Source organism: Lepisma saccharinum, chromosome 14 (genome assembly GCF_977018435.1).
Source record: "Lepisma saccharinum chromosome 14, izLepSacc3.1, whole genome shotgun sequence".
Taxonomy (NCBI): domain Eukaryota; kingdom Metazoa; phylum Arthropoda; class Insecta; order Zygentoma; family Lepismatidae; genus Lepisma; species Lepisma saccharinum.
Window position 1 is genome coordinate 58,448,998 of NC_139242.1, and position 266,943 is coordinate 58,715,940.

At 38.1% G+C, this 266,943-nt stretch overlaps 2 protein-coding genes and 1 long non-coding RNA gene across 9 annotated transcripts in view; 2 read left to right on the forward strand and 1 right to left on the reverse strand.

The window, feature by feature from the left end:
- LOC145998374 (uncharacterized) overlaps positions 1-24,422 on the forward strand; it is a 49,556-nt gene extending 25,134 nt beyond the window's left edge. Inside the window, exon 3 of the long non-coding RNA XR_014443310.1 lies at positions 24,328-24,422. This is a non-coding gene — a long non-coding RNA (uncharacterized LOC145998374). The remainder of the gene's footprint in view (positions 1-24,327) is intronic.
- An 8,683-nt stretch (positions 24,423-33,105) lies between these two features.
- On the reverse strand, positions 33,106-68,945 carry LOC145998561 (uncharacterized). 2 transcript variants are annotated; one of them, XM_083134989.1, is made up of 14 exons: positions 68,828-68,945; positions 68,008-68,074; positions 66,725-66,804; positions 65,957-66,069; positions 64,145-64,322; positions 63,348-63,458; positions 62,430-62,570; positions 59,561-59,711; positions 53,513-53,589; positions 52,345-52,442; positions 45,895-46,018; positions 42,966-43,076; positions 41,638-41,790; positions 33,106-33,883 (listed from the first exon to the last, which is right to left on the reverse strand). In XM_083134989.1, exons 2-14 carry the CDS (start codon positions 68,066-68,068, stop codon positions 33,734-33,736), a joined length of 1,548 nt encoding a protein of 515 aa, XP_082991115.1. In that variant the 5' UTR covers positions 68,069-68,074; positions 68,828-68,945; the 3' UTR covers positions 33,106-33,733. The 2 variants fall into 2 exon arrangements, with proteins under 2 accessions (XP_082991115.1, XP_082991114.1); XM_083134988.1 differs by having other exon boundaries at positions 42,966-43,109.
- Positions 68,946-82,977: 14,032 nt separating this feature from the next.
- Positions 82,978-216,284, forward strand: LOC145998923 (CCR4-NOT transcription complex subunit 1-like). 6 transcript variants are annotated; one of them, XM_083135699.1, is made up of 44 exons: positions 82,978-83,284; positions 95,937-96,146; positions 100,224-100,404; positions 101,166-101,267; positions 103,978-104,138; positions 105,940-106,230; positions 106,831-107,022; positions 109,139-109,266; positions 111,766-112,006; positions 113,805-113,921; positions 119,748-119,804; positions 119,988-120,146; positions 121,837-121,952; positions 122,790-122,940; positions 132,541-132,901; positions 135,641-135,819; positions 136,438-136,562; positions 137,906-137,962; positions 142,621-142,810; positions 148,368-148,562; positions 151,022-151,165; positions 152,455-152,634; positions 158,404-158,631; positions 161,331-161,465; positions 164,732-164,870; positions 165,707-165,903; positions 167,428-167,568; positions 167,853-168,008; positions 168,449-168,589; positions 174,842-175,063; positions 176,160-176,207; positions 180,706-180,909; positions 183,019-183,167; positions 184,954-185,229; positions 186,012-186,117; positions 187,171-187,302; positions 188,524-188,760; positions 192,090-192,236; positions 192,495-192,629; positions 193,966-194,169; positions 207,437-207,592; positions 209,110-209,359; positions 213,757-213,889; positions 216,146-216,284. In XM_083135699.1, the coding sequence occupies exons 1-44, from the start codon at positions 83,183-83,185 to the stop codon at positions 216,282-216,284; spliced, it is 7,314 nt and encodes a 2,437-aa protein (XP_082991825.1). In that variant the 5' UTR covers positions 82,978-83,182. The 6 variants fall into 6 exon arrangements, with proteins under 6 accessions (XP_082991825.1, XP_082991827.1, XP_082991828.1 ...); XM_083135701.1 differs by lacking the exon at positions 137,906-137,962 and having other exon boundaries at positions 176,151-176,207; XM_083135702.1 differs by lacking the exon at positions 137,906-137,962 and having other exon boundaries at positions 165,755-165,903; positions 176,151-176,207.
- The last annotated feature ends 50,659 nt before the right edge of the window (positions 216,285-266,943 follow it).

The window sequence follows — 266,943 nt, forward strand, 5'->3', positions numbered from 1 at the left end:
TATTGCGGTGACAACAGACCGACTAGAATGTTGATGCCCGAAACGAACGAAGTCGAAGAATTCAAAATGCACAAGGCATTGTCGGAACATCCCGCAATCATCGTCGCAGATTTCGAGTCTTTCCTGAAACCACTATCCTACTGCGAACCGGATCCTGAAATTTCCTCCACAACGCCGTACCAGCTTCATCAACCTAATAGTTTCGGCTATGTTGTTGTGCGACGTGATAAAATAAATGAAGCATATATATATCGCGGACCAAATGTAATCGAACACTTCCTGGAAAAAATGGTGGAGGAGGTTGAGGTAATTGGTAGCGTACTGCTTACATCAAAACCGATGGCACCTTTAACTGAAAATGAACTTCAAAATTACAATTCCACTGAGGTGTGTCCGGTATGTGATCAAAGTTTCACTGATGAGAACAAAAAAATATTCCACCACGATCATTTCAGCGGAAACTACATAGGTGGAATTTGCAACACGTGCAATCTTAAAATCCAGAAACCTAAATTCATACCCATATTCTTTCACAACGGAAGCGGATATGATTTTCACCACCTGGTGAGACATCTTGGCTACGATCCGAAACGTATAGGTGTCTTGGCCGAGAATGAAGAACGCTACATTAGTCTCAGCAAGCAAGTGTCGATTCCGGGAACGAAAAATACAATCGAGATGCGCTTTCTGGATTCGTACAGATTTCTGTCTGCAAGTCTGGATGCTTTAGCGAACAAACTCACCGACGATCAATTTAAAATAACTAGAGCTAGTTTTCCCAACGTAGACATAGAACTCGTTAGACGTAAAGGGGTTTATCCTTACGAATACGTTAGTGATGGTTCTAAATTTAACGACGACGCTCTCCCACCTCCAAGAGAATTTTACAGCAGACTCAGAGAGAAAGGAATCACGGACGAAGAATACCAACACGCGCAACTCATGTGGGAGAAATTAGAATGTAGGACACTCGGAGACTACCACGACGCCTACTTAAAATTAGACGTGACGATACTCGCGGATGTTTTTCAAGCGTTCAGGAAAACGGCAACGAATATTTATAAATTAGATCCAGCGTATTTCTACAGTCTACCGGGATTAGCGTGGTCGGCAATGTTATTCCAGACAAAGGTCAAGCTGGAACTGATATCGGATGTTGACATGTTGCTATTTATCGAAAGAGGGATACGAGGTGGAATGGTGCAATGCGTACAGAGACATGCAAAAGCTAATAACGTACACATGAAAGAAGATTACGATTCAAATCGAGCATCGAATTACATCTTCTACGCCGACGTTAATAATCTCTACGGACATGCCATGGTTCAGAAACTTCCTTACGGGGGATTCGAATGGTTAGATCCCACTTCGATAGACATTATTCATTTCGACGATAGCGAGTGTGGTTTCTTCGCAGAGGTAGATCTCCGATTCTCCGACCACCTGCACGACACGTTTTCGGATTTGCCTCCGACTCCCGAAATCAAATGTCCACCCGACTCGGTTCAAGACAAGCTTTTGTTAACATTGGACCCTAAACAGAGATATGTCGTCCACTACAAGAATCTTCGGTTTTTGATTGGGAAGAGTGTTCAGATAGTAAATGTTAGAAGAATACTAAAGTTTAAACATTCCACGTGGTTAAGACCTTACATAGAAACTAACACACAACATAGAACAGCTGCCACTTCCGATTTAGACAAGGACTTCTTTAAATTAATGAACAACGCGGTGTACGGAAAGACCATGGAGAATGTTAGAAAGCACGTAGACGTGAAATTAATTTCCGATAAGAATAAATGTCGGAAGTGGATAGCCGATCCTAGATTCAAGTCGAGAAAAATTTACAACGAGAATTTGGCACTTTTCAATCTAGATATAAAATTGATGAAATTCAGAAAACCAATTTATGTTGGCGCAACGGTTCTCGACTTGTCGAAACTTTACATGTTCGAATTTCATTACGACGTGATGAAACCCTTCTTCAATGATAAGATATCACTTTTGTACACGGACACCGACAGCTTCATTTACAGCATACAAACACCTAACCTCTATGAAGACATAAAAAATCCTTCCATGCTCGAGTATTTCGATACTTCTGCATATCCTCAACCCAACAGATTTGGAATTCCATCTCGTAACAAAAAAGTCCTAGGTAAACTGAAAGATGAATGTAACGGTGATATTATTGTCGAGTTCGCGGGTTTGCGTTCGAAGATGTATGCCATGAGAACAGAGAGTAGCGTCACGAAGAAAGCAAAAGGTGTGGGCAAGAATACGGTGGAGAACAAACTCACCTTCCACGATTACATCGATTGCCTTTACTCACAATCGACGATACTAAGTATAGAACAAAGAATCCAAAGTGTAGACCATGTGATTACAACAAACGAAGTGAGGAAAGTAGCATTAGATCCGCATGACGATAAAAGATGTATTTTGTCTTGTGGAATCCACACGTTGCCTTGGGGACACTATCGTTTAGAAATTAGTAAAAATTGTAGGCAATGCAAATGAAAAAAAAAATGAACTTAAATAACTATAACTAAAATTAAAAAAAAACTTTAACTGTCTCAAATTATCACATACACAATAAATAACTAGCAAGGACAATCAATCTCTTTGGTTTCCGAAAGCAAACAATGGAGACTGTACACCGCACGGCAGATCATGAATTTCTACCTTCCATGTTATCTAAACTCAACGGTCTGTTGATCAATCAATTTTCGGAACGCTGCTCTTCTTGCTGGAACAGTGACGATTTCGGATTCGCGACGATCGACATGACGAGGAAACCCAAGGACGGAAAATACAGAAACAAAATCAACGACTTTCTAAACGTTGCAACGTTGTAAGAAACGTTTCTCACAACGTTGCAACGTTTAGAAAGTCGTTGATTTTGTTTCTGTATTTTCCGTCGTTGGGTTTCCTCGTCATGTCGATCGTCGCGAATCCGAAATCGTCACTGTTCCAGCAAGAAGAGCAGCGTTCCGAAAATTGATTGATCAACAGACCGTTGAGTTTAGAAAACATGGAAGGTAGAAATTCATGATCTGCCGTGCGGTGTACAGTCTCCATTGTTTGCTTTCGGAAACCAAAGAGATTGATTGTCCTTGCTAGTTATTTATTGTGTATGTGATAATTTGAGACAGTTAAAGTTTTTTTTTAATTTTAGTTATAGTTATTTAAGTTCATTTTTTTTTTCATTTGCATTGCCTACAATTTTTACTAATTTCTAAACGATAGTGTCCCCAAGGCAACGTGTGGATTCCACAAGACAAAATACATCTTTTATCGTCATGCGGATCTAATGCTACTTTCCTCACTTCGTTTGTTGTAATCACATGGTCTACACTTTGGATTCTTTGTTCTATACTTAGTATCGTCGATTGTGAGTAAAGGCAATCGATGTAATCGTGGAAGGTGAGTTTGTTCTCCACCGTATTCTTGCCCACACCTTTTGCTTTCTTCGTGACGCTACTCTCTGTTCTCATGGCATACATCTTCGAACGCAAACCCGCGAACTCGACAATAATATCACCGTTACATTCATCTTTCAGTTTACCTAGGACTTTTTTGTTACGAGATGGAATTCCAAATCTGTTGGGTTGAGGATATGCAGAAGTATCGAAATACTCGAGCATGGAAGGATTTTTTATGTCTTCATAGAGGTTAGGTGTTTGTATGCTGTAAATGAAGCTGTCGGTGTCCGTGTACAAAAGTGATATCTTATCATTGAAGAAGGGTTTCATCACGTCGTAATGAAATTCGAACATGTAAAGTTTCGACAAGTCGAGAACCGTTGCGCCAACATAAATTGGTTTTCTGAATTTCATCAATTTTATATCTAGATTGAAAAGTGCCAAATTCTCGTTGTAAATTTTTCTCGACTTGAATCTAGGATCGGCTATCCACTTCCGACATTTATTCTTATCGGAAATTAATTTCACGTCTACGTGCTTTCTAACATTCTCCATGGTCTTTCCGTACACCGCGTTGTTCATTAATTTAAAGAAGTCCTTGTCTAAATCGGAAGTGGCAGCTGTTCTATGTTGTGTGTTAGTTTCTATGTAAGGTCTTAACCACGTGGAATGTTTAAACTTTAGTATTCTTCTAACATTTACTATCTGAACACTCTTCCCAATCAAAAACCGAAGATTCTTGTAGTGGACGACATATCTCTGTTTAGGGTCCAATGTTAACAAAAGCTTGTCTTGAACCGAGTCGGGTGGACATTTGATTTCGGGAGTCGGAGGCAAATCCGAAAACGTGTCGTGCAGGTGGTCGGAGAATCGGAGATCTACCTCTGCGAAGAAACCACACTCGCTATCGTCGAAATGAATAATGTCTATCGAAGTGGGATCTAACCATTCGAATCCCCCGTAAGGAAGTTTCTGAACCATGGCATGTCCGTAGAGATTATTAACGTCGGCGTAGAAGATGTAATTCGATGCTCGATTTGAATCGTAATCTTCTTTCATGTGTACGTTATTAGCTTTTGCATGTCTCTGTACGCATTGCACCATTCCACCTCGTATCCCTCTTTCGATAAATAGCAACATGTCAACATCCGATATCAGTTCCAGCTTGACCTTTGTCTGGAATAACATTGCCGACCACGCTAATCCCGGTAGACTGTAGAAATACGCTGGATCTAATTTATAAATATTCGTTGCCGTTTTCCTGAACGCTTGAAAAACATCCGCGAGTATCGTCACGTCTAATTTTAAGTAGGCGTCGTGGTAGTCTCCGAGTGTCCTACATTCTAATTTCTCCCACATGAGTTGCGCGTGTTGGTATTCTTCGTCCGTGATTCCTTTCTCTCTGAGTCTGCTGTAAAATTCTCTTGGAGGTGGGAGAGCGTCGTCGTTAAATTTAGAACCATCACTAACGTATTCGTAAGGATAAACCCCTTTACGTCTAACGAGTTCTATGTCTACGTTGGGAAAACTAGCTCTAGTTATTTTAAATTGATCGTCGGTGAGTTTGTTCGCTAAAGCATCCAGACTTGCAGACAGAAATCTGTACGAATCCAGAAAGCGCATCTCGATTGTATTTTTCGTTCCCGGAATCGACACTTGCTTGCTGAGACTAATGTAGCGTTCTTCATTCTCGGCCAAGACACCTATACGTTTCGGATCGTAGCCAAGATGTCTCACCAGGTGGTGAAAATCATATCCGCTTCCGTTGTGAAAGAATATGGGTATGAATTTAGGTTTCTGGATTTTAAGATTGCACGTGTTGCAAATTCCACCTATGTAGTTTCCGCTGAAATGATCGTGGTGGAATATTTTTTTGTTCTCATCAGTGAAACTTTGATCACATACCGGACACACCTCAGTGGAATTGTAATTTTGAAGTTCATTTTCAGTTAAAGGTGCCATCGGTTTTGATGTAAGCAGTACGCTACCAATTACCTCAACCTCCTCCACCATTTTTTCCAGGAAGTGTTCGATTACATTTGGTCCGCGATATATATATGCTTCATTTATTTTATCACGTCGCACAACAACATAGCCGAAACTATTAGGTTGATGAAGCTGGTACGGCGTTGTGGAGGAAATTTCAGGATCCGGTTCGCAGTAGGATAGTGGTTTCAGGAAAGACTCGAAATCTGCGACGATGATTGCGGGATGTTCCGACAATGCCTTGTGCATTTTGAATTCTTCGACTTCGTTCGTTTCGGGCATCAACATTCTAGTCGGTCTGTTGTCACCGCAATAAATTTTATGTTCGGCAAGTTTATCGATAGCAATTTGACGACTATGAAGATTTTGATGATCACGTCGGTCACGATCGTCGAACGTGGTTAGGCATCTCGGGCAAACTTCGATGTTGTTTGCATACTTGGTAGTTTGACTTCTGACCAAACGTGATAGAGAACGAATTAGCGTGTAATGATAGACATCCTCGTTGGAAATGAGAAGAAGATTTATTACACAAGCATCGTCATCGTCGATATCGCTTATCCTGACAGGATGCACGAGATATTTATCTGACGTGAAGGAATATACATTAATAGCGATGCGTTTTCCTGCACGATTTTCGAACTTTGTTATATCCGACAATGTCACCGGGTATTCAATGCCAGACATTACACTTTCAAACTCGGACTCGTATTGCTTGTAATGATAAACCTGTTCTGGATTATTTGACCAATAAATCGGATGAAGTTCTGCCAATATACACCAGAGAAAACACTTGTTATCGCTGTTCTGTATATTTAACACAGCCCTCTTGTGTTGAATGTTCGGTGGAAGAGGAACGTAGCTGGATGCACAAAGAGGTGAGAATTGGTTCACGTAAACAGTTAACATATGAGGACTTCCACATAGAGACCACCCCGACCCTTTAGCCTCGAAATCATCATGTTTCTTAACCAGCTCGTTGGAAACTTTATAATAGAAGTTGTCCAAATTTTCGACATCAGCAAAATAAAGAGTCTGGTTTTTTGTACGATGATAAAAAATACTCTTTGTGCCATCAACTTTCTCGTATTCAGAAAACAGAACACCGTATACTTTTATAGAGTTGTTTTCAAGTTTATCTTTCAAAATATTTAGTACAGATGTTTTTGTTTCATCCAAGAAACTTAGAATGTCACGGCCTGGTTCTGACTTAATTGAAAAATCCTGGAGTTGGTCGTTGAATGCAGATCTAATTGGTTTGCGTTCATTAGATAATTTAATTTGCTTGGAAGTGGAAGCTTCCGTTTTTGAATTATCGATTTTCCTTTTCGATGCTTGTCCGGTCGATGGTTTGCAAATTTTGAGGTGTTTACTTAAATGTGCAATGCTGATCATCTTTCCGCATCGAGCACAAGACTTAGAAGGTAACGAACGATTAATTCTCGAACCTGTTTCGCTACATCTTGTCCTGTGTACCGATAAATTGTTCCTTGAGATTAGCTTCCCACAAGTAACACATTCAGTTTTATCATTTTTACGATTGAAACTGGTGGTGGATGCCATTGCTTTCTCCAAAATCACAGAAATCAAAAAGTCTAGTATATAGCGATACAATTTTCAGGTATGTTATTTTATATAGAATTTCTTGAGGTGATTACAAAACTAAAAAAATCAATCTACTGTGAATATAATTTTCAGGTACGTTATTTTATATAGAATTTTCTCAGGGCGAATACAAAACTCAAAAATCCAAGACAGTTCAGTTTTAACGTGTTCATATTTGAAAAAAAAAAAATGCAAAATACGCCTTGGAGATTTCAACCAATCCACTTTACTAGATTGGCGAAACTCTAACTATTGTTATTTGGAACCTTTAACCTTTTTTGGTGACGTAGAGTACGCATAGAGAGGTTGGGTTTAGTGTGTCGGTCGAGTCTCGGTGTCCTCTGTCCTCCCATACCAAAATAAACATAGGTCGTCATGGAACAAAAAAAATATACCGAAAATTTTCTAAGTCCAGCGTTAAAAAAAAATCTTAAAATTGCAAATATCTCGAAAATAGTAAGAGTTATCGAAAAAATATATCAAAAAACACCCCCATCTAAAAAAAAAAAACAATTATTATTTGTTTGTTTGCGTCACAATACGGAAATAATAAAAAGCGCGCGCGCATGTGTGGCACATCGTTCCCCCGAGAGGTGTTTACAAAGATCACAATATATATAAACATTGGCCCCCGGGACTTGGAAAAAATTTAAAATAAGGCGCATTCGCTCACCACTGTTGCCAGCTATAGGTGTCTCTCTCTTCATCTTACACCAATATTGGTATCTCTATCTTTTTTAGTTGCAGGTGGGTTGCCAACACACTCTAGTTAATAATACTACATATTATACACACACACGCACGCACATACTGTGTTGCCATTCATCCATCCATCCCTCTCTCTCTTTTACGGCAGTGTGTGTTTGTTGCCGGCTCTATTGCCCAGTGTATGTATGTTACGCCAGTATATAAATTAGTTAAGCTCTTGCCAAGTAAAAAAAAAAAAAGCTGTAGGTAAATATTAGCAACATTGTCGGTTGTTTAACTTTTCCCCCTCTCTCTCTCTCTCTCTCTTTTTTGTAAAAAGCTACAGCAAAAATACCAGTAGGTTGGTAACACTGCTTTATGCACTGTAAGGCAAGCCTCAAGCAGTATTGCCAGCTCCTTGCTTTAGGTTAGATTAGACCAAAAAAAAAAAAACCTTGGTGATTTTTTCGAGTAAAATATTGGCAACACTGCAAGCACACAAGTGCCAGCTCCTTGCTTTAGGTTAGATTAGACTAAAAAAAAAAACCTTGGTGATTTTTTCAAGTGAGGAGTTAGCAACACTGCGAGCGCCACCGAGCGCCATTTTCGGGCGCAGAACCGGGCCACATACTCTACTCTGTAGGTTAGCTTCGCCTGTAAAATATCACATGGTGAAATATTCTTGAGGTGAGTTGGCAATATTAAACCGCAATTGATGTTGCCAGTGTTGCCAACTCCCATTTGTAGGTTAGCTTCGCCTGTAAAATATCACATGGTGAAATATTCTTGGGGTGAGCTGGCAACACTGCAAGAAAATAAGGCTCATGCCTTACGAGAGAAATCCATTAAGGCGAGCCTCACCGAGCCTCATTTTCGGTTTCTGAACCGGTGCACCTGTACTACACCAACAGTAAAACTTAGAAAAAATCTGTTTGCAGATTCATCACGTACGCCTATACATAAGAAAAAATATGAATAGAACCTATGTTCGGAAATCCAAAATAGCGACCGGAAGTGGGGTTATCTTGGAAACAGTAAGACTTAGAAAAAATCTGTTTGCGGATTCATCACGTACACCTATACGTAAGTAAAATATGAATAAAACCTATGCTCGGAAATCCAAAATAGCGACCGGAAGTGGTGTTATCTTGGAAACGGTAAGACTTAGGAAAAATCTGTTTGGGGATTCATCATGTACACCTATATGTAAGTAAAATATGAATAGAACCTATGCTCGGAAATCCAAAATAGCGACCGGAAGTGGTGTTATCTTGGAAACGGTAAGGCTTAGAAAAAATCTGTTTGCGGATTCATCACGTACACCTATATGTAAGTAAAATATGAATAGAACCTATGCTCGGAAATCCAAAATAGCAACCGGAAGTGGTGTTATCTTGGAAACAGTAAGACTTAGGAAAAATCTGTTTGTGGATTCATCATGTACATCGCTAAACGCTAAAACATCGACAAAAAAAAATTGTCAAAATATGTCAAAAACTAATATTCAATTGATAAAGAAAAAAAATACCTACAAAATACTATTTTGAAACAACAAGTAAGAAAAAAAGGATAGGTTAAGTTATATCACGTAAGATCGTGAAATACCTACCAAGTGTGAGTAGGAAAAAAAATAATACATTAAAAATTGTACTAAAAACATCGCTAAACGCTAAAACATTGACAAAAAAAATTGTCAAAATATGTCAAAAATTGATATTCAATTGATAAAAAAAAGCATACCTACAAAGTGTTACTTTGAAACAATCCAATTACACTACTGCTTCGCCTGTAAAATATCACATGGTGAAATATTCTTCAGGTGAGTTGGCAACATTGAACCGCAATTGATGTTACCAGTGTTGTCAACTTCTATTTGTAGGTTAGCTTCGCCTGTAAAATATCACATGGTGAAATATTCTTGAGGTGAGTTGGCAACACTGGCAACATCAATTGATGGCACTTAACCCGTGCACCTCCACTAGTCAGTGTTGCCAACTCCCATTTGTAGGTTAGCTTCGCCTGTAAAATAACATGTGGTGAAATATTCTTGGGGTGAGTTGGCAACACTGAACCGTAATTGATGGCACTCAACCCGTGCACCTCCACTAGTCAGTGTTGCCAACTCCCATTCGTAGGTTATCTTTGCTTGTAAAATATCACATGGTGAAATATTCTTGGGGTGAGTTGGCAACACTGATCGCCAATTGATGGCGCTCAACTGAGCTGATTACACTAATCAGTGTTGCTAACTCCCATTGGTAGGTTAGCTTCGCTTGTAAAATATCACATGGTGAAATATTCTTGAGGCGAGTTGGCAACACTGAACGCCAATTGATGTTGCAGAACCCGTGCACCTCCACTAATCAGTGTTGCCAACTCCCATTCGTAGGTTAGCTTCGCTTGTAAAATATCACATGGTGAAATATTCTTGAGGTGAGTTGGCAACACTGCGAGAAAGCCTCAAGCGTTGCCAGCTCCTTGCTTGAGGTTAGGTTATACCCAAAAACAAAAACCTTGGTGATTTTTTCGAGTAGGGGGTTGGCAACACTGCGAGCGCCACCGAGCGCCATTTTCGGGGCGCAGAACCGGGGACACTGTACTACTCTGTAGGTTAGCTTCGCCTGTCAAATATCACATGGTGAAATATTCTTGAGGTGAGTTGGCAACACTAAACCGCAATTGATGTTGCCAGTGTTGCCAACTCCCATTTGTAGGTTAGCTTCGCCTGTAAAATATCACATGGTGAAATATTCTTGGGGTGAGCTGGCAACACTGCGAGAAAATGAGGCTCATGCCTTACGAGAGAAATCCATTAAGGCGAGCCTCACCGAGCCTCATTTTCGGGCGCTGAACCGGTGCTCCTGTACTACTAGTGTCCACCCGATTCCAACCAGAAGAAGCTCGTCATGGATTTCGAACCCAAAAAGAATTACGTCCTTCACTACCAGAATCTCCGGTGGTTGATGCAGCAAGGAGTCACGGTCCACGCAGTTCACCACATCCTCAAGTTCGAGCATTCTCGATGGTTGCGTCCATATATTGAAGTCAACACTGAACACCGCACCGCAGCCACGTCCGAGCTTGATAAGGATTTCTTCAAGCTCATGAATAATGCGGTGTTTGGCAAGACCATGGAGAATGTGCGGAATCGCGTGGACATAAAATTGGTGACGAGGAAAGAGCGATGTCGTCAGCTTGTCGCGAGTCCATTGTTCAAGTCTCGAACAATCTATAACGAGCAGCTGGCTCTGATTCACATGAGGCAAGGTGTGGTGAAACTCACCAAGCCCATCTACGTTGGAGCCACGGTTCTGGATCTGAGCAAGCTCCACATGTTCGAGACATACTACGACATATTACGTCCACACTACGGCCACAACATCTCGCTTCTCTACACGGACACGGACAGCTTGGTGTACCACGTTCACACAGCCGACGCATACGGGGATATAGCCACAGTTCCATCTTTGGTTAACCTCTTTGACACGTCAGGCTATCCCCAACCGAACCAGAGCGGTATCCTGGCCCGCAACAAGAAGGTGCCCGGCAAACTCAAAGATGAGAAGGACGGAGACGTGATTCTTGAGTTTGCAGGTCTTCGCGCCAAGGCCTATACCATCAAGGCCGAGGGTAGGGTTACCAAGAAGGCCAAGGGTGTCGGCAGACAGGTGGTTCGGGAGCATCTCACATTCGAGGACTTCGTGGATTGCCTCAAGACCAGGTCGTCGGTTCTAAGAGCAGAACAGCGCATCCAGAGCGTCGACCATGTGTTGACCACCAACAAAGTGAGGAAGATTTCCCTGGATCCCAACGACGACAAGAGGTGCGTCCTCCAATGTGGAATCCACACACTGCCGTGGGGGCACTATCGCTTAGCAGAAAGCAAAACCTGCAACATATGCCCATCTTCAACAGAAGATTCATAAAAACAAAACAAAAAAAAGAAAACAAAAAAAAAAAAACACTGACTGTTATTACAAAAAAAACTTTGACCGTATTTTAAATAACCAGCATACCTATGAATCTCTTTGGTTTCCGAAAACAAACCAACGTGGAGACTGTACACCGCGCGACGACAGATCATGAATTTCTACCTTCCATGTTAACTAAACTCAACGGTCTACTGATTGTTCACCTTAACAGCATTTGGACGAAATTGGATGACGATGTAGGCAAGATGTTTTACGTCTTCAACAACAATTTACATTTTTACAAAATTCCGATCGATGGAAAACTTCAAATCACCGTGAATCCGGAAAACGTAGGCGAAATCAAAATATCTACCGGCAAGAACATTTTTCGAATCAAGCACGACAAGATGCTTTCTCACATTACGTACGATGTTTCCGCAGGAGATTGTTTATACGTGGAACTCCTAGGAGATTACGACAAACTCATTCCTCTCTTCGTAGAATTACGAATCGTCTATCCTATTATAAATAACCGTTAACCAAAATGCCTAACGACATTTTCGGCAACACCAAGCGTGTAGACCACGCAGAAGAGATTCTCATGTTGGACGTCCGAATTAAAAAGTTGAGGAGCGATTTGATCGCTTTGCAGGAGACCTTAAACAAAAGTTTAGAGTCGGAGATCGCTACGCTCCAAACGCAATGTCTCGACCCCATTCTGAAAATCAATTCCGAACTGAAAACGCTCATAAAAAATTATGTCGACGTACCTTCTTACGACAACGTTCAAAATATACAGTTGAGCGTGGATAAACTTCAAAATGATTTGGCCAAATTACAACAATTTCAATCGAAAAATGAAGATTTGGAAAAATTGAAACTCGAAATCGAAGAACGAACTTCGGCAATCGAAAAGAATTTCTCTGAACTTCAAACCGTCGTGAAAGATATTGATGTAGAACGCTTGCACGTCGTCGTTTCCAAATTACAAGAAGAATTCGCCAGCACGTTGGAAGAAATTAAATCCAAGTTACAGACTTTGGAAGATACCATGACGAACCTACCATCGTCAGACGAACTGCAGGTCATCGGCAAAAGCGTCGCGAACATAAAAATTCAATTGGAGGCTTATCAAGATTTCGAACACATTCAAACCACCATCGCTACGCTTCAGGCATCTCTGGAGTTGATCAACGAAGAAATTAAAAATATTCACGCTGAAGCGAGCGCGTTGACGAGCATACAAGACACGTTGAGCACGGTTCAGCAGAAGATCGAATATTTGGAAAATTTGAACGTCGAATCGAATCTTGCTCATTTTCATCACGTGCTGGACAACATACAGGGTGACTTGGAATCGTTACGGACGAGCGTACCTTCGAGTGAAGATTTGGAAAAATTGAAAACGGCCGTGACGGCACTATCCGATTCGAGCGACATCAAAAGTTCATTGAGCGATCTCGAGAGTAGGGTGGCCAATCTCCCCACCTCAAAAGAATTACACGCTTTGAAAAGGAGCATGTCACGTATGCTGAAACGACTAGAAACGGAAACGGCGAACGTGGAACAGATTCGAGACGAACTTGCTTCACTGGTGTCAACGCTGCCCACTTCGCAGAGCGTCGCCGACCTTCACACGCAGTTTACCGAGATGCGAAGCATCGTGAACGATCTTACCGAGAAAAGTTCGAAATTGAATCAAGTCGAGAACCTTCAGAGTATCGTCGTCAACATCAGAGATCAAGTTGGAGTGCTGGAATCCACGCAGGAATCGACGCTGGCCTCTTTCGGTGCCAAATTACAAAAACTCAACGAAAACTTCAAGCAGTTGAACGTGGAAGTGAAAATCAAACCGTCATTTTCTACCGTAACGGATACCATCGTCGAGCATTTGTTGCCCATACAAAATACACTGGGACAGCTTCACAGCAACCTTGTTAGCGTCGATACTAAATTTGCTAAACTGCATTCTCTGCAAGCCATCGAAATCAACAGCATACCCAATCAACAGAGAATCTCCACGTTCGTCGAAGGTAACAAACTGTACATGTTACATCCTTATCATCCGTACTACAAGTTTCTCCTCGATGGCACGATTCAGATAAACGAATTTTCGTACTGGTCTCACGGCAGAAAAGCTAGCGTTCCCACCATGACCTTGATATCGAATCGTGGTGTCCAGAAAGCAGGAAACATTCCTCTGGCACGTTGGAACGAAACGCGCAACGTATATGAAATACACGAAGACGAAGATCTTACTGTTTTTGACGTGAGTGCCGGCGATAAGCTGATCATTCAAAACACGAGCGAAGTGCCACCCTCTTTGAATCCTATCACGCTGGTGCTTCTCTTCAAACGTAATCTCTAAAAAAAAAATGTCGAGGCAAGCCATCGTCGAAGAATTGCATAAACCTGCACGGCGCAACTACGAACGTTTGGCGGTGGTAACCAAGGGCATCGATGACCTCTGGCAAAGTGACCTCGTGGAGATGAGCAGCGGCAATCTAAAAAACGTACATAAATTGAACAAGGGCAACAAGTACCTCCTCACAGTCATAGACACATTTTCGAAATTCGCATGGGCTCTACCTTTGAAAGCCAAAACGGGGACATGCGTCACGGAAGCATTCAAGACAATTTTTCGCGAAAGCAACAGACGACCACGGTTTTTGCAAACAGACAACGGTAAAGAATTTTACAATGCCGTATTCCAAAAGTTTATTCAAAAACATGACATTCGACATTATTCGACCTTCAGTCACATAAAAGCCAGCATCGTGGAAAGATTTAATCGAACCTTGAAAACACACATGTGGAAACGATTCACGCTTCGGGGAAATTACAAATGGGTCGACATTCTGCCGGAACTCGTCGATACCTATAATGATACGGTACACAGAACGATAGGCATGAAGCCGGCTGACGTTACCAAGTCCGACGAGCAGCGATTAATTTCCAGCGTTTACTGTCCAAAGTACGCGCCCACGACAAAAAAACCTAAATATAAAATTGGAGACCAGGTGAGGGTCAGTAAATTGAAGCGAACGTTCGACAGGGGTTTCACACGAAACTGGAGCACGGAACTTTTTACCGTGGTTCGAGTTCTACCCGGAAACCGTCACACGTATATAATAAAGGACAGTGGCGGTGAAATTTTATTGGGGCGCTTCTACGAGGAGGAACTCTCTAAAACGAAATACCCCGACACGTACCTTATCGAAAAAGTTTTGCGTAAGAGAGGCGACAAACTTTTGGTGAAATGGCTGGGACTTCCGGACACGAGTTGGATCGATTCAAACGAAGTGATTCTATGAGTGCGTGGAATGTCGTGAAACGTCTACCTGATTCGGAAAATCGAAAAAAGGAACGGCAAGTTGCTTCCCGACAGCATCCGCTGTCTGATCGTAGGTCCTTCGGGGTGTGGGAAAACAACACTGCTCGTGGACAATTTTCTCCTCGCACCGAATTGGTTAGATTGGAAGAACAGGCACCTGTACGTGTTCTCGAAAAGTTTGGAGCAATCCAAATACCAGCAACTGATGAAACTGTACGATGGTCTGGACATTGCAACGTTCTCTTCGGAAATAAAACCACTCGACGATTGTCGTGAAAATTCAGTTGTTGTGTTCGACGATGTCATCCTGGAAAATCAAAATGAAATTCGCAATTTTTTCACGCAAGGTCGTCACAAAGGAATAGATTGCTTCTTCCTAGCTCAAACGTTTTCCAAAATTCCAAAACAGTTAGTACGCGACAACGCTAATTTCATATGTTTGTTTCGTCAAGATCACACCAACCTCAAGCACGCGTACGATGACTACGTAGGCGGAGACATGAACTACAATCAATTTTCGGAACGCTGCTGCTCCCACTGTTGGAACAGTGATGATTTTGGATTCGCGACGATCGACATGACGAGGAAACCCAACGACGGAAAATACAGAAACAAAATCAACGACTTTCTAAACGTTGCAACGTTGTGAGAAACGACGTGTATAAATAACGTCATGACGAAACGAAAAATCGAAGACGAAAATCTCAAGCTTCGCGATTACCTCGCGAAACGCTTCAAAGGTTGGAAATCCGAGAATCGCGGATTCTACGAAGAGAAGAAACGTCAAGATCAACCTGTGATCGACGCCATCAGCGATCTAGGTAAAGAAATTAAAGGCGTCACGGAACAAAATAAAAATTTGATCAACGAACTCGTACCACTTGCAGCTAAAAGTTACACCGTACCCACGCCCATTTCGAGCATTCCTTCGACGCCGTTCGAACTGAAGGACGTACCGCCACGACGTCGAGCCATAGGTAGCACGTCGTCGTCTTTGGATAAGATCGAGTTAGGACCTTTGGCACGAGACTACCTGAGCACGGGGAAATTCGACAAGGATGAAGTGTTCGGATTGTATCCGAGCATGGAGAGCAACGAAGGCGGCGGTGTGGTTTGGAAGATTGGAAAATCGAAAGTGACCTTCGAAGGCAACGACATTAAAGTTAATTTAGGCGAGAAGAATAGTTGGAACAGGTATCCGGGTACGGTGGGACTGTGGGAACTCGTTGCCAAAAAGCAGCCGAAAGATTACACCGACGAAGATTACCAGAGTTACAAGGAAATTTTGATCATGACGGATGCCTTGTACCAGAACAACGACGCCTCGCAGAATAGGGTCAAATCCAGCAGCGGCGAGAAGTACAGGAATCTCATCAAGCCGATATGGAACCAGGTGAAAACAGGCAGCGGCGTCAAACTCTACAACACCCTGCCCAAAGAGTTTGTGTGGGTGGACGACGTGCGCAAGCTCATAGACAGGTTGTTGGTTATTGCAGGAGAGGAGAATGCAGGCAATCGTAATTTCTACAACGAGAAGGTAGGAATTGTGGACATGATCAGCGCCAAACTTTCCAACTTCATCGTGAACGACGACAAGGGCATAGGTTACCTCATCAAAATTATCAACACGCTGCCTCCGAGATTCTGGAACGTGGTCGAAGGAAAGGGACTCGTGAACGACATCATCAACAAGTTACCTTTCGAGATGCATTTACCTGGCTACCAGTACTGCGGACCGGGTACCAAACTCGAGAAAAGATTGGAGAGAGGAGACAAGGGTGTGAATCCGTTGGACGCCGCATGCAAAGATCACGACATCGCCTACAACACCACTCGCACCGATCTGGATGCACGTCACGAAGCAGACAGAAAGTTAGAGCACGCAGCTTTCGAAAGATTCGTTAGCAGAGACGCTTCGCTGGGAGAAAGAATTGCAGCACTGGGCACCACCATCGCCATGAACACGAAACAAAAATTTGGATGGGGTGTGTAGAAATAAAAAATTTTCTCGAACCGCGAAAAAAAATTTCTTCGGTATATAAATAACACTACGTAAAAAAAAAAACTCCATTTGTGTTTGCCATCTTATAAAAATGAGTAAACAATCACTAGACGCCCAAGCATTAAAACAAATGCTAAATTCATCAGTCGAATATGTAAAAATTCAGGAATTGGAAGTGGACAAACCTTACACGATAACTTCCGGTTCAATTGTTTCTACCCAGTATGGTCCCAAGGCGCGTCTGTTGCTCAACGCACAATACAGTCTATTTTTACCAGATCGATACGCTAACATGTTATCCGACGAGAAGCTAGCTATTTTAATCGAGAACAAAACTCAAATCGTGTACAAGGGTACAAAGGAACTTCTTGGTAAGAAAACAAAGCACGTAATAGAATTTGTGTAACGGTTCTGCGCGGAGTATATCCTTGAAAAAAAATTATACGGAACAAAAAAAATCTCAGAACATTTATATATAAATAACATACCGAAAAAAAATTACACAAAACAAAAAAAATCTCAGAACATATATATAAATAACATACCGTGAAGATAACATATAAAGCATCAACATGAAGCCCAAAGGTGTCGTGTACCAGATACCATACTCCAATCTGAAAAATCTAGGTGCCCTCGATGGTTTACTCACCAAGAAACAACGCGAGAAGAAACGTTCTTGCTTGACGAAAGGACACGGAATGAAATTACTTCTCAGCACACCTCAATTGAGACGCTTGCAGCGTTCGCGGAAACAGCAAAAAATCGGAGGTTTCATATTCAGCATCCCGGCCATCCTGGCAGCATTGGGGGCCGTTGGAAGTTTGGCCGGCGGAAGCGCCGCCATCGCGAAAACCGTCATCGACTCGAAGAAGAATAAGGCAGAATTGGAAGAACAGAAACGTCACAACCTGGCTATGGAGAAAAAGGGGAAAGGTATGACCAAAAAACAAAAAAGCAACCTCGATGCTTTGAAGAAATATATAAAAAAAAAGAAGCCCTGTCCAACTTCGATATTGAATCTCTAATCGAACTGTTGGGGATAAAGAACTTCAGGGGTGTTTTCATGTCCGATTCTCTACCCTCCGCTGTGAAGAAAAAGGAGTATGGCGTGGTCAACCTGGACAGTTACAAAAATCCTGGTACACATTGGATATGCTACCTCAAAATTGACGATAACAATGCATTTGTTTTCGATTCGTTCGGTGGCACACCACCTGCCAGGTTGGTGAAGTATCTCAGTGTTGCCAACCTCTACTACAATGACAAACGCATCCAGGGTTTCACCGATGTTAACTGCGGCCACCTTTGCCTTTCTGTTCTCGCATACATGTCTAAAATAAATAACCCGTCGGTGGAACATTTTCAGAAAGCATTGTGGAATCTTAAACACGATGGGCGTGTTTCATCTCACGAGCGAATCTTCAATCTTGAAACTCACGCTGCACGACGACATCGTCTATCCTAAATCCGTAGCTCTGCGTGCATTCTACAGCATGTACCTCATACCTAACGTCACGCAGCACAACAACAAAATTAGTGTCGGAAGTGAACACATCGTCGTCACGCCAGGCCAATACAATCTTTCCACTTTGCAAGCTCAGTTACCCAAAGGTACGTACCTTTCTCAAAATTCGGTCACGCACAGAGTGGAAATCGTGTCGGCGACGGAGACCGTGGACCTGGGTACCATGGGAGAACTTTTAGGTTTCGAGAACAACACAAAACTCGAAGCTGGCATCAAGCACACGGCAACCAACATTCCTAAATTTCTAGCCATAGAAACTCTAAACGTTCACTGCAACGTGGCAGAAGGCATGATCACGAAATCTTCGGACGGGGAGTTGCTGGGAAGTCACAAGCAGACGGGAATCATAGCCACGTTCAAACCCAGTTCCGAATTCATGGAACCGATCATCTACACGCCCTCTTCACCGATCTATTTTCCAGTATGTCGCAACCGCATAGACGACATAGAGTTGGTGGTGACAAACGAGAAAGAAGAGGTGGTGGATTTCGCAGGTGCCACTACGACGGCCATCGTGGAGATCAACGTATAATAAATAACACGCATAGTGAAAAATGGAGCAAATCGAAAGTTACGAATTGCAATCTTTCCCTCCGAACCGTCGCACGTTCGCCAATCTCAACGAAGCAAACAGGGAGATCGAATACGACGTGGACGTAGGCGACGGGTTCGTTCATCCTCACAGAGCGGACCTCTACCTTCAATTCGACGTGGTGAAGAAGGAAAGCGGAGAAGCGTTTCCGCCCAATGCAAATTTGATACTCGTGGACAACTTCGTACCTCACCTGTTCTCGCAGGTGGAGGTGAGGAAACACAACACCGTCATAGACAGAATAGACTATCCAGGCATCACGTCGACGGCAGTGGGAACATTGAAATTATCCAAAACGGATGCAGCATACTACCAGGCGGGAGGATTCGAAGCGGGGACCAAAATATCGACTAGAAATCACACGGTGCTCTTTCCCATGCGTCTGCTGCCGGGATTCTTCTCGGACTACAAGGAGATCATGTGGAAGGGAGGATTGCGCGTCACGTTTCGAAGAGCGGCCAACGACAACAACGCACTGATGCGATACACCAACTTGAACGCCGACGGCACGCCGATAGCCAACACATTACCCGAAGCGGCCAAGTGCGTCATCCGGAGCATGGAATTGAGAATGCCGATCGTGGAATACGAAACAAACTACGCCCTCAAGTACAAAGCGGAGATCTTGAAGAGTCCGCAGGTGCCGATTCACTTTCACGGTTACCAGTGCGTGCAGAAGATGGCGTCGGGGAGTCACATGGAATTCGACGTGACGACACAGTTCAACAACATACAGTTCGACATGCCAGATTTCGTCGTAGTGCTGTTTCAAACCGGTCGCGATAACAACCAGGAAAAAGATTCCAGCAAGTTCGACGACTGCAAGATCAAGAACGTTTATCTGAAGAATGGCAGGAACGAAGTGTTCCCGCGCGAGAATTACAACCTGGACATAACCAAAGACGATTACCTCAAACTTTACGAAGCTTACACCTCTTTCAAACGCGTGACCGAGGGAAGCATGGACATGTACTACACGCCCAGCGAATTCAAAATCCGCAGGCCGATGTTCGTCATCAATACCACGAAGAGGAAGCAGGTGGTGGTCAACGATCGAACCAACATCAAGATCGTCTGCGAGTTCAACAGTCCGTTGCCCGAGGACAACGTATGCAGTGTGATCCTGGTCGCCGAGAAGTCCTTCGTCCACGACGTGAAGAACGAGAGGGTCACAGAGCAGTTTTAACAAGTTTTTTACATTTTTTCTTGCACAAATAAGAAATTTTTGTACTAGCACAATCAGTTTCAATGGCACAATACGAAAATTTCACTAGTTCAAGATCAATTACAATATCAATTTCATCACTTATCAGTTGCAATATCTTTTTTGCACTATAGCACAAAACAATCAGAAAATTTGCACAAAAATTTTGTTGTTGTTGTTTTTACATGAGAAAATTAACAATAAAATTTTTTTTATCATTTCAGATGCTGTCGAACATAAAAAACACATACACATACATACACACTAAAAAATAAGCATGCAACTTTATTTGTAACATACACACATACATTCTCCATCTTCATCAAGAAAATATTATAATAAACATAATTATTTTTATCTATATCTCACAATAAAACTCTATATCCAAAAATATTACAACATCAAAATAACACTAGAGTTGTTAGTACACGTTGCATGCATTACGGAGGTCCTCTGTAGGGTTTCATGGAAGTTTGGGGAAAAAAAAAAACACGTGAAACTCTACAGAGGTGCGGTTATCTAGAGCCGTAGCCGTTAGAAAACCTTTTACTTTTTTTTGGTTGGGCACCACGCACCCTGGCGAGGTTGTAGGGGCCAGGAATCCTAAAAAAAAACAACAATTATTTATTTGTTTGTTTGCCTCACAATACAGGTGCGCGCGCGCGCGTATGCATGTGCAGCACATCGTTCCCGCGAGAGAGGTTTACAAAGGTCACGATAGGTCTCCCCCTCTTTATCTTACAGCAATATTGGCATCTCTATTTTTTTAGTTGTAGGTGGGTTGCCAACACACTCTAGTTAATAATGCTACATATTATACACACACACGCACGCACATACTGTGTTGCCATCCATCCCTCTCTCTCTTTTACGGCAGTATATATTTGTTGCCGGTTCTCCTTACCCAGTGTATGTATGTTACGTCAGTATATAAATTAGTTAAGCCCTTGCCGAGTAAAAAAAAGCTGTAGGTAGGTGTTGGTAATACTGTCGGTTGTTTAACTCTTCCCTCTCTCTCTTTTTTTTTTGTAAAAAGCTATGGCAAAAATACCAGTAGGTTGGCAACACTGCTTTATGCACTGTAAGGCCTCAAGCAGTATTGCCAGCTCCTTGCTTTAGGTTAGGTTAGACCAAATAAAAACCTTGGTGACTTTTTTCGAGTAAGATGTTGGCAACACTGCAAGGCAAGCCTCAAGCAGTGTTGCCAGCTCCTTGCTTTAGGTTAGGTTAGACCAAAAAAAACCTTGGTGATTTTTTCGAGTAAGAGGTTGGCAACACTGGTGAGGTTAACATACACCATGAAAGGCTTCAAAATATCAGTTGGTGAAATTTTCGTGGGGTGAGTTGGCAACACTGGTGAGGTTAACATACATCGTAAAAAGCTACGCCTCGCCCGAGTTGGCAACGCTGGTGAGGTTAACATACACCGTGAAAGGCTACGACGAGTTGGAAACAGTGGTGAGGTTAACATACACCGTAAAAAGCTACGCCTCGCCCGAGTTGGCAACGCTGGTGAGGTTAACATACACCGTGAAAGGCTACGACGAGTTGGAAACAGTGGTGAGGTTAACATACACCGTAAAAGGCTACGCCTCGTCCGAGTTGGCAACGCTGGTGAGGTTAACATACACCGTAAAAGGCTACGCCTCGCCCGAGTTGGCAACACTGCGAGCCCCACCGAGCCCCATTTTCGGTTTCTGAACCCGGGACACTGCCCTACTAATCCAAAATTTAAAAAAGTTTTCGTGGTGGACATAAAGTACCCACCCTTGGTGTAACGTGTTACCATAATGTGCATGATGTAAAAGAACCGAAAACAGGAAGAGGAAGATGTGTTCTTTGTTGCAAAGAAGCCAGATCGAAAAATGTACAGTTGAACAAGTTTGCAAAAACAACAATTGTATGTGGAAAATGTGAAGCCTTTGTTTGTGGAAAGCATAGTGAAAAAAGTAACTTGTGCCGCTCTTGCAAACGCAAGACTATTGATTCAGAGTAACCAACAATGACTTTTGGAAAGTAATATAAGACAATAATGCTTACTCTGTAGCTTCCAACAACAAAAATAATTTATGTCTGTAGTACTACATCATTGCTCTTATAATTCGGGAAATATGTGAATAGAATTTCCATAATGTTAAAATATATTGTAAGAATAACACATAAAAATGGTGATATACTTAATAGAATTTCCATAATGTTAAAATATATTGTAAGAATAACAAATAAAAAAGGTGATATACTTAATACCTGCTCTGTTCGTAGCCTTCAGTTGTCTTAGTTTATAGTTACTACGAAATAGAGAAGAATATTAAATTTTCTGGGACAGAAAATAATGATTTATGTGGTGGACATTTTTTAACCCTCCCTTGGTGTGCGGTGTTACGCGTAACCCCTTGGTGTACGTAGTTAAGCGTCTGTCATTCGTGTGTTGAATCGTAGTGAGAATAATTCACTCTAGCGCACGACCAATTCCCAAATTAACAAAAGATGTACAACGGAAAAAAATAAAAGAGGGCAATTTTTGGCAAGATGTTAGATCATCATAAGACGTACATTCACGGATAAATGCAGGTTCCTCCCCTTCTTTCTTCCCCTTCCACACCCCTAAAGTGCAAAATAGCTCCACAGTTATTTCTTTATGCGGTAATATGAGTAATGGAATAATAATAATATAAAACAAGATCCTACGTCCTTTCGTTGCAGAGATGTGAGGTCGAACGTAATTGGGTGCCATTTAATTGGAGGGAAACCTATGTTTGTCGGCAATAAAAGATAAGTGTGACAAAGTAGTCATTCTACAGGGTGGTCCAAAAGTATGGAGACACCAGAATAAAAGTTGAATGACATACTGTTCCGCAAAACTAACACTGCAGGTTTGTAATAAGGGTTGCGGAAAATGTTATAGAGCATATGACGATGACGGCCGCCATATTGAAACCCACCATCTTGAATTCAACTTCAAAATTTTAAATGGGAATGGGGTGATATGATACATCAAATCAAGCTAGAATTTCACGAGAAATGCACTGGTGAAGGTTATTTCGACGTATCTTTAACCGATAAAAAGTTATGAATGAATTATTGTACCAATTTGCTCATTTTCGAGTTGTCAGAAAAAAGCATTAAAATGGCTCTAATGTGTCAGTAACGCAAGGCGACGACGTTACCACTACGCCATCTGCGAGGCCTACTTTCTTGTATACATTAACATTCTAATCCATAGTTGTGTGTATTTTCGAACTGACAGAAAGAACGAAATTCTTTTATATTTATAAAATATGTAATGCATTAAGTTCCGATTCAATTAAAACTATCAGTATTATTATTAGTAATACATATTTTCTGAGTGTAAGTCACTCCTGAGAGGGTGAGCAACATTTCCTAACAATCATCTGTAAAAGTGAAATTTGCGAATTCAACTTCAGAAATACCTTTAGAATCTACCCTGAAACATATGTTTCCCCCAAATCCCGACATTTAACTCATCAAATTCTGAATGTTTAATTTTAAAAATAATTCGAATTCTTTTAATTTTGATCCGAGGTGCCATTTTAAATTATCATATTTTTTAGTTGATAGGGAAAACTACTTTCAGAAACGATCTTCAAATCTTTTGTATCAAAACAGTGTTAACTCTTCAACTAAATTAAGTTACTTGTTCACGGATGACCATCACCGTAACTGACATTTCATTTGGTTTACTTTTTTTTGCACATACGCACGTGAACTGTGTTGAAACTTGGAGTATTAAAAGGGTATAGCCACTACAAGTACGGCTTGTTATTAGTTGCAATAGAACATCTATTGAGAATAACTCGTAATAAAACTGCTACCAGTACTTCAATGGCCGAGTGCGTTAAGTGGTCCACTTAGTGAGTGTCCCTTCATCATTTTTTCTAATAATCACCCATCTTCGCGATTATCCAAAGTGACGCTAAATAACAAAATAAACAAATAGTTCATATCTTAATCTGTAGCGCCTAAGCTCAAATAAATAGGAGAGATATACATAATTATTTAATATTTAAAATTTGAACATAATTTTTTTTCCCTCAGGTGAAAATATCAAATGTCTTAATGCCATGCGTCCTTGTCTACGAATGTGTACCGACTTGGAGTTCCAGGAGGTTTATATGTACCAAGAGACGTGAGTATGATGCTGGGTATTTTATCCCTTGTATGAAACCTTGTTGCGTTAAGCAATGCTTGCAAATATCGCACCTACAAGTAACAGTTGCTTTCTTGGAGTAACGGTAAACTGTAACTAGTTACTTTTTGAAATGAGTAACGAAATTAATTGTTACTCTTTATGTTCGTTTCAATATAATAAAATGTTAATCTTCGTATGTACAAGGGAGAGTCAAATGAAAACCTTTGTTTTTGTTTCTTATCTAGTAGATTTGTGTATATAGGGTTGCACAAGTTTGTTATATTTTAGCATAGATCTATTGCTGATCTTCATATATTTTCAAGTTAGTGCTTGTATACCTCAAGAAGAATAAGTCTTTGCGGTTCACGTGTAGTCACTTATGAACCACTGCGAAGGCCTTTCTATTCCATCCGGTGTCCTGTCAATCGCCACTAGTGACAATCGCCACCAGGGACAATAGCCACGAGTCCATTAGCTGCGCGTAACCCACTGTCCCCTCCCAACCCTGAGGCAATGACCGCAGGACCTTCCCCTCCGCACGCTTTCTCTCATTATTGCTCTCGCAGGCCTGCTCTGCTTTGAACAGTCAAATGAATTTTACCGATTCCCATCACACTTATTAATTTTATTGTGCCATCCCTCCACAGAGTTGGAGGTTCGATGACTGTTGTAACAACTCCAAAAATCGACTGGAACTTCTTCGTTTTCCATCCATCTCTTCACGAAATAGTCTAAAAATCCAGAAAGTTTTTCATTGTCAGGTACACTGGAATATATTTCCAGCCAGCCATCGGGAACATCCTCAGGCCGAAGAAACGCCAAAGCAGCACACTTGTGGATGATCATCCTCACTTCTTCGTTCTTCATATACTCACAAGCAAGTCCCAAATCTTGAACTTTTCTCCAGATGCACTTTCTCATGTGGAAATAGCAACCTTTTACCTCTACTGCGGGAAATTCAACTTTAAGGGCAGAAATTGCTGCCTATTCAAAAATCGACTGTCACCGTCGCTGGATTCCACTCTGGTTTTTTGAGTTGGTGTTTTAAGTCCACTTTATGCACAGTAAGGCTAATCGGGACTGGACCTACAGTTTAAAGTGGGATCCGAACCACTTGTGCCTCCACCGGGTATCGAACCCGGGTAAAAAGCAAAAAAGATAAAGTGTTCCCCTGTGCATAGCACCACGCCAAGAAGGCGTATAGGGGTGTGGGGGTAACGCCCCACACTTTCTTGATCCGGTCGTGAGGGGGGTGATGTGATCAGCATCACGCCCCTGACCGCCTTTACCCCCCAGGGTTTCCACCAGGTACCCATGTTATTCGACGCTGGGTGGGCGCCGGGGCCGCTTCCATCGTTAGAAAAGTTCCCGGATTTGAACCGGGACCCCTTGATTACAAGGCAATGACGCTACCACTGCGCCATGGGGGAGGCCCTTATTCCACTCTGGTATGGCCTCAATAACAAGGCGGAAAAGTCGAATATATGTGTCTTTACCTTTGTTTGGCAAGAGAGCAAATATGACGGGATATATATATTTGTATAGTTCCTTGAGCTTCCAAAGTCTGCATGAATGGTATAAGTTTGCGAAAATTGTTTACTGCAACTCTTAAAAGTGCCATCCATAAAAAATCTTGCTTACTTCTCAAAGCTTCTTTTCCAAATGCTCCACTAAAAATAATAAGTCGCCCGCCTGTGTTGTCGTCTTTCAAAAGAAAACTACTTCCATCTGTCATGGTAAGCATTCCCATTTCAAGAACAACTTCTTCAGATGAATATTGAGAAAAAGCGGGGCTAGCGGGCGGAGGGGAAGGTTCTGCGGTCATTGCCTCAGGGGTGGGAGGGAACAGTGGGTCACGCGCAGCTAATGGACTGGTGGCGATTGTCACAAAATTTTAAGCTGGTGGCGATTGTCGCTGGTGGCGCATGACATGTATTCCTCCACCATCTGCCTGCGAACTCAGTCCATTGTCGAACTTTCTCCTCCATTAGTAAACTTGCTGGTGTGGTAAGCATGCACAGATATAATGAATTTTCATTTGCTGAGAAATTTGTGTAAGTGTAAACTGACAGAGGGCAGGAAACCACTCCTCTTCACTGGTGCAAAAAAAGGCGTTTTTAAGCTCACTTGATTATTGTTGCAGCCTTGAGGTCGTTTTGTAAATAATAGTTGATACCTCATATACATATGAGCTGTACACGGTCTGCCTTAAAATTTTTATTGGACTTTTAAGGTTTTCATTTGACTCTTGTAATACATTTATATGTCACTAACAAATTTATTGCGTGATGTATATTTATTCAAGTGTAGAAGTTTTCGTTAATTTTTTCACTTCTGTATTTTCGCACTTAAATATACTGTATGATGTTTGTTATGATTCAGTGAAAATTAAAGTTAATTTTAGAGGGTCATTAGTAATCAATAGCTTATCTGGAATAAGTTTCTGCAAAATAAACCTGCAATAGATACTTTTGAATTATCCCTAACTACAACTGATTTACATTTTAAAAATAATTACTGCAGATATGTACTTTTTGAACAAACTAAATCTACTTGTAACTTAGTTATTTTAAAGAAAAAACAGTAACTTTTCAAACACTAATGACAAGATAATAAGTAATTCCAGTTAAAATGTTATTGCTCCATCCAAAAATTCTGTGAATCTGCACTAAAGCAGTAGGCTGCAACGCTGGATATACTTTGAACTCAGAATTTTTATTGGAAAATTTCTTATTTTTATTATCTCATGCATGGTATAGCATTTCTGTTATTGGTCCCAAGGGTACCTTGGAGTAGTTGGATTTGCAGAAAAATCACGGGTCCATCTTGGGTTCGATTCTCACCAATGAAAAAAAAACGTTCACCTGAAGATGAGAGAAGAGGTGCTTTCTTGAAACGTAGTGTTAGAATAAGTATGCTCAAAGGTACCAGAAATGGATAATGTTCAATTAACATTGCATGCTAAAACAGATAAGGTACCTGCGTAACCAGTTAAAATGTTCTCATTGTACAAATAGTAACGGTAATGCGATACTTTTGGAAACAAAAGTAATGCTAATTAAATCGCGTTTCTTCTTGTTGTTATTGTGTGAACTGGTTTGATAACATGATATAATTACACTCATGTTTTCTATCACATTTCAGGACCTGCACTTATAAATTAACTCTTACATTTTTCGCTGATGAGTACAGAACAAGGGTTAAGGCTACCAATTGGAAGGGCTCTTTGATAGGTAAGGGAAATAGAACTGAAATTAGTTTCTATAGGACAGCAAACTGAAACGAATCGATACAGAATTCCAAGGGAAAGATACTTACTGTTGCTGGCAATGTGCTCAAAGTTTAGCGGGGTGCTATGGTTGGTATCCCTCCATTTCGATTGATTGAAGTAGTATTGCCCACGAGACGAGACTTTGGCCTGTTTCGTCTCGTGGAACTCGTGGAAATGCTGTCTCGTCTCGAAAATATTCGCTTGTCTCATGACACATGGTCAATCTCGTCTCGTCTCGAATTTTTAAAAGCCTGTCCCGTCTCGTCCCGTGTGCAACACTAGATTGAAGTTACTTTACTTCGCTTTTCTGCCACTTTTGGCTAATAGCGAAGATGATGATAAGTGATTATATGATAAAACTGATGAAGGGACACTCACAAAGAGCAGTCATGCCCAGTCCGGAATTTGAATCTGTAATTCCTGGCGTCGTAGCCTTCATTTAGTAAAATGAACGCAAAGCATTGTCCCATCTCACCTGTCCAATTGTCCCCATATTAACACACAGGGGCATCCCCACAGCTATTTACAAGGATCAAGACATATCTCTCTAACCAAGAATTTCCACTTCAAGGTCTGCATCAAGTCAAATGGTTACAACTCAAAGACTATTAGCCGACCTTCGTGGTGGAGTGGTTAGCACAGGGCGCTACGACGCCAGGGGTCCCGGGTTCAAATTCCTGTCTGGCCATGGGTGTTCTTTTTCAAAACCTATGTTCAACAGGAAACACCACTCGTACAGCATCATACGACGTGGTCCTATCGAGCCCCAAATGTTAGGTATTGAAGTGAGACTGGAAGCATTGATTCTACTCTGAAAGAGAAGCCGCATTTACTTTCCTCTACTGGCGGCAGTCTCTATCAAGGTCAGCGGCTCTCGTCTTTCTTTCGTCAGCATTATTAAGAATTGTTTCTTCAAGTGGTCTGTGGTTTTCGATAATTGCCTACAGCTCAATGAGAGTTGTTTTATATTGTTCTTTTCTTTTGGGGGGAGGGTATTGTTAACAAACTGTTTCATTTTCTGCCCACTTGTTCCTCCTCATCTCTCGTCGCACTGGAACAATAATTTCAGTTGCTCTCAAGATATCACCATGTCGTGCTCGGCAAATTATTTAACACGAGTTGTATCCACGGCTCCCCTGGAAAATGGATGTCACTCTAAAGTTATATATTTCACAATTTCAATTTCATTTCAGTTACAGTACCTAATTTATGTTCATTATTATAATAGCGTTGCAGGAACATGATAACTTCAAACTGAAGGAGTGTTAAATTTTTTTAAGAGAAAGAGCAACACTATTAACGGGGGAAATATGCCTAGTTTGCCCCCCTAGCCGTCGTAAATTCCTTGCTTTCCTCTCCCTGAAAAAAATTTCTCCGGTCGTCCATGTATGTCATTGGCCTTCCTTGAACAAGCTTTTCTTTTCAAATTTCCAATCATGTCCTTGTACTAAAATCATGCCAAAATGAAGCAAGTCGCTAGTATTCTTCAGTTTCATTATCATATTATCATAGATACATGCCTGATAAAATTTTATCGGTATTTTATTTAGTGGCTAAAATATACATGCATGTTTCATGTTTTGTTTATTTTCAACATCGCATCCCCTAAATTTCATTCCGCGCACCCTCAGCACTCCTAGATGATTAATCATGGCGCCGCCGCTGCCCTTCATCAATTTCTTCATCATATCATCAACCATCCTCATCTTCACGATTAGTTAAAAGTTGCAGAAAAGCGAACTAAAATAATCCAAATAAGTCAAACACTAATCATCCCTGTCAGACTACACAGTGGCGGCGATTGGGTTCCAAAACTGGGGGGGGGGGGGCAAAGACAATATATTTCACTTTGTAGATAAGGTTTAGCATAGTACAGGAGCAAAAGTAGCGAAAAGTGGGGGAGGGGGCAACTGCCCCCACTGATGACTACATTTATTTTTTAGATCACAATAACACACTGATGCTATTTAAATGAAGCTAACGTGTACTGTATTTTAGTTAACTTTTCTGCCACTTTTGGCTAATCACAAAGATGCAGATGAATGGGGATAAGATGAAATGATCACATACATATGTGGAAGTCACAACACGAGCCATACGGAGGATTTTACTGGCCATGAGTCCAGACGTCTGAGCCTCGGTAGTCTGCAAATTGCAGTCCAGGGTGTACTCCGTGGACGGGAAGTTGACATTTGGTGTATTCGCAAAGACCACTTTTACATCCTGAGAGAGAGAGGGATAGTAAATAAAGAAATAGCGAGAGAGAAAGAAGGTTTGTACTGTAAATGAATTTGAAAATTCATTACATTTCTACTGCATTTCTAATTTAAAATATTAATTGTGAAAATGCCTTCCTTGTTTTTAACATTACTTACGATTAGACGAACTAAAATAACCTGTTTCTATTGAAATAAAGAACACACACATGCGTATGCATACCCGTACGTGGGCTACACACCCACATGCATACGCACACACACAACCACAAACACATGCATATATATGTATGTGTACAGCCAACGACAAAGATAATAGTAGGCAAATTGACCATTGCTATTTTCATCACTTTTTTATTCTACATCCTGTGTTGTTTTAAGGAATGAAAGAAATTCTGTTGATTCGAAGCGGATATTCTCATCTGCTTATTGAAGTATTTATTTCATTATCATCACATTGTGTAAAAACAGGCCGAATGAAAATGGCGATGTGCAATTCGCCTACTGTTTCTTTTGCCGTTGTATGTAGGGGAAGCGGGGGCTAGTTGCAACACTGCTAATATCTCCTCAACGTGAAGAGTTACGAGAACGAACTTGCCCTTTGCGCATGCGCATTTGGTGGAGGAAGAAACGTAAGAATTGTTGTTTTCAGACTAGGCGAGTAAGATTTGAATAATTTATTTTGAAGTGACTGGCGACTAGGACAAGTAACTTTAGTTGACTATGTTGCTATTATTGATACACATGTACTTTCACCTGTAAAAGAATAACAGCCATGTTTACAATGAGATTCATGTTGAAGACATTTTCGCCCTTTTGTTAAGTAAAGTGTGTGAGGGGTAAGTTGCAACAGGTGGAAGGTAGTGAGTACAGTGTATAGAGCGTGACGGCTGGGTACATTTCAAGAAATATGTGAAAGAAGATGCGTTTTATGTCTGTCATCATTGTTTCTCAGATTAAAAAAAATGTTTCTTTTGTTTGTATACTCCTTTATCTAACGTACATTTATAAACCACAAAGATGCTAAATTTAGGTGTAGGCCTACTTGAAGTTTAAAATACTGTTACAATGTCAGCATATGTTGAACAGTTTCTAATATAATATTCATATCGCTTTTTGTATCATTTGTTAAATAAATTAAGATTTCGTTCTTACTTTCATTTATGTTTCCAAGTGTTGCAATATGCCCCATCCACTGTTACAACTTGCCCCTCATACTGGGGCAAGTTGCATCAAAAGTTAGGTGTTTGGAAATTTTAAATTTCCAATAAAAGTACATGAGTGTCGAGGTTCTCAAATTTTCTGTGCAAGTGGAATGTATCCCGCCTTTCAACTACAAAGTTTCGTGGACGTACGTTGAAAAGCAAAAATTATACAATTTTTTGAAGTTGAAAATTTTAAAAGTGTTGCAAATAGCCCCGGCTTCCCCTACATGACTTCACTTCGTATAACCGGTTTATGAATACGATTTATAACGTGCATATGGTTTTTTCTTTTAGTTTCAACTGCAGCTATTGTTGGAATCATACTTGGAGTCAGTGTTATGAATATATTCGAAATCCTGCATTTCATAACTTTTAGGGTTTACTTCAATGAAAGAATGAGAATGACAGAGAAAATACCTGGAAATGAGCTGGTAGAGGTTTCCGAAATATTACCTGAAAATGCCCAAGAAAAAAGTGAGAAGTTGGAACTCTATATACACACAAACGTTAATCAGTAACTGTAAAGATAATACGAGGGTGGTCCCACAAGTAATGAGCCTTACTTTTCCAGTGGGAAATCTGTAGTGCATTTCTTTGTGTATGTGATTACCAATTTTTGCTATTTAACGTTTGTTTCTGTTATGCAGAGCCTAAAGTGGTGTTAACTTCGGGCTTTACAGGAAAATGGAGAAGCAAGAGCTCCGAGCTCAACTATTTGCACAAAAATGTGTTACAACCCAATATTCATGAGGATTTGGTAACAACGCTATGGGAGGATGTTCCTTCCTCTGCCAGAGTGAAAAGATGTGTAACATGACCATCGGACACATCAGGGAGGAACTGTAGATGTCGCAGTCGACAGTGGAGAGTCTTGTTCATGACCGTTTGCAGATGAAGAAAATTTATGCACGTTGAGTTCCAATGTTCCTGACCATAGAGCAAATGTTGACGAGGTGAATGGTGTCGGATTGAAGTCTGGTGATGTTTGAGGCAGATATAGACGAAATTGTGGAGGAATATCTGAGCGACGAAATCTGGACCCATCGTTACGCTCTTGAGACGAAACAGCAGTCGAAGCATTCCAGCTCTATCACCTTCTAAGAAGGGAAAGAGATGACAACAGTGTTCTGGGATGCTGGTGGACCATTTCCCAAAGGGCCACACCATCGCCGGTATTATGCTACACTGTTGAGGATGTTACGAGGCTTTATAAAGGTCAGTCGACTCGGGAAGGTGTCTAGAGTTGGGATTTTCCATCAAGACAATGTCTTCGTCCACATGTTCCTTGTTGACATGACTGCCACCTCGGGTTTTAATTGCAGGAACACCTACCACATGCGTCTGATTTACACTGTCGAACTACAGTATCCTCCCCAAGCTGGAAAAAAACGATGGATTGGGAGCGATTCTATTGTGATGATGACGTCAACAATGCTGTGGGTGACTATTTTGACAGCCTTGAGAAAAACGTGTACGAGACGGGGATAAGACCAGTATAAAGGGCTGGTGTAAGTGTGTAAATCTTCTGGGAGACTATGTCGGAAAATATGCTAGACATTAGATCCTACGTGATTTCCTTCTGAGTGAGGCTCAGGATTTATGAGACGCCCCTCGTACAAAAATAGGAAGAGACTATTTTTAGGTAATATATGAATAAATGTCTCAACAATTGTCTATAACTTTTTATTCATAATAATATTAATATAGTTTAAAAAAGGGTTTGTTTGTGTGGCGTGTGGCCCATATTACTTATAAATGATCAGTTCAATCACATTATACACAACTTTCAACCGCACTATATACGCTTACAATATTGTATGAGAAGACAAACAGTATATTAAGCTCACAATACAATAAATACAATAAAAAAGAATGTCAGCCTGCAAATATGTTAGGTAGACATTACAGTAAACATATAAGTCTAATAGAGCTTAAGTTTAGAAATAAAAAAGTTGGCAAAAGTCTATTTCAAGTTCACTCCATGTAGGCTAATCGATACTGGACCTAGAGCCTAAAGTTGGATCTGATCCACTTTGTGCCTCCATCGAGATTCGAATCTGATAACCCTTGATTGCAAGGCCACAGAGTTACATTATCACTATGCCATCGGGGAGGCTGAAGTTTAGAAGTTTCTCTCTTTGACGTTTCAATATTACCTGGTCACTGTTAGCATTTTTTCTCTGACAAGAAATGTATAGTTTGACGTCTTATTTTCGACTTTAAAAAGTAACCACATTCGTCGATACTTGCCTGAATCCTAGGACTATGAAAGTTTGATGGTACCAATGGTAGATGATGTTATAAACTTCCCGAACTTATTATTCACTTGGTAAGTGCAACATTGGCACATGCACACAATTCATATTAATAATGCAACGAACTTAAACTCGTCATTGAAGATTGAAGTGAAAATTGCATCTTCTGTACTTAGTTCACGAGTACATAAACTTAGAAAAGCACGCTAACACAAATTCAACACAAGACAAAACGTATTTACATCCTGTTTTCCTACTTCACTGAGGACACAACTTCAGCAGTATCCAGCTTGTGACTATCCTGCATGGAAAACGCATCAATAAAAGAACACAAAATAGTTCCAAACATTCTGAACTTCCTGTAATTAATGGTAGTCACTGTCTTTGGTCTCATTATAAATCCAATTCACAAGTTGTGATACATCAGTGTACCAGTGATACATATCGCTGGAGTACCCAGCGGAATATATACCTACCAATTTGTTGTTACACACCAAAGGTCCAGAGAAGGCCTTCTGCATATGAAAAGAAAAATTGAGGCATCACTGGTTATATATGACTTACAAACTACTTATTCTTGGAATACTGTTGTTTACTTATTTTAGCATTGCATAAAATGAACCTTGATTGTATTTTTCAGCGGTAATCAGTTATTTGCTACTGGATTTTATTATTTTATCTAACGAAGAATGTTATTAAACACAATTAACTTACACCAAAACATAAAGTGCGTCAGATATGTGATTATTAGGGAACGGATCTTTAGGTAAATGAATGTTTTTTCCTGGGATAAGATAAAGACCCTGGTTTTTGCCAAAATTCTGATAATAGCCTTATATGTCAGCACAGCAAATTTTATATTACATAAAAACACATATTTTCCAGTTTTCCGCATGTAAATACATATATTTTCCGAATTTTCATTTTAATTACAAAAAATCGCTTATTGACTTCAGCTACCTTGAGATCCTCGAAGGAAAAATGTTTATTCTCCGCACCTCTTTCATATCGAGAGTGTTAGGTTTGCTTTGTCTTTGAATACCCTCGCTGGCAGACTTCTGGCGCCTCGCCTAAGATCCTATTGGGGGAAAATATTACGCAGATGAGGCAAGCGTACAACGTAATGCTTAGCTTCGAGAGTGTTTCTGCTTTTATCATGTTCTGATTCGTTGCTTGTGCAGCAGTGTGTGTTTTCTCGTGTGATATGCCAACGGTTAAGGCAAATGTTTCATCTCGTTTGCAACAGTTCTGTAAAGAATATAAGGATGTGTTTTCAACTGATGGCAAAGTGTTATTTTGCCAACCGTTTGGTAAATCTATCGCAGCTGATCAACTTTCGCAAATTACGCAGCATTTAGGTAGCAACAAGCATGTTGTTGCTTCTTCACGTTTGATCGGCAGACCGGCACTTATCGGGCAAGAAACTCCATCTACTTCTGGTGAACCGTCAAAATTGCCCGCTTTTTCAATGGACTTGTGCGGAGCTTTTGTGTCCGCAGATATTCCACTGTTCAAATTAAAGAACCCTAACTTACGAAACTTTCTCACGAAATATACTAACTTCGAACCGCCTGACGAATCAACGTTGCGAAAAACGTATCTGTACAGGTGTTACGAGCAGTAGCGCAGGAACGGGGGGGGGGGGGGTACAGGGGTACATTGTACCCCCTAAATTTTTGAAGGGGGTACTGTACCCCCCTAAATCCGTTAATCGAGTTGTACCCCCTGTACCCCCCTTGCTAATTTGACAGCAGACGCAAGGTGCTACAGTTAAAATAACCTATTTTAAGTTCGCCCAATAAAAAAGTGTATGTTGTTTATAACTTATAGGCCTAAACATTATCTTCATTACCACAGAAATTCAAACCATTGTAAACTTATTCTACTACATTGTGGTTGCTACTAGTTAGTTCATTGACCTAAGTTCGTGGAAACCTCTTTAAGGAGATGAAAATTGTTTAAAATGTGTGTGGAACGATGGAATCAGATTTGCTCCCAGACAATCAAGCTGCAGACGAATGCTCCTTTTCGTAAGGAGGAGGGGGTACACTTTTCTAAAGAAGTGGTCGCGTCGATTCGAAGATAAGATACAAATCTTCATCAGAAGAGTATATGACTGATCCCATTTTCTTTTGAATATCTAAAATGGAATTTTCCAAAACGAAATACTTACACGAACGAGACGAGACACTACAGACCAACTTGGGGGTACAATGTACTGCTGAACTTCACCCACATTTTTCATAACTTTGTAAGAGGGTGTTCGGAAAACTATACTTAAACCCATATATTGAGAGATTTTGAAAATAGAGTTCCGATTAGCCTATCTGAGCATGAAGTGAATGTAGAATAATTTTTAATAACTTCTGAGTGTAAACCGAAACAAAAATAAACACAAACATGAACGAGAAGGACCTCGCCACACAGGAGACGAGATGAGGCTGTGACAATTCTCGACTCATCGTATCGCGATATCATTCCTAAGTGAAACGAAATTTTTTCTTAGATATTTAAACAGGGTTCAATTTGCGATATTATCAGAGGAGCGAGGAGGGAATCATTTTTACCTATGTATTAGGTATACTTATAATTGGACATTAATTACTTAAAATCAAATTTTGATATCGAATGGAACACAAACACAACGCCAATTTAAGTTATACCCTAAATTTAAACTGTAAGAAAATTACATTAGTCAGATGAATGCACGAGATAAATTAAACTCACTGCAGGTTCTATTGGTAGATTTTGGATTGGATTCGCAAGGTCTATGGGAATGTTTGATTGATTTATTTGGTTTATTTTACTTCTCATTTCTGCCACTTTTGGCTAATCGTGAAGTTGAGGATGAGTGATAATATGATGAAATTGATGAATACTCACAAATAACACCCATGCACAGGCCGGGATTCGAACCTGGGACCTCTGGCGTCTTAGCACGCTAAGCTAACCCCTCCGACACGGAGGCCGGCGAGGTGGGAATGTGTTTTGGATTTTCTTTGTAGATGCGAAAATATTTAACTGTGACGCGCACATGCTTTTGCTTATATTGAAGTTTACCTTTTCACATAAACGAGAAATTGACATGTCACTCTAAAATACACGCATGTATCTGCATTTAATACCACTACATACAAAAAGAAGCTTTGGCCGGTTCTTCATATGGTCCACCAAAGATTGAAAAGAAAACAAAACTTTTGAGCATATGGCTTTCATTGCTTCCTCCGAGATCTGAAGAATTTCGGTTTTAGTATATGTAATAATAGTACTTTCAGTGCTTGGAGAGTGTCATTAGGTACAGCTAATTATATAACAAATAAATGCTTTGTCAAATGTTTCACAAATATTTCAAAGTTAGACTTCTTACGAGTTGATCGGGAACCATCTCAAGTCAGTCTTTTTCTTTTTTTTAATACAACGCCCTGCAGATGTCTGAGTAAATACCAAATACGTGGCTTCTAAAAGACATTGGATGTGGTACACATCTGCCATAAATTGTTTAAAGATATTTTTATGCGTAGCTATGGGAATTTAAAATTAGAATGAACTGAAGTGGAACTCTATAAGTTGGTTTCTATATCCAGATGATTATTCCTGGTTAGGGTGGTTCAAGATCCTCCTCACCCCCTTTAATCTCAACCTGCATTAAAATGAATAGATGTATCTTTGTTCGCAATTTTCACATTTCGAACTCCTGATATTCCCTTCCGTTAAATTCAAATAAGACCAGAAGTCCAGAGCTATATATGTTTCAGAATTGTTATCTGGTTTTAAAATCTGTTTAAAGAAACATAAATTCTAAGAAAAATATAGTTATGCAAATTTTGCATTAAATAACAGTACATTCGTGTGTGCTGTTCTAAAATAGAATATTTCCCATGCCTTCACATCAAGGACGTATTTCGGAGGGGGTCCAGAGACTTCCCCGAAAGACTTACCAAGAAGTAAAAGTAAATAATCAAAATATATATTTGTTTAGCATTTGTTATATAATCGATGGTTATTTCCCCTGAACTTATTGGAAGTCAAGGAATTTGGCTCATACGGCTTTGAAAGGTTCCAAAGATTTATGCACACAACTAATGATAATATCCATAAGATATTAATCAGAAACTTTACTTTTCGTTAATTGGATCTAACTTTTGTTTATTATTCAATAAATATTCAATTATTTTTCTATCTGACATTAAATTCCTTGCCAGGGCAGTTGTTTTACGCAAATCTTGTCGATCTTAACTACATGCAAGCTAGATGCTGTTATATCTCTATTATTTTACTATCTTTTACCTATTCACGTAATAACAACAATACAATATTAATTTACATATTTAATTAATATTTTAATTTAATTAAATGTAATTATTATTATTATTATTATTATTATTATTTATTATTATTATTGCAACAATTGGTTGGACCCCCCGAAATGTATTTCTAGGTGCAGTAGTATGTTTGTTTATACGTAGTATATATGGGAGGCTGAATTTTGTACCCCCCAAATGAAAAACGTTCCTGCGCCACTGGTTACGAGCAAACCTTACAACATATTCGCTCACAATGTGCGCATCAAAATATTTGGGCATGTATTAACGAAACTACAGACTCCACCGGTAGAAAAGTGGAAATGTGATTGTGGGAGTGCTAAATAATGACAAAACGTTCTCAACAAAAAAATATTTGCTAGTGTGTAGAGAGCTAGCTGGGGCTACACATGTAACGATAGCAAGGCTTTTTAATGAAGCAATGCAGCTATTGTGGCCGGAAGGCATAAAATTTGACAATGTTCTTTTCCTCGTGACAGATGCTGCAGCTTACATGAAAAGATCTGCAGTAGGCCTTGTTGTTTGCTACCACAAAATGGTGCACGTTACATGTGTGGCTCATGCGTTGCATAGAATATGTGAAAAGATAAGAGCTCATTATCCAAATGTCGATAAACTGGTTTCAAATGGGAAGAAAGTTTTTATCAAGTCGCCTAGAAGAATAGACATTTCCCCTTCACCCTACACCTGTAGTTACGCGATGGGGCACTTGGTTGGATGTAGCTGTATATTATGCCCAGAACTTTGAGAAAATTGTATCTGTTGTAAATGATCTCAACAAAGAAGACGCTTCGCATCGTCTATAGAAATTCTGCGAGAATTGTTGAAGGATCCCTCCTTAAAAGACTAATTGGCATTACATTTCAACAAACCTGTCCTTTCTCTCTAATAAATTGACAACGTTTCAGGAACCACTGTCCCCTTCTTCAGGTCGGTTTATTGGCTTCACGGTTGCCCACGAAGCTTCGTCAATAGCAATAGGCAAGGATTAGGTATACATGGATTGGATAAAATATTATCAATTACTCAACACATACTCACTGAACGTAAGTAAAAATAATAAGTATTTTATTTTATTTATTGTTTATCAAGAGAGTAAGTCGCACGTAACCTGAAAAAATGAATTCTCTCTAATTCTATACGAAAGCTTGAATCGTCCGCGAACAGTTTGGCAGCTTCATTGGGTGAAGTCCGTATAGTAGAAACGAAACTGAAAGAACTCACTGGATCTAACGCACAAGTGCTAATGTCTAAATGTACAGACGTTTTTAGTAAAAACCAAGGTTTTCAAAATTTGTGCCAAATTGTACATGTTTTGGAAGGTGAAGTAGAGGAAGAGAAAGCTTTGGAAAACTTCAGCCTTAGTGACATTTCGTGCTTCACATATGCAAGAATTGTTTCTTGTGACGTGGAGCGATCTTTCTCACAATATAAGATGCTTTTAGAGATAATACTCCCAGATTAACAATGGACAATTTGGAAAAAACTATGATGATCCACTGCAACTCTTCCAAAAAATAGCTCTGTAAGAGGTAAGCATTTAGAAACTGATTTCAGGTGTTTGAAATGCATGTAATATTTTGTTTTTGTGACCAATTTTGTTTTCATTTTTGTCACATATTTTCACATATTTTCCTGTTTTTACCACATATTTTCAACATTTATGACATAGAAAAATAAATATTTCTGAGTTTTTTAGCACATAAAGTTCCGTTCCCTATTGATTATTTTGTTTGTCATTAACATGAGTCCCGCACATGAATTTAGGAATATTAATAGGTCACCTAATTTTCTTTTTTATGTCTCTTACTAACAGAACACTAGACATTAGGAGAATATATCAATTGCGGTAAGCTACTGATATATTTTTCAGTTCTCCAAAACCCTCTTTAATCTGTGGGTCCAGTCATGATTAGCATATCTCTCATATCTAGCATGCCCCTCAAAATTAGATAGACTAAATTCTGTTCTAAATTTCATCCTGGCCATTGTTCGCCACCGAATTCCATCCACAAAAAATTTACAAAAGTCCATCCTTCTGAAAATGCTAAATATCCATACCCCTCATGATAGACACATACTTGCAGACCATATTTTCCTCCATAAAATAACCAATAGGAACATAAGAAATGATCGCCTTCTTCAAGAAATTCACTTTCGAGTACCGTCCTGCACCACAAGGAGCACTCAGCTTTTCACATATCAGAAACCCAGATTAAGCCTAATACAGCGTTCTCTCTTCCACAGACTACCCGGCCAACACAACACTCTACCAAACCAAGTTGATATTTTTGAAAACCAGGCACGTTTTAAAAAGCTACTGTGTAACAACATGTAATCCACTTTATCTCATATGTATGTATGCACAAACGTGAAGTATGAAGGGAAAAATTATGTATTTTAGTTTGTTGTTATTATTTATTGTTACTTCCATTGTTATTTTTTGTTATTTTCATTGTTATTACATTCCAATGTAAAATGGCCAAAGCTGTATTTGGAATTCTGTGGTAAATAAATAAATAAAGTAGACTTGAAAGAAACTTTAATCAAGTTCATAAAATCTTATCTGTATATCTTTGCTATTCTGATAGATATATCGCGTGATTTCTATTGTTGACAGACAAGCCGATTATGATAAAACTCACGGCCATGAAAATAGGCAGCTGGGCAGAATTGCACTGGTACCACATATGGTAAAAGCAGAGCGACAGTGGTACAAAAGTCGCTGTTTCCCGCGCACTGTGTGGCAACGCCAGCCGGGCTGCGTTGCCTAGTTCGAGCGTCAGACCGACCTCTCTCCGGGACTTTTGTGTCACCCCTGACCTTTCGAGCAAATACTGTCAGTTTGTATCACATGGATTACAAAGACCAACTCTACAACGAGATCTTTCATTCTCTTAAATCTTCGAACACAGGGGGTTGTGCTCAGACGTGCCAAGAGCGCTAACTTCTGCCACCCCTAATTTCATGGCCGTGCGTTTAGTCCTTCCATTTAGCTACTATTTGGTATGCCGTCTCATTCCACTCTGGTAGGTAGGTTCTGCTATTGCCAACATCAGCGCCTTCAAGCGGTCTGGCGTACATTTATAACGTCTTTGTTCAACTAGAGTGGTAGCAGAATGTTCCCTGATTTGAGCGAGAATATAAATGAGACGTCGTTGGGCTTGCCATGATGTGTTAGTAGTTGTATCTTTCTCTGAAGCGGAATATTCTTCTTCCCGGTAAGTTTTACACCATGGAATTCAACTTGTATTTACTACTGTCAGGTTTTTAATTTGGCTTCTTGTACCGTTTTAAAGCGGTCTGACATGAGTTTGGAGCCTCTCTCGCTGTACACAAGTGTTAATACCATGAAGTTTCGATAACGTGTATTTTCGCCACGATTTAGAACTGTTTGGTGTCGTTTCGCGTAATTGTGACTCTTGTGTAGATTACTGTGTTGTTAAATTCTCGTACATCCTGTAAAAGTTACCTATTTTTCTTAATTTGATTAGTGAGATATGAAATCATGAATCCAGTTTGAATAACATGCCTGTGGAATCAATATCTCTAACCAACTCAAGTTCCGGTCGTCTCCGATGGTGTAGTGGTAATGCCTTCGCCTTATAATCATGGAATCCCGGGTTCGATCGCCGGTGGAGGCACTTTGGATACTGGTTCGGATCCCATTTCAAACTGTAGCTACAGTCCTCCTTAACATATTTGAACACAAACACAGTGGCCTAGCTGTAGTGTTGCCAGTACTACAGTGTGGCGAGTTTCATTTTTTATTTCCCTATTTTAATTGGCATTGAGGTGAAATCATACAGGGTCCACGTTATAGTCTGTGACGTACCTTGCAAAAGTATGGATTGTGGTGATGTCTCCTTTCTCATATCACATTCGATGGCGTTGAGGCAGACCTAAGTTAATGACAAAGGTAACATTTCTAGCTTAGACTTTCTTACCGTATTTTCGTAATCCAAATCCACGACACATGTTGTAGAAACATTCGTGTGTTCCTCGCTTACACAGTCACTTCTACGAAGATAAGTGTTGTCTTTTTTAGAAGGAATTCGTACTTTGAATGTCCTAAGGCACGTGTCGGTTGTGCCCTCTGTCTGTAAAAATTGAAAGGACTTTTAATTATTTATCTGTAGGATGAACTTTGTTTTCCTATTATCAGATAATATTAGAAAATAAGACATAGGAAGAAGAAACACAGAGTCCTTGAAAAGAACACCTCTTTGAAAAATTATCTGTGTGTTAATTTTGTATGGTACTTTAAAATCGTATTGCCCAGTCTCGTAATTTTCATCTTGCACAAAGAGCTTTGTGTTGATGAGTAATATATTTTTCTTTTGTCGTGCTATTTTGCACACATGTAGTAGACTATTTAGGAGTTAATTTTTCAGGGAGAAGGGCTTTTTTTTCCCTCCGGCGCCTCGCAGGGCGATAGTTTCATCTTGCGTAACAAGCCCTATGAGGTGCGAGCCAGTTGGTTGCTCTGTTTGCTAAGCCAAGGCTGAGAACGCCAAACGAACATAATAAAGAATATGTTGGACAAGTATAAAGTTTGTTTTAAGAATACTTTATGCTCAGACATGCTAATCGGGAGTGGGCTAACGTTATAAAGTGAAATCCGAAGCACTCGCCCCCCCCCCACCACCACCCGCATTCATTCAGGGTACACTTCTTATCCTGGTGTCTTATTAAAATTCACATCCAGGACGCCATTTCCACAGAATTATGACTCCTCCTCTTTATATTATGCTACTTTATTTAAGTTTTTAAAAATAATAAAATTATTTTATTCTAAATCTATGGGACGTAAAGGAAAAGAAAATCCTACGGAGGGGGGGCGTGGCTCTTTGGCCTCCCTTAGTATCGGACTAATGACAATAATCAACAAAGATGCTTGTTCACAAATTATCCTTTTCCATTTCGTTCATGCCTGTTTTTACATAGACACGCTGAAAAGGGGATTGTGGAGGTGGTCAGAATTCCACTTTGGACTTAATTTCCCCTACCCATAATGGCATTCAAAATGCTTTTTCAGTAGCCTCACCACCACCCTTGAAACCTTACTGTTTGCGCCTGTGATCTTGTGTTCCTTAAAGGGATAAATTATACTGATGTCGGAGCAATATGCTATCTGTAGCAATTATACATTTCACAGGAAACGTGCTGACTACAGCTTAAACATTGTCCGGTCAGAACATCGATTAAGGTTATATAGTTTACATATGTTAATTTTCAGTCATAGACAATCTTGAAATAAAACGTCGCAACTTACTGTGAGTCCCCATCCGAAAGTAGAACACGTCTTTTTCAGTTCTCTTCTGTTCAGTTCTCTTCCAAAAGTGGCAGGCTGTACAAACTTGTCGAAGCTGAACTCATGCATGATCTGGAAGCGAAAAATAACGTAGCCTGAAGCAACCTGAAGCAACGCAAAAAATATACAGGGTTATCCATTTGGGTATGGATAAAATAAAACATTAATAAAAACGTAAATGTGATAGTAGAAAAAAAAATCGTGTTGGTGTTTTCGTGAGTCAAACATGGGAGTTTTGCTGTAGTGTGTTGGCAACAATAAAGTTTGAACTGATTCGTTATTGTTAAAATGACGTTTACGAACCAGCAACGGGCTAAATGTGTCCTTTGGTATGCTAAGTGTGAGAGTGTTTAACCCCTCCAGACTTCTTCGTCTGGGGTTTCGTTAAAGACACTGTCTATTCACAGAAACCCACAGACATTGATGATTTGAAACTCAAAATCACACAGGCTTTCAACAGAATCACCTCCGAGATGTTACACCAGACGTGGAATGAATTGAATCACCATTATGAGTTGTGCAGAGTTCGCAATGGAGGCCATGTAGAAAACTGAAAACTGTACCAAACTGTTAGTAGTGTAGAAAAATAAAAACTCCCACCTTTCAGTCTTTTGTAAACAATATTTCAGGTAATTACATTTGACCAAAAAAAAAATCCCATCCATTTTATTTTATCCATACCCAAACGGATCACCCGGTATATTTATGAAATTGTAACATTTTACTCTTTACCGATTTCTACTTCATTCTATATTTTTATCATTACGTCTCTCTCTCTCTGGTGTGTGTGTTTTTTTATCTTCCTCTTACTATTTGTTTACCTTCAATTCTGTCTTTCTTTCATCTCCTCCCCCCCCCCCCCGCCCCTTAGTTCCCTTAAAATTATTACATCTGGCAAGCCGTCGTATCTGGCAGACATGCTGATCCCTCGCACCAGTATTCACAGCCACCATACAAGAAATAATTTCAAATTTAACCTTCCACTCTGCAACACACAGGCATATCAGTCGTCGTTTTCATATTTTGCTGCAAAAATATGGAGTGCCCTACCTAAGACCATGTCGAGCATATCTAAAATAGAATCTTTCCGAAATGAAGTAAAGAATTTTCTTTTGGCAGAGCAGAGATTGTGTTCAAATACTATGATGTAACTTGTATGTTTATGTTATGTATTTTGTCTACATGTTTTTATTTTTACTTATTTTTCATTTATTTTATTTTATTTTTATGTAGTTGTCTTTTTACAATTTTTGTATCATTTTATTCATACATTTATTACAATTATTTTATCAATAGATTTTGTAACTAAATCATACAGTTTATTGCACACTGTATTAATACTGTAATAACGTATGTATAAGAAATGTAAATTTAAATGTAATCGATGATACGGGTTAGGTGACAGAACAGCCTCAGGCTGAACCTCGCCCACGTAAATAAAGAATTTGAATTTGAATTTGAATGCGAGGTTCTCAAGGCCTGCGTTGAGATATGTACAGTCACCGCAATAAAAAAATGATGCACCTAGATCCTGGAATGTGCTTACACTAGTGCTAAACCATACAGAAAATTGTTCGATAGCTAACCGTAACAAAAATTGAAATGCACTGCACACTACTAACAAAGAGTAGCATAGTCTCGTGGAGAAAGGGGATTATTCATAAGTTGGTTATAAACATCGGCCCTTTAATTCAACATACGCGTAACTTTTCAAGAATGTATGTAGTCACTATGTTTTATTGTTGATTGATTGATTTCTTTTATTTTACTAATCACTAGTAAGACAACTAAAGTACTAGTTAAGCAACGTTTCTCTTACATCTTCTGGGCAATGAAATATGAAACTTCACACTATTCATTATACATAACTACCTTTTAAATACTTTCCCAGATTTATAGCTATAAGCGAACAATTTTGTGTCACGGGTGGAACAGAAGAAACACTGCCTCTTTACTTAATAAAGAATTTATTTCAATTTCTGGGAATTGTCAAATGATGAAAAATAAATTGCTTAAGATAAAGAGAGAAGACAATTGACCTTAGAGTATTCCAGTGGAGTTCAAGGGAAAATGCAACAGTTCAATTAATGATTTATTTGTGTCACGGGGAAGGGGACAATAAAAATCAAAGGTAAATCAAAAAGTTGAAACAATCTAACAATATGTAAAATATCTTCTACGTTCTAACTTGATTATGTAAGTACAGGGTGTTCCGTTTGAGATTGAGTTGGTGTTTTAAGTCCACTTTATTCACAGGAAGGCTAATCGGGACTGGACTTGCGGTTTAAAGTGGGATCCGAACCACTGTGCCATGTGCCTCCACCGGGTATCGAACCCGGGACCCCAATCCGTTTGAGATGTCACAAAAGTAAACCTTTATACACAAGAGGGTAATGTAGATACGTATCTCCGAGCAGCTTGTTGTTATATGAGGAGAAAGGATGTAAGTTTCGAATGAGTGGAGGTTTACAAACTTCAGCCACATGGCGGCTCTAATGTGCATGGTAACAAAGGTGGTGGTCTCGTCACAACAGCACACACAGTATGTTCTATGGTATGCGAAATTTTCGAGTATTACATACATGTTGCTGCCGTCACGCAGCTGAAGTCGGTAAACCTCCAATCACTCGAAACCTACATCCTTTCTGCTTATATTACAACAAACTGCTCAAAGAAAGGTTTACTTTTCTAACATCTCAAACGGATCACCCTGTATAATACTTGAAATTTTATCCAAATGACAATTTGGTATTGCTTACAAAATAAAATAAAGTTAGAGAATTGCATTTAGTTTCAAAATTGATATTCTTGGCGTAAGGTGGTCGGAATTACGAGTATTTAAGGTAAGGATATGACAATAACAAGAAATTATGTACTGCATTTAACTTACTTTCAACAAAGCGGCATCATACACTTCATGGCGTACCACAATAAATACCTCGGATGGTGTTTCGCAATGGTTGAAGCGAGTTTTCTTCTCCAATGTTCCTCCATAGATGGCCACCTCAGCTTCCCTGCAACATACGTCACGATTACAATCATTGCTGAGTGAAAAGTGGCAATTATTTGGGTCAAAGGTGGATTAATTACGTGTTATATCTGTGCAAATATACTAAACGTATACCCAGTGACATGCTCATAATTCTTTAATGGGGTATCTGCCTTCTATTTTAATCTTTCTAGAGCTGAGCCGATGTCACTCTGAAGCGATATCCACACTGTAATAGATAGACTTACCGAGATTCACGGTGCAGTGGTAACGCAGTCACCTTATAATCAAGGAGTCCTGGGTTCGATACCCGGTGGAGACATATTGCTCAGTGGTTCGTATCCCGCTTTAAATTGCAGAACCAGTCCCGATTAACCTATTTGTGCATAAAGTGGACTTAAAACAACAATTGTTACCAATTCCCACCGATATCGATGCTTGAGAATTGTAACAATTAAAAGTTGTTCAAAATATTAATTAATATTAGTGATTATTTCACTCCAATACCAAGCATAAATTTACTAGAGTTTTGCTTTTAAATACAGAGCATTCCCTGACATTCGCTACGAGACTCGGCGGCAAGCGGTCTTTCCCGGTGAACGGGTCCGCGACAGTCGCACGCTACAGTCTGCTTTTTCGCTCTCCCTGCCTTCGCTCTCTTTCCCTTTCTGTTGACGTTGCAGACTGACGCTAGTATAATCCTCCCTCGGAAGTTGTGTTGTGTCGTGTCCGTGTGTTGAAGATTGTGGCTTAATATGGCACCACAAAAGTTTACATTACAACAAAGGATTTATCCTGTCGAGTGTTACTTCGGAAAGAGGAATTGTGGAGAAGTGCGACGACGTTTTGCAACGAAATTTCCTGGTGTTCCCGTTCCACATAGGACCACTATATTAAACCTCGTAAAAAAGTTTAGAGTAACAGGGTTAGTTCTGAATAAAAGTGGAAAGAAAAATCGGGAAATCTAAAAAAATAAAGTATACAAAGACAATCTCCACACCATCCGTGAGTTAAAAGAGAGTATTGTACGAGAAATCGGGAGAATTACAGTAGACGAACTTGCACGTGAAAATGCCAATTTCCTTCGTAGATGCCAGGAATGTGTTGCAGCAGAGGGGCATAATTTTCAATACCTTCTGTAGTCAAGGTTAGTACACAATATGAAAACTGTAATTTTAATAGCCGACTTTACCGACTGTCGCATACCCCGTTCACCGGGAAAGGCAAGCGCTGATGCCGGGCCGCTTGCCGCCGAGTCTCGTAGCGAATGTCAGGGAATGCTCTGTAGTTACGGTGTTCACTCTTCATAATATACTGTAGACATTTAGACGCAGAATTTTACTGCTGCTGTAGCGCTACAATTGCCGTCCTGTAACTTTATTTTACTGCGCTAATCTCCCTGGAAACCTATGTGCGATATGTTCGATTGTGAATGACTACTGAATCTGAAATCACGTCTGTCATTTCAACTTCTGAAAATTGGTGGTTAACATATTGAGCTCATAAAGCTCCTAGTAAAAAAAATTAAAAAACGGGGGCCCCACAAAACATTTTGCCCAGGGGCCTCCACAAGCCTTGATTCGGCCCTGTATGTAACCATTATTATTTAATTAATTATTTTTTTCTTGCATAACACAACACAATGGTGTTGGATTCTCGTTAGATTCCTTTTTCCGTAAAAATCTTGCATACTGGAAACTAGAGAGAATCATTATGAAGCATGATTTATACAGAGCTCCCTTAATCAGTTCTGCAGAGAGACCCAAAACTGTTGGTACATATTAATCGTCTATTAACATTATCGACCTGAAAATATCAAGTAGATGAAGTTCCTATTAGCCTATTTATGTCAAACTTTATATTCTTTTGAAAACTGGAAAGGTCATTATCGAAATATTGCTATTTCATGTTGCTCGATGGTTTTTTTTTTGTTCGTTGCAGTTTCAAGATATCATCCCTTTTCTGTTACTTATCTCTTTTGGGGGAGGGGGCAAGTGCCTCTGTGCACCCTGCTATATCTGTCAATGCGACACAATATATTAAAAGATAGCCCCCTCTAGGATTGACTTCGCCCCCCCCCCCCCACCCCGTACAAAGAATTCCTGTCTACGGGCCTGATGGCACGATAATGCCATTCGATTCAACAATGCAAAACAAGACGGGCAAGAGAGAAATCAAGCTAACGTTTATTTCAAACAATGCTTCAGCAATGTGCCGTGAAAGACTTCAAAGCTTGCTGTGCTGTGCCGCTGATGGGCAAGCATTCAAAGAAGAAAATACACAGTCCGTCCAGTGGGAAAGGTGACTGACTTTTTTTTTTGCCACGGAACCACCAGTACGATCTACGGAGAAGTATATGTACTATGTAGCGACATATTTCGACTTTCTTCCGGCAAAGTACCTGCTGAACGTCGGTCGAAAACGAAGCAATGGAGCAACGTCCCAACATTAAATTCTGTTTCAAATTTGGTAAAGGTGCAACAGAGACGTTTCAAATTATTCAAACTGTTTACGGTAGTGAGGCATTGAGCCGTAAGAACGTGTTTAAGTGGTATGCATGATTTCCTGATGGTCGGGAGAGCATTGAAGACGATCCGCGACCAGGACCATCAGTGACTGACGAAAATGTCCAAAAAGTGGCGGAGATTGTACGCATCATCCACAAGGAATTCACTCCAGAGGGTCACACTGTGAACGCTGAATATTACGTGGGTGTTTTGGATCGTCTATTGGCCAGGATTCGTAGAGTTCTGCCTGAATATCGGGAACAGGGCTCATGGTCTCTGTTGCACGACAATGCACCCGTGCACAAGAGCAGGTTGGTACGCCAGTTTTTGATCTAAAAAGGGATAGTGGAGCTCGATCACTCCCCATATTCTCCATATTTAGCTCCATGCGACTTCTGGCTATTTCCAAAACTGAAATTGGCGTTGAAAGGAAGGCGTTTCGACACCATTCCAGACATCCAAAAGGCTTCGACCGCGATTTTGGAGGCAATTCCGAAACAGGAGTACCAAGACTGCTTCACAAAGTTCTACAACCGCTTCAGTGCATGTATTGACTCATAAGGTGTCTATTTTGAATAAACGTTATCGTAAACTACCAGTCCACAACGTCTTGTCTTTCATTTCTCATTAGTCACCTTTCCCCCTGGACGGACTTTGTACATACGACGCACGGCACAACCCCATATGAGGCATAAATGCATTACCGGCAACGAACGTAAAGCTACCATATTTTCAGAACGTGATATCGGGACGTTTTTACTACTCCATTCTTTTTGTCTATTCCTATGTCGCAATGCATGACCGCACGAGCGTAGTACATATAAATGATACATATGTTATTAATCAATCAAAATAAACAAATGTTACTACGTACAATATATAATGGAACAAGAACAAAAGCATTTTACTGGAAATGAAGAAAACAGGTTTGTACCCCGAAATTAGCGGCCACCGCTACCAACAAACACAACTGCATACCCTCAATCTCTCTCTACCCCTCCGCCTGACTAACGTGCAAGAAACTGTTTCTTGCATGTTATCTTTTTCTGTATCTTTCGCAATTAACAATGTTTTGTGGAAAATGTGCGTTTGTATGTTTATTATGACTGAGTAAACACTAGAAAATTAGAGAAAAATGGCTTGACAAGAAATCGGGACATCTTGACGTCCCGAATGAGGTCAGAAAAAAGTCGGGACACGGGCTGAAAAAAAGGGACTGTCCCGACTTAATCGGGACGTCTGGTAGCCTTAAACGAACGTGTTAAACTCATAACAGGTTTTCGCACATAAAACAACACAAATATAAACCTAGGCCTCTCCGGGTAACGTTGTGGCTGACGCTACGGCCCTCGAATCAAGGAGTCTCGAGTTCGATTCTTCGTGGAGGCCAGTGCCGGATCTACAGGCCGCGAAACCCCGCGTTGCGGTATAGAGGGTTTGCGTATGTAAAAAAATAAACGTAGTTACTCAGGGGCACAGAAATGAATACAATATATGCAGGTAAAGGTAAAGTTCCCTGTGCATATAGCACCGTGCCATGAAGGCACATTTAGGGTATGTGGAGCTAGGGCCCCACATATTTTCCATGTCGGATATCTTGGAGGTGATGTGATCAACACCACACTTCGGTCGCCATTACCTTCCCAACGGGTAGCATTTGATTTCAGGCTGCTGTGGGCCCTGGGGCCGCATTATGCGGGGACAAAACAGGAAAAATTCCTACCTTAGATCACCCACCTCGGGTGTTCCACGTGTCAGTCATACTAGAAACAAATCAGGCAAGAATTTCACGAGAAATCAGTGGTGAAGGTTTCATCAACCTATCTTTAATCAGGAAAAGTTACAACTGCATGATTGTAACAAGTATAATTTTCCAGGTGTGAGAAAACAGTGTCATATATATATCATTTCACCACGGGCGCCGTAACCGGGGGGGGGGGGACAGGGGGAGGCCCAGGTCCCTCCAGTTCTCGTTTGGCTGCCCTATAGGGGGTACAATCCAATGTATAACTTTCAATATATGACATAATTTTTGCACACAGAAACTTCGCACACAACAGGTGGGAAATTTCGCAGGATTCTGCTCTGAAATGGGAAGAATCAATAATGTGGGACTATCATTCAGTTTCAGTGTCTTTCTTTGTACTGGTGCACACCAAAGTGGTTCCCCCTAAGCCTAACCTGTTTCTACGTGACCAATTGTTCCAGCCTAACTCCTTTACTTTTTATAGGGTTAATTTTCAAGAATTACACACACACACACACACACACCCATTATATATATAATGTATGTGTGTATGAAGGTAGTTTGGTAGAGGGGGGCCATTGGTAATATTTTGCGCGGGGGGGGTGTTATAGATCCGGCACTGGTGGAGGCACAATGCATAGTGGCCAGTATCTCACTATAAAATTTGTACCTAGTCCTAAATAGCCTCTCTGAACACAAAATTGACTTAATATAAGATACAGAACGAAATGAGATTCCCAAACAAAATGTCTCGATTACGTAGCACAGAGATCTGTGTACCATCTTTAATTGCAATGCTCTGTTCATTGTTGGTTTTAGTCCGGAAATTTCATTAAACTTGTAGGTTAGATTAGAAAGCATACTACCACACGCATGGACATCCAATAGGGGACGGGAGCAAGAAGGGCGCGGCCTCCCTATTGGAAAATGAAAGTCAACCAGAAAGAATATATTTCGCACATACAATTTCATTTCAGTCACAGTTATATGTGTTAATTATTGAAAGGAAATTGCAGGAACACGATAACTTAAAACTGAAGTAGGGTTACCAGATCGCTATAAGGGAAATGTAGGACATGCTGTTCCCAAAATGTAGGACACAAAACATTCCCAATAAATAATACGTATTTCTATAGAACACGTTAGAAAGTAATTTAAAAATGACACTTCTCAGTTTATAGGAATGAATTCTCAATGAATTTTTAAATGCAAAATTTCAAAACTTGCAATCATACTAAACAATGCACTTCTTACTACGTGATTTAGGTGGTACTTCTCAGAGGAGACAATTTTTCTCAAAATTTCAGGTTTAGTCAAAATATATTTACGTTAGATTGGGCAGTCAAACTCTTTGAAATTATAGGGACCAGTACCAAACATTTTACAGACTTTATGAAAAAATCATTTCTCTCGTGAGTCTGTTGTGCTGATGGTAATAAAAGTACCCTCTCAACGTTTGCATTATGCCCTGTAATGGCAAACAAATATTCAGCAATTACCATAATTTGAAGTGGTTCCAGAGTTTCATCCTGAGTAGTTTTTAGTTCAATTACAGGGTTTCTACCAAAATAACAAATCCAGAATTCTTGACTTTTTCTGGACTTTTCTTGACCTTTTTTTTCGTTTTTCTTAACGTTTATTTAATCGACTCCAACTTAGGTAAAGTTGTAAATTAGTAATAAAGAAAATAAATATTTATTTAATGAAAAATCTCTACCAAAGGGGCAGTTAAGAGGAAAACTGAAGATGTATTTAAGAATAGAATTAAACCTGCTTTATCTATTAATGCATCCTGACCTGCATTTGGCAGACTAGCAAGGCACTGCTGTCTGGACTCACAGTCAGTATCATAGTATGTGGGGCATTGTCTGTTGTCCCTATATGTCTGTGACTGTCCCTTCTGAAGCAATGATTTTTTAAGAGGGAACATGTGCCTTGTTTGCCCCTCCCTGGAAGAAATCCTGCGGACGTCCATGGCCACACGAAGTGAGATTGGGTATCATGAATCCAGGAATATAAGTTATCATTCGTAAAAATTAAATATAGTTGTACTTTAGACAAATTTGGCAACCTATTCTAGAACAGTGGATTTCATACGGTTTCACGCAGCTGGCAGCTGAAAGGACCCAGACTTTTGCAACAATCACTCCGATGCAGAACTCAAGCACATCTCCATGACGCCCAATAATGTTCACCTGAAAAAAGAAAAAAAAACGTCATTAACATCCGCAGCGTAAACCAGCTCCAAGCTTGTAAATCTGAATAACATATAATTAAATATTTAAAAATTAATAAATTAAAATTTCGAACCATTTACTTAGGATATTTCTCTAATTTTTTATGCAAGTTTAATGGTTGATTGATTGAGTTCGTGTTTTAAGTTCACTTTATGCATAGATGGGCTAATCGGGACTCGACCTAGAGTTTTTTAAAGTGGGATCCGAACCACTATGAGCATAAAACCGGGTATCTAATCCGGGATTACAAGGCGACATCAAACGTAATGTGTAATCGCTAACATACCCTTCTTGACAATTTTATACTTCAATTTTCTACTTGTAAATATAGTTATTTCTACATTATTATTCATTGTTTATTTTTTTAATTTTACTTTTAACTTGTTTTTAGGGATTACTTCATTTTCAAACTTCTAAAAACTGCGTGGCACAACATCACTTTGGCATCGTCGCCTTGTAATCAAAGGGTCGATGGTTCGTTACCCGTTGGAGGCACATTACACTGTGGTTCAGATCCCACTTTAAACTGTAGGTCCAATCCCGATTAGCCCATCTATGCATAAAGTGGACTGAAAAAATTCAATCAATGCCTGCCAAGAGGCTTTTCATTGTATGACTCATGGTCAATGCTTCGAGTCCCATCGCCGCTGGAATACCGCACAAATTTCCAGCGTACAGAGATTATTATGAAAATAACTTTTGTTACTAACATATTTTGTTTGGCACGCCGTTTTGACTCTACAAACCGTAGAAGAGCATGAGTTTCTCGTGAATATGCATTCAACAACGTAACACAGATTTGCCATTTCCCACTGAGGGATCGACTTTCAAAATACACGACTTGTCTACAAGTAATCGAGTATATATTGGTTTGGTATGTCGAAGTAGTCGCATGCATTTCGTTTAAGTAAATTTTTAACCATCGTAACTGACGGATCGAAGGAGAGGAGCTAAGAAATAGAGAAATCAAAAGAGCATGAGCCGGATGCCTAGAAACACAACACGGCAGCGTGACTTGACCAGCTTACCATAAATGGATAATTCGCTCTTCTCGTGTGTGATACGTTCGAGTCGGAACTATTGCATCTTTCCTCTGGTGGAAGATCTGTGAACAGAACAAATAAGTGAAGTTATCTTCAACAGCAATAGAAGTTTTAAAAGCAGATTTGGGGTTTATTTGGCAAACCAAATAACATGCTCCAGCCGAATGACCGATTCAATTATTGTTTCACGAGACATTACAGAACCCTAGTTCAGGTCGGTAATATAATACTGTTATTCTTTGGGGGGAAGTAAATATAATTACTTTAGTAACCCATAACAATAATTACGTGGATTTTAACTTTTAACTTGATAAAGTAAAATTTTCCTGTGACGAGAAGTTAGAAATACAAATTCGATATATTTTTGTTCCAATTAAGCAGTTTAATTTAAATTTAAATTAAGCAGTATACCAACACTTTCAAGAATATTAATTTAATGAGGTGTCAATACTTTCTTAGGATCCCGAGATATTTAGTCTTTTCCAGCTTCTCTCTTAGCACGTTCGGGGTCGAAGATGTGTAGATACCATATCGCTAAATACAGTCTCCAAAATTTAATGTTCTAACTCTCTCCCCACGACAGAAATTCCTTGAGAATCTAAGATTTAACACTTTATCAAGAGCTTCCTATCTCCCTGTTTAAATTTAATACTCAATCCTACCACCAAAATTTCCATGCCAATTTTAAACTTACTGTTGATATTGAAGAGTTGATATTGCCTCCTCCAGAAAAATTAATTCTCAGCCTCCACACCAGAATTTCCGAAACAGTCTAAGACAATAGTAATACACAAGAATTGGAAATTCCCATCAATTTAATGCTCAATCCCCCTTTAACTAAAATACCCGCCATAATATAAGACCTTGAGTTGCACACTGCCCCCCCCCCCCAACGTTTAATTCAGAATCCCCTCCCAGAACCCACGTGGCAATTAAGGCCTAATACATAAGAGTTTGGATACTTCTCCCCCTTCCCTTTTCGATAATACACTTAAACACTTTTTTATCATCATCTAATGGATTAAATATGGTGCATTTAAGGTGTAAAATTTTTACATATTTTTGGAATATATATATATATATATATATATATATATATATATATATATATATATATATATATATATATATATATATATCAGGAGCGTATATTCCAGGCTAGCTAGGCTATCTGCGAAGCCTGAAGCCTAGTAAAATACTGAAGATAAATCTCTTAGAAACTGTGTGAATTAAGCTGATTTGAAAAAGAAGATAATTGTGGTTCTGAAGTTGGCAACCTGAATTCTTAGGAGTTAGCAACCTGAATTCTTAGGAGTTGGCAACCTGAATTCTTAGGAGTTGGCAACCTGAATTTTTATAAGTTTGCAACCTGACTACCATTGGGCTGGCAACGTGGCTTCCTTGAAGACGTCAAGAATGAGTATAGTCTTCTCTTCTCCCTTCCATAGTCTAGGACCAGTGAGATAGCCCAGGTCTTAGTCTCAGTACACGCCACTGATATATATATATATATATATATATATATATATATATATGAATGGCTTATTGCAGAAAGGGACCTGAGTCATATTTTTGAGGTATCGGAGTTAATGGTATTTTTTATTTTCCTAGTTACAGACACATCTTTTAGTGCAGAAAGGACGTCAGTCACACGAGGATATAGCCAAGAAAATGCACAGTGAAAAATGTACTTTAATGCAGAAAGGTACCCGAGTCACTGACTCGGGTCCTTTTCTGCAATAAACTTAGCCGTATTTATACGTTTTACGAACTGTGTACGCTAATCTGTAATACAGCTCAAGCGGTAAAAATACTGTCAAACTTATTGACACCAGTAACATTATTGATTTTGCAACGTGGTACCCTCATGTCTACAAAAAAAATGTGGCATCTGTGGAAACTACCATGTGTTCCTACAAGAATAGGCAGTATTTTCAGATTTCCAAGTATCATTACTTTGAATACTGTGTTGAACATAAGGGTACTGTCAAGGTTTCCGAAGTCATCAAAGGTTTGATGTCTCTCACCTTCTATCTGTCCAAAGGTGCAAGAATTGTAATTCCTACGCCACGTACGTTCCCAGTTGCACGTATACCGATCAAGCTTACTAAATTAAAAGACATAGGAACTGCCTTAACTGCCTTGTCATATGTACCACGGCGACAGGGGTGGGCACGGGTGGGCAAACGCCCACCCAAAAAATCCTGTGCCCACCCGATTGCCCACCCAATCAAATTCACTAAGTACATACACTTGGGGATATGTGAATGTTTCAATAAATAAGTATATTCTCGTATTCATTACTTGTATATTTTACTCATGAAGATTATGTATACTAGAAATGTTCACATATCATCATCCCATAAAAAGCTATCTTAATTTGTCATTAGAATGCAAAAAGAGAATTACTAGAGAACTTGAAACAAAATAAACTGTCATCAATTGAACACTTCTATAATTAGAAGCAGCTAGTAGACTTAGGAGGTGCAAAATTATGCAGGGTATGGTCAAGATAAGATCAGGATTTAGGGTGATCTTGAGGGCTTCAGCTCTGGGCCTTCACTGGGGAAAACTGCTTGGAAAAGTATAGCATAAATAAAAAAATGAGGTACTTCGGATGTGATGAAAAAATGTAGAAATACGTATAACTAACCACCTCATGTAGCTTAGCGAAAAGTTATAACTGAAACTGTGGAGGGGATTGGAGAGGGGTCTTTGTGTTGTAAGCTCCGGGCCTTCACATATATAAATCCTGGCCTGCGCATGATTAAAATAATCTCTAATAAATAAAAATAAAAAACCCATCTTAGCGTTGCTTCCTCTAGCAACACAATAAATTATTTTGACTTTTTAATTAGGTCTACATTGAAATTCCAGAAGTGTCTCTTTCTATATTTCATTACAAGTTTTACATACATGTCATCTTCAAATGTCTACGTGATATACAAACAACAACTTTGTATTCGTTCTGCTAATAAAACTAATAAGAAGTAATCACAATAATCACTACAATACCGAGGTGTATAAATTGTGATGTAACAGTTATGTGGGTTTGGAAAAAGCTACAGAATTATTGAATTGATAATAGCCTATCAGTTACGTAATGATGCCATTTATCTTGTGATTAACTTACGTAGAATTAAAAGAAGAAAGGGGTTGGTAGGAAAGCTTTGTTTTGAGGGCATCAGAGAACTATTCAATCACTATGAGAATGGTTTAAACTTTAGAAGCATCAGAGGTTCAGCCAAAAAGGTCGACAGAATCTGTAGATGCAGATGAAGTAAAGAAGAAAGGTGTCACGAAGTATCAATTCGGAAATTTTGTTTGTTTGTATTTAAATCCACTTTTATGCTCAGATAGGCTAATCGGGAGGTGGTAGTAGAAGCCAGAACCTCTTCATTATAAGGAGGCAACGTTATGCCATTGGAGAAAAAAATATTCAGAAAGAACTTACAGGAAACGTGTCATTTTATCACCACATTTAAGAGGGTGTATTGCCAGAGACAAATATTTGAGACTTTCGGAAAACAACGTTATTGTTCACTGAGTTAGCTGCCTTGATCCAAGAATGAAACAATATGAAATTGAAACTACCACCTCAACTTTCGAAAGGTATGGACTAACGAAACTCCACTTTTGAAAGAGTAAGTTGTTGCTGATTCGAATGATTTGTTCTATGTGAAGTCACTTTTCTGCTAACTAGGCTAATGGCGACGATGAGGTTCCATGGTGATTAGGTGAAAGTGACGAAGGACGAAAACAAATACACGCAGGCACTGAAAATACAACCCACCACAAATTATTATTTTGACTGTGGTTCCAGGCGCCAAAGATTCGTTCACCTGGAAGATTTCCAGGGTATGCTAGGCAGGATAGAGGTTGACATTTGAGCGCTGGTCGCGCAATACAACCCAAATTATCTGTGAAAAGAGATGAATTACCGGTTATAGTGACCAATTTCGATGAATTCCTTGTGTCCAAAATCACATTCTACAAAACGTAAACTATTTGTTACCTCAGTGCATGTGTTTATCTAACCACACGTGCATCACTTCTCCGAAAACGAATAGCAACTTAGAAAGGAAATAATCTCTTCAATTCTTAACAGATTTTTCATTGTTACTTGATTATTACTTTTGGGCGATGTCTTGTCAAAATAGCCTTTCATAAGCCTTGGGATACTTTATGCAGAATGAAGAAAGATTATTTTTCGAGTGTGTGTGCACATTCCCAATAAGACATTAATTTTAATCCAAATATCAAGTGACGGCAATTAGGAGGAACAAGGCGGGAAAGCCCCCCCCCCCCGCCACATTATGCCACTCGTTGCATCCACACTATGGCCTCTTAATGCTAAGACTTTTCTACCAAAAAAGTAAACTGTCCTTGCCCCCAAAGTTTTTTGGCACACGATCGCCGTTACTGCAAACATACATTCAGACATTTGTCAGTTGCAATAACCTTGTAAGCCAAGAAAAGTGATCATTAACCCCCAAATTTCAGTCAAAAACTAATATGATGAAAATTAAATGATCAGGAACATGCATTTAAATTCTTCACCATTGTGTACAATCACACTTTCCATCACTGTGGCCGGATAACTATATAAAATTGAGTATGTGCCATGTATTTTTTACACTTGAAGGACAAAATGTGATGCAACCGATTCACATTTATTTCACTACATTGACGTGAATGAAAGAATGTGATTAGAACGTATGGCTGCGCACACACAAACACTTCCTTGAAATAATTGTATCCATCGGAGATAAAGAAGTGGTACAAGATGCGAGAATATATTAGAAAAGAAAGATGAAAGACACCAAACACACATACGCGTGTGTGTGTGCCAGTTAAGAGAAACATTTAAAGAATGGAACGAGAGAAGGTGAAACGGAGAAAGAGTTAACAAGCTGAGAAAGATATAACAAGGCATTAAAGAGTAAGAAAGAAAAGGGAAATCGGGAGTGTAAGAGGGGAGGGGATACATATACATGTATGTCATACATATGACCTTACATTTATACCTGCCCACCCTAATCTATAAATATACAGCTTCTGCCCACCCGGTGAAAAATTTCTGGCGCCGCCCCTACCAGACCATGTCCAGACGACGTCAAAGGATTTTATGAAGATATTCTTCAGTGGCCCACTACACACGGCAATGAAACAGACTCAGATGTAGAGTAACACATGCATGTATGACCTCGTACATTATTGTACTTCAAACACCGACAATAAAGTCCAGAAAGTGCAGTACACTGTCATTCATTGATGAATCTATAATTTCTGTGGCATATATAACATAACCTAACCTAGCTTATGTGGCAACGACAAACGGGCATTTGTAGGACATTTCTCGTCTTATTTCACACAGTTTCCACTTTTATTGCAGAAAGGTACCGGAGTCACAACTTTTTCATCTCCACTGTCTCTAGCAGCATACTGCAGGGGGGCGCATTGAGGGTTGCAAAATTAACTTTTCTTTATGCTGAATATTTGAGCCAAGAACGGCACATTTCTTTCTTACACTATCAATATTATACAAGTTTTCTTGTTTTTCTCAGAATTGTGCAAAAGTGACTCAGGTCCCTTTCTGCAATAAGCCATTCATATATATATGTCGAATTCTATATTATTTGAAGGGATAAAATCCCCCCCCCCCCCCAAATTTCGATGGCGCAACCTGCGTCATAATCCCGCCCTGTGGACACCACTGACTTAAAGTGTTCGCAGATTCTCATATGAGGAGAATAATAAAGTAGTTGCCATTTTAGCACGAAATTCAAACAATATCTGCACACAAAGAATGAAGATTCATTGTTGCATGACTTCCAGAAAGGTTGTAAATGGAGTACGTCAGTCCTGGTTAACCCGCCTTGTTTGTGGAGAATGCACGCTTGGACTGCAGAGCAGAGGTGCTGGAGGAAGAAAGGAATGAGTGAACAATGCAGGATCTCATCTTGCTTTTAACCTATCGGTACATGGTTATACAGAAGTAGAAGTAGCGTTTCTCATAATGTAAGCACTTACGAGTCAAATTCACGTATTTGTGTATCCAATCCAAATAATATGCCACTTTTGTGTACACAGCAGCAGTGGCACCAGGGCAGGAATTTGTTCCTCTTGATAAAACCCCAGCAAGGATTTTTTTCCGACACACGATAGGCCCACCTGAATCTCCCTAGAGAAGAAACACAAAAAGTTATCAATGTTGCCAACTCATGAGTTCAAAATGTCACTAAATAACAAATTGACGATACCACGGACTCTGTCGCGAAGTTTTTTGTGAACCGTGTTACAAATCCAGGAATTCGTGATTAGCCAAAACTGTCCAGAAAAGCGAAATGAAAAAAATAAACCAAATAAAAAATACAAGGATTCTAGAATCGTGATCCTTGGTATTCAGGAACAAAAAAGTAAAGCAAGAAGGAGAAACTGTAAGATTCAAAGGAAGGCGAAAAGAGTGGGAAAGGAAACAAATAAGATAAGGAACAGAAAAATAAGTAAATATGTTGTTTTTTTTAGTCCATAATCTTCCTTTGGGTACTCGGTTACTTGACACGCAAAACGTTAATTCAAAGAATAGGCCAGAAGCAGGCACGTATCTAGAAATATGTTTGGGGGGGGGGGGGGGTCTGAACCAAGTGTCTCAGGAATAATAATAATAATAATAATAATAATAATGTTTAAATTAAAATAATTATATTAAATCGAATTAATACTAATTACAACACATAAATTAATATTATATTATTATTACACGAATAGGTAAAAAAACTATAAGAATAGATATAACAGTGCATATTCATTACGTAGCTTACCTGTAGTTAAGATCGGAATAATTTACATAAAAACTTAGTGCCCTGTCAATGAAGTTAATGCCAAATAGATGAATAATTGAATATTTATCGAAAAACAAAAATTATGTTACATGTACTAGTTGGAGAAATGTAAGCTTCTGATTAATATTTTATGTATATTAATTTGAGTAGTGGTGTACATAAATCTTCTTTGCAATGTCATTCAAAGCCGTATGATCCCAATATAATCCTTGCCATCTAAAAAGTTCAGAGGAAATTAATAACCATCGATTATGCAACAAATGCTAATATTTTTATTACTTAATTTTAGTACTTGATAAGCCTTTCGGGGGGGGCGGACCCCTGGACCCCCCTAAATACGTCCTTCCTGTCCTTCAAAGCCGAATGATCCCAAAATAATCCTTGTCTTCCAATAAGTTCAGAGGAAATAATACAACAAATACTAAACGAGTATATTTATATTATTTAATTTTCGTACTTAATAAGTCTCTCGGGTGGGGAGGGGGGTGGGGTGGTCCGGACCCCCAAAATACGTCCTTCGTGTTCTTCAAAGCCGTATGATCTTATTGTCTTCCAATAAGTTCTGAGGAAATGATACAACAAACGCTAAACGAATATATTTTTCATTATTTAATTTATGTACTTGATAAATCTTTCGGGACCTGACCCCCTCCTAAATACGCCCTTGGCCAGAAGGTGTATCCTGGTACAGTTCCTTCCACTGAGTGAAGTGTCGTCTGCAGGGCTGTTGCATGAATCATTCGAATGGGCAAGTAAATAAAATCAACGAATCATTCAAACCCAAGAAAAGCAAATTATTGAAATGCATTCTCCCTGTGTATCGGTTGTTTTCCCCTCTCCTGTAAATGTTCATATTCCCTCGCAAACGGAACGGCGAGGTCTGGTTGGCAGAGAACGAAACAAATGCTGTCTCCAGCGCTCTTCTTATTGGTTGGAAACACGAGGAAGTTGCCAGCAGACGACAAAAGATCCTGTGGCGGGAACGATACACCAGGATAAACCTTCGGAGATATTCGCGATTAAAATTACCACCTGAGCGCTAGTGTCGCTTCCAATATGGCCACTCTACGTAGGATAGATCTTTGTTTACATTCAGTAGTAGTACGTAATAGCAGCGTGTTGTCATTGCTGGTATGGAATAAACGTTTAAATTACGCGTTATATTTAAATATTCCGAATGCGATGTGAATTCCAGGAACTATAACGAAGGTGAAACTAATGTATACGCACTGGTTTTTCAAAGCGGTGCTGTTTCATCTGCACTGCACCTCGGTTGTAACTGCCTAACTGAGGCTTTCAGAAATGATTTGAAAATAAAGCAATTCATCTGTATTGCAAAGCTTGGGAGGAAATAAATGAAAACATGCTGTTACAGTTTCTTCCCCAAAGAGGCAGGCTGGTTTAATAACAACACCGGATAATGATAATAATAATAACAATAACAACAATTTCATTGAGGCTATTTTCAGTCTTCACTAAAAATTAACATACTGAATGAAACAGCAACATTAGCATGTCAATTATGTTTTTCTGACTTACCTTTATGATTACAGACATTAATTAATTCTCAAAAACTATTTTCATCTTTGCACTTAATCGACTTGCACCTGTTCCAAATTACATACATAATACATTGTTTTCGAAAAAAAATTATATTCATAAAGAACAATTTAAAACTTACTTTCATGGCAATAAAATCATCTTTCCGAAAGATTATTTCGGAAAATAAAGTGAACAGACTCGTACATTCTTCGTAATTTCCTTGCCGCATTTCAGTTATGCCAATCTTATCAATCAGTTGTTTTCTCTGATTTATTTAAACATATCATTTTGTTGATTCCACGGAGTGGAAAACACATGTAAGCTTTTCACTTGTCTTGAACCACAAAACGATTTAGAGCCAAAAACTGAACAGTATACGCTACTTTGAACGGCTTCAACACGGCGAAGTGCAGCGAGGTGTTCTACGTGGAGTGGTTCCTAAAAATCTCACCAGATGGCATATCGGATAATTTTAATCGCGAATAGCATCCGCGTTATTGTCAGAATATACTTACGTCACAGGTGTCATGTCCCTTATCAGAAGCTACGCATATTTCCCGTTTATTTTTCTCGTTGGTCAGCGCCTCCTCGCACTCCTCATTTCTTACCACCATCACACTTAATTTCAAAAGTCTCGTTGATACCCAGCTGTATTCCTAGGAAGAAAAAAAACAGGTTTGCTTTTATCAGCCTCGCTTCCGTGTTTTCTTGAGCATACAATTCACTATGTTGCATTGGCAGAGTACAATTTTAGGATTTCATATGATTTTATTTGGGTCAGTGCTGCCTCCGAAGTCCTGAAATTCAAAATACAGAGTGTTTCAAAAGTGGCGCAACCCAAACCTTGATAGCTTATAATATAAAAATCGTAAAAGAGAGATATATTTACACCGGGTTTTCTGCATTATAAAGCCTCAATCATTTAGATATTTTCAATGCCTTATATTATCAGTTTACTTCATGCAGAAAACTGTATAAATTATTAAATAGCGGAAGTCAGCGTTAAAAATTTTCCAGAATGCCACTTTTGGCTGAGAAAAAATATGTAAGAAATTACCTAATGGTCGTAATTCGATGTTTCGTGACCCATGCCATTTTAATTTGTCATTTGCGACCAATATTGGTCATGTGCAGGATTTCCTGGATTTGTGACTGGAGATTATTTGTTTTACGTCAAGAAGTGCCATTTTGGGGGCATATCTTCTTAGGTGGCAACACTTGTAGGTCGAAATTTTGTCAACAGACGTAAGAATAGCACTGTACTTAGAAGAGTAACAATTCCTAAGGTTTACGAAATGATTTACCTTCTGCAAATAATAGCTAGGGATGTTATTTTTTTAACAAGAATGTTACGTATAAACATATATAAACATCTTGGTGGATTTTATCATTGCCACGTGTTTAGCGCCTTATCTCTAACTAATTTTACTCACCGTTCGACCCCATCCCATTGTCTTGCAACTCGTCCCGGGAGGTACCTCAAACTTCTTGGACGGGAGATTAATTTTATTGACATAAGCATTAAATTCAAATGGCTCAGTAACCTAAAGCGAAAGAAACAGTGAAATAAATTGTGAAGTATTTGACATTCTATGACTTATTAAAGTCAATTACAAGCCAATATAATTCCTAATAACATTTTTCATAATTTTTCCAAAATTAGTTATCATTTGAAGTCACAATGTCTATTGTTAGATTTCTTTTGCATTTCAATCTTAGAATATCGCTATTAGATGATTAGTTGAATGCGTACTGATGCCGTATATATATATTTCATATGTGTATCTATATTTATATAATATTATTTGATATATTAATAATATATTAATTAAATATATATTTTTCTATTATACTTCATGGCTTGTTAGTGCACAGTTATTATGCAAATAAACACACCAACGTAAAAATCAAAATGTTAGAACAATGTTTCAAATCTCTCTCTTCTGCATCACTTTGCAAGATATTTGCATGATTATTTATATTCTATTCAAATTCCATCTGTTTAAGTGACACTACTATAAAGATTAATAGACTAAGCGAGAGATATTATTAATATCGCAAATTATTGTAACAACATATTAGCTACGAAACGAAACTCACATCACAACTGCAAATCTCAAGGTTCAAGCAAATTCAAACATCAAAGGCAATTCTCTGCATTGTGTCTTGTTTTCTTAAACACGAACAATGCGTACTTACAAGTATCCCAATTACTTCTGAACTTACTTACCTTATAAAGCGCTAGATCATTCTGAACATTCCCAGGTATCATGAGAAAATCATCATGTATTATCACTCTCTCAACTGTCCTCTCCTGTTCCGATGGAAGAGCGGTGCTATTTTGTATCGTGACAGTTCCAGCTATTATTTTCTTCGGCGTACAGTCTCTTGTTAGTGGTATTGCTTGTCTGAAATGATCAAGAAAATGCACTAATTCTTAAGAAAGCAAAATTATATCAATAATATCAAAATTCACTAGTCTCAAGAACTTCTTTATAGACTTTATCTTTTAAAGGCCTTCATTGCAGTGGCGTGTTTAATAGCATTTGTGCATATGTTGACTCAAAATTGCATATTTTGCAAAAGGAAAGTACGTTCGAGAGGTCCCCGCACCCCTACTTGCATGTATCCTGTTGTGATAATGCTGAAAATTGGACTGTATTCGGTTGTTTGGGAATGTTTTCGTTTTCGTGGTTGACATCCCTGCTCTGAAGTTCACATACAATGCTCGCTCGAATTCGTATGTCAGTCAGTGATGCCAACCGTAGGGACATGTCCCTACGCATAGAGACTTTTCACTATATTTTGCCCGCGTAGAGACAGATTTTGCCAAATGAGGGAAAACGTAGGGACTTTGTTCAATGTTGTAAAATAAGATTTTATTGTGCAAAGGTGCAAATCTCCATCAGAATTTTGTAACATGTTATCGGTTACCAAGAACTTTGAAGGCAAGTTCTTTTTTGAAAACATTTCCACTCTCGCGAAAATAGTGCTAACTAACATTACCACATTCTAACGCAGAAACGGAAATAATATTTTCAATGTTAAGTGATACAAAAACAAAAAAAATAAAAATAAAATGGGACCAGAATTGTTAAAATTCTTTTCTAGTGATAAATTCTTCCCTTAAGGCACGTGAAGAAGACTGCAAGAAATACAGCATCACCAACCAACATCTATCTCTTCACAGCAGCAGCATGTATGACTTCAAATAACATAATCAACAGTAAACGACTCACCGTTGTTCATAAATTGTGGAAGCGTCGAGCAGAAAGTTTTGGTAAGAAAATGTGTATATGTTATCTTCTGTCTTTCATGCTCATGAGGTGGTGTTTTTTTTAGTTACTTTACTTGGCGTAGGGACATTTGGTTACTTGTAGGGACATTTTGACTACGTCTGTAGGGACATTGCCGAAAAGTGGTTTGCAACACTGATGTCAGTTGTTGCGCCATGAATGATGTGAGCGGATATAGTTACAGTGCTGACAATGAGAAACTTTAAGTGACATGGGTGTGGCACAAACGACAACTCACGGGGCATGTACTGTAACGTAATGTAAAGTTCCCAAATATGTTGTAATGTAAATAAATAGATACATATGTTACTATAAATAAATGTCATTTACACACACATATATATATAATCTAAGGGCACGGAGATTTCTTGGACATCCTGTACATAATGACTGTGGAGTGTATGGACTGAAGATACACAATAATTTTTATCACTAACGAAGATTGATTGATGTTTTGTTTGTTTTTTTACTTCGCGTTTCTGCCAGTTTCATTCTTTGTTACAAGAGGTGGTTGTATTCGAACTGTTCATTGATCCCAAGGCGTATTTAATGTTTAATTTGGAGTAAGACTAATTTTTCTTCGTTAACGAAGACATCCAAAATGTTAACCTTCCTTCCACGAAGTACATCCTGGACTGCAATTGTACTACGTTAATAGCGCTAATCATATGTGTTCACAATAAAATTTACTGTTGCAAACAGACTAACAAAAAATCATCTCATGCAGTTTACATAATAATACGTACGCTAAAAATTCCTTAACATGGCAATGTGCGGCTGATATAACCCAGTACTCTGTCACTATGACGCCCCCGCAGTGGTGTACGTATTGATCTTTCAGTTTATAGTGGATTGACACCTGCAAGCAAAAAATGATCTTAAGAAATGCTGTGAGAGGAATCAGTGAGAATCAAATGTGTACATGTGTAATATTAATTGACGACACCCAATAATAATAATAATAATAATAATAATAATAATAATAATAATAATAATAATAATAATAACAATGTATGAGTGCTCCATGTTGCGATTTCTTTTAGGACAATGCAACGAAATACTGTAGTTTACAGTACAGTCAACACCAACGGGAAATTTCAGAGTGAAACAAGCTGTAGTTACTGGAAGTATAAAAGCCTTGGATACAACCATGAATATCTCCATATCCTGCATGGATGCATGACCAACGAGGTACAATGAAGGGCACACTTGAGTTAACCTTTGCAAATTGTAATTACAATTAACTAACTCTGAAAACACAAACATCGAACTGCTATTAGATGCCCACTGAACTGCGACGAAAAGGTTCTGCGGAGTTGGCGACCAACTGTGTTCTGGAGGATTTCCCAAACTTCGGAAAACCATTCCAGAAGTCGTTGGTCGGCGAAAAGTAACTGATATTGAGTTTAAAAGCTTGTATAATAAATGTAATTTAATATAATGAATATACACGTATTTATGTGCGTCCACAGCTTCCTCTGATCTATATTTCGAAATTAATAGAAACAACTAACCATAAATGGAAATTCTTTTACAATCACTTTGTCTCCTCCCATAATTCGTAGGCCCTTTGATTCTTTCCTCTGGACATTTTCTGAAACAAAAAAATAACATGAATACATGCACATATGATTTGTACAGATTACCGAATATGCTATTCAAAAAAATGTATTTAAAAAACCACAGACACATTCTTATTATGCCATGTTCGAAATTAACAGTGTGGTTCTGACTATACAATTCGTACGCGTATTATACATTCTCAATTGGTGTGTGGTCGTACAAACAGCGTTTGATTTTTCGCAGTGATTCATATCCTGTTTGCAAGTATTAAAAAGGTGTCCTACTAGACAGCTTTGTTTATTGTATAGTGCAGGAAATACTAATTATAAAAAAAATATTAAAGATTGAAGATAGAGCTGAGAGACTTTCAAACTACTCTGCACATCATTTTTTTAAAAAATATTTTACGAAAGATTTCATGCAATTTAAAAACAAATGCTACGTTGGAAATAGAGATGGTACCGAGATGTTCTCGTTAAAATCTAGGCGAGAACGAGACGAAACCCTTCGCGACTTGTAAAGACGAGACTGACTAACTGTCCGAGACTTTGTCCTGATATTGCAAAGTGTATCTAAACAAAATTTAGTTTACTATACGACCTCTTCAGACATACAAAGAGGATTTTTAGCTGAATATTTACAGTAACCATATAGTCCATCCGTTAGTGGTAACTGTGAACCTGGGCTGCGTGGTTACATACACGTTCAGGATAAAATTTCTGTTTTCGAAGAGACTTACCGTCGAAGCAAGACGCAGAAAAGAAAAAGCGTATTGAGAAAAGCCTTAATATCCTCTATCCGCTGTAAAAGTTTGTTCTGTGACACGCTATGTATTTGTTTATACTAGTGTGTGTGTGTTTGTATTTCGATATGAGACCGAAACAAGAACGATACGGATGCGTATAAATCGTGACGAGACCGAGGACGATTGATTGATTGAATTTTTGTGCACTTTATGCACACGACGGTTAATCGGGACTGGACCTACAGTTTAAAGTGGGATCTGAACAACTGTGTCATGTGCCTCCACCGGGTATCGAACCCGTGACCCCTTGATTACAAGGCAATGGCAAGGGGCAGAGGACTACACAGGCATTCTCAACTCGAGACTACTCCGAGACATTTCCGAGTCACGTATCGATACCATCCTTAATTGGAAACCACATTATTCCTTGCAATTTAAATATATCTCCAAATCTTTTATATTTAATCATATGCACAAGTATATCCTTACCGATGCCTTTCCACTGTACTAAAAACAATGCGCATATTGCCTTCAGCGTCTTCATGGCCATCGGTACCTGTGAAGATAAATTTTGATTATGTTTTTATACCGTGGATCGAGGTGAGCAATAATTAATTGACTAAGAAAGAGCAGAGAGTTGCAAGTAAAATCACAGATACTTGAACAGCAGGATAAACTCTTTACTCGTATCTTTATTTTCAATTATAAATTCAGTACTATTGCGGAGGAAGAATTTATTAGCAATCCAAGATATTTTATAGCATTCATAAGTAACATATCAAGTTTTTTTTTGGCAATTGATTCAGTTATCGCAATTCTTATTTTGGGGGAAGAAATGCATGTATCATTACAGATTTCAGTGCCGTTGGGGGGTAGGGAGGGGGTAGAAAGTATTTTAGGAAGTAAAAAAATATAATTCTAAGCCGGATGGTGAGCTCTCACTTAGATGAGTGGTTAGAGCTCTCACTTTTGGTACTAGTGCTCCCTGGTTCGATCCCCGAGAGTAGATCCGAAATTTAGTCGATCTTAAAGTGGAGTTGTGAGACACCAGGCATAAGACACGGATGTTTGTGATGGTGTGGTGTCCTGATGCAAATTGAAAAGTAAAGTAAATAAAGGTATGGTACAAGTTCCCCGTGCACTTTGCACCGTGCCATGAGACATGTGGGTGTAGGGTCCCACATATTATTCGATCTCGGCCACTGCCTCTGCACTGACTGCAAGAGGGGTAAACATATGACCGTACCCCCACGTTCCTGCGCCACTGGTCTTATAGCACAATATAAATATTAACATAAACAAAGCGTACCTGAAATTCCACAAGCACCTCTTGAATGTAATGTGTGCTATATCATGTTGATTGCTTTGAGCCTTTTCAAAATCTCTTGCTACGATGTTTTGTTCACACGTTCTCTCAAGTAAAAAACGAACGGGTAAGTTACAATGGGCAGTGCTTGAAAGTACCACGATTCTCTGCTTCATATACATTGAATCGCGACCACGAAATAAAATAAAAAGATCACAATTGGAATTGGCCACGAAAATGCAACGTGCTTTAACGTTCGTATACAAGGAATGCAACTCGAAGTTTGCAAGTTTATGCTTGTCAGGGCAATAAAAATATTCCGAGAACAAAAAAATATATATTATTTCTCATGGTTATGAATTGAATTGTGTAGAAGACATAAAATCAAGCACAATCACTCGAGATAAATCTACATGCAGCAAGAAACTTACAAATGGAATTGTATGTATGTGTGAGTGAATATTATTTCATGCTAAATTCCTAATTGATATTAGCATTGAAATCAGACTGTAGCGTTGTTCATTTTATGGAATAACGCACAACACAGCAGAATAATAAATGATTTGGAAAAGTGATTCTAGTAAACCTAACAAAAAAAGTTGTAAAATAATAACGAAACGTTTGCATTAATACCAGAAAGGTAAAGAAATGTAATCACTCACAAAAGCTGGTCAGTTTAGGCTCACAAATTTCCTGGATTCGAACCCAGAACTTCCAGTGAAGATTTCGTTGCACCTAGTAATGGTACCGCTACCGAGTATGTAGAAACAATATCATGCCTGCAAAAGCTAAGTCAGACTGAAGTCATCAATCTTATCCTTCAGATCCGCACACATATGTTGCTTATCGTAGTTCTATTAGATGCATATGCATAAAAGATAGAATTCGTAACATATACTCGTATTTACACTTCACAGGAGATCTAGCTTATCCTTGTCGTTCTGCAAATTTTGTCACTTTCTAACAGAAATAATAATGTCAGTTGCAACCACGAATCTTCGCCAGATGGTTGCATACATGTACAGTGGGATCCACTAGTATTACCGTGCAAATTGTCCATGACTATTTTCATTAATTTTTCTCTTACATCCTATGTGTTTTTAAGCGATGGATTTTTATATATGCTGGTGCAGAAGTAGTCAACAGCTTGTTTTGAGTTTTCTTGAAGCTCTTATTAGGTCAAATAAAGTGAACGAACATGGTGATGGACAATGTGTACGGCAATACTCATGGATCCCACTGTACATATGGATAAAAAATGTAATTTTTCGAGGTTTGGTAGCATCGAAATGAAAAAAAAATAAGAAGTTCAAAATACTGCCAAGGTAAAAGTTTGTTTAAAGCCCAGTTTATGCTTAAATAGGCTAATCAGAACTGAATCTGCAGTTTAAATAAGAATCTGAACAACTGTGCAATATGTCTCCACCAGAGAATGGAACCCGGGACCCCTTTATTACAAGCCAACAGCGTTGTCACTACGCCATCGGAATGGATCAAAATGAGCGAAGTGACATTAAGAAAAGTTGTCCGTTTTTGATTGATTTGGTTCATTTTACTTCGCTTTTGTGCCACTTTTGGATAATTTGCTGATGACTGATGATATAATGAAATTGATGATTGGACACTCACAAACATCCGTGCCCATGCCATCGTAGCGCAATGTGCTAACCACACCGCCACGGGGGCTGGCTAAAAAAAAAATGTTATCCGCCTTCATGTCCTCTACTCCCTGTGAAAGTTTATTGACGATGTACACAACATCCTGTATACATCCCACCCCCACCCCATCATACACATGCTGTGCCCATTCCAGAAATAAATAATATGGCTCCTCCTGTTCACTGTTTCTATCTATCCTGTGCCTGCTATTGCTATTGCTATTAGGACGTGTCTGTTGAGGTCTTCCCTGGCGTGCACCTCCTGAAGTGGAACATTTTAACTGGGGGGGAGGGGGGGGGGGGTGGTCGAGGCTTGGAGTTAGTTGGTTTAACATCGTGACAACGATCAACTGGGAGAATACACACTAGAAGGGCCGGAGCGGTCATTTTGACCGCAAGCTAAATTTAATTTCCCACAATGTCCAGTCTTTTGCGAATTTTGAACTGGCAATTACTGACTTTTCATTAATTAGGATGTACTTGTTATACACAAGAAATTAACTTTTCAAATATTTCAGTAAACCGTTATATGGAACACTATTCCTAAAAGCGCCAACAGCGGTCATTGTGACGCTGTATATTTTGCATAGCAACTGTTTAGCACCGCCATTGATTTCGAGTACAACAATGAATAGGGTTTTTTGTTTGTTTTTTTGGGCTTACGTTTCGTTGCCAAAGGAAATAGTTAGTTAGCATTTGTCTCTTGTTAGGTTAAGACGTTCACAAGAATGTTTCATTCGCTTCGTTTGTCTGCTCCACAGATACTTAATGAACTGCGACAATTACAGGAGGATGAATCTGATATTGCGGATGATTTCTCTGATACAGACATAAGCGTAGATGAGTTTGAAAATCCAACAGATAAAGAACTAAGTGATTCTTCGTCAAGCAGTGACCCTGAAAATATTGGAGATTCTGACATTCCTTGCAATGATAGTGAAATCGGGAGTTTAACAGAGACTGGTATGGGAGGAATACGAAGGACTTCAACTGGTTCAGGGCATCAGGACGGATTTGACATTGACACCATCATAGCTCATGCCATTCCTTGCTCCAGTAGAGGTCGCGGTAGTACTGGACTTCGTGGCACTGGGCGGGGAGTCAGAGAGGATACATAGGCAACCTCTCTTTCTGAGCCAGGCACACAGTTTATTAGTAAGGACGGGACTACACTTTGGACAGTAATTTGCAGTAGTGAAAATAATGCTGGGAGGTTGGCAGCACAAAACGTACTGAAAGAAACAGCAGGACTCACACCACATTCTAAACGTAATGTGCAAGAAAACTCTGTGTCTAGTGCTTGGCGTTTATTACTGAAACCGAAGCCCGAAATAAAACTGGAGACAATGGTTGGTCGATTTCACTGGAAGAGTTGGATGCTTTTGTAGCTTTATTATATGCTCCAGGAGCATACAATACTTCACGTCTTCATTTAGATCTTATGTGGTTATCTGTATGGGGTCCTCCCGTCTTCAGTCAGACCATGTCAAGAAATAGGTTCAAAGAGATAATGAGGTATGTGCTTTTTATGTACGTGCAAGTAGATCTACACGGCTGCAGACTGACAAATTTGCATTAGCATCTTCAGTGTGGAATAAATTTATTGAGCATTGCCATACGTGCTACAAACCTGGTCAAAATCTTACAGCTGACGAACAGCTGTTTCCAACTAAAGTTCGGTGTAGATTCTTGCAGTACATGGCCAGCAAACCAGATAAATTTGGAATAAAGTTATGGCTCTTGGTTGATGTTGACTCTAAGTATATATGCAACGGATTCCCTTACCATGGCAAAGGTGGTTCACGTCCTTTTGATCAATCACTACCTGAAAATGTTATCGTGCAACTTATGGGACCTTACCTCAAGAAAGGACGCAACGTCACAACTGACAACTTCTTCACGTCTTTGAACCTGGCTGAGAGGCTCAAAGGGCAACAAACAAGCCTGGTCGGTACAGTGACCAGAAAAAGGGGAGAGAGAAATTCCAGATGCAGTGAAAACTTCTAAGGCACCTCTCTTTGAAACCACCGTAATGAAGACTGTGGAGGATACCACGCTGACAGTGTACGTACCAAGGGAAAAATAACAAAAATGCCCTGCTTCTAAGTAATCTACATCCAAGAGTTGAAATATCAAAAGAACAAAAGAAGCTCCCAGAAACTAAAATTCTACAATAATTCTACTAAATTTGGTGTAGACGTAGTGGATCAAATGGCACGAAAATATTCTGTTAGAGCTGCAGCCCGAAGATGGCCAGTGCATGTATTTCATAATGTGCTCGATCTTGCAGGAATAAATGCCTGGATCATATATAAGGAAGTAACCGGGAAGTACATTCAGCGGCACAAGTTTCTATTGCAACTCGTAGAGGAGCTCCGAAAAGCGCACCTTCAACTAAGAACGCAAAACAGTGTCTCCCAAACAAACAGAAGACTTCGGGAAATCAGAAACGTTGCCAGTGTCAAGTAGTCTACAATTGTAAGAGAAGCAAGACATACGACACATGTTGCGTTTGCGAGAAGGCAGTTTGTAGTCAGTGTTCGACCAAGAGTTTGAAGTGTAGGATTTGCTCGGCACACGTGTAAAATTAAAAACCTTATATTCTGTTTCAAATATGTTGTGCTTTGAATAAACCTATTTCTTCACATGTACGACTATTACACTTGTGTTAGTCATTTTTAAAAGGTATTCGTAATAAATATTAAATTGTAAACTATACTGTAAATAATATGTTTGCAAATAAAAGAAAGTAATTGTTACTACCATTGTCAAAAGCATAACATTAGTTATTTCATATCAGTATTAAAGATTCAATAAGGGAAAATATTAATATTGAATATTGTAGTAAATACTAAATATTGTAACTATTATGTATTAATAATATCAACAAATATTGTAACTTAAGTGCTTTAATAAATATTTTCTGTAGTATAATATTACTAAATTACGATGTAATCAATATCCTATTATTATAAGCACTTATGGTGTGCATTAAACATTAGCGGTCAAAATGACCGCTGACGGCACTTCTAGGTATACATATAAGTCTGGCCCTTCTAGTGTTAAGAAAATTTGCTAGATGGATCAGGATACCCCACCCCCCACTTCGAGCACTGCTAGCGTGAGGACAAGAGGGCTCTCGCATAATCCTTTGCCTCCGTCCAGAGGCGCAACCACGAATTTTTGTCTGGGGAGGGGGGGGGCAAGTACCAGGATAAACGTACCAATAAGAATAATAATGTTAATAAAATAATGTTAGTACTAGTAATGTTATTATACCATTATTATTATTATTATTATTATTATTATTATTATTATTATTATTATGTTATTATTGATTTGCTTTATTTTACTTCGCTTCTTGTGCCACTTTTGGCTAATGAAGATGGGGATGAGTGATGGCATGATGAAAATCATGAATGGATACTCGCAAACATCCATGCCCAGGCCGGGATTCGAACCCAAGACCACCATTATTACTATTAGTAGTGGTATTATCAAAGACGTTATTATCCTCGTAAATTACGCAAAAAGGGGGTAGAAGTTGGTGCTTTAGCATTTGTGTTCGAACAAACGATTTGAATTATTTTTTAACACGTTCAATTTCACATTAATAACGGAAAACAAGCACATAAACTATTTTTGAAAGATAGAAAATGCTTGATAAATGCATTTCAAATATAATTATTTTTACATTAACATAACTTTCATGCACAATATATGCATAGACTAATGTATAACCTTATACATTGGTCTATGACATATGTTTCACATAGTACATAGTAGGCTATATGCATGTGGAGTTACGTGGTCACTAAATTGTGTGCGTATTCAAAGTTTCTTTAATAAATATTATATACATCATATATTATTTAAATACATTACACAACCAATTCATCCATTTCACAATAAAGCAACAGCAAAAATTATATAAAATGTCTCTCAAATGTGCATGCTCCCTTTCCTCCAAACAATTGTTCATGCATTTAAAACAAAATCAATTAAGACAAGTCGTATTTCTCTGTCTGGTGATTTACAATGCATTACAGTGAACAAATATAAATTGGATCCAATTTTCTTGCAGGCTGAAATCAATATTAATTTAATAGGGTGCAAATAATTTCACGGAACGCCATGGCATTATATCATTTACAACTTTTGTGCCTCCCCGATGGCGTAGTGTTAACATCGTTGCCTTGTGATCAAGGGGTTCTGGGTTCGATACCCGGTGGAGGCACATAGTGGTTCGGAACCCACTTTAAGCTATAGGCCCAGTCTCAATTAGCCTTTCTGTGCATAAAGTAGACTTAGAAAACATAAATCAATCAATAAATTTTACAACTTTTTTCATTTAGATTATTCGGCGCCCAGGGCAGTCTCCCACCGTCCCCTAGCTACGGTTCTGAACTTGATAAGACTAAGAAAAGTAGGCATTGCGAGCGAAGCGAGGAAGAAAATTTTCCGAAAGGTATTTTTATTTGCATGAAATCTGAAGTTCTGGGCGGTAATTACACCCCTTGCAGGTACGCTTGGCCGTCAATGTTTCCCCCCTACAACTCATTTCCGACCAAGGTTGGTGGGGGGGGGGCAATGCACAGCCCTGTAGTTGCGTCAATGCCTCCGCCCCCCCACCTTCCACGGACTTAGAGTGAGATTATTTCCGTAACAGCTCTGGCCGTTCTGCGCTTGCACCTTGGGAGCGAGTCGTAACTCCCGACGCCTCCAATCAAGAAGTGAACCGCTGACGTCATCTCTACTCTGCGCCTATAGCTAACTCTATTGCTCACGCTGTACACTGCTCGTAGGCTCGCTGGCTAGACTCGCGCAGTCAGTTGGAGATGTTCCGAACGTACGCGGACTTTAGTAGAAGCAGTGGCGTTCCAAATGGGGACTCATAACCAATGTTGGTCAAGACTAGGGCCCGGGACTTTATGTTATAACATATTTTTCATTTGGCTTCGGATCTAATATTGGGGTGAGATCTTTACATATCTGATGAAAATCAGCCGAAATAGACAAACTTGACAAAGCATATTTTGACATATTTCACCAATTTCACGTTTTTACAACATACTATTTCTTCAATTTTGTTGTAATAAGACATATTTCTTTATAATTTCGTCATTCTTTCGCACATAATCGGTTATTTCATATTTTTTTTCTGCGTAGCTTCAGCACAACGGATAGTACATATTGTCGATGGCAGGATGTGGAAATTACGGAGGAAGAAAGGTGGCGTTTTTTTATTAGTACAGAATAATAATACCCCACTTTTTTTTATCCCGCCGACAATTGATAGCCATGCAAACATTATTGAGAAAAAATGTTCTCTCTCATTGTTGCACGGGAAGTAAAGAAGTTTCGTTCTCATTTCTTTGCCTTTTTTCCTTTTCACAAAAATCAGTCAAAAGTAAAAATAACATTCGGTACATTACAGCCCCATCTCTACTCTATCGGGTATGGGAGAAATTCGAGAGTACTGTTGTGCATATTTTTGGTTTTACTGGGAATATTTCTGCATTTTTGTGATATATTTGTGTGCGGGATCCCGAAAAGTCAGGACCGGGATCGGGAAAAAAGATTCCCGTCCCTATCCCGACTTCGGGAAATGACTTCCCGCCTTTTCGGGATCCAGAGCAGTCGGGAAATACCGAATGGGTATTTTAAAAAGTTGTTAATTCTCGACGTTTTTCGCATTGCAAGTGTCTGGAACTTATCGGAGCTTCGGGAAATTTCAAACATTTCGGCTAATTTTTCCCGTCCCGAATGTCGGGATTAAAAAATTTCCCGTCCCGACCAAAAATATTCTGTCCCGCATTAACAGTACTCTCAACTGGGGGCGGCGAATTCGCTTCACAGTCGCCACAATCTATCCTCTCCTCGGGCGCACAAGAAATTAATGTGAATAAAGTATTTAATAATTATATACTAATTTCCGTGGCAAATATCACACACCCCTCTCCTAACGGCGGCGCTGGAACCAGCCAAACAGAATGCCCCTACCATTAGTAACATCCTTCGTGGCAAGGACGTTTGAAGCCCACGCAACTGTCACCGAAAGAGTTCTCCCAATAGATGCTGGAAGCAGCAAAAGTAGACTGCCTTGCCATCTAGCGGCCACCGAAGGGGATCTGCCGAGGAAGCGGAGCTCCATTTAAGCGGCGGTTCTCCCTCTATACTAGCGTAATTTTCTGTTGTAAATGTGCTGGATTTCAGGACTTAAGCGTCTTGTACATCCAACGGCAAAAGAAATGGTATGCGAATTGTCCGTCACCATTTTCCTCCAATCTGTTGTCAAAAATATGATGATCACAGAATTCTATTCTTTGAAACAACACTGGATGTAGAATATTTCGATAATGACTTTTCGGACTACCAAAGAATACATAGATAGAGTTTAACATAAATAAGCTAATCTGGACTGTATCTACTTTATATTTACAGGTCAATAATGTTAATAGACGATTAATATGTACCAACAGCTTTTGGCTTCTCTGCAGAACTGATTAAGAAAGTCCTTTATAAATCGTGCTTCATAATGTTCCCCTCTAGTTTCCAGTATGCAAGATTTTTACACACAAAGGAATCTAACGATTATCCAACAACACAATTGTCTTGTGTTATGCAAGAAAAATCGAATTAATTAAATAATAATGGTTACATATTATCTACACTTTAATGAATTGTGTAAAAATTTGTAATACATTTCTTTGTAGGCCTACTTGCTAAAACATTAAAACATGGGTCCCTTACTCCACCACGGATTCTCTTTGCTTCAAAGGGGAGACTCTGCATCACTACAGACAATGTTTGCCTACTGGTTACGTTAACCATTTTGCAAAATATTGTGTTGTTGAAATGCATGTGTTTGACACGCGACAAACAAATAGGAATTCCTTGATTGATCAATGACTTCTTGGATTACAGTGTCATCAATCATTAATATTTCATATAAAGTTTTATAGAGGGAAATGTTGTATCCTCTTTACATTATGAAAAAAAAATACCTTCCTTAATGACTATGGTACGAAACCGAACGATATTAGGGGCGTCCTTCCCCTTACCCCATTCCCGCGGCACGAGGTCTCTGGGCTGCTTATCGCCACTACTTTTTGAGCAGAAGCCTACAAACCCCAAATATCAGGTTTTTTTTTACGCTGATACTGATTTCTACCAGTCACAGAATATCTTAAGATATATGAATAAAATTAGGAGAATCCAGTCCATAGCAGAAGAGTTGACATAATTATTTGTCAAAAAATTAGGTTGTGCCTGAGGTACTTTAACAGACAACGTCTGCTACAGACACAATGTAATATTATAAATATAAGAAAATAAATAGAATATAATTTGAGAGATTTTCAATCGTATTTAATTCATTGCAGCTTTCTTCTACTTGTCATTTTCTTGAACCTATATTCATAGGGTGCCGCCTGATAACACCGACAACTTTCACAGTATGTACAGGACATCAAGGCAAGCAACATTTCTCAGTCACCATTTGCTCGTCTAATTCTTCTTTCGATGTATGGCATCTTCTGCCCATAATGTATGCATTCCCATTGATAGCTTCGCAGTTGCAAATGTCATTTATATCTATACTGCAGTTTAAAATTCTGAGAGCAATATATAACATGCTATGGAAACGATATCATGCAAACAGTCAGGGTTAAAACTTAACTTTCTCTTTATAAAATGGATATCATAACACACACCTATGTTGTTCATCATATTTGATGCGTTTGCATAGAGAAATGATTCATAAGATTTGAAATTGATATTTACACTCCATAAGATGATTAGTGTAACCCTCTATCAAACTACAAATTTTATCGCTTTCTAACCGAAATAATAAATGTGAAACACTATCACATTTTCATCGTGTTTAATTTGAGCCAGTAAGCTGTACTACATCTTTCACTACCCATCCTCCATGGTGGGATGGTTACATAACCAGTGATCAGAACGCTACATTTTATAAGTAGCTTCGCTACAGCTACAGCTACTCTTCCAAAATGTAGCTTCGCTACAGCTGCAGCTACATTTACCAAAAAGTAGCTCGCTACGCTACTCGCTATTTCGCTACTTTTGCGCTACTTCTGTATTAAAAACTTAAAACAACTATATGGCTATTCAAAAGAAGCCATAGTATGATAGTTGTACGTACTGAAAAATAGATTCTGTTATTTATTACTATGATTCCCTTCATTCTATAATTTTTATAGCAGTGTTACTTCAGCTATATATTTTTAATAAAGTGTTTGAGAATAAAGTACCTTTGTAAGTGGCATATCAATTCAAAAAACTAGGTCTTACACGAATCCGTGATGTTCTTATTGTCATATCAAAAATATTTATGGGACATACTACCTTTTGAAATTAATTGGAAGAATATTGCATGTATTGAAATTAACTATAATGTGTTGCGCAAAATGGGAATAAGATAAAAATGTGATATTTAGCCATTTAATCTTCTTAACTTACACAGAATGTTATTTGGGGGATGGCGGATATTTGCTCGAACCTTGAGGATAGCTGGGGAATGCTTCTAATGGTATAAATGAGAAACAGGTGGAGCAATTTCTTTACGTAAGTTTTTCCATTGGAAATGCTTCCCCGACGACACAGTGAAAATTGCACTTGTCACCTTGTATTCAAAGGGCCCCAGGTGCGATACCCAGCGGAGGGTACATGGTGGTTCGTATCAGTCTCGATCAGCTGATCTGTGCATAAAGTGGACTCAAAACAAATACTAGGAAAGACGCCTAGTTGGGAGGTTGGGAACCTCCTGCTCCCCCATTCCCCACTCTGCTCATCATTCATCATTCTTCCTCATTCTCACAATTAGTCAAAAGTGGCAGAAAACGGCCATAGATAAGAAAATGACTAAATAAATAATGCATCCTCATTGCGATGATTAGAAAAAGTTACAGAAAAGGGACGCAAAAGTAGGAAAAACCCATAAATTTGAAAACTGTATTAACAAAGAAAATTGTCATTTCTGCAGGAAAGTCAATAACTTGTATGTTCTTTTTACAATATGATAAAATATATTGAGGAAACTGATGTGTATATCCGAGTGTTCTAAACATATTGTTATTTTAAAATTTGCGAACAAACATTATGACCAAAATAATTGTAATTCCAGAAACACTATCGTTCTTGTAACAATAATTTCTTGTCGGTGTGATCCTATACACTGACAATGATCAATGCTGTTAACGTACTGAACCATTGATTGCTGGCACTATTACTTTGTCAGATTAGTAGGAAATGAATCCCTCGTTTTTGCACTGTAAGTTGAGTTTTACACAGTAAATATATGGATATTTTGCTGTCTGTTACATCATCGATATCCACAGGATTTGTTCCAGGGGTGGCGCAAACGGGGCATTTTTTCCTGGCGGTGTAGCAAATGAGGCATGATTCTCCCCAAAATAGCGATGCAGATCAAATAAATGGCTATTAGCCGGAATATATTCATGTATGCCAGTTACTTATCTGGATATTAGAATTATCAGATGCTAATGAAATAAATTACGCAGATACTTATAATCTGCGTTATAAAGATATTTATAATCTAGATTATCTGTATTTGCATGTAATGGACTTTGTCTTTTTGAGTCTCTTGCAAAAGAAAGCAATATTGTCGTTTATTTCTGACACTGTTGCCACTTTCCAAAATTACCTCAAAATGCTCAGGAAAAATGTAGCTGTAGCGAAATTTTCGCTACAACTACAGGAATTTTGTAGCTTCGCTACCGCTACAACTACAATTTCCAAAATGTAGCGCCGCTACAGCTACCGCTATAAATTTTGTAGCTAGCTACAGTAGCGACGCTACAAGTAGCGCGCTACTTCCGACCTCTGTACATAACACACTACGAAGCAGGACAAATGTGCCAATAATAATAATAATAATATAGTGCTGGTAGTGGTAGTAATAATAATAGCATTAAAAGACGTTATTATCGTCGTAAATCATGCAAAGGGGGCAGAAGTTGGTGCTAAAGCATTTGTGTTCGAACAAATGATTTGAAATATGTTTTCAACACGTTCAATTTCATGTTAGCTAATAATGGAAAACACGCACACAAACTGTATTTTTGAAAGACAGAATATGCATGACGAACATTATTATTTTTGTACATATGATACCTATAACTTTCATGTAACATATATTTTACACAAATGCAACATGGAGCGACGTAAAATAAGAAATACATATGCAACATGTTAAAGCTAAATTGTGTTTGTGTACGTATTCAAAGTTTCTTTAAAATATATAAATTATTTAAATACATTACATGATCGATTCATCCGCCAAATTGTCTCTTAAATGTTCATGTATTTAAGCAGCAACAATCTGAGTGTATATATATGGTAATTTAAAATGCATTACAGAAAAGAATCATATTGGAATCGAAGCGAGCAGCAAAATCTTTAGATCCAAATATTTGCAAACTGAAAACAATATTGATTTAATAGAGCGCAAATAATTCCACGGGGTGCCATGGCATTCTCCTTAACATTTTTTTTTCATTTAGATCGTTTTGGTTCCCAGGGCTGACTCCCGCCCCCTCCCCCCTAGCTATGGCTCTGAACTTGTACTATAAGAATAGGAGATATTGAATTTGTGAGCGAAGCGAGCAAGAAAATTTTACGAAATGTACTTTTACTTGTATAAAATTTCAAATCGAGGGGGCAATTGCCCCTTTGTGCCCCCTGCAAGTGCCTTTAGCCGTCTGGAAGAAAAATGCAAGAAACACAAGAAAACTAATTCCATCTTGAGTAGCCTATCCATTTGTCCTCCTATTCTTAGATTCTGCTAGTCATGTTTCTTTACTTCAATGTTTGCCCCCCTATATTGGACTTCCGTCCAATGCCTCTGCCCCCCCCCCCCTGTAGTTGCAGCACTGTTTGTGAGTGTCTCTTCATCAATTTCACGTCATCGCTCATTGTCACGATTAGCTAGATGTGGCATAAAAGCAACGCTAAGTAACAAAAATCAAATATCCACTCCCTCTGTCTGTCACATGAATCGCTATTACCAAAAGGTAGACTTGGGGAAACAAAAAAATTATACAGTTCAAACTTCATAGCAACACATCCAAGAAAATCATCCAAATACATTAGGCACCTTTAATACAAGACTGCTCAAAATGTCACAACTGTTCTAGATACTGAAAATTGCGAAAACAATTTTTTCCCCATCCTGATACGACATTATACGGAATCCCACACACCTTCATAAATCACAAAATCAATAAATATCTTTGTTATGTTAATAGAGTAATACAGGATATAATTGTAAAGATTAGTGAGAATTCCAGGTAGGAATGTGTTCTGAGTTTTTCACAGGGGGGCAAAGCAGGCTCTCAAGTTGGGCAGTTGCACCCCTGCCCCCCTCTCTAGTTACGGGCCTGATTCATGCGGAAACAGAGAACTGAGCAGTAGACTGTAAATAATTTATTATAAATGATATTATTTACGATTAAGAGTAAATATGTCACTACATACGCACGGTCCATCTACTGGACAATTACCAACAGGTTCATTGAGGAAATTAGAGTAACTTGACATGGCTACTGTACTGAGTACTGCTTAGAACTCTCAGTTCTAATACGATGTTATTAACGAAAGAAAGTTATGTACTTCGTAGGATTATTGTTATCTTAATCGTATAAGAGAATTGATTGTTTGAATAAGTGTGCCTTATTTCCACACCACAGGCAAATTAATGTACGGTATAAAGTATACTGAGCTTCAGATATCCAGAAACAGATCGACTGAGAGCTGTGCTCCAATTGGATCCAGAAGAGTATAGACATAGGACTATGATAGGACAATATTGGATTTTTATTTTTATTTTTAAAATACAACTTCTTATGTAATTTTTCACAAGCATAGCCAGCTGGATAAAAGATATTTTTGTGGAGGCCTTTCACAGCTTTCGTTTGGTGGTAGCCCCAAGGTTAATCCGGCCCTGGTTGCCTGCCTGCATACTATTATCATATGCTATTATCTTGACCGTTGGCTCGTACGCCACTGAACTCGAGCCCGCACGATTTCCCGCCACTTTGTAACTGTCATTTTTCTGTATCCAATGAAAGTTTTCTTATTTTTTTTATTTTCAATGATGTGTGTTATATTTACTGATATATGCACTATAAAGAACTAGACAAGTTTTAATAATTCAATTAAGAAAAATATGAACATTATACTGAATTTTTGCATTAATTTAACCGTGACTGAACGTTCTGGAATCTGGATTCAGGTCCCGACCTCAACATGCTGCTTCTTTGTCTTTGTTCCTTCATTAAAGCAATCATCGTTTATTGTAAAGTCACAATTAAGTTAATCTGTTGAAAAGCGATACGAAATAAACAAACATAAAGGGAAAAACAAGTTGAAGCTAACATGCTGTATAAAAAGACTACTCCATCACTCGTCAGCACAACGAAATTTGACGAAGCTCTCTGCGAAACTACACGAACTGGTGAAATTCTGTGATATGTGATGCGTACGCCATGATGTTGCTGTGAGAAAAGTCTTAAAATTTCATCCCGATGTTGGACTTAGGCCTATATCAATGTAGAAGTTACAATTACAAGAAGAAGGGATCCCAGGGAAGCTATTCGTGGATACCAAAGAAAGCTTCAAACGTGTTTGAAGCTTTCGAGGCCGTATTCATGGAACTATGAACCTGGACTCGTTGTCTTTTACCTTGTCACAAATAAGTTATTTGGTTGAAAATTTGACAAAGAAAAACTACAAATCAAGTGCTCAGGAAATATCTCGTGTAAGTATCGTTATATTTGGCACATACTAAGCACTAACCGACTGATATTTCTGTACTAAATTTGAGGTCAACAAATACACGTAATGGAACCTTTGGAAAGTAAATAAACAACTGCATATAAGTGTTGTGGTTTCGTAATTAAATTTTTAGTTCTTGTGAAGATGTGAAGTGCAATAATATTTTGCATTATATTTTAAACACAAGCCAAGCCTTGTATAAACGGTCAAGTGTATTAAATGTAGGCTTGGATACTGGTAAGTTTCGAGATCGCTCATTGTGGCTAACATTAGATTGAGTTGAGAAACCTGTTATTGGACAATCGGTATTAATGAAAGCATATGTTTTATGTTGTAAGTAGTGAGTATACACCTTGTGATTGGCAACTTTATAGTTTATTTTATGATGTTACTTAAGATGTTTTTTTTTTGAAGTTAAAGTCTGGTTTGGCACACAATATAGGCCTGATAGAGGTGATACCAGGATGGAAATCGTAGGTAGTTTCTGGGAAAGTTTACCTGCGTTCTATCGGGCGTTTGCGATCGCATTTATAACCTAGTAATATTTTTTCGCAATATTTGCATAGCTTTTGATTTTTTGTTTCACTTCATACCTGTAATGTGTTTTATATTAGCTTCCATTTATTTTATTTTTACTCACTACCTATTAAGCCTGTAATGTGTTTTATATCTTTTGCCACACAAAATGTTAGTTCTTGTGTACACCAACAGGCAGTCTCAAATATATTTAGCATTTATTGCATTATTGTAATGGTTAATGATGAATAAACACATTGATATTGGGGATAATGTCACACTATTGTAAATGAACGTTTTCTAAGTCTTATTGCCGGCTCCTGTGGTGGAGTGGTCAGCACAGCATGCTATGATGCCAGGGGTCCCATCTTCAAATCCCGGCACGAGTGTTTGTGAGTGTCTCTTCATCATATTTTCACTCATCCCAATCTTCACAATTAACTAGAAGTGGCATAAAAGCATAGTAAAATAAACTAAATCGATCAAATGAGTCCAAGACTTATCAATTAAATTACCAAAGTTTAGATCCACTTTCCTGTTGACTTTGTTTTGTTTGATTTGTCCACTTTATGCACAGTAAAGCTAATCGGGACTGGACCTATAAAGTGGGATCCGGACCACTATGTACCTCCACCGGGTATCGAACCCGGGACCCCTTGATTACGGTAGTGGGCTTTAGTATTTTCCCTTTATCTTCTGTACATGTAGGCTATAGAATGTTTGGCCAAAGTTCCTTTTGTTTTATTTCCATTTCATCATGCTATGAATGCAGTTTTTGCATGGTTCGATTTATGTCTGTTAACACATACTGTGAAGTTTTAGCGATTATTTAAGATTTTGTTCAATATATGCTTTCGTGGTTATGTTAGGCAGGTCAGGTTTGGTGGTAACGGTTCCGATTGTGTTATGCTCTTTTTCAAAATCTTGTAGCAGAAACACTAACTATCGTAGGACTTTGGCAAACATTGTCACACGAAATTTGAACCTTTCTTAAAGTATTTAGCAGTGTTTCGATTTCGAAAAAGTACTTGTTAGTGTTGAAAAAAATACTTTAAAAATACCTTACACAACAATGTCACCTCCCGATATGCAAGGCATTCTCCGTTTATGGAAGTGAAAGGAATCATCGTGAAGTACTGCTGAGGTAATTTAAACGTTACGGAAGCTAATTAGCACAGTTATCTCCTGAAGGAAGCACAAATTATGTGAAATATAAGATGTTAAAAGTACCGTGCCAAAAACTCACCATTTCGCAAACTTCATGCATGACACAGACTACAACCGCTAGCTGTTCCTCTCTTCCCGAATGTTCGCAGGAGGTCCGAAGGGGTTTCGTGTTTGAGACAAGCAGTAGCGACATCTAGAGTCGAAGAACTATATGAAAGCAGCTGACCTTAAACAAGCCTCGATGCGCAGTAGCAAAAAGAGGAAGTACAGACTGCCGGGAAAACGTGCGATGTCATTCTTTTGTTTTTCGAGCGGTAAGAATCGGTTTGGTTTTCGTTGTGACTGTTCGTGTTTCTTCAGTGTGATCACAAAAATTTGTCAATATATGTGTGCAAGATGGCTACAGAAACACCTAAGTGTCGTGTTCTACACAAACAAGCGCGAGATATGGTGTACAAAGTGTGTGAGTTCTTCCAAAGTGAATCTCGCAGTGCAGATAGTGCCTCGTGTTCTTCAGGGAGCAGTGTTGCCAAATGTCAGGAGCGTACAGCGGCTGCATGTGGGATAGGTCTCCGTACAGTTCAGATGATTGTGAAGGAAGCCAGGTTGTCTTTTCGCTCGCCTGGCAAACGTCGTAATGGGCGAAAGAATGTTACGCACTTGGATGATTTTGATAAATGGGTATTGCATAATATTATATTTGATATGTACGCAAATGGCGAATTTCCTACTGCAGTGAAACTTGGGGCTAAATTGAAGGAAGCTATTGGGTTTGCAGGCAGTACGTGGTCAGTGTTAAAAATTTTGAAAAACATGGGGTTCAGATATAGGAAAGGCAACAACGGGAGGAAATTTTTAATGAGGAGGGGTGATGTTGCAGCTGCAAGAGTGATCTTCCTCAGAACCATGCACGAAATCAGGAAAGCTGGTACTGCAAATATGTACTATTTAGGTGAAACCTGGGTTAACCAGAATCACACGAAGACGAGCTGCTGGAGAATGAGTGATGGTTCTGGTGGGTTAAAGGTGCCATTAGGAAAAGGTGCTCGTCTTATAGTGTGTCATGCTGGTTCAGCTGCTACAGGCTTTGTGCCCCAAAGTAAATTGATTTTCCGCTCCAAAACAAACAGTACTGACTATCATTCAGAAATGACGTCTGCTGTGTTTCGAAAGTGGTTTCGCGAGCAGTTCTTGCCGTTTCTCGCTCCTGAATCCGTGATTGTAATGGACAACGCAAGCATACATTCCTTGCAAGTGGATAAAACGCCTTGTTCGAACACAAGGAAGGCGGATATTATGGCATGGCTCTGTAACAAGGAACATTTCCCACACAAGCATGCAAACCCGAGCAGAATTGTTGCAGTTGGTGAAACATCATGCACCAACTCTCAAAAGTTACGAAATCAATATAATAGCAAGAGAATATGGTCACAGAGTTGTTCCTCTCCCACCTTATCATTGTCAGTACAACCCGATTGAAATGATTTTGGCCCAGTTGAAGGGTACGTAGCTGACAAAATTGCCGACGTAGAGAAACTGACTCATGAAGCAATAGACAGAATAGGTGTTTCCGAGTGGGCAGATTGTTTGGCACGTGCAAAGAAAATACAAGAAGATGACTTTCAGCGTGAAATAGTCAGATAGGATGTTATCGAGCAGGTCATTATAAATTTGCAAGACCCAGATTCTGAAGAACTTGAATCAAGTGACGAGGTTGACAATAGTACGGAATGAGCATTATGTAAGTAAATGGCATTTTAATTTTTCTTTTCAGTTCATGTTATGCATGCCAGACAGTTGTTATGTTATTGCGAGTGCCACAAGACCGGCGCATGATATCTGCGGCAAACGAAGTTGCCTTTGCTGCACCGCAAAAGAATGAATCAAGTTCTTCTCTCATTTTCTCAGTAACCGAATAACATATCGCTGTAAATATTATACGAACTTAACATTTGGAGTTTTCTTTGTAACTTTCTCACTGAAAGTTATTTCAAATCTAACTTAATAAAAATCGGCTCGCAAGAGAACTTTTTCTCTATTCAATAATGGTCAATAAAATATTTAATTTCTTTCACTTACTTTCAAGATTCTACATGTTTAATTTACAGCACAATACGATTGTCTAAAGCTTTCTGGTAATACTCGTGGAGGATTGGTATCGATTGTTGCAATAATATCCATGCAGCGGCAATTTACAATTGTTCGAATGTAAGCCGTTGTTTTTTTTTTTTTGTAAGAGCTGGCGAGAACCCCGAATGTGAGTAGGTGGCAACAGTGGAAATGTATCTCCCTCTCTCTCTGCGCAGACTTGTCAAGGTCAGCCGCTTTCATATCGCTCGTCGACTCTAGTAGTAATTAGGGGTGTGCGAGATGGGAAATTTTTAAAATTCCAGCATTCAGAAGTGGAAAAATTTGCAATTTCCCTACAAAGCCAGGAAATTTTCGATACGAGAAACGTTGAAAATTTCCCACCCGTACCGATAGATATATAACAGTCGTTTTTTCAGGCTAAACAAAAAAAATCATAAAGATTGACCCAAATTGCCCACAGATTCCGGGCTCCGCCCCCCGTGACCCCGCCTCTGCTATGCTCCAGCTACCTGCCTTTTTCTATAGATTCCCTTTAAAGGCATGTTAGAACCAGGTCTTCAGGCTTCCCGAATAGCAGTTTCGTAGCACTCATCGATCGCGAAACTATACATCAGACTAAACACAGTTGTTAAATCACATTTTCAAGCCACGTTCCCTTGGCCCTGGATAAATATCTGTAGCCCCCACCTGGAGGTTTCCTTTGGCATACAAATTTTCTGAATCCTCGATTCAATATGGGACTGTATAACTTCATCGGTGTTTTGTGGTGTGGACAAGAATGACATTTGTGCAGGAAACCATTGTCGAACCACCACTGAAAAGCTGTAGAGTTGTTTGAAAAAGTTTCGTGAAGCCTGTATTGTTCCATGTATCTCCGAACATTTTCCCTGCCAGACGAAAGTACACATTCAAACACTGCACGTAAACGAATAGAATTAGTGAACTGATGCCGAAAACCCCTTCGTACCTCACAGAGAAGCGGAAGTTCGTCTGAAAGACGATAGTAAACAAATGGCTGTTGTCAACGGTAGGATTACATAGGAGTATATGGAAGTGGAAAACCTGTGTCAAAAAAACACCCAGTAAGTTATCGCTAAAACTCCGCAGTATCTGTTAACAGAAGTAAATCGAAATCGAACCATGTAAAAATTGCATTCGTATCATGATGAAATCGCAATAAAACGAAAGGAACTTGGGCCGGTTTGGTTCTCTTAACATTAAAATAAAGTCCGTAAATGCATTGTACTAAGGATCTGATTTACTTCTACATTCATTCCCACTACTCTTCGATATTTACTGTTGCTTGTCAACAGAGAATACCTTGTCCATGGAAAGCACGCATGCTTGTGTAAGGTAAGTTTAATTTTTTTTTTTCAACATAAATAATGTTTTTTCGAAACCAAACAGTGCTCATTACTTTAAGGAAGGTTCAAATTTAGTGTGACAATGATTTCCAAAATTCTACGATAATTAGTCTTTCTGCTAGGAGAATTTGAAAAAAACCAACATAAAACAATCTGAAACTGTACCGAATGTTTTCTTTTTTATATACAAAAAGAGGGTATCAGACAACTACAACTTATAAATGTTGTAAATTCTAGACTTATGTTTCTTGAAACTTTAAAGATTATTTACACATGTTTATCTTGCAACTTTTCCTTAACCTGCTGTACATTCCAGCATGTGTGCTGACATTTCACACATAAAATGTAAGGTTCTAGACATGAGATTGAATTAATATATTCGTATTGAAATGATTTCGTAGAATTATAAAGTAGTTTCTGATGTCTGTTAACAAATGAAAGAACTAGAGTATGATGACATAGCCTGAATGCATGAAAATCATGTTACGTGTGTGATGCTTTAAAAATGTAATAGAATTTGACTTCATTTGTCTGTGAATCATGTAGCCTACAGATGCTAGCCTTTTTTTTTAATTTGGTGAAATGTGCCAATTATATGCATTCACAAACATTTAAACCTTAATGGAACTAAAAACAATAGTAATCAATTTCATATTGATTAATTTTGTTATTTACATGGAGTATGGGCAATTTTTGTGGAATACCGCTGTATGCCTTACAAATTTTGTACATGTGGAAGTCTGACCAAGTTCAATATCTTGTCGGATAACACTGGAGGTAAAAGTTGAAAATTTCATCTTGTGTTGGGCATTTCCATGGAGAGTGGAATTTTTGGAATCTATAATGACAAATTAAAAAAAATATAAATTATGCGTAACTGAAAATCTAAAACTATGAACTTGAAGGAAATATTACTTAAGTGCCCTCTTGTTTATATTTTTATTAAAAATAAAAGTAAATCTTGTGTACAAAATTTACACTTCAGTATTTCATATATTTTTGGATGATTTTCAACACAACTTTATACAATTTACAATTAGCACATCACTCATATGAAAAATCTTTTTAGAAACAATAATATACAAAATTGCTGAAGAATAATTAAGAAAATTATTATTGTTGGCATACTAACAAATATAATTTAATAAAGAGATTACCCTATACTCATCACAGGTTGGTTTTGCAAACCCTCCCTGACAAGGTAGTTTGATTTAAATCAGGTGATTTTTTTTTAAAAAAATCTGATTTAAATCACTTTTAAAAGGTAACTTATTAAATAATACATAAGGAATTCATAGATATCAGAATCACTTTTGGTGAAAGTACATTAATCTCGTAATCATTGAATAGTGTTTATTAGGCTCTAAGGAAGGAAACTGAATATATGTACTGATGGGGGTGAAAATACTGGGGATTAGTTTCGTGTGTAATACTTCCTTAACTACAGTATATTATGTATCTCACACACATACTCAAGTTCAGTGGCGCAACCACAAGGGGGGTGGGGGGTAAACGTTGACTGCCAATGGCACAGATTAGCAATTGTCTCCATTAATTTCAAATTTTAAGCAAATAAAAATACATTTCGTAAAATTTTCTTGTTCGCTTCGCTCGCAATACTTACCTATCTTTCTCAGTCTCGTCAACTTCAGAGCCGCAGCGAGGAAGCGGCGGGTGACAGTCATGGGCACCGAGAGATATGAATGGAAAAAAAATTCTAAAAGAGAGAATGCCATGGTGCCCCGTTAAAATTTTTTGCACCCTATTAAATCAATATTGTTTTGAGTTGTACAAATTGGATCTAGATATTTTCTTGCTCGCTTTGTTCACAATTTCATCGTTTTCTGTAATGTTTTTAAATAATGTGTGTTGTATATATGTATTGAATAAGTACACAATTTAGTGTTAGCATGTTGCATGTGTATTTTCTAATTTCATGTCGATCCGTGTTGCATATGTGTAAAACATATCTTGTACATGAAAGTTATGCATGTTATGTACAAAATAATATTTTCGGAATGCGTTTATCATTCAGTGTGTGTTTGTTTTCCATATTAGCTAATGTGAAATTGAACATGTTGAAAAAATATTTCAGATAGTTTGTTCGAAACACATGCTCTATTATTATTATTATTATAGGTACGTTTATCCTGGTACTTGCCCCCCCCCCAGACAAAAATTTGTGGTTGCGCCTCTGCTCAAGTTCAAGAAAACTATGTTTAATGCATGTTTTTTAATTTATTTTTTTATAGTAGATAACCATGTAAGGAGCACAGTGTGATGGTGTAGAATTAAATCTTCTCATCCACAGTTTTATGTTTTTTTCACATTTTGTTACATGTGGATGGCATGATACACAAACAACTTCTACGCAATGTCTTGATATTATGCTCAATTACGCTCTTATGTGGGTAATTTGTGTGCCTTTAATTTTTTTTAAGTAGTGTGTTTTTTCTTGAATGAAAAAGTGCAGTGTGTTTCAAAAGTCAATGAACTTAGATTTTGATTGGTTTACAACATTAAAACTGTATAAAGCCTCATCCATTGAGAGATTTTTCTGTGCTTCACATTACCAATTTACTCGACTCAGCAAGTTAGTGTTATTTTTTTTCCTGAATGCCTCTTTTTGGAGAGAAACGTATTTAAGAATTTATCGAAGGGTCATAATTAAATGTCTGATGACTAATGCCATGTTAATCTGTCATTTGGAACCAATATGTGTCATGTGTAACATTTGGTGGGTCTGGAACCGGTGATTTATGAGGTTTGTGAAAAAGTGCCATTTTAGGGGCATACTCCTAAGCTGGCAAAACCGTAAGCTTGAAATTTTATAAACAAGAGATGCAGGTACGATGTGTCATAAGTCCATACATTTTCATGAAAAATCATAAAATATAATTTTGCACCAACATTGGACTTTTTAAGTGTAATATTCTCTGCACCAAGCAATGCTGCTGTTGCATGCCAGTTGACAGAGCTCGAAGCAGTGGCGACTTGTGGATTTTCTTGGGTGTAGGAAGTTATGGTAAACAGACAGAGGAAAGTTTTCGAATATGCGTTCAATTACACAATCACGTATTGCTTGTTTGTGTACCTTGTACTAGCCATTGCATTTATAATGTTAGCTGGGGCTGACCCCCATATAATGTGAAGGGTGCAAAATAGCCTAAGTGCTGACGTACCCAAAATTTTAAATTCAAATTCAAAATTAGAATGTTAGCTGCAGGCCCTCCCTACCTGTTGTGTGGCTTGAGGACAGCTTTGTTCGTAGCAATCTCCTGATAAGAGAAAAGTGCTGTTTCAACTCTTAAATTATGCCAAATGCGATAAAATTCTGCTAGGGTCCATTATTATTATCATTTTCTGATGACTGTAATAGTTTTAAGTTCAATTTATGCAGCTATTTTCGAGCGTTGAACTGTGTTGTTGATTGTTTATTATAGTTAAGCAACACTATGAATTTCGACCATTCAATAAAATGGAAGTGCTTGAAAAAAGTTGAAGAATATTCGACGACTGGTAACGCGTTCGTTTGTTGTATTTCTGTCCCCTAACTATCTACATATTTCCTTTTATAAAATGTTTCTCACTTGTTAAATCGGGAAGTATAACGAAAAGATGAAAACAAGAGGATGGACCAGGCCCTGTAAAAGCTTGCTCCTTGATCGGCATACTTTCTTTAGTTTGATACAAGTTCGCTGGATAAGAACAACGAAGATCTGGAGATTATTTTTTAATGTATATTTCCTCAAAATATCTTTATTAGAAGTCAATTTATCTGTTTCCCAAGGACGTCCATTTTTGAGATGACGCTGGATTTTTCCATTATGCCAAACAGTGCTAGGTGCCAACAAAGTTCAAATTTTGCTAGGTTTATAACTATTATGCTAGGGTTGGCATCACTGATTGAGGATACCACTGACTTCTTCGCGGTCTCATAAAACTGGGCAACCCCCTTCCACTGCCCCTCACCCATCTGGCTATAGTATGACGAGAACCATTCCTCAGTGGCAGGCAAAGACTATTGCAGCAAATCTGGAGCCTGCGAGTGAAGCAGATTGACTCTTCACTGCAGCACCATATGTAGTACTCATGTTCAAGAGGTGTTCCAAGAAAAATGCTCTGGTTTTGCTGTACCTCACAGTGACTGGTGTCTTAATTTCGGGAAACTGTAACCTTTAGCATACGGATGGAATATATATATACCAAATGGTTAGCAATTACCATGCCATTTCTTAAAAACTACACGTGATATTTCAGTTCTGTCTCTTTTTTTAGCATTTGTATACCTATGAAGGTACAACATACTCGAACCTCTGTTGTATTATAGGATAGATTTTATAAAAAGGGCTATAACATGCTACAAGAGTAAAGGCCCAGTTTTTAAAAATTTTGCATTATTCGTTTTTGTTTTTTTCAAATTGGTGGACAGGCATTACATATCCCAAAGATTGTTTTTTTTTATCAAGCCTCCCTTCAAATTTGGTCCATCCAGCATCCAAAGGGCCAATGCTATAAGTGAAATTCCAGAAATTATTTCCATGAGCTGGCAACACTGCTACTCTTATACATTGTTGATATTTTTTTTAGCCAAGTAGTATCAGTCTGCTTGAATGAAACTTTGCATACTTGTAAGAATGTACCACAGCTACATTCTTTCATGCTTTTCGGTATATTGTGCTGGCCGCAGGGGCATGTCTAATACCTTTTTTTAGTTCAATTGTGTTCTTCCTTTAGTTCAATTTCACCTCCACTGAATGCCCTGTCTCTAAGAAAGTAAAACAAAACCGATTTATCTCTATGACAATTAGTTATTGAACAAATATTTTCTTTTTTTTTTTACTTTGCTGCAAGTTTGAAAAGCATGCACTTGAAAAGTCCCTATACACTGAGGCTAGAACCGTGCACGAGGCTGACTTAGTGTACCTTTACAGGATCAGGCTTTCCAGGCATGGTGTTTTCAAATGCACAAAAATAAAAAATCGTAGCACAAGAAGTAATTGTCATAGAAAGCTGAAGTTGGTTTTATCTTTGTCCTGAATAACAGTCCTCTCAACGGAAGTGTTTCGTTATTCATCCCCAATGATGGAAGATATAAAATGCTAAGTCTTCGTTTGCATTGTGTGAGATTTTACAAAAAAACTTATACATGTAGTACTATAATGTTCCCAATAACATTTCCTTGTTATAAAAAGCATGTATATTAATGAACAAAAAACAAATGAAATACTGTTGTTAGTTTTGTAGATATAACGTGTAAATGCTGTCACAAGGTGCTGGTCCAGCGGTTGACAAAAGGCCAGGCACAGTAGCTGTGTAGGTGAGGATAATTCCAGGAAGCCTGGGGCTAGCGTAGGGTCATTTTAGGAGTCCAATTTCAGTGCAAAATAATGTCTTATGGTTTTTCATGCAAATGTAGGGTTAATACTAAGGCACATGTGACCCGCGTCTCTTGAGAAAATTTCGACCTGTTAGTTTTGCCAGCTAAAGTGTTAAGCTCCTAAAGTGGCACTTTTTTTTAACTTAAAACAGTCCCAAACCTATTACATGCTGCACATGACCCATATTGGTTGCAATGAACAGATTCACATGCTTAGTCATATGATGTCTAATTTTGACCCTTTGATAACTTCTTACATATGTTTCTCACCCAAAAATTGCATTGTGAAAAATGAAAATAAAAATGCTGACATCTACCATTAATTAATTTACAGAATGTCTTGTGTGGAGTAAAGTAATAATGTTAAGCATTGAAAAATATCTGTATGGATGAGGCTTAATAATGCAGGAAACCCAGTGTAAATATCTCATACGGTTTTCATGTTATAAGCCATCAAAGTTTGGGTTGCACGACTTTAGAAACAGTATGTATTAGCAGATTGAAAGTGCAGTTTGTATAAGTGTCTTTACAATTCATTAATCTCCATTGCATGCTTAGCCATGAGTAAGCAATTTTTCCACCTTTCCCTTAACATGTTGGTGTATGGATAAAGTTAGCAAATGTTTTGTTGATCAGTAAGTAGCATGTAATTTAGTGTGAAATTCTGCCATTTTGTTGTTATTTTCATAAATATTAACCTTTTGGGTCCCAATCGTCTCGGTCGAACTTCTCGATTTTGGGCTAAAATTTCGATTTTTTTAAAATATTGTTCCTAACACATGTATTTAACAGAAATGTTTCTTGCACTTTTTTTTCTTCATGAAAATGGAGGGGAAAAGGGACTTCTCTTTTGCATCTCTTTTCAAGGGAAAATTTTTGCCGACAAAGGAAGACCGGCTTTGTTGTTCTAAAGCAATGCTTTTCACTCCCGCCTGGTAACTGCATTCAAAGGAAGGGGGAAGAGGTTGTTGAATGTGCATTGTGAGAATGAAATTTTGAGGCACGCTGAAGGAAACCTTTGTTTTTGAGCACAAGTGTTCCACAAGTTGCAACACAGGTACGCCGAATGTGCATAAATTATATATCGTCTGAATCTGTGATTCATTCTGCGTACAACGGTATATCTTTCATATCTAGGGCATTTAGTTTCTCAGCTATAGTCCTTTCAATGTAAGTCTGCATTTTGCTCAATTCCGAAGCTTGAGACAGTGACGTACAAGCCTTTTGTTTCAGGGGTACAACTCATGTTACATTGGTCATATGACAATGATGCAAATATTTTTCTGTTTCTTACATGCCAGCGATAATTTCTATGTGCATTTTGAACTTTTTATATCCTTTTTTTGGGGGGGGGGGCTTTTTTTAAAAGAAAAAAGTATTTTTCAGGGGGTTTCCCCACTTTCCCCCTCCATATATACGCCGAATGTGCATAAATTATATATCGTCTGAATCTGTGATTCATTCCGCGTACAACAGTATATTGTTCATATCTCCAGGGCAAATAGTCTCTGAGCTAAAGTTATTCGAAGGTACCGCTGCATTTTGAAGCTTGAATCAGTGGCGTGCCCACCATTCCTATTGGGGGTACAACTCACGTTACATTGGTCATATGATAATAATGCAAATATTTTTGTGTTCCTTACATGTCAGCGATCATTTCCATGTGCATGTGGACACTGTCATGTACTTTTTTCTTGGGGTGGGGGACCCCATATTTTTCCTGAAATTTTGGAATTTTGAGAGTTAGCCCCCTCCCCCCACCACATGTATGCCGAATTTGCATAAATTTCATATAGTCTGAATCTCTGGTTCATTCCGTGTACAACGGTATATCACTCATCTCTCTAGGGCAATTAGCCTCCGATCTACACTCATTTAATTGAAACTGTGCATTTTGCTCAAAATTGGCTCGGGACCAAGGGGGTTACTTGTGAAAATGGCCTTGGGACTCAAAAGGTCAATGCTTAGTTAATATGATCTTTATTTGTACGTATAAAGCAAATGTCTTGTCCATCCCTCTTATTTATATTAATTGATTGGTATATTTTAAATACACTTTATCCTTGTGTATATATTGTGAGTGGTATATTAAAAATACGAATATGTTTCTCTCTCAGCTGGTGACATTGTACGGTCCAGAGGCAGATCGACACTTGCTGCGCTGTCTCTTCTCACACGTTGACTTCAGTGCTGAGGGGAGCAAAACCAGCAGCAAGGACTTTCATCAAACTCAGTTGCTTGTTCAGGAGTGCTCTGCTTTAGTAACCAAACCGAGCTTCATATCTAACCTTTGCTACGCTATCGATAACCCACTTAACCAACAAAAGGTAGGCTTTATTTAGTTTACTTCAGGGCATGAAATTTCAAGTTTGAAGTCAGTCGCCGGACTAAAATCTTTGGTCGCCACTATTTTATATTGATAAATAATAAAAATATGAGCAATTATTAAAAAGTTAGGAATTAATGTTTGTGTAGCGCTGTCGTTCTGCACTGAAGTACCACTTATCAATCGCAGCTGCTGGGTCAAACTCTGACAGGGAGGATGGGGGGGGGGGGGGGCGTTTACGAAAACTCTGAGCAAATCATCCAGTGTCTCAGTCTGCAGAGAGTTCCTGTAAGTAGTCTTGAGTCTGTTGTGATAGTTGAAACCTCCCTCACATGAGGCTGTGCTCATTGGTAGAACAGCACAAAATGTCAAAATCTGGAGCAAATTGGGGAATCTTGCTGAACACTCCGCACTGTGGATCGGCACTGTGGATCTTCTCCAGCATCTGATTCAAAGCTGGAGAAGGAAACAAAAGTTTGTATTCTGTCCACTCTGCTGACAGAACATCCATTTTCTCATTATAAAGGATCGGGTTCAAGTATATGGTGAGCTTCTTTATTTCTTCTATCCCAAACTGAAGAATATATTCTTTGGGAGGCCAACCCAAGGTGTCGAAAACATGCAGAGATGCAATCGCATCTGTTGACATAGACGGCAATGTTTCTGTGATGTACACCTTCGCATTGTTAATTAAGTTTCCTCTAACAGTCTGAAACTCTTGCACATCCCTGATCTTCCCTGAAATGGATACATGGTCCAAGAAATCTTGTTCGCTTGGTCCAACATTAGATTCCAGGTCAGCCACAACTGAAATACAGTGTTCAATTCTTATTTTCAGAGATGAAATCAAAAGATTCTTATTTTGTAGTGCCACGCTTAAAGGGTTCAATTGCCCGTAGAAATCCAAAAGGAAGTACAGAAGCTTAACAAATTTAAATTGCTTCAAAATTTTCAGCAAATCCTTAGCCTCAGCGCCATCATTGTCTCTTCTATGGGCCACCTGTTCAAGATGGGTCACAACAGCTTTCCATGGTTGCAACAGAGCTCTTATTGCACGTTCTTTGCTGGCTAACCACCTAATAGTGTGGATATCACTCAGTTTTAGAATATCTTCTATAACTTCTGTCGTTTCTCTCAAGAGGTGAAGTCTTGAAGCGTGTTTGACACACATTTGAAACAACGAAATTATAGTCGCCAGCCCAAAACTTTTGGTCGCCAATGGCGACCTGGCGACCGGAAATTTCGCGCCCTGGTTTACTTAGTCTCTAAATTGCTCATTTAGTGAGCTAAAATATTACGTTGCAATGAATGTATGAATGCAAATTTGCCGATTCATGACATTTTATTTTATTATTATTATTATTGTCTTTTTTTGCTGCTGCTGATTGTTATATGTTTTGACTGTCAACAGTCACCCTAAATGATTATAACTTTACTTTGTATCAACTAAGAGTTCTATGCAAAAATATTAAAATATAAATTTAAGTGTTATTCCAACCTGTGCTGTCAAGTTTTATGTATCATGCAGTTTTTAATTTTCTTTTTTTTGCATATTTGAAATTTTTCTCTGAGAAAATTCATGGCAGTTAAAGAGTTTCAGAGCACAAATGTAAAAGGAGTTGTGTGTATAATTTAGAACTGAAGTTTCAACATTTCAGTGCTAGAAGTAAGTATCTCCGAAGTTTCAATTCTAGCTCATAGAGGCACCACTATGACTGTGCTCCAGCAGCTAAACATACTACTAAGCTGTTTAAATATATATTTTTCTCAAAACTGTCTTGAAATGAGTTACACCACTTTGCTGTGAACCCCTCAATGTGTTTCCATCAGCTTGTGTTATAACATTAAAAGTTGTTTTTGGACTTTTTGTGTCGCAGTTTCGTTTACGCTAGAACATATTTTTGGTTTTACATTTCTAATTTACACTTTAAAACTGCTTAAGAAAACCCAAGGATTCTTTACTGTTTTTTATTACAAACTTCTAAAATAAACTAGCGGTTAATAAATTTTTAATTTGCCCTGGAAAGCTGGAGGGCTTTGTTTTACATAGTTAAAACTAATACCAAAATTACTTCCAGTTGCCTTAGATTAATCTTAGGTTAGTAACATGGATTAATAAACAGAAAATAAACACTTTAACCTCAATTAAAAGAATATGGTCGACCTACTTACGAAATTTACTCAGTGCTGCGCTTTCACTTTTAATGTAATCAACACTTCCGATATAAAAGTAAATATCTCGAGAGCTCTCGACACTAGGGGGGGAGGAAACAATTGGCAGAAGCTCCTTGATGTCTTCTTTCCCTCGAAGTAATTCACCGCCTCATTCATAGTTCAAAGGTCAAACTTGGTATCAACATCGTCACCTCGATTAGCAATTCTTAGTTCACAACTACACCCTTGCAGTGTTCTTTTCACTTCTCGCCCTATAAAAGGTGCCACGAGAAAACAGTCTGTATTTAAATAAAATTCCGCGCGCTCTTTTCCCAATCACGCGAACGTTCAAATGTCCGGAACATAGGTCACTGTTAACTGTCCACTAGGCAAACAACATCTACAAAAACAGTCCACGAATATCTAACTGCAACTTGCTGCCGATAGCACTTATCAAATTCGCGAATTTTCCATACCCAGAGATCTCGACGCCAACTGCTGCATGTAAACTTCTGCAGCCAACGCACGAAGCAATGCGGCCTTTCACTCAAAGGCTCTACAAACACTGCTCGAAAAACTTCACCGCTTTTTTCTTTGTCCCTTTACACAATGCATAGTAAGGACAGTTCATTTTGCCCGAGGGGTGTTAATCTCTCTATCCTCCTCCTTCTCGGAAGAAATAATCAGTCCTCAAAATAATCTGTTATAGTGTTTCTTACAGCATAGCCACAACATTAATTTGTTACATCGAATTTTTTTGTTAGAAGTTATGCACGGTCTATGTGGCCATGGTGGCTCAGTCGGTAACGCATCTGACTACCATGCTAAAGGTCCCAGGTTCGATCCCCAGCCGGTTCAAATCCAGGAACTTTTTTAACGGAAGCGGCCCCGGCGCCCATCCAGCATCCAATGACATGGGTAACCGGGGGAAAGCCTGGGGGGTAAAGGCGGTCAGGGGCATGATGCTGATCACGTCATCCCCACTCACGACCGGATCAAGAAAGTGTGGGGCGTTACCCCCTATATGCCTTCATGGCTTGGTGCTAAGCACAGGGGAGCACTTTACCTTTTTTTTTTATTTTACCTATTTTTTCTATCCCAACACTTTAATTTTGAGAGACGTGATTTTTTTATTCTGATGGTGTATATTGGTAGTGCCAGTTATTGAGAAACCCACTTTAGTACTGTAAAAAAACAAAATGAAATTAAGATGTTAATCATTATCTTTGGTGTACGTAGTCTGTAGCTTATCTCTGCTGCAGAGTGGTTAGCACAGCTCACTATGATGCCAGGAGTCCTGGGTTCGAATCCCGGTCTGTCCATCAGTGTTAATTGTGAATGTCTCTTCATCATAGTCACTTATCTTCATCGTTGCAATTAGCCAAAAATGGTAGAGCAGTGATGCGACATAAAAAAATAAGAATAAAAAAAAAATATTGGGCCTACCTCCACATTAAAAACTTGCTTTCATGCCACAGTGAAGCACTTTCCTTTTATGAGCATAGTCAAATATGTCCTGGTTCAAATTGCTCAAGCATTTACTAGCTTCTATATATATATATAGAAAAATTTGGGCACCCCTGGTGGACATCGAAGTCCCGTGAAAAAGAACTAATGCCATAGGCCTTCCTGACTACCGAGGGTTGTCCCCCCCGTCCTCTGTGCGGTATGTTACCTTACATAAAGCTGCCTTACATTCTTCCTTCCCTTGAACTTCTAGTTTCAATTAATGTAATGGTACAAAATGGACACATTAATTAAATTAAGCAACAAATCACAGATCCAGTTTGCTAATTACTACTGTAAAACCACTGTATGTAGTAGTGAACTGTGTTTATTATTCCTACAAATAAAACCTTGTTTAACATGGATGTTTCTGTTCCAAATTTATTTTTATGTATTCATTTGCTTTTTCCTTCCACAGAGCTTGAAGCCTTCCGCACAGTTTTTTCCTCAGCTTAGTAAAGTTCTCAAACTAACACCAATCCAGGAAGTGGTTTTTGGTTTGGCCCTTCTGCAGTCTTCCAACTCCTACACTTGTACTTTTGCAGCACAGTTTGTAAAGCAGAAGCTACCTGACCTTATTCGTTCGTACGTTGACTCTGGTAAGTACAAGTAAATATCCAATATATATGTATGTATATTAAAGATTATGGCACATAAATGAAGTGAATTTGTATATATTTATTGTTATTCAAAGTAAGCACAAATTCAAAATATCTTTTGTTTTCTTAGGTATTTCATTATGGGTCAATTCTTCATAGTAAATCATATTTTTGCTGTGATCGCTGATTTTCTTAGTAGTTGTAAGATCCTTAGAAATTAGAAAATTTATATGTACAAAATATGTGGTGGTTGTCCTTTCCTCTCTGATCACTTTTTCAAAATACCAAATACACTCAGAAAATATCTAGTGTTTGCTATGGATACAAATTGTATTATGTTTATTATAAGTTCAACCTGATTCTACTCTAGGAATTGTGAGTAACTGTTTTATGGATATCGGTGCATAATTTTGACTTCGTAACAGTAAAACAATTTACAGAGTAACCACAATTTCATGTTCCTGGATTTTACATTTTCTCTCATTATACATTCAATCTTGATTGAAATGTTATACAATTTTCCTTGATCTTACATTTTCCCGCATTTTAAGTTTTTTGAACTTTGTCACCTAACAAACGTAATATCAAAGGTCTTTCTCCTGGAAGTTAAGAGGGCAAATTTTCATGCAAAGTTTGTACAAGTGCAATTTCCAGGTGCTCATCATCAGTTCGATAGTCAAGTGATGTATATTTACTCTAATGATTTTCGGCTTTATTGTTTGTGTTAATATTCATATTGATAATGAATGTACTGTTTTCAGATAGTGGTAACAGCCAATACGAAGGTGGTCTCCACGACACCACTCCTGAAGTCTTGCATTTAATACTGAGCAATCTATTACACGGACCAAAGGATCAGTTTGGTAAGCTATTTTTGTTGTTCTTAAGTACATGTATTGCTTGTTGATATTTTCCACAGTGGTGATGGCAAGATGCCTTAATTTCACTTGCGTGTAGTTGATGTTTAAGGTTACATGATTGATTGGTTGGTTGATTTGGTGTTTTAAGTCCACTTTATGCACAGTAAGGCTATTGCAACTGGACCTACAGTTTAAAGTGAGATTCAAACCACTATGTGTCTCCACCGGGTATCGAACCCAGGACCCACCCCTCGATTACAGGGCAACAACGCTACCATTGCGCCATCAGAAAGGCCCTTAAGGTTACATGAAGCAACAGGTCTCTATTAATTGATTGACTCAGGAGTAAAACTTGATAACTGGAGGCATGCATATTTCATTTTTGACGAAAACACGAAATGTGAAATAACACATTCTAATGTTAATTTTTCATGTTTCTGAAAGGTGTGAGGTGCATTTTCCTACCCTATTTTGTCACGAAATGATGGGAAATGAAGTGGAAAATGCGAAATAGACTCTCAAAGACTGAATTTACCGTTTATATACCGACACGATACTTTCTGAAGTCTGAAGTATCCTGTGACTTATGCAATTTACGGAAAATTGATTATTTCTGCTGTAAATATTTGAGAAGCAAAATGGAATATATTTAATATTCTGGTAATGATTTAATGTACTATTAGAAGGTGGCCGCGGTGGCTCAGTCGGTAACGCGTCTGACTACCATGCTCAAGGTCCCGGGTTCGATCCCCGGCCGGTTCAAATCCGGGAACTTTTCTAACGATGGAAGCGGCCCCGGCGCCCACCCAGCGTCGAATAACATGGGTACCTGGGGGAAACCCTGGGGGGTAAAGGCGGTCAGGGGCGTGATGCTGATCACATCACCCCCACACATGACCGGATCAAGAAAGTGTGGAGCGTTACCCCCACACCCCCTATACGCCTTCATGGCGTGGTGCTATGCACAGGGGAGCACTTTACTTTTCTTCACTTTATTAGAAGGGATATGTTTATTTTGTGTAATTTTGGATTATATTCATATTTTTAAAACCAACAGTCATTTTATATACAGCTTTTTCACCGCTATAACACCGAAATTTTATTTTATTTACCATTTTTGAACCTGAAATTGACTCTATTTTTGTACCGAAATTTTGCTTTTTTATTTACCAAAAATATGTGCCCCTATTGATAACGAAATTTTGCTTTTTTATTTACCAAAAATATGTGCCCCTATTGATAACCCATGCTTCATTCAAAATTGAATTAACATTGGATTCAGTTGCTGTAGTCTCCAATTGCTGTACAATAGTGAATGAAGTTCCTTCAGAAGCTGCTGATAGCCAGAAACGCACTGGAACATCTGGGTGATCTATAGATGACAACGTTATGGACGAATTTTCTCCTGTGTTTTTCTTTTTCATGCTGTTGTGGGTTATCAATCAAGTTTTACTCCCGAGCCATTCAATTATTCGATGAATTAAAATTTCAATCATTGTTTGAATTATCTTAGCATATTAGGAATTTCATTTGTGAGAGTAATTTGTGTAATTGATGTGTACATTCAAAAATTTTCCAACAGCCACCCTCAATGGAAGGGTGGTAAGCTGTAACATGTTACAAAGCCAGGGGTGCTGGGTAGTGTGTTGGGTTCATCATATATTTCATCCACTCACACGTGTTACACCTAAACTGCAGAGGCAGAACGTATCTCAAAATACTCAGTGAAATGGGTGTTTCCCAGTTTTTTCACCTATCAAAATGTTTTGCATCACCCAGCAAAGTGGCAGTGTTTAGGCAGACAACAAGTAGCATCAAAAGGGAGCCAAAACATCGTTATTTGTTGTGCGAGAAATGTTCTGCATTACTGAGCAATGTCATGGGATTTTTGGCAGAGATCAGAGTGCACACCCACCATTAAATTGCAGCTAGAGCATCGTTTTTTGTCGCATGAGAACACACAAGTGGTGCTGGCAGAGATGAGTTCACAAGTACTGTCATACGGGGGCTTGTAACATCAGTATTTGTCATGTGAGAAATTCTTTCTGGTGTATGAAATTATCATGAACAGGCACTTCCTATGGAAAACCTACTTCTTTCATGGAAGGTCCTGCAGCTTCTATGCTTGCTTCCAACATTCCCGCAGTCCTGTTGCAGTTTTCCTGTGTGTGCCATAAAACTTGTCATTTAAAAGCAGTAGTATAACTGGTCCTCTTTGTCATCTTGATCTCATGCTCCCAAAACCCAAACCCTAACAAAATCATTTCATAAACCTAAATTGAAGGGTCAGGGGGAGAGACCAGGTAAATCAACTTTCATCAAACTCCGGAAAATGAAATTTTAATTCCAAGACGTTACTAACATGTAAATGAAAAGGCACCAAAAACATACAAAGATTCGACGAATGGAGGTTTCAAATATATGAAACCAAAGATAGCATGTGAAGTCCAGCACAGCATGAACATGGCAGGAAATGATACCACTACCTTGCTTTTTAACAGAAAATTGAAAATACTCTTGAAGTGTATTGAAACTTTCACTCTGAATGCATTATTTGTGCATCCATATTAATAGCTTCTCCCCAAGTATTGAAATTGTTCTATGTATTTTTTGTTTATTCATTATATTTGCTTTATTTGTATGTTCTCAGTACTTATTTTAAGTTTTTATGTGAAGTAGTATGAAGCATGACACCTTGGCTTGTAATTTTCAGGTATTGGAGTTGAAACAAAAGAAGCGTTTCTGAAGAATTTGCGTAGAGATTTCCCCAGAGAATTGGTACCAGTTGTATTGGCACCTCTTCTGTATCCTAACAAGCCAGACTTGCCTATGGATAAGGTTAACCAAGATAACACAAGTATGGCTAACACTATGGTGAGTAATCTTCAGGTCCTGTAATTATATTTGACTAGCAACATGATGCAAGCGTGGTTTTGTTCAGATTCATAAACATGGAACTCCCTTTACATCAGGGTATCATGCTAGAGGAATCATTTATTATTTATTTGTGTATTGAAGATTTGGTGAATACAATACAATACATTTTCATAGAGTGTATTATTTAAAACCTACAACCAAAGAAGTAATGAATATACAAATATTTGTAAATTTTGTAAGAGTCGTATAGTCTGGATACATTTACATATTTTCAAATTACAATTAAGAAAGGTAAATATATATTTTTTAGATTTTCATATAGCTACAGCCACAGTGGAAATAAAATGTAAATTACTACAGGGAGACACTGATGTGCAAATGTTCCTTGAAGAACATGAAGGGATCGTAACCAGGTGACAGCAATTGTTTTACTTTGAAAACGAATCTGCATTTGCCTTGAAAAACTAGAGCATAAGAATTATACATTGTATCTAGAGATATCCATTTGCTGGTTACATGGAGACAGGTAATCCATTCTAATCCACTTATAATTCATTTTTGATAGTTTTTTATTGCTATCGATTTTGCCACCTGTCTGGTAGCCTCGTCAGGGATGTACGTTTGTGTATAGGCAATCGTAATAAAAAAAAATATGTGGGAAAATTAACTGTAAGTGTATTCAAATGGATAAGAATTATATGTTTGTACCCATAAAAATAACAACAATATGACCAAATTTTCTACTTTGTACCAACTATTAATGGATATATCAGATTGGTAGAATTGTCAGTTTTACTGAAACCAATACAGCCTATTTCAATAAAGTACCGATTAATCTGCTCCATGTGTACAGTAATATTACTAAGACTGGGAATATTGAAATGTAATGATTCAGTATGTGAGCTTCCTTATAGTGATATTTCTTCTGTTTTTCTTCGATATTGATTTCAAAGTTAATGGATTTATTTGGTAAGTTTGTGTGTTCAGTATTTTGCTATGCCTTATGCCAGGTAAGTGAGAGAAAGGTGACAGTGAGACAAAATTCTCATTCAATATAACTTTTCTCTGATGACTCTATGGAAGACCCTTGAAACATAAAAAGTACCTACACACGTTCAAAAAAGTGCAGTTTCACTACAGGAAGGTTGGGTTGCCAACCTACAGGCAGCTAAACAGGCTTTTTTGAACATTTTTCGTCGAAATGATGCATCAACAAATATATCTCGAGTGTGTTTATAAAGGGTGGTGCAGAGGTGCCTACGTCCAAGCATGCCATTCATTACTTACAGATTACAAGCTTATTTTTTGAAAACTAGATCTGTAGATGGCCTCAGTTTACATCAGTGCATTGCAAGCGTGTCTGGAAGTTGCCGTACTCGTGCCTCTGTATGTCCTCGTCAATAGCCGCAACTTTGTCAACAATTTTTTTTTTTTTTTTTGTTTTTAGTAGTCATGATACGTGTTTCACCAATATGGTATTCTGACACGGTGCATGTCCATATCAACTAACATTGAAATGTTGTCTACAGACACGCTGCATTCCTGTCACAGATTTTGTTTTGTAATAACACAGGTAACACGTTTTAGCAATTTCCAATGTTCCATTGCAACTGACTACGTGACATGGCATCCTCTCCTTTTACCATTCCCCTTCCTGCCAACTACGACAAGCTATTGCACCAGCACAGTATTCAAATTTGAAATGTGTCAGTCGGCACGTCACCACCCTGTACTTGTAACTTTATTCCTAGTGGCTAATGATGGTGTTTTTCATTTCTATTATTTCTTTCCTCCCCAGCATCGAGGTTCTCTAGCTGACTTTATAATGGAAATTGGGTACAACTTCTGCGCTTCATTAGAAGAATGCCGCAACAACTTGATGAACCTGGGTTCGCGGGAGGAGGTGGACCCTGCGGCCGTGGCACGAGTGCTGAGCATGATGGCTCGCACTCACACAGGCCTGGAGGAGCAGGTTGCGATGCAGAACCTCTCCAATCCCTCGAGCTTCTGGAGCGAATCGAAGGAAAAGGGTGATGGGAATCATCAGACCTGGAATGTTGAAATATTCGTTCAAACACTGAAAGAAACGGTAAGCTTTCATTTCCTTTTATTTTAGAAAATCATTGCAGAAAATTGGTAAATTATTTTAAAACTGCTTAAAGCTGGTAACGAAACATGTTTTTACAGGGAAAATCAAGGGTTTTTGTAGTAGTGCAGTAGAAGTAGATTTTTGAAGAAAAAAGAAAAATAATACAAGCAAGAAATTTCAAATTTCTTGTGAGCAAACTATACTTCAGTTTGATATACTGAGTATTATTGGTACTTGCAGTATAATTTGTTTAATAAAGGGGTATCGGTATCGGAAAGTATTGCTTGGAATTTATTTATCAATACTTTTCCAGCATTTTTGTCTTTCGTGAAGTCTGCAAATATTCCATGCGACATTTTTGCAGCGTATAATTATTCTGGAAATTATGAAAAATTTGAGGTTTTCATTTATTTTGCATCTGCATTGTGGAGGAAAATGTGTTATTTTTTTACGTGGTAGGTATTTTAATATTTTGATGTAATTTTTCAATATTTTCAGGCAAGTTGATGCATATAATTAGAGTGCAATACTTACACAATAATATTAATTTGAACAACTTTGAATTATTACAATTTTCAAATAAGTTTTGTTTATTTGCAGTGTCCTAATTTGCACTGGAATGATGTAATCCTCGAACTGGATCATGGGGAGTTTGTGATTAAGGATCGTCAGGGTTTGAACATCCTTACTTCGGCATTGAGACTGGGTTTACAGAATAACAGCACTTATCACCCAGACATGTATCCTGTTGTAGAGTTCCTATATCGGCGTTGGAAGAATCCGGAAGGCCAGGTATGCATACAGTGAATTATGCGCAATACTTACAAAATCCGTGAGAGATTTACAAATATCAATATAATTAAGTGATTCTGAAACATGTAATAAATCATTGAAAGACAAACTCCCAAATACTTTTTTTTTAATGATGTGCCTGAGTAGTGAAAACTGCTAACAAGAGGCATCACTACCACAGGTGCACTCAGGTTGGTGAAGAATCATGTCGAGAAAGAATTTTTGTATGCTTCATTTTGCTAGCAGCCTCTTAATGGTGAATGTGAAACAAAGTTTTCAATACAAAGTATTGGAAAGAATCTACCAGTGCACAATAGCATAATGAAGGGGTTCGTGCAATTCAAGGAGAAGAGTGTTTTGTATGATGCTAAAATGTTCAGGCCAACCTGTCAGCAGAGATGGATTGTGTGAGGGCAACTTTCCATCCTTTCCCAGGTATCGAGCAAGTGAGGAGCTAAGCATCCTGCAATCAAGGGTATGTATGGAAAATCCTTTGTAAACGTTTGCGAGTGAAGCTATACAAATTGCAGCCCCTGCAAGCCATAGCCACTGATTATAAATTTGTCCTGTAGCAGTCCTGCATCATGGAAGATGATTGCTTCGAAACAAATTGATCTTTCGGAACGGTCAGCTGACATATCATGCATGTGTGGAGAATGGGAGAATCCACATACGACTGTCAAACATCCTCAGGGTCCACTGAAGTGAACGTCTTCCATGTCCATCAAGAAGGTTTATGTATGGTCCCTTCTTCCCTGAGGGGACTGTCACTAATGTAACCTATCATGACATGCTACAGTTGTGGCTCATGTCAGAACTGGGAAGTGCCAGAGATTTCATATTCCAGCACTTCTATGCATTGTAACCACTGACCAGGCACTGTTCTGCTGGTCCCCAAAGACACTAAACTTGACCCTAGTGCTCTTCCTGGGGGATGTTTTAAGGACCGCATGTATGTGCCACCCCTACCACAGAACCTTAATGACTGCAACACCGAATCACCTCTTGTCATTAGAAGAATCACTCCTGATATGCTGGGTTGGGTGTGGGCAGAAATGGACTACAGCATACAAGTGTGCTGCATGGCAAAATGGTTGACATATTAAACACTTGTGACTATTGTAAAACATCTCAAGAGTTTGTCTTTCACTGATGTGTGATTCATTACATGTAACTGAACCATTTAATTTATATGGATTTTTAAAAATCTTTCATGGACTTTATAATTACTCTGTGCAGTTGTTGCTCACTCGCATAATACATTTTAAAAATCACAAGTAGAAACTTGAAATTAATTGTGTAATGCAAATAGCGTACTGTTTAAGACATTGTGATTAAAAAATATGTTTGAACTTCACTCTACATGTTTTCAGCATCGCAAGTAGGTTTAAAGACAATGTCCAGCCACATACCTTAAAAATTGTCAAAATTTTCATACTCAGTTTGAACTATCTAGACAGGATCTGATGTCTAGGGAGTTTTAAACTTTTGACCTGTTTCAAACCATTTTACTAATGTGACATATTTTCTTTCTCAAATCCTAAAGAAGAATTCAGGTACATTTGAAAATTTGAGCAATTGTTAAAGGATGCGTTTGGACATTGGTCTTTTAACCTACTTGTGATTAAATAGTGAATTAGAAATTAATTGAAACATGACTTAGACCTTGTGCCAATATAATTTATGATGAATAATTAACAGTTTACTTACTTTGTTTGAGGTTTTCACTTACTTTGCAGCAGCTTTTTCTGGCACATCTGTTTTATGTTGAGTACTTCAATCACTTCAGTCTTCATGAGATGATTGGTATCATATGTGTTAAGATGGTTACAGATTTGTTTTTAACATGTCTCCTTTTGTTTTACTTTTGCATTCCAAAACCTTTAGTGTAATGTTGAAATTGCTTGCAATAAAAATAAAAATGTGATAAATTTGTTTTTTCAGTTTGTGTTTCAAGAGCTTCATTTATTTCCTTTTCAAATGAAATATTTTGAAACAATAATGTTTTTTATATGTGGTCTCAATAAGGAATGATTAAAATCAAAATATAAAGCTCTCTCCTGTCTAAGGTCTTTTGAAGAAATTTTTGTGCTAAAATATAACTTCTCTTTTTCAGTTGTCTTACATTCAGCAGATACTTAAAAATCCAGATATCTTTTGTTTTGCTGATTACCCTTATCATTCAGTGACGGTTGATATTTTGAAGGCTCCACCTGAAAGTGACAACAAGGAGATAGCCACATGGTAAGCAAGGGGAAAATAATTTTACCCTGAAAAGAACTACTAGGCTCTATATAAGTTCATATTAATAATATAGTGCAATGTGCTGAAAAGCTTTGCATATGTTCAATGGAAATCTTGCATTTTAAAATCCTCTTTTTTGTGTGTGTGGTGGGGGAGGGCTTCCCCAGTCCAATTACATTCCAACATCCAATTCATTCATTTCATAATTCCTCATTCTTCCACTTAACCTAAATTCAATCAAATAATATTAAAAATAGAATGTCAAGTTAGTTTAAAATCTTGAATAAGTCGGCACATGGCTTTGGTATGCATAATTGAAATATTGTTTCTCACTCTTTCAAAAAATTAGTGTATTGAATTAAGCACTTTAGATTAGCAATCTAAGATTTGGAGATTGTGAACAGGGATATCATATCCTGAAGAAGTCCAGTAAGGGGTGAGAGAAGAAGAAGTAAGTCAAAAATAGTGGAACATGCGTGGAATGTATCACATAGAATTCAGTGGAACAGAGAATCGAATTGGAAAATGAGATAGATGGTAGAAGCAGCCTTTATCTGGCTCAAAACCCGATAATGAGAGGCACATAATTTTGGTAAATAAAGAAGCAAAATTTTGATATAAAAATGGAGTCAATTTCGGGTTCAGAAGCGGTAAATAAAATAAAATTTCGGTGTAATAGTGGTGAAAAATGGGATGAAAAGTGGTATATAAAAAGACATTTTGGTTTTTAAATTGTGAATATAATCCTAAATTTGATTTAAAAACTACACTTATCACACAAAATTAACATTTCACTTCTAATATCACATTTATGTATTAAGTTTATTTCTGTGTAAAGGAGTCCATTTTTGCTTCTCCAATATTAACAGCAGAATTAATAAATTTTTCGTGAATTGCAGAACTCGCAGGATAATTCAGACCTCAGAAGGTATCGCATCGGTAAATAAACCCTACATTTCTTGTTTAAGAGTTTATTTCGTGACAAAACATGGTCACAAAATTAGGGCTGATCCGATAATGATACTGATGTATCAGTATCTGCTAGTATCGGTTCAATTTTTTTCGGCAATACCATCCGATAGCAAAGATTTTGAGTGGCTAAAGCGGCCAAGAGAAATGTCAAGATTTAACCTTTTCAAAAATTCGTTCACGCTTCCTTGTGACAGGTTGGGCTCCCACACAAGAATTCCACGTACGTTTCCAAAAATGATGCACCCTCCTGGGAAGCAGATGACAAGATCAAAGGGAAGGCTAAAGTGAAAGCGCTGTACCCAAACATGACATTGAAGCCATGTAACTGCCTTTAATGCTATGTGGAAATAAAAGAAACCATTCCTTGCCAATTCTTGTTCGCAAAATGGTGGGTCGAAAACGTGACTATTTCAAAACCAGCATTATTATAGTGCTACGCTCATTTCGGAGTTCCTGGGAAAGGGATGAATGGCGCTGTGGGAGGAAGGGTTGTGGATTCTCTTCTTGTGTTCTTCCCTTCTGTGTGACTGCTGCCCAATGCCGACACTGCAGAGACTTGTTTTTATTGCAAATTACAGAGACGAATGGACAGCAGGGCATATACAGAGCTGCCAAATGAGCATGAAAAAAAATCTGTATTTGTGTATATTTTTCCGTCATTTTCCTCCCTCTCCAGGTTAATCCAAACAATAAGAATGGTGTTTACATTTGTATTTATTTTGTATTCCTTGTGCAAGATGTACGTACGCTATATGCACTACATAAATTTTAATTTACTCGCTATAACTTTCTCTCCCCTTAAAGATTTGTGTAATGAATTTGGGGATCGTGAAACGAAACAGGGAAACTTATAATAAACCACAGATTTTTTCAATATGTGTGCAACGTTTTAAAATCATCTTATTTTTGCATCCTCTGGGGGTAGAAAGAAGTTCACATAAAATGTCACAGGAAATTTTAAGTAATATAATTCTATATGAGAATAATTTGCGAGTGTTTGATATCATTAATAGAATGTGACGTGATGAATTTTGTGACTCAGTAACTAGCTTTTGTTATTTTAAACTGAAATTATACAACTATCGGTATCTGTTGGAATCGGTTAAGGGATCGGAATCGGTATCTGTACACAAAATGCATCTTGCATCTTTCATAAAAAAGGAAAAATTAACACTACAATGTGTTTTTTGACATTTCGTTTTTTCGTCAAAAACAAAATATGCATGCCCCTACCTATAAGCCATCTTAGTGAAGTGTAAATGTAGCAAAAAAGCAGTATAGAATTCCAGGGGCCACCATTGAGTAGAAATTTGTTCACGTAAAAATGAGATGTGTAGTGTTGAAATGGGTCAAAATAGAAACACAAGACAGTGGATAAAGTGAAATTTACATTGCATGCTAATAAAGAACTATTGTTGCTAACATTCAGAGAAGTCCTGTGAAGCATATAAATATTAATCATTCAATATAAATGCGAAATTTTAAAATGTCTACTTTAATCTAATTTCAATTTTCTTTTCCTTCCAGGAGGTCTTTGGAATTGGTCGAAGTTTTACTGTTCCTTTCAGATTGTGGACTGTACACTCAGGTGCAAGAATTGTTCAAGTTTCCAGTGCAGCATTGCCCGGATGTTCTGGTGCTGGCACTTTTGCAAATTAATCCTCCTATAACAGTACTAAGGCAAGAACTACTAACAAACCTCATGCCAATTTTCCTTGGAAATCATCCAAATTCAGCCATCATACTCCATCATGCGTGGCACTCCCAGGTACAGTATAAGAATTATATTATTTGTTGCTGTAGTCTTTGTTTGTCTCGTTATTGGCGCTTCTGCATAGAAGTTGCCCTGTGTTATGTAGCATTCACATTTAAGGAAAGATTAATGAAATTAGGGATATGCTGATATTAATTAATAGGTACATGATAGTTTTAAGCATGCATATTTTATGAACAGAATTAAATTGTCTATTGCATTGACACATCATAAGTTTGTTATCCTATATTTTGCAAAGGTCACTTGGCTTCTGAAATAAATTTTAAAACAGGACTTACATGTTAAATTTTGATTTGATTTGGTGTTTTAAGTCTACTTTATTCACAGTAAGGCTAATCGGGACTGGACCTACAGTGATCATAGTGTTACATATAAAAGGTGAAGGTTAAAACATATTATTGCTACGGAAGCATAGCCTGTACTGAGATATGGGTGAGAAGTTCAACAGAAGTGGGTGGGATTCAGTATTCCTATTTTGTATACGGTTTGTTCCAAATAAGATTGACATGGAGCATATTTTGTTATTCAGTTTGCCAACCTGCATTGAGATTACCTGCATGAGAATTAAGGTTATAGCATGGCCCTGTGACCATGAAAATGCCTTATAATCTGCTAATGGCAACTGTGTGTAATTAAGATGATGAATTATTGTTTTACATTTCATTGTACAAGGTGGTGCAAAAGTCACCTCGGGACATTAACACGTAGCTGGAGTTTGTTCATAACACTCGGACACACAAGGCACAACTCAGCATTACTGTCCAAAGACAATGACACCTTGAGTGTAATCCTTCGGCATTTCAAGTGTTTGCAGTTTTATCCCATACACAGAATCTTGCGCCACTCCACTCCATAGGAAGAAGGCCATTGGGATGAAATCCTGTGAATGTTGTGGCATGTCATTGTCTCAGAGTAAACTTGAGATCCCACACAATCACGTGCCTAAACTGAAACTCATAAACTGCAGTTAAAAACAGGCATCCACTATTCCTAACTACGAAAGAAGGTGGCATTAATCTGCCATTGATTTGCACTGCAGGTCTTGCTTTTTTTCTTTCTTAAGACTTCATAATGTTATATATCTATCCTGTTGTTAAATTATTTTTAATACATATACATCCAAAAAAAGTGAATTGTGTAGTAGTTTCTTACCCACACTTGAGTTCCAACCCTTTGTTATGCTTTCCCACTTTTTACATTACTTGCATTTTACATTTTTTAATGTAAAATCAGGGTTTTACTGTAATCACTATTATATGTACTAGGGTTGAGCCGATACCGATGCTGATGTATCGGTATCGGAAAGTATCGGTTGGAATTCATCTACCGATACCAGCCGATACTTTTCTGGCATTTTGGTCTTTCACGGGGTCCGCAAAAATGCCTCTCAACATGTTCGTGGAGTTTAATTATCCTGGAAATTATGCAAAATTCCAACTTCATTTTTATTTTGCACCAATTTTGCACGAAAATCTATATTTTATGATTACATAAAATCTATTTTAATATTCTGACGTAATTATGGAATATTTTAAAGCAAATTTCTTGGTAATTTAATGCATATAATTGTAGAAGAGTATTTACACACTAATATTGGTTAATATTTTGAACAATTTTCTAATTATTGCAATTTTCAAGTATCGGTATCAGTGGGAATCTGTAAGAGTATCGGAATCGGTTCAAACTGGTATCGGGTCAGCCCTAGTATACACATTATTAGTCAAATTCCTAAGTAAAACAACCTGGCTGAGGTGGTTTTAAGTAAAAATGAAAAATGTTGCATTTTTTTTAGAACATTCCAACATCAATTAAGCCAATCATCATGCATGCCATGGCAGAGTGGTACCTGAGAGGTGATAACGACCAAAGTAGGTTGTCTCGAATCTTAGATGTTGCTCAGGATTTAAAGGTATGGTTATTTTTTGGTGGTTTATTTGTTTAAGAAAATTCTTACTCGTGTGCAATGTTTCTTATTTCACATAGTTAAATTTACTTTAAATCCACCTTTCTTCATAATTAAGAAAATTGTAAAGCGTACCTTCAGTGGCTAAGAAATGCATAATTAAAGAATCTGCATGTTGCCTTGAAACACATTTGGTCTTCTGGAAGATAAATTGATTCTAAAAACGAAAAGTAGCTATTTGAGGAAAGGTGAGGTTGCAACTAACAATGTTTATTTTTTCACTTTTTTTTTTTTCTTGTACAACTGCAGGTATGTTTTATGATTTTGGTAGTATGAAAGAGGAGGTAACATAGTCAATAGTGAATAATTTGGAAGTAAGAATTTTTTTATGGAAAGATTTGTTGAACTTCATGCCATGTGTCATCAGCATTATAAATAGTGAAATGGCTAATGTATAGACAATCATCTTTTAACCCACATGTCGGGCTTATTCCTTTTTCACCCCTAGGTGGGTTCGAAAATTCTGATATTAATTGAAGGCATGTGTCTAGACATTAGTCATTTGACTGTTTATAATTACCTTATGATAAGAACAATTCTATTTTTTCTTGTATGTACGCATTGCTTGCATTGTAGAATTACTTTCCTGTAGTTTTGTAGTTTACGGTTATTACAAGCATAAGAAAACAGTTTTTCGTTGTGACGTTGTTGTTATGTTGTTGTGTTGTTATAACTGTATCTTTAGTCAAAATGAAAATAAATGTCTGATGAAGGGAGCGTGTGTTCTGAAACGTCACAACGAAGAACTGTTTTCTTATGCTTGTAATAACCGTCAACCGTAAACTACAGGAAAATAAGAACAATTCAGTCATTAACAATTCTGACAGGCATTTTGGGAAACTACCACTGAGAAGCAACTCTCAGTTAAATGAGAACACAAGGGCTTAAAATGTGTGTTTGAATAATTGTGCAACAATAGGTTTTCATACTATGGGAATGAGAGACGCGGTAATAGATAATTAAGGTACTCCCGTTTTCCGCTTAGTATAAATTCCCATAGTATGAATTCAGAACCTTCGTATGTAAAGGAATTACTGGAATATGAATGGAACGAACGTAAATTACTTGTGCGTCAGTTGGACATAAAATTCCTAAAAGCTTGCAAACAGTGCAATGTTTTTCGTAAGTTTATCCAGTGGAAATTGCATGTGAACAACTATTAAATTAAAAACTTGATCCATAATGCACAAACAACTTGCTCTATCAGCTGTTATATTTGACAAACATACAGAAATTTGCCGACTATCACACATGTGTGAACAACAAAGGAACAGGCTAAAATCATACTACCACCTGCAAGGTGGGAACATGAAAACAGAAACATTAAATACATGCTACAAACTGTGCAAAAAACAAAAATCAGTGCTCTCAGCAACAAACTCAACTTCCTAGGAGGAAAGTGGCCAAGTGAAAGTGCGACCGACCCAGATTGCAGTTGTTAATCTAACCAATCTCAACATCCCAACAGTTTCAAGGATCTCCTCACCTTCGGCAACAAATTTAATGTGCAGCATCAAAGAAAACCACCCTCGACCCTATATGTGCAGCCGAAAAAGCAGCCTGTTTCCCCTCCCAAACCTCAGGATTCTGACAGCATTCCAACAACAACAGCTGGTATCTTGCAACAAGTGACCACCAATAGAAAAACAAGAAAACCAGATACAGCAAAGTAGTGAAACGTTCAGTGAAAAGCAGTGCTATGCTTAGACAGGACGACCACAAATTTCTCCTCAACCCCCACCCTTCACCTGCCATTGCTTAAGGCATCCCCAAAACACATAAACCAGGAATTCCCATGCACCTCATAATAGCTGGCTTCAACCACCCTACGATACATCTTACCAACTGGCTCAAAAACAAAATATCTCAATTCAACCACAAGCTCTCATACGTATTTTGCAACAGTGCCGATGCCAAAAACTTGGTAACATCCATAGTGCAAGCAGATGGTGCTAAAATCGCAAGCATGGACATAGTGGACATGTATAATTCAATACCCATAAACCTAGCCCTAACATCAGTGGAAAGATAGCTGACCATAAAGTCCCCACACAGGAAGTAGCCGAAACTGCCAATTTGCTAGAAGTGTGCTTAAAACAATTATTTTTAATTTGAAAATAATTTCTATGAGCAATCTGAAGGCCTTGCCATGGGAAAGCCACTATCGGCTCCCATAGCAGACATAGTAATGAATTTGGCTGAAAAAAGCATACTCCAAACTCCGGAACTAAAATTCATCAGATATGGACTATACGCTGATGACACCATAGTCATATACAAAAAAAAAACAGAAGAGATCAACCTGTTGTTGGAAAAACTAGATAGCATTCACCGCAGACTAAAATTCACCATAGAACATGAAAAGCATAGTTTTCAGAAAACCAGATGCAGGCAACCAATATATCCATGCACTCCAACCATCCACCCAAGCAAAAGGCCAACGTATGGCTAAACTTCTTCCGAAGAGCCTTCTCCTACTGTTCCAGAGAAGAAGACCTGAAGGACGAGATAGCAACCATCACGGAACTGGCACTAAAACATGGATATACTGAATGTCAACTCTCCACATGGTGCAGCAAAGTTGAAATCCAAGTCGGACAACCTGCACCATCAACACAACCCGCTCCACCATCGCAACCAGATCCCAGTAGCAAAACCAAGTGGTTTGCCTTTCCCTACCACATCCAACCGCCTTACCAAAGCCCTCCGCCCCTACAACATCCAAATAGAACACAAACTAACCTCCAAAATAGCTGACCAACTAATCAAACATAAACGGTACTTCCTCTCCCCCCTCAACAATCCAGGCATCTATGATGCTGAATGCGAGTGCAGGGCTCATTACATCGGCAAATCGATCAGGCCCATCAGTGAGAGAATTCAGCAGCACCTATCAAATGCAAAAACTGCCCAACCCACCACCGGACTTGCCAAGCATATCAAATTCCACAACCATAAAATTGAGAAAGTACATGTCAAATACAAAGCACACACTCTCAGAGACACAAAAATCAGGCACACCACACCTGTCTTCCGTTGCTGCAGCAATTAATACCGTTGAACAGCAGACGACATATACACAGACATACAGGCGACTGCAGCACACCTACCGGCGATTTAGGAAAAAACAACAGAAACGTGCCAAGCAACAACACAATGAATTCCAATGAGGATGGTGGCAGTGGCTACCGAAATTAATAGAAAATAATGTAAAACAGCTTCGCGGAAAACGTGAGTACCTTAATAGGTTTTTATATGTTGTGGGAGATATTTACCCTAAACATCGCGGTAAGCCATAAAACTACCTGATAGGATCTAGGTCTAATCTACCATATTACTCTGTAAATGCACCAGGACCTACTTAGAGACTTTCACACAACATTTGTATGCAGTTGCTTCTCAGAACTATCTTTAAAATAAAAATAAATTCCTATAACATTCTTGGAACCACCACCCTTAAGGTGACATCATTTCATTTTTAGCCGTCGCTTGCTTGATTCTTGCAACACCTACTGACCTTAAGATCAGTGTGGTATAGTGTTCTGGTAAGGCCTAGATAATCATGATTCCAAGTACACCACATGTCACCAAAATTCTGATGAGTTCCTGAAACCTAAACTTAAGGTCAAGTAACTTTCATTGCCTTGCTGGCATACTCTCAGGAAACTCTGCAAGCACTATTTACTTTTTTCAACAATTCATTCTTTCCTTATTCCAAAGTAAGCTTGTTGATAAGACTTGAAGTTAGAAGTGAAATCCAGTTTAGCTTGGATAAAGATTATTATAGTTTATTCAAGTACTGTGTATATGCCTCCCCGATGGCATAGTGGTAACATCCGTCACCTTGTAATCAAGGGGTCCCGGTTTCGATACCCGGTGGAGGCACATAGTGGTTCGGATCCCACTTTAAACTGTAAGTCTAGTCCCGATTAGCCTTCCTGTGCATAAAGTGAACTTAAAACAACAAATCAATGAATCCATCAAGTACTGTATGTGTTAGCTATTAGTGTTATTTCTGTCCATAATTTTGTGGTAAAGAATTAATTTCATGGGCAACTCCCAGCACAGTCTTCTGTAGTTGCTGCTTAATTCTCATGCCTACCTTCTGTCGTCACTTTGACCTGAGCTTATTTCTTTATAACATTTCATGAATTTTCACTTTCCTGTATGCCATGATATAATTTTAATGTGTATTTTTTTTTCTTGTTTGACACTTATCACTTCGATAAGCAGTAGATTGGATTTGAATACTTACTTCTTGATTTTGTGAATGATAAGCAGTAGATTGGATTTGAATACTTACTTCTTAATTTTGTGAATTTATATTTTTAATGTAAAAAAATGAGGCAGGGCAATGGCAAGTTTTCTTTTTCTTTTATTAAGTTGCTTTCCACCCCAATGGGCTAGTTGAGATGATGATGTCACGGATAGAAATCCTGGAAAAATCAGGGAATGTAACATATCATAGTACTGGTAAAGTGTTCCCCTGTGCATAGCACAACGCCATGAAGGCGTATAGGGGGTGTGGGGGTAACGCCCCACACTTTCTTGATCCGGTCGTGAGTGGGGGTGATGTGATCAGCATCACGCCCCTGACCGCCTTTACCCCCCAGGGTTTCCCCCAGGTACCCATGTTATTCGACGCTGGGTGGGCGCCGGGGCCGCTTTCACCGTTAGAAAAGTTCCCGGATTTGAACCGGCCGGGGATCGAACCCGGGACCTTGAGCATGGTAGTCAGACGCGTTACCGACTGAGCCACCGCGGCCACATATCATAGTACTGCATTTGATGAATGTTAGAACTGGGATAGCAATGTATCGGAACCAGAAAGAATTAACTGTAATTAAATCACCAATACGAGCTGATACTCTTCTGGGAACTGGATATCTTGTGGAGTCCACAAAAAGGTCTAAATATCCTGGAGTTATGCAAAGTGCATAATTTCCTTTGTTTTTGTAACAACATTGCAGGGAGAAATGGATTTTCAGATTCAATGAACTTATCAGTATTTTAAAGCAAAATTCTGCTTTGATGTCACAATGGGAAATTTATGTAATTAAATTTATAAATATTCAGAACTGCTTTGAATTGTTACAATTTCCGAGTATTGTTATACATGAGAATCAGAAGGAGTATCAGTGGTAGGAACGCCAGTTCAAAGTGATATCAACCCAGCTCTAGTGAATATAATTATAAACACTAATTTTCCAGAATGGGTATATTGTAATTTTTGTTGTATGTACTTATTGCTTGCATTAAAAAGTTTATGGTTCTTACAAGTACATAAACACAATTTTCAATCAAAGAAGAATTACTGTATGATGAAGGGAGCGTATGTTCTCCCAAAATGTCAAAGAGAGAAACATTGAAAATCGTGTTTAAAAAGTACTGCAAATAGTGTTGTAATATATAACATTCCAACATAACCTGGAAATTAACTTCAGAATGCCTTAAAAAAGTTAGGGAATTTGATTTGGTCAAATTAGTTGCAACCCTAATGGTAGCTCTCATTCTGAGGATGGGAACCATCAGATGAAAACATTGTAAGGTAGTCAGCATACATTGCCACCAAAGCTGCTTTATAAATAAATTTAATAAAAAAAAATGTTAAACCAATCACAGTGACAATCATAATACCCTGGATATTTACATAAAGCACATTCTCCAACTGTTCAGCATTAATTAGATGCATTATAGAGACCCAACAGGCACAGTGGATTTAATGTAAATATAAATGCATATAATACTAATTTGATTTTTTTGGCCCTTCAGGTTAATGTGAAAGAATCACCACATTCTGTGGGCGGAGATAATCAAAGATGTTATGAGGTAAATGTAGTTTCCATTATCTACCTAATGTTGAAATTTCTTTAGCAAATTAAGTTGTAACGTTATAGGAGCTTCTTTTGATTTTAAGTTAGCAATGCAAATATGATGATGTATGTTTTGTAGAAGGCCTGCTGTATTGTTGTGTACTTATATGTATAGTAATAGGCAATTTCTATTTGCTAGGCTCTTTCTATGCTTCTGAACGCCCAGTCTTTTCCATTCGTCATTGATCTGGCCTGCCTAGCATCACGAAGGGAATATCTAAAGTTAGAAAAGTGGTTGACAGACAAGATCAGAGAACACGGAGAGCCTTTCATATCAGCTTGTGTTAAATTCCTCCAGGTAAGACATCTTGCAATTTTGAGAATTCATTTAGATACCCAATTTGATTTATTGTTATTTCACTAGGCAGTGTTGCGAGGAAAGCTTTGTAATGTTAGAATAAACTAATATATAAAGTGGCACTTTGGTGGTTTCCAAGGAAGAAACATATGAGGGCTATCCAGAAAGTAACTTACGTTTTGGAATAAATAAAACTCAAGTGAAGGTAAACATTTTTTATTATATACATTTGAAAGTCAAACTCTTACACTATTTTTCAACATAGTCTCCGTACAAATTGAGACACTTATCATAACGGTGCACCAGCTTATTAATTCCATCGTCATGGAACTTGGCTGCCTGGGACTTCAACCACTCGTTCACGCCTGCCTGCAGTCACAATGCTCGGTCGGCTACTTCGCTCTACACCGTGTACGTTAGTGCGGCCATTTTTAAACATATTGCACCACTGCCTCACTCTGCCTTCACTCATTACGTCGTTCCCATACACCTCACAAAGTTGCCGATGAATTTCAATTGGTTTGTGGTTTTTCACCAACAAAAATCTAATCACTCACCGCACTTCACAACTCACTGGATTTTCGATTGCAGCACACATTTTAATATTCAGAGTGAACACAGCAGAGGCAACACGAACCGCATGCTACCATAGGTGGATGCGTACTGAGTGAGGGGACGCTCTGACACCAAGATGGCATCATTAGCCCCACTCCTCTCCCCACTCCACCAAAACGTAAGTTACTATCTGGATAGCCCTCGTATTTAAGGTGCTTCGGAAAGACACATAGTCACAAACTGCGATTTTCTGTTGCTTTCAGCTTTCACACTAAATCAATTAAATAAAATTTTATAATTAAGGTACTCACGTTTTCCGCAAAGCTGTTTTACAGTATTTTCTATTGATTTCGGTAGCCACTGCCACCATCCTCGTTGGAAACGTGCCAAGCAACAACACAACAAATTCCAACAAGGATGGTGACAGTGGCTACTGAAATTAATAGAAAATAATGTAAAATAGCTTTGCGAAAAACGTGAGTACCTTAATTATCTATTACCGCGTCTCTCATTCCCATAGTATAAAATTTTATGTTGCGCATGTATAAAGATTGTAAACAGTGATGATCAAATGGTATATCATGTCTCTGTTTGCTATTAAAGTAATAAACTCTCTGTTGTAAAATTGCATTTTTTGTTTTCTCATAACAATCTAGATTTGTTTAAAAAACTTCACTTATTACAAAAATAAACAGTTAGCCTTCTAATAGGACTTGCATGTAGTCACCAGAGTATTAAGTTTATTCCTGTGTAAATGAGTCAATTTTTTGCTACTAAAATATGTACAGCAGAATTAATCATTTTTCTGTGAATTTCATAACTTGCAGGATAATTCAGACTTCAGAAAGTGTCAGGTCCATGAATAAACTCTGAATTTCAGAGTTTATTTTGCACTTTGCAGTTCATTTTGTGGCAAAATATGGGAGGAAACTGCACCCCATATCTTTCAGAAACATGAAAAATGAACATGGTAGCATGTTATTGCACATTTTAGGTTTCCACTAAAAATCAAATATGCATGCCTCTAATAATAAGATAAAAATGTATTTCTGCGTGATTTTTCAAGTACAATACAATCATTTATATATATTGTAGATGTCGACTGTGCAATATAGGTTTGTAATTTTTCTTTCAGCGTCGGTGTCCACAGATCATGGGAGGTATTGTAAAAGAAGAAAATCTACCAAAATCTGCTCAGTTACCGCATGAGACATTAACGATAATGTTGGCTTGTCTTCAGGCATGTGCAGGGTATGTTTAATTTATATATTTTTATTCAATGTCATAATTCATGCAAAATTTTTCTTAATACTAATCATTTGGGTTGCACTGTGCAAAACTTTTAACAGTAAATGAAATTTGGAATAATGAGTGTTCAAGTTGCAATAGTAGTTGTTCATCACAGAGTTGTCCCTCGTTTTAGTTTTGCACAATTTGATGTATTTGAGTGTGTTTCATGTTCTAAAGTTCTATGCTAATGTAGTCTTCATTTATACGTAGTTAAAGTAACACTTGAGATTTGATCTTCCCTTTTAATATCCTGGGGATGAAAAAGAAAAGCGAGGACAACACAATAAAAACCCCACGTTTCACAGGTTACTCACCTGGATTGTCAATGGAGAAGTAGAGGAACAGTAATAAAATGAGGTAGAAAGTCAAACCAATATTGTCAGCTTCTTTATTTCTCTATTCACAATGCATGTGAGAAACCTACAAAATTTGGGGGCATTTAAACAATGTTACATTGTTCTGTTTTCTTTTTTATCTTTGGACACCAACAGATAAGATCATGATCCATCCAACACTTGGCATGCAAAAATATTTTAAGTGAATATTTCAAGCCAAAATGTCAGTTTTTATATTAAATTTCAACCTGAACATTAGTCCATTTTTGTCTCAAAACTTTGAGCTTCTATTTACGACAAATATATGCCTCTAGCAATATGACAATATATGAAAGAAAATAATATTTGTTTTAGTGGAAGATTGCTTTACATAACAGTTATAACCAATGTCTCTTAAATTATAATTCAGTTATGAAACATGATGTTACTTACTTTGCCTAAACCAATTTTATGCTAATTTCAGGAATGTGAGCCAAGAACTATCTGAAGGAATTTTAACAATGGTCGCAAATTGCAATGTACTTCTAAGCAAGCCTCGACAACCACCTCCAGGAGTAGTTAGAACACACAGAGGGATTGAACCAGCTTTTAACCCATCGTCATTGAGTGGCCAAGTAAGTATGCATGTGCAGTCACATAGATTTGATTCTTCTTCAGATTGTGCTTCTTCATTTCTAATGTTCATTCTGTATAAATCGCGAGTAAAAGAACACATAAACCACTGTTTCATCTATGAACAGCATGTGATTGTTTTTCGGTCCATGTGAGGTAAATACAGGGTGTTCCATATGTCTGTACCCAAAGGTGGAAAACCTGTAGAATTGCAGAATATCGTGAAAGTACCTCCTGTTGTGTTGCATACACAGTTGTATATGAAATTTCCATTCATGAAGCATCTTATGGGTATTTGACAGAATTTTCTGATATGCCTGCACAATGTATTATTTAAGATGGTAGAATGCTCTGGATTTTGACCTACTACACTGCAACTTTCAGGTGGCCCCACAAATAAACTACTGGAGAGAGAGAGAGATCTGGGCTCCTTAGAGGCCATCCTACCTTCCTACAACGTTCATGAAATCTAAAATTATAAAAAAACCTGTATGGGTCCAAACTTACAGGGCACTCTTTTATCTGAGGTGTTTCATAAATAATTGAGGGGTTAGAAAACTTTATTGCAAGTAAACTATCGAACTTTCGTTAATGAAACCAGTTATAACACCATTAAGCCTTGTTTCCATTATTATGAAAAAATATAAATATGCTGACCAAGGCAGTAATTTATTTTATTAAAAACATAAACTAAACGTAACGTTTCAACCTTCTAGCAAGGTCTTCATCAGACTCTGTATCAAGTACAAAAGTAACAAGATACCAAAAACAGGGCATTATATACACAAAACATCACTCCCTCCAGACTAATAGAAAGTTGTTTTGGAACTTTCTCGCAGGTGGCTTTCACTATACTTTCACCTAAAAGGCGAAAAATATATACTTTCATATAGAATTTGGATTGGGCTTTATATATCACGCTCTTTTTCCTTCATTTTCCTCCTTCTCCTCTCCTCTTTCTCTCTTGTCCTTTCCACTCTTTCTAACACTTTCTTCCATTCTTTGTTTAACTTCAGTCCCCCATTCCAGTTCATTGTGTCTTCTTCACCTTTCTTTTCTATTTCCTTGGCTTCCTTCCATTTTCTCACTAGCATTCTCTTCTCCCTTCCTATCTGCTTAGCCTCATCCCACTCTATGTCATGTCCTGTTTCTCTCGTGTGTTTAAATATCGCATTTCTCTCTCTCTTAAGTCGTACATCATCCCTATGTTGTTTCAACCTATCTTTCAGTCTCTTTTTCGTTTCTCCTATGTACACACTCTGACATTCTTTACATTTTACTTCGTAGATAATCCCTTCCTCTTCCTCTTCTCTGTTTTCCTTTTTCTTGTTTGCATTCTTTGCTATTCCTAAGATGCTTCTCCCTCCCTTTCTGTAAGTTTTAATGCCCGCTTTCCTAAGCACTTTGCATATCTTTTCTGTGGTCTCACCCATACTCCTTATTCCAAACCACCTCTCTTTTTCTTTCTCTTCCAATTCTCCCCTTCCTCTTTTCTTCCTTCTTCTGTTTATGTCCAGTCTATCCTGCTTCTCATAGCCATTATTTTCCAGCTGTTTCCATAGGCTATTTATTTTGCCTTCTTTTACACATTCCTTCGTGCATATTTTCGTTATTCTGTCCTCCATATTCTTTATGAAATTTCTTTTTGTCACCTCACTTACATCACTTCTTTTGTGGCAGAATACCCCTGCTGCACACTTCTTCTGATGCCAAGCGGTTTCAATTTCTTCTCCTCTCTTCCTTTTCATCAATATATCAAGGTAGCTTAACTTGCCTTCTTCTTCTATTTCAAGTTCCAATAAAATCCCTCTTTCTTCATCTTGTATTTCTTTGGCAAAAATGTCAAGCTGCCTCTTTGTTCCCTTCCATATGCCAAAACAATCGTCCACATATCTGCAAAACAAAATTATTTTGTCACCTCCTTTTTCTATCACTTTCTTTTCCCATTCATTCATAACCAATTCAGCCAATGCTGGGCTTAGGCTAGAACCTATATTCAGTCCTTCACTCATTAACATTATTTTATCTCCCATTATACTGTAACCGTTATTCCAAATGGTCTCCAGCGCCTTCACTACCCTTTCACTATCCCATTCTCCTATAATTTCCTTTCCCATTCTCTTTTTAATAATGTCCAAAACGTGTTCCCTCTTGATGCTTGGGAACATACTTTTTACATCTAAGCTGAACATTGTCGTCTTCATCTCATTTAACTTAAGTCCTTTTATGAGGTCTACTACTTGCTCACTGTTCTTAACTGCTCTGCTTTCTTGCTGTGTTACTAACACTTCAATAACTTTCTTTAATTTCTTTTCCAAGGGTTCCAAAATATTGTTTCTGCAATTCATTACTGGTCTTAACTTTATCTCCTCTTTGTGTATCTTTGGAAAGCCCTTCAAACTTGGTAGTCTTCCTGTCTCCTTTATGCATTTCTTGAATCCACTCTTCCTACAGTCTTGTATGACCCTTTCTTTTATAGTTTGTTCTTCTTCTGTTCCACAAATCTCCTCATATCCATTTTCTTTTAGGTCTTCAAACTTCCTCTCGTACCATTCTCTTTCCATCACCACAATTGCTCCTCCTTTATCTGCCTGCTCTATCACCACATCATTTCTTTTCTTGATTTTCTTTATCCCTTCCCTTTCTTTCTGACTCAAATTATCTACTTTTCTTTGTTTTCCCATTTCTTTCTTCAGTATGGCTGCTGTTCTTCTTCTAATCTTGTCTCTAGCTGGTTCTTCTTTTATATGGAGTACTGCTTCTTCAATGTCATATATAACTTCCTCATAATCTACATTTCTTTCTTTAACTTTGAAACCTCTTCCTAGTTTTAAAAAAGCTTCCTCTTCTTTTGATAGGTCAACGTTCCCTATTACCACAACTCTTTTTCTGGTATCCTCTTCTTCTTCCTCTTCTCCCCTTTCTTCTTTCCATCCTAGTCCCTCTCCCTTCTTTTTCAATTTTATTTGTATTTTCTCTCTAAATTTCTCCTGCCAGCTTTTCAGAAAGAAAGGGAAGGGATAAAGAAAATCAAGAAAAGAAATGATGTGGTGATAGAGCAGGCAGATAAAGGAGGAGCAATTGTGGTGATGGAAAGAGAATGGTACGAGAGGAAGTTTGAAGACCTAAAAGAAAATGGATATGAGGAGATTTGTGGAACAGAAGAAGAACAAACTATAAAAGAAAGGGTCATACAAGACTGTAGGAAGAGTGGATTCAAGAAATGCATAAAGGAGACAGGAAGACTACCAAGTTTGAAGGGCTTTCCAAAGATACACAAAGAGGAGATAAAGTTAAGACCAGTAATGAATTGCAGAAACAATATTTTGGAACCCTTGGAAAAGAAATTAAAGAAAGTTATTGAAGTGTTAGTAACACAGCAAGAAAGCAGAGCAGTTAAGAACAGTGAGCAAGTAGTAGACCTCATAAAAGGACTTAAGTTAAATGAGATGAAGACGACAATGTTCAGCTTAGATGTAAAAAGTATGTTCCCAAGCATCAAGAGGGAACACGTTTTGGACATTATTAAAAAGAGAATGGGAAAGGAAATTATAGGAGAATGGGATAGTGAAAGGGTAGTGAAGGCGCTGGAGACCATTTGGAATAACGGTTACAGTATAATGGGAGATAAAATAATGTTAATGAGTGAAGGACTGAATATAGGTTCTAGCCTAAGCCCAGCATTGGCTGAATTGGTTATGAATGAATGGGAAAAGAAAGTGATAGAAAAAGGAGGTGACAAAATAATTTTGTTTTGCAGATATGTGGACGATTGTTTTGGCATATGGAAGGGAACAAAGAGGCAGCTTGACATTTTTGCCAAAGAAATACAAGATGAAGAAAGAGGGATTTTATTGGAACTTGAAATAGAAGAAGAAGGCAAGTTAAGCTACCTTGATATATTGATGAAAAGGAAGAGAGGAGAAGAAATTGAAACCGCTTGGCATCAGAAGAAGTGTGCAGCAGGGGTATTCTGCCACAAAAGAAGTGATGTAAGTGAGGTGACAAAAAGAAATTTCATAAAGAATATGGAGGACAGAATAACGAAAATATGCACGAAGGAATGTGTAAAAGAAGGCAAAATAAATAGCCTATGGAAACAGCTGGAAAATAATGGCTATGAGAAGCAGGATAGACTGGACATAAACAGAAGAAGGAAGAAAAGAGGAAGGGGAGAATTGGAAGAGAAAGAAAAAGAGAGGTGGTTTGGAATAAGGAGTATGGGTGAGACCACAGAAAAGATATGCAAAGTGCTTAGGAAAGCGGGCATTAAAACTTACAGAAAGGGAGGGAGAAGCATCTTAGGAATAGCAAAGAATGCAAACAAGAAAAAGGAAAACAGAGAAGAGGAAGAGGAAGGGATTATCTACGAAGTAAAATGTAAAGAATGTCAGAGTGTGTACATAGGAGAAACGAAAAAGAGACTGAAAGATAGGTTGAAACAACATAGGGATGATGTACGACTTAAGAGAGAGAGAAATGCGATATTTAAACACACGAGAGAAACAGGACATGACATAGAGTGGGATGAGGCTAAGCAGATAGGAAGGGAGAAGAGAATGCTAGTGAGAAAATGGAAGGAAGCCAAGGAAATAGAAAAGAAAGGTGAAGAAGACACAATGAACTGGAATGGGGGACTGAAGTTAAACAAAGAATGGAAGAAAGTGTTAGAAAGAGTGGAAAGGACAAGAGAGAAAGAGGAGAGGAGAAGGAGGAAAATGAAGGAAAAAGAGCGTGATATATAAAGCCCAATCCAAATTCTATATGAAAGTATATATTTTTCGCCTTTTAGGTGAAAGTATAGTGAAAGCCACCTGCGAGAAAGTTCCAAAACAACTTTCTATTAGTCTGGAGGGAGTGATGTTTTGTGTATATAATGCCCTGTTTTTGGTATCTTGTTACTTTTGTACTTGATACAGAGTCTGATGAAGACCTTGCTAGAAGGTTGAAACGTTACGTTTAGTTTATGTTTTTAATAAAATAAATTACTGCCTTGGTCAGCATATTTATATTTTTTCATGAAACCAGTGTAGAACAAACTAGGAACTCAAGCAATTTTTTTTAACACCTACAAATGTTCAATGTATGCACCACGGCTGACACGGCATGCAAGACAATAGGAACGCAAACAGTTTGTACATGCATGTTTCGTTAAGCTTAAGAGTTCATATCCCCGCTATGCGACACTCAAATCACCCACATTACTCACAGTGTTTCGTGCAATGTTTTGGTCACGTGACCTTACACTGTGTGACTACTTTTTGTGGGGTTTCATCAAAGACAGGGTATTCATCTCATCGATGCCGAGTGATATCGCAACCCTAAGGGAGCGTATCATCTCAGCAATAGACACCATCAACAGGCCCATGTTGATGCGAGTGTTACAAGAAGTAGACTATCGTGTTGATGTGTGCCGTGTCACCCGTGGTGCATACATTTGAGATTTGTAGGTGTTAAAAGAAACTGTCTTGAGTTCCTCGTTCGTTCTGGACTGGTTTCGTTAACGTAAATTGAAACTTTTATCCTCTCCTTCTATTTCTCTCTCCCTCCCTCTCCATTGGCGGGCGGCGGAGTCGTAGGTTCCTTTCTTTTCCGAGGAGAAAGGGAAAAGATGCTGCCCCACCCACCCTATTCCCCAGGTTCTCTTCTCTTCTTTCTACCTTCTCTCTCTCTCTTCTCTAGAGAAAGAGAGAGAGAATCAGAGAGTGAAAGGAAAAAGGGAAAGAGAAAGAAGGAAAGACTCCACTCCCCTTTTCTCGTCTCCTCCCCTTCTTTCCTCTCTGTGTGGGGGAAGGGGGAAAGAAGGGAAAAAGGAAAAGAGAGAAAGAAAGATGAGAGAGAGAGAGAGAGAGAGAGAGGAAGCAAGAGAGAAGTGTAAGGAAAAGAGAGAGTGGAAGAAGGAAAGACGTGTTTCTCTTTCATTTTCTCTCTCTTTTTCAAAGAATAGAGAGTGAGAGATAGAGGAAGAGAAAGATCTCTATTCCTCCCTCTCTCTCTTTCTTTCCTTACTCGCAATAAATATTTGTAATGCTCAAGTATTTATGAAACACCCAGTATAAACACATCAGTTTCATGGGTAAAGGTCGTGTTGGAGTGTGCTCAGACGCAGAGTGAATCATTCAAATTTTGGCTTCTTGTTTACCCTACCCTACTATATATGATCGTAGTGTATTATTGCTAGTTTCACATTCAAAGCATTAGTTGGAAAGAAGAATAAATTCATTTTGCATTCATGATAAAAGAAATCTATGGGACATTAAGTACTTTAAACTCTGGGATTAGTCGATGGTAAAACCCAATATGAAGTCACTATGAACTTGTTTATGACAATCGCATTTATCTGAAACAGTTCTTAGTAAATTTTAAAAATACACAAAAATATTTTACATCATTATTATCAATATTTAATAGTGTACACAAACACTGCATGCTGTAACTTCGCCATATTACTGTTTGTACATTGTCATTTTCATTGTAATTTTTTAATATGCAATGTAAGTTTAATACAGTATATTTCAGATTATCTGAAACTGGCACAGTCCGATCAAATTCAGATCGAATTGTTATTGTAATGCCTAATCTCAAGAGCTGAGCCTGTACTAATACTTAAACATTGTAACAATTTAATGTTGTTCAGAATACTTATAAATGTTAATATTGGAACAATCCCATACCATATCATAAGTTTGCCAAATGAGAATATTTATATAACCCCCATATAATCACAAAATTCAACTTTTCCTCACAATACTGGTACAAATAAATGTAAATTGCAGTGTGCGCATAGTCAAAGGATTTTTAGTGTCATGAAAAATGTTGTTTAGCTTTTTGTTGCCCTGCAAAATATTCTAGACTATGGAAAACATATTGGCTCTTAAAATTGCATGAAAATTATGGTATGTACCATATTTACACGAGTATAATGCACGTGCGTGTATAATGTGCACTCTGGCTTTTTATAAGGAAAGTAACAACCAATGATATCTCATATACTGGGTTATTACAAATGATCTTTCCGATTACAAACTTGAATAACTCACGTTTAATAACACTCACATACATGAAAGTGGTATCAATGGAAAGTTTTGTATTTCATTTAGTTCACAACATCACATCACTGTACTTGATGTGAGCTCCCTGTGTGATGTGACACACATTGAGCCTGTAGTCCAATTCCTGCCATACACGTTGTAAGATTGGACGATCCACTAATACATTGGCCTCTGTGATGCGAACACTAAGATCCTGGATGGTAGGTGGTAAAGGTAGCCGATACACTTGTTGTTTGACAAAACCCCAATGAAAAAGTCACAGAGTGTAAGGTGGAGGCCAACGCAAACGTTCACTATCGTCATGGCCAGCATGCCCAATCCATCCCTTTGGTAGTCGCCTATTCAGTTCACGTCTGACATCTAAGTGGAAATGGGGTGGTACCCCATCCTGTTAAAAAAATAAACCTTCGATATCCTGTTCTAGTTGTGGAAGAAAGCCATGCCCGTAACATTTGTAGGTATGAAATCCCCGTGATTGTGTTCTCATCGAAAAAGAAATGGCCATACACCTTTTCATGGCTGATAGCGCAAAAAACATTCAGCTTGGGGGAGTCGCCTACATGCTCCACATAACCTCTAGGATTTTCCAGACCCAAGATCCTGACGATTTTTGTGCACTTTGCCCAACTGGTGTAAGGTGGCTTCATCACTGAACACCAATGATTCCGTGAAACCATCCGTTTCCATTTTGATTTGCATGTCCTCGCAGAAAGACAGTCTCTTGGCTTTGTCATCCGGTTTCAGGGCCTGCAACAATTGCAGATGGTTAGGAAGGAACCGCAAATGTTTGCGTAAAATCTTCCACGCAGTTGTGGATTTCTGTGGACTTCGTACGAAACTCTCTCTCTCACACTCCACAGTTGCCTCGCTTACTGGTGGACGGCCGGTTGACTTTAGCTTGCAGATGCATCCCCCTTGCTTTAAAGTCAGAATACCACTTACGGATACTGGGCCCACTGGGTGCATCTTCAAACTTCCTTTTAAAATTTCGTTGCACAGTGATGACAGACTGGCAGATGTGAAAATCCAGCACACAAAAAGCCTTCCTGTCTTCGTTGGTGGCCATTTTCTGCTATTGCCCCTAGCGACAAAATCAATAACTACGCAACAGTTGTACAAACCAATGAAACTTTTTGAGTTTCCCTTTTCATTGATACAACTTTTATGTATCTGAGTGTTTTCAAACGTGAGTTATTCAAGTTTGTAATCGGAAAGATCATTTGTAATAACACTGTATAATGCACAGTAGAATTAAGGTTCAAAAAATGGCTTTCTTGTATATTGTAAGGCTGTTGCTATGCCGATCAAGAGCGAATGACACTATACCTATTCAATAATGAGTCATCTGAGTCACCAACCCACACCACCTCCCCCCTCTCTCCCTTCATTGTGTTTAGCTTCCCAAAGCCTTAACTTCTGTAACCACCTTGCTTATTCTGTAGTGTATAAGAAAGCGAGATCAAAATTATGTTATGGATTTACAGTGCTCAGGAAGTTATTTTCTATTATTTCTTGCCTGACAAATGCTGCTGATGGGAGGTGCATGCATGAATTCTGCTAGAACGGTGCGGTGTCACAAAACGTTCCATTACAAGGTGAAAAATCATGGGAAACTAACTGCCATTCATTTTTATAGTGTTTTTTAAAAAATATTATTACTAAAGAAATTCAACTTGGTAATTTGTATTTGCGTCTGCTGATATATACATGTTATACGCAGTGACATAGTGAAAACATGCATGGTTTTAATGTTTGCTGTCTGAATGATATGCACCACGATTTGTGGGGGCAAAATTTTTTGGAAAAAATGTGCATTATACATGAGTAAATATAGTATTATAAATTTCCTTAGATTTTTTACACTGGTACACAAACAGATATTCACATTTGTGAGAAGAGGTACAGTTATGAGATTTAAGATCATTAACAATTAATAGATGTTTTTTCTGTCTTGCAAAAGAACAATAAAACACTTTACTACAATAATCTTGTCATAACTTTTTCACTGTCCTATCTGATCAAAATGTAGAAAGTAAGATATTTTGTATTGGAATTAGAGCTGAATAGACACCACTTTCAACTGATACTGAACTGGTGCTGATTCCCAAAGATACCAACTTCAGAGCGTCAACATTGCAACAATTTAAAGTTGTTCAGATTATTTATGAATATTAATGTATAAGTATTCCATTGCTTTAAAATAATTGAAGAATTACATAAGCGATAATCTGAATATTAAAATATTTAATCGAGACCTTCACTTTTGCCAAACAATGCAGGTGCACAAGGCTAATTATAGTCTGCAAGAGTTCCCCATGGCATTTTTGTGGCCCCCACAAGATGCCTGAGCTCTGGAAAAGTATCAGCCAGTGTTGATTAAATTCAGCAGATTCTTTCTGGTACCAGTAGATTAGTGTCGGCCCAGCTCTATTTTCTATCCTTTCTTAACTCACAGAAAGTCTTGTAACAAGAAACTAGCACAGATGTGTCTTATGAAGGTTTTGTAGAACGTAAGTGCCTCTACCTCCGTATAGCAATATTTCCTTGCAGTTATTTTCTGCTTCCCAGGTGGATCCTATTGCCAACTTGGGAACCAGCCTTGCCAGCTTGTCGCTCAGTGGACCGACAGGGAACCTTGGAACACCCAGCAGTTCGGCATTCAATCTCCCAGGTGCACTTGGTCCGTTGGTCTCGACGCCAGGTTCTCCATCTCGTCTCATGGGTCCATCTGCACCAGGGCCATCTCAGAGTCCCTTTTCCATGATACCGTTGACTTCTCAGGTGCATTCGGGGCCCCTTGGGACACAGGTTGGGCCCGGAAATACATCTCTGGTGTCAGGGGTAGGAGTGAGTGGAATTGGAACTCTTGGGAGGTTGGGCCCACAACCTGGAGTTGACAAGTCTCGAATAGGTAATGTGAATTTCAGTTATATATATAAAATTGACCTAACAGCAGTAAAATTTTAATTAATAAATTGTGATCTTTTGTCAAGGCTACCGCATGGATTGAACTATTTTATGTAGAAATTATAAGAGATAGAGAGAGAGAGAGAGAGAAGCAAGTATAAAATATGAAATTTATAAGTATATATATATATATTGGGGATGGGACCGGCTCTGCGTGTTCGAAATGAGGTGGCAAACACATCATGTTTACATTTGTTCGTTCATGGATTTCCCATATCTCACGTGTCCCTTGCAATTGTTGATATCGCATGATACACGAGACACTCCGTGGTGATGTGGTTAGCACAGCTCGCTACGGTGCCAGATATCTTGGGTTTAAATCCTGGCCTAGACATTGGTGTCATTTGTTATTTCATCATATCATCCTCATCTTCGCGATTAGCCAAAGGTGGCAGAAATTAAAATAAACCAAATCAATCAATCAATTATGGAGATATTTTAGAATGAGCAATCTTGAATTTCAGTCTGCCTATTATTTGTCTTGGTCAGTTTATAAATATTGTCAATGCTTCTTACAACATCGCAAGTATCATTATTTTTTGGATTTTGCTCAAGCAAGACTTCCAAGTTGTTGTTTTCAAGTCATCTCTCTTAACGAGGAAAGCTAGTGGCAACCCTGCCACGTGCCCCTGGTAGTTACGTCGGAGCAAGCGTTTGCTGTGTTGGGTTGCATATGTACAGGATAGATTTTAAGTGCTTATAGCGCAGAAACTAAGCACTTTCGAGGTAAACTTTATAGGGAAAAGTTACTTGTTTTTATGATATCTACCAGCACCCATGCATTGTTTCAAGAGTTTTGCTACACCCTGTATATATACTTCTTAGTTCACCTTACAAGTTCTTAAGTTACAATGTACAGTGACTTCTTTGTGCAAATTTTCAAATGTCAAAGAAAGCTAGTTTCAATCAACGAAGCCTTGTACTCAAAACTATTCTATCTACTTCGACTGACACAAGAGGAACAAAAGTGAAACTAGGGATGGAACCGATTAATCGGTACTCTATCGGTATCGGCAGATATAGGCATATCGGTTTATCGGTAAAATTACCGATTATTTTACCGATCTGATATATCGATAAATATCTTATAATTTAGTGCAAAATTCTGCCATTTTGTTGTAATTTTTATGGACAATCTCGATGCCCTACTTTCTAAAAAGTAATTGTCTAAATATTCAACTTCTTTTGCAATGCAGTCACCTCGAAACACATATTTGTTAAGGAAATCAAGGAACATTTCATGTTCTTCAGTACCATATCTAATTTTATATCGGATCGGTAGAATATTGGTTATCGGTATCGGTAAATATTATATTGGTACTTTATCGGAATCGGCCAAAATTTCATATCGGCCCATCCCTAATAGAAACTGATAGAATAAACAACGTAATTTTTCTCCTTACTCCATTGAGTCTGTTGCAGACAAGTATTTGTGTAACATTATGTGTTATAAAATAATCAATGTGTTGTTTATAAATATATAGTGAATATTATTGTATAACCAGTTAATTATACCTTTAAAAGTGAAGATATGCTGAGTGTGACCAAAAAATAGTTACGCTCATTTGTGCAGTAATGGCCAAATATGCACACATATACACTAACAGACCACCTTGAGTAGTTTTTCATAACATGAATTTCTATTAATCTCGGGAACAAATCACCCTTAAATTATTTTAAAAAGCAAAGTGCCTAGCCCAGAGGTTCCCAAACTTTTTTCACGGCACCCTTAGTGTTTCAAGAATTTTCAGCGGTGCCGAAGTCAGAGTGTAGGCCGATCTAACACTTGCCGCGCTCAGTTGGTGTGGTTAAGTTGCTTATCTTAAGTTAAAAAAACACATATTTGAAACAATCATATCATTGACTACAATATACCAGTGAAAATATTGGAATATTTCATGGTGTCCCTGTAAGCCATGGTGCCGAGGTGCCCGTTTTGGGAACCGCTGTCCTAGCCTTATTTATGAGTATCCTTGATTGTATGAGCATAAGATAGGGGCATTAGTGGGGTTTGGATTTTTATGGCATTTCTTCGTTTTATTCTGGCCTATTTTGAACTTGTGTGAGAATCTTAAATGATTCATTCACATCCTTATTTGAAGTATTTTATCAGATGACTGTAGTAGGCTTTCCTTTGAAAGAAAAATTAGATTTAGACATTTACTGTACAAATCCAAAGGCAGTCAGGGGCATAATGCTGATCACATCACCCCCACTCACGGCCGGATCAAGAAAGTGTGGGGCGTTACCCCCACACCCCTATACGCCTTCATGGTGTGGTGCTATGCACAGGGGAGAACTTTACCTTTTTTGACGTGTACAAAGTCAAAATATACTATATGAATTACGTACGTATACATTTATATTTATAAAAATTACTAAATGGCAGAATTTTGCAATGTGTAATGTGTTATTTATAGAAATATTGCATTAACAAGGTTGTCAGTACTTTTGCCAATAATCTGTTAACACCCGTCTGCTTCTAATACCAACAGAGTATCAACTAATCTGTCAAATCGTTACTATGAATATTGATTACATAGATTTTGTGTGTACATGTTTTGACATCATCCTTAAACCGTTAGAAGTTATTCGATAGAATGTTATGATTTTTGTTGTGTTGCAAAGATAATTGCAAGATTTCATACCTGGAATGATAAATGCTTTTCTTTTATTATCGCAGGAGGTGATAATTCAAACTTGTTTCCTGAAATGCCACAGACAGTGTCCAAAGAAATAGAGGATGAAGCGAATAGCTACTTCCAAAGAATATACAACCATCCTCCTCATCCAACATTGTCGATTGATGAAGTACTCGAAATGCTGAAAAAGTTCCAAGAATCTCCGATAAAGCGAGAAAGGGTATGGATAAATAGGAAGTTGTCTTTCTGCTTGCTTCCTTTCTAAATTTGTTGTAATTTTGTTTTCAACTACAAATTTCATGTACCATTTGCATGTTTTCATGTTGTTGAGAACAATTTTATGCTTGCCTTTGGGAAGGTTATTTTTAACTGTAAACGATCTGTTTTAAATTTTTAATAGAGTTGTGTCTCAATCTTAAATACTAATATGATATCAGATACAGTCCCCCAAATTTTGTTTTTTGAGTAGTTTGCAGATACTCTAAATGCTTCCTAAGAATCCATTTAACAACTTTACTTTAGGATTTATATATTTAGGTCTGCTTATTATTCAGTCTTGTTTGGAATTCATAGTTTTCATATAGAGATTGTTCTGTAATTCAAGTTTCCTTTATTCTATTGTTTCATTCTTTGTGTGTGTATTGTTATTCTCGTATCATGGAAAATATGATTTGTTTGTTTCTCATATGTGTGAGGAATCAGATTAATATCATTGTCACCTAAGCATTTTATTTTGAAATCATTCCACTCACATTTCTAAGAAACATATAGTGCATTTTTAAAACATACTTTAATAATGTATTTTTCTTTCTTTTTTTTATTGCATCTCTTCTACTAGGATGTGTTTAATTGTATGCTACGGAATTTATTCGAAGAGTATCGCTTCTTCCCTCAGTACCCAGATAAAGAGCTACATATCACAGCTCAGCTGTTTGGAGGCATTATTGAACATGGGCTCGTCAGGTGAGTAGCACTGTTATTTCATTGTTGCATGTAGGTTTGTCACAAAGAAAGGATAATGAACATGAAATGCACTGAATATCAAGACTTCATTTGAACTTATGATCGTTGAACATTGTTAATACATTAACCCCTTAAGTGGTTGGTTTCTGCAGTGGGTAATTTTCTTGCTGCATGGGTACATCCAAATGTTGCAATTCGAAAGCCACGATTTCAAACATCAGGTGTAGAAATTAATAATGTATTCTGAACCGTGTGGAAAATTCTAGAGCATGGGGCTGCATGCTGAGCAATTTCACGTACCATGCACCAGTACAATACTACTTTATACAGTCCGTTCTGTCTGCATACACATCTCCGTAATGGTCTTTTCATTGATGTGGTTGCCAGTGTATTAGGAAATGTGTGTTTGAGACATTTTGGTTTGCATATACTTTGAGCTATTACGGAAAGAGTACTGTACATAAAGAGGTGTACTACTGTATGTGTGCAAGTGAAAATCAAGCAGCAGATAGACTTGAATTATCTGAACAGGTGATTGTGACAGATGTATCCATCATACCCACTTATCAGGGTTAAGTATGACAATGCCTTGATCTGTTCACTGCATGGCGAGTTACTGTTAATTTTCATCATTATTATGTCGTGAAGAAGGAAGACAGGTATTGACCAACACTAATATATCAAGGTTGCACAAAATATATCTGGAAATGCAGCTACAATTTGTGTAACATTGAAAGATAATTAAGCATGAACCAAAACTTTGTGGATGCAGGATTGAATTGAAGGTTTTACGAAAGGATGGAACATTATTAGGGCTCAGATTTTTAGGAAAATACATACTCTTGCATTTGATTAAGAGCATAAATGCCATTTTATTTGACAAAAAAATATAGATTTTTTAAAAAGTATTTCCATATAAAAAAATATAACGACATTTTGTTGCAGAAAATATATATTTTATATAATTTCTTTATTTTTCTGTTGATTTACAGTAGAAAGTGCAAGACTTTTATTTTAAAATTAAATTATTACTTTAGTGTATAACAGAGGTAATGTCTGTAAGTTGTTAACTGCTCAGTTGTTATTGAGATCATCTGAGTGTTGGGTTTTGTCCTGTGTGACATATTGACAGTTGTGATATAAAATATATTTTTTCATTTAACCCAATGGTACATGCTGCTGATTTACTATAATCAGTTTTCCAGTTTACGATTTTTTTGCAATAAAGTGTTGTGTTAAACCTGTTCTTCTTTTCTACCATTTCTAAGATCAAGATTATGTTCATCCAAAGTTTTCAAGTGTTATATTTCACATAGCGTATGTATTGTTTATTGCACGTGCAGGTACCTCTGTATAATGCTGGGTTCAACAGACCGTCAACATTGGTTTTATGATGATGGGTAAGTTTTTGTTGATTCGAGTTCCTGGCTTATTACGTTGAACCCACCCTTAGATATGAGTTTGCTTTTGGCCAACAAAAGCATCACTGGGAAACCTAACCACCAGTAGTTTTTTGTGAATTTTGTTTATCTTCTCTTTCTTCTGTCTTCAGTTGTTCTTTATGTATCAAGATATCCATCGATAGTACCTACTGTTCACCGGAGTTGCGAGAGACCAGATTTGTCTTACGATAGAGACTAAACTCTTTAAAAGGAATTTGACTAAATTTATTTTTCTCTTCTCATTTATGAACATTTCTCCCTGTTGTGGGACTGTGGTACAGTGTGTTCCTGAATTTATTGTCCTCGCATACAGTGATGATGTTAAGAAAGGGACACTTTCATACAAGTGTGAATGCAGTTTCACATACTTTATGTGCATTCTAATCAGTTTCGTGTTGGTCATATGTAACAACTAGGGCTGAATTGATACCCGTACGGATGCTCAGTTGCAATTAAAAATCATTCAAAATATTGATTAATATTAGTGGATGAGTATTTTGCTCCAATTATAAGCATCAGTTTAACCGGAGTTTTGCTTCAAAATATTCAAGAATTACATCAGAATATTAAAATACCTGTTAATCACAAATTACAGTTTTTCATATAATATTGGTGCAATATAAATGAAAACTTCGAATTTTGCATAATTCCCAGGATAATTAGACTGAAAGTAGAGATGGGCCGATATGAAATTTTGGCTGATACCGATAAAGTACCAATATAAAATTTACCCATACCGATATTCTACCGATCCAATATAAAATTAGAAATTGTCCTTGAAGAACTTGAAGGGTTCATTGACCTCGCTTAATAAATGTGTGTTTCAATGCAGTGCAAAATAAATTGCATATTTAGACATTTACTTTTTTAGAAAGTAGGGCATGGATAATATCCATAAAAATTACAACAAAATGGCAGAATTTTGCACTAAATTATGAGATATTTATCGATATATCGGATTGGTAATTTTACCAATACACCGATATGCCTATATTGGCCGATTCCGATACAGTACCGATTAATCGGTCCCATCCCTAACTGAAAGTGCCACATGTAATTTTTGTAGACTTCATGAAAGACCATCATGCCAGGAAAATACCGGCTGGTGTCATTAGATAAAATCTAACTGATAGTTTCGGATACTGATACATCGGCAAGGGTATTGTCTTAGCCCTATTTATTACAAGTTCCCCTTGAATATTCCATGTGAAAAATCATTTCTTCTGGAATTTTAAATTGTTGCGACTATTTTTCATCAAAACCACTACTTTCCCAAGTTTGTCTGTGATAATTGGTTAATTAACATTGCAAATATTTCTCCTTTCCACAGAAATGAAAGAAATAATTGTGAGCCAGATTGTTAAATGAATTGTGGACATCTTCCTGTTTTGGGAATATCTTTTCATGGCTCTTGTATTTTCCACTGTTTAGTTGCAATTCATAATTGTCTTAACCCCCTCCGTGTTTATTCTACAATGAACATTCCATTGTTTATTGCTATTTTTTTTTTAAACAAAATCTTTTCAAGTATAAAGAAATGGGATTTTTACTATTTATATAACAGTCTTAGTTCACTTTAACACTTTTTTTGTTTAGGTCTTCTGATTAGTTCTATTAGTAGTTAATTATACTCTTTAGTACTCTCAGTTAACTAACTCTTTTTTTTCTGTGGGCCCAGTACAATTTTCCATGTAAGGGATTTCAGCACAAATCTGTTCGTTTGGCACTGCTCATTGTGATTTTGTCCTGGTCCTTTCAAAATGGCGAACTTCCTGAAGGTTTCAGGCAATAATTTCCTGAGAGCATAACTACAAACTATGAATATCTCAGCTTGCTACACGTGTTTGGATAATCCAGGATCTTCCATAGCAGCATGAAAGTGTACAGCTGAAATTTTTAAGAATTGACATCATCGCCAGAACTTCCTGTTCCATGTTACTGTCCCCACCATATCAGGATGCAGTTTATTGTTTCATTTATTTAATAAATCTGCTCCTGTTGTCCTCAATCCTTTCCTCACAGAATCCTTTATTGGTAAAGGGCTGTGTGCACCAAAGGTGAGTTATTTATATTCTGTATTACGTGTGACTTAAGTTGTGCTCTTAGAAACAAATTGTTTCATTTGAATTTGTTGCTTAGTCTGAAGAAGTCCCTGATACAGGGTTGAAACTTACGTGTATAGTGTTTTTTTAATGTAAATTGGTCAGCAGATTTAGTGTTTTTGTAATTTATATGTTCACTCTTACATTTTTTCCCCACAATGTTTTGACTCGTCAATTGGTCCAAATCACATGATTCAAACAAAATTACAAAATTCTTGGACAGCAGTTTTAACTTGGTACAATTGCATTATTAATATTTACTGGTGCAATGAAAGCTTGTAAAGTGGAGGAGAGCTTCTAATTACTTCCAGGAAATACCTTATTTCCATCACACAGACACCTCTGATGGCGTAGCGGTAATGCTGTTGTCTTGTAATAAAGGGGTCCCAAATACAATCCCTGGTGGAAGAATATTGCACATGATTCAGATCCCACTTGAAACTCAGGGTTGCTATGCTTGTGAAAAATCTGGAAAACAGAAAAGTCAGGGAATTTGGCTTGTCAGGGAAAAATTAGGGAAATGTCGGAATTTTGTAGATTGTCAGGAATTTACGTACATTTAGGAGTCTGCAAGGGAAAAAGTTGCAAAATGAACAAACAGTCACTTCTACTTCTGGATTCAGTTCTTGTGATTCCACTCCCAAAAAATATTCAGTTTAGAAACTTGTTTCTTTCGTTCTTATGATTCTCAGTCTAGTGCAAAATTATGGTTCCTTCGAATTTCTGTAATAAATTTTCACTTTTATAATACTAGATATTAGACATTTGCAGTCCAAATATCTCATTGATAACTAAAGTACATTGACAATATGATCATAATTATCGGAAGGTTGGTGAAGATGAGGTTATCGTTTATTATTTTATAGATCTTAGTCTTGTTAGCATTTTCTATAGAACATGCAAAAAAAAAAATTTCTCCAGTTGCTGTGTACTATAAACGTAAGCAAGAAAGCAGCATTTTCTACGACACTATAAATCTGCCAGAAAATTAAAAATTGTCTCTGGTTTATGAACTTTTTCTGCTGTTTTTATATTGTGGAGATCTGTTATGGTGAAATAATGTATCTCTGTTACCTAAGCCTGAAAGCTAGATGCACGTTATTGTAGCACCCAATACATTTGATGCCGATTGTAATTTTAAATTTTACTCTTCGAATTTTAACGTATGCTTGAGTGTGTAGAATGAAATTTGCTAAAAAAGAAGTGGTGAAAGTGAATATTCATTAACAGATTATATATTTAATTGAAATGTAAAAATCATGATGATAAAAATGTCTGGAAAAATTTCATTTTTGGACTGGAAAACCTGGAAATGTCAGGTAATTTCATAATCAAAAAATCGTAGCAACCTTGAAACTGCAGACCAGTTCCAATTAACATTGTTTTTGTTTTTTTTTATATTTCAATCACACAGTATACTTGTTCCTTCTCCTCAATGGTTTTCCAAGCTTGTTATGAAGTTGATTGTTTATTTCTTGCAATTACTGCAGTGGTGTATAGCATACTAAATTGGAAAAGCTATCTTTGTTTAGTATATATTGCCAGACCATGGCATACATTGAAACGCTGCTATTTTAGAGAGAGATAATTAATATGAATTTTTGATGTTGATGAATGGACAGAAAGATTATGAATGACCGTCAGTTAATTAGCATTATATAACAGAGTGATATTTTATGAACACATTGTATTAACACATGAGATGTTGCTCACATATTTGTAGAAACCATGGTTCCCCTATCAATCAACTCCTTTGTATTGCATGGCCATATGCTCCCACAAGGACATACGTAGTGGGAGAAGATGAGCTGTGCTTCACATAATGACTCTTTCACACACAGAAATAAGAATATAAATATATTAATAACTTACGTTTAGGGAGTATCTATGTAACTTCTGCGACGTTTCGGGACGCAACTGCTCCCTTGCTCAGGCTGCCTGAGGCAGTTGCATCCCGAAACGTCGGAGAAGTTACATAGATACTCGCTAAACGTAAGTTATTAATATATTTATATTAGGGATGGGCCAAAATGAAATTTTGGCTGATACCGATAAAGTACCGATATAATATTTACCGATACCGATAACTGATATTCTACCTATCCGATATAAAATTAGATATGGTACTTGGAAGAACATGAAATGTTCCTTGATCTCCTTAACAAATGTGTGTTTCGAGGTGACTGCATTGCAAAAGAAGTTGAATATTTAGACAATTACTTTTTTTAGAAAGTAGGGCATCGAGATTGTCCATAAAAATTACAACAAAATGGCAGAATTTTTCACTAAATTATAAGATATTTATCTATATATCGGATCAGTAAAATAATCGGTAATTTTACCGATACACCGATATGCCTATATTGGCCGATACCGATAGAGTACCGATTAATCGGTCCCATCCCTAATTTATGCAGACTTATCCTGTCAATGAAACGTCCGAATAAATGTTTGAGTAAACAGTGTTGCCTTGTCATACATTTCTAATATACGTATTCCATTTTTATTTTGTAGTTACGTTGCATTGGGACTGGCACTGCGTTTTGTGCTGGATGCTTTGCGAAAGCCTCACGGGAGCAAGATGTATTACTTCGGCATTGCTGCTCTGGATCGCTTCAAATCAAGGCTGAAAGATTACCACAAGTATTGTGAGCACGTTGCAGCCATTCCACATTTCAGCGATTTTCCTGCGCATCTTCAGGAAGTAAGTATCTTTACAGTTCTTAACCTTTAGCCTGTGGATGGTCGATATATTGTCCCTCCCTCACATGTGTATATTGATAACACATCAAATAAATTTATTTATTTATTATTAACTTCAACAGAGGTATATCCTCCAATTACAGAAGGCGTACATCATCATAATAATACTAATATTAATGAATAGTAATTACAAAATTACAATACAACTACAATTACAATAGATACATATGCAATCCAGTCACAAATTGTATTCATAACATAAAACACAGAACAGTTTATAAATAAAATAAAGAAAAAAATAATAATAAAATAACCTTGAGTATAAATACATAAAGTTATTATGCATTAAGCATTAACTATCACATATTCGAACTTTCAGAATTGACTCTTAACGTTTTCTTGTAAGTCAAAAATGGCATTGAAAAATCTATGGAATGATTATTAATCATAATTTCATTATACACATCACAAATTCTATTAATTGGGCAACTTAATTTTTTGTTTTTTTGGAATTTTAGGGATGAAAATATTTCTACAACGTAAATTATTGTTCCTTATATTAAACTGAAGTTGTCCAAGAAATAAACTATTATCTAGCATGCCGTTTACTGTTTTATATAGGAACAATGGATCTAACAATTTTCGCCTATTACTAAGAGTTTCGAAATTGCATTCCTAAAGTAGGTCTTGGTAGGGCATTTTCATTTGTGGTGTTCTATTATATTTTTTAAAATATAAATATCTTAGAAACCTTTTTTAAATTCGTTCGAGACTATTTTCGTAAGATTTATAAATAGGGGACCATATAATAGACGCATACTCAAGTTTACTTCTCACTATACTTTTATACAGTCAATATCTCTAAAGTTCCTCGTACTTCTTATCACAAAACCTAGCGTTTTATGTGCGTTGTTAGTCACATGTGAGACATGTTGTTTAAAAGTCAGGTCAGAATCTAAATGGACACGAAGGTCTTTAACTATATCTGCCTGTGGAAGTACTTGACCATTAATAGAGTAAGTAGATTGGGAAGTAAACCTCTTATTAGTTAACTGTATGAAACAACATTTGTTTATATTAAAACTAAGATCGTTCACACAGCTCCATTCATATAACACATATGTCTGTTTGAAGTTTTAACGAATCCTCTCTGTTGTCAATTTGTTTGTATAATTTTATATCGTCTGCGTACATAAGACATTTAGAGTTCTTAACATGAGACGGTCAATCATTCACAAACAAGCTGAATAACAGGGGTCCAAGATTTGATATTTGGGGAACACCTGAATTTACTACATACTCAGTAGATGTAGATTGTTTGTATGATACATATTGTTTCCTTCCTTGCAGATATGATTTCATTAGATTAATAAAATTAGTTGTTAAACCAAAACTTGATAATTTACGCAAAAGAATGTCGTGGTTAATTTTGTCAAAGGCTTTTGCAAAGTCTATATAAATTGTATGCACCATTGATCTACAGTAAAGTGCATCGAAAACATTTTGCACAAAATTTACTAAATTTATTGCGGTAGACCTACAGGGATAGAAATCATGTTGACTATTGTGTATGTAACTTTTAACACGTTTAAATATTCTTGAATACAAGATTTGTTCCAAAACTTTTGCTGGTGCACATACTATGGCTATTGGCCTATAATTCTCTATTTTTGTATTTTCATTTGTTTTTAAAATAGGAGAGACTCCTGTTAATTTCCATAACTTAGGAAAATTCTGCATCTTTATTATTAAATTATATATCAGACATAAAGGTGTTTTGAACACCTCTGCACAAGCTTTGATTACATAGGGAGGAATTCCATCTGCCCCACTGGTCTTTTTTGGTTTTAATTTTTTTATTGCATCCCAATATTTCTTTTCGGTAATTCTATTATTTGAAATTGGATTAGATACCTGTAGTTCAACTTCCTCAGTTATGTCATATGCACTAAATAATCAGTATAAACAGATTTAAAGTAAGAAGCAAAGCTATTTACTATTTCTTGATTCGTTTGTAATATTGTATTACCGTACATCATACCTTGGTTTGAAATCATATTTCTACCCTTTTTATTTTTTACATAATTCCAAAACAGTCTGCTGTTATTCTTCATACTCTCCTCGGTTTCCCTTATATACATGTCGTATGCTCTATTTATAAGTGTTTTTACTCTTTTACGGATATCTTTATATTTTATTCTGCTATCATTATCATATTCCATTCGTTTCCTATAACATTCTTTAAGTCTTAATATATCCTTAATTTCTTGGGTAAACCAGGGAGGGTATTTACTGTTTAAGTGGATTCTCTTTGTTGGTACTGTAGAATTAAAAACCAAGTTAACTTTAACATTGAAATATTCTACAGCGTCATTTACATTATTCATACTATTAATAGTTTCCCAATATGTATCTCGAAATTCGGCGGAAATTTGCTTTTTCAAAATTTAATATTACAAATGGATTAGTTCTTGAAGTTCGTTTTGTTTTTGTATAATTCACACTTGCAATTAATGTCGGATGACGCATATCTTCTCTTACAAGAGGTAATTCGTCCGTATTGACTGTAATGCAATCCCATATATTAGTTAAAATCGGATCAAGTGTTCTATTGTTTTTATTTTTTTGTTATTAATAGAATGCAAGTCATAGAGACTCAAAAAAATTATCTAAAGCTCTGTATGAAGGTGGTCCTGTCTGCAGATTATAACCTGAGTCTACAATATATGGTAAATTTAAATCACCAATAATAATAATATTGTTACCTTGTAATTCTTCATTGTTCTCGAATAAGTTATAGAAATACATATAATCATCTACTGCTGAGGAAGGTGTGAAATACACAGTAATTGCATAGTATATACTACTCCCTCTGTCCCATAATTATTGTCCGGTACACCTTTGTTTGTTGTCCCATAATAATTGTCCGATATTCAAACTGTGACATTGGTGTATACAGAAGAAGAAAATGAAACACGGGAATGAGTCATACAACTTTATAACTCAAGGATCAGTACAAATTGGTCGATCAAGTATCGAAAAGAACCTAAATAAAAAGTAATCAATCCAGGATCAATACAAAGTGACTAAGAAATTCGACAAAATAAAACATCAAGACGAAAGAGATTGTTGGTCCAGGAAGGTTGTCATTCCCTCAACGAGCTGGATCTAGTGCTGCAGTGCTGCTGTAGCCTCGTCGTAAATGTTTAGAGGACACTCCAAGCGAGATGGCAGGACTTTTCGGCGGTTCAAGTGTGCTTTTTGCATATGGGGAATCCTGTAGTTGTCCCCACCTTTGGAGGCGCATAATTTTAATGAGACAGGACTGCAAAGTGAAAAAGATGTTGTTGAGCTTGTCGCGTGTCAGATCAGAGAAAGATTTTTCAACTGCGGTGATCAACTCAACAATAGTTTGTGGAGCTGCCTGATGCTGGAGAGACTGAATTGCCCGGAAGTACCCCAGATCTAAAACATTGATGTCTGGACTGTTTGGCGGTTGGCATAGGAGATCCAAAGTGATTCCACTGGTCGCTGCAGCATCCATCCAGGCGCGGTCATTGGGAACGATATGCGGACGCGCATTGTCCTGCTGAACGGACACCTGGATTCTCCCTGCGCGCAGTCCACGAGGCCATTGTGCATCTATTGCTGGGATTAACTTGTTGATGAGCATGTCCCGGTAAACATCTTTGGTAACAGTTAATGGTTTGGTGACCATTCTTCACTACCCCAGCCGTACTGTTTTCAAAGAAAAAATCGTACACTGCTTGTCGTTTACTGTCCGTGAGGTTCTTGCTACCCCTGTCGCTTCCTATCATGGGTTGTGTGTTCATGGCTGTTCTTCTCACACGTACTCACTGAAGGAGTGCTCTACTAATGATTTGCAGCATGCCTTGCTAGACCGGTTGCCATACAGTGCCACACCGGTGTGTTGCAACCCAACGCCTCCTTTTGGTAATCGTCTGGGCGGTATTTCTTGCTCGTTGCGATAAGGTCACGTCGTTCCTCTTCACAATCTTGAAGACTGAGCTACTGTGCCTCTCTTCATCCATGTGCTTTCCATCTGCCTCTTCGTTTGTAATTCCTGTACTACCATTTTGGCATACCGGACTATAATTATGGGACAGAGGGAGTATTATCTAAGGTCATTTAAACACAGATCATGTCTAGACTATTGCTTTATACAACATGTGAGCTTTTATATTTTGTTTAAGGGCAATTAATACTCCCCCACCTCTAATCCAACGAATACAATGGCAATGAATACAATGTGACCAAGATATCTGTACTCTTGGCAAATACACAAACTTTCGTTGCCAGTATTTACTCTAATTTGCTTATCATTACAGTTGGCACAGTGTTATTAATTTTACTCATTTTTATTTTATGCAATGCCATGAAAGTTCTTGGATGTGTAAATTAACCACAAATAGTATGCTAAGTGTGTATTTGATGTGGATATATCTTTATTTCTAAATATTATAATTATAATAAACTTGAACGTTGTAGTATACAGAAACATATGCCGATCTATGACAGATCATAAGTTGTAGAGTTATAAAATGTATAAAAATTATTTTTATACGAGTTCAATCACACTGTACAAAGTATAACTTTGCAAGCAATGTGAAGAAAAGCCATATTGGCAATCACATCGTATAAAAGAAAGTAAGGGCAGTGTGGAGATATTCTGTGGCTTGTTTTGATGGAAGGTGGGGTTGTAAGTAGTTTGATGCATGGAATAATTTGCAGCATGTTTTGCATGTGAAACTAAATAAAAATTTGAAATCACGAACTTCAGACTTGTTTTTAAAGAATGCGATGACATAGCGTATTATGCTTAAGGCCTGAAAGGTAAAAATCCTAGTAAGGAAGTTGATCCTCAACTGTTCTCCAGCAGTCACAGATCATTTTATCCACTCATTATTTTTCAGTTCATTTACCAGAAAATTATAGTTGTTTTAAAAATTAAACTCTATTGGTATTTGTAGAACCTTTGTATTCATATGAAGACCAACAAAATGTCAGGATTTGCAGTACTTACACGCTGATATGTCTATATCAGTACTAATTCAGGTGCCACATTCATAAATCTTAGTTTGTATAAGCCTATGGTCACGTTGGATCTGGTTTCACTTTCAGCTGAACTGGCAGAACAGCACCATGTAAATAAGTGAGACACTCATATTGGTGCTGAGCTACTCTTGACATGCAAGCCCATCTAAAGCCAAATCTTCTCTCTTTCTTTTCCTTTTGTTCTCTGTATACTTCACTTTTTGCATTGTTTTGGTGACAGTTGGGGGCAATGGAAAGTTAATGTAAACCTCTCTTCAGAGACAGCAATCCAGAGCTACCACAATAATGAAAAATACACCCAAATAGTGTTGATGATAAACTTTTGGTCTTCAGTATTTTCAATAAAGGGATCCTAACACTATCATTTCATCATCCATTTTGATACAATCTGCACAGCAAATTCAACTTCCTTATATTGAATTATTGCAGGATAATTGTATATTGTGTATTTTTTTAATATAGTGATTTTTCTCTACTTTCAGTACGTTGAATATGGCTTACGCTCTCAAGAACCACCACATAAACCACAGGGACCGGTCCTGCCAGCTAATCTTGCTGCAATGGTAAATCCAGTGCCGGTCGTGACAACAGGGTTTAAAACAATGACCTCAACCACAATCACGACAACCACGACTGTGACGAAAGCTACCACAACCACTACTACAATTACAGGAAGGGTAAGTTCAGTAGTTGAATAAAACTTGTTTTTGCAGCATAGTATGCCCAAAATTAGTCTTCCAGTGACAACAATACCTTTGTTTAGAAAATTGTAGATACAAAATTCTTCCTGATGCTGATAAAGTACAGACATATAATATACCAATAAATTACCTGTTTGATATATAATTTCAAATGCCCCATGAAGAACCTAAGTGGTTTATTCACCTACTTAATGTATCACCAGGTGGCTACATTCACTTTTGTTTTTGAAAAGAAACTGTGAATTCAGACTTTGTACAGCATGAACTTGATGTTAACATGCTGTTCAAATTGTGATCAGCACTCACGTCTAACTGAAACAGAAGACTAATGACGCTACATGCCAAAACCTGTCCACACCTGTTGCAACTGGAAGCAGATACGCTCAGCTCCCCATCACAACAAAACATATGCTATCAGATCTCTCATTCTCCATCTGGAACAGAACTGCGAGAGCATTTTGACTGCCTGTTGTTTTGATAGAAATATCTGATCAGTAAAGTTATCAGCAGTTACTGATTAGACTGTTATTGATAAACCAGTCTCATCCTTCATAAATGCAATGCTACTTTGAATTTACATTCCTGTATTTTTCATTGTTCCACTTTATACACTTTCATCTTTATACGTCAAATAATAATTCCCAGATGTTATTGCTTTTTTATATTATAAAGTCTTTAGTTGCAGGTCCATGAAAATTGTAAACATCGATGTTCCACTATAAGACATTCCAGTGTTTCATTACAAACATTGTCTACATTTTTCACTGTTACAAAAGCAGTTATATGAATCTGTAAGAAAAATGAATAATTATTAGAGACATATTTTTGGTAAATAAAGAAACAAAATTTCGGTATGAAAATAGTCAATTTTGTGTTCAAAAGCGGTAAGTAAAATAAAATTGCGGTGTTATAGCGGCGAAAGAACAGATCAAAAGCCGTGCATGAAATGACATTTTGGTTTTAAAATTGTGAACATAATCCAAAATTTAATTTTAAAACTGCACTTATTACAAAATATAACATAACCCTTCTAATGGGACATTTATGTAGTTACCAGAGTATTAAGTTTCTTCCTGTATAAAGGGGTCCATTCTTGCTTCTCTTATATTTCCAGCAGAATTAATAATTTTCCATGAATTGCATAACTCTCAGGATAAATCAAACTTCAGAAAGTGTCGCTTCTGTAAATAAACTCTAAATTTTGTGTTTAAGAGTCTATTTCGCATCATTTCGTGACAAAACAGGGTAGGAAAAATGCACCTCACACCTTTCGGAAATATGAAAAATTAACATTAGAATGTGTTATTTGACATTTCGTGTTTTCGTCAAAAATGAAATATGCATGCCCCTAATAATTATGCATCAAAAACACAATTCCTCGGTCTGTCTTACTGGAGAAAGAATGTAGACCTAATACAGTGGGACCAGATTTCATATTTTCCCCAATTTTACAATTTGCTACATATAAGGTTTTTCATATTGGTCCCCTAAAATGTAAAACCGAGGTTTCGCTGTAAAACATACTAGACAAATTCTAAGGAGTTGATAGAGAGCAGAGACTTGAACAGCTAAACATTTTATGTAGGCAAATGTGTAGAATGGAAATTGGTGTTGGGCTGCAAGAGACTTTTGCTGTTCAGAATTTATTCTTTGTAAGATCTGTATTTGTGGTAGAAGTTTTATTTGTACATTTAATTTAGCCTTAGTAACCTTTTAATGTCATCCTCTTTGATTTAGTGGTTAGCAGAACAAAGGGTCCCTGGCTTTTAATCTCTGATAAGTGCAGGCACATGTTTGTGGTGAATAAAATATCAAGATTTCAGTACAAAAACTGGGCATATTTCAGGTTCAAAAGCGTAACATTTCTGTGTTAAAATGGTCAATAAAATCCTAAATTTGATTTGAAAAATATACTTATTACAAAAAATAAACATTTCCTTTCTAATAACAAATTTATGTAGTTAGTAGGGTGCTAAGTTTATTTCTGTGTAAATCAGTCCATTTTTCCTTCTCAAAGTTTTACAACAGATTTAGTCACTTTTCTGTGATTTTGTATAACTTGCGGGATAATTCTGACTTCAGAAAATGTTGTGTTGGTAATTAAACACTAAATTTTGTAAAGCATGGTAGGAAAATGTAACTCACACCTTTCAAATACCTAAAAGATTAACAGTACCTCATGTTGTTTCATATTTCTGTCCAGAATGGAATATGTATGCCTCCACTAAAAATTGTTTATCATCTATATCATTGATCATCTTCATAGTCTGGTCAAGTTTATTCTAGAACGATGTATAAAAATTAAAAAGCAACTGCTCAAACAATTTGTCCCGTTAATTGTGGGTGAGACACCAATGGGCTTGTGTCTGTCTCACATTGTCTTTGCCTTGAAGCCAACGCAGTGACAAACACTCAACATATTTCTCGTTTTGCAGCCATCTATTGCAAATGCCACAAACATCGATACGTTGCTTGTCGCAACAGAGAAGGAAGAGAGTATGACACCCCCTCCAGAGTCCATCCAGGATAAAATTGCTTTCATCTTCAACAACTTGAGCCAGTTAAATCTGCAACCAAAGGTAAGTGTTATTTTTTAAATATCAATTTATTGTAGTAAACATTGACTATATTGCTCCAAGTGTGTGTGGTGGCCATGTGCAACCTGTATAATGCAAGAAATTGAAAGAGATCGAGAAACCCACTCTGGTTACAGAAAACATTACTGGCAACACTGCTGTGTTTGCTGTTCGTGTGCCATCTTCTAATTCTTTAACTAGTCTACATCAGGTAGAATCATTTTAGTACACATGTTTTACCTTATTTGCTTCCCTTTGGAAAATGGAGATCTCAAAAAACATGAATAGCCCGTTGAAACTTTTTTTGTTTTATTTTTATGCTTCGTTTGTTGTTATTTTCTTATTGTAATACAGGTAAGCATGTTATAATTAATATCAGGATGACAGATCAATTAAAAAGACTAGGGCTGGATGGGTACTTTCTTCGGAATCAAAATATCCTTGAAATTATGCAAAATCCATTCCTAATTTTGTGCGTAGACTGTGTGCTATTTTGTGTTTTGTGACAAGTAGTTTCATTATTGTATCATAAGTTAATTTAAGTATATTTGAAAGTGAATGCTCCATGCAGTAATTAGGGATGGGCTGATATGAAATTCTGGCCGATACCGATAAAGTACCAATATAAAATTTACCAATACCGATAACCGATATTCTACCGATCAGATATAAAATTAGAAATGATCCTTGAAGAACCTGAATCGTATATTTACCTCCTTAATAAATGTGTGTTTGAAGGTGACTGCAGTACAAAAGAAATTGCATATTTAGACATTTACTTTTTTAGAAAGTAGGGCATGGAGATTATCCATAAAAATTACAACAAAATGGCAGAATTTTGCATTAAATTATCAGATATTTATCGATATATGTGTGTGTATTTAGACATTTACTTTACAAAACCAGCATATATGAGTCTGCTCCCTTAAATTCGTAAAAGAAGTAACAAATTTACCATAATTTTACACAAAATTATTGGCAGTTTTACTGAGAATCTGATATGCTTGTAATGTAGCAGTTAGTCTGTCTCTTCCCTATCAAATAGTCTTATTCTATTCTAAGATTTGATGTTTCTCCAGTTTCTGTGCATGTTTTCTTTTGTTCCTATTTAACACTGTTCACATTAGTCTTTTTCCTCCTAGTTGGCAACATTTATAAAATGTTGCTAGGAAAGGTTGTTACTTTACTATTGTGCACCTTAAATGCTGATAGTCATTCTGATAAGAGGTTCTCAGATGATTCTCTCTATTTTTCTCTATAGTGCAGAGATAATTGTTACTTCTGTTTTGCAGACTGATGAATTAAGGGAGATTATATCTGATGAATACTGGCCATGGGTGTCCCAATATCTGGTAATGAAGCGGGCTAGCATTGAACTCAACTTCCATGGATTGTATTCAAACTTCCTGGACACGCTCAAAGTTCCAGAACTTAATAACATGGTTCTGAAGGAAACCTACAGGAACATACGGGTAAGAACTTGTAAATTTCGTGTAAATTTTCCAAGTCTTCATTGTCACTTTGTGTAAATATATATATCTGTATATCACTTACTATGTAAAAGTTAACCTTTAGGTATATTTAACTTGGCACTTATTCTCTTGTGTATTACATATATCTTTATGTACTTCTTTGTATGCTTGCTTATACAGTGCAAAACCCAATTTTATGTTCCCTCATGAATGATAGGATACATTTTCACTCTTAATACAAAGGCTGTCACAGAGAAGGTGAGACAGATTTTTTCCTGGCTTGGCAACACTGCCTATCGTTTCAGCACTAGTCGCGTCGTGTAGGATGACTCATTCTGTTTCCGTAGCAAGTTGTCACATTTTGCGAAACCACGTTAGTGAGCAGCTATGTTGATTTACGTGGAACGTGTTTCGTTTACCCCTCCAGGTTTTCGTGTATAACATTGCTTTTTGCGATGAGTATTCAAGATGAACAGCGACATGCCATATAATTTTGTTGGCATTTAGGGAAAAGTGCTGCGGACACATATGCAATGTTTCAACAGGCATATGGCGATCAAGACAGACTGAGTAGAGCTCAATGACCAAGGAGTCATTGAGCAAAAAAAGATGCCACATTTGAAGAACTCCTTCATATTGCACCACGATAACGCACGCCCGCATACCGCGCGAGCTTTTCAGGATTACGCGACGAAGAGAGAAATAGAAATTTTCCAGCATACAGCCTGGACCTTGCACCCTGCGACTTTTGGCTATTTCCACTTTTAACCTTTTGGAACCCAAGGCCATTTTCACATGTAACCCCCTTGGTGCCCAAGCCGATTTTGAGCAAAATGTAGAGTTTCAATTAAATGAGTGTAGATCGGAGACTAATTGCCCTAGAGAGATGAGTGATATACCGTTGAATGAACAAGAGATTCAGACTATATAAAATTTATGCAAATTCGGCGTATATGTGGCGGTGGGGAGGGGGCTAACTCTCAAAATTCCAAAGTTTCGGGAAAAAAATTTGGTTCCCCCACCCTCCCCTCAAGAAAAAAGTACATGACAGTGTCGACATGAACATGGAAATGATCGCTGACATGTGAGGAACACAAAAATATTTATGTAACTTGAGTTGTACCCCCAAAAGGAATGGTCGGCACGCCACTGATTCAAGCTTCAAAATGCAGCGGTACTTTGAAATTACTTTAGCTCAGAGACTATTTGCCCTGGAGATATGAACGATATACCGTTGTACACAGAATGAATCGCAGATTCAGAAGTTATATAATTTATGCACATTCGGCGTATATATGGAGGGGAAAGGGGGGAAATCCCCTGAAAATACTTTTTTTTTTTTAAAAAAAAAATGGGGTTTCTCCCCCCGCCCCCCCCCCCCCCCCCCCCCGAAAAAAAGGATATGAAAAGTTCAAAATGCACATAGAAATTATCGCTGACATGTAAGGAACACAAAAATATTTGCATTATTATCATATGACCAATGTAACTTGAGTTGTACCCCAAAAGTAATGGTCGGCATGCCACTGATTCAAGCTTCAAAATGCAGAGTTACATTGAAATGACTATAGCTCAGAAACTAAGTGCCCTAGAGATATGAAAGATATACCGTTGTATGCAGAATGATTCATAGATTCAGACGATATATAATTTATGCACATTCTGCGTACATATGGAGGGTGAAAGGGGGGGAAATCCCCTCAAAAATACTTTTCTTAAAAAAAATGGTGTTTCCCCCCCCCCCCCCGAAAAAAATGGCAAAATGCAAAATTTATGCAAATTTGGCGTATATATGGTGGGGGAAGGGAGAAAAACCCCAAAAATTATTTTAAAAAACTGTCACCACCCAAAAAATGTCCTCGCACTTGGGCACAAAACGACACCTACGCACAACATTCACGGATGAAAAGCTAGAACGCAGTGAAAAATGAGTGCCAATCCTTGCAGCTGCTTGAAATTCTATTTTTAGACAATGCAGGGTAACCTCTGTTGCAACTTGTGGACACTTGTGCTAAAAAACAAAGGTTTCCTTCAGCACGCTTCGAAATTCCATTCTCACAACGCAGATTCAACAACCAGTCTGCCACCCTCCCCCCACCCCCTGCTTGCGCCCTCACGGAAAACTTTCATTTTGACATTGGATACTGATAAAGAAGCTTCCTTCGAATGCAGTTCACAGGAGGGAGTGAGAAAGCATTGCTTTTTGCTTGTCGGCAAAAAATTGACCTTGAAAAGAGACGCAAAAGAGAAGGCCCTTTCCCCGCCTTTCCCCCTCCATTTTCATGAAGACAAAAAAAATTCCAAAAAAACATTTCTGTTAAATACATGTGTTAGGAACAATATTAAAAAAAATCGAAATTCTAGCCAAAAATAGAAAAGTTATAACGTAAAAACTACGACCTTGACACAGCGTCTCGATCGAGACGCTTGGGACCGTGAGGGTTACATTTGGGTATCTCGATCGAGATGCTTGGGACACAAAAGGTTAAAGGCCGCTTTACGTGGTCGTCATTTCATGACGAACAAAGAAGTGATCACCGCAGCACAAGTTTTCTTCAGTTCGCTACCTGACGACAAATTTTCAAAGACATTCACAAAGTGGCAGGAGCGTATGGACGCTTGCTTAGCTGTCAATGGTGCCTATTTTGAAAAAGATGTACATCTACTCGATATGGCTGATTCTAAATAAACATTTTGTGGTTTGTAATTTTTTTGTTTCATTTTAATGATTCTTGGAGGGGTCCATGTACATGCTTGTCTTTTAACTGCTACGCAGTCACAACGTTTTGACCTATTACGCTAATTTTGGTCTCAATCGGCAGCTAATGAACCAAATTTTCACCCTATTATTTGCTAGCCAATGGAGGTCGCTGTTTTCCTATACAGGAATTAGTCTCACCTTCTCTGAGACAGCCTTTGTACATTCAGCCATGCATTTTCCGGCAAAAGGCATGTTAAATAATAGGATGTTCACCTTGATCTTACATTTGCCCTAACTTCGGTTTCCCGCTTTATACATTTTCCAAGCTGTGTCAATGTTATAAAAGTTGCCAGAAGGCTGTTCTGTTGGCCATGCGACTTCTTCCTCCTGCCCTCCTTTCGGAACTGTTTCATTCACCACGTAACCTTGGTTAGGCTTCATGTGAGAGGAGGGAGCGAAGAGGCAAGGGGAAAAGGTGGGGGGTGCAGGAGTTGCATTTGTCACACCTCCCTTGACAGACAGGAGGGGGGGAAGGCACTTCTTGCATTCCCTGTCAAAATGCTTCTGCCTCATGATCCGAGAACAAACACACTGTTGCCAAACCAATTCTTACCAAATGCTGGGAAAATTGAAAACAGGGCTCAATCACCATTCGCTTCTTTGCCCACGCATTTACGGAAGTTTTTCTGGTTGTTTGGGAGTTGAGTGCGTGGGTGAAACCTTTACTTTTCTTCTTGTCTATGAAACACGCTTCCCGCTATCGGCCTCACCTTAGCACAAATTGATATGCCAATTTAGGTTGAGACCTTTCGAGCCAACACAGCCGGCAACAGCCAGCTTGTTGAATCTAAGTAGATGTCTGATGTGATGTGGGCCGTGAATTACATATTTACTAGGGCCTCCTCGATGGTGCAGTGGTAACATCCTTTCCTTGTAATCAAGGGTTCCCCAGTTCGATACATAAGACCTATTATAACAATTTCTGTATCTTAGATACAGGTGTTCGATAAAAATTTGAAAGTCACAGGAGTTGGTTGGCTACATGTGCTCGGACTGAAATTCTGCAATTGCTTAATTTATTAATGTTTGTTAAAAGGCCTTACGCGGTGTATCGCATGCGCGAACACTTAAATCCTAGTTCTTTTTCTAAATTATCACCAGAGCTCTGGATTTTTGTAAAGGATACAAAACCATCACTTTTCTCGTTGAGACTATTTTTCACAAAATGAGTCTCATTTTCCTAGTTTGCGTATCATCATCGCCAACACATCCGATGGTATCCAATCAGCATCTTTTCCTCAACACAACTGTGATATATGTACTAAACCATTGTCCATATATTCCAACTGCAGCCCCACCAGATTCAGAGTTCTCTGTCTTGTTTTATCATCCTCCCCTGAAGCGTCTCTTTAGTCTGCCATATTTTTTTTTACCAGATCCCTTCTTCTTTTATTCTCCCACGTATCATTTCCACTATCTTCCGACGCCAACTTTTCTTCTATTGTAAGCTTCTAAACTGTTGTAACCAAAAGAGTTATGTCCAAAAGACGAGAGTAACTCAAAAACAAGTGAATCATTACAAAACATATCTCATGCTGTGAAAATAAAGAAAAATTACAACTTACGATGATATCATGTATGTAGGATTGCTCATTACCTTTGCATGACTCTCAATATGTACGATTTATAAACTGTGACTTGACTACGTACAGTGGGATCCATGAGTATTACCATGCAAATTGTCCATCACCATGTTCGTGCACTTTTGTGGCCCAATAAGAGCTTCAATAATTAAAAGGAAATTCAAAATAAGCTGTTGACAACTTCTGCACCAGCATACATAAAAATCCATCACTTAAAAACACATAGGATGTAAGAGAAAAATTGTTGAAAATAGTCATGGACAATTTGCATGGTAGTACTCATAGATCCCACTGTACATAAACAAATGACAAGCTATGCAGATCATATCTATTGCGATGTTCCGGCTATGTAAACTAACTATTGTCAATTAGGATGGCTTTAATACCTACCATATATTATGGCTTTGGAAATAATAAAAACCACGGTAAAAAGCATATTTACCAAAATTCATAAAAGTATATTCAACGGGAGAGAGATCACGGCTTTGTTAAGTAGCATTGTCTGCATACTTGTACCTTTGAAGTACAAAAATAATTTCCTTGTATGAATAATGTATACTAGATTTGATTTACTGAAATTTTAAAATGTTACTAGACCTGAAGATCATTGCCAAACAACAATTTTTTAAAACAAAATACAAAAACGAGATCTCCATATGGCCTAAAATGCAATGATGGGTATGTATCTACTGCGGAAATTGAAAAAATTAAGAAGGGTTTGCCAACCTCCGTTATCCAATACTGGATAAGAATGCACTTTTCCTTATAATAGCAAGTGATTTAGATTCCTCAGGAAATAAGATTGGATCTAGTGTATATTTCACTGTCAAATACTTTTAATCTGAAGTTTTTCACAAATACTATTTCATTTGTTTATAAGAATGAAGCTGAATAAATATACTGAACCAAATTGAAAAGATAATAATATAAAAATGCAATACTGAACCTCGTCATTCCTATTCCTGGAGGGTTGGCAAGCCTAATCTGAACCATTCTACATATCTCCACTGTGAATTGAATCCAGGACACATTGATTACAGAATATAAAGACGATCACCACTTGATGTCCAACTATAAGTAATCACACTCCCCCCTCCCTTACCTGAGACTGTAAGCCTCCGTGATGCCACAGGGGTCCCAGATTTGATACCTGGTGGAGGCACATGGTGGTTCAGATCTCACCTTAAACTGTAGGCCCAGTCCCAGTTAGCCTGTATGTGCATAAAGTGGACTTAAAAACCTATGATTGTTTTCAGAGGAAATTATCTTGCCTATAGATTTCATTGGCTCTCAGTCGCATAAAAATCAACGAAGTGTCACATTTTTCTACAACATGAACTTTTACCTTCATATTTTGTTAAAAGAAATCGTTACTATGTTTTATTACATGCACCTTGAGCTTCACTTACATATTGTTCTTTACAGGTTCTTCTGAGGAGTGATAAAGGTATAGCCAACTTCTCCGACAGATCATTACTGAAGAACTTGGGCCACTGGTTAGGCATGATGACCTTAGGACGCAGTAAACCCATTCTTCAGCTTGACATTGATTTGAAGTCATTGTTAGTAGAAGCTTATAACAAGGGACAGCAAGAACTTCTATACGTAGTGCCTTTTGTGGCTAAGGTCCTGGAGTCTTGTGCAAAAAGCAAGGTAAGCCATTAAAAGCCCCTAGCATGTGACAAAATTTTGCTCATAAAAATGTTTTGTTTTTTTTCCCCAGTATCTAGAATAGCATTCTCCAGATCTTGTGTCAGGATATTTTGAATTGAGGAAAATATTCTGTACACCTCCCCCCCCCCCGTCTCCCAGAAATTCTGCATTTAGATGGAGCTTCTATATTCTTACTTCATCACCTTGTACATGTTTAAGCAGAAATGACCAGCAGTGCATAAAATTATATACAGATATCAGATTCTTTACTCCTTGAATTTCACAATTACATATATTTATTTTCTGTTATCTGAATAATCTCATTATTGGCATTTTCATTTATTCAATTTGTGGATACTAGATAAATAAATATCTGATATCCATTATTTTCAAAACAGGCTCTGAGATAATTTGAAATTGAATATATTGACTAGTCTTGATTTAGGGATAAACCAATGTAACCTATGTCCTACCTCTTCAATACAAAATTGCAAATGTTGCATTAAAATGCTAAATGGTTCATTCTTCATTCTCTTCCTTAATTAATGTATGCAAGTGGGTAGGTAAGTTACTGCTTTTCCTTAAAAAGAAAACTACTAAATGTAGACTAACTTTACAAAATCAAGATTCATGAGGTATATTTTTATTAGGGATGGGCCGATATGAAATTTTGGCCAAGACCGATAAAGTACCGATATAAAATTTACCGATACCAATAACCTATATTCTACCAATCCGATATAAAATTAGAAATGGTCCTTGAAGAACCTGAAAGGTTCATTGACGTTCTTAATAAATTGTTTCAAGGTGACTGCAGTGCAAAAGAAGTTGCATATGTAGACATTTACTTTTTTAGAAAGTAGAGCATGGAGATTATCCATAAAAATTACAACAAAATGGCAGAATTTTGCACTAATTTATGAGATATTTATTGATATATCGGATCTAAAATAATCGGTAATTTTACCGATGCACTGATGTGCCTATATCGGCCGATACTGATAGAGTACCAATTAATCGGTCCCATCCCTAAGAGTACCAATTAATCGGTCCCATCCCTATTTTTTATATAAAACATCACTTAAACACCACATGCCGTCATTTCACTAAGTAGCAGAACTTAAAAGGTCCAATTTTGGTATACACTAACTTATTTTACTCAAGCTTTCGCCACATCCTGTGGCTTGGCTTCAGGAGTCAACAAGAATCAATGTGGTTGCCTATTTGCCATGAATAATTACGACCGCACTTCCTGTTGGCTGCTTGTTTATTGTATGTGATATGGTTGACATTTGTTTGTCTAGATTCCACACAGAAACACTGCATTTTTTCATGATGGATGCAGTAAATGCGGTTTAAAATTACTTGCGTGAAATTTAGAAATTTCGTATTTTCGCGTTGCACAATTTAATGGTTAAAACCTATTAATTTTAAAGATCCACTGTCTTCATTCACTAAGCTTACGGCTTCTGAAGCAGAGATGGTACCGCGTCACTGCTTTGTTTCTTTTCGGGTGGCAGTAGTTGCATTTTTTGTTGGTAGATCTTTCCAACAATAATTGTCATTCTTTATTCAAAGGTCCTGCATGTTCATTTAAGTTTCCTGATGTTTTTAAGGTGGCAAGTAACTTTTACATTAAGTTGAATTGATCCTTTTCCACTTTTGATAAATTTGATTTCTTTCAATTTTTTTTTTTTTGTATTCAAATAAACCTAATTTTTGTTTGTTTTCTTTAATATCTAGTTTGTGTTCATTAATTCATGTGAATTTTAAAAAAATAATTCTTCTAAATTTCAATGAAACCAACACATAAAGGAATAAATATCCTGAGATAGAACTTTTCCTTTTGTCATCATCATCATTCTTTGCAGTTTCCTGCCTCTGGCTGGGTCGGCATAGAAGTCAAGCCTGTCCATTTTTTTCCTGGTCTTCCACCACTCCTCTCTTTCCACGGTACTCCAATATTGTCCTCTTCTCCTAACACACTCTATCTATGATCTGCTCTTTCCACCTACATCTTGGTCTCCTCCTTGGCCTTATTCCCACTCCTTGTGCATTGTAAGCTCTTACTGGCAGTCTTTCTGCACCCATCCTCTTCATGTGTCCGAACCATCTCATCTGTGCCTAGTCTATTCTGTCCTGAAGCTTCACCACCCCCACTGTCTGTTGGGTCTCCTCATTCCTTATTCTATCCCTTATAGCCTTCCCCAATATACTCCTTAAACATTTCATCTTCACTGCCTGCATCTTTCTTTTATCTCTTGTCATTGTGCAAGTCTCTGCTCCATAAGTAATTATTGGCACATTATTGTCACGTTGTGTATGTTTTGAAACTAAATGCAGTTATTTTGGTTAAAGCAAGCCCAACATGTATGTTGTTCCGAATTACAGATGTTACAATTGTGAAATTTGTGCCTACTACTAAAATACTGATTTGAAGTTCATGAATAATCTGGTATGTTCTAATATAAAGTTTTTTAAGAAATCTTCACAACATAAATGATTTATTCACTTGCTTAATCATGTTAGTAATTTTTCCTCTTGAAACATGCTATCTTTATTCCAGAAATTCATAATGATGTAGATGATTCTGTACTTTTCAGATTGGTAAAAATTGGCAAATTTGGTAATGTATGGATGTACCATTTACTTTTTTAAATTTTTGTGTACTTGTCACTGAGCACATGTATTTTTTAAAGGCATTCAAGCCACCTAATCCATGGACAATGGCAATAATGAACGTGCTTGCTGAACTACATCAAGAGCAAGATCTGAAACTAAACCTGAAGTTTGAAATTGAAGTGCTCTGCAAAAATCTCAACATCGATGTGTCTGTAAGTATTGCTTCAGTGATGTCTGAAATGTGACTGAAAAAGTTGTAGTAATTTTCAGTGTTCCTGTTAAGATCAATTTAGGAGTCACTTGACACCCATGCTGTGATTGCTGGATGTAAATAAGTTTCTTTTGCATTGTTGTCGTATTTAAGGCATTTAATTTCTCTTTGTCATCTCTCTGTATTATTCAACACCATGAAGATGACGATGCTTGGTGTATAATTTAGTGGGCCAGCAACCTTCCTGATAATTTAAAATCGATGCCAGCCTCTGTGGTGAATCGATCAGGGTAAAATGTTATGAAGCCCGAGTCCCAGGTTCAATGCTGTGTCTGGCCCGGATGTATAGTGTTTGTCTCATCATTAGAGGCACATATTTTTGGTAAATAAAAATCAAAATTCCGGCACAAAAACAGTCAATTTCAGGTTCAAAAGCGGTAAATAAAATGAAATTTCGCTGTTATAGCGGTGAATAAGTGCCATATAAAATGACATTTTGGTTTTAAAAAATGTGAATATAATCCCAAATTACACAAAATATACATATCCCTTCTAATACCACATTAAATCATTACCAGAATATTAGATATATTCCTGTATAAAGGGGTCCATTTTGCTTCTCAAATATTTACAGCAGAAATAAACAATTTTCCGTGAATTGCATAACTCACAGGAAACTTCAGAAAGTGTCGTGTCGGTATATAAACGGTAAATTTCGTGTTTAAGAGTCTATTTTGCATTTTGCAGTTCATTTCGCATCATTTTCAGAAACATGAAAAATTAACATTAGAATGTGTTATTTCATATTTAGTGTTTTCGTCAAAAACGAAATATGCATGCCTCTACTCATCATCTGTTCATCCTTATTGTTGAAAATAACCAAAGAGGTAAAGCAGTGTAAAATAATAATTTTGTTAGTTCTGTGTCTTGGGACTACTACACAGTGCCCAGGGTGGCTACTCAGTAGGAATTCCTTGCATTCTGGGAATTATCAGTGAATTATTTGGCTCCAGAAATTATACATGAATTCTGCGTAAATATTTCTCCGTAGAGTGAAACATTTGCAACTTCCATTAATCTAAATCCCATTGAATCTATACATAAATGCCCTGAGGCAAGTATTTTACAGGTTAGCTTTTACTTTTATCGAGGAAGAAGAAAAAATGCTGCTTGGACAATAAAGCAGTAATCTCTCAATTCGTTTACTTTGTTAGTGTCCTTTCCAGAACAATATATCTGACAAATGGAATATTATTGCAAGATAAGATATATCGAAGTTGATTAGTTAAATTCGAGTGTGAAATTCTTACAATTAACAATTTTTCGTAAATTAGTATATCCCTTAACATGTGTGACTTGTGTTTGTAGATATATTTTGAGTCTGACCAGGTGAAATGGCTAATGTAAAACTCCGTACCTTAAATTAAATATTTTAAATATATATACTGTTAATTGAATTATAATTTTTGAATACATTGGAATAACTCATATATTATATTGTGATTAGCAGTTGGGCTGAAAAGTTCATAGGCTGACTCATAGATGGCGTTACTAGAATTAAATCCATGTGATTTTTACTTAGTACTAACCTTCAAAAGATACGTGTATAAATTTCACAGCTTCCGGATAATTAGTTCGTGAGATATAGCATTGTGAGTGAAGCAGCTTTTGTTATTGTGAAAAAATGGATAAAAAAGAATTTCTTGTGTTAATAAAGCATTGCTTTTTGGCGAAAAAAAATACTGTTGAAGCCAAGGCTTGGCTTGATAAACATTATTCGGACTCTGCACCAGGAAAATCAACCGTTGAAAAGTGGTTTTCTAAATTTAAACGAGGCGAAATGAGCATCGAAGACGATGCACGCAGTGGACGCCCCAAAGAGGCTGTTATTGACGAAAACATCAAAAAAGTCCACAAAATAATTTTAAATGATCGTAAAGTGAAGTTGATCGAGATAGCTGAGACTTTAAAAATATCAAAGGAACGTGTTGGACATATTGTGCATGAATATTTGAACATGCGAAAGCTGTGTGCAAAATGGGTGCTGCGCGTGCTCACAATCGATCAAAAGCAACAACGTTTTGATGATTCGGAGCAATGTTTAGCGATATTCAACCGTAATAAACACGAATTTTTCCGTTGATATATTACAATGGATGAAACATGGCTCCATAACTACACTCCAGCGTCCAATCGACAGTCGGCTGGCAAGGTTATGGCATCAGTATTCTGGGATGCGCATGGTATTATATTCATCGATTACCTCAAAAAGGGCCAGACCATCAACAGCGATTATTACATAGCATTGTTGGAGCGTTTAAAGGATGAAATCACAAAAAAACGGCCCCATTGAAGAAGAAAAAAGTGCTGTTTCATCAAGACAATGCACCGTGTCACAAATCAATGAAAACGATGGCAAAATTATATGAATTAGACTACGAATTGCTTCCCCACCCACCATATTCTCCAGATCTGGCCCCCAGTGACTTTTTCCTGTTTGCAGACCTTAAAAGAATGCTCGCTGGAAAGAAATTTAGCACTGATGAAGAGGTAATCGCCGAAACTGAGGCCTATTTGGAGGCTAAAGAGAAATCGTACTATAAAAATGGCATCGAAAAATTGTATGACCGCTATTATCGTTGTATCGCCCTCGAAGGCAACTATATTGAATAATAAAATCGAATTTTGTCAAAAAAATATTTTTTACTACGTTAGCCTACGAACTTTTCAGCCCAACTGTTATATTTGTGTGTGTATATGTGTGGTGGTAATACGTAAGGTTGAGATAGAGAAATCATCTACTTGTACCCTTGAATTTGTGTAAAGTTTCCCTTGAAAACTGAGAATTGTTCTTTAATTTTATCATGGTCCTAAAGTGGCAACCCTGTTCAAAAACTAAGGTTGCAATGGCAGACTCTAAATAACTTGGAAAGTGCATTGACAAACATATACAGTTGAACCTCGATTTTACATTACCATTTGTTCCTATGCGACCATGAAGATTTTAGTGTGTATATTGGGGACAAGTGTAAAATCTGAATTCCACTATTTTTATTCCAGTTCAAAATTTTACGTATCAATATAATTATTTCATCTGTCACTTTTACACAAAATAAACAGTTTCATTGAGAGACTAACTAATGAAAGGTGACATCAAAGCTGCATTTTTTTTATACATGAAAAGCTAAATGTTGGTCGTAAAATATACACATTGCGTCAAGCTCTATTTGTGAACAGAGTTCTGAATTCTTTACTTGTATTTTCCAGGAATTGAAACCATCAGTGTATTTGAAGGATGAGAGTAAGTTGCAAAACCTAGAACATCAGCTCTCAAACTATCAGACGAAGAAAGCAGAACAAGTAATTCAGCCAGTCATTTCTCAGACTCCAACCCAGCCACCACAAGGTAAGATGAAACTGTCTCCATTGAGTAAGAAATCTAAATTATTTTGTGTCTATGTGGTATATTTTTTTTAGAGCATCATGATAAAAACATATTTGTGTATTGTGCGTGTTACTCACTATATAATATAAGCAATACTAAATTTAGTATAAAATTTTGAAATTACATGAGTGAGTATGAAAATTTAAAAAACAACGTTTCAGGGTACAACTGCCCCCTTCATCAGGTTCATAGACTCTTTAGGCACTCATCATAATCACTAAACATAGTGTATTCTCAGCATGGGACTTCTGGTATCTGTCAACAATAAAAATGCCAGAAGTGGACAAAAAAAATGTAAATAAACTTTTTGCTACAAAATGTAATACTGTGTAAAATGCATGTTTGAGTGTACATTTACCACCCATCTCCCATGCTATAAAATATTCTTACCGAAATAACGGTGTATTTCTATTAAATAATACAATGAAATTAGTGATAAAAATTTATTCAAAATATTATCGGTGAATGCACCAGTATATTTTCTGCTTTTTGACATGATTATTCAGAAATTTTATAAATTGTAGCTACATCCTATCAATTTACCAGATATATATTTGTATTGACTTAGCAATAGCAAGAAATAAATACCGAGAATTAATTCATAAGGTACGTTTTGTAATGCAATTTTTTTTCGTTGATTTTTTTTTCCTTATTCCATGCTTGTTATTCATCCATCACAACAGTGCTTTGCTAAGTTTTACTGGCACAAAAAAAATATTGCTTTGCAGGAAATCATGTTAGTTTGTTGACTGCTGAGTATTAAATATTATTACAACATTAAATATTTTCTTTTGTAGCACAAAATGTTACTAATGAGGAAATAAATCCAATTGCAATTTCATCAGCACCAACACCACCATCATCTGTGGCTCCCACAAACACCACTCCTACGCCAAATATTGCATCGGGGCCACCAGAGCCAAGGTTCAGCTACATGGAAATCAGCGTTAACGGAATTGCAAGTTTGGCTTCTCACATAAGCGTTAACAACCAGGTATGTTTTGATCATCGTTCTGTTTCATGTGAATATCAGTTATAACCAGTGATAGTTGGTGGGTTAGAGTATGTTATTCTCTGGAGTGGAAAAAACACCATTCTGTATTGTTAAAATCTGTATGATTTCACCTTGTAATTAGGCATGCAACGTTAATCTGTATGAATATTGTGAGTGACAAACCCATGATAGCTTTTAAATTTAAGACTTTCTTTTGTTTTGTAAATTACTGTTATCCGTTTGCGTGAGTGTGTTATAGAGAATTGTGTTTATTTCAATTAGGGAAGCTGGCCCCCGTAGCAGAGTGGTTAGCACATCGCACTATGATGCCAGGGGTCCCAGGTTCGAATCCTGGCCTGGCCATGGATTTTTGCAATTGTCCATTCATCAATTTCATCACTCATCCCCATCTTCGCAAATTTGCCAAAAGTGGCACAAAATGCGAAGTAAAATAAAGCAAATTAATCCATCAATTCAATTAGAGATTGACTGATACAAAATTTTGACCGATACCGACCAAGTACCGAGAATTCCAAATGGCTCTTGAAGAATCGGAATGATTAATTCACCTCCTTAATAAATGTGTGTTTCAAGGTTGACTACAATGCAAAAGAAGCTGCATATTTAGACATTTAATTTTTTAAGTAGGGCTTGGATATTGTATGTTGATATCAATAAAAATCATAACCAAATGGGAAAATATAATAGATATACACCAATATGGCTATATCAGCTGATACCAATAGAGTACCGATTAATCGGTCCCATCCCTAATTTCAATACACAAATCCATACATTCAGATTCCCCAGTAATATGAAGCACTCTTGTGTTTACTTGTAGTGTAATTTCAGTTCTTTGTCTTCTATCTGAAAATTTTTATTGTATCAGTAATTTTTATGAATTTTGCCAAAAAAGACAACAAAAAAAACATTTTTCTTGATCTAGTCATTACTTTTATGCCCGTCACTTCATGATATACTTTTTAGAAAACTGTTGTGTTTTTGTTAAAGCTATTATATTTATTAGGGATGAGCCGATACCAGTGTTGATACTCATACTGATTCCATGGTTGCTACGCATCTGGAGAACCTGGAAAACAGGGAAATGTCAGGGAATTTTGCTGATTGCCTGGAATTTACGTGCATTTTTGGAATCTGCAAGAGAAAAAGTTGCAAAATGAACAAGCAAGTCACTTCCACTTCTGGATTCGGTTCTTTTGATTCCACTTAATACTCAATCACAAATTCCATTTCTCCCCACAATGTTGTTGCGAAAGGAATGAAGATAACTCATTTTGCACAATTTCCAAGATATTTACGCTGTGCCAGTGTAGCATTACATTTTTGGAGAGTTAGCGAGGAACCCAGAATCTGAAAAGTATTGATGATTAAATTCCAACCAATACTGTTTCATACTGACTATCGGTATTGACTCAGCCATAATATGTATTTATGTAAAAACTTAAAGTGGTGTTTTTTTTTGTTTCTGTGAATCACAAGATGAATGCTTTACTCTTGTTCCAGTTGGCACTGTTCCAGGCACATCCTCAACTGAAACAGTTCGTACGGCCAGCTGTGGAGAGGGCTGTGCAAGAATGGATCCATCCAGTCGTGGATAGGTCCATTAAGATAGCTTTAACAACTTGTGAGCAGATTGTGAAGAAGGTAAGTTTTCAAAATTTCAGTATTTACCTTCTTTTTACCTGTTCAATAAACTGTTGAATTCATAAGATTCAGCAGTGGTCATAAGTTTCAAGTGTTGTAAAGATGATATGCATTTGCAACCATCATGGTAACTGTTAGTTACAAGGTGGCTGATCACATCACTTCCACATCCTCTATGTGCCTGCTTGTCATGGTGCAATGCACAGTGAATACTTTTTTAAGGTTTCTGGCATGAAATTTCTTTATATTTGACATTGGTTTGATGCATTCTTTGGTGTTTACAGGATTTTGCACTGGATCCTGAAGAAACTCGCATGCGTGCTGCAGCTCACCATATGGTGCGTAACCTCACAGCCGGAATGGCCATGATCACCTGCAGAGATCAGTTGCTGGTGTCAATCAGCACGAACCTGAAAACAGCATTCTTATCTGCTCTGATGGTAAGTCTCCATACTTTTCTGTTTCATAAATATAGGTCTACAAACTCAAAACTTTTTATTTCAGGTGACACAGTTTGTTACAACACAAAAGTCAGAGATAATTATAATGGTAAAGTTTCATAAACTGTAGCTTCCAATTTATAATAGGGATGGGCCTTCGTAAAATTGACTAATGCTGATGTTCTACCAGTACAATATAATATTATAAATGTTCAATAAAGAACATCACTGTATAGTTAATGTATGCAATCAGAGACTACCTTCATATTCATAAAAATATTAACAAAATGGTACAATTGTGTACTAAATTACACGCTATTTATCAATATATGGTTCTTTCCAATATCAGAAGATACTGAAAAGAGTGACAATTAATCTGTCCCATCCCTAATTGACGCAGAAGCATCTATGTAATTAAAATGAAATTTCTTCTTTTGCAGGGTGCTACATCTCAACAGAAAGAGCTTGCTGAACAAGCAGCGTCAGTAGCAGCTCAGGACAACATGGAGTTGGCTTGTGCATTCATTCAGAAAACAGCCATTGAAAAGGCTATTCCAGAAATTGATAAGCGCTTGCTTCAGGTAAGAATCCAAGTAAAAATATTAGAGGGACCTTATACTTTTACCAAGAAAACTGCATTACAAAAAAGGCCTGGTTTATGTTGAGGACAAATAAACCCTATCATTTTTGAATGCTCAGAAATTTAAGAGTATACCGTATTTACGCGTGTATAATGCACAAACTGGTTTTTCATGAGGAAAAGTGACAAAAATTTTTTATCTACTGTACAATGCACAGTATAATCCAGGTTCATGAAATGGCTTTCTTAGTTGTAGGTCGTAAAGCTGGTGCTATGCCAATCAAGAGCTAGTGACATCATACTTATGTAATGAGTCACCTGTTGCTATGTGGACCAAGAGGAGAATATCCTCTTGTGTAAACAGTAAGTCACAAACCCAAGCCACCTCCCCCCTCTCCCTCCACTTTGTTTAGCATTTCAAACCTTCCACTCTTAACCACCTTATTTATTCTGCAATAGTAGAAAGGGAGATCAAAATTACGTTATGGATTTGCAGCGCTCAGGAAGTTATTTTTTGTTGTTTCTTGCCCAACAAATACCGCTGATACACATCCCATGTGATGAAAGGTGCATGCTCGAATTCTGCCAGAGAACGGCACTGCTTTTCTTGTGTTGCAGAACATTACATTACAAGCTTTTACGCATGGTTTTGCTCATTTTCTCTTTAGCCAGCCCCGTGGCAGAATGGTTAGCACATCGCACTACGACGCTAGTGGTCCCGGGTTTGAATCCTGGCCTGGGCATGGGTATTTGTGAGTGTCCATCAATTTCATCATATTGTCACTCATCCCAATCTTCGCAAATTAGCCAAAAATGGCACAAAAAGTGAAGTAAGATAAAGCAAGTCAATCAATCAATCATTTTCTCTACTTTTTCTAAAAAATAAACCCCTTCAAAATATATACTTTTTCCATGACTGACGTAACATTTAGGAGGACCCTCAAACTAGCAGTTAGCAGAATAAGATTTCTTTCATTAAGGCATTTACACACTCCATATATGTCATATTATTTGGCCAGTAATACATTTTAATTATTATTTTCTTCTTATCTTTTCTTTCATCCAAAGTACCACAAAAATCAGAACATTCCTTCATTTTGTGATGAGCTTATTTCAACTGCATTGGACATTAGTGTCGCCATCTTGAATGGAATACTGTTGCCATATTCAGAAACTACAGAATTCAAGCTTTACAACGATATATAACATAATAGGGTTCCAGAAACATGAAAAAATTATTCCGTGTATAATACGCACCACAGTTTTTGGGTGTAAAAATTTTGGAAAAAAGTGTGCATTATACATGAGTAAATACGGTAATTCAGTGTCCCTTTCCGTGCATGGCAGTAAATATGGGTTCTGATTTTACTTAATCAGATCTTGATTTGATCTAGTCCATAACATAACTGTAGATTTTGAGTCTCGAACTAATATATTTAATTTCATTGTGAGGGAAATGTATACAATAGTGTATACATATCGCATTGTCAGTATTAGCCAGTAAAGACATTTCTTGCATCAGTTATAGTAAAATTGCCATTAATTTTACAAATATATTATCCCTTTACGTGCAGTGGAACATTGATTTTACTTTTTTTAGGGGACCAAGGTCAACGGAATTAAAATGTAGGAAACTTAGAATCTGCGAAAATTTTGTAACATTTAAATATTATAATTAACGAAGTGGAGGAATCATTCAAAAGTGTTCATGAAATGTTGTTTGTTTTACATGACATCAACTACATGATAAAAATATGAAATGTAACATTACACATTGTAATGTTCATTTTTTGGTAAATTTAAGAAAAGCTGGGAAATGCATTTTATCATGAAATGATGCAAAATAAACTCATAACTCTTAAATGCTCACTCGGATTTACGGTATCTCGGCCAGGTATTTGCGCCCATGCACACTTGCGGAACATAGTGTAGCTCAGATTATGTTCCTGAGATACATGCAATTTTATAATGCATGGTGTATAGCCTGATGTGGGTTGACAAAAATGAGCTATAATTTGTAATTCTACCATTGTTAGTTTCCAAGATATTAAATTGTTAAAGACAGTCACAACGTTGTAAATATTACTGGTAGTGATAAACATTATTTTTACCGATCTAATTTCCTTGAAGTAAAACATGTCCGTTGACTTCCTTAATTAATGTATGTCAGAAATAGGGTTACATTACAAAAGACACTGCTTATATGGACATTATTGTACAGAAAGAACTAAATGGTGTATCAAAAAAAAAAAAAAAAAAAAAAGTGATAGAATGTTACCCTAAAATCAGGCTATTTTAATAAATATCTGATCAATAAAAGTACTGGGCAGTTTTACTGATAAATTAGTAATTTGTTGTTTAGATTGGCTAACATTGAAATAGTAGAGATTAATCTGACACATTCTTGCTTCATATATTCCATGCCAAATACAGCGAAATTCCGATTTTTCATTTTCATGCGTACTTTTCAGGTCCCAAAGAATGAAAATACATTTTCCTGTATTTCAGCACACTGGATCCTGATTGTGAAAAAATCTGAAATTAACACTTTCCATCTTTTGATAACTGAAGTATGTTTAAGCAAATTTCAAAAAATTTAATGCACTGCGTATCAGATCTTAATTTCAATGTATCTCATTGTTTACAGGGGAAGCAAAAAGATTAACTTCATTAGCCACAGTCCCCTAAAAAATTGTGTAATTGATGTTCTACTGTGTGCTTTATTGGAGAGGAAGTTTTACTTTTACAAAATTAAAAGTGTCTAAGCTGGATACTTTATTCAGTGTAATAATTCTGAAATATCATTTTGAATACCAAATTGCAATTGGAAATTCAGTCTGCTTTCATATGGAAATATATTAGGGATGGGCCGATATGAAATTTTGGCTGATACCGATAAAGTACCGATATAAAATTTATCTATACCAATAACCTATAATCTACCGATCCGATATAAAATTAGAAATGGTCCTTGAAGAACCTGAAAGCTTGATTGACCTCCTTTATAAATGTGTGTTTCAAGGTGGCTGCAGTTCAAAAGAAATTGCATATTTGGACATTTACTTTTTAAGAAAGTAGGGCATGGAGATTATCCATAAAATTTGCAGAATTTTGCACTAAATTATCAGATATTTATCGATATATCGGATCGGTAAAATTACAGATCATTTTACCAATACACCCATATGCCTATATTGGTCGATACCGATAGAGTACCGATTAATTGGTACCATCCCTAATGGTCTGTGTGTGTAACTGTGAAGATCCAGTGAATGCATCAATATATATATATACAGGAAAACCTCGTTAATACGATATTGGTTAATACGAAGTACCCTTTAATCCGAAGTTCTTCCCATTCCCCAGCTGATAAGATAGGATTTATAATGTATTTCAGTACGGATAAATCGAAATACGGATAATTTTTAATACGAAGTTGTTTACAAGACCCTTCCGCAAAACTGTTTTCGCTTAATTCGAAGTAGACACCTGCGTAAGTCGACAAAAGAAGATCGAATGTGGAGAGAGCTTGGACGTTATTTTAACTTGACCTTGACATGTTTCCTTGTCCTAAGAGCTGCTGACAACTCGAGGGAAGCAGCCCGAAATGCCCGCTGGACATTGACATTCTTTGTCAATGTGCATGGGAGGTCAAGCTCTTTCCCCGCTGAATGCGCCACCTTGGAAATATTCACCAGTGCTAGATGAGAAATGCGAGATAAGATCGCACGAATGTTCCAAAATACAAGACGCGTGGCGTCTGGAAGTCTCACCCATCTGTCTAGCTCTGAGCTCGAGATACAGCAATTTCCCGTGAACGAGCAACTTTTGGCCTGGTAGCAGACAACTTCCGGTAACCACTTTCATTAAAAGCGTGTTCTTTGTGCCCTGTAGAACTTCATAAAAAAAAAAAAGGAAACTGTTACAGATAATCAAAGCCGCATAGGCCAACTAAAGATCGTCAACCCGCTTAATGCGTTGTCATCTAGGTTTCCCGCAAAAGTTGACATCGATCTTACGTATGTTGCAACTTCAGTTTCCCGCTTCATACGTTTCCCAACTGTTCCGGTCATAAAATTTGCCAAAACGGTGTTTTGTTGTCTGAGTGACTTCTCCCCTTTATCTATCAGCAAACGGGGGGGGGGGGGTCCATTGCTAATTGTTTCGGCCACGATTTTCTTGCTCATGTGCGCACAAGGGCTCCTTTCCCTTGGCGTCTAAAAAAAAAAAAAACAGTTCTGGGTACCTTCTTTAAAACGAACAAAAACCGCATGATAAGTAAAAGAAAAGTGAACCCCTTCCTTCTCCTACAACAGGTCATTATCCACCACTGGTGTGCATGGCAATGTGTTAATTGCAGAATTCAGGTCCCTCTTTCTTGTTTGAATGCAGCTGTCTGGATAGGAAATATTGCCCGTATTATTGTCTGATGCATGGTAAAAGGTAATGCAAGGTCATTTTTTTTTCACACTGCTGATGAAAGTTCGGTCTTGGACAACTGCGTTATCTTTAAAATGCCGATGATTTCCCTTCTGCCACCTGCTGCTCTAACTTCCAGCCTGTCTCATTGTGTTTACGCTGCAGCTGGCGCCAGTGTTTAGTCTAGCGTCTGGAAAGCTCTCGCTTGCAGATAACCCAGTGCGAAGGAATAAGCTTCATTGTTTTGAATCTCACAAAGCCATATAATCCCCGCTTTTCTTCAGAACCATTAGCATGCTGCTGTTAAAAAAACAAACAAAAAAAACTGCAATGCTCAATGTAGGAATACGAGAGGAAAAGTTTTGGCGGAGCGAGTGTTTGACCTCCAGAATACTCCTGAAACCTACAATAAATTGTCGATTAATCTGAAAATACGCAAGTTTCGTAAAGCTTGTTTTTAGTTCATTTTATGCTGATGAGCTAAGCGGGACTAAATATTCAGTTTAAAGTGGGATCCAAACCAGAGTGATTATCGAGTGCGGCACTGTTTCATGTGTCCTAGGATACACATTCGGTGCAAACAGATCGCAAGTTGTGTGTTTACTTTTTCAGAGTGGATTACAATGCAAGTTGAGGAAGAGTTTGAACTGATCCCTGTAAAAGGGGGGGGGGGGGGGGCGAATATGAAGTTAACTGAATCAAAGAATACGTGACTTTTTTTAGGATGTGTTTTAGACAGACGAACCAGAACGAAATTTACAGCCCCGAATTTTTTGTTTTGTTTTGTGCCAGGGAAAGGTTGTCTTCTCTCCCAAGAGAATCTTCTCTTACCAGTTAATCCTGTAACGGACAATGTTCTAGTGGACGCACATAAAATCCAATATTCATTCTGTCCGATTAGCTCGCGCCAGTGTGACTACTGTCAAGATTCTTCCGAGTTTCACTTTTTGCAATAAACGAGATTGTTTACCTTTCCGTAGGTCTCCGTGCAAACGGGTTTCTTGTAAGAATTTCGTGGAAGAGCAACGACTTTGCACAATTAAAAGAAAATACCGTTTTTTATAAGACTTTTTGCCACGCCATGCATCCCGTGCATAACCGGTTGTATAACTAGGCAGGATAAATGGTGTTAACCGTCTCCTTGGAATCTTTGCGTCCGCGTTAAGCTCCGTATTCTCATTTTGTGTAACATTTTTTACACTTTCTTTAAAACCTACAATATTATTATATAGTACATACAAAGCTTATTTTCTGAGCTACCACCAAGTATAAAACATACTTTGTGGGGGTAATTTATACTCTACTTTATTTACACCTGAAAACAGGCGCCATCTTGAAAAGTTTGGATAACTCGAAGTCGTTTAATACGAAGTTGACATTTTTTGGTCCCTTGAACTTCGTATTAACGAGGTTTTCCTGTATTAGGGATGGGCCGATACCGATAAAGTACCAATATAAAATTTACCAATACCTATAACCGATATTCTACCGATCCGATATAAAATTAGAAATGGTCCTTGAAGAACCTGAAAGGTTCATTGCCCCCTTTAATAAATGTGTGTTTCAAGGTGACTGCAGTGCAAAAGAAGTTGCATATTTAGACATTTACTTTTTTTTAAAGTAGGGCTTGGAGATTATCCATAAAAATTACAACAAAATGGCAGAATTTTGCACTAAATTATCAGATATTTAACAATATATCAGATCGGTAAAATAATCGGTAATTTTACTGATAAACCGATACACCGATATGCCTGTATCGGCCGATACCAATAGAGTACCGATTAATTAGTACCATCCCTAATATATATATTTATATATTTCTTTCACCTAGGATATGGAACTGAGGAAACAAGCAAGGAATGAGGGAAGGAGGTACTGTGAGCCACTGGTTCTAACGTACCAGGCAGAAAGAATGCCCGAACAAATCCGTTTGAAGGTTGGAGGTGTGACGCCTCAGCAGATGGCTGTATACGAGGAGTTTGCTCGCAACATACCAGGATTTTTACCAATCAGTGAGAGAGATGCATCAATTTTTCTACCAAAACCAACAGCAGTAAGTATCTGCAAGGTGAAGCATGTATTTTTTTAGGAACTGTAACCACATGTGGATATCTGTATACAGTTGGAGTCGCAATCACATCATGAATCTTGCTTGTTTCTAAATATTGGTTCAGTGGCACAATGTTACACACTTGTAATGTTTCAATCCATTTTCATGTAATCTATTTTGCCATTCGCTCTGACTTTCTGGGACCAAGTCCTTCACAAATTTCTCATTGATCTACATTCTTTTCTTCCGGAAATTCCATGTATATCATGTCAGGTCATTATTTATTACAAAATAGTACATTAAATCTTACTTTGAAAGTGTGTATGTTTAATTCTTACAGTGACTTTTCATTCCGCTTCCCCAGAACTTTTTCAAGTTTACACTAACATTATATCTGTGCATGCACGTGCATATATATGTGTGTGTTTTGGGGGGGGGGGGGGTGGACACAACTTTAAATAGCTAGTTATAGTCATTGGAAACCACAATGAAACATGACAAGAGTAAAAACCACTTTAAAAATGGTTATTAAGAACATAGATCATTGTTATTATTTTGGATCTTTGTGTTTATTTTACCCTCAGCAAAAACTCTTGGCCAAGGGTTTAGTGTAATGTGCTACAAAACAAAGGTTCCTGCATTCTGATCCTGGGTAGACCTCGTCTGCTTTATCAATTCATGTTTCATCCTCATCGTTACAGTAAGCTATCTAAAATAATCTAGAAAAGCAAGTATTCCATCTTCAGTTTACTTATCCATTGAAATGAAACTCGAACATCAGAAACTCATATCGTTCAGAAAATCACGTTTTGTAATAAATAGTAGTTGCATGAGCAAATTAAACTGCAGGGTTACCAAACTTGATTCTACTGTGGTGAGAGTGCTTTTTGTGTGGCTGCAGTTGCAGTTTTGTAGCCATAACTGTGTAACAAGGAATTAAATGTTGCATCATTATCACAGAATAATTAATTGTAATTCACAGTTTATAATAATCATGTAGTTGCAATAGTTTTCATAGTTTAACATTTTAAATAATTTTGATGTATGTTTCAATGACTTGAAAAGTATGTTTTCCGTTTTGCGTCTTCTGGTCTTACAGGAAACTCACACAACACCACAGTTCCAGACCAGCGGACCAACTCAAATTGTAAGTATTGTATTAAATTTTGTATCTCGTGTAGTTGTGAATCAATATGAAATTAAATTTTGATCTGATTCCAGTACTTGCAAGTTCGAACAATTAAAAGTTTTTTAAGATATTGATAAATATTATTATGTAAATATTTTCTTTTGGTTTAAAATATTCATGAATTAAATTTCAATATTATACAGTCAACTCTCGATACAATGACCTTTCACAGTTCCCGGGAAAAGGCATGTTATTTCGAAGGGGTCGTTATTGGAATTTGCACCAATTTTGAGCTTAAACGGAGCTCAACAGGAAGATTCCTAGGAGACGGTAACCATTTATCCTGGTAGTTATACAACCTGTTATGCACAGGCTGCCCACTGTGAGAAGTAAAATAGAACATGAAAACGTTTTCACAAAAAAGGATTTAATATAACGTTATTTCTTTTAATTGTGCACAGTCGTTGCTCTTCCACAAAATTCTTACAGTTCTAGTTTGTAGGAAACCCGTTTGAACTGAGATCTACGGAAAGGAAGACAGTCTCTCGCTTATTGTAAGCGAAACTCGAGTTATCTTGACACCTGTCACACTGGCGCCAGCAAAAGTGGGGAGATAATCAGGCAAAATGAATGTTGGATTTACTACGGGTCTACTAGAGCATTTAGCATTTCTGTTACAAGATTACTTGGTAAGATAAGATTTCTCGAGATAGACAACGCAACTTTTCTAGGCACCAGATGGGGGGAAAAAAAACAGGGCTGTAAAATTCGTTCTGGTTCGGCTCCCATTGAATATTTTTTTTATATACATATACATATACATATATACATATTGTGTGCATTTCCTTCCAGCACTGCTCTGAGTGTTCAGGAAGTTTATTCTTGTGTGAGACTTAAAATAAAATGTACAGTTTTGTATCAGAAGGTGCAAACCATGAAGTTTCTTGTTTTCCTTTCTGGAGATCAAATTTCGTTATCTTCAAATCAAAGCAAAGCAGCTTTGCGAGATTAAAAACAATGACTTTTGCCTTCGGGCTGGATGAGTCATCAGCAAGTGTTAGCTTTGCAGATGCTAGACAAAACACTGGTGCCAGTTGCAGCGTAAAAGCAAGGTGACTGACTGGACGTGCAAGCAACAGGTGGTTGAAGAGAAAATCCTCCGTATTTCAAAGATAACGCAACTGTCAGAAGAGGTAACTTTTATCACCTGTGTGAAGAAGAAAGAAATGACCCTTTCTTTAAGTTTTACCATGCAACAGACAATAATACGGGCATTATTTCCTATGCAGACAACAGCATTAAAAATATAGGACCTGAATTCTGCAATTATCACATTGCTGTGCACATCAGTGAGCTGGGAAGGTGGGGGGCAGGCTTTTTTTTTTAACTTGTCCTATGATTTTTGTTCGTTTTCAAGAATGTATCCACCCTTGCCTGTAATCAGCCCATGTGTACACACGAGCAAGAAACAATCAACACCCCCCCTACATGTTTGCTGAGAGGGAGAAGTCACCAAAGGAACACTTTTTTTCTTGGGGGGGGGGGGATATTTGGACAACTGGAGTTATATGATGCACATAAGATTGAAGTAAACTTTTGCGGAAACCTGGATGAGAACGCATTAAGCGGATTGACGATCTTTAGTTAGCATATGTGTTATCTCTTAACAGTTTCGCTTTTTTATGAAGTGTTACAAGGGAACAAAGAACACATGAAAGTGGCTACCAGAAGTTGTCGGCTACAAGGCCAAGAGTTGCTCACTCACGGGAATATGCTGAACTCTAGGTCAGAGCTGGACAGATGGGCCAGACTTCCAGGCACCATGCATCTGTATTTTGGAACATTCCTATGATCTTATCTTGCATTTCTATCGCCCCCTGTGGCAGAGTGGTTAGCACATCACGCTGAGACACCAGGGGTCTTGGGTTCATATCCTGGGTTGCACATGGACGTGTGTGATGTATATTCATCAATTTCATCATATCATCACTTATCCCCATCTTCGCAAATTAGTCAAAAGTGGCACAAAAAGCGAAGTAAAATAAATCAAATCAAATTCTCTCTCATTTCTCATGGTGGTATATTTATCGATGAAAGAGCATTGACAAGACTACAAGCCCCGCAGTCATTTCGGTCTGCTGCCCCCCCCCCCCCCTCCTCGCAAGTTGTCAGCAGCTCTTAGGACAAGGAAACTAGTCAAGGTCAATTTAAAATAGCATCCAAACACATTCGATCTTCTCTTCTCTTACGTATCCAAGAGCAAGCGAAATCACAATGTCAAAACAAGCCTAGCACGTTGGGGCAGGGTAACATTGGCGCACCTGGGGGAGGAAAAGGTAGAGGTCAAGTGCTATTGGATATCACTCAAGCATAGTGTGGTGGTGTCTATTTTCAGATCAGACCCACTTGCGAGTGGTAGAGTGCTTGTGATGGGAATGAGCGTGAATAAAACGAGTGCAAAAAACGTATTTTTCGGCCGATTTCCTTCAATTTTTCAACTTTCTTTTCCAAATTTTTCACGTTTCCCGGGAAAAGGTTCGTTATTTCGAGAGGGTCATTATATCTGGGGTCATAGAATTGAGAGTTAACTGTATTAGCTCCCATTGAATCATAAACTCAATTTTTCACACAATGCTGGAGCAAATTAAATAACCGTGAATTTTGCATAATTTATAGGATAATTAAGACTGTAGACACAGCCAAAGACTATGGTATCAGTGAATAAAATCAACTTTATTCAGTAGAACCCTGATTGTATGTTCCAGGATTTTAAATTTTTCCTGCATTTTAATTGCTTCTCTGTAAAAGGTAAAATTGCGGTTTCGCTGTATTCACAAAAGTAACAGAATTTTGCACCAAGTTACAGGCAATTAACAGAACCAGCATATCTGTTGATACCAACAGAGTATCAGTGAATGTCTCCATCCCTAATCTCACTCTCCCTTCAATTGCATTACTACAATAATAGGATAATCCTGTATCTTTTCTCAGTTCATCTTTTATTTCTGGAGGCATGCATATTTAGTTTTTGACAGAAATACAAAATGTAAAATAACACACTAGAATATTCATTTTTCATGTTTTTGAAAGGTGTGAGGTTTTATTTTCCTACCATGTTTTGTCACGAAATGAAGTCCAAATGCAAAGTAAACTCTTAAACACGAAATTTTGAGTTTATTTAACAATGCAACACTTTCTGAAACCTGAATTATCCTGTGAGTTCTGCATTTCATGTAAAATAGATGAATTCTGCTGTAAATATTTGAAAAGCAAAAATGGACTCCTTTTACACAGGAACAAAATTAATATTCTGACAACTATGTAAAATGTAGAAGAGACGGGAGGGGAAATGTTTATTTTGTGTAATAAGTATAGTTTTTAAATCAAATTTAGGGTTATATTCACCATTTTAACACCCCTAACTGTGCTCAGTTTTTGTACCGAAATCTTAATCCTTTATTCACCATAAATATGAGGCTCTTTTTATTTGTTTGTAATGTGTACTGGGATGTAAGGGCGACCCTTGGCGAAGACACCAAAATGTTACCTCTCTTCCACGTACTACAGCCTGGACTGCATTTTGCAGACTAGTGAGGTTCTGGCGTCTACGCTTGCAGCCAGTAGAATCCTCTGTGGTGGTTTTGTTGCTCCTGCCCATTTGTGCATCACCTTTCATTCTCATCTTCACTATCAGCCAAAAGTAGCAGTAAACCAAAGTAAAATTAAATAAATTATAGGGATGGGCTGATATGAAATTTTGGCCGATACCGATAAAGTACCGATATAAAATTTGCCGATACCGATAACCGATATTCTACCGATCCGATATAAAATTAGAAATGGTCCTTGAAGAACCTGAAATGATCATTGATCTCCTTAATAAATGTGTGTTTCAAGGTGACTGCGGTGGCTCAGTCGGTAACGCGTCTGACTACCATGCTCAAGGTCCCGGGTTCGATCCCCGGCCGGTTCAAATCCGGGAACTTTTCTAACGATGGAAGCGGCCCCGGCACCTACCCAGCATCGAATAACATGGGTACCTGGGGGAAACCCTGGGGGGTAAAGGCGGTCAGGGGCGTGATGCTGATCACATCACCCCCACTCACGACCGGGATCAAGAAAGTGTGGGGTGTTACCCCCACACCCCCTATACACCTTCATGGTGTGGTGCTATGCACAGGGGAGCACTTTACCTTTTTTACCTTCAAGGTGACTGCAGTGCAAAATAAGTTGAATATTTACACATTTACTTTTTTAGAAAGAAGGGCATGGAGATTATCCATAAAAATTACAACAAAATGGCAGAATTTTGCACTAAATTATAAGATATTTATCAATATATCGGATCGGTAAAATAATCTGTAATTTTACCGATAAACCGATATGCCTATATCGGCCGATACCGATAGAGTACCGATTAATCGGTCCCATCCCTAATAAGTTATAATCTGTATTATGTCTCAAAGTTCATCCCAGATAGTATTGAAAGCAATGAAACATTCTGCTTTGTCCACAGGCCTTTGCTGGAGCTGATGAAATTGGCAACATCTATGAGAAGCTGATCAACGAGGTGGAGCATTGCTTGCAGACTGTTGTTGGCTCGCAGGGTGTCATATCCTCATCCAACTGCCAAGTAGCTGCTTTGCACAGTTTGTTGGAAGCTTTGCTCATCGGAAGGAGGTCCAGAGAGGTTCTCTCTGCAATCAGTGTTGTGCAGAAGGTAACATTTAATTCCGTCTTTATTTCCATTTTTATTCAGTCTTTGGTACTTGATTATGATTTTTTCCATTTCTTATGACAGTTGTTGTAATGTGATGTTTGCACATAAATGGAGATTTCTTGTACATTAATAATAATGATATTGCTTGAGAGAAATTTCCCACTGACTGGGGATTCTGAGAATTATGCAGGAATTGCTGGAATCTAGTATTATTCGAGAATTTTCTTTACAAAAGTGAAAAACTTGTTGCACTTAGTAATCCAAAAACTATGATACATAGACTTTCATAAATGTTCTGATGTATATTTATTATTAACTAGGAAAAAGAAAACATTGTGTAAAAGATGAAGGCTCGGCTTGACCTTTGGCATGCGAATGGGTGAATTTTTTAAAATTTTCCTCTCCATTCGAAAAACCTCTTGGATATTTCAAAATATGAAAAATTACGTACGCTTAGAATTGCTTCTAGCATTGACGTGAATTTTCATGTAGTTTTCTTTCACTGTTGTCTAGATATTATCAATAGTTTTGTGATTACGTAAGTCTATTTAACTATATCTAGACAACAGTGAAAGAAAACTACACGAAAATTCACGTCAATGCTCTAGAAGCAATTCTAAGCGTATGTAATTTTTCATATTTTGAAATATCCAAGAGGTTTTTCGAATGGAGAGGAAAATTTTAAAAAAATCACCCATTCGCATGCCAAAGGTCCAGCCGAGCCTTACGTGTACAGTACGTGGTGAAAAATAAATTTGAACTATCCATCTAGCTAAAATTGACTGACTTCTGTATCTTTTCATGTCTTGCCACAGGAATTCTGTGTTCCTAAGAACTTGTATCAGATTTGGGAGTGTATTTGCTTGAAGGAACAATTTAAAGGAAATTTATTTAAGTACGAGGATTGCTCAAGTTTGACCGAGACTTTTGTGTGTAAAAAATTGATAAACTGTAGCATGATAAAACTTGTGGAGGATGTAATGTAGTCCTTCACGTGTATCCAACACTGGCATGACATATTTGGCAAATGTATAGAAATTACAGAGAAAATGTTTCTAACTTCGACTTTAAAGAGGATATAGCTTCCTTGCATGGAAGCTCTTTCATATTTGCTAAATATAGTTGGTGCAAGGTATCCTGTGTTCGCCATATACTAAGGCTGAACCAAAGGCACACCTTTCATTACTGGTGCTAATGCCAAATCAATTCGTCAATATAAAATTGATTTGAAGAGTTACAAAGGGGGTTAAAACATAACTAATACAATGCAACTATGCCATTACCAATTTCTGTATTATCTATGCAACAATCTTAATATTTTATTTTCAAATGGGTTGTTTTAGTTCGTATGGAATTGTTGAGTCTGCATGATGGTGTTACATATGCGAGAATATTGTCTGAAAATGGCATAGTGGATCCAGTAAAGATCTAATATTTAAACTGATTCAGATACTCAATTTCACAATTTTATTGTAGAGGACATTATCAAATCGGATACCATAACATAATATCAAAACCGGCTCTTCTGTGTTATAGCAAATGTTGGATTTTGTCAACGTGATAAGACTAGAATAAATTGTTCACAAATGAGATTTTTGCAGTCTTTGAGTAACCTTACAAGACCAAATTTGAAGTGAAGAAATTTGAAATAAATGGAAGGTCGAAGTAATGGTGTAAGAAATTAAAAATATCAGTTAAAAGTTGAATCAACATGTTCTGAGGATGCCAGATAGCCATTTGCTTCAAAAAATTAAATTACAGGCCAAAAGCAAGAAAGAAAATTAGGAAGACTATATCGCAGATGGAATAATCAATTTTGTAGTCACAGAAGGGGCTTTCGTTACCCAGACCTGCAAGAGGAAGAATACATTATCATTGTCACAGGCCTACTTTTACTATGCTTCTGTTAGGAATATCTAATAAATATAGTTTCTAAACTCTGTTTTATTATACTGCTTCAAATCTTGTATACTTTATTCTTAACTCGTGCACATGTAAATAACTGCTTCTGTGCTGATGTAAAATTTTCATGGCTATTTATAATGTGCCAAAATATTTTGTGTGTGTATTTGATATTTGGGGTAACATGTGTGTCCATTTGCTCGTCAGGCAGTTGAAGGCTTGTTGGATGGGTTGACGCAGATGCCAAATGACCCCGACTTGATGGTGAGGTTCAGAGACGTTCTACTTAGGGTGCTGAAAGCACTGCAGGATCCCCATGCCTATGGAATGCAGTGGACTAATAAGCAAGTTACAAGGTGAGTGGTTATCATCGTTCATCAACTTTTGGGTGACCCAACCTCAAAGAATCATCTCTTATGCAATTGTGTGGTGATGTACATTAATTAAGGATAGGAAAATAAATCATTCATGTTTTAATGTTTTGTAAGATCTCTACAATATTGGTCATCAGCATTGGTAAAATTATGTTGTATTTTGTTTTTGTCAGTGAAAATTTCGTATCAGTCCATCCCTAGTTCATATGTCAAAAAGAGAACGACTTGAATAAATGGGTGTTTCCTGTAATTGGTTTATAATTTTCACATATTCTGTATACCAAGTTGAAATTATCCTAAAACATTGCAGAATGGTCTGGAAATATATTTGAAAATACCTGGAAAAGTCAGGAAATTTATTCTGCAAAATGAGTGAGAACTCTGTTAATAGTTTTTGAGGAGGTGTAGTGGTAATAACATCATTTTGTAATCAAGGGATTCCTGGTTTGATACCTGGTGGAGGCACATTGCACAGTGGTTCGGATCCCTCTTTAAACTGTAGGTCCAGTCCCAATTAGCCTATCTCTGCATAAACTGGACTTAAAGAAAACAACAATTCAAAATAGTTATGAGGAGCAAATTGTATGTTTTATAAGTGTGCGAGTGAACAAGAGTGCTGTATTCATACTTGTGTACATTTTCGTGTGTAAAAATTAAGGCAGAACCTGTTGCATTTTGAACTGTACCCAATTGTAATAGTGATATTTTCAACAGTGTAGCATCTTAAAATTGTTTGAGTTATATTGCAAAGTTTTGCTATAGAATAAAGGTAAAGTTTCCCATGCATATAGCACTGGAGGAGAGACATTTTTCTATTCCCAGTGTGGGTGATTTTAGATGAGTGCTTTTCCAACAATATCCCTGCATAATACAGCTCTTGAACCCCCCCATCTTCTTCCAAGGTATGGTGCAATGCCTAGAGGATTAGCTTTACCTTTTTTACAGGGTGGCTACTCACTGGGAATTCCGGGAATTATGTGTAATTTTTTGGCTCCGGGAATCATGCATGAATTCTACTTGAATTTTTCTTGGTAGACGTAAAAAATTGCGACTTTTATTAATCAAAATACCATTGAGTTTATACATATTTATAAATACACTGAGCCAAGTTTAGTGTTTAATTTTATCGAGGATGGAAAATGAAACTGCATGGAAAATAAAATAAAATTCTCTTGGCCCATTTACTTTGGTAATGTCATTTCCAGATCTATCTGACAAACGGAAGATTATTGAAAGATAAGATATCTTGAAGTCAGTTAGGTAAATTTAAGTTTTAAATTCTTACAGCAATTAACAATTTTTTGTAGATTAATATATCTCGTACCTTTTGTGACTTGTGTTTGTAGATGTATTTCAAGTCTTGAGTTTGGGAAAATATAAAATGTAAACCCCACACCTTAAATTAAATATTTTAAATATAAATATTGTTTAATTGAATTGAATTAAAATTTTTGAACACATTGGAATCATAGAAACCTTTTATATTGTTAATATATTTGTGTGTGTATTATGTGTGTGTGGGTGGTGAGGAGCGGTAATATGTAAGATTCAAATAGAGATACATCTTTGTGTACCCTTGAATTTTTGGAAGTTTGTCTTGAAAACCGAGAATTATACTTGAGTTTTATCAGGGTTCTAGAGTGGCCACCCTGCTTTACCTTAATTTGAAGTGGGTGCTCCCCTAACCCCTTTCTTCAAAAGTTATAATTGTAAGGAGTAGTCTGCTATGAAATGTATCCTTACATTCGACTTTGCCTTCAAATTCCAGGTGCTTGATCGAGTGTCGGGACGAATACCGATACAACATTGAAGCTGTTGATTGCCTTATCCGTTCGCACTTGGTGAACTTACAGCAATACGATATGCATTTGGCTCAGGCCATGGAGAATGGGTTGAATTTCATGGCTGTCGCCTTTGCAATGCAACTCGTGCAGCTGTATATGGTGGAAGAGCGTCACAACCCACATGTGACGGAAACAGACTTATGCAACACAATTGAGATGTTGGCACGGATAGCTCAACATTCACGCCAGCCTCCTGATGGGTTAGTACAATTTGTTGGTATTTGCAACTAATTCCTTCCAATAAGTGTCGAAGCGTTTATTTGCTTGTCGTTATAGCATTGGTTCTTTACATGAATGTGTGTAGCTATTTCGAATCCAGGCTTTTTTGTATTCTTTAAAGGGCTTGGCGACACGTTTATAAAATTGTAATTGCATTTAATCATGCATACTTGTCATCTTGTTAAGGTGTAATTAATGTAACATTATTTTGTAAAGTAAATTTGTAAATATATATTTTTTACTTCTAAGATACAATACATTGCAGTCACTTGGTTATATTTGAGCTAGCTGTGTGTCAGTGTAAGTGAACTGTCTTCTTATTTTAATTGGTGTGTGTATCAACATATGCATTTTAAGTTTCATAACAGTTGTAAATTGCACAAAAAATATTTATGGTACAGAAAGCACATGCTTCAAGTATTGAAATTTTTCCTAAATCTAACAGCTACTAACTACTAATGCTGTATGTTATGATTCATTTTAAAACAAAGGCATGTGCGACTTACTCATGTTGTTACAATACAATATAAGTACTTTAAAAATACTATAAAAATGATTACTTACGGTTGGTGAGTATATGTTTTATAGAAAACGTAATGTTTTGAGACAACTGTTCTCTTCCTCAGGTGCACTTCTTGGCAATTGTAAGTAATCATTTTTATAGTATTTTTTTAAAGTACTTATATTGTATTGTATGTTATGATGAAGTCAGTTGAATGACTGAAACAGATTTCAAATTTATACCTATTTTTCTGTTCGGCAGACTGACAGCATTGATTGAAGTGTTGAGGGTGAATCACGATCCAGGATTCCTTGCCGACAGGGCACCAGGTGGACCCACAGCTCACATTCATTCTGGAATTCTCCAGGTACTTGCATTTGCCTTTTTGTGTACTGTAATTTTTTTAAAGTTATTCTATGCCACTTTTCTGCTTCCCTAGGTTAATGGAAATGGTAAAGATGAATGGTGAACTGGTGGAGTAGATAAAGGAGCAATCACAATGAAACACCCATACCTTACCTGAGTTTGAAACTGACACATCGTAACCCACTATGTTAATCACTCCTATGAGTGTTCATTTGGTCTATTGGATATAGTTGAAAATTTATGAGTGTATGCATAGGATAGTAGTTTGTGATTCATCTAATTTCAAGTAAAACAGAATTCTTGTTTAGTCACCATTTCTGCTACTCATGATGCCTTTGTCACACCAAATAGTTGTGTGTATTTGAATTTATATTTTTGTAATGGTATATGATAAATATTGAAACCGGTTGTTTAGGGATGTTGGAAAACAGTATTGGTCTATAGGAAAACCTAACAAATGCAGTTTTTAGGCCCTGTTATTACTAATAGTTCTTCTGTGGCTCCATATCTGAATATCAAAATACATCATTTATTATTTGCTACAGATTTCAATTGCAAAAGTTTACGAATGACAAGCTATAAGTAGTAAATTATCATCTTAGTGTGATAGAACAAATAAAATATTCTGAGTTAATTTTACATTTTGCTAGAGCTGATATCAATTTGAACTACCGATGCCTGAAAATTGTAACAGTCAAAAGTTGTTCAAAATGATGACTAAAATTATTGTTGCAAGTATTCCACGCCAATTACATGCATCAATGTTTTAAAATATTCAAGAATTATACTAAATATTAAAATACCTGTTGTGTAATCACAACATGCAGTTTTTCACACAATACTGGTGGGAAAAAAAAATTACAACTTTGAATTTTGTATATTTTCCCAGCCAACTGGATTGCGTGAAGCAATTTTGTGAACCGACCAAACTGCTGGAAAAGTATTGGCCAGTGTCGGTAAATCTTTCTCGATACTGATACATTGGCTCAGCCCTATATTTAACATGCTAAATACCTGTGTATGTATGTGTGTTTATAAAAATTCCCTTCTGCAGGCAAGAGAGTTCGATGATCCACCTGGCTTGTTAGAGAAGACGGAGTTTCTGCTTCGGGAGTGGGTTAACATTTATCACACTCCATCTGCAGGGAGGGATCCAACTAAGGCTTTCAGTTTATTTGTGCATCAGGTGAGTTAAACAATTTAATAAATTGTGGGGAATTGTTCAGTGGACAACTCCATTTGTTGTTAATATTCTTTTTTCCCCCTGGATTTTCTTTCATAGTGTAATTTGGGTAATAGAGCTTCCTTCAGAAGCTGTATCCCAGGTTCTTTAGGTTTTAGCTCAACTAAATTGAAAACTACCCACAGGAATTTGGGCTTGAGGGGTTGATATTTGAGAGAGGGTAGTTCAGCATGTATTGTATACAACATATTGCATACTAAGTGTTTAATGGTAAAATCATAACCTTCTTATCAAGGTGTCTTGGCAGTTCGGATCCCACTTTAAACTGTATGTCCAACCCTGATTAGCCTAAGTGTTCAAAACGTATTCTTGGTGAAACAAATAACCAACATTTCCTGATATTATCTAAATGTCTAAATAGAATAGCAATAAAGTGATTAAAATATGATATAGCTAAAATTAAAAATGAGATATCTGAATTTTAGAAGTGGCTGAATGCGATGATGCGACTATTTGCAAATAAAATAGATTGAAAATAAATAATCTGGTGGAAGGATTGATTTGTTCTTAAACAAGGACAAGTGGTATAAATTAATATTGCAATCAAATACAGTTAAACCTTGATTTTACGTTTTTAAGGGGACCAAGCTGAAAAAACTTAAAATACGGGAAAATGTAAAATCGAGGAAAAGTTCATAACATTTTGCTCTATTAGAACCATGAAGATTGAATGTATAATGTAGGAATATGTAAAGTCTGGGAATGTAAAACCTGGGATCGGCTGTATTGGCATACCAATCACAGAAAAAGAAATATTCTGCGTTTTTGATCGGTTTTTGCTTCAGAAAAAATAAAATAAAATATTGGTATAGGAGTTCATACAACTAATCAAAAAAGTTGTGAAAACATAAGCTTTCAGTTTGATTTCGATGTTTCATTTGGGGAGACTACACTAGACGACACTAGTTTCCACATGTCTACAGAGAGGCAGTGTCAAGAAGATGCTCATTATATTCCTGGAATGAACAAAACTTGTGCAAATATATATAAAAATATTCGTGAAGTCAAGGAATGCAAGGGCTCAGAGTTCCATTCGTGATCTAGACAAAATTTTCACAATTCTGTTGGTTATAGAATAGAACTAAAACATTTTATGAGTTGAATCATTAGATGTTTTCACTGCCTGTTGTCAGACTAAATTTTTAACTGTTGCTTCCGTTGCAGATGAACATCCATGGCATCTTAAAAACTGATGATCTCATCACTCGTTTCTTCAGACTGAGCACACAAATGTGTGTAGATTTGTGTTACCGAGCTTTATCTGAACAAACAACAACTCCTACGTTAGTCCGTGCCAAATGTTTTCATACGCTGGATGCGTTTGTTCGTCTCATTGCTCTCTTGGTGAAACATTCAGGTGATACTTCCAACACAGCCACCAAAATCAACCTTTTGAACAAGGTAAGTGGGCTTATTTAGCACTGATGCATTACCATATATCTCTTTGGATAGTCTTCAGCAGAACACATCAATGTAGTCCAAAATGAGAGAGAGAAATATATATATATATATATATGGATAAAAGCAAGGAGGGCCAAAAGGGCTAAGTAAAAATCAAAGAAGGTAAAAGGAAACGCTCACCGGACAGTAGAAAAATTCAAAATTTTCGCTAATTTCATAGCATCATCGGTGTAAGAAGAAATAGACGGAACCGGAAGTTGGGGCACTGCAGAGTTGCCAGGTCCCCATTAAAGAAGAAGCCGTGCGTAGAACGAAAAAAACACTTTCGTCACCAGGCTCATCGTAAACTGTGAGTGTGTAGGAAGAGTTGGGAGGGCGGGAGGGACGGGATGGTTTGGGAGGAAAGGTGAGGTGAGGGATGGGCATTACTGGGTGGCCTTGTTCAGGCCAGGTGGAGTGGTTGCACTCATGGCCGATATATAGGCCCTCTCCCATCTTTTGCGAACAGAGGTGTTGGCTGGTTTGGGTAGGAGATGGATGATCGCTACCCGGAAGCAGTCGTTCAAACTGATGTTGTGGTGGTTGGTGTGGACGGCGACAGTGAAGTCCAGGTTGTGGGTGGAGGAGCGGTGGTTATTGATGCGGAAGTTGAGGGCCGTTGATGTTTCCCCCAGGTAAAAATCACCACAGATGTTGCAGGTGAGGATGTAGATAAGGTTTGAGACATGGCAGGTCCCTTTGGGATGGAGGGTAAATTTGCCAGTGGCCGTGTGCACCTGGAGGGTGTGAGAAGTGATGAGGATGGGGCAGGTCTTTGCACCTTGGGCGGTTGCATTTATGGGCAAGGGGTGTTGGATGTGTGGTGAAGGAGTGTTGTGGACCAGGATGTTTTGGAGGTTAGGGGGCCATTTGAAAACCACCCTGGGTTTGTCGGGAAATATGTTTTTGGTTTCAGGATCACTGTGGAGAATTGGGAGAAGAGAGTGCAGGTTTTTGTTGAGGTGGGGATGATATTGGGTGATGAGTGCCGGTGGGTTGGTGGCAGCAGGTTTCTTGGTGGTGGTGGTATGTGAGGCAGCTCGCGATATTTGCTTGGTGACCAGGATGGAGGGATATCCATGGTTAACCAGGGCCTGGTGTAGACAGAGGTTATAATTCTGGCGGGAGGTGTGTGAAGTGTTCAGGTGCTGAGGGCCAGAGAGAATGGAATGGCTTTTTTGGTGTGGAACGGGTGGAGCTGGAGAAGTGTAGGTATTGCATGTGGTTGTTGGGTTTTATGTGGATGGAGGTAGTCAGGTGTCCTCCCTCGATGTGCACGTCCACATCCAGGAAGGTGATCTGGTTGGGGGAGTGTGTCCAGGTGAATTTTAGGGAACGGAAGTGGTTCAGTCTATTTCTCCTCACACCGATGATGCTATGAAATTAGCGAAAATTTTGAATTTTTCTACTGTCCGGTGAGTGTTTCCTTTTACCTTCTTTGATTTTTTATATATATATATATATATATATATATATATATATATATATATATATATATATATATATATATATGCATGCCAGTGGTTCTCAAAGTGTGCACGATGGTGCCACGGCTGGTTTACATGTGTGCTTATTTAGTACATTTTACATATGAAAAGTTCCTGAATTTGAAATATGTGTATTTTTTTAACTTAAGGCAAGCAGTCTAACCACACTAACTGAGTGTTGCAAGTGTTAGATAGACCTACATTCTGACTTGAGTGCCATGGAAAGATCTTGAAACCTTAAAGGCACCGTGAAACGAAAATGTTCGGGAACCTCTGATATATGCAATCATTTCATGTGGTGCAAATTGTGGTCTATTAGTACTTATTAACACTCTAATTTTATTTTCAGACCTTATCTTTAGGTAAGTTAAATATAATGTGGCTCGCAAACAATTGCTCAAGTATTTACTACTCCTTTATATTAATTTGTGTTTGAACCCCCCTGCCTGCCAATGGCATAAAATGATGCAATTGATGTTTTTTAGGTGAGGGTCAGTACCACTTTGAACCCATACAGATGTCTGATAATACTTAGCATTGCTTGCAGCAATTTAATGTAGTTCTGGATATTTGTAAATGTTCATATTGAAGTTTTCAGTTGTATTCATATCATATTAATCTGCCAGAATTTTGCATACAAATATTCATATTTTTACGAATGCCACTTGGGACACTTGTATGCAGATCCTCAAACAAACAACTTTGTGAATGGTGGCACTGAAATCTATGGGCAAATAACATTAAGAATATAAATCACTATTTTTAATTTATTTAAAACAGTACAGTTGAAGTAAAAAAATATTTAGTATACTTTGGTAATTGCGTAAGAGTCTATAAAATCATTGAAAATATTAAGTATAAAGAACTCCAAATCCCAGATATTTAGCCATCACTTTTCCAGACAGGAAATATCTAGAAATATCTGAGGAATGCCTTGTCAGACATTGCCGAGCTTCCTTGATCACCACCCTTGCAAACAGGTGTAAACAATTGCAATCAAGGAAGAGACTACGGTAATGTAATGATTCTGGCATTGTCAGTAAATTCGATCGGAATAAATGTCTGGGAGCAGAGAGGTCATTCTTCAGTCAGTTACGAGCAGTTAGGAAGAGAGGCAGAAGTACGATTCGAGGAAGAATGTGTTGAAGTGAGTCGCGAGGCGACTCTTTGTACAGTCACGACCATAACCATACTTTGCAGAACTTCAGCTGCTATACAGACAGAGGTATACCACTTTACTTTAGCCATGCTGATCCAGTCTTTAGGGGTTTAAATCTCAAATGTTGTGTTTTGCCATTCGTATGTGTGTAGTTAGTACCTCTTGCACCTTACCATCAAGCTTGCAATGTTCATAATCAAGGATGAATGAGCAGTGAGTTACATCAACCGAGTTTGATCCCACATACCGAAGGGTATGTTACGATTACTCCTTTGTAAGCTCAGTTTTTCCAGCTTGGGGCCACTTTCCAAACCAGATGCACCACAACATGTCTACTGGGGTGGAAGAAAAGTCAGTTTCAATGTGCATTTGTTAAAATTTGATATTTTGTGCTTTGGCAGCATACATTTTGCATTTATGAAAGCCCCAATGGAGTGAGACATTCATTAGCAAATTGGAGCTGACATTTTTTCCACTGTCCTAGGCATGCTGCAGGTTTTTTCATTCACAATGCAAAGGCAACTGTCATTCCATACTGCTGCTACATTATTACATTTCAACATTTTAGATTTTCACAAAAAAATGTCATGCAAACTTGTGCAGTTATGATGCATTATAACTTTTGATTGTTTCTGTCTCTTCAGGTTTTGGGAATTGTTGCTGGTGTTCTCCTGCAGGACCATGAGGTTCATGTTTCTGATTTCCAACAGTTACCATATCATCGAATTTTTATTATGCTATTCTTGGAACTCCATAATCCAGAAGCTATTTTGGAAGCTATCAATTTTCAGGTAATTCTTCAAGTACATGAATATGGTATACAATTCAAAAACTGTAATTTCTTTCTTTTGAAAAATGTCTGATTTTTTTTTTTAAATCAAGTTTGCAACATCATTTCCTAAGCATAAAGCTCTTGGATTAATTGCTTATAAAGTTGAGTATATAATTCGAGTAGTCATTAAATATTTGCTATTTTGTACTCAATCTGTAAGCTTATGTTAGACACTAGAAAATTCAAGTAAGCATGTTTTGTTGTCGTCTCTTTGCAGGTTTTAACAGCCTTCTGTCATACCCTTCATATACTACGCCCTGCCAAAGCTCCTGGTTTTGCATATGCATGGCTGGAACTTGTATCGCATCGAGTATTCATTGGGCGAATGTTGGCTACTACCCCACAGCAGAAGGTAACATTTTCATTTGTTTCTTTTGTTCAGTCTTTGCATCATTTTGCCGTTTAACACTTTAACTTTAGTTTCCCAAATAAAGAAAGTCTAATGAAATTTTGCATTTCACATGGAGAACTGTTTGTAGGAGAATGGAGCGTAAAAGTTACTACTTTGCAAAATAATAAAATGGTTATATATTTACTCAGGCACACATTTTTAAATTGAAGGACAATTCGAAATATTGGACCCTTGATTTCAAGTTTTACAGAAGTCCCAAGTGAAAAATCTTAAAATCCAGAAAACTTTTGTAATATTTTTGCTTTATTGATCAAGGAGGTTAAAAGTATAATGCTGAAAAATGTAAATTGTGGTTCCAGTATATTAATAAATTGTTGCCAGTTCTTCCACAATGATTCTTTACTGTGTTTTATTTATTTTGAGAACCTGTGCTGTTACACTGATTTTAAATTTCATTCAACGCTATTAACTCGTATCTGTACTTTCTTACCATAATCTTTCACATTAGAGTAAATTGTCATGAGGCATTTTTTTTTCCTCCACATAAGCCCACAGATTGATCCTTTTGTCTGTGGTGCGAAAAGGCTTGGGTTCGACCCAAAATTTCAGTGTTTACCCTGGATCTTTAGCATAACTAGTGGATAAGGAGTAACTGCAGCACGACTGACAATGCATCGCCCATTGCAGCCTCCATGATGGCGCAGTGGTAGCATTGTTGCCTTGTAATCAAGGGGACCCAGGTTCAATACGTGGTGGAGGTGTGGTTTGGATCCCACTTTAAACTGTAGGTCCAGTTCCGATTAGCCTTACTGTGCATAAAGTGAACTTAAAACACCAACTCAACAACAACAGCAGCATCAGCCAATGAAAAGCCAATTAAAGTGTTGGCAAATCATGGAGTTTGATATTAGTAGTAATGATGTAGCATGTTCCCCCTGTGCAAATAGAAAATGAAGTTCCATCCTCTTCGGATCACTAATCTCTGAGGCAGAATTGTCATTGTATCATGCTACGAAACCATGATCCTATTTGAATCTGTATTGATGTTTCATTGTTTTCATCCATGTCCATTCTATCTACATGTTCATAGTGAGAAGGAATGAAATGTTAATTAACGAAAATTTGAATAGTTGGGAACATCTTTATTCCGTAGACTATCATTCTCCATTTTTCATATTGCAAAATTGTAGACAGTTATTGTATTCTGAATTTTGTGTTTATGTGTTTTGCACCTACTTCACAGCTCAAAAAAGTGCTCTAACTGCTATATTTACATGTAGCATGTTTTGTTTCACAGGAAGGATTTGTTGTGAGTAATTGTATTGTTTCATTTCAGGGTTGGGGTATGTACGCTCAACTCCTCATTGATCTCTTCAAGTTCCTCGCTCCTTTCCTGCGGAATGCAGAGCTTGCCAAACCAGTCACTCTGTTGTACAAAGGAACATTACGTGTGTTACTAGTGTTGCTCCACGATTTCCCGGAGTTCTTGTGTGATTATCATTATGGCTTCTGTGATGTCATCCCTCCTAACTGCATTCAGGTAAAGTATAGAAATTGTAACACTGAAGAATATCTTAATAAATAACTGAAATGCTTCATAGGACAGTAAGGCTATCTTTGTAACAGTAATTTCAACAAAGCTACAGAACAATTGTTAAACTAAGAAATTTTAATTAAAATTATGTGAAGTCATTCTTCCTGTACATATCCACATCCACTTTACACTCTGTTATCGTAGGGCTGAGCTAATACCATTTTGAGCTGATTGTTATCGTAGGGCTGAGCTAATACCATTTTGAGCTGATACAAATGCTTGAATGTTGAAACAATACGATGTTATTCAAAATATTGATCAGTATTAAAATGTAAGTATTCCACTGCAAATTTAATTTTTAAACCAGAATTTTCCTTTAATTGTTCAAAAAATTGAAAAATATAAAACATTTAATCACAAAATCTTTTTCCTTCACAGAATACAGTGAAAAATAAGGAAAATTTTGAATGTTGCATATTTATATCTATATAAAAAAAAACAGGAATAGGATCAGAAAAGGTGCCAGAAGGGCGGATAAATACAAATGATGAGGGAGACAGTAAACACTTATCACACAAAGAGAAATAGTTCTATATTTCGCGATATATGTTGCATTTTCAACGTAGAAAAAGATAGATCGGCATCACACAGAGTAGAGACACAGAATACTGACCGTAGAGACAGAAACAGTTGATAGAGAACAGAAAGTACTTTAACCAGTGTTTACTGTAAGGTGGGTGGGTAGTTTCAGGGAGGAGAGGAAAGTGTTACTGGTTGACTAGGTTGAGTCCGGGGTTGTATAGTGGCGTGCATGCCTGCTATATAGGCCCTTTCCCATCACCTGCTGAAAGATGTGTCAGAGTGGAGGGGTAAAAGATGGATGACTGCAACACGGAAACAGTTATTGAAGGTGGTGTTATGGCTGTTGGTGTGGATGGCAACTGTGAAATTGGAGTTTTGGGTGGGGGAACGGTGATTATTGATCCTGAAGTTCAAGGGGGTGGAGGTTTCGCCTAAGTAGAAGTTGCCGCAGATTTGGCAGATGAGAGTGTAAATCAGGTTGGATGAGTGGCAGGTGCCCTTAGGGTGAAGGGTGAACTCACCTGCCGCTGTGGGGATCAGGAGGGTGGCGGAGGTGATAAGTATGGGGCAGGTCTTGCATCTGGGTTTGTTGCACCTGTGAGCTGGGGGGAGTGGTGTGGAAGGGGTGGGAGTGTTTCGGACCAAGATGTTTTGGAGGTTGGGGGGGGGGGGGGGTGACAACCCTCGGTTTATCCCAAAAGATGTCTCTGGTGTCAGGATCGCTGTGCAGGATGGAGAGGAGGGAGTGGAGGGTATGTCTGATTTTCGTAATGTGGGGTTGGTATTGGGTGATCAGAGTTGGAGGGTTGGTTTTGGGTTGTTTGATGCGGTTGTGGGAGTTGGCTCTGGTGATTTGTTTGTTGATGAGGGAGGAGGGGTAGCCACGGTTGGTTAGGGCTTGGTGGAGACGTAGGTTGTAGTTTTGGCAGAATGAGGGGGATGAGTTGAGGCGCTGGCCTCTGAGAGCAAGGGAAAATGGGATGGCTTTTTTGGTGTGGTAGGGGTGCGAGCTGGAGTAGTAGAGATACTGGAGGTGGTTGGTCGGTTTGATGTGTATGGAAGTTACCAAGTGGTCTCCCGCAATGTGGATGTCCAGGTCTAGGAAGGTCACTTGGTCTTTGGAGTGGAACCAGGTGAATTTGAGGGTAGTGAAGTCGTTCAGTTGGTTTAGGAATGTAGTGAGTGTTATGTAACATTTTTGCAGATCCCATGAAACGCAAATTCTGAAAAAGTATCAGTGAATAAATTTCATCTGATACCAACACCACTGGTATTGGCTCAGCTTTAATTACACTGGGGAACAGTGAAATTGCGGCACAGTGTTTGAGAGCTAATTTAGGGCAATTTCATGCTGCTGAATAATGATATAATAATATATTTCCTGAATTGGCTCTAATTTATGAAATAAATGCAACTAAACCAAAATGGCGGAAACATAAGACATACATATAAATGAACTTCCAACAACAATTTAATATTTCTTTTTGTGATTACAATCATTATTATAAAAATAAATTTATATAGGCCTATGATCAAAATAATTAAGAAAATATGTACACAATGAAGTACCAAACTATGTGAAACGTTTTCTATACGATTTCCTGCTGTATTGCTTTTGAGGACAATCCCTCTGTAAGCTCCAACAGTAGTCGGCCATCACGTGGCGATCCCACCGTTCCTGGTACCTTTCTTCCATTATCCTTATATCCTGATGGAACCTTTCTCCCCGTTCTTCACTAAAAATCACCAACGTTCTCAGGGAATCTGTCAATGTGGCTATGTAGAAAATGTATCTTCACACTCATATTAGCTCCCAATTTCTCAAAAATTTTCAACATATTTCCAACTATATCGGGGTACTTTTCTGCTCTGTGATTCCCCAGAAAGTTTTTGACGACGGACACAAAGCTCAGTCAGGCCTCAGATTCGATGTAAGACATGTAAGTTGTAAAATTGGCATCATTTATGAGTGTACGAATTTGTGGTGGTCCGTCAAAGATTCCTGCCTTCAATTCTTCAATACTTAGTCCTGGAAAAGTGTGGCATATATGTATATTTGAAACAATCACCACTTGTATCTAAGGCCTTGACAAACTGTTTTATCAACCCAAGTTTAATATGCAGTGGCGGAAGGATGATTTTGTTCCTATCTATCAGCGGTTCATGAATGATATTAGCTTTTCCCACTAATATTTTCCCTTGGGGGCCAAACTTTTATCGTCCAATGCTTTTCTCTAGCACGACTATCCCACAAACATAGGAAACAGGGATACTTTGTGTACCCACTTTGCTGTCCTAGTAAAAAAATCACCATCTTCAAATCCACACACACGAGCCACTTATGTTCAGCATATTCAATTTTTTTCTAAAACCATTTTTATGTTTTGGTATTCTTCCTTAAGCTTTGTTGAGTGTCCGATATATTGCCTAGCAATGCTTCATAAGTTGCCTAGCAACAATTTTCAAATAAATAAATAAGTTTATTATGGGAATTTCAGCCCATTTTCAAATTTTGATATTACCGAGAAAAGCGTAGAGTAATTTTACCTCCTACATTTTCCATGGTGTGTTTATTTTTATAACTGGAGTCAATTCAACTGAACCAATCATACAATTGGCAATAACAGCTGTTTTGTGTGCTGAAACTGTTATTAAACTTTATGCCGCAAAATAAAATCTTTTTTTTGTTCCCCAGTGTTATCTTTCTTCCTCTCTCTCTCATGTCCTATGTCAGTGGTATTCAACCTTTTTTCTCCACGTACCCCTAAAGAAACTTTTCCATGCAAGCATGTACCCCCCCCCCTTTCCCCGAGTTATCCTTAATTCAGATTATACATAACTACATCTAAAATAAATTATGCAAATCATTACCTATTAAATAATACAGTTTTACTATAAAAAGGAGAATTATAAAATAAAGAAAAATTACGGGTATAGCAAAAATATATTATGAACTTTAATATTTGTTACCTGTTAATGAGATGGCTGAGCTTGTTTTCTGCACACCACCTCCTCGATTTGTGGCTGAATCTTCGTTAGTGCAAGTATCAGTGGTGATTCTGGATTCAGGCGATTTCTGTGTTTCATTTTGATGGCTGTCAATGCAGAAAAACCCTGCTCACACAAATAAGTGAAGGGGAAGAGAAGAAGGCGTGTGATGGCAGTGTCACTAAGGTCAATATACTCTTTGTGTGCGTAACACCAGAACTCTCAAATAGACACATTTTCGAATTTTATTTCAAGTGATCTATCAGTGGACATTTCCAGCAGACTTTCTTTTAATTTTACAGGAAGATCAGAGGAATTGATGGCGGTGGTGGAAAACTGATTGGTAATCCAATCTTGTGTGTCATCGTCTTTCTCAATTTCTGGAAAGTATTTAAAAAACTGTTACCAGTGATTTTCGAGGTGGAATTTGAATATTTCCAGAAGTTCACCAGCAATACTGGTGAACTTCTTAGTGAACAATTTAGTCCACAATATTCCAACACAGTTGGAAAAACTGCAAGATTTCCTTCATTAACGCAATCAATCCAAAGTAAGACTTTCTCATAAAATCCCTTCACTTTCTCATGGGTTTTAAAAATATTTTTGTCGAAACCTTGGAGTTGAAGATTGAGATCATTGAATTTGTTGAATACTATATCCGTCAAGTAAGCTAGTTGGCAAAGCCACTGTTCATTCTCAAAATACGTCACCAGATCGGATTTTAATTTTGAAAGGAAACATTTTACCTCATTTTTCAGTTCAAAATGGTGAGTCAGTATGCATCCTCGCGATAACCACCGCACCTCGGTGTGCATTAACAGTTGAGTGTGTGCAGATCCCATCTACTCGCACATTTTTATGAAAATACGGGAGTTAAGTGCACGCGACTTAATTAAGTTGACTACTTTTACAGCAATGTTCAGCGTTTCGTGTAAATCAGGAGTAATTTTTGTCGGGACCAAATTTTCTCTGTGTATAATGCAATGTTCCCAGATTATTTGAGGGTTCATTTGGCGAATATGATCAACAAAATGGTTTTCGGACCTGTCAGTGAAGCAGCATCATCTGTGGACAAACTTACACACCAGTCCCATGACAAATTTAATTCTAATGTTATGAAATTATTAAGAATTTTAAAAATATCCTCTCCCTTTGTATGTTCTGGTAATTGTTTACATCCCAGAATTTCATCACTAATAGCACATTTCTTAACGGCAAAATACCGAACATATGTAAGTAGCTCGGCATCATCGGAGACACCCACCGATTCATCGATTTGAATCGCAAATCTTTTGTCCATTTTAATGCTTTCTACTATTTGCTCAACAACATCATCTGCCATGTCATGAATTCTACGCCCTACACTTGTGTCAAAATTGGGAATTGTTTTTATTACGTTGGCGGAATTTTTGTGTAACATTTTATCAGCTATAATGAAAGTGCCAGGAATGATAACAGATTCAACCGTGGTGTAGGGTGATTTATTTTTGGCAACTAACAACGCTAACTCATACGATGTTTGCAGTGCCACCTTTGTTGATAATGTAAAATTCTGTATTACATTTGAACTTTTACCTAAATTTTCCGCTTTCCGCCTTGTAACGTGCAAGTTGCCGGATGCTTTTATTCTATTGGGGCGAACTGGACCTCTTTTGTTACAACAATTTCCAAGAGTCGTGGATCGAAATTGTGTGCATCTCGGCATACGTCACAAAATCAAAATGGGGGAGTGATTTAGAGATGGGAGCGTAACAGCATTTATAAGTGTATTCCCAAACAATTGTTAATGCATATAATATCCAAGGGATGAAACAGTATTCCCCAATTAAGTCTTCAAAAATGCGTTGCGCAAACCCTGCAAAATAATTATGTCACTAAACTATTACTACACAATTTCAAGCAATCTACAAATCGCTAACTACTGTACCATACACTCTCTTACGTACTAGACAGAGTATTAGCCCGTAGCAAATTGGGAAGGTACTTAAAGTAAATTGTATCAACAGAAAGTCAAAGATTCAATTTTAACAATTTAATAACAATAGTGTAACTCATTTTTGGCATTCTAACAATCAACAATGATTTTTAAGCGTAAACTGCTCAGTAATAATCAATGAATTCAACAACAAATTCAAAAGTGACAATGCATCAAAAGTAAGTCAAAAAAGCATATAATTTATTTTAACTCACGTATATGTCCAAGTTTTAAGTTTCTTTCATTTTTTTTTTGTTAATCAAAAAAACGTTCATTTCATCATTAATAATAAATAACTACTGATTGTTCGTGATCACAGATTCATAAAAAATGGGCGAAAACCACCTTTTTGAAAAGAAATAAACGTCTACAAGAAATTACAAAAAATCTTATTGGTACGTACAAAAAGGTTCTACCCCATTAGATGCTCATTCCCAAATTAAGTGTTACATTGCCTCGTTCAATTTAACAAAGTTTTAACAAAGTTTTAACCAAGTCTAAACGACCAAAAGGGGGAAATGTGAGGAGAAATGACGTTAGCGGAAACTTCGTCGCGATTACCTAATGTACCTTTTTGCGACGTGTCTTACAAAAAATGCCAACCGTTGCTCCAGTTAATACAAATGTGAATGCAAGCACATTGCAGAATAACCAATATGATACACTATTTTGCATCCGCGTATTTTGCGTTCTTAATTTATCTAATTAAAGTGAGGGACACGTATTGCGGTATCGTCGTGAACAGTTATTTTACCTCAAGCCGTATTCAGTTCTCAATTGCGCGAATTTTCGCCTTTTTGGACAAAGGAAAGTTTATTTCTGTAATATGGCGCACTTCGTAAGCAACTCTCACTTATCGTGCTCGAATATTGAACTCATGCTTTTTTTGTGTGTGTGCCGCGCTTCTATTTCACCACTAATATAACAAATCCACTTGTTGCCTACCTTGATTTTGCATGTTGCCACTCTCGTAGTCCAGGAAAAAGGGGGTGCACAACTTCCTTCACTTTTTGGTAGTCAAATCCTCGTTGATCAGCGTGCTCCTTGATTGGATTCCAACGCAGTACACCTTTTTACTTGACCATATTACTCCTAAATGCAGACTGTCGAAATGGCCTTTTTTCACGATCCGCGTGTCCTTATTCCAACACGAAACGTAATTTAAGAAATAGTACTTAGCACCTTTACAACAAATGTTCCGAAACTGTATTTACTGGATCGCTTGCAATTCATCGCGTGTTATACGTAACGTGATGCAGAACGTCAAAGTTCAAAGTTTAGTTACCGATGATGCATTAAAAGCGTATCGAAAGAGTAGTCGACGGAACCAAACGCAAAACACGACTGTTTGTACCACTGCGTGCACATGTCAGCTGCCCTTCCTTCCGTTGATTTCCCGGTCGGGGTGTGGTTTTATGATTTGATAAGTCGAGAGTGATTATAGGAGCCATCTGTCGTAAATCATGAGAATTAAGTCATGAGCGATTCTACATCGCTTATTTTTGAGCGGAGCATGACTTTTCAACAAAGTTGGAAGTTGTAAGATTTTTGCTAAGGTACTTGCAACAAATCGTTACAAATTCTCCCCCCACTGGCAATGGAAAAAACAAAATCCCCCGCATGAGCATCTTTACAAAAATTGAACCTCTAACTTGTTTGTATCAAGCAAACAGATATGAAGAATTTGAAATATTCAAGAATTAGAATGATTTACGATCAAATATACAATATTAATAAAATGATATAAAGAAGATATATAGATAAAACCTAGGAATTATCAACCAATATAAATATAAGAACAAATATATATACATGATAAAAGTTAATAAGATATACACAAAAGGAACCAAACGAGTAATTACACTTTCACGAATGACTAGATGCATAGTAGACATTGATTATATAAACCTGCATATAAATAGAAAATCACACAATTGCATTGTAATAATATAAATATATATATATATATATATATAAATATGATTTGTTGGTTCTGAAAACAAAAACAAAACAAGAAAAGACCTAGAATATACATTTTTGAATACTTCCATTTATAGAATCTTCATAAGAACAAAGGTTTTGCATACACGATGACCAGAAAATGATGCAAATGGAGTCATAATCGTATGTTGTCCCAAAATATGCCAGGAATCAATTTGGTAAAGAAGATTTTGATGAATGTTTCCTCCGAAAAAATACATGAAAAGAAAAAGAATCTAAAATTAAAGTATTGAAAAGAAGAGGGGATAGGAAAGAATGGAGGAAATATTGATGTTACTGAGACATTTACGGAATGAGCATCTTTACAAAGTTATTAAATAACATGGTGGAACATATATGCAAAAATAAGTAAATGTAATGTTAAAGTCCAAATCAACAAGTATATTATCAATTATAAGATGCAATGGAATGAAAATTGATTTTTTTTTTGCAAATTGTATGTAAATCATATGATGAAAATAACACTATCAAATATATATTATGAAAAAGAACACATGTACATATTACACAATAAATATCCTAATTTTCTCATAGAAAAACTCATATCTATACACTGGAATGGTCAAAAACAGAGCATTAATTTTGCCAAAAAAATTATTATATGTAGAATGCAACATTAACAACAAGAACACTCTTATAAACATCTTATCAAAACTTGGGTTGCATAATTTCAAATACAGTCAGTACCCGTAAGTCAAGGTTGCGTACGCATTCTGGAAAGTCTTAGTCGACAAGAATGTACTTTGTGTCCAGCTTTACGGCAGAATGAACAAATTAATGGTGGTTGAGGTCTATTTAATGGTGGTGGAGTATTTTGAACAAATCGAGCATCTTGAGTGTGAGGAAAAGAAACATGAGGTAAACGTGGATTACGGTTGTCATAGAACTTCTGCATTTCCATGGGAGTAATTTCTTGTACCATACTTAACAACTCCGGCATGGAACGAGGACGGGAGAAGAATAATAAGCAAGCAGTAGTAACCGCATTAAGATGTTGCAAAATGAAGGTCACGAGAATAGAATCCTCCCAATTAAGTGCTAAGGCCTGTGCAGAATTGTTGACATCTGATACGTAAACATGTAAAGTTTCGTTAGGATACTGAGAACGTTTTACATGATGATCAACTAAGGTGGAATAGAGGGACATCGGTACAGACTGACGCCAAACGTAAACCTTAATGTCCCACCAAGACATATAAGTCGGCAAAATTGATAACCATAATGAGTTAAAAACTCCCTTGGTACGTCGTAAGACGTTTCGCAAAATCCATTGGAGGGGAAATTGCTGAGATGTCACTAAACAGTGTAAAGCCTTCATGAAGGCGAATAAAACATCATGAGTTTGTCCATCACAGATTGGTATGTCATCAATCGCAAAATTGAGATTACGGATGTCCATTTTCTTCTCCAGTGAATTAGCGCAAGATGGAAGCGTTAGATGGTTAGGGACAACCGACGCTTGCGGAGAAGGCGAGGCAGAAGATATAGGGTGTGGGATTGCAGTTGACAAAGTTACTAGTGGGTTACTATAAGTGCAATTAGTATTCGCCCCAGATGCCTGGACTAAAGATGGAACAGGCCGCGTGAATGTCAAAGGAAAAGGAGAAGGATAAGAGGATGGAAAATAAGGACCTTGTAGAGGTGGAGGGTTTGGGAGCGAAACAGAATCCATTGGAGACACGATAGTCACGTCTTCCTTAATGGGAGAATCCGGGGGTGCCATGGTAAAAAAAAAAATATATTGATACGTTACAAAATTTCAACGGTATGAATTCAATTACAAAATCCCCAAAACTTTATCTGTTAGGATTGATTAAAAAAAATTGACAACTTTCAAAAAAAAAATTTATGTCTGTCCCCAAAAAAATTTTCCAACCAAAGCTCTGCTGCCAGAAATTTTGTAACGTGCAAGTTGCCGGATGCTTTTATTCTATTGGGGCGAACTGGACCTCTTTTGTTACAACAATTTCCAAGAGTCGTGGATCGAAATTGTGTGCATCTCGGCATACGTCACAAAATCAAAATGGGGGAGTGATTTAGAGATGGGAGCGTAACAGCATTTATAAGTGTATTCCCAAACAATTGTTAATGCATATAATATCCAAGGGATGAAACAGTATTCCCCAATTAAGTCTTCAAAAATGCGTTGCGCAAACCCTGCAAAATAATTATGTCACTAAACTATTACTACACAATTTCAAGCAATCTACAAATCGCTAACTACTGTACCATACACTCTCTTACGTACTAGACAGAGTATTAGCCCGTAGCAAATTGGGAAGGTACTTAAAGTAAATTGTATCAACAGAAAGTCAAAGATTCAATTTTAACAATTTAATAACAATAGTGTAACTCATTTTTGGCATTCTAACAATCAACAATGATTTTTAAGCGTAAACTGCTCAGTAATAATCAATGAATTCAACAACAAATTCAAAAGTGACAATGCATCAAAAGTAAGTCAAAAAAGCATATAATTTATTTTAACTCACGTATATGTCCAAGTTTTAAGTTTCTTTCATTTTTTTTTTGTTAATCAAAAAAACGTTCATTTCATCATTAATAATAAATAACTACTGATTGTTCGTGATCACAGATTCATAAAAAATGGGCGAAAACCACCTTTTTGAAAAGAAATAAACGTCTACAAGAAATTACAAAAAATCTTATTGGTACGTACAAAAAGGTTCTACCCCATTAGATGCTCATTCCCAAATTAAGTGTTACATTGCCTCGTTCAATTTAACAAAGTTTTAACAAAGTTTTAACCAAGTCTAAACGACCAAAAGGGGGAAATGTGAGGAGAAATGACGTTAGCGGAAACTTCGTCGCGATTACCTAATGTACCTTTTTGCGACGTGTCTTACAAAAAATGCCAACCGTTGCTCCAGTTAATACAAATGTGAATGCAAGCACATTGCAGAATAACCAATATGATACACTATTTTGCATCCGCGTATTTTGCGTTCTTAATTTATCTAATTAAAGTGAGGGACACGTATTGCGGTATCGTCGTGAACAGTTATTTTACCTCAAGCCGTATTCAGTTCTCAATTGCGCGAATTTTCGCCTTTTTGGACAAAGGAAAGTTTATTTCTGTAATATGGCGCACTTCGTAAGCAACTCTCACTTATCGTGCTCGAATATTGAACTCATGCTTTTTTTGTGTGTGTGCCGCGCTTCTATTTCACCACTAATATAACAAATCCACTTGTTGCCTACCTTGATTTTGCATGTTGCCACTCTCGTAGTCCAGGAAAAAGGGGGTGCACAACTTCCTTCACTTTTTGGTAGTCAAATCCTCGTTGATCAGCGTGCTCCTTGATTGGATTCCAACGCAGTACACCTTTTTACTTGACCATATTACTCCTAAATGCAGACTGTCGAAATGGCCTTTTTTCACGATCCGCGTGTCCTTATTCCAACACGAAACGTAATTTAAGAAATAGTACTTAGCACCTTTACAACAAATGTTCCGAAACTGTATTTACTGGATCGCTTGCAATTCATCGCGTGTTATACGTAACGTGATGCAGAACGTCAAAGTTCAAAGTTTAGTTACCGATGATGCATTAAAAGCGTATCGAAAGAGTAGTCGACGGAACCAAACGCAAAACACGACTGTTTGTACCACTGCGTGCACATGTCAGCTGCCCTTCCTTCCGTTGATTTCCCGGTCGGGGTGTGGTTTTATGATTTGATAAGTCGAGAGTGATTATAGGAGCCATCTGTCGTAAATCATGAGAATTAAGTCATGAGCGATTCTACATCGCTTATTTTTTGAGCGGAGCATGACTTTTCAACAAAGTTGGAAGTTGTAAGATTTTTGCTAAGGTACTTGCAACAAATCGTTACAGCCTGAAAAATTCAACTGGCTTGTCTTTATACTCGTTATGATTGGTTACCAAGTGTCTGTGAAGGAGGGATGGTTTCATACAGTTATTCGATAAAGTTTGATTACAAATAATGCAGAGGGGAAGAGGTGGATCACACGTATTCGATACAAATCCATATTTAATGCAAGATTCATTGTACTAATACCTGTATTTCACATTTTTCAAGATTTTAGACTTGTTCGTAGATGGTTCAATATTATTTTCAGTGATATCCGGTGGAGGAGGAAACGATTCTGCAGCATTTTTCACTGTTGGTGGTTCAACACTAGCGCCACTTCCACTTGTCTCACTGATTTTACGTTTTGCTCTTATAATGAATTTATCCATGATGCAACAGAAGCTAAAATCACCACACTAATAACGAAAAACTGAACGTAACTATAAAGAGAAAGAGAGGAGAAGAAACCGCACTTTCACACAACAGTCACGAAATAACACTGAACTCACCTTTCTCTCCCCACTTCCCTCTCTCTCTTTCTTTCTTTCTCCACTCCGTAACATAAATTCACAAACACTCCCATTATTGTCAGCCATTTGAACCAAACAATTCAAATACCATTCGGAGCACGATTAGCAATGAACACAGCTGCAAGATTTCATTGTTGCAAAGAGTAAACAAAAGCGATTCCTGGAAATAAGAGGATAATACAAGTTCTGAGCATAATAATAAATCAGAGTTAGAATCCTTTAGAGTGGTCGGTAGGGGAGTAACATAAAATCCTCAATCGATCCCCTTCTATATTTACTTTGAGGAAAATGTTGACAAAGAAATGTATATTTTCTTTGCTTCCCTTTATTACATTTTCAAGTTATCTCTGTCAGAAACAGTTCTCATTATTTATAATTATTTTAAATTGTGCGTACCCCCTAAAAAGTCTTCGCGTACCCCAGGTTGAATACCACTGTCCTATGTTCCTGTCATTCTTATGGGCATTTATGATAGGGAAATGGGAAGTAAATGGATGGAAACAATAGAAATCTGTTAAACAACATAGTGTAATTTTTAAGTTACAATTGAGATCAGAGTAATGTAATTTGCGGTAGTACTTAAAATGGCAAAAGTGATCATAATAACTTGAAGATAGAAAATGCTAAAACATATGGAATTCTTATATCAAGGAATGAGAATGCAAGGAAGATGTAATAATAATTCGTTGATAAATTGAAAAGTTATTTATAACCATATTCCATATTCTGGTTAAGGAATTAGATGTTCTGAAAATATAAGAATTCAAGTAAAGTGAACAATAGAATTTATGTCAATTGTAGATGTTATTAATGCCAGTTGCATATTTTTGTAATCAAGTGTATGAAGTTGTTTGAGGCAGGAGCGCCACTGTGAATTGGTAGACAAGTGTAGATCAGAGCTCTTGAAATCCTCATGACTCGAGCAAGATACGGACAAGGAAGTTCTGGTAAATACCGAGAAAATAGTACTCACTTTTTCTGCAAGACTGTTTTATTTGTAGTTCTATTAATTTCAGTGCCCTCTTCCACCATCCTCAGTGGAAGCACTCCAAGCAACAGTGCAACAAGTTCCAATGAGGATGGTGACAGTGGCCACTGAAATTAATAGAAATACAAATAAAACAGTTCCGCGGAAAAAGTACTATTTTATCGGTATTTATCTACTACCGCATCTCTCATTTCCCAATAATGAAGTGCTCGTTGCTAGACGTTAGACTGTGTACTGGGCAGTGTCTCGAGGTACTTGTAGAAAGCTGTAGGATACTTTAAATTACTTGTCTTGCATATAATAAATGATACATCAGGAAAGCTGAATTTTATTACTTCCCGTCATCATAAAGTTCATTTTCTCCTTCTTTTGCAGATGAGGAACTTAATTTTGTCTGCGTTTCCAAGAAACATGAGGCTTCCGGATCCTTTCACGCCAAACCTGAAGGTGGACATGCTCCCTGAAATAGCACATGCCCCAAGGGTACTGACAAATTTTGCCTCCATGATCCAACCAGTCAGCTTCAAGAAGGTGAGTGTTTACAGCCTGTGCAGCCTAATAAATGCTATCTTATCGTAATCCAGGATTTGACATGATGTGCATTGCAATTAATAAGTTTATAATAGCACATATACTTAAGAGACAGTGTTTGGATATTGACATATACCCAACACATTCAGCACAGGAACATTTTTGAAGTGAGATTCAAACACTTGTGTTTCCCTATGGTGATTGGAAGCAAGGACCCCGAGAACTATTCTAGGCTGGGTAACATGAAATTGTACCTCAGCTTGACTTAATAATAGTTCTCACCCTGAAGAAGTCCTAACAGAATATTTGAACAAAACGCTACCAGAGTTCAGTAGTTCATCATGCTGTGAGTGGTAACTTTTGGTTATGTTCATTTTTGGGAGCACCTGTTCTGACCAAAAACTAAAATGATATCTAAATATACATACCCGTCTGTCTTTCCATGTTGCTATCCGTGGAGGCAATTTGTGGACGGATCTTTGATGCTCGTGTTTCCATCTTTAAAATGTTTTACCCATCTCCTAACACTGCTAACCCCATGCATACATCTCCATACGCATCCTGAAGTATATTCTGAATTTCAGCAGCAGGAATTCCCTCTTTAACAAGGTATTCAATCACAGCACGTTGTCGAAACAAAACATCACTGTCTGCCATTTTGAAACAACTACACGCGATCAAAGCTAATGAAGTCACACTACCTCTACACGTTCAGTAAAGTCTGTAATATTTTGTGATGATTTACTTATTTTGCATGTATTGGTGGATTCTTAATTTTGAAAAATTGTTGCTAGTTACTTTCAGTATGCCCCTCATACAGCATAAATGAATAGAGGAAAATATAGACAACAGCATACTTTGTAAAGAGATTTATATATTTTACAGCATTTTTTTGGATCTAGTGATACAGACTGATCTGATACCACTTTCAGCCAGTACTCTTAACGATTCCCACCAGGAGACCTGGTTTGAATCCCAGCCTGGGTATGGGTGTTTGTGAGTGTCCATTCATCAATTTCATCACATCATCATTCATCCCCATCTTCACAACTAAAAGTGCACAAAAAGTAAAATAAAGCAAATCAATCACTCAATTGTGACAATTAAAATCAGTTCAAAATAATGATTAATATTAGTAGGTGAGTATTTCACCCCAGTTTTAAACAACAATTTACCAGAGTTTTGCTTCAAAAAATACTCAAGGATTACAACAGGATAATAAAGTACCTGCTATGTAATCAAAAAGTCCAGTTTTTCATACACTAATGGTGCAAAATAAATTAAACTCAAATTTTTCATAATTCCCAGGATAATTCGATATCGTGAAAATATTGCATGGCATTTTTGCTTACCCTGCAAATTCCGGAAAAGTATTGGTAAATAAAATCTACCCAATACTTTCCGATAACAGTACCATTGGCATCATCTTAGCCCTAGAAAATATCTTTTCTTTCTGCACATAGAATTCTATTGTTAGCATATAGGCATGTACTGCAACATTTGTTAACTACTTTCAGGATCTGGACTCCTACCTGAAAGCCCGAGCACCAGTGACATTCCTTTCGGAGCTCCGGCGGAACCTTCAAGTCTCCAATGAACCTGGCATGAGGTATAACATCCCCTTGATGAACGCTCTGGTGCTGTACGTTGGTACACAGGCAATCAACTACATTCGCAGCAAAGGCTTAACGCCCAACATGTCAACCATTACTCACTCTTCCCACATGGATATATTCCAAAATTTAGCTGTTGATTTGGACACTGAAGGTAAGTGTATTCTTTAAATTAAATTTGCTACCACTCCAGGTCAGTTATGACAAATTGCACACAATTATCCATGATAGGCCACAGAAACTTGTAATTTGTTGTGTATGTGCATTATTTATTATTTTTGTGTTTGTATGATTATTGGAGATGGGATAAATTAAAGGATAGTCTTATCTAATGGTATAGAACAATATATTCATGTTATTCATGATGGATGCGGTAAACGCAGTTTAAAATTAGTTATGTGAAATTTAAAAATTTCGATTTCCTCATTGCACAATTTAATAGTTAAATCCTATTAATTTCGAAGATCCTCTGTCTTCATTCATTAAGGGTATGGCGTCTGGAGTGGAGATGGTCCTTTGTTTGTTCCTGGGTGGCGGTAGTTGCAATTTCTCTCATTCGGCGTCGCAGGCGTGTGTATCCTGGTTTGTGTCGTCTGCTTCCTGTTGTCAGGTGGTGCTGCCTGGTGGTGGTTGGGCAGCTAGGTTCAGTGCTGGTTTCTGTTGGATGATAGCATGGGTTTCTATGACAGAGCCGGTTGTGTGAAGTATGGATACATATGGAGTGTTGAGAAAGGCCTGATTTTGGTGTCTTTTTTGGCATCTTTTACGTGTTCATTAATCCGTTCATGGACAGTGCGGATGGTTCTGCTAATGTAGATGTTGTGGCATTGGCATCTGGCCTTGTAGACACCAAGGGATGCAAGTTTGGGTAGGTAGTATCTCTTGAAGTTGGGTAGTGCTCTTCAGATTTGGGATGTGGGTTTGTGTGCCAGTCGGATTTTGAAGGGTTTGAGGGCTTTTGCAAATTTGCCTGATGTGGTGGGGTGGTATGGAAAAGCAATCCATTTGGGTTTGGGATTTTGGTTCGGGTTATCACTGTCTCGTGGGTGTCTGAGCTGGGCTTCTGCTTTTGCACACCACATGGATAGCTGGCATTCGGTGTAACCATTGTTTAGTCCTATTTCGGTTACGCATGCTATTTCATATTGGAGGTCGTCTTCTGTGCAGCTGTGTGTGAAGGCTCTTCTGTAGAAGTTCATCCATACTCCAGCTTTCTGTTTTGGTGGGTGGTTTAATTTGGCATGGATGTACTGGGTGGCCAAACCTGGTTTCCTGTATACGGATGTGATGAATTTGTCTTGGTGTCGTTGGATACTTAGGTCAAGAAAGTTTAGGTGGCCATTTTCTTCCCTTTAACGGTGAAATTTATTTGTTAGGATGAATGTTGTTGAGGGCAGTTAGGAGATGGTTTAAGTCCTCTTCTTGTTTGTAGATGAGTAGGGTGTAATCGGCATATCTTCTGTATCTTATATGCGCAAACTCTGGCTGGGTGAGTATTGACTTCTCTGCCACATGTAGCACAATGTTGGATAGGAGTGCAGAAAGAGTTGCCCATCGCTAGGCCTCCTGTCTGGAGGAAGAAACTGTCTTCGAACTGGAAATAGTTGTGAGTGAGGCAGGCTTGTAGGAGGTTGCAGATTTCATCTGTTACAAATAGGGGTGTGAATGGAGGAGTACATATCCACTTCGTCTATGCTGGCTAGTTTGCAGTTGTTGGCTTTGAGGAAGAAAGTGACTTTTTTTTTTTTTCTTTCTTTCTTTCTTCAAGGCTGTTTATAGGCAGTAGGTAAGTTTGTCATTGTGAGTGGTCAGTTTTTGGAGGAGCCATTTTGTCAGGTGAACACTGGATTGATTGAAGCTGGCCACTATGATTCTTACAGGAGTTCCTGGTTTATGAGTTTTGGGTATGCCGTATGCACAGGGAAGGCTGGGGTGGGTGTTGATTAATTTCTTCCTTTTACTTTCTTGGAGGAGGGTACAGTTCTCTATGGCTCGACGGATGGCTGTATTGTATCTGCTTGTCATGTTTCAGTTTTTTGAAGCCTTGAGAGTTTAGTTTTGAATGCATTTTGTCATTATTACATATTGATTGCCTTTGTCCAATTTTATGCACCAACATTTGTTGTCCTGTAGCCACTTTCGGAATTCCTGTGTTTTGTTCCTTAGTTTACTACGCACTGTGAGTTTATGATTGCCAGTAGATTTGGCAGGGTGGCTACTCACAGGGAATTCCAGGATTTATGTGTGAATTATTGGCTCTGGGAATTATGCATGATTTCTGCTTGAATTCTGTACATGTGAAAAATTGCAACTTTTAACAATCCCAATTGCATTGAATTTATGCATATTTATAAATTCCCTGAGGCAAGTTTTTCACAGTTTAGATTTTATTTTTATCGAGGAAGGAAAAGAAAAAGCTCCTTAGAAAATGAAATTGAATTCTCTCAATCCGTTTGCTTTGTTAGTGTCCTTGGCAGAACAGTCTACAATTGTATCTGACAGACGGAAGATTATTACAAGATACACGTAAAAATATCTTGAAGTTGATTTCTTTAAGTTGATTAGGCAAATTTGAAATTCTTATACAAATAACAATTTTTCGTAGGTTGCCATATCCCGTAACATTTGTGACCTGTGTTTGTAGATGTATTTCTAGTCTATGTGAAATGGCAAATGTAAACTCTGCACCTTAAATTAAATATTTGATACCGTTCAATTGAATTGAATTAGAATTTTTGGATACACTGCAATCGCACAGACTCTTTATATTGTTAATATTAGGGATGGGTTGATATGAATTTTTGGCCGATACCGATATAAAATTTACCGTTACTGATAACCGAATATTCTACCGATCCGATATAAAATTAGAAACGGCCCTTGAAGAACCTGAAAGGTTCATTGACCCTTGTTTCAAGGTGACTGCAGTGAAAAAGAAATTGCATATTTAGACATTTACTTTTTCAGAAAATAGGGCATGGAGATTATCCATAAAAATTACAACAACATGGCAGAATTTTGCACTAAAATATCAGATATTTATCGATATATCGGATTGGTAAAATAATCCGTAATTTTACCGATACACCGATATGGCTACATCGGCCGATACCGATAAGAGTACCGATTAAACGGTCCCATCCCTAGTTAATATATTTGTGTGGGTGGTGAGAGACTGTAATACCTAAGTTTGAAATACAGAAAATACCTGCTTGTACCCTTGAATTTTTGAAAAGTTTGCCTTGAAAACTGGGAATTATACTTGAATTTTATCATGGTCCTAGAGTGGCCACCTTGGTTGGGTATGTTGGCAGAGGATGATGGATACATAAGGCATACACACTCTGCATCTAGGTTAGTTTTCATTGCAATTTATTTTTTCAGCAGAGCAGATTAAGTCTAGGGAGGGGGAGTCCCTCCGTAGGTTGAATTTGAGGCCATGTTAGAGGAGGGAGTGAAATTCAGTCGGCACAGTGAGATTGATTATGGTGCTGGTGGGTTGGCGAGGGCCGGTGGTCGGGCACCAAGAGTTTGTAGTTTCTGTCTTAGGATCATTGTTTTCCTGTTTTGTGACGTTCTCAGAATGAAGTATATGTTTTGCTGAGCTTTTTTTCCAGTCGTTGTGGGTTATTCTTGGTTGTATGGAGTCACGGAGGGAAGCACATGTTTTTTGGAGTGATGCTATTTCGCGATGTTTGTCACTGATCACAGCACTTATTGCCCATTTTTCGGCATTGAACACGACCTTTTTAACACTCTTAACAGTTGGCAGGGGTTTTCCACTTGAGGAATTTTGGGGTCACTTCACTGTTCCTGCATGCCTTGAGGAATGCAATGTCCGCTTGCCAGGTTTGTATTTTCCCGATATTACGCTCTTATTCCCGCATTTCCTCCCGACCAGAAAAAGAAAAGATGCGATGCGCATACTCGACCCCCCCCCCCCCCCCCCAGCCACGCGGGGAACAGGAACTGCACTGCATCGAGCAGCATGACCCAGCCCCCCAACCACCACCCGGCTGCACCGCCGAACGGGAACAAACAAAAGCAGTGGCATGGTACCATCTCTGCTCCAAATGCCGTAGTGAATGAAGACTGAGGATCTTCAAAATTGATAGTATTTAACTATTAAATTGTGCAACCAACGTGGAAATCGAAATTTGTAAATTTCACGTAAGTAATATTCATGTTAGTTTATTGGCAAAATTTACAATAATAATAATAATCGTGATGAGATAATTCTATAAATAATATTTAACTTAGTGCAGAGCTCTGCTATTTTGTTGAATATTATTATTGTTATTATTATTATTTAATACAATTGCTGATACTTGAGCATTATCCAGTATATTTATAAATGATAATAATTATGAATATTCCATTTGAACTGTATCATGTCAATCTAGCAAAGTAAAATACCTTTGTAAATGTTACTGGTAGTGGTAAAATGTTTAGCTAATTTGTGTAATTTCACTGTTTATTTGTATTGCGATGTTACCAATTTCCTCTTGAAGTTATTTAGGATTCATAACTTTTGATTTGTGTATTTTCCAGGGCGATATCTTTTCTTGAATGCCATTGCCAATCAGTTGCGATACCCCAACAGCCACACTCATTACTTCAGCTGTAGTCTTTTGTATTTGTTTGCGGAAGCCAACACTGAGGCTATTCAAGAACAGATTACAAGGTAAGATGAATTTTCACACAACTTTATTCATATTTAAAGAGAACTAATTTTACTTGGCTTTTTAAGAATCCTAGTGAAAACACTTACTTTTCCACGAAACTATATGTACAGTGGAACCTCAATTTTATGTTTTTCAGGGGACCAAGCTGAGAAAACTGAAAATGCTGGAAAATTTAAAATCTGCGTTCCACTGTGTATATGTATCAGGGTGGGCCCAGCCCAGTTTTCCCCATGCGAGTTTTTTTCGGACAACCCACCAAAAAACCCTGTCAAAATGTTTTGTTTTTTTTTGTTTGTTTTTTCAGAAAATGTAAATTATTGCTCTAAATACCTGTGAGGTTCTAAGATTGTCAAATTGTTTTGGAAAACTTGTAAAGAAAAGGCTTAGAAGAGCTTATAATACTAAAAATAATGACTGTAGAGCAAGTCATAGTGGGTTTTTTCAGGCTATTTTCCCCAATTACCTTTACACCCTTCAGGAAGAGTAGAATCAAACTGTTGGACAAATATTTTATAACAGAATATGTTAACAGAAATGTAAAATAGTTTTTGATTCAGTCAACTATATCTTGTCCCAGCTATTTCTGCTGCGAAGGCTGGTAACTGCAGTCGCTCCCCCTGCCTTCCCTGTGCACGCAATCCAGGTCCCTTTAACATGTTCATTGGGGGAGCCGTCTTGCATCAGTACTTGCGCAGAGACTTCTTTTCATTTGTGTGCTCCAGAGACAGTTGGGACAGAGTATAAAGCAATACAAATTGAATGTTATGATACACTACCACCAGGGGGAAAATGTATTTCATTTTTAAAATACATATTTTTAAACATAACCTGAAAAAAAACAAATAAAACCCAGTTTTGCCTGGTTTTTTTGGGTGTTTTCGAAAAAACCTGGCCAAAATGCCAACCCTGATATGTATACTAGCTGATTCCAGCGTTGCCCGGGTATTTATTTATCCCGATCTTCTATTAGACAGGAAAATAATGAATTCTAACTATAGTGTAAAATGTAACAAATTTTATTTACAGGTATTTAAAAGTATAAGTACAGTAGAGAAATTATAAAGTAAAATCTTTCACAAATTCACTATAATTTTAATTAAACTCAAAACTTGATTATAAACAAATAAATAAATTGAACGGCATTGGGAGTGTCACTATTCATCTTAGCGAACCCGAAAGCTATAGGTTCCACACTAATATCAGTAGTTTTTTATTATTTTTATGTCACCCCCTTCCCACCCCCACCCCTAGAGGTACCAAGGAGGGGTCTTACCCCCACAGTATTTCTTTCCAGATTGCAAGTGATATGTGTACCAAGTTTGGTTGAAATCGCTCCAGGTGTTCGAGAGTTATGCCGGAACAAACATACATACATATATACACATACATACATTCATTTTTTTATATAGATGTATGTATGTTACATATTGATTATGGTATCTGCATAGAATTTGATTCCAGTGTTTTAATTTACTGTTACATCTTGAAGCATGAATAACGCTTCCAAAATTCCAATATCTAGCAACTTGTGTGTAACAATTTTTTTAATGGGCAAGAATTTTTATTTTTGTATGTATGACTGTGGATTAAGCAAATTCATATTTCTTTGAGGTTCTCAATTAAATGTTCACACAATTTCAGGAATACCCCTACACTATGTATTTCTGGTGTTTTAATTTTTTTTTTAATTCCATTGAAGTACGGTTCCATGTATCTATGTTGCATGTATCATCAAGATAGTCAGCATAATGTGTTGAAAATTGAAAATGTGGTAGAATATTTAAAATACCAATGAGTGCCTCCTATAGAGCGACCACAAGAAAAAAAACCTTGGACGAAAAGTCCCCGCGCAGCTTTTCCGTCTTCCGTTCAGCTCGGGCCGTAAGGTAGCATGGACCACCCCCCCCCCCTACCCCTCCACGTGGGAGTCCGGTGCACAGGAGTCGTGGGTCTGCGCAGGTTGCTTTGCTTGTGGTTCCACTATACCTCCCATGCATTTCTGTAACCAGTCATTCAAAATTTTGCTGACTGGATGCCACAGTTACCAGTAATCAGAAATAACATATTTGAAAAAGAGGAAAATTGGTGATCAACCATTTTCCACCTTGCACAACAGCCATCTAATTGGGCCTAGAATTTACTGCATTACTAATAAAGTAGTAATTTCCATGTTAGCTTCTTCTTAACATCTCTTAGTGATCAACGTGTACTTAATGCGAATTGCCTAAGTTACTACATTACATTTTCTTTTCCAGGGTTCTGCTGGAGCGGCTGATTGTGAACAGACCACACCCTTGGGGCCTTCTAATCACATTCATTGAGCTTATCAAGAATCCAACATACAAATTTTGGAATCATGAGTTTGTACATTGTGCTCCCGAAATTGAGAAGTAAGTTTATTTTTAATGTTCCCTGTTTAAATTTGCCATGATTAGCAGCAAGATTTTCATATGTCACATTAACTGATAAGGCAACATAATGCTAATTTTTAGTGCCATCTTCAGATTTTTATATTGTGAAGAAGTTTTTTCTACTTCAGAGGAAGTTAATGAACAAAACCAGGCTGAAGTTAATAGATTGTTTTGGTGAAAATAGGAACTTCAAATGCACAAAAAAACAGGCAGCGAACATGAAATTCCGAACTTGTAAATTAAGAATTAATAACTTCCCTGCTGAGGAATTGGTTGCTAAGTAACAGAATGAAAACTCAGCTAGTTAGGCTTATGGACGAAATGTAAAGGTAGTAAGTTCACTATGTTAGTTTCTGTAATGTTGAAATGCTTCCTTCCAAGGTATTGGGGACGTGAAATATGCATTCCATCCAGGGTTGCGCCGTAGTTGGGATTTTTAAAGCAACCTCTTTGCCAGAAGTAAATAGCCTGGGGGGGGGGGGGGGGTCACATCTAATATGTGTCTTAATACAATTTCAAAATTTGTATTATGTTGTGAGGATGGAAAGCAATACATACTGAGGTCCACTCCAGGGCTCCTTTCAGCCCATTTCTTGCACCGTCATTAGTTGTCTGTACATTTCGTGTTGATGCACTTTGCAACATACAACTCAGAAATTACTGATTTTAAAACCTCCTCCATTTTTTTTACACACATAACTTTAAAAAGAGAGTTGTACAAGCTTGTTGTTTGTAAAAAGAGAATAGTTGTGTTGCATCTGGTTAGCATCAAAGTGTGAGTCAGAAATATCTATCATTTCTTGTGATTCTGTTTTCAGTTCAACCTGAAAGGAAATGCCTTCTAGAGTGTATTGTGAGGATAGGCAAAGTACCAAAAGAAAATGGAGAAAGTAAAAATACCAAACATTTATTTATAGCCACTATAAAAATGCATTATTGAGCTTGAAACAACACAAAATGCATTTAAAACTTGAAGCCTATGTTTTACTGCAAAAGAATTTAAAAAAGGCAGAGGGAAAACTCTGCTCCCAATTCGTAGCTGTCCGCAACTCCTGGAACATAACCTGAATGACTAGGGTGCATGTCTGTAATGTGTGCAGTCACAGTGACAATTTGTGCAATCAATATCGACAGAGGCTAATTATAGTAGGGTGACAAAGAGGCCAAAACATCTCACTTCGTAGGAACGTCACTGCCACAAACGGCAACACTATTTTTCTGAAAGAGGTCATCATGGAGAGTTAAAAAAGTGATGTTGCCAACTTCATAACCTGGGACAGTGGCTGCCACATTGGATTGAAAATGGCAGCAGGTCAAATACACTTAGCTTGCTGTTTCTCATGATATTAACGTTACTATGCTACACAGACTTGCAAAACTGGTGTCATTCGAAAGAGAAAACTCCGATAAAGTATAAAATTACCATTAATCTTAAGTTTCATTCTTACCCGTTAAATATAGAAACAAAAAAACTTTCAAAGATAAATATTGTTCTTGCTCTCGAAATTGTATTTTGTTTCATAACATGGTAAATATCAATCAGATCGAATATATGGTTATGATAAAAAGTAAAGTACAGTTTCTCATGACTACGTTGCAAGTTGTTTGAGAAAGTTCTCTCTCTTAGTTCCGAAGTTATAAATCAAAACATATTTGTCGGCGTTGTATTACTTCATTCGGAAAGTTCCATCATGCAATAAAATGAAAAATAGAAATAGTAATATAATGACCTTTATAGGGGTGAGAATATATACATGGTACAACATTCACACATAATCACCATAAGAATTCAAGCATGCATCACAGCGAGATACCAAGTTCGTTATACCCCTATCATAGAACGTTTCTGCCTGAATGGAGAACCATGGGGAAATTGCACGTTTCAGTTCTTCATCAGTGCCATAATGTTTTCCAGCAAGGAATGCCTTAAGGTAGAGGAACAAATGAAAAAAAATCAGATGGGGCAAGATTAGGACTGTAAGGGGGGTAGTTTTTCCCAATGGAAGGTCGTCAGGAGTTCCTGATTTGCATTTCCCACATGCATACGAGCATTGTTGTGGAGGAGAATGATACCCCGACTGAGCATGCCACGTCGTTTGTTTTGGATTGCACGATGCAGGTTTTGAAGTGTCACACAATAGGTTTTGGCATTGATGTGCTGTCCACGCTCCATAAATTCCACAAGCAATACTCCATACCTATCCCCTCCTCACTATACCATTTCAAAAAGTCTAATGCACTTCCCATTCTTTCCTTTTTGGAATTTTCGGAGAGCTGGTGAGGGACCCAACTGTTACACAATTTGCGAAATTTCAAATTCACTGTTACAATTTCATACAGCACAGTTCTGGATATTTGTGGAAACTCTAATGACAGCTCAGACAAAGTAAATCATCTCTTCTCCTAATCTGCTCTTCCACTAAACGAAACAAATTGGGATTCACAACAGACAGTCGACCACTTCGTTCTTCATCATGAAGACTAACCTGTCCACCACGAAACTCTCTCACCCATCTTCTTACCATTGAAGCACTCATTATTCCTTCTCCATACACCTCACAAATCTGACGGTGGATCTCCGCAGCTGGAGTGGCGTGCATTGTTTGCAGTGTAAACGTCACAGATACTTTTTTAACAATGGTGCTAAACCCAGCACCCTGTGTTTGGCGAAAATAAACCGAAGATCTCCATTTCAAGAGTGGACATGTTTCAAACAAAAGAAAGTAAACCGCCCGAGGGAAAAGACCAACATCTTTCATCTCTTCCGCATTTTCCGGTTAGAGGGCGCGTGGAAAACACCCTCAAATTTTCCCTTTCTCAGCACCGACACAAGGGGTTTCCGATGCCTCTATTATCGCGAGGATTTTTTATGACAGGAAATGGTAGAAAGTTGTGTTCACAGATGAAGCTAACGTGCCACCTTTCGTTGTCGGCGATTTTCCACAATCTTTCAAGTCAATTTGCCTTCTGCTGGTGTTCGGTGTACAGCTATCGATAGGGGTGGGCACGCATCCTGCACCATAATGGGAAAATGCATTACGTATGTGAAATATATTTGGTGAATTAGACAGCATGTCTTCCTCAATAATTCAAGATAGCAACGCTTATGCTAGGGTGCCACCCATCCTCCCCATCTGCTAGAAATACACACACACACCCACAAACACATACATGTATAACATAATTTGCCCACGCTACGAAGTCAGTGTTTCCACCTCGTAAGGCAATGACGTTTCACTGTGTTTGTGTCACATCATCCATTTCATCAGTTTTTCATTCATCCATATTGTCGTACTTACCCGTAGAGGAACAAAAGCGACGTAAAATAACTAAAGTAGAAATAGAGTTTAGGGTGGGATAAAATACAGCCATCTAAAAATAGTAATGTAGTAAAAGTAATAAAATAATGTCGTAGCACAATTGAGTAGCGTTTGACATAATTTCACAGATCAAGGAGCACTTTTCACGGCTGAGTGGAGTTCCACTCCACATCTCCCCTCCATGTTCAAGTAAGATGAGCAGGAAACGTGTTTTTAAGTTGGCCGTTGGAGGTTCCATAGCAATAGTTTATTAAGGAATTCTCCCGAGAAATCAATAGGCCTGGCAACGCTGATGTGAGCCAGCGTGAATGTTGCTTCCCCCTGCCCTTTCCCGCACCCGCCGGCACGATGTGCTTCTGCGCAGGTTTTTTTGCTTGTGGTTCCACTATAGAACGTTTATCATGAGATATGTTGCAATCAATCCATGCTTATCGGAAATAAAAATATTGTTTATTAAACTGCAGGGAAAAGTAATCTCGTAAAGCTAGTGCTTTTAGATGTATTTCAAATGGGGCCTCCCTGATGGCACAGTGGTAGCGGATCCCACTTTGAACTGTAGGTGCAGTCCCGTCATAAAAAAGTGGACATAAAACACCAAATCAACCAACTAATCAAATGGAATGAACAAGTACTACTTTCAATGAAATTTAAGTGTGTACAATTATTTTTTTGGGGGGGTGGGGGGAATTTGCATATAAATTAACTACAAAATTGAGATGATAACATAACAAAGTGTTTACTTCAATTTCTTCCATAAACTTTGTTGCAGACAAAAAGTTTCCACACATAAAAATAAATTAAAATAGTTGTCCGTTGATTGATTGATTGATCGATTGATTTGGTTTATTTTACTTCGTGTTTCTGCCAATTTGGCTAATCGCAAAGATGACAATAAAGGGTGATAAGAAGAAATGGATGAAGGGACAATCGCAAACACACTTGGACAGTTCATAAGATAAGTCCCATAGAGGATTGTACTGGCCATGGGTCCAGACGCCAGAGCCTTACTAGTCTGCAAAATTCAGTCCAGAATGTACACTCAAAATCGAATAAAACGTCCCCCCTTACGGTTATGCAACCCGGAATTTTATATCATCTAGTTTCGCCAGGAATATCAGCTCGCGAGAAGCGTAGTGTTTCCAACTCTTGAATCTAGCCACAGATTCACGCGACCGGGTGGAGATCTTGCTTTCCTCTTGATTTGATTTTAACGGACAAGAAGTTTATTTTGAGAATGTCTCTGGTAATAATAACAAGTGTTACTAACATTTATGCTTGAGTTTTTTATTATTCTTTTACCACTTCCGAACGAATATGTGAAGATTTTTTTTTTCATTTTGCAATAACGCTTTCGGCATTTTTCCTTCAGAGTTATTCTTTTTGTTTTTAAATTTTTGGCGACATCTGATTTGGAAAAAGTTCCACGAAGTTTGTTTTAAGTGTAAATGCATCTGGACATACAGTGTAGAGTGGGATTCGAACAACAAATATGAGCTTCCGTCGCGAATCGAACCAGCGCTCCTTTCATTATGTTTTCTTTCCACGTTTAATAAAATTTGCTTCCTTCAGCCTACTTCCGATTGTCGTATATTTCAATTCGTATTCCCGTTTTTTTTTCATTTGCATTGTTCGAGCAGTGATAACTTTCTCTCTTAATCTGGTTATTCGAATACTTTTATACTTAATTTTTTTTTCCTTTTCTCGATTTTCCCTTCGGACTCATTACAGATTTTGGTATCGCGCTTTTCCATATTTTCAGTAATTTAATTCTTTGACTATTTTTAATTTGCTCTTAGTCCGAATCAAGAAAATATGTTGGGAAATGTTTCCCGTGTAAATCTTATTGTATGGTGGTGTAAAATTAATGCCAGCTTTTTCTTGCGATAAGGGTTTTGAAAGTGCAAGGGTCTCATTTATTAACCATGGTGGGAAGGGGAGGGGGCGGAGGGGTGCCAGAAACCTTCCAGTCGGAATATGCCTGAAACGAAAAGTATAGATCGACCAAAACGAAAAAAATCCTTGGGACGAAAAGTACCCGCGCAGATCTCCCTTCTTCCCTTCAGTTCGGGCCATAAGGAAGCATGGTCCACTCTCCCCCGCCCCTCCTCGGGGGAGTACGGTGCACAGGAGTCGTGGGTCTGCGCAGGTTGTTTTGCTTGTGGTTCCACTCTTCCATCAGCAGGTGCGTGCTGAGAAGGCTATGCTATCTGCGAGTGAGGGGGAGGGGGTGACGAGCAACACTGCCACAGCGAGTCGCTCTAAATGATTTCATTGTCTGTGCTGGGTGAAACCGGTTCTTGGTGCTCCTACACTTTTCCGATACATTTCTGCCAGCCTTTCTAGCGAAGCGAGGTCATATGTTCCAGATTCGAACTCTGGTCAGGCATGAATGTATCACTGAGTTTGTCCCGCCACAATTTTATAAATTGATAATTCATCCGTATTATCGCGATTAACTCAAGAGGCAGAAGAGTGATGTAAAATAACCGAAATAGAAATTGATGCATTTGTGCCTGGTGCTAGTGTAACGACGAAGTTAACTCTTTATAAATGATGCAATAGGTAGCCCTTGCGCTCAAATACACTTATACCTTGCCACAAAAAAAATCTAACTTATCGCTGATCTCTTACTACATTTGGAATACAGCCAAGAGCGATGTAAAGCAATGCAATTACATTGTGAATGTTTCACATCCTATAGTCTTTCTTTTTCTCGTAGCGGGGGCGGGGGTTCATTCATTACAAATATCTAAGAATGGATTTAGCAGCAATCCGTGATATATTTAAATATCATAACATGCTGCGTAGCCAGGGTTCTTGGGTCCTAGCCTCTGATAATGAGTTTTTCTTTTTCGTTGTTTCTTCAATCTTCATCAATTTCCCTGAAGCATCATTCATCCTCTGTCGCCATTGGCTATATGTAAAAATTGACATAAAATTAGTAAATTTTGAAAAGAAAACACAAGGATATGCTTTTCTCATAGCTCGCCAAACATGCACATTTCTGTATTTTATGCTTTCAGCGCTATCATTATTCTTGGCAGGCAATGGAATTGAAGCAACTCTCACAACTAACGTAAACTACATATCACTCAGGCATGACAATTCTCGCGGGCAAAGTGGATTTCTTTGGCACATGGTAGCGCAATAACTATCTTCTGGCCTAGATTTAAATCCGTACTTTTTATTCCAGTTGAGTGATTGACTCACAATTTTGCCATTGAAGGTTTGGGTTGTATTTGGGTTATACGTATTGTGTTTTTGGTGCGCTAGGAAAAAGCAATCCCAAAGGTTCGAACTGAACAGAAAATTGTGTGCTTTTCCTCTCTCTCTCTCTCTCTCCCTCTCTCTTCCAACTCCGTCCCTCTCTCTCACCCCAAGTCCCCACTATTTAGGTAAACTGTTGTTAGAAACATATTTTCCGAAGAATATCCACATTGAAAATAATATTCCCCAATTGTTTTGATAGGGCATTTCTATTGCTCCGAACGAATTATCTCCGTAAGAGGACTAGGGCCTCCCCTATGGCGCAATCGTAGAGTCGTCACCTTAAATCAAGGGGTCCCGGGTTCGATACCCGGTGGAGGAACAAAGTGGTTCGGAACCCACTATAAACTGTAGGTCCAATACCAATTAGCCTTTCTGTGCATAAAGTGGACTTAAAAAAACAACAATTCAATTCAATTCAATTGAATTATCTTATCAATATTTTTAAATCTGCATGCACCTGCTTAATTTAATAGATTATACATTTATATTCATTGCGGGCAGAAATGTGCGAGAAAATAATGCATTTTTTTTCAGGGAATGCATGAGTCAATAATAATGTATATTTTACGGTATATACTTTTTTATATTGCATTGATTCAATAGTATCCTTATTTCCTAAAGCAAGCATGAGTTTATTTGCACACACCACGCAGGCCCTGCTTGACGTAAATCTCAGATGCAGTAACTTCACGGTTGCCTTTTGCCACCACGCTTTGGCTTTAATTCGAGCCCCGGTGGGTGCTTCGTTCGAGATCCTGCAGCAGTTTTACTCGTATCTATGCCTTGAGCATGCCACTTGCAACGGAACCAATAAAATGAAACTTTCTGCACCGGAATGGGCGTGAAACTCTACATGCACCAATGATAAGGTGTTTTCAAGAGGCATGTGCCACGTGCAGCATGTCCCTTCGGTCCGAATGTTCCTTTACGATATCATTTCATCATGCCTTACTTTCGAAATTTACAAGAGAGAAGATAGTCCGCATGTTCTTGTGCGGCGGATCTGCTGCACTACAGATTGCTACGACCCTTGGTGTGGATGATTCATGCGTCAGGCGTTGGATTCGGTGTTACGAGGAAGAAGGTGACCAAGGAATGAAGTGAAGACCCAACAAAGGCCGGCCGTGGAAGGCAACCAGGGAAGAAGATGCAGGCATCATTGAGATGAGCGAGGGCAATCCCTTCATGGCTACAACGAAGATTCGCCAAGAGTTGAAACTGGAGTGCCATGCTGCAACAGTTCGGCACCGTCGAGCGGCAAAGAATGAAGCAATGACGCATTTCCATCACGAAGCACGGATCAGTTTTCTTTACAATATTTACCAGCTCCTCAAGAATTTTGGCAGAACGTAATTTTGAGCGACAAAAAAGTATTTTCGTCTGACGAAAATGGTCAGGTTTATGTTTGGAGGCGCAACAAAACTCGCTACGGCCCCGAGAACATTTCTACCCATGCTAGGACTGGCAGGATATCCGTGGCGGTGTGGGGATGGATCAGTTCGTCTGGAGTAGGTGGATTGGTGGAAGTGTCCTCGAGAATGAATTCGCAGGAATACATCGCAGTGCTGGAAAACCACACGCTTCCCAGCGTGCGAGAGAGACACCTTGAAGATGAGATTTCGCACGTGACTTTCGATCAAGACAACAGCAGCGTCCATACATCGAAAGCGAACACCACCTGGTTTAATCAGCACCCAGGAATTTCAAGAGTAGATTGGCCAGCGAAGTCTCCCAATCGAAAACATTTTCACGTGTTTGATGTTTGGGAGAGTTTAAGGAGAAGACCAAACATCTGCTCGTGGAATCCTTGCCTCGTCGACTAGATGCAGTGCTTGAATCCAACGGCGGGTGGACACAGTATTGAAACCCCGCACGGTTTAACCGATGTTCTTTGCTACATCCCAGAACAAAACTAATTACACACATCTCCATATGCAACTTATGTTTCCAATTCTTTTTTATTGATACCTTGGTGCTCATGGTTACTTTTTCACACACCTGCACCATTATATTATATTCTATAATATTAATATTCACATTATTGACAGATATGATTCACATAAAATTCAAATGCGCAGCACACATGCACCCATCCCTAACACTTAACTATTAGTTACATTACACCTATCACGTTGTCACAGTTCTAAATCAGTGGTGCCCAGGGGGAGGGGCATTATGGCACAGACTGTGATGGAAATTTGACTGAGTAAACAGGGAACAAGTTTAATTACGTTATCAATTAGCCATTGCTGTTATACAAATAGTAATTTGTAGATTGTCAGGGGAATTGTTACGGGTAATAAGTAATATTGTTGGGGGGGGGGGCGATATCCAACTCTTACATATTAGGCCTTAGATTGATAGGGAAATTATGGTGGGCGATTAATGAAGTTAGTGGGATTTTCAGGTAGCTGGATTGATAATTATTTTGGGGGCAGGGAATCCCAACTCTTGTGTATTACTATTACGTCTTAGATTGCTTTTTTGGAGGGAGCAATATCAACAGGAAGTCTAAAATTGGCTTGGAAATTTGGTTGGGAAGATTGAGTATTAAATTTGAGGTGGAGGAGAGGTGAATAAAGTTTTGATAAAGTGTTATGTCTTAGATTGTGAAGGGACTCGAACCCGGAACATTCGGTGTCTGGATCGTTAGTCCATCACTAACTGCGCTTGGCCGCAGAGAAGGTTCTCTTTGGTGGCCAAGCGCGTTAAATGGTCCACTTCCGATACCACGAAATTTCCGGGTTCGAGTCACGGCTTCAGTATTGGTATCATGGTGTCAATTTAATCTAATCGTCACTCATCCTCATTAGCCGAAAGTGGCAGAAGAGCGACTTAAAATAACAAAGAGGTACAAAAACAACTTTAACCCTCTAGTAATTTCTGATCAATAGATGCGTATTAGCTTTGATTGTTGACTCTTTAATTATAAGCTTGCGATTATTATTGTTAATATGGATTGCCATCCATCAACAGAAGGACGGATCAATCGATCATTTAATTCATGACGTTTTTTTGGTATTTGTTGTCCCTTCGGATCAGCTTCGAAACCTAAGGAAATGATTAGATGTCTGTCTGAAGTTAGTGACAATGGTTCTTTAATTTTCCGTCGCTCTTTCAGCCGGCGCGGGAACTACCTTTATGGCAGTGATCCTCTGTTGCCGCGTTTACCTACGAAGGAACTCGTGGCCAAACAACGAATTAGGTCTACCGCTTGGGCAAGAAGCGGCAACTTCACAAAACCCTCTTCTCCGAAGCAGCCAGCCGGGAAACAGAATTTTGTCAAAATAACCCTTCTGCTCTGTGAATGAACACCGGTTCTAACAGCGTTTCTATACTTAATTGGACATTATCCATTGTTTTTCTTTTTGATTGACTATATATTCTATCTATATATTTCGAGACACATCAAGAGATCACCTCTTCTCTCATCTTCAGGCGATCAATTTTTGCTATGTCTGTAGTGTGATTGGAACAATGACAGTCCGTGATTTTTTCCAAATCCGGTCCGCTAAGCAACCAGTCTTAGATGCCCATTCGAAATCGGCAGCTATAGAGCAAAATATGTTTGAAGTGAAGAGTCTTATTGAATGAAACATAGCTCGACTCACCCTCACATTTGAATTTTTTTAGATAACTTGCTTGCACTTCGTATAGAAAGCACCACGAGACTGAAAATTCACACTATTTGTCATGGCAAATAGACCTTATTCCAGCTTCGCTGAAAGTTCGATGTAGTTGTCAGTCATTAAGTTCAACGCTCTCTGCGCGTGTGTTGTGATGGGTTACCGTGTTCCAATTTTGTTTTAATTCCATTTCATGCTCAAAAAGGCTACCCGAAGTGGGACCTACAGTTGAAAGTGGGATCCGAACCACTAGGCAGTTGTGTCTCCACCAGGAATCGAACCTGGGACTCCGTGATTATAAGGGGTTAACGCGTTCATGGCTTTACAGTTTCGTGAATTCAAGGAAGCCAAGGTGAGAAAAATGTGAAGAACTATCTTCTACACGGAGCTAACTGTGTGTATGTATGTAAAACTTTCTAGCACATCCATTTTCCTACCTTCATTTTATCATCATTACGTTGAATTTTGCACCAGTAATTTTTCACTACGTTCTAGGTCACGTCACTTTGAGTCGTAAAGTATTGTCTGTAATTCAGTTTTAGTATAGTTTGTAGCCTCTCACCCAAAAATTTTTAAGGTGGGAGAAGGGAGGGGGGAAAATAGTGCGAGTTCAATTGAGAATACGAAAATAGAGCGGAATGATTATATTGCTACAATATCTTCAGGAAAGTAAAGCGTAAAATTGAATTCTGCCTCTGAGTGAGTCCATGATATTGTTTATGTTTGAAGGTAATATATTAAACATGACTATCAGCATAACCGGACGCATATAATGAGATGATTTATTAGTGTTACCAGACTAAAGGTGTGGAGTGCGGCCTGTTGCCTCGTTCATTACGGAATTCCACATGTAAAAATTGATCAGCTCTTATTGCTAGTAACCATTATAGGCTTAGACCAAATTCTGGCGTTTATATTTCAATTCACTTCCTCAACAAATCCTTTCTCGATTGACTAGATTTTAAGCGGAGCGTCATTCAGTTGTTTGTGAGTGTTCTTTTTGCAGAAGCAACAGCAGCTCGCTCGCACACACAGTGCCCCGCCCACTCGACGAGACGCGAGGTCTGTGCAGTGCAGAACAATGACAGTGTTGCCTCTCTATTCGATCTTTGTATTCTCTTTTGCCTGCCACTACACACACATTTCAGATAATTCTTCCCATACAACAAATGGAAAAGCAATCAGGCAACTGTTAAATGGCTCTTTTCTAGATTTTCTATTAACACTTTCCACGGCCAAGATATGTTAACTTGGTTCTGTTTCGTATTCCCACAATTTAGCTTCGTGCAGTAGGGCTTTATATTGCAAGCTAAAAAAAACAACGTAGGCAGGTATTTTAACATTTTAATTTTCATCCGTTTCATGATTGTGTGAAAGAATATGGTGGAAAAATACACTACTTGAGACAATATCACTAATAATAATTGGCCGCCGCTGTGCCCGAGCGTGGTAAGCCGTCGGCTTTTGATCTCGCTGCCGAAATTCCCGGGTTCGAGTCCCGGCCTGGGTATGATTGTTTATGAGTGTTCCTTCATGAATTTCATCATACACTAATCCTCATCGTTGCGACTAGCCAAAAGTAAAGTAAAAAAAGAGAAATATATTAGTAATAATAAAAATATGAATCTAGCTCCCCATGGTTCCTTTATGACTGTCCTTTTATCAATTCCATCGAGTCATCATTCGTCCTCATTGTTGCGATTAGCCAATAAATGGTAGAGAAGCTGCGAAAAATAAGATGTAAAATAATAACAGAATTTTCTCCACAGAAGGAAAAATAAATGCTCCAGAAAACATGCAATACAGGAAAAGAGTGTCCTGTAATGTGAGTCTGTAAACCAAATGTAAATCACGAATGAAGAAGTTACGTGAATGTTTCGTCTTCTACGAAGCAATACAGGCTTGGATGGCGTAGTGGTAGCGTCGACGCCTTGTAATCAAGGGGTCCCGGTGGAGGCACAAAGTGGTTCGGATCCCACTTTAAACTGTAGGTCCAGTCCCGATTAGTCATACTGTTCATTGTGGACTTAAAACACCAAATCAACAGCCAACCAACCAATACGGGGTTGGAAACACTACGGTTATAGGTTTGGAAACACTGCTCCTCTCGGGAACTACTCTACCAGGCGAAACTAGACGATATAAAATACCGGGTTGCATAACCGTAAGGGAGGCGTTTCTTTCGAATTCCTCTGTACAACGTGGAAGTGAGGTTAATATGTGGGTGTCTTGAGGAAGGGCAACCCTTACAACCCTGAAGTTGCCCGTGTATGCTCATTGTATCACTCTTTTCCGTAACATTCACAACCTGGACATTAGGGGAGCATTGCCGATGTGCAAGAGCATCCTAAACATTTAGTGCATTTGCAACATGTTACGCCCAGTAATTCATTGGGAAATGATTTAAGAGTTGCCATGATTGGCATTGATAATTATGTTATCTAAAGTTTCCATCCATCTTCTGGCGAAAAAAAAAATATTTGGATTGGTATGAAATGTATTTCTCCGAATAAGAGCTTGATAATTGGCTCATGTTATGTGCAGTCGAAGTCGAAGAACATCTTGGGTAGGAGGAAGTTGTTTCATAAAAACTTCCCACGCTGACTTTTTGTGTCCTCCATACAGTATCACACAATCAATCAAGAAGCTATGGAATCCTAATAATAACAACCCATGGCACAACATCCCGTGAGGGCCAAGGCTTACCCACAGACTGCCGACCGCACTCCCACCTGCCAAGGTGGGAGATCACCCAACCAGATACGGGGGCAGTATGATGAACACGACAAACACCAGTCGTCATCGTAGGTTTCCATGACCACGTTATGCTACTCATTCGTAGCTCCCCAATTTCCTTATAATGGTGGGTGGCCACTGATTCCATACACAGGCCGAAATCTCAGGAGAAAAGTTGTTACGCTTCTCCCAGAAGAATCGCACATACACGCATCTCGTAACCGGAGCCCAAATCATGACGCCTTAGACCGCACAGCCACTGTGCAAGACAAAATCCTAATATGACTGATATTTGTCAGACAGATCTGCTGCAATCTTATGAATGGGTATTATTCTTTAGTATGGCTCCTTTTCAACCATACTTCAAGAGCTAGATTATACATGAGAAGATCAGTCGAGACATTTGTAATTTCACAAGAAAACACAAGTGGTGGAACTATGATCAAGTGCATGCTTCCCGTGGAGTATTATTCTTGTCTGTGTTTTTATATTGTGAATGAAGTCCATCAATGCTTACTTCTTGGGAGAGTTTTTAGCCTTTACTACTGAAAACCATACAACCGTTATAGTTCCCTCAGCTCAGAAATTTGCTAGACCACCGATCCCATAAACAGGCTGCAAGTGGCGAGTGCCATGAAATTGGACCAGGATTAAGGAAGAAGAGTTGGCTGCTGATAATTCTGTGAATAGGTGTAGCTCTGCTGCATCTCGTTTCGCTTGTGCATGACTTTATTGACGGTGAAACATACTGAGTGAAAATATCAACTCTCTTACATGACTGATAAAAATAAGACTCTTTATCTATGAAGAGTCTGCTAGTTCTCCTAAACATTGTGCTGCTTTTGGTTTTCCAATCCTTTGGACATGAGCCATATCATCCACAACTGAAAATTTTCTGTAGTTTTGCAGTGAAGAATGTTATCCAATAAGTAATATGAAAGAGGTGATTTGTAACCAAACAGGAGTGATCCATCAGGTTTGAAAAGCAAATCCGTTGCTTTTATATCCCCGAAAGTCTTTGCGTTAAAGTTTAGTATTTTGTCATCGTAAACTAGCATCAGCATTACGGCCAAGAATATGCTATAACATAATATTGGTGAATTTTCGGCCTTTGCTCGATACCTTTGTCATTGTAAAAACAGTGCAAGTGTTATTTGAGTGAAATTGAATTGCCGATGATGGTTTGCAGAAGTAGTTCTTCCATTCAGATAAAAAAATAGGTTTCAATTTTATTTCTGTGTCTTATTTAGTACACACTTCAAGTCTTATATGATCGTAAAACGGACCTTTAGTATCTTACGAAACATTTGTAGGAAGTATCTCCAACCAAGAATTTATCACGTGTCTTGTTCTTATAATGAACGACCGAATTGGTAACTTTACTTTTTGACCACCCTCGCACATCATTTTAAAGTAATATCATCTCAAACACTGTAAATCGTTACGAGTGAAATGTCTATTCAAATGTACATGAAGGTTATGTGTCTTCTTCGTTATAGTTTGGTAAACTGAACTGGAGAGTCTGAAATGCCAGATTTAATATCTGTGTCATAATGCAATGCCGACAAATATGTTTTGATTCATAACTTCGGAACTAAGAGAGAGAACTTCCTCAAACAACTTGCATCATAATCATGAGAAACTGTACTTTACATTTTATCTTAACCATATTTTCGATCTGATTGATATTTACCATGTTATGAAACAAAATACAATTTCGAGAGTAAGTAAAATATTTATCTTTGAAAGTTTTTTGTTTCTTTATTCAATGAGTAACAATAAAACTTAAGATTAATGGTAATTTTATACTTTGTTGTAGTTTTCTCTTTCGAATGACACCAGTTTTGCAAGTCTGTGTAGCATAGTAACGTTTCTATCATGTGAAACCGCAAGCTAAGTGTATATGACCTGCCGCCATTTTCAATCCAATACACTGTCCCAGTTTGCGAAGTTGGGAACATCACTTTTTTAACTCTCCATGATGACCTCTTTCAGAAAAATAATGTTGCCACTTGTGGTGGTGACGTTCCTACGAAGTTCATTTCTTGGCACATTTTCTAGGAAAACTCGCCTTATTATTATAACATTTAATTTATCTAGGAACAGCATACATCACTTGTGTGTCGTAAGGGAAGATGTGTTTATAGAGATAGTGGTACTCCATTTTTATGGTACATGACTCTTGCACCAGGATCAGGTAATGATGGCACTTGTATCACATTCAGGAATGTTGCAAATGGCATGGACAGGAAAAATTTACATCCTCCACCTTACAGAACAAGCAGCGTGCCCTGTGACATATCCACACACACAGGGAAGCATAAATGGCGACTGTGGTGCCCTCAATTGTAGATGTCAAAGAATACAACACAAAAATGGAAGATTCTTGCAGTCTGTAATATACGTGCCATCAAATTTCCGCCTTTGGTGCAAGAATCGGCTGTGTTTTCTCGCAACCCATCACACATGGAGAGTCAGTCTTGTGTGTACATATGACATTTTTCACCATATGTTTCATCCTTCCTTATGGCACATGACAAGTGATGTATGCTGTTTCTCATGTAAATATGTCTGTCATGCCTGAACAAAATATGAAGCTTGCTATAATCCTGTGAGAACAGGCAGACTTAACACCCAATTTATCAAATTTACAGGAGAGGAAATACTAATGTATTCTTAGGAGTATGTCTGACTTAAAAGATTAATTTATTTGTTGTTTTAAGTCCACTTTATGCACAGGAAGGCTAATGTGGGACTGAACACTTGTAGCTTGGGTCCAACTATCTATGGGGCTAGGAATATACATCAGAAAGTATCCGGTTCAGGTAATATCTCCAATATTTTTCCGGAGTTCGGATATATCATGGGACCCATAAAATAGTCATTCATCTCGGTAATTAATTTATGTAATGAGGTTACAGCAACACATTTTACTTCACAAAATACAAATATTAAAGAGTAGTGACAGAACAGATTATTCAGTACGTCAGTAGCAGCCAATTTATGCATATCAGTAAAATTTAGGGCTGAGCCAATAAATACCTCTTTGAATCAATGTCCATACTGACACCAATGCATGAAAATTGTAACAATTAAAAGTTGTTAAAAATATTGATTAATATTATTGGATGAGTATTCCACGACAATTATAAGCATCAATTCATCAGTTATGCTTTAAAATATTAAAGAATTATATCAGAATATAAAAATACCTGTTATGTAATCACAAAATACAGTATTTTCAGATACGAAAGGGTGTCACAATAAAAGCGATTGATTTAATATGCTTAAGAAAATACTGTATATTTACAAAATGACAAATATTTTTACATCATTACAACGAGTAAATGTGCCGATTTAAGAAAAGGTTTTTTGCACTCACAATAACACTGTCATGCACAGTAACAATGTTCTCAACAGACCGGCTAAATTAAGAGTGCGGTGTTTTTATGTCTGCTGTCGAACCTGTTTCCTCAAATTTCTTGATCAACTTGCAAACTTACTCTCACTAGGTGCACATTCACGTCCAAGGATTGCACAGAGCTTCCTTACAGTCTCTGCATAACACTCGCCATTCTTGTAATGAGTTTTCACTATCAAAACTCGTTCCTTTGTGTAACCCTCCATGTCAAGTAAGCTGCAACAATCACTGATAAAGGTACTTGTTAGAACATGTTGTGTAAATCAAACTTTGCAGCCTTAAATCTGAGCATTTACCCGTTGTAATGATGTAAAAATATTTGTCAATCTTCTTTACAAAAGTGTTCTATTAAGCATATTAAATCCATCGCTTTTGTTGGGACACCCTATAGTTGTACAAAACTATTGGAAACTTTGAATTTTGCATAACTTCCAGAATAATTAGACTTCTTAAAACGATCAAAATGCCAGGAAAGTATCAGCTGGTATCTGTAAATAACTATCAACCGATACTTTCTGATATAGATACCACTGGTATCGGCTGACACCGATACATCCGCCTGGATATTGGCTCAGCCCTAGTAAAATTCTGCCATTTTTGTTATGTTCTTTAATGAATACTGTATTTGTAGGGGCAAAAACGAAATGTCAAAAAACACATTGTAGTGTTACTTTTTCATGTTTTTGAAAGGTGTGTTATGCATTTGGCTACAATGTTTTGTCACGAAATAATGCAAAATAAACTCTTAAACACGAAAAGTAGGGTTTATTTACCGACGCGACACCTTCTGATGTCTGAATTATCCTGAGAGTTATGCAATTCATGGGAAATTGGTTAATTTTACTGTTAATATTGGAGAAGCAAAAATTGACTCATTTACACGGAAGTAAACTAAATACTCTGATATCTACATAAATGTGCTATTAGAAGTGAAAAGTTAATTTTGTGTAATAAGTGTAGTTTTTAAATCAAATTTATGATTATATTCACAATTTTAAAACCAAAATGTATTTTTATATGCCACTTTTCATCCAATTTTTCACCACTATAACACTGAAATTTTATTTTATTTACCAAACATATGTGCCTCTATGTATTTGCAATGTTGTATGATTGGTAGAATATTTTTTACTGGTATCAGTGTTTTCCAAAATTTTATATCCGTTCATCCCTCTGGAAGAGTATTAGTGTCATTTAATGTCTGCTCAGCTCAAATAAAACACACACACCCAGGGAGAGCCAGAGACAAACTGAGGAAGTTGATCTGCCTTTTCCAGAGCGATCCATTGAATTGTAGACCGCCGCGTCAGTGTTTGTACACTTCTGTATAAAGGTGCATTTTGCCTCATCTTTTTTTTGTGACACCTGTCGTAATTGATTTTCATTTTTCACTTTCAGACTATTCGAGTCAGTGGCACGCTCCTGCATGGTTCAGAAGCAAGTTCAGCAGCCACAGGAAAACGAGCTGCCTGAGTGATAATTAATGTGTGTACAAAGTGTACAAAGATCATCTCTGCAAGAAAGTTGTTTATCCCAGATACTTAGAGTGTAATATATATATATGAAGAAAGTGAACTATCGAGCAAGTGTAAAGAGTTCTTTTGTCTAGTCCAGAGAATATACTGGAGATCTATTGTTTTGCATTTAGAATATTTTTTATTGTTAACTCTCTCTCTTTGAGATTGTGCATTGTACATAATGTTCGGGTCAAAGTGGCCATTTATTTTTGTTCCATTACATTCAAAGAAAGACTTCCATGGTGATAGTGAATTCATATAGTTGTATAGTAAGATTAGAATAGGTACTTGATTGAGGCTGGTGATTGTTAAGAAAAACAATGGTGTGCTTAATGATATGATGTATATTATGTGTCAAGGTGGTAACATTATGTACAAATTTTTTTCAGAGATAAAAAGAAGTCACAAGTGCTTTCAGTTTGTAAAAGAACATGTGATCAAAGACAAATATTTGTCTCAAGATGGACCTATTTTTTGAAGTTCTTCTAGTGTTGATAAGATTTATGTAATGTATTGATATGATGAATGGCAGGCTTCAATTGATTGTTGTTCTTGAAGCAGTCATGCATCCCTGGCTTTCATTGTAGGTTGCTTGTTTGTCTATAGTAAAATATTTCAGCATCAGTCTGTTCTATTTTGTTAATTATTGCACATCCATCCTCATATCGTGTTTCCTCATAATAGCCCATCAGTGCACAGTGATCCAGAATGCCGAAAAATAGTCATAAATCCGGAGCTCTCTATTTGACCCGTAAATCAATAGAAATGTGTAATATTAGCAATTTTAAGGTAAAATTAACACTTGGGGTCCACAGAATTAACGTGAAATTGATTCATAACTCGGGGTGCAACAGCCCATTGAAGGCGCGGGCCTACCTAACAACTGTTGGTCTCACCCTCACCCACTCACCCGAGGTGGACGATCATCCAACCAGTTACAGTGTGACATGTGGTCAGCGTGACAAACCCCCAGTCATTGTTGTAGGTTTTCATGACTGGGTTATGCTACTCATTTGCAGCTCCCCAATTTCCTCACGATGGTGGGTGGTCACCGGCTGAATCTCGGGAGAAAAGTTGTTACGCTTCATTCAGAAGACTCGAACCTGTGTGCGTCCTGTAGCTGGAGACCAAAGCATGATGCCTTAGACTGCATGGCCATGGTGCAGGATGCAAAATTGAATATTTACTTTATTTATACAAAGCTATAATTTATGACCTATTTCAAGAAGCACAGTAATACTAAGAAAGGCACTTGAAGACTGAAATGCATTCCCAGAAATAGATTTAATAATAATAATAGTGCAAAGTATCATTAAAATACATTAAATGTTTAATATCGGAAAACAAAGACTTCCTATCAAATTTCTTTCCAAATAAATTAATGACTTTTAAGGCATTAAATAATAATTATTCACTAGTCCCGATGGGTTTTCTTCACCTTCCTCCTCGAAATGTACTTTGGTTGCAAATGTGGGTACAGTTTGCAGACTGGCCTTTACGTCATTGCAGTGAGGATCCCATGTTTCCGAAAAGTGTTCGGTTTAGCGATGAGGCCGTATTCTTTGTAAATAAACAGAATCATCGTTATTGGTTACGTACCAACCTATCATGGAGAGATCTTCGTAGGGAAGTCTGTATGGCATAGTTAAGGCTCGGCTGGACCTTTGGCAGCCGTAGGGCAAATTTTTTCAAGTTTTCCTCTCCCTTCGAAAAACTTCTTTCATATTCCAAAATATGAAAAATTTCACACACTTAGAATTCCTTCTAGAGCATTGGCTTGAATTTTCGTGTAATTTGCTTTCACTGTTATCTAGATATTATCAATAATTTAATAGACTTACGTAATCGCAAAACTTTTGATAATATCTAGATAACAGCAAAAGGAAACTACACGAAAATTCACTCAATCCTCTAGAAGGAATTCTAAGTGTGTAATTTTTCATATTTTGGAATATCACAGCAGTTTTTCGAAGGGGGAGGAAAATTTGAAAAAAATTCGCCCTTACGGCTGCCAAAGGTTCAGTCGAGCCTTAATGGTTTGGTGTGGGATGTGGAACACCTGAAATGTGGGACCTATCTTCATCCATGAAAATTTGAATGGCGAGAGGTATATGAACATTCTTCAGGAAGAGGTGTTCCCTTCACTGCTGAACCCAGCTATTTCCAACATTTTTTTTAAAAAAAAGTAGGACATTGATATTATCCTTAAAAATTATAACAAAATTACAGAAAATCCAGCACGGGATACAGCAAACATGTGACTGTGGACCCTGCCGTGTTATTGCCTGTTCACGAGGATGGGTGTAAACATCTTGCATTTTGTGTGGCACAGGACGGACAGCACATAGATCACATCTTGTAGGATGCCAAATGTGAACAACTGTCAAAATATCCTCACCAAATAAAGTTAGGGAAAAATAACTGCATATTCTTATTTATGAGAAAACACATCTTAAATGATGTGCCACATGACCCCTTACCATTCGTCGTGCTGACCACACATCACCCCATAACTGGTCGGATGATCTCCCACCTTGATAGGTGGGAGTGAGGCTGGCAGTAGTTAAAGTCCGCGTGTTCATTATATCCCTAGTGGTTAACAAAGGGAGTGGTGCTCTTTTGTTAAAAGAAACACCCAAGGGGTCGGTTTTCTCTTGAAGTAGAAGCAAACAAATTGGAGTAGGAAAGCGATGTTGCCAAATTGAAGAAGAAAAAGCAGAAGGAAAGGGTAAAGAAAAAAAGAAAGAGAAACAAACAAATTAAAGAATATGGAAAGAGAAAAGAAATACACATAAAGATTAAAAAGGACAATATTAATAAAGATAGGAAAGAGGCACATTATAAATCCTCATATTTACACTGAATACCCCTAACTTCTCTACTTGATAAATATATTATTCAGAATATACATATATAGTTAACTTACCTTCACTCATCGTCATCGCTGTCTCCCACGTGAATCACGAATCTCTCCTAGTTACTATCTGTGTCGTGGTTAATATATTTTCTCTTAATTTTGATGGTGTGTTGAATGCAGGACAACCAAAGCTGAGCATCAATTGTCTCTGTTCCATCATGCAACAGCTGGCATACTTAGAGTAGGAGATACATTGGTTTTCCTCACATATGATTTTAACTTGGCCCACACCAGATCTATGGGATTAAACATGCAATGGTAGGGAGGAAGTCGCAACACTTCATGTTCACGTGAGGCTGCAAGCTCATCCACTACATACTTTTTAGTAATGTTTGCCGATTTAATTATTTCTAATAAAAGGGCTTTTATAGGAACAGGTTTCGGTACTGGAATGTCATGCCTCTCCATGAAGGAAAAAATATCCTGCAGTTTTGTCTTCATAGTTGGGATTTTTACTAGCAGCCGTGAGTGATAACTTGCGTTATCGCAAATTATGATGCACTTCTTATCACTTGGCAAATTTGGCAGCAGATTATTGCTAAACCAATTTTCAAACACTTGTCCGGTCATTACGTCGTGACCATCAGCTTTACAATCTCCAATGTTCTTAGCTGAAAGATACAGACAATTTGGGACCCACCCCTCAGTGGTCCCAGCATGGAGCACCATGATGCATTTTCCTCGCGCTGACGGCGACTTCAAAACACAGTTGCAAGTATCATTGTCCCACCCTTTTTTGACGATGTCGTGAGTGTTGAACCAAGTTTCATCTAAATAAACAATCTGGCAGCCTTCTGATCTCAACTTGTTGAGTTTGTGAAGGTAACGATACCGCCAAGCAACAATTCTTGTCGACTCCATTATTGCATTTCTTTTCTTCAGCCGACGAAAAGAAAAAAAAAGTTTCTTCAGCTCTCGAAGCATCGTCTGTTTGTAAGGGAAGTCTGATATTAGTTTCAGTTGTGTTAATAATTCACAGACACTTGGTGTGTGTCCTTTAGAGAAAAAAATTGTAAATATCTCTCCTAACAAAACCGCAAACAAACTCGTCCACTTTATGATTTTTTTTCTTTTTATTACCAGGCTTCTTTGGTGTAACTGGGCCTCTTTCTGTGATCTTTCGCACTGTTTTCCTGTCTAATTTCAAAACATTTGCTGTCTCCGATATTGGTCCTCTTCCTGAATTATTCCTGGAGACATATTCGTGCACACTGCATACAAATTCTTGAGCTTGTTTGTTCAGAATTTTCTTTCTTCTCCTCAGCACTCTGGTACTGCTGCTGCTAGTACTTGGCTGGGGGTCAATTTCGTCAGTTAAATTCTTCTGCGCAACAACGTTTGCTAAAGGAACGGTTTGCAACCCACCATCTCCACATGCTAATAACAAAACCAAAATCTAATAAAAAAACTAAAAGCACAACACTATAACAAAGCAACAACACAGCACCATAACACAACAAAGAAATAACACAACACAACTAGTTAAGAAAATCAACCCCGCACGTGGTTATGGCACAAAAATAACGAGAGGCTCACGCACCCGCCTGCTCCGCCTTGCAACTACAAGAAATGTAAAGAAAATGTGGCAACAACGTCTTGAGTGCACGTGCTTATCGGGAGCGGTTTGGCTATTGTTGCCAGTTTTAAGTTTCATGAAAGGGTTGCCGATGGGGATATAATGAACGTGCGGACTTTAGGTAGGCCCTGCCCCTCACGGACTATTGCACCATGGGTTATTGTTGTTGTTATTTTAAATATGAATTTACCTCCCATATGGAAAGTTATGAATAATCCCCTGCCCAGAGCCACTTTATGTTGAAGCAACGTTGGATAGATTCCCATCTAAGAACACTCGCCTCAGAAATTGAACCTGGGTGTTCTGATGCCCTACGAGCTGGATCACAGAGGCACCAGAAAATTTTGAAACTGGTCAGTATTTGTTACATACTGGTAAGTTAAGGTGAAAGATGTAAATGTAATCATAGAATTCATTCTCACTTTCTACATTCTTCATGTGTGTTCTCCTCCCTCTTCCTCCCCACCTTCAGCCCATACACTTTTCAGTTTTCATGTCATCCCTTCATAACTGCATTTTCAAAGGTGCAATGTAGGAATTGGGGAACTTAATCTAAGTAGCAAGTCAAATAATTCATTTTATAAAAATACACCATTGCAAGATGGATTCAGAGTTCCACCCTTGTTTTGTTCATCTAGAAGTGTAGAGTGTGATTGTGTGTATGTGTGTGTGATTTCAATGTTTTGCCCATTTATTAAATTTTCAAAACACTTGTGTAGACAGCTTTTTTTAAACTTGGACGTTAGATTCTTATGCCCTAGAAATTTGCAATAAAAACTCTTAAATACAGTTAATGGTTCAAGAGGGACAGGGATATCAAGAGTTCAAATCATCAATTCTGTGGCTTTATAACTGCTGTAAATGTAGAGATTTGAAATAGGAAATTTTGTAGAAGCTGGGTATCTTTATGGGCTGATCTGGTAATGAATTTGAGCGAAATTGATCAAGTATTTTAAGATTGTGGAAGAAAATAGTTGTTCTCTAAATTGTAAGCATTCTGACATTTTGAGGATCTTTCCAAATATCTGTCTAGACTACAGTTTCATACATTAAGAAACTGAACTCGCAGAAATTTTGAAATCAGGCTGTTATATAACATGTAGTTTAAGGCGTGGAAAAATTAGGGAACAGAGTACTACATTGGACCACTTTTGCTCGAAAATACTTGATCGAATCTCCCATGCTCGTGCATGATACGCTTGAATATTTACAATATCAAATATCATTTCAATGGGACAATAATCGTTTAAATATACGAGTAAAAATTCGTCCTGGTAGTTTCAGCCATAATCATCTATTCATTTTCATATACGTTTTTAACATGGAGATGATGACTATATTCACTTCAGTTTAAATTTCACTTCACAATCCATATTTGAAGGTCCACTACTACAGAAAAATTTGGTTACACATGAACTACTGAGCTTTGAGTGTATACTGATCATTTGAATGTTCGAGCGTTATTCGCTCGAATGAAAAAACTGTCCATTCCATAAGCCATCGGGCATCATCTGTGCTAACTATTAAACGATCGAGCAAAGAAGCCTCAATGCAGCACTCTATTGGGGAAAGTCTCTATTTTTGTGAGCATGGGAACTGCCATTATTTAAAAGCTTTTGAGCTGAAATTTTCACAGCAGCTAAATACTTCTGAGGACATGCCTGGGATTGCATTCAAGTGAAATCGGTCAACACAAAATATTGAAAAATATGCTTGTCTGGTTTATGTCCACTAGAGAGATTATCATTAATATAGTCAAAGCCATATATTTTTCTTCTGTTCCATAAAGTTTCTATTCTTTTTCTCCCATGTGTTTGAAAAGGAAGTCATTTGCGTACATTATTTCGAGAAGTGTTTAAGGCTATGAGGGACAGTTTTGCACCAGGTGGACATTTATTTCAATAATGCTACTGAAAACAAAGAGAGCATAAATTTCTCCCCATTTTGGAAATGGAAGTGGTTTCTTAAGTTGATTATTGAGCCAGATACGATCTGTGAAAAATATGATGAATAAAGTATTTACAGGATCCCATATATTCCTTTTCGAGAGGCAACTTCAAATTGCATCTAATTAAATGGACATTTCAACTTTTCCAACCGGAAATGAAATCTTCAGCCTGTTCTCTTTCCATTCATATATTTTTCTATTCCATCAGAAGTTTGATATTCCCAAAAGAAGAAGTAAAATAATGCTCCCATAAGCGTAATGCTAAGTTTTCTCCTACGACCATCCAGAGCACAGATCTCTCTGTCCCCACCTTGCTGTATTGAAAGGTTGGTGGGGGAGGTGCAGTTTAGGGTCCTGAAAACTGTTCCTCCTTCCCTTAAACACCTCCAATCACCCCTTCCTCCTGTTTAGTATGGTTCTGCAAGGAATTTGATTCAAAGTTCTTATAACAAAACATGGACAGATACGAAAGACTTTGAACACTTCTCATAGTGTGAGATTCATCTACATCCATCATGAGGCAATGTGTTTACAGATATCGGAAGGTTTGAAGTGGTTACTTAAACCATTAACCTCTCTGGACGTCAACAAATACCAAAGCAGGAGCTGTTTTAAATACATCACAGAAAATGAATTATGTATTCAACAAGAAGACTGATGCTTCGTTTACGATACAAAACCTAGGATATAATTATGTAAAACAGGTCAACGGAACAAAATTCATGTAAACACATCAAGGAAAGTGCCATAACTTGAAATTTCAAAGTAGGGTAAAGCACTTGATGCCAAAGCGTATCTGGTGAATGCAGTAGGATATCCAGAATTTCTTTTTTGGAGGGACTGGATGTAGGATATGTGATGTTTGAACAATTTCGAGTGTGTGTGTGTGTGTGTAGATAGATAGTCCACCACCCCCATGTGCCAAATTGATTTGCCCCTGCCTTTGTGCATACACTCGCAGGCATACATATATTTATGAATGTATGTATGCAGTAGCGTACGCAGGATTTCATCAAGGGGGGTGTTATTTCGAAAACTTTCTACAAATTCACATTACCATTTTTTTATTATACTTTAATTAATTAATAATAATAAATTAATAATTCTTATAATTAATTAATTAGTTTAATTACTACTAATAATTACTACTAATTCAGCTGCTATTTATGAAAGAAATAGAACAAAATTACATTTCTTTTGTTTCAAAATAATTGTCTAGTCAACGGTTATTTGTATATGATAAGTGAGACATTTTAAGTGTGAAGAAAATCCATAAAAAAATGCAAATATATTAAATTTATTGAAATAATCGAATAATGAAACTCATTCAAGGAGCCGCGCTGGTCTAGTCTGACAACTTCGTGGGATATCCGGGTTCGATTCCCGGAATTGGTTGGAATTTATCCAGCCTTGTCTCCGCACCCAGCCTCATAGCAATGGGTACCTGAGAGCAACCTTGGGGGATGAAGGCTGCCGGAGCATGGTGCTGATCACATCACCTGCAAAATAGTTCGAGATCGAGAATCTTTGGGGCCCACCACACCACTATGTGTGCCTTCATGGCACGGTGCTATATGCACGGGGGAATTTATATTACCTTTACCTATGGAACTCAACCAGGATGATGATGAAGCGCGAGAATACATGTTGCTAAATTCCACTGAGTCTATGTTTTCGTTGAAAAGTAAGTTTATAGACATTCCAACACATTTATCACTTCTAGGTGATTCACAAAGGACTTCTTCAACATTATTTAATGATTTGGATGTAGACTCAGCATCACTTGAGAGTTCACAAGGGGATGTGAAATCAGTACCGGGAAGAACGTTTGAAATAAGGACGAAGCAAGGAATTTTCACAATTCTCGCGAGAGTCAGTGCGCGACTTTTTGCAAAAAAAATTGCAAAATTGAACTTTGCGGCCGCTTAGATTGTGTTTGGAATGTTGTGTTTTTCTTCATGCTACATGGGAATAATAATTCAAATTATTATTATTATTATTATTATTATTATTACTGTCGCAGATCTTTGACTGTGATAAATTAGCCATTTTTAATTTTTTCTGCAGCATTTTCCATAATATTTCAAAAGCTCAAGGGGGGGGGTTTAAACCCGGTAACCCCCCCTTGCGTACGCCACTGTATGTATGTACCATGCTTCAAAAAACAAGATAATAGTGAAGATGTACTCATTCTGCTGATTTGAAAAAATAAAATATGTTACTAATGTCATGTAATGTAGTTGATAATTTTGTACTTTTACCAAGATTCACTTATTTTTACAAATTTCCCACAATTGTTTTTCGCTTGTGCATTTGGGGGATGCAGCCGCATTGTCCCATCCCTTTGGGTATGGCTCATTAACATGAGTAAATGCTCTTGTTTCAGCGGTTGTAAACCTGTGGTCTGCACTGCAGACTCCCAAGAGTGTATGCCATGCTCTCCCAGGAGTCCCCCAAAGGCTTGAAGTTTTACAAACTTTTGTACTTGTTGCGAATGTTAGAGGAAATAAGACTGAATTTTAAATAAATTCATGTAAAAATGAAACATCTTTCACAACTGGCTGCAGTGAAAACATGGCAATTTTTATAGTTTTTATTTATATTACAGATTATTCTTAATACAAAACTTCTCAAAACAAAATCGACCCTTACAATAAGATTTTGCAGCATTGTCCAAGAGGGGGCCTGAAGTTGTTACCTTTCGTAACAACATTTTTGTGTGAAGAATCATTTTTCCCTGATAATCGTAAAAAATTAAGAAAATGTAGAGTTAGCGAGACTTGAAATGCAGCAGCAGCATTTTCATTAAAGTAGTATTAGTAATCACCATTATTGTTGAATGTTTGTTTAAATTGTATTGTGTAATTGCAACAATAACTCCTTGATAAGCAGCTTTAAATAAATATTAGATGTACTTTATGGCTTCAGATATCGAATTAAGTCCTGGAACAAAATATACTTAATGGGGGTCTGAGATAAATTATAGGTTAAGAACCACTGCTCTTTATTGAATCTGGAAAAGGTAGAAATGCAGATATCCAACAAAGCAGCTGGTATCCTTTTCTTTTCTATTATTTTTTTTACTCCACAATTAGCCTATACCCCCATCTCTATTAATATGTTAATAGTGACAATATCTACCATCATGCAATGGTTATTTATTTATTTAACAGCTGATTTCAAATACAGCATTAGTCATTTTATGCTGAAATGTACTAACAACAGAAAATAACAACATAATGCACTGCGAAGTCAGCTGCTCTAGGTTCAAATTTCAGGCAACACTGTTGTTTTTTCATTCATTAGTCACCTTTATTGTCATAGACTCATAGCTAACATAGAGGTAGAAAAGTGACGTAAAATAGCCAAAATACAGCACAACACTTATTCCACCAATTCACTAAAGTACGAAAGTTTTTTTTGTGCTGTAATTATAAAGGTGGATATTACGTATGATAAGGGAGGGGGTGAATTTACCACTTTGGTTTTCCCAGACTTCTCTACTGCTATCGGCTGATTTTTTCGAAAATTTCCGAAGGGGCTGTAGCCCCATCAGCTTCCCTGCACATGCCAGTGTTTATCAAGGGAACACTACAGCGGAAATGTGACTTCGTGACACCCCCAATCTTTGTCACGCGTGGTCACAGCATGCTACTCCGCCTCGAAGGCCGAATCTTTTATATATACACTCACCAAGAATTGTATCACTATTACATACAAGGTAGCCAATTTTTGTGATCAAGCTGTTAACGTAGGTAATACGCTGCAAAGTAAAAGTCTTGAGTTCAAATCCCAAACGGTATTTATGTTTGTGCTTGTTCCCTCTGTCTATTTTATCGATTCATCATTAAATCGTCATTGCCGTGCTTTCTTAGAGAATTAGAGGAGAGTAAAAAGTACCAGATAGGTAACATACAGACATTATGCATTATGTGGATTCAAGTTGGTAAGCAAAGAAATGAAAGACTAACTTGACCTTCATTTTTGGTATTTGGTAGATGGTGCTGTTATCCGATTACGTATTATGTAGCGTGTTGCCTTGCGTTGGCTGTGCTTCCAGCTTGTAACTTTTCACCCAAGCTGGTTGAATTTACTGTAACTAGTGTTGCGCAGTTTTGTGAACCTGTCAGCTAGAAACCTCGTGTTCAGTTAAAAGTATCTATAGTTCAGGCGCGGTTGGCCTTATAGCGCACAGGATCAGTGAACCCCCAGTAATATATGTCATTTACCTCGAGAATGGACAATAAACAATGTCTTTACCTTTTGACAATTTTTCGTTAAAATTTCTCCACAAGAAGTCATGTATTTGTGTCCGTAATAAGGCAAATTCTTTTGCTGAGAAAGAGAAACCGCGAGTCAGCCTCCCTCGTGCAGACCCTCATCTGAACCCCCACAGGAGAGCTCTTGCCATAGGGAAGGTTCGGGCGGCAGGCAGAAGCTGGGGGTAGTTATATGGACAAAATATATGGCAAGGGATACTGAGGAACCTCGATCTCCAACCAACGGTCATGCGCAGTTCGTGCTCTCTCAGAAGCTGCAGCAGAAGCCAGGAGGCACTGTCCTCGCTCCGAGTGAGACCCAGCTGGTTCTACCTTTCAGTGTTGCCCTGTGAGGTTCAAGTTTGAAGCGCATTCGTTACACATTCAATCTTCTCTGTTGAATCATTTTTGTACCGAACTTCTTGGCATTATTGCAAAATTGTGACAGAGAGGGATGAGTAGAAATGAATGAAAGGTGGAATTAGACACGATGAATTAAAATAAAAGAAATACATTACTAAAATAATTCGTGCATGCATTCAGACATTTTCCTTAAAGATGGAAACACTTCGGATATGTGAAAGTAAAAGAATGCCGCGATCTTAGACAAGAAAGAAAGATGTGACAAACCCTGTCGGTGTCAATGTTTCAAGTTTGTAAGTTTTCGAAGTGCTTGGATAGTTGTTGCAAAATATTGATGCTCCAAAGGATGTTACGTCATTTGATGCATTGTAGGTGTTGCTGTCTGCGCAGGTAAGAAGTGACCGCTAAAATGCATTCAATTAACGGAAACATACCCTCTCGTCTGTTGAAAGAAAATTAGAGATACGAGCGACCAACTCCAAATTTGAAGATAGAAAAAAAAGCTGTAACATTCCAATGAAAGGTTCTCAGGTTTCTAGTACGCATATGCCATTGGTTGCCATTTCCCTTTAATAATTGTAGGACCATTGTGATTAGTCGTTTTATAATTGCAGGCATGGACGTCCGGAAGGGGAAAAGGGGCCACACCCGCCTGGAAAATTACTGTCAACCTAAAACTATTTATTACACACATATAATTTCATTTCAGTCACAGTAATTTATGATTATTATTATAAAGACGTTGCAGGGACTGAAGGAGTGTTTTTTGAGAGAACAGTACTATTACAAGGAAAAATGTGCCTCGTTTGTCCCTCCTAGAAAAAAAATGATCTTGCTTCCCATCCCTGGAACAAATCCTGAGGACGTCCTTGATGCCCATAAATCCCGAAATTTCTTTCATAGATGCACAATTTATTGTACTTAGTTTTAGTCCTAAATTTATACGCACAACTCTACTATGAAACCTCATTCCATGAAAAAATATGTACCAATCTTTTAAGTCCCCCCCCCCCCCCCATCCCTTTGTTTCCCGAAGAAAGTCTATTTGCGGAAACTGAATATGTGTCATATGACTTCGGTGAACTCCCAGGAAAATAATGCACGAGCCGCGCCTGCTATAGTTATCGTCGAAGAAACGATTTGGCTAAGATTATAATGTGAAAATAGTGCTGTAGAGTTGATTGAACCTTAGTAGAGAATATAATTTACTTATTAATAAATTCCGTGAAAGTGACATTCAGAATACACAAGGATAGGCAAAGGACGCTTCACATGGCTGTGCAATGGAGTGAGGTGGGGTATGATGTTATGTGATAAAGTGATTGTGGTGGCACGACGAATGTCAATGTATTGCACAAATCGCAATGAACCAAGTTGCCACCTTACGTACTGAAGTCGTAGTTCGTCGAATTACAGAGAACTGTGTTCGTATCTATTCGACCATGAGTAAAATCGCTAGACTCAGTGTCACAATGTTTCTGTGGTGAGTACCTGTTTGATTTTGTATATTCTATTAGGTACTTGTTTACTATCCTTCGGACACATTTATTTATTTTTACAGAAGAAACTACTTACCGTAATAAGTTCCTGTAGCATTGTCGAACATCGGGAAGGTGTTTTGTGTGATGTGGGAATGTTTCATAGCTGAAATTCATGTTGTTCGTTGAAAATTAATTCTCCGATGGAGAATAGCTAGCCCCACGAACCATTGGCGCGTGGATAGGTTAGTTCTGTTAGGTTAGGAAACATAGTTAAAATTTGGTGTCGTGTTAGTATCAGGATCTAGAAATTGGAAATAATTGCGAACCATTGGCGCGTGGTTAGGTTAGTTCAGGGGCGGCCGCTCATAAGGACGATACGGACGCCGCACTGCCGCGTGTAACCACAAGTGAACAAACATTACATTAACATTTATATATCAACTTTTACATTGTCTGAATTGCAAATATTCCATTGCTTATAGATCGTTGGTTAGTCGGTTCTGTATTCATTCTTCCGCGACAATTGCGAACTTTGCACGCCACCGTGCAGGGGAATACGCAACTTGGAGAGAAATGTGGCGGGGCGCCGTCCTCCCACTTTACGAGACGAAGAGCATTCTCGGGCGCGGTCGAGAGGGGTAAGAGGCCAGGGAACTGGCTGAATAACACGCGCGGGAACTGTGGCTGGGAGGACGGAGGGTTTGTCGTCCGAAACCCACCCCCTAGGCGAAACTGGAACTCTCTCCGGCCGGAGAACGGTGAACAATGAAGAGTTGCGAGAAGCAACCAAGTTAACATAAGAAAGAAAATTACCAACCGTTAGTAGTAGTATCAACCCGGTTCAGAAACCGAAAATGAGGCTCGCCTTAATGGATTTCTCTCGTAAGGCATGAGCCTCATTTTCTCGCAGTGTTGCCAACACCTTACTCGAAAAAATCACCAAGGTTTTTTTTTGGGTCTAACCTAACCTAAAGCAAGGAGCTGGCAACCTTGCTTGAGGCTTTTCTCGCAGTGTTGCCAACACCTTACTCGAAAAAATCACCAAGGTTTTTATCTTGGTCTAACCTAACCTAAAGCAACGAGCTGGCAATACTGCTTGAGGCTTGTCTTGCAGTATTGCCAACATCTTACTCGAAAAGTCACCAAGGTTTTTATTTTGGTCTAACCTAACCTAAAGCAAGGAGCTGGCAACTTTGCTTGAGGCTTGCCTTACAGTGCATAAAGCAATTTGCCAACCTACTGGTACTTTTGCTATACTCTTTTACAAAAAAGAGAGAGAGGGAAGAGTTAAACAACTGACAGTGTTGCCAACACCTACCTACAGCTCTTTTTTCTTACTTGGCAAGGGCTACCTTGCTTGAGGCTTAGCCAATTTATATACTGGCGTAACATACACACACTGGGCAAGGAGAGCCGGCAACAAATATATACTGCCGTAAAAGAGAGAGAGAGGGATGGATGGATGGCAACACAGTATGTGTGTGCGTGTGTGTGTGTATAATATGTAGTATTATTAACTAGATTGTGTTGGCAACCCACCTACAACTAAAAAAAATAGAGATGCCAATGTTGCTGTAAGATAAAGAGGGAGAGACCTATCGTGACCTTTGTAAACCTCTCTCGGGGGAAACACGATGTGCTATACACACGTGCGCGCGCTGGCGCTTCTTATTATTTTCGTATTGTGAGGCAAACAAACAAATAAATAATTTTTTTTTTTTTTTTTTTTTTAGGATTCCTGGCCCCTATAACCTCGCCAGGGTGCGTGGTGCCCAACCAAAAAAAGTAAAAGGTTCTAACGGCTGCGGTTGTAGATAACCGCACCTCTGTAGGGTTTCACGTGTTTTTTTTTTTTTCCCCAAACTTCCATGAAACCCTACAGAGGACCTCCGTAATGCATGCAACGTGTACTAACGACTCTAGTGTTATTTGATGTTGTAATATTTTGGATATAGAGTTTTATTGTGTGATAGATAAAAATAATTATGTTTATTATAATATTTTTTTGATGAAGATGGAGAATGTATGTGTGTGTTACAAATAAAGTTGCATGCTTATTTTTTTTAGTGTGTTTGTATGTGTATGTGTTTTTGATGTTCGACAGCATCTGAAACGATAAAAAAGAATTTTATTGTTAATTTTCTCATGTAAAAACAACAACAACAAAATTTTTGTGCAAAAATTTCTGATTGTCTCGTGCTATAGTGCAAAAACTGATGAGAAAAAAGATATTGTAACTGATAACTGATGAAATTGATATTGTAACTGATCTTGAACTAGTGAAATTTTCGTATTGTGCCATTGAAACTGATTGTGCTAGTACAAAAATTTCTTATTGTGCAAGAAAAAATGTTAAAAACTTGTTAAAACTGCTCTGTGACCCTCTCGTTCTTCACGTCGTGGACGAAGGACTTCTCGGCGACCAGGATCACACTGCATACGGTGTCCTCGGGCAACGGACTGTTGAACTCGCAGACGACCTTGATGTTGGTGCGATCGTTGACCACCACCTGCTTCCTCTTCGTGGTATTGATGACGGACATGGGTCTGTGGGTTATGAATTCGCTGGGCGTGTAGTACATGTCCACGTTTCCCTCGGTCACGCGTTTGAAAGAGGTGTAAGCTTCGTAAAGTTTTAGGTAATCGTTTTTGGTCATGTCGAGGTTGTAATTCTCGCGCGGGAACACTTCGTTTCTTCCATTCTTCAGATAAACGTTCTTGATCTTGCAGTCGTCGAATTTGCTGGAATTTTTTTCCTGATTCTTATCGCGCCCGGTCTGAAAGAGCACCACGACGAAATCTGGCATGTCGAACTGTATGTTGTTGAACTGCGTTGTCACGTCGAATTCCATGTGACTTCCCGACGCCACCTTCTGCACGCACTGGTAACCGTGAAAGTGAATCGGCACCTGCGGACTCTTCAAGATCTCCGCTTTGTACTTGAGGGCGTAGTTTGTTTCGTATTCCACGATCGGCATTCTCAACTCCATGCTCCGGATGACGCACTTGGCTGCTTCGGGTAATGTGTTGGCTATCGGCGTGCCGTCGGCGTTCAAGTTGGTGTATCGCATCAGCGCGTCGTTGTCGTTGGCTGCTCTTCGAAAAGTGACGCGCAATCCTCCCTTCCACATGATCTCTTTGTAGTCCGAGAAGAATCCCGGCAGCAGACGCATGGGAAAGAGCACTGTGTGACTTGTCGTCGATATTTTCGTCCCTGCTTCGAATCCTCCTGCTTGATAGTACGCTGCGTCTGTTTTGGATAATTTCAATGTTCCCACTGCCGTCGACGTGATGCCTGGATAATCGATTCTGTCGATGATGGTGTTGTGTTTCCTCACCTCCACCTGCGAAAACAGATGAGGCACGAAGTTGTCCACGAGTATCAAATTTGCATTGGGCGGAAACGCGTCTCCGCTTTCCTTCTTCACTACGTCGAATTGAAGGTAGAGGTCCGCTCTGTGAGGATGAACAAACCCATCGCCTACGTCCACGTCGTATTCGATCTCCCTGTTCGCTTCGTTAAGATTGGCGAACGTGCGACGGTTGGGAGGAAAAGATTGCAATTCGTAACTTTCGATTTGCTCCATTTTCACTATGTGTGTTATTTATTATACGTTGATCTCCACGATGGCAGTGGTTGTTGCACCTGCGAAATCCACCACGTCTCCTTTCTCGTTCGTCACCACCAACTCTATGTCGTCTATGCGGTTGCGACATACTGGAAAATAGATCGGCGAAGAGGGTGTGTAGATGATCGGTTCCATGAATTCGGAACTGGGTTTGAACGTGGCGATGATCCCCGTCTGCTTGTGACTTCCTAACAATCCGTCCGAAGATTTCGTGATCATGCCTTCCGCCACGTTGCAGTGTACGTTTAGAGTCTCGATGGCCAAGAATTTAGGAATGTTTGCTGCTGTGTGCTTGATGCCAGCTTCGAGTTTTGTGTTGTTCTCGAAACCTAAAAGTTCTCCCATGGTGCCCAGGTTCACGGTCTCCGTCGCGGACACGATTTCCACTCTGTGCGTGACCGAATTTTGAGAAAGGTACGTGCCTTTGGGTAACTGAGCTTGCAAAGTGGAAAGATTGTATTGACCTGGCGTGACGACGACGTGTTCGCTTCCGACGCTAATTTTGTTGTTGTGATGCGTGACGTTAGGTATGAGGTACATGCTGTAGAATGCACGCAGAGCCACGGATTTAGGATAGACGATGTCGTCGTGCAGCGTGAGTTTCAAGATCGAAGATTCGCTCGTGAGATGGAACACGCCCATCGTGTTTGAGGTTCCACAATGCTTTCTGGAAATCTTCGATCGTAGGCTTATTTATTTGAGAGAGAAACGTGAGCACGGAGAGGCAGAGATGACCGCAGTTCACGTCTCCGAAATCTTGAATGCGTTCGTCGTTGTAGTATATAGAGGTTTTGTTTGTTTTCAGATAATGGACTAAATTTGTAGGTGGAACGCCTCCGAAAGAATCGAAAACGAATGCTTTGTTATTGTCGTTTTTGTGGTAACATATCCAATGCGTGCCTGGATTTTCTTGACTGTCCAAGTTGACTACGCCGCATTCTCTTTTTTTAACGGTCGAAGGTAACGAGTCGGACATGAAAACTCCTCTGAAGTGTTTGATTCGTAACGGTTCGATTAGAGATTTAATGTCTCGGTTGGTGAGTGCCGTTGTTTCTTTTTTTTAAACTTTTTCATCACGCCCTTCCCTTTCTTCTCCATGGCCAGGTTGTGACGCTTCTGTTCTTCCAATTCGGCCTTGTTTTTCTTCGAGTCGATGACGGTTTTTGCGATGGCGGCGCTTCCGCCGGCCAAACTTCCAACGGCCCCCAATGCTGCCAGGATGGCCGGGATGCTGAATATGAAACCTCCGATTTTTTGCTGTTTTCGCGAACGCTGCAAGCGTCTCAATTGAGGTGTGCTGAGAAGTAATTTCATTCCGTGTCCTTTCGTTAAGCAAGAACGTTTCTTCTCGCGTTGTTTCTTGGTGAGTAACCCATCCAGGGCACCTAGATTTTTCAGATTGGAGTATGGTATCTGGTACACGACACCCTTGGGCTTCATGTTGTTGTTTTTTTTCACGATATGTTATTTATATATATAAATGTTCTGAGATTTTTCCCGTGTAATTTTTTTCACGGTATGTTATTTATATATATATATATTTATGTTCCGAGATTTTTTTTTGTTTTGTGTAATTTTTTTTTCAAGGATATACTCCGCGCAGCGTTGTTAAACAAATTCTATTGCGTGCTTTGTTTTTTTACGAAGAAGTTCTTTTGTACCCTTGTACACAATTCGAGTTTTGTTCTCGATTAAAATAGATAGTTTTTCGTCGGATAACATGTTAGCATATCGATCTGGTAAAAATAGACTGTATTGTGCGTTGAGCAACAGACGCACCCTGGGACCATACTGGGTAGAAACAATTGAACCGGAAGTTATCGCGTAAGGTTTGCCGACTTCCAATTCCTGAATTTTTACATACTCTACTGACAAATTTAGCATTTGTTTTAATGCTTGGAGGTCACTCATTTTTTCAGTCGTCATATCAAAAAGAAATTTCAGTGTGTTATTTATATATATATTTTTTTTTCACGATGTGTATTATTTATATATCAAGTTTTGGCACGTATATATATATTATTATTATTTTTTAACAGAGGAAGAAAGTTCGTGCTTCGGAAAACGCGATGATGTGCGTGATGATTTCTTCAGTTTCCTGTTTGGACTTACGCCAATTATCTGTGTATCGTTTTCTTCCCTGCCTTGCCTTGTGCTGTTCGTCCATTCTCTTGTTTAATTTTTTCCCCTGCAGCCGAAAGAAGAGTGTCGAGATCACCGCACCTCATGCCACTGATCCCCCGAAGACGGTCCTTGATAGCCATTTTACAAGGGATGTGAAATTCCGGCGTTGATCTTGCTATGATTAAAAGTTTATTAATATCTCTGTTTACTGCCTGTTGGAATATTTGACATAGCAGTTCGTGCGGCAAATCGGTTATACAAGACATGTTGTTTTTTACTCTATGTTATTTATATACCCCACCCAAGTTTTTGTTTTGTGTTCATGGCGATGGTGGTGCCCAGTGCTGCAACTCGTTCACTCAACGATGCGTCTCTGCTGACGAATCTTTCGAAAGCTGCGTGCTCTAACTTTCTGTCTGCTTCGTGACGTGCATCCAGATCCGTGCGAGTGGTGTTGTAAGCGATGTCGTGATTTTTGCATGCCGCGTCCAACGGATTCACACCCTTGTCTCCTCTCTCCAATCTTTTCTCGAGTTTGGTACCCGGTCCGCAGTACTGGTAGCCAGGTAAATGCATCTCGAAAGGTAACTTGTTGATGATGTCTTTCACGAGCCCCTTTCCTTCGGCTACGTTCCAGAATCTCGGAGGCAGCGTGTTGATGATTTTGATGAGGTAACCTATGCCCTTGTCGTCGTTCACGATGAAGTTGGAAAGTTTGGTGCTGATCATGTCCACGATGCCAACCTTCTCGTTGTAGAAATTACGATTGCCTGCATTCTCCTCTCCTGCAATAACCAACAACCTGTCTATGAGCTTGCGCACGTCGTCCACCCAAACGAATTCTTTGGGTAACGTGTTGTAGAGTTTGACGCCGCTGCCTGTTTTGACCTGGTTCCATATCGGTTTGATGAGATTCCTGTACTTCTCACCGCTGCTCGATTTCACCCTATTCTGCGAGGCGTCGTTGTTTTGGTACAAGGCATCCGTCATGATCAAAATTTCCTTGTAACTCTGGTAATCTTCGTCGGTGTAATCCTTCGGCTGCTTTTTGGCAACGAGTTCCCACAGTCCCACCGTACCCGGATACCTGGTCCAACTATCCTTATCGCCTAAATTGACTTTAATGTCGTTGCCTTCGAAGGTCACCTTCGATTTTCCAATCTTCCAAACCACACCGCCGCCTTCATTGCTCTCCATGCTCGGATACAATCCGAACACTTCATCCTTGTCGAACTTGCCCGTGCTCAGGTAGTCTCGTGCCAAAGGTCCCAACTCGATCTTATCCAAAGACGACGATGTGTTACCTATGGCTCGACGTCGTGCCGGTACTTCCTTCAGTTCGAACGGGGTCGAAGGAATGCTCGAAATGGGCGTGGGTACGGTGTAACTTTTAGCTGCAAGTGGTACGAGTTCGTTGATCAAATTTTTATTTTGTTCCGTGACGCCTTTAATTTCTTTACCTAGACCGCTGATGGCATCGATCACAGGTTGATCTTGACGTTTCTTCTCTTCGTAGGATCCGCGATTCTCGGATTTCCAACCTTTGAAGCGTTTCGCGAGGTAATCGCGAAGCTTGAGATTTTCGTCTTCGATTTTTCGTTTCGTCATAACGTTATTTATACACATTGTTTCTCACAACGTTGCAACGTTTAGAAAGTCGTTGATTTTGTTTCTGTATTTTCCGTCGTTGGGTTTCCTCGTCATGTCGATTGTCGCGAATCCGAAATCGTCACTGTTCCAGCAAGAAGTGCAGCAGCGTTCCGAAAATTGATTGTAGTTCATGTCTCCGCCTACGTAGTCATCGTACGCGTGCTTGAGGTTGGTGTGATCTTGACGAAACAAACATATGAAATTAGCGTTGTCGCGTACTAACTGTTTTGGAATTTTGGAAAACGTTTGAGCTAGGTAAAAGCAATCTATTTCTTTGTGACGACCCTGCGTGAAAAAGTTTCGAATTTCATTTTGATTTTCCAGGATGACATCGTCGAACACAACGACTGAATTTTCACGACAATCGTCGAGTGGTTTTATTTCCGAAGCGAACGTTGCAATGTCCAGACCATCATACAGTTTCATCAGTTGCTGGTATTTGGATTGCTCCAAACTTTTCGAGAACACGTACAGATGCCTGTTCTTCCAATCTAACCAATTAGGTGCAAGGAGAAAATTGTCCACGAGCAGTGTTGTTTTTCCACACCCTGAAGGACCTACGATTAGACAGCGGATGCTGTCGGGAAGCAACTCGCCGTTCTTTTTTTTTGTTTGACTTTCCGAATCCGGTAGACGCTTCACCACGTTCCACGTACTCACAAGATCACTTCGTTCGCGTCGATCCAACTCTTTTCCGGAAGTCCCAGCCATTTGACAAACAGTTTGTCACCTTTTCTACGCAATACTTTCTCGATGAGGTACGTGTCAGGATGTTTCGTTTTAGAGAGTTCCTCTTCGTAAAATCTTCGTTTCAAAATCTCGCCGCTACTATCTTTTATTATATACGTGTGTCGGTTTCCGGGTAAAACTCGAACCACCGTAAAAAGTTCCGTGCTCCAATTTTTTGTGAAACCCCTGTCGAACGTTCGCTTCAATTTGCTGATCCTCACCTGGTCTCCAATTTTGAATTTTGATTTCTTGGTAGTCGTGGGAGTGTACTTTGGACAGTAAACTGTAGAAATTAAACGCTGCTCGTCGGATTTCGTAACGTCAGCTGGCTTCATGCCTATGGTTCTGTGTACCGCATCATTATAGGTGTCGACGAGTTCCGGAAGAATATCAACCCATTTGTAATTTCCCCGAAGCGTGAATCGTTTCCACATGTGTGTTTTCAAGGTTCGATTAAATCTTTCCACGATGCTGGCTTTGATGTGACTGAAAGTCGAATAATGTCGAATGTCATGTTTTTGAATAAACTTTTGGAATACGATGTTGTAAAATTCTTTACCGTTGTCTGTTTGCAAAAACCGAGGTCGTCTGTTGCTTTCGCGAAAAATTGTCTTGAATGCTTCCGTGACGCACGTTCCCGTTTTGGCCTTCAAAGGTAGAGCCCATGCGAATTTCGAAAACGTGTCTATGACGGTGAGGAGGTACTTGTTGCCCTTGTTCAATTTATGTACATTTTTCAAATTGCCGCTGCTCATCTCCACAAGGTCACTTTGCCAGAGGTCGTCGATTCCCTTGGTCACCACCGCCAAACGTTCGTAGTTGCGCCGTGCAGGTTTATGCAATTCTTCGACGATGGCTTGCCTAGACATTTTTTTAGAGATTACGTTTGAAGAGAAGCACCAGCGTGATGGGATTCAAAGAAGGTGGCACCTCGCTCGTGTTTTGAATGATCAGCTTATCGCCGGCACTCACGTCGAAAACGGTAAGATCTTCGTCTTCGTGTATTTCATATACGTTGCGCGTTTCGTTCCAACGTGCCAGAGGAATGTTTCCTGCTTTCTGGACACCACGATTCGATATCAACGTCATGGTGGGAACGCTAGCTTTTCTGCCGTGAGACCAGTACGAAAATTCGTTTATCTGAATCGTGCCATCGAGGAGAAACTTGTAGTACGGATGATAAGGATGTAGCATGTACAGTTTGTTACCTTCGACGAACGTGGAGATTCTCTGTTGATTGGGTACGCTGTTGATTTCGATGGCTTGCAGAGAATGCAGTTTAGCGAATTTAGTATCGACGCTAACGAGGTTGCTGTGAAGCTGTCCCAGTGTATTTTGTAAGGGCAACAAATATTCGACTATGGTATTCGTTACGGTAGAAAACGACGGTTTGATTTTCACTTCCACGTTCAACTGCTTGTAGTTTTCGTTGAGTTCTTGCAACTTGGCACCGAAAGAGGCCAGCGTCGATTCCTGCGTGGATTCCAGCACTCCAACTTGATCTCTGATGTTGACAATACTCTGAAGGTTCTCGACTTGATTTAATTTCGAACTTTTCTCGGTAAGATCGTTCACGATGCTTCGCATTTCGGTAAACTGCGTGTGAAGGTCGGCGACGCTCTGCGAAGTGGGCAGCGTCGACACCAGCGAAGCAAGTTCGTCTCGAATCTGTTCCACGTTTGCCGTTTCCGTTTCCAGTCGTTTCAGCATTCGAGATATGTTTCTTTTCAAAACGTATAATTCTTTGGAGGTGGGGAGATTGGCCACCCTACTCTCGAGATCGCTCAACGAACTTTTGACGTCGCTCGAATCGGATAGTGCCGTCACGGCCGTTTTCAATTTTTCCAAATCTTCGCTCGAAGGTACGCTCGTCCGTAACGATTCCAAGTCACCCTGTATGTTGTCGAGTACGTGATGAAAATGAGCAAGGTTCGATTCGACGTTCAAATTTTCCAAATATCCCATCTTCTGCTGGACCGTGCTTAACGTGTCTTGAATGCTCGTCAACGCGCTTGCTTCAGCGTGAATATTTTTAATTTCTTCGTTGATCAACTCCAGAGACGCCTGAAGCGTAGCGATGGTGGTTTGAATGTGTTCGAAATCTTGATAGGCTTCCAATTGAATTTTTATGTTCGCGACGCTTTTACCGATGACCTGCAGTTCGTCCGACGATGGTAGGTTCGTCATGGTATCTTCCAAAGTCTGCAACTTGGATTTAATTTCTTCCAATGTGCCGGTGAATTCTTCTTGTAATTTGGAAACGACGACGTGCAAGCGTTCTACATCAATATCCTTCACAACGGTTTGAAGTTCAGAGAAATTTTTTTCTATTGCGGAAGTTCGTTCTTCGATTTCGATTTCAATTTTTCCAAATCTTCATTTTTCGATTGAAATTGCTGTAATTTGGCCAAATCATTTTGAAGCGAATCCACGCTCAACTGTATATTTTGAACGCTGTCGTAAGAAGGTACGTCAACATAATTTTTTATGAGCGTTTTCAGTTCGGAATCGATTTTCAAAATAGGGTCGAGACATTGCGTTTGGAGCGTAGCGATCTCCGACTCTAAACTTTTGTTTAAGGTCTCCTGCAAAGCGATCAAATCGCTCCTCAACTTTTTAATTCGGACATCCAACATGAGAATCTCTTCTGCATGGTCTACACGCTTAGTGTTGCCGAAAATGTCGTTAGGCATTTTTGGTTAACGGTTATTTATAATAGGATAGACGATTCGCAATTCTACGAAGAGAGGAATGAGTTTGTCGTAATCTCCTAGGAGTTGAACATAAAGACAATCTCCTGCAGACACATCGTACGCCATGTTAGAAAGTATCTTGTCGTGCTTCATTCGAAAAATGTTCTTGCCGTTAGATATTTTAATTTCGCCTACGTTCTCGGGATTCACGGTGATTTGAAGTTTCCCGTCGATCGGAATTTCGTAGAAATGTAAATTGTTGTTGAAGACGTAAAAAATCTTGCCCACGTCCTCATCCAATTTCGTCCAAATGCTGTTGAGGTGAATGATCAAGAGACCGTTGAGTTTAGTTAACATGGAAGGTAGAAATTCATGATCTGTCGTCGCGCGGTGTACAGTCTCCATTGTTTGCTTTCGGAAACCAAAAAGATTCATTGGCATGCTGGTTATTTAAGGATACGGTCAAAGTTTTATTTTGTAATAACAGTCAAAGTGGTTTTTTTTTTTTTTTTTTTTTTATGAATCTTCTGTTGAAGATGGGCATATGTTGCAGGTTTTGCTTTCTGCTAAGCGATAGTGCCCCCACGGCAATGTGTGAATACCACACTCGAGGACGCACCTCTTATCGTCATCGGGATCCAGCGCAATTTTTCTAACTTTGTTTGTGGTGATGATATGGTCGACGCTCTGGATGCGCTGTTCTGCTCTTAGAACCGACGACTTGGTCTTGAGGCAATCGACGAAGTCCTCGAATGTGAGATGCTCCCGAACCACCTGTCTGCCGACACCCTTAGCCTTTTTCGTGATGGATCCTTCTGCCCGAATAGTATAGGCTTTGGCGCGAAGACCGGCAAACTCGAGAATTATATCACCGTCGTTCTCGTCTTCTCGTCTCCTTCTTGTTGCGAGTCGGGATTTTGTATCGGTTTGGCTGGGGATAGCCTGACGTATCAAAGAGGTTCACAAAAGCTGGTACCGTGGCTATATCCCCGTATGCGTCGTCCGTGCGAACGTGGTACATCAAACTATCTGTGTCCGTGTAGAGTAGGTTGATATTGTCGTTATAGTGCTGGCGTAGTATCCCATAATATATTTGAAACATGTGCAGTTTGCTCAGGTCTAATACTGAGGCACCAACATAAATTGGCTTGTTGAGCATCACCTTGTTCTTCCTCATATGCACCAGAGCAAGCTGCTCATTATAAATAGTCCTCGATTTGAATAACGGGTTTGCTACGAGCCTGCGACATTGTGCTTTGTTTGATATTAGCCTCACATCTACATGATTTCGCACATTCTCCATAGTTTTCCCAAACACCGCATTGTTCATTAACTTGAAGAAATCGCGATCGAAATCAGAAGTGGCGGCTGTACGATGTTCGGTGTTGAGCTCGATGTATGGCCTCAACCATGGAGAATGCTCGAACTTGAGGATGTGGTGAACTGCGTGGACCGTGACCCCTTGCTTCATCAACCACCGGAGATTCTGGTAGTGCAGGACGTAATTCTTCTTGGGTTCGAAATCCATGACGAGCTTCTTCTGGTTGGAATCGGGTGGACACTTGAACTCGGGTGCAGGGGGAAGATCGCAGAACAAATCCTGCAGCTTCTCGGAGAACTCAAGGTCCACCTCGGCGAAGAACCCATGTTCCGAATCGTCGAAACCTTCAACGTCGAAGTTGGAGGGATCAGCCCACTCGAAACCTCTAAAAGGGAGTGGCTGCATCATGGAGTGTCCGTAGAGGTTATTGACGTCCGTGTACATGATGTAGCTTGACGGTTGTGAGGGGTCGTAGCCAGTAGCCATGTGATGGTTGTTGGCGTGCGAGTGTCGCTGCGACACCTGGACCATTCCACCCCGCACGGCACGTTCCACAAACAGCATCATGTCCAAGTCCGAAAGAAGCTCAAGCCTGACTTTCGTAACAAGAAGCATGGCCGACCATGCCAATCCGGGGAGACTGTAGAAGTATGCAGGGTCCAGCTTGTAGATGGTCTTCGCAGTTGCACGAAACGCCTGGATCACATCGGCGAGAAGCGTCACATCAAGTTTGAGGTACGCATCGTGATAGTCCCCGAGATTTTGGCAATCCAGCTCGCGCCACATGGACTGAGCATGGTTATAGTCATCCTCAGAGATGCCCGAGCCTCGCAGCTTGCTATAGAAGTTTGCTCGAGGAGGAAGCGACGTCTCCGCAAACTTGGTAGAGTCGGTGACGTATTCGTAGGGGTAGACCCCCTTACGCCTGAAGAGACCGGCGTCCAAGTTCGGAAAATTCGCAGAGGTGATGAGCATTTTCTCGTCGCTAAGCTTCCCCGCGAGAGCATCGAGGCTGGCCGGGAGGAACCTCAGGGAGTCGAGGAAGCGAAGCTCGACGGTAGAGTCTAATCCTGGGATCGACACTTGTTTGCTCACACTGATGTAACGCTCCTCGTTCTGGGCCAGAACGTTGATTCGCATGTCGTCGTACCCAAAGTGAGGCACCAGATGGTGGAAGTCGTACCCCGAGCCATTGTGAAAAAACACAGGGATGAAGCGCGGGTCCCAGGCCATACGGTTGCAATCGTTGCACCAAGGACCAACGTACCTACCATTAAAATGATCGTGGTGTCGGACTTTACAGTTGTTGGCGGTGTACTCCTCGACGCAGACAGGGCAAGCGATGGCCTCGTCGTGTCTACGTTGATCGTCGGGGGACAGTGGGAGCATAGACTTGGGGGCCAACAGTACCTTCCCTATCTCGTTGGCCTCGACAACCATCCTCTCGAGGAAGTGTTTGGCTGCGTCGGGACCACGGTACACGTAGGGCTCAGGGGCGATGTGCTGGTCTCGTCGCACTACAACGTATGCGAAACTGGATGCCTCGTGGAGTTGGTAAGGGGTGGTGGAGGAAACTTCGGGATCGGGATCGCAAATGGACAGGGGTTTGAGGAAGGCCTCGAAGTCCGCGATGATGATAGCGGGGTGCTCCACCATGGCACCGCGCATGTGGAAACACTCCACGGTACCAGGTTTGGGCAAGACTGCCACCCCCGGCTCGTTGGCATTGCAATAAAGTTTGTGGTTAGCGAGCTTCTCGGCAGCGATGTTGGGACCTCGAACATGTTGGTAACTGCGTTGATCCTGTCCGTCGAATATTGACAAGCACCTGCGACACACCTCGACGTGGTGACTATCACTACTCCGTTGGCTCGAAACAAGCCGAGAGAGGGAACGGATGAGGGTGTAATGGTGATGGGTCTCGTCCTTGATGAGCAGAAGATGAATTTCCTGCACACCATCGTTGTCTACGTCGCTCACCCGGATAGGGTACACCACATTTTTGTCAGTGAGACCGTAAACGTTGATGGCCAACCGAGGGTTGTGTGTACGGGCCTCGAATTTGCGAATGTCCGAGACCTACACCGGGTAGTCGATCCCAGCCATCGCATCTTCCAGCTCTGGCTCGTAGGGTAGGTAGTGGTTAACTCGGCGTGGTTGGTTTTTCCGGTCGACAGGGTGCAATGCTGCAAGCACCGACCAGAGAAAGCACTTGGCGTCACTGTTCTGAATGTTCAGGACGGCCTTCTTTTCCACAATCGTATCTGGTAAGGGGACGTAGCTGGAGGCGGAGAGAGGCACAAACTTGCAAAGTTTGACGCGCAGTTCGTGAGCCTCCCCACACAGCGAACCCCCCGAGCCCTTGGCTTGATGTTCCTCCTGCTTTGCCACCAGCTCCTCGGCAAACTTGTTGTAGATGACCTCTAGGTTTTCGACATCCGCCAGATGCAGCGTCTTCGCCTTGGTGTTGTGGCAGAAGCTGTAAATTTCATCAGACGGCTTCTTGTACTGGCAACGTAGCGATGCGTAGAATTTGGTGGAGGAGTGCGTAGCCAGTGCATTACTAAGAATAGAAACTATCTCTGCTCGCTTCTCCTCTAAAAAGCTACGAACATCGCAAAAGTCATCCGACAATCGGACGTAATCTCCTAATATTCCTCCGAAAGCAGACCGGTCTGCTTTTATCGCAGGCTTGAAGCGTTTGGCGGGTGGTGCATTGATGGAGGCTGCTTCTGCCTTCCTCTTGGTGGAGGTCGAAGGCTGGGCCCCAGATGTATTTTTGCTTAGACAAATAAGCTTATGCTTCTTGGCATACGCAATTGTAATGTGTTTATTGCATCCGGAACACAGTTCGGTGGCAGCCAAATGCTTGCCTGGCACGCAGGTGCGACAATGTCTTGCAAAATTTTTGCTTGATATAGTTCTTTTGCACACAGGGCAACTTTTCATGGAGCGCATTTTTTCGGGGTATGTTTATTTATATGTGATCTGTTGGTGGTAGAGTGTTTACAAAACAAAAATGCCTTATGAGAAAAATTTTGTAAGCTAATTCTAATTGGTGTTAGTTTGAGGGTTTATTTATATATGGGTAGTGTTGTCTTCCTCAAATATGTGCTTTAATCAACCCTATAAAAAAAATTAAAAAAAATATATAAGAGAAATATGATTGTAGATAGAAAAAAAAACACAATAAATATTGTATGCATGTGTAATTCTATTTAGCTTATTTTTGCTAGACACAAATCTTCTTCAGATTTTATTGCCCACTAATATATTTTTCTACCAATCTAATAGAGGTGTGAAACTATGAAAATGTTTTTGTTTATATATATTCTATTGTTTTGGCTGATATAATAGCAAATATATATATATAGCTATTTTGAAATTCTAAAACTTTCAGGTATACTTATTTTTACATGCAAACATACATCATAAAAAATTACACAATCGTATTTTTTTTCCCATACACACATTTTTTATTTTCAGAAAACAAAGTTATTTTCGATCTCTATTTTTTTTTAAATCAAACAATAAACATTATTTGTGTTTATAGTATTTGTCGGGCAATAGCAGATAAAACAAGAATGGGTTTTCTACGACCCATAGTTTTCGAGTTACAAAACAACTTAGAAATTACATCTTGAAATTTAAATTTAAAATAACTCGAAAACAGTAAGCACTAATCATTATGTTTCCAATAGGTTGTAGAGTACATTTAATTTTTTATCAAATGTTATTAAAATTTTCGAAATAGGGTAAAAACTAAGCCAGCAAATCAAGTTTCTCAAAAAATAAAAAAATTGTCTATATTTTTGAAATTTGAGGGGGTGGAATCGATTTTATTTGCTAGTCGAATAGTTTTCGTTAAATTCTATCCAACAAACTTAAAATCATCATCCTAGGTCAATTAGGAGCCAAGAAAATCAATGTCTTGGAAAACATCTTAAGACAAATATCTTAAGAAAATTTTCTTGACAAACCGGAAGTAACATCTTGACAGACCGGAAGTCGACTTTCTTAAAGATTAAGACAAATATCTTAAGATGTTTTCCAAGACATTGATTTTCTTGGTTTTTATGGGGCCTAGAACCACGCAACTTTGGATTATGTATATACCGTTGTTTTTTCCTACATATTTACTAGGGTTCAATAGTGCTGTGGTTGTGTTGTTGCCTTGTAATCAAGAGGTCCTAGGTTCGAACCCGATAAAAATATATAGTGGTTCGGATCCTACTTTAAAAAGAACTGTAGGCCTAGTCCCGATTAGCCTTACTGTGCATAAAATAGACTTAAAACAACAAATCCAACCCAGAGTATCAACAAATTCAATAAAATAAAATTTCCCTCTGTACACTCCAAGTTCGATACTCGGCGGAGGTGGTTCGGATCCCACTGTAGGTCCAGTTTCGATTAGCCTTACTGTGCATAAAGTAGACTTAAAACAACAAAACCAACCCAAAGTATCAACAAATTCAAAAAAATAAAATTTCCTTCTGTACACTTGTATAATTTTAAACTCCAAGTTCGATACCCGGCGAAGGTGGTTCGGATCCCACTGTAGGTCCAGTTTCGATTAGCCTTACTGTGCATAAAATAGACTTAAAACAACAAATCCAACCCAGAGTACACGCGTCAATACTATCCACCATGAGTAAACTAACATGATCATAATCATCGTCCCACCCCTCCCTCCGATTGTTACCTCGCTTTTATGTTATTCGCGATGAAGAATAGTTTTTTCAAGCGCACGTTATATATGCTCATATTTTTTTTTGTTTAGCGTAATTTCGTTGTTTAATCAAAACAACACTTCGTGTTCACTAACACCACTCGCAATTATTATTATTAACACACACACATGCAAAAGAAATAACAAGAAACAAAACTTACCTACAAAAAGCTGCTAGCAATTTAACACACACAAAACGGTAGTATAATCGCGTACAGTTGTAAAAACGTTACTCTTCTGTGCAGAAGCTTTCACATTACTGTGTTTGATCTAACCTACATCGACACCACAAAACAAAAATCACCCCTCTTTCCCTCCTTCCCTTTTTTTTCCCCTCCTTTCCTCTCTCTTTCAACATGAACTTGGGGAGTGGTGCAAATTCCACACCAAAACATCCGTTCCGCCCGGCACAAAATTTGATGTTTATCGCGACGTTATGAATCCAACAGGATACACGTGGAGACCTGCTTTTGTGCAGCCGGTGACATTCGTGCTCCCGTAAGAAATACAGTGCTGGGCAGAACAAAAGTTGATGTTTATCGCGAGAGCACGAATGTCACCGGCTGCACAAAAGCAGGTCTCCACGTGTATCCTGTTGGATTCATAACGCCGCGATAAACATCAACTTTACCGCCGGGCAAACTGCTCGAAATAGACGACAAACAGAATACAGCTAAATTGATGATAAACAGCGTGTATAGTCAGATGTACGAATTGAAAAACATTCCGGAAGAGATTCGCCCACCAACGTTAATCAATTCTACGTTCGAAAGCTGTACGGAACCGCAGCCGTTAGAACCTTTTACTTTTTTTGGTTGGGCACCACGCACCCTGGCGAGGTTATAGGGGCCAGGAATCCTAAAAAAAAAAAAAAAAAATTATTTATTTGTTTGTTTGCCTCACAATACGAAAATAATAAGAAGCGCCAGCGCGCGCACGTGTGTATAGCACATCGTGTTTCCCCCGAGAGAGGTTTACAAAGGTCACGATAGGTCTCTCCCTCTTTATCTTACAGCAACATTGGCATCTCTATTTTTTTTAGTTGTAGGTGGGTTGCCAACACAATCTAGTTAATAATACTACATATTATACACACACACACGCACACACATACTGTGTTGCCATCCATCCATCCCTCTCTCTCTCTTTTACGGCAGTATATATTTGTTGCCGGCTCTCCTTGCCCAGTGTGTGTATGTTACGCCAGTATATAAATTGGCTAAGCCTCAAGCAAGGTAGCCCTTGCCAAGTAAGAAAAAAGAGCTGTAGGTAGGTGTTGGCAACACTGTCAGTTGTTTAACTCTTCCCTCTCTCTCTTTTTTGTAAAAGAGTATAGCAAAAGTACCAGTAGGTTGGCAAATTGCTTTATGCACTGTAAGGCAAGCCTCAAGCAAAGTTGCCAGCTCCTTGCTTTAGGTTAGGTTAGACCAAAATAAAAACCTTGGTGACTTTTCGAGTAAGATGTTGGCAATACTGCAAGACAAGCCTCAAGCAGTATTGCCAGCTCGTTGCTTTAGGTTAGGTTAGACCAAGATAAAAACCTTGGTGATTTTTTCGAGTAAGGTGTTGGCAACACTGCGAGAAAAGCCTCAAGCAAGGTTGCCAGCTCCTTGCTTTAGGTTAGGTTAGACCCAAAAAAAACCTTGGTGATTTTTTCGAGTAAGGTGTTGGCAACACTGCGAGAAAATGAGGCTCATGCCTTACGAGAGAAATCCATTAAGGCGAGCCTCATTTTCGGTTTCTGAACCGGGTTGATACTACTACTACCGTTGAAAAAAAATGGACAGACTCTTGCTTGATTTTTCTTATTTACCGTCGTTTTCTGCTACTTTTCGGTAATCACGATGATGAGGATGAGTGATGATATAATGAAATTGATGGAGGGGCATTCACAAAGAACACACATACCCTTGCCGAGATTCGAACCCAGGAGCCCTGGCTTTGTAATGCGGTATGCTAGCCACGGAAGTCGGCTATAGATTCTTGTTACACGCAAAATTATCGTATATATGCATTGTATTTTTTCTAAGTTTAGTGAAAAGTACATTTGGATTACAATGATGTGGAGTACATCATGTAGATTTAATTACATGTTTTGATTAGCACGTTTGAAAAAAATCCTGATAATGTGACAAAGTTGTCCAATTTCGTCATCTAAACTCACCAAAAGCCGCTACAGGAACCTGTGAACTACAAATTTCTTAAAATTTGGCAAAATTGTCTGGCAACCCCAAAGCAATAAAACGACCGGATGGGAAGACGATACTATTGACACTTGTTGTTTCTTCGTTTTCCATGGAAAAGTGAAGCTTTTTCGGTAGTTGTGTGCTGTAGTTGTAATACATTTGTCGCCGTCGCGATGAACAGTGTGGAGAAATTGTTGGTGCGAAGTTTTTCTACCAGAAGTCTGGATGAAAAAATAAACAAAAAATCTAGTCCGAATTTGAATCTAGAACAAGTGTCAAACAAGGGAGGTCGTGAGTTCACTCGCAAATTTTGCGTTGAAGGACAGAAGGATGAATTTCAGTTACAAACATGTCTGAAGATTTTTGGTAAGTTTGAAGTTTTTACTTTAGAGCTTCTGGTAACGCAGATATCACCTTTCCAGTGAGATATTTATTTTGCCCTATTTCACATATCAATTAGTAATGTTGGACAGGAAACGTTTTCTGTGTAACATTTTTACTAGAAATATTCGTCATTGTGCTTATCAAGTTGTGTAGAAATTAATATCCCTTCTGAATTTTCCCCTCTGTTAAACGACTAAATTTAGAATTCCATTTCTTCTTCCATCTTCTTTGCATTACTGTTAAATAATTATTAATTTATTATAATATGTGCAAACGTGTAAAACATGATATTCGGTAAACACGAACGTAGCAATTTCTTATCACTTTGACTGTTATACGAAATTCACCATTTAAACTCTCATTACTAGTAGAGCAAATTTGTGTCGGCCACCGTGGCGGAGTGGTTAGCACATCGCTCTACGACGCCACGGGTCCCGGGTTCGAATCCCGGCCTGGATTTCATCATATCACTCACCCCCATCTTCGCAAATTAGCCAAATGTAGCACAAAAGGCGAAGTAAAATAAAGCAAATCAATAGAGCGAATTTGTGAGCTATCGCCCCTCCACTTTGGTTCACCACGAGCCGCCACTGGGTTAGTTCTGTTAGGTTAGGAAACATAGTTAAAATTTGGTGTCGTGTTAGTATCAACAACGTTGATACACCTTCAGGAATGTTCCGCGAAGCAGATACGCAAGTACGAATGCCAAAAATTGACGAAACGAAAAAATTAGAGGTGTCCGAAGGATAGTAAATTTTTACCG

Bases quoted from the DNA above. Each gene is read 5' to 3' on its own strand.
- LOC145998923 (XM_083135699.1), top strand. From the start codon at position 83,183: ATGAACCTGGACTCGTTGTCTTTTACCTTGTCACAAATAAGTTATTTG. The intron at 113,922-119,747 runs GTATGGTTATTT...TTGGCCCTTCAG, and splicing joins ATGTTGCTCAGGATTTAAAG to GTTAATGTGAAAGAATCACC. The intron at 186,118-187,170 runs GTACTTGCATTT...TCCCTTCTGCAG, and splicing joins TTCATTCTGGAATTCTCCAG to GCAAGAGAGTTCGATGATCC.
- LOC145998561 (XM_083134988.1), bottom strand. From the start codon at position 68,068: ATGGCCATGAAGACGCTGAAGGCAATATGCGCATTGTTTTTAGTACAG. The intron at 66,070-66,724 runs GTTAGTTGTTTC...TTTTGCTTGCAG, and splicing joins TAAAAGAATTTCCATTTATG to GTGTCAATCCACTATAAACT. The intron at 63,459-64,144 runs GTAAGTAAGTTC...CTTTCGCTTTAG, and splicing joins ATGATCTAGCGCTTTATAAG to GTTACTGAGCCATTTGAATT.